Here is a 259,469-nt window from a genome sequence, read left to right on the forward strand (position 1 = left end):
CTGGGGGGGCATTTAAACCTCTTTTATTATTTATTCTCTTCCCCCCCCCCAAACACTGTCTCCTAATTATTTGGCACTTGAAGGACTGATATTTACGTATTTGTTGCTCATAAATACAGAATTTATGGAAAAAAAATGTCTATTTAGCGACTGTGGAAATGTTTCATTTATTAAAAAAAATAAACTGACAGATGGAGCCGGCGACTGGGGGATATTCATGGACACTGAGGGGTGGGTCGGAGAGTTAAATTGCACCCCGAGACCCCCCCAACTCAATAAGGGCAAGCGGTTCTGCCCATAATAACCAATGAGGCCCTTTGTGCACTAATAACAGAGCAATATGAACCTGCTACACTAGAAACTTTGGCTTAAGTTCCCCTTTAATGTGGGAAATACTCCAGCCATTGCCCCAGTGACCCAAATCTGTGGGATTAGCCCTCGCTGGGGGGGCTGCCTGTACATAGTGGGGGTGTGACAGAGTCAAATACATTATTTAAAAGGGGAATAAACCTATTGCTTATAACCTGCGGCTGAAGGTGTAGTTGAACTACATCTGCCCAATGGGACGCAAGGGAAAGAATGCCACTAGCTGTTGTGTTTGTGTAAGTGCCATATTGCTTGCCTTGGATGAATGTTCTATGAACACCCCTGCAGCATATTTATAACCACTAGGGGCGCTGTTCTATGTCTGTATAGGGCAAATACCCACCCTGAGAGGGGCAAATACAATTTTAGTGTAAATGATGGAAATTCTGGGCAGAGAAGAGACAGAGGTGCCCCGTGCCGCGGGGGTTGTGTGTTCCTGTTGTGCGAATGCCCCACACGCGTGTATATATGTAGGGGGGGTATATATGTACCATGCAGATTTAATGTATTTTTCACATTCTATTTAAAGGCCAAATGGCTATTATGTGCCGTGGGCCCTGAGAGAGACGCTAAAGGCCCCCGGATGGGACAAGGGGGGGCTTTATGTGTCGCATATCAAGCTGCTTTTATTTGACATTAAATGAGACAAAAAAGGAAAGTACTCGGTAGAGTTTGTTTATTTCTATGCCCTGTTTGTGGGGGGCATATTCCCGGGGGGGGGTATTTGTCCACTTCCACTGGGCGTCACCCCGACTAGAGGACCCCAAATCAGCACAAATGCCTATATATATATATTGCACCTCCCCTCCTCCAGGGGCAAGTTGGGAAACCCCACCTGGCCAAAGGTGCCCACCATGCCGGACATCAACAATGGCTCAGTAGGGCAAGGCTGAATGTGCAAGTAAGCAAAGCCAAGGGCTCCCGCAGTGCTGGAGTGTATCTGTTGGTTGCTATGGGTTACTAGACAGGGAGATAAACTGTATAAATCTCTAATTCCATTTCATTGCTTGGTCTAATGCACTTTTATTCCATAGGAAGGAGCAGGTATCCACCAAAGATGATTTCCTCATCAGCATAGGAAGGGGTTCCTTACTGTAATGGCAGTCAGGTTATGGGGGTCCCTACCTAGAGAGGGGGAATGAGTGATACATTGGGGGTGGGGAGGAAAGGGGATCTCACCATCAGCATAGGAAGGGGTTCCTTACTGTAAGGGCAGTCAGGTTATGGGGTTCCCTACCAAGAGAGGGGGAATGAGTGATTCATTGGGGGTGGGGAGGAGAGGGGATCTCACCATCAGCATAGGAAGGGGTTCCTTACTGTAAGGGCAGTCAGGTTATGGGATTCCCTACCCAGAGAGGGGGAATGAGTGATACATTGGGGGTGGGGAGGAAAGGGGATCTCACCATCAGCATAGGAAGGGGTTCCTTACTGTAAGGGCAGTCAGGTTATGGGGTCCCTACCAAGAGAGGGGAATGAGTGATACATTGGGGGTGGGGAGGAAAGGGGATCTCACCATCAGCATAGTAAGGGGTTCCTTACTGTAAGGGCAGTCAGGTTATGGGATTCCCTACCCAGAGAGGGGGAATGAGTGATACATTGGGGGTGGGAGGAAAGGGGATCTCACCATCAGCATAGGAAGGGGTTCCTTACTGTAAGGGCAGTCAGGTTATGGGGTTCCCTACCAAGAGAGGGGGAATGAGTGATACATTGGGGGTGGGGAGGAAAGGGGATCTCACCATCAGCATAGTAAGGGGTTCCTTACTGTAAGGGCAGTCAGGTTATGGGGTTCCCTATGAGGAGAGGGGGAATGAGTGATACATTGGGGTGGGAGGAAAGGGGATCTCACCATCAGCATAGTAAGGGGTTCCTTACTGTAAGGGCAGTCAGGTTATGGGGTTCCCTATGAGGAGAGGGGAATGAGTGATACATTGGGGGTGGGGAGGAAAGGGGATCTCACCATCAGCATAGTAAGGGGTTCCTTACTGTAAGGGCAGTCAGGTTATGGGGTTCCCTATGAGGAGAGGGGGAATGGAGTGATACATTGGGGGTGGGGAGGAAAGGGGATCTCACCATCAGCATAGGAAGGGGTTCCTTACTGTAAGGGGCAAGTCAGGTTAAGGGATTCCCTATGAGGAGAGGGGGAATGAGTGATACATTGGGGTGGGGAGGAAAGGGGATCTCACCATCAGCATAGGAAGGGTTCCTTACTGTAAGGGCAGTCAGGTTATGGGGTTCCCTATGAGGAGAGGGGGAATGAGTGATTACATTGGGGGTGGGGAGGAAAGGGGATCTCACCATCAGCATAGGAAGGGGTTCCTTACTGTAAGGGCAGTCAGGTTATGGGGTTCCCTATGAGGAGAGGGGGAATGAGTGATACATTGGGGGTGGGGAGGAAAGGGGATCTCACCATCAGCATAGGAAGGGGTTCCTTACTGTAAGGGCAGTCAGGTTATGGGGTTCCCTATGAGGAGAGGGGGAATGAGTGATACATTGGGGGTGGGGAGGAAAGGGGATCACTCTCCCCTTCTGTCTCCCCTTCGTCTGTTTTTGCCCCTGTTTATTAACCCTTTCCCTGCCAATGACACAGCAACACTACAGGAAAAACGCTTTGGTTCTACGGCCAATAAAAACTCATGTACCAAACACAACTTGCAAACAGCCCCCCCCCAGCTTCACAAGAACAAGAAATCCATATATATTGCTCTATGGATCCATAACCAGTCAGCTGCTGGCCAGGTATTACCCAGAATCCTCAGCTGCACTGATAGAGATCACAGTTCTGACTGTTGTGCAAGTTGAATTTAGGGCCCGAAACATTAATAAATTAACCCATTCCAACAAGATATAGTGAAATTGCTCATTTATTTAGGGCCCTTCTGGGCCCCCTACACCCCAGGCCCCCCCCCCACAACCCCAGGGCCCGCCCCCTCTATAGTTACCCCCCTGCCCGGGCCGAATGTTTGTAGTTTTTCTCTGGTTCCAGAGGATTTTACTCTTCTCCTTTCAGCTTTTCCTCCCCCCCCCAGACCCCCCCAGACTCCCCCCCCCCAGACTCCCCCCCCCAGACTCCCCTTTGCCGAGCTCCTTCCCCAGCGCAGAGAAGTGTTGGAATTCTCTCGGCTGCTTTTCAATTCCCCATGAATGGGCCCTTTACAATTTCACACCAAGGTGTCCTTTAAGTGTGCCAGGTCAGGATACCCAACAGCCCATAGGAGGGGATTCCGACCAATTAAAATCCTTGTACACAAAGGCTACTGGCGGGTCAGGTGACCTGGGATTTAAATAGGAACCTTCTCTGCTCCAGTTCAAGTGCTCTGGGGGGGGGGGGGGGGGGTTGTATCTAGCATCATCCTGAAGTTTAACTGTTTATTCTACAGGGAGCGGCCCCTATATATTAGGTACCTACCTAGTGCTACCAACCCCTATTTCTGTAGGGAAATGAGAGCAGGGCAGGCAGTAACCCTTCCAACACTTTCCCCTGTCTCTGCCCCTATATATTAGGTACCTACCTAGTGCTACCAACCCCTATTTCTGTAGGGAAATGAGAGCAGGGCAGGCAGTAACCCTTCCAACGCTTTCCCCTGTCTCTGCCCCTATATATTAGGTACCTACCTAGTGCTACCAACCCCTATTTCTGTAGGGAAATGAGAGCAGGGCAGGCAGTAACCCTTCCATCACTTTCCCCTGTCTCTGCCCCTATATATTAGGTACCTACCTAGTGCTACCAACCCCTATTTCTGTAGGGAAATGAGAGCAGGGCAGGCAGTAACCCTTCCAACACTTTCCCCTGTCTCTGCCCCTATATATTAGGTACCTACCTAGTGCTACCAACCCCTATTTCTGTAGGGAAATGAGAGCAGGGCAGGCAGTAACCCTTCCAACACTTTCCCCTGTCTCTGCCCCTATATATTAGGTACCTACCTAGTGCTACCAACCCCTATTTCTGTAGGGAAATGAGAGCAGGGCAGGCAGTAACCCTTCCAACACTTTCCCCTGTCTCTGCCCCTATATATTAGGTACCTACCTAGTGCTACCAACCCCTATTTCTGTAGGGAAATGAGAGCAGGGCAGGCAGTAACCCTTCCAACACTTTCCCCTGTCTCTGCCCCTATATATTAGGTACCTACCTAGTGCTACCAACCCCTATTTCTGTAGGGAAATGAGAGCAGGGCAGGCAGTAACCCTTCCAACACTTTCCCCTGTCTCTGCCCCTATATATTAGGTACCTACCTAGTGCTACCAACCCCTATTTCTGTAGGGAAATGAGAGCAGGGCAGGCAGTAACCCTTCCAACACTTTCCCCTGTCTCTGCCCCTATATATTAGGTACCTACCTAGTGCTACCAACCCCTATTTCTGTAGGGAAATGAGAGCAGGGCAGGCAGTAACCCTTCCAACACTTTCCCCTGTCTCTGCCCCTATATATTAGGTACCTACCTAGTGCTACCAACCCCTATTTCTGTAGGGAAATGAGAGCAGGGCAGGCAGTAACCCTTCCAACACTTTCCCCTGTCTCTGCCCCTATATATTAGGTACCTACCTAGTGCTACCAACCCCTATTTCTGTAGGGAAATGAGAGCAGGGCAGGCAGTAACCCTTCCAACACTTTCCCCTGTCTCTGCCCCTATATATTAGGTACCTACCTAGTGCTACCAACCCCTATTTCTGTAGGGAAATGAGAGCAGAGCAGGCAGTAACCCTTCCAACACTTTCCCCTGTCTCTGCCCCTATGTATTAGGTACCTATCCAGCCTCACTCACAACATGAAACAGCGGCCTCTAGTGGAAGCAGAAATTACTGCAGGGAGGTGCACAAGCAAAAATGATTGAACTTACTTTGCAATAGAAACAAAGGCACTTAATGAAAGGGTTTGTGCTGGGATTCCATAATGCCCAGGATTTGGCCACAAAGGCCCGGGCCTAGGGCTTAAAGGCAAATGGCTCCCTAATATACAGTATATACCCCTATATATAGAGAGGGGAAGGTCTGTAGAGTGGAGACACTTTTTTGGGCCATATTTCACCCCCGGCTGGTTACCCCGGTGCCCGGCTGCCCGCGGCTGATGAAATGCAGGTGTGTGTATGAAAAGCCGGTGGCCAGTGACAGGTTACTTTGTTGCCCGGTGGCTAATTAGCCGCACAGTGCCGGCGCCCCGCCGGGCAGCAGAACGGTATCGTGGGGGCGGTCTGGGCTAATTTCCTCACGGCTTTGATATTCGCCAAAAAGATTGACGGTTTCCACAAAAAGCCCGATCAGTATGAAGGGCCGGCGCGCACAATGGCTCCCCGAGCTCGCAGGCAACACAGATGGAAGACAAAATGGACTCGACACAATCCCGTAAAACTGTCTAATTGTCTCCAGTGACAGCGGCATCAATGTTCCCCCATGGAACGGGGAGAGAGAAATTAGGGGGAAAGGCCTCCGTGTGTTCCTGCTCCTTTATTCCCCTGTAACCTGCAGCCATTCAGCTGGGGAATTAATTGTGTGTAGGGCTGAGTGAAACACACACACACTTATACACACACACACTTATACACACACAGTTATACACACACAGTTATACACACACAGTAATACACACACACTTATACACACACAGTTATACACACACACATATACACACACACATATACACACACACAGTTATACACACACAGTTATACACACACAGTTATACACACACAGTTATACACACACACTTATACACACACAGTTATACACACACAGTTATACACACACAGTTATACACACACACTTATACACACACAGTTATACACACACACTTATACACACACACTTATACACACACACACTTATACACACACAGTAATACACACACAGTTATACACACACACTTATACACACACACTTATACACACACACTTATACACACACACTTATACACACACAGTAATACACACACAGTTATACACACACAGTTATACACACACAGTTATACACACACACTTATACACACACAGTTATACACACACACATATACACACACACATATACACACACACATATACACACACACATATACACACACACTTATACACACACACATATACACACACACATATACACACACAGTTATACACACACAGTTATACACACACACTTATACACACACAGTTATACACACACAGTTATACACACACACTTATACACACACACTTATACACACACACTTATACACACACACTTATACACACACAGTTATACACACACACTTATACACACACAGTTATACACACACAGTTATACACACACAGTTATACACACACACTTTTACACACACAGTTATACACACACAGTTATACACACACACTTATACACACACACTTATACACACACACTTATACACACACAGTTATACACACACACTTTTACACACACAGTTATACACACACACTTATACACACACAGTTATACACACACACTTATACACACACAGTTATACACACACACTTTTACACACACAGTTATACACACACAGTTATACACACACATATACACACACAGTTATACACACACACTTTTACACACACAGTTATACACACACAGTTATACACACACATATACACACACTTATACACACACACAGTTATACACACACAGTTATACACACAGTTATACACACACAGTTATACACACACAGTTATACACACACACAGTTATACACACACTTATACACACACACATATACACACACAGTTATACACACACACTTATACACACACAGTTATACACACACACTTATACACACACAGTTATACACACACACTTATACACACACAGTTATACACACACAGTTATACACACACAGTTATACACACACAGTTATACACACACAGTTATACACACACAGTTATACACACACAGTAATACACACACATATACACACACACTTATACACACACAGTTATACACACACAGTTATACACACACAGTTATACACACAATTATACACACACAGTTATACACACACACATATACACACACAGTTATACACACACACTTTTACACACACAGTTATACACACACACTTATACACACACAGTTATACACACACAGTTATACACACACAGTTATACACACACAGTAATACACACACATATACACACACACAGTTATACACACACAGTTATACACACACAGTTATACACACACAGTTATACACACAGTTATACACACACAGTTATACACACACATATACACACACAGTTATACACACACAGTTATACACACACACTTTTACACACACAGTTATACACACACAGTTATACACACACACATATACACACACTTATACACACACACAGTTATACACACACACACTTATACACACACACAGTTATACACACACACACAGTTATACACACACACAGTTATACACACACACAGTTATACACACACATATACACACACATATACACACACAGTTATACACACACAGTTATACACACACAGTTATACAGACACATATACACACACTATATACACACAGTAACACACACAGTTATACACACACAGTTATACACACACAGTTATACACAGTTATACACACACAGTTATACACACACAGTTATACACACACACATATACACACACTTATACACACACACACTTATACACACACAGTTATACACACACAGTTATACACACACAGTAATACACACACATATACACACACACAGTTATACACACACAGTTATACACACACATATACACACACACTTATACACACACACAGTTATACACACACAGTTATACACACAGTTATACACACACAGTAATACACACACATATACACACACACAAGTTATACACACACAGTTATACACACACATATACACACACACTTATACACACACACAGTTATACACACACAGTTATACACACACAGTTATACACACACAGTTATACACACACAGTTATACACACACATATACACACACACTTTTACACACACAGTTATACACACACACATATACACACACTTATACACACACAGTTATACACACACACAGTTATACACACACATATACACACACAGTTATACACACACAGTTATACACACACAGTAATACACACACATATACACACACTTATACACACACACAGTTATACACACACAGTTATACACACACATATACACACACTTATACACACACAGTTATACACACACAGTTATACACACACAGTTATACACACACAGTTATACACACACAGTTATACACACACAGTTATACACACACACTATACACACACAGTTATACACACACACCTTATACACACACAGTTATACACACACAGTTATACACACACAGTTATACACACACCAGTTATACACACACACTTATACACACACAGTTATACACACACAGTTATAACACACACACTTATACACACACAGTATACACACACAGTTATACAACAATTTTTAATACATGAGTGTATCACTCAGAGTTCACCTAGTATAACTCGCACTGCAGCCTTGTGCACTTATACGGGGGCACAGAACCCATCAGTGACTGTCTAATATCCTTATCATTTACAGTAGGGGGTACATTATCCCTTATAATACATGAGTGATACTCAGAGTTCGCCTGTTAACTCAGCCTGCAGCCTTGTGCCTTTAATGGGCACAGGACCCCTCAGTGACTGCTAATATCCTTATCATTTACAGTAGGGGGTACATTATCCCTTATAATACATGAGTGATACTCAGAGTTCCCTGTATAAACTCAGCGCAGCCTTGTGCCTTTATAGGGGGGCACAGAACCCCTCAGTGTCTGCTAATATCCTTATCATTTACAGTAGGGGTACATTATCCCTTATAATACATGAGTGATACTCAGAGTTTCCCTGTATAACTCAAGCCTGCCAGCCTTGTGCCTTTATATGGGGCACAGAACCCCTCAGTGACTGGCTAATATCCTTATCTTTTACAGTAGGGGGTACATTATCCCTTATAATACATGAGTGATACTTCAGAGTTCCCTGTATAACTCAGCCTGCAGCCTTGTGCCTTTATATGGGGGCACAGAACCCCTCAGTGACTGCTAATATCCTTATCATTTACAGTAGGGGGTACATTATGCCCTTATAATACATGAGTGATACTCCAGAGTTCCCTGTATAACTGCGCCTGCAGCCTTGTGCCTTATATGGGGGGCACAGAACCCCTCAGCTGACTGCTAATATCCTTATCATTTTACAGTAGGGGGTACATTATCCTTATAATACATGAGTGATACTCAGAGTTCCCTGTATAACTCAGCCTGCAGCCTTGTGCTTTATATGGGGCACAGAACCCCTCAGTGACTGCTTAATATCCTTATCATTTACAGTAGGGGGTACATTATCCGCTTATAATACATGAGTGATACTCAGAGTTCCCTGTATAACTCAGCCTGCAGCCTTGTGCCTTTTATATGGGCACAGAACCCCTCAGTGACTGCTAATATCCTTATCATTTTAAGTTAGGGGGTACATTATCCCTTAATAAATCATGAGTGATACTCAGAGTTCCTGTATAACTCAGCCTGCAGCCTTGTGCCTTTATATTGGGCAACAGAACCCCTCAGTTGGACTGCTAATATCCTTATCATTTACAGTAGGGGGTACATTATCCTCTATAAATACATGAGTGATACTCAGAGTTCCCTGTATAACTCAGCCTGCAGCCTTGTGCCTTTATATGGGGGGCACAGAACGCCTCAGTGACTGCTAATATCCTTTATCATTTACAGTAGGGGGTTACAGTATCCCGTATAATACATGAGTGATACTCAGAGTTCCCTGTATAACTCAAGCCTGCAGCCTTGTGCCTTTAAATGGGGGCACAGAACCCCTCAGTGACTGCTAATATCCTTACCATTTACAGTAGGGGGTACATTATCCCTTATAATCTGAGTGATACTCAGAGTTCCCTGTATAACTCAGCCTGCAGCCTTGTGCCTTTATATGGGGGGCACAGAACCCCTCAGTGACTGCTAATATCCTTATCATTTACAGTAGGGGGTACAGTATCCCTTATAATACATGAGTGATACTCAGAGTTCCCTGTATAACTCAGCCTGCAGCCTTGTGCCTTTATATGGGCACAGAACCCCTCAGTGACTGCTAATATCCTTATCATTTACAGTAGGGGGCACATTATTCACCATATAGTTTACAAGTTAGTTTATATATAGTTTGCCTACCTGAAGGGCTACACATTATCCCACACACATTTCCACTGGTAGATCAAGGCCCCAGCGTTCCTGTGCTGTCCTTAAGACACCCTTACACTAGCAATAAACACCTTAAGCCAATGGAATTTGACTTGAGCTGAACAAACCTCCTGGCGTTTCTTTTAGTTAGGAAAAAGGGCAGAATGGTAAGTTTGAAACTTCTTTTCAAGTACTTTTTTAACTGCCACCGACAGTTTGTGCTTATTTTTTATTTTCTGCAGTGATCTCACTGGCATGCCTGGGGTTAATGTGTTTATTGTCTATTTTGTACGGTGATCTCACTGGCATGCCTGGGGTTATAGTTTGTAGTTTTGCACTGATATAATTTTCATGTTTGCTTCAGACTGCTATAGTTTATAGAAACAAGCTGCTGTGTAGCAATAGGGGCAGCCATTATAAGCTAAAAACAGAGAAAAGGCGCAGGTTACACTGATAACAGATTGGGATTTTACATGACATTACTGCCATGTCCCATTGTGCTACTTCTGTACAGGAGCCCTATTAGTATTTAATTCTGATACAGCGGGTCATGTTGTCAGTCCCCGAATCCCTGTATGAAATGGTTTTCTATTACATGAAATGATATTAAATGGCATTTATGTGCAAATGTAATTGTATCATTAGGTTTTTGTCTAGAGATGCGCATTATATGGTATTACTTTGTTATAAATGTTTCACTGTCTTACTAATTACTGTTCTACTTAATCCATAGCAATTCTATGTAATGAGCTAAAAGAGTGAATATATATAGTTACTGCCTGTACGTATTGATATGGGGGTTACGCCGTGCCTATATATTATACAGTTACTGTGTGTATAGGATATGGGGGTTACACTGTGCCTATATATTATACAGTTACTGTGTGTATAGGATATGGGGGTTACACCGTGCCTATATATTATACAGTTACTGTGTGTATAGGATATGGGGGTTACACTGTGCCTATATATTATACAGTTACTGTGTGTATAGGATATGGGGGCTACACCGTGCCTATATATTATACAGTTACTGTGTACAGTTATGGTGTATAGAGGATGGGGTGTACACCTCTGCTAATTATTATACAGTCTACTGTGTGTATAGATCATGCGGGGAGTCTACACTTGGGGGGTTAACCCTTCACGGCAGCCAATCGGTTTAGGGGATGGAGGAGTGCATGGGAATTAACGTCACATGACTGTAAAGACAATTCTTAATGAGGAACAATTAGTCCATTGATGATTATAGTCCCAACGGCAGCCAATTATGGCTCTATGAAAAGTTATAGCTGAACCCACAGAGGCGCATCTACTGAATGGAATAATAAAGTTTTGCGCCTACCTTACTCTTACCTTCGTAACATTCCTGTCAGCACCCGGGAACTCTTCCCCAGATTGGCATCCGTCTCCCTCAGCTGCAACACAAGAGCTAGCAATTAGTTACTGTGTGTATAGGATATGGGGGTTACACGGTGCCTATATATTATACAGTTACTGTGTGTATAGGATATGGGGGTTACACTGTGCCTATATATTATACAGTTACTGTGTGTATAGGATATGGGGGTTACACTGTGCCTATATATTATACAGTTACTGTGTGTATAGGATATGGGGGTTACACTGTGCCTATATATTATACAGTTACTGTGTGTATAGGATATGGGGGTTACACTGTGCCTATATATTATACAGTTACTGTGTGTATAGGATATGGGGGTTACACTGTGCCTATATATTATACAGTTACTGTGTGTATAGGATATGGGGGTCTGGATTTCTAGAGGGGGTGCCCAACGCTTCCCATACCCTGCTAACCTTACCAATTGCCTCTCTTAGTCTGTAGCCAATGAGAAGCTACAACCAATAATTGTGACCAACTGAAAAAGGCGAAACAGATGCCATCTAACGGAGCCTGCCCAGCTTGTGAGGGAGGAGTGTCGGCATTGTTAGGGTTAAGGGCTGCCGGTGACAGTTTGACCAACACTATTGATGGTCAAACTACTAGATGTCAGCTAATGCCCCGGAGCATTAAGGGAAAAATTATCCCCTTTGGGCATTGGGGGGGGGGGAGAGGTTTCGGTGGTAGTTACGCAGAATGAACTAATGTCCACCAGAGGGCACTACTTTAGTTTAGTCTGTTTAGTTATTGAGACTTAAAGTGGTAGTTCACCTTTAACTTAAATGTTAAGTTGCCAATTCTAAGGGGTATATTTATCATGCTGTGTAAATCGTGGAGTGAAGCATTACCGGTGATGTTGCCCAGGGCAACCAATCAGCAATTAGATTTCAACACTTCGAAAATGAAAGCAAAGCATCTGATTGGCTGCTATGAGCAATATGACTGGTAATGTTTCACCCCAATTTTTACACACCATGATAAATATACCCCTAAGCAACTTTTCAATTAGTCATTTTTCATTTTTTTTGCTTTATTGCCTATTTTTCTAACTCTTTGCAGCTTTCAAGCAGGGGTCACCGACCCCCACAGTGAAAAAAACAAAACTATTGCTCTGTGAGGCTCCAGCTTGTTATTTTGTTTTTTATTACTTATCGTTCCATTAAGTCCCTCTCCTATTCATATATGAGTCTTTCATTCAAACCACACCCTGGTTGCCAAGGTAATTTGGATCCTAGCAACCAAATAAACGCTGAAACTCCAAGCTGGGGAGCTGACGAAAAGAAGTGAAATGATTAAAAAAAACTACAAATGATAAAAAATATCCAATTGCAAATTATCTCAGAATATTTCTCTCTTTCTAACTTTAAGTTCAAATGTGAAGAACCCGTTTAACTGGTTACTATAGCAATAACAGTACTGCCCCATTAATCACCCTGGGCAGAATGACAGATGCCCCCGGGTATATTCTCCGCTTTCTACAGGCCCTGGGGAGACGGCTGAGCCGCTCGGTTCTCTTGCCTTCCCCATTCCGACTCTCAAACCAAATTCTACTACTTTGTTTCAGGAGTCAGAACCAGCAATGAAGAGGAAATATGACCCGACAGATACACTGCTTTCACTATCAGTTACACTTTACACCAATGAATATATGAAATCAATGTACGCTATAAGTTGATGAGGGTTACATGTTCCTTTATCATGCAGGTTTTGGGTGGAGTTCCCCTTTAATTTCTATAAGACGAGCAGCCGCTGAGCTCGCACTCCAGCCCACCCAGTCCCCATCACCAAACAGCCCATTACTGGGAGCAGGTCAGTGTTATTAGACTTGGCCCCCAGGACCCCGCACACTTGTAGAGCTCTCTCATTCTCCTTCCGCTCCTCCTGGGCTTCTCTTCACACTTTCATTAATGACTCTAAAAGCCCAGGGCTGCCTGAAGAATCCCTTATTGCTTCCCCGTCGCATGGATCGTCTCGGAGGCATCCGGCTAATGGCTCGCACTGCGCTATTTCCATTATTTAACATATTGCCTTACAGTCGCTATTTGCCTCATTAACCTCTTTTCATCCCAACTGTCTTTGTGAAGTAGCTGAGCACAGGGCCCTCAAGCTGTTTATTCTCCTTATAATACTCCCTAACCAGTCAGACAGAATGCTCTGTTATACAGATAGCTAGAATCTCAGCCATAAAGCAGGGCAGGGCTGCTGCTTACAATGGGGGATCAGATAGGATCTGTGCCACTGTGACAGAATGCTCTGTTATACAGATAGCTAGAATCTCAGCCATAAAGCAGGGCAGGACTGCTGCTTACAATGGGGGGGATCAGATAGGATCTGTGCCACTGTGACAGAATGCTCTGTTATACAGATAGCTAGAATCTCAGCCATAAAGCAGGGCAGGGCTGCTGCTTACAATGGGGGATCAGATAGGATCTGTGCCACTGTGACAGAATGCTCTGTTATACAGATAGCTAGAATCTCAGCCATAAAGCAGGGCAGGACTGCTGCTTACAATGGGGGGGCAGATAGGATCTGTGCCACTGTGACAGAATGCTCTGTTATACAGATAGCTAGAATCTCAGCCATAAAACAAGGGCAGGACTGCTGCTTACAATGGGGGGATCAGATAGGATCTGTGCCACTGTGACAGAATGCTCTGTTATACAGATAGCTAGAATCTCAGCCATAAAGCAGGGCAGGACTGCTGCTTACAATGGGGGGGATCAGATAGGATCTGTGCCACTGTGACAGAATGCTCTGTTATACAGATAGCTAGAATCTCAGCCATAAAGCAGGGCAGGACTGCTGCTTACAATGGGGGGATCAGATAGGATCTGTGACAGAATGCTCTGTTATACAGATAGCTAGAATCTCAGCCATAAAGCAGGGCAGGACTGCTGCTTACAATGGGGGGGGGATCAGATAGGATCTGTGCCACTGTGACAGAATGCTCTGTTATACAGATAGCTAGAATCTCAGCCATAAAGCAGGGCAGGACTGCTGCTTACAATGGGGGGGGGGGGATCAGATAGGGTCTGTGCCACTGTGACAGAATGCTCTGTTATACAGATAGCTAGAATCTCAGCCATAAAGCAGGGCAGGACTGCTGCTTACAATGGGGGGATCAGATAGGATCTGTGCCACTGTGACAGAATGCTCTGTTATACAGATAGCTAGAATCTCAGCCATAAAGCAGGGCAGGACTGCTGCTTACAATGGGGGGATCAGATAGGATCTGTGCCACTGTGACAGAATGCTCTGTTATACAGATAGCTAGAATCTCAGCCATAAAGCAGGGCAGGACTGCTGCTTACAATGGGGGGGATCAGATAGGATCTGTGCCACTGTGACAGAATGCTCTGTTATACAGATAGCTAGAATCTCAGCCATAAAGCAGGGCAGGACTGCTGCTTACAATGGGGGGGATCAGATAGGATCTGTGCCACTGTGACAGAATGCTCTGTTATACAGATAGCTAGAATCTCAGCCATAAAGCAGGGCAGGACTGCTGCTTACAATGGGGGGGATCAGATAGGATCTGTGCCACTGTGACAAAATGCTCTGTTATACAGATAGCTAGAATCTCAGCCATAAAGCAGGGCAGGACTGCTGCTTACAATGGGGGGGCAGATAGGATCTGTGCCACTGTGACAGAATGCTCTGTTATACAGATAGCTAGAATCTCAGCCATAAAGCAGGGCAGGACTGCTGCTTACAATGGGGGGGATCAGATAGGATCTGTGCCACTGTGACAGAATGCTCTGTTATACAGATAGCTAGAATCTCAGCCATAAAGCAGGGCAGGACTGCTGCTTACAATGGGGGGATCAGATAGGATCTGTGCCACTGTGACAGAATGCTCTGTTATACAGATAGCTAGAATCTCAGCCATAAAGCAGGGCAGGACTGCTGCTTACAATGGGGGGGCAGATAGGATCTGTGCCACTGTGACAGAATGCTCTGTTTATACAGATAGCTAGAATCTCAGCCATAAAGCAGGGCAGGGACTGCTGCTTACAATGGGGGGGTCAGATAGGATCTGCTGCCACTGTGACAGAATGCTCTGTTATACAGATAGCTAGAATCTCAGCCATAAAGCAGGGCAGGACTGCTGCTTACAATGGGGGGATTAGATAGGATCTGTCCACTGTGACAGAATGCTCTGTTATACAGATAGCTAGAATCTCAGCCATAAAGCAGGCAGGACTGCTGCTTACAATGGGGGGATCAGATAGGATCTGTGCCACTGTGACAGAATGTTCTGTTATACAGATAGCTAGAATCTCAGCCATAAAGCAGGGCAGGACGCTGCTTACAATGGGGGGGGCAGATAGGATCTGTGCCACTGTGACAGAATGCTCTGTTATACAGATAGCTAGAATCTCAGCCATAAAGCAGGGCAGGACTGCTGCTTACAATGGGGGGATCAGATAGGATCTGTGCCCTGTGACAGAATGCTCTGTTATACAGATAGCTAGAATCTCAGCCATAAAGCAGGGCAGGACTGCTGCTTACAATGGGGGGATCAGATAGGATCTGTGCCACTGTGACAGAATGCTCTGTTATACAGATAGCTAGAATCTCAGCCATAAAGCAGGGCAGGACTGCTGCTTACAATGGGGGGGCAGATAGGATCTGTGCCACTGTGACAGAATGCTCTGTTATACAGATAGCTAGAATCTCAGCCATAAAGCAGGGCAGGACTGCTGCTTACAATGGGGGGGCAGATAGGATCTGTGACCACTGTGACAAGAATGCTCTGTTATACAGATAGCTAGAATACTCAGCCATAAAGCAGGGCAGGACTGCTGCTTACAATGGGGGATCAGATAGGATCTGTGCCACTGTGACAGAATGCTCTGTTATACAGATAGCTAGAATCTCAGCCATAAAGCAGGGCAGGACTGCTGCTTACAATGGGGGATCAGATAGGATCTGTGCCACTGTGACAGAATGCTCTGTTATACAGATAGCTAGAATTCTCAGCCATAAAGCAGGCAGGACTGCTGCTTACAATGGGGGGATCAGATAGGATCTTGCCACTGTGACAGAATGCTCTGTTATACAGATAGCTAGAATCTCAGCCATAAAGCAGGGCAGGACTGCTGCTTACAATGGGGGGATCAGGATAGGATCTGTGCCACTGTGACAGAATGCTCTGTTATACAGATAGCTAGAATCTCAGCCATAAAGCAGGGCAGGACTGCTGCTTACAATGGGGGGGCAGATAGGACTTTAACAACTTTGTTGTGGTGCTTTGTAATAAGTGAGTGCTGGTAGGGAGGGGAGATACCCCAGTGTATCTATGGGAGCATTAACTTGGCTGCTGTTTCTTTCTAGACATACTCCCCCTAGTGGCAGAACATTATCGCTCCTTATTTACCCCTAGATTGTCACACAGTATCACTGTCACTCCCATACAGAACACAAAAGTAATTCCCACCAGAAGCCAATTGACCTTTGGCTTTCATTTAACCCTTTACATGCCATCGGAGAATAAAACACTCTGCGCCCGAAGAGGCAGCCGCTTACTTTCTATGTTTTATCAATGTGACACAGGGACTTGCCAGACAAATCCCAACACTGCTAGCAAAGGGTTAAATCTGCCTTGCGTCCCTCCTGCATTGGTTATGGAGATTGGCAGGCAGAATTCAGAGACTTAGTGGCTGGGGGGGCAACAGCGGGGCCTGTAACCACTAGTGAGCCCATTGCCCCAATTGCACCGGCCCTTGACTACATAAATATACGGACGCTTGGCGCCGGCGGAGTGTGATCATCGACCCCTCTAATCAGGTACAGAGATGAGACCCTCGTTTGCTTGTTTCCCCCTGAATGGACCCTGATTAATCCCATGCCGGGGGCGGCCATTTCCCAGCTAATATTTAGGTACCAGGAAGGGGCTGCTGATTGGGAGGATCAATATTTTAGGCACAGAAATTACACTCTACAAGGTTCCCATCTCCTGATTATTAGACTTTCCCGTATTTATTGAGTTTAACTCTTTGTGCTGTCAATTTGTAACTGTGAAGACACCAGTGGTTCCTGGTATAATGGATTAGATTGGAATGATGCAAAGCTGAAAGCGCACAGAAAGGCACTGTTGGGTTAGAGACAGGGGAAAGTGTTGGAAGGGTTACTGCCTGCCCTGCTCTCATTTCCCTACAGAAATAGGGGTTGGTAGCACTAGGTAGGTACCTAATATATAGGGGCAGAGACAGGGGAAAGTGTTGGAAGGGTTACTGCCTGCCCTGCTCTCATTTCCCTACAGAAATAGGGGTTGGTAGCACTAGGTAGGTACCTAATATATAGGGGCAGAGACAGGGGAAAGTGTTGGAAGGGTTACTGCCTGCTCTGCTCTCATTTCCCTACAGAAATAGGGGTAGGTAGCACTAGGTAGGTACCTAATATATAGGGGCAGAGACAGGGGAAAGTGTTGGAAGGGTTACTGCCTGCCCTGCTCTCATTTCCCTACAGAAATAGGGGTTGGTAGCACTAGGTAGGTACCTAATATATAGGGGCAGAGACAGGGGAAAGTGTTGGAAGGGTTACTGCCTGCCCTGCTCTCATTTCCCTACAGAAATAGGGGTAGGTAGCACTAGGTAGGTACCTAATATATAGGGGCAGAGACAGGGGAAAGTGTTGGAAGGGTTACTGCCTGCCCTGCTCTCATTTCCCTACAGAAATAGGGGTTGGTAGCACTAGGTAGGTACCTAATATATAGGGCAGAGACAGGGGAAAGTGTTGGAAGGGTTACTGCCTGCCCTGCTCTCATTTCCCTACAGAAATAGGGGTTGGTAGCACTAGGTAGGTACCTAATATATAGGGGCAGAGACAGGGGAAAGTGTTGGAAGGGTTACTGCCTGCCCTGCTCTCATTTCCCTACAGAAATAGGGGTAGGTAGCACTAGGTAGGTACCTAATATATAGGGGCAGAGACAGGGGAAAGTGTTGGAAGGGTTACTGCCTGCCCTGCTCTCATTTCCCTACAGAAATAGGGGTAGGTAGCACTAGGTAGGTACCTAATATATAGGGGCAGAGACAGGGGAAAGTGTTGGAAGGGTTACTGCCTGCCCTGCTCTCATTTCCCTACAGAAATAGGGGTTGGTAGCACTAGGTAGGTACCTAATATATAGGGGCAGAGACAGGGGAAAGTGTTGGAAGGGTTACTGCCTGCCCTGCTCTCATTTCCCTACAGAAATAGGGGTTGGTAGCACTAGGTAGGTACCTAATATATAGGAATTTTTATTATAAAAATACACTTACATTAATTCATCAAAACATAACATATAATCAGCAAATCCGAAAGTCACAAACCCACCCATACACCCTCCTGCCCGCAGAGTCCATCCCTCTGTCCATAGGCAATAGTCCAAAGAAAAATCCTCCAACCCACCAATTCATAAGGCCAAACTTGCAAAGTCTTGTTATTGTCCATATGGCCTTTATACCACCCCAACACACAAAAACAATAGCCAATCCTTGTACTCCAGGCTGGAAAATGTTACCACCATCACCCTGAGAAGAAAAGGAGAGTGGTATGAGAGTACAGGAGACCATATTAATAAAGATACAACAGTTCCCCCATACAGCACATAACAAGAGGACATGCTCATGAAAGAGAAAGGTACAACCCTCGCCATCTTATTTCATTAGTGTTTGACCTCCTTATATCGTTTTCCTTCAGGAAACTCAACTGAACCAGAGTTGCTCTCACAATGTTGTCAGGAGTAGCACCAGAATAACCAAAAGTTCTCCTGCACCTTTGTTGCCAGATCTGGTACCGTGTGCAGGCAATGATAATGTAGAGGGTCTCACGGTCCAGTAGATGTTGCCTGGCAGAAACCCCATAGGCTGACTCTGTATAGGTCAAGTTGTTTAAGACGGGAACTTTAAGAGATGCTGCCAACTGATCATACACATCTCTAGTCACGGGGCAACTGACCAAAAAGTGCTCCTGGGTCTCCTCCACCCCACACTCCCAGGGGCAATTTTTGCTGCCAATACTAAGGTAATTCAAGTTGCCCCGGACATAGAGTTTCCCTTGGAGAGAAAGCCAACAGTTGTCAAAGAACTTAGGGGGGAGTCTCTTGCCATTAAGATAACGAAGGCTTTCCTGTAGGATGTCCCCCACACAGTCTCTTAAAGCGAGAGGAACAGCAAAATAGTCCCTGATCACCCTGTGGTACAACTGCCTTCGGGGAGATGTGGCCAACTCACTCATCCTGACATCCCACCTCTTCAGAATCTTCAGAGCGAGAACTAGGTGTGATGGGAGGGATCCCTGTACTATCCGAAATCTCTTCATTCTATCGCCTTGAAACCATGTCCCTACAAAAGGTGATATCCAATTCCTGATACAAACTTCCCACAGGGAATCATTTCCTTGGGCCAAGCCCCCAAAGTTAAACTTCAGGAAAAGTGACCCAAAGAAAGCCACAGGACACAGCATGTCCAGCCCTCCCTCCTTCCGCTGCAGGTATGTAATCCCCCTTTTGACTGGATTCAGCTTGTGTCCCCAGAGCAACTGGAAAAACAGGCTGTGGACCCTGGCGTAGAGAGATTCTGGCAATGGGTACACGTACGCTACAAACAAAAACAGAGGGACCAGGTAGGCCTTGATAAGCTTCACCCTTTCCCTGTAGGCCAGCCTCCATCCCTTCCATCGCTGGACCTTTGCTGTTCCGGCATTCAGTTTCTCATCCCAATTTAGCCTGCAATTGTCTTCCCTCCCAAACTTTATCCCCAGGATCTTTATGTGGGATGGGGCAGTTGAAAATTCGGAGAGATGAAAATCGGGCTCACCGTTCAACGTCCAAAAAGCCTCCGACTTGTCACGGTTAATCATTGACCCAGAGGCCTCAGAGTAGCTTCCGATGGCTTCGTTAAGCAGCCTCCTGTCCTTCGGACTGGATACCACAACTGTCACATCGTCCGCGTAGGCGAGGGATGCCAATGTCTGGCATCTGGGGACCGATATACCCCTCAAGCCACAACTCTCCAGACTGCGCAGGAATGGGTCTATGGCAAATACGTACAAGAGTGGGCTCAAGGGGCAACCCTGTCGCACACCAGACTCCACATTGAAATCATCTCCCCTCCAACCATTGACAAGTGGGAAGCTTACGGCCCCTTCATACAAAACTGCCAGCCATTGGATAAATTTGCCCGGGATGCCATACTTAGCCAAAGTAGACCACAGGTACTGATGATTCACCCGGTCAAAAGCCTTGGCCTGATCCAAAGAGACAAGGTAGCAGCCCTTGCTCTGAGCTTTGCATACTTCTAAAGTCTCCCTGATAGTAAGAAGAGCCCCAAAGATGCTCCGCCCTTTCACCGTGCCGAATTGAAAGCCTGACAATAATGTGCCTGAGAACTGAATAAGTCTATCAAAAAATACCCTTGCGAGGATCTTTCTATCGTTATTGAGAAGGGCAATAGGCCTCCAGTTCTCAATATGCTCTGGGTCCTTACCCTTTGAAAGCAGGATCAAAGAAGAAACCCTCATGGAGGGGGCAAGATGCCCTCCGCCAGGCAGTCTCTAAAGACATCCACGAGGACCGGGGCCAACTCATCTTTGAAGGTCTTATAAAACTCGGCTGTTAAGCCGTCTGGGCCTGGTGCCTTCTTTTATGAAGGCTGTCAATAGCTGCTCTTACCTCGGCCTCCGTGATTTCTGCTTCCAAAAGGGAAAAGTCCAAATTAGATGTGTCAGGCCCTGGAGTCACCTCCAAGAAGTCAGTTAGCCTTTCCCCATCCAAAGCCTTGTTCCGGAAAAGGTCAGCATAGTAAGACCTCACAACACCCAGGATGCCCTCCCTGGTGTTCTGCAACTTACCCTGGGTGTCCATGAGGCCGGTCACTAACTTCCTGGCCACAGATTCTCGGTAATTCTGAAAAGGGTCCGGCGAGTGAAAACTCCCGTAGTCCCTCTCCAGAACCAAAGATCTGTACCGGCTGTACTGATGCCGCCTGATCTCAGCCTTCAGCTGGTTCAGCTTTGACCCATCCACCCCGTCCGAAATACAGGCCTCCAACTTCTTTCGTAGGGACAGGTATCTTTGTATTTCTCTCCCTCCCTACGTACAGATAGTTTTCTGAAGAGAGTTCGGAATGACTCCTTGGCATCCTCCCACCACGATGACACAGAGTCATAAAAGTCAACCCGACCAATCTCGCTCTGAAGACGCATCATAAAGATACGCTTTGATGACTCCTCTGCCAGGACACTGGTACTAAGCCTCCACAGCCCTCTCCCCCTACTAGGGATGGAAGAAGCCCCCCATAGGAAAGAAACTGTAAAGTGGTCAGAGTATTCCACAGGCTGCTCACGCACATCAGTGAATGACTCCCCCTTCTTAACAAAGGCCATATCAAGACGACTGGACCTCCCTGCACAATGGTAAGTATGCCTGCCAGCACGACCATTGTAGATAGCAACATCCACTAGGTCTGCCTGCTGGATGATACGGTTTAGGAAACCTTCTGAGTTATTTACTCTAGTTCCCGTCCTATCTTGTGGCCTTAATACCTGGTTGAAATCTCCAGCCAGAAACACTGGAAGGGAAGTGTGCAGGTACTGTCTCATGTCAGACAGCAGTGCATTTCTTCCTTGGCAAGACTGTGGCCCATAGATATTAATAAGGCGCATCTTCCTGCCTCTGGCTGTGATGTCAAGAAGGAGACACCTGCCTACCTGGATTTCCACAAGTCGATGTACAACAACATTCAATTCAGATCTAAACAGCACCCCCACACCACCACATGGCTCAGCTGCTATTGACCAGAATGAAGGCCCATGGTGCCACTCTGAAGCTGCCCTCTGAAGGTCAGCCCTTGTAGTCAGTCGAGTCTCCTGAAGGAAAAATATGTCTCCATCAGATGACGAGAGACTAGAAAATGTTAGAAATCTGGCCTTTGGTGAACGTATGCTACACACATTAGATGTGTAAATTCTGATTGGTTGTGTAGCCATTATGATGTTTTCTGTTTGGCCTTCTTCCCTTCACTTTCACCATCACATATCCCTTCTCCAAATCTTTTAACCTGGACCCCTGCAGGTATAGGATCCTCATCTCCAAGGTGGACTGTCTCTTCATCTATGGTCAGGTCTACATTAGAAATAAGCCCAGCACTATCTGGTTTGTCAGCCAAAGAGGCTGAAATGGGCTCAACCACAGATATGCCTCCACTACCTTTGGGGGTCATCTCCTGGTCCCTAGTGTCTGACTGCTGTACCTCCATCTGTTCCAGAGAGATCTCACAATCTATTCTCTGGAGTTCTTCCCTCTCCATCTTAGACCCCCAAGAGTCATCCTCATCAGAATCCTCCACCAACTACTTGCCATTGTTCTTCACTAGGCGTCTGTGATTTTTGCAGACTTTGTTTAAACTTTCCTTTCTTTTTCTTTTTTCCCCTTTTGTAAGGGGATTCCTCTGAGATGGATACAGGGGTCTCACTGTTATGTTGGGTAGATTCAGGAATGACTGTATCTGGAGGGTGTGTCTGCGGGTTGGGCTCTGGGGAGATTATGGGGTCTATCACAGTTTGTGAGAGGCCTTTTATGGCACTTGATGGGCATGGTTGTGGTGATGATCTCTGATCTACCTCCCTGTGAGTATGAGTCTGCCCTCTCTGATGTTGTACCTTCCTTCCTATACCATCCTGATCCTCTCCTGTCTCTCTCTGTTGGGGTTGGTTGGGTGTTGTGCCCTCGTGCCTTTGCTGTTGTTCCTCTCTCTGTTGGTTTTCTATCTCATGAACAGCCTCTATCAATAGTTGGTCTTCTTCCTGCAGTAATTGATTTTCCACTACAAGAATATTCTTATTTTTATTATGAGAGGCCATAGGGCACAAGCGATGAGGATGCCCCATATTACCACACAGGTTACACTTAATGTCCTTACAGAACTTCTTTGTATGGCCTATTTTCCCACAGAGGATACACTTCTCTACAGCACAGGAACTGGCCAGGTGATTTAGTGACCCACATTTAAAGCATCTTTTGGCCTGGCCAGCATAGAAGCAGATGCACTTTTCTTTGCCTATGAAAAACGTGTTAGGCAGATGTTGGGGGACATTATTAACCACCGTAAGCTTGACCTCAGTTTTCCAGCCCCCCGTCCACACATCATCTTCAAGTACACGGACTAACGGGGAGAGGACTGTGCACTGACGCTTCAACCACGTGAGCACATCATCCACAGGGACCCCTTCATTTTTAACAATGATGGTGATGTTCTTTATCTCCGGCTTAGATATTGGCATGGCCTCAAAATTCTGCCATTCAGGCTGTGTTTTTAGGGTCTCAAAAAGCCGCCAAAAAGCATCTAACCCCTGTGGAATTTTAAAGCTCACATCCCACTCTGTAGGTGACTGAACAATACAGGCCTCCAGGTCAGTACTAGCTTTGAATTTTGCGGAGCCTTCTAGCAGTCTCCTAATAATGTAGGTTCTGTTTGGGGCATCCTCTTTGTTCCCTTCCCACATCAACTTGACACAATTTTTCCTACGGAATGCCTGACCACCAAACGAGGGCCCTTCACCTGCAGGGAAGAATCTCCTTCTCTCCCAGAACCTTCCTGATGCTTTAGGGTCTACCCCAGAAGTTGATTTAGGGTCCCCCCCAGAAGATAGAGCTTTAGGGCCCACCCCAGAAGTTGAAGCTTTAGGGCCCACCCCAGAAGTTGAAGCTTGCTCAGTAGAGGTTTGGCCCTCAGTAACATGAGCCTGCTGTGCTTTTGTAGGCCCAGTATTCCCAGACTCTTTATTACCCACCACCAACACCTCTTGTGCGCCCATCACCACTGGGTCACTGTGAGCACTTGCTTCTCCAAGCGCCGCTACAGACACGCCAGCATTCACACCAGACTCATCTCCATGTACCACCCCAGACACGCCACTCGCAGCTGACTGATTGGACGATACTTCCATTGCTGGAGTAACATCCTCTTGTGGCCTTTGGCTCTGTGATGGTTCTCGCGGTTTGGTTGCAGGGGACAATGGAGGAAATTCTTCCTGAGTGAAGTGGAAACTGTCTGGGGCCACTGATGTAACTTGGGGCCGCTGTTTCATTCCCTCTCTCTTCTTTCCCTGTTTTGGGACATCCTTCAAATCAAACACCATATGCTGCCAGTTGATGGTCTCACTTCCTTGGCCTTTAGGTGGCGCTCTCCTCGAACTCCTGCTTGGGGCTTCAGGCTTTTTAAATTCCCCTTCTGTATCAGATGAGGTGGAACAGCTGGTAGTGCTGGGCTTCCGGGTGCGATAGGGAACCTGCCCTTTCAGAGACTTTTGCATCTTTTCAAATCTCTCCATGTTTTCAAAACGCTCCCTCCAGGGCCCCGCTTTAGTCAGTAACCTCTCAATGGAAACTTCCACCTCAAAGAGCTCCCCTTTAAGTGTGATCATGTCCAGCTCAAGTTTCCCTCTTTTGTTCTTATTCGCAGCTTTAATCAGCTTTTGTTGTGCCACAATTTCTGCCTCTTTCTTCTTTTTGTCACTGTAGGCTTGTGTCAGCTGATTAATGATAGTTGGAATATCCTCAGGGCAGGGCACCGGGGGGCTCCCTGCAGTAGGGGGCTTGTGTCAGCTGATTAATGATAGTTGGAATATCCTCAGGGCAGGGCACCGGGGGGCTCCCTGCAGTAGGGGGCTTGTGTCAGCTGTTTAATGATAGTTGGAATATCCTCAGGGCAGGGCACCGGGGGGCTCTCTGCAGTAGGGGGCTTGTGTCAGCTGTTTAATGATAGTTGGAATATCCTCAGGGCAGGGCACCGGGGGGCTCCCTGCAGTAGGGGGCTTGGGCTGCTTAATGATAGTTGGAATATCCTCGGGACAGGGCACCGGGGGGCTCCCTGCAGTAGGGGGCTGGGGCTGCTTAATGATAGTTGGAATATCCTCAGGGCAGGGCACCGGGGGGCTCTCTGCAGTAGGGGGCTTGTGTCAGCTGATTAATGATAGTTGGAATATCCTCAGGGCAGGGCACCGGGGGGCTCCCTGCAGTAGGGGGCTTGTGTCAGCTGATTAATGATAGTTGGAATATCCTCAGGGCAGGGCACCGGGGGGCTCCCTGCAGTAGGGGGCTTGTGTCAGCTGTTTAATGATAGTTGGAATATCCTCAGGGCAGGGCACCGGGGGGCTCTCTGCAGTAGGGGGCTTGTGTCAGCTGTTTAATGATAGTTGGAATATCCTCAGGGCAGGGCACCGGGGGGCTCCCTGCAGTAGGGGGCTTGGGCTGCTTAATGATAGTTGGAATATCCTCGGGACAGGGCACCGGGGGGCTCCCTGCAGTAGGGGGCCTGGGCTGCTGTTCTGCACGTACCCCAAGAGCTGATTCACAGGGAAACTGGGATAAATCATCATTATCAGACATGTCAGTGCTACAGGCAGTATCAGGTGCAGGTTTGGCAAGTACAGGGTTAATTGCAGGACTGGGTGCAGGTGTCTGGGTAACTGCTGAATCCTGAGGTTTGGCCGCCCCAGTAAGAGAAAGCTCAGCAGCAGCCGCCATGATCCTGCCAGTGTGACTTACAGCAGCACCTTCTCCCTTCCCAAATACACTTTCCCTCGCTGCACAGACATCATGGGGAGTTTCTGGCACAACATCACCAGTGGCTGGAATAGTCTGGCTGTCAGATGGAAGGCTTACAGGGGATGCTGGGAAACCTGGATCAGCTTGCACTTTATTCACAGGTGAGTCACACACAGCTTTAACCCCAACATTGCCATCACACTCAGTGGGGGGAACTTGCCTACCAGAAGCAGGGCTTACAGGGGATGCTGGGAAACCTGGATCATGCTGCAGTTTATTTACAGGTGAGTCAGACACAGTATTAACAGCAGTGTTTCCATCAGACTCAGTGGGAGGCCTTTGGCTTACAGGGGATGCTGGGAAATGTAGTTTAGTCACAGGGGATTGTGACCCAGCTTTACCCCCACCTTGCTTTCTCCCACACAATATGCCTTTCCCAGTCCCTTCTCCCCTCACTGCAGTGCCATCAGGTAAAGCCCCCACAGGGGCAGAACGCTGGGGTTTCTTATTAGAAGAGGATTTGTTACTCACAGTTTTTGCAGCAGATCTTAAAGTGCGAGTGTCTCCTTTCTCCTCAGCTGCCCCAGGGGTAAGATTAACTGCCCCACTTTGTCTCTGCCTTGTCCTCTCACTCCTCCTCACTTCTGCACCGTCACTTCCAGCGTCAGATCCCCTGCGCCCCATGTTTCTCCCCAGGTCTGAGTTCTGCCAGGCAGGTTGCAGGGCCTGGGGCTCCATGTTGTTCTCACCTGCCTGGGCTTCCACTGGGGACTCCTCCATACTCACTGCCTGGGCTTCCACTGGGGACTCCTCCATACTCACTGCCTGGGCTTCCACTGGGGACTCCTCCATACTCACTGCCTCGGCTTCCACTGGGGACTCCTCCATACTCACTGCCTGGGAAGCTCCCCCCGCAGCTGGCACTTGCTCCACAGATACAAACTCCAATGGCTCAGAGTTTGAATCCAAACTTTCCTCCAGGCTAGGCCCTAAAGCCTGGGCCTGGAGTACTGAAAGTGGTGGCTCAGAGCCACAAGATCCTGGGCTTCTGCTGGTCATGCAGAGAGATCAAATTACACACCTGCTCTCTCTCATTTCCCTACAGAAATAGGGGTTGGTAGCACTAGGTAGGTACCTAATATATAGGGGCAGAGACAGGGGAAAGTGTTGGAAGGGTTACTGCCTGCCCTGCTCTCATTTCCCTACAGAATAGGGTTGGTAGCACTAGGTAGGTACCTAATATATAGGGGCAGAGACAGGGGAAAGTGTTGGAAGGGTTACTGCCTGCCCTGCTCTCATTTCCCTACAGAAATAGGGGTTGGTAGCACTAGGTAGGTACCTAATATATAGGGGCAGAGACAGGGGAAAGTGTTGGAAGGGTTACTGCTGCCCTGCTCTCATTTCCCTACAGAAATAGGGGTTGGTAGCACTAGGTAGGTACCTAATATATAGGGGCAGAGACAGGGGAAAGTGTTGGAAGGGTTACTGCCTGCCCTGCTCTCATTTCCCTACAGAAATAGGGGTTGGTAGCACTAGGTAGGTACCTAATATATAGGGGCAGAGACAGGGGAAAGTGTTGGAAGGGTTACTGCCTGCCCTGCTCTCATTTCCCTACAGAAATAGGGGTTGGTAGCACTAGGTAGGTACCTAATATATAGGGGCAGAGACAGGGGAAAGTGTTGGAAGGGTTACTGCCTGCCCCGCTCTCATTTCCCTACAGAAATAGGGGTTGGTAGCACTAGGTAGGTACCTAATATATAGGGGCAGAGACAGGGGGAAAGTGTTGGAAGGGTTACTGCCTGCCTCTGCTCTCATTTCCCTACAGAAATAGGGGTTGGTAGCACTAGGTAGGTACCTAATATATAGGGCAGAGACAGGGGAAAGTGTTGGAAGGGTTACTGCCTGCCCTGCTCTCATTTCCCTACAGAAATAGGGGTTGGTAGCACTAGGTAGGTACCTAATATATAGGGGCAGAGACAGGGGAAAGTGTTGGAAGGGTTACTGCCTACCCTGCTCTCATTTCCCTACAGAAATAGGGGTTGGTAGCACTAGGTAGGTACCTAATATATAGGGACAGAGACAGGGGAAAGTGTTGGAAGGGTTACTGCCTGCCCCGCTCTCATTTCCCTACAGAAATAGGGGTTGGTAGCACTAGGTAGGTACCTAATATATAGGGGCAGAGACAGGGGAAAGTGTTGGAAGGGTTACTGCCTGCCCTGCTCTCATTTCCCTACAGAAATAGGGGTTGGTAGCACTAGGTAGGTACCTAATATATTGGGTCAGAGACAGGGGAAAGTGTTGGAAGGGTTACTGCCTGCCCTGCTCTCATTTCCCTACAGAAATAGGGGTTGGTAGCACTAGGTAGGTACCTAATATATAGGGACAGAGACAGGGGAAAGTGTTGGAAGGGTTACTGCCTGCCCCGCTCTCATTTCCCTACAGAAATAGGGGTTGGTAGCACTAGGTAGGTACCTAATATATAGGGGCAGAGACAGGGGAAAGTGTTGGAAGGGTTACTGCCTGCCCTGCTCTCATTTCCCTACAGATATAGGGGTTGGTAGCACTAGGTAGGTACCTAATATATAGGGGCAGGGACAGGGGAAAGTACCATGACCAATCTCTTGCCCAATATATATTCTCTTGACTATCCCGTATGGGGCCTTGGCACAATTGGCTGGATATCATTGAAGCTACATTGCTCACCTCGGTGTATTGCCATTATCCCCAGGTCCCCGTGTGGCCCCTCTCCTGCCGCCTCTCTGGCCCCACCTGACAGTAATAGAGCCGCACTCATTTCCGAGCCCAGAATTATGGAAAGAGGAGGCAAATGAGTGGGGACACGAGGCGCCTAATGAGGATAATGTGCATAATGCTCCTGCCACACAACTCATATTCTAAGTGCCAGCGGAACGGCCGAGATAATGACTTAATTCCCTCTCTAAAACCCAGTGCGGCCGACTTTAAACTTCAGCTTTTTGCCGCATATTTGGAAAGACAATGTAAGGAAAGAATGGACATCATCATTTTGTCTGATAAAATATAGCAGAAAAGGGGGTTTAAACCCTGCTTGGGGGTCATTCTGCAGCCTTGTGCCTTTATATGGGCACAGAACCCCTCAGTGACTGCTAATATCCTTATCATTTACAGTAGGGGGTACATTATCCCTTATAATACATGAGTGATACTCAGAGTTCCCTGTATAACTCAGCCTGCAGCCTTGTGCCTTTATATGGGGGGCACAGAACCCCTCAGTGACTGCTAATATCCTTATCATTTACAGTAGGGGGTACATTATCCCTTATAATACATGAGTGATACTCAGAGTTCCCTGTGTAACTCAGCCTGCAGCCTTGTGCCTTTATATGGGGGGCACAGAACCCCTCAGTGACTGCTAATATCCTTATCATGTACAGTAGGGGGTACATTATCCCTTATAATACATGAGTGATACTCAGAGTTCCCTGTATAACTCAGCCTGCAGCCTTGTGCCTTTATATGGGGGGCACAGAACCCCTCAGTGACTGCTAATATCCTTATCATTTACAGTAGGGGGTACATTATCCCTTATAATACATGAGTGATACTCAGAGTTCCCTGTATAACTCAGCCTGCAGCCTTGTGCCTTTATATGGGGGGCACAGAACCCCTCAGTGACTGCTAATATCCTTATCATTTACAGTAGGGGGTACATTATCCCTTATAATACATGAGTGATACTGAGTATGGCACACACAGGCAGTACTCTGCCTGCCCTATGCTGCCTGTGTGTGCCATACTGTGCCCTATGCTGCCTGTGGGAGGTGAGTCTGACAGGGGTTCGTTCTGTAAGTTTATTAGCATTTGGAGATATTTATTTAGGGGTCCCTAAGGTGTGTAATTATTAGGTGCTGGGGGTTGCTATGTCAACCACAGGAGAGGAAGGGCCATATGATTTAAAGGTGTGGCTTAATGCAATGAACTTCTCTCACATAAGAATGAAGGGGATATCCCTATAGAGAGAGCACCAACCTTTTGGCTTCTTGCTGTGCTGCCACCATTAATGTGGGGATGGTCTTAAAAGCTCTTGTGATAACATGGGTGTGGTTTAAAAAGGAGGAGTGGTCAAACCTGGCTTCCAATTCCGGCCCTCCATCACGTAGGCCAGCAAAAGTCAGGTACATGTTACAGGCCCAGAAGGAATAATGGTGTCAGGGAGAGCCAATCAGCAGTTGCTCAACTTCTACACTGAAACTCCTATCATTCTGAATTGGCAGGTTACTGGCTGAGCATGCTGGGAAATGTAGTCCATTTTGTAATTCCCCAGGCAAGTTCACAGCTTTGCTTTGTTTCCCAATCAGTGAAAGTTCTCAGTCAGCAATTTTAGACCCCGGGGGCCGTCCCATTTAGTGCAGTATCAGCTGCTCAGGCCCAGGGAGGCCACACAGTGACACAGTAGGATCCAGTACGGTCAGCAGCATCTTGTGATCCCCAGTGATGTCATTTCCACTGTGGGTTTGGGGAGTATTTATTAACCTATCCCTAAATGCCCCCCCCCCCCCGCTCCATTGCCTTCAAGTGACAAGTTCTTGCCGGCACGTGTGCACCCCCACTCAGGGTCACCCACAGAAATGGCAAGTGGCACCTCCCCCTCCCACCCCACTAACCACCCTCTTAACCATTAACCAGACTCACAGCTTTGGAACCAGCACAGCCTGCAGGATCACATAATGAATTAGGCTGGGGGCACTTGATCCCCCCCAAGTACCCAAGAGGGGCCCTTGACCCCCAAAATGTTCTAGTGATCTGGCACAAAAGCTGCAATCATATGTTATAGAACGGCCAATTCTAAGCAACTTTTCAATTGGTCTTCATTATTTATCTTTTATAGTTTATTAATTATTTCCCTTCTTCTTGTGACTCTTTGCAGCTTTCAAATGGGGGTCACTGACCCCGGCAGCCAAACCCTATTGCTCTGTGAGGCTCCAGTTTTATTGTTATTGTTACTTTTTATTCCTTATCTTTCTATTCAGCCCCTCCCCTATTCATATATCAGTCACTCTCTCAAACCACTTCCCGGTTACTAAGGTAAATTGGACCCTAGCAACCAGATAACTGCTTAAATTCCAAATTAAACAGCTTTCTAACAAAAAAAATGAAGACCAATTGCAAATTGACTCAGAATATCACTCTCTACACCATATTAAAAGGTAACTCAAAGGTGAACTTCCCCTTTAAGGGGTTGATTTAGATTTTTTGGGAAAAGCCCCGTTTGCTTGTTTATCATTCCCTTAGAGAGTAGTGTTTGGGGGGATCTGCTGTTATTAATTGATTTCTGAGGGTTCATCATAGCTAGGGGCCCCACGGCATACAGTGAGTGGGCTGCAGGGTGTTAGGGCCCCCCCAATGCACATAGCTAGGGGCCCCACGGCATACAGTGAGTGGGCTGCAGGGTGATAGGGCCCCCCCAATGCACATAGCTAGGGGCCCCACGGCATACAGTGAGTGGGCTGCAGGGTGTTAGGCCCCCCAATGCACATAGCTAGGGGCCCCACGGCATACAGTGAGTGGGCTGCAGGGTGATAGGGCCCCCCCAATGCACATAGCTAGGGGCCCCACGGCATACAGTGAGTGGGCTGCAGGGTGTTAGGCCCCCCCAATGCACATAGCTAGGGGCCCCACGGCATACAGTGAGTGGGCTGCAGGGTGATAGGGCCCCCCCAATGCACATAGCTAGGGGCCCCACGGCATACAGTGAGTGGGCTGCAGGGTGATAGGGCCCCCCCAATGCACATAGCTAGGGGCCCCACGGCATACAGTGAGTGGGGCTGCAGGGTGTTAGGCCCCCCAATGCACATAGCTAGGGGCCCCACGGCATACAGTGAGTGGGCTGCAGGGTGATAGGGCCCCCCCAATGCACATAGCTAGGGGCCCCACGGCATACAGTGAGTGGGCTGCAGGGTGTTAGGCCCCCCAATGCACATAGCTAGGGGCCCCACGGCATACAGTGAGTGGGCTGCAGGGTGATAGGGCCCCCCAATGCACATAGCTAGGGGCCCCACGGCATACAGTGAGTGGGCTGCAGGGTGATAGGGCCCCCCCAATGCACATAGCTAGGGGCCCCACGGCATACAGTGAGTGGGCTGCAGGGTGTTAGGGCCCCCCCAATGCACATAGCTAGGGGCCCCACGGCATACAGTGAGTGGGCTGCAGGGTGTTAGCCCCCCCCCCAATGCACATAGCTAGGGGCCCCACGGCATACAGTGAGTGGGCTGCAGGGTGTTAGGCCCCCCCAATGCACATAGCTAGGGGCCCCACGGCATAACAGTGAGTGGGCTGCAGGGTGATAGGGCCCCCCAATGCACATAGCTAGGGGCCCCACGGCATACAGTGAGTGGGCTGCAGGGTGTTAGGGCCCCCCCAATGCACATAGCTAGGGGCCCCACGGCATACAGTGAGTGGGCTGCAGGGTGTTAGCCCCACCCCCAATGCACATAGCTAGGGGCCCCACGGCATACAGTGAGTGGGCTGCAGGGTGTTAGGCCCACCCCCCAATGCACATAGCTTGGGGCCCCACGGCATACAGTGAGTGGGCTGCAGGGTGTTAGGGCCCTGACAGACACACACAGGGGCCCCAGGCTGCAGGGAGTCAGGGTGCTGTAGGGAGTCAGGGTGCTCCTGGCCCCGCCCATCCCCCCTCCCTTCTCCCATTTCCGGGGCCCGGAGCCGGCACCTTCCCAGCGCTGAGCCCGGCGGGACTGGAGCCATGAGCGGGCCGGGAGCGGAGCCGGAGCTGGAGCTGATGGAGACCCTGAAGGAACAAGGTGAGGGGCCGGGCCTGCGGGATGGAGACCGGTAACAATGGGGCCTCGGGAACTGCCCTCCTGCCGCTTCCCTGGGTCTCCCCCCCCCCGGTGTGTCAGCCCCCCTTCCCCCCGGTGTGTCAGCCCCCCTTCCCCCCGGTGTGTCAGCCCCCCTTCCCCCGGTGTGTCAGCCCCCCTTCCCCCCGGTGTGTCTGAGCCCCGTCTGTGCCCCCCATATATCTGTGTATTCATTGCCGTGCTACCCCCCCTGCACCTGCTGCCTGGGTCTGTCTGTCAGCCCACCCCCACCTACTGCCCCCCTCTCTACCCCCCCCCCATATCTCTCCCCTGTGCCCACCCAGCCCCACCTACTGCCCCCATATCTCTCTCCTGTGCCCACCCAGCCCCACCTACTGCCCCCATATCTCTCTCCTGTGCCCACCCAGCCCCACCTACTGCCCCCCCATATCTCTCTCCTGTGCCCACCCAGCCCCACCTACTGCCCCCCATATATCTCTCCTGTGCCCACCCAGCCCCACCTACTGCCCCCATATCTCTCTCCTGTGCCCACCCAGCCCCACCTACTGCCCCCCATATATCTCTCCTGTGCCCACCCAGCCCCACCTACTGCCCCCCATATCTCTCTCCTGTGCCTGTGTGCCCACCCAGCCCCACCTACTGCCCCCCTATATCTCTCCTGTGCCCACCCAGCCCCACCTACTGCCCCCCTATATCTCCCTGTGCCCACCCAGCCCCACCTACTGCCCCCCATATCTCTCTCCTGTGCCCACCCAGCCCCACCTACTGCCCCCCTATATCTGTCCTGTGCCCACCCAGCCCCACCTACTGCCCCCCTATATCTCTCCTGTGCCCACCCAGCCCCACCTACTGCCCCCCTATATCTCTCCTGTGCCCACCCAGCCCCACCTACTGCCCCCTATACCTCTCCTGTGCCACCCAGCCCCACCTACTGCCCCCCTATATCTCTCCTGTGCCCACCCAGCCCCACCTACTGCCCCCCATATATCTCTCCTGTGCCCACCCAGCCCTACCTACTGCCCCCCATATATCTCTCCTGTGCCCACCCAGCCCCACCTACTGCCCCCTATATCTCTCCTGTGCCCACCCAGCCCCACCTACTGCCCCCATATCTCTCTCCTGTGCCCACCCAGCCCCACCTACTGCCCCCCTATATCTCTCCTGTGCCCACCCCAGCCCCACCTACTGCCCCCCTATATCTCTCCTGTGCCCACCCAGCCCCACCTACTGCCCCCTATATCTCTCCTGTGCCCACCCAGCCCCACCTACTGCCCCCCATATCTCTCTCCTGTGCCCACCCAGCCCCACCTACTGCCCCCATATCTCTCCTGTGCCCACCCAGCCCCACCTACTGCCCCCATATCTCTCTCCTGTGCCCACCCAGCCCCACCTACTGCCCCCATATATCTCTCCTGTGCCCACCCAGCCCACCTACTGCCCCCTATATCTCCTGTGCCCACCCAGCCCTACCTACTGCCCCCCTATATCTCAGTGAGCACCCCACATTCTGACTTCCCTGACATAGTGAACCCCACTTCCCTGCTACCCCCCCCTGCCGTGCTCCACAGCAGATCTCTCCTGTGCCCACCCAGCCCCACCTACTGCCCCCATATCTCTCTCCTGTGCCCACCCAGCCCCCTACTGCCCCCCATATATCTCTCCTGTGCCCACCCAGCCCCACCTACTGCCCCCTATATCTCTCCTGTGCCCACCCCCACCTACTGCCCCCATATCTCTCTCCTGTGCCCACCCAGCCCACCTACTGCCCCATATCTCTCCTGTGCCCACCCAGCCCCACCTACTGCCCCCATATCTCTCTCCTGTGCCCACCCAGCCCCACCTACTGCCCCCCATATATCTCTCCTGTGCCCACCCAGCCCCACCTACTGCCCCCTATATCTCTCCTGTGCCCACCCAGCCCTACCTACTGCCCCCCTATATCTCAGTGAGCACCCCACATTCTGACTTCCCTGACATAGTGAACCCCACTTCCCTGCTACCCCCCCCCTGCCGTGCTCCACAGCAGATATTTATTTGTCTTTTGCCTGATTGGCCCCAAAAAGATTTCTTAGCCACACCCCTTAAGCGTAGAAAGGGAAATGCAGTGCCCCCCAAAGAAGCAATAGGCCCCACTCCCCCTCCTAGTTATAGTGACCCATGAAGATAAAATGGGTGCATAAGACTTGGGGTGCCAGGTACCCCGTGCCATACAGCGCCAGCGTTGCCTCATTATGGGTAAAATGCATAAAGGGGATATTTTCATTCCAATTGGGTTGGGAATGGGGTGTTGGGCAGGTAGGTGCCCCCATCCATTTGACTATAGAGGGCATATTGTTCCCTTTAAACTGTGCCCACATAGGGTATGGGCTGCCCGGATAATGGAGGTTATTGCTGTGCTCGCTGCAGGCAACTCCGGCTTCTATGCAGCCCTGCAGCGCGTATATTTGTAGTTCTATACTACGTGTGTAGTTCTGGTAGATCTGAACCGGGAACTGGCCGTGTGAAATATGGATTTTTTATCTGTACAGTTCTAAAGGGGAACTAAAGGCTGGAATGAATGTAAACAAACTGACAGAAGGTCACGCGGCTCTTATGGGCGTAATAGCACCCTGCAGGGGGGGGGGGCACCCACTGAACTTTGTATAGAGAGAGAGAGAGAGGTAGGGCACCGGGGCCGCACAACATGGAAGGCCTGTTTGGCTACTGGAACCTTAAAGGGCCATGGTCATCATGAAAAAAAGTTTTGTTTCCCTTTAAAGCTCCTATCTGTATTCTGTATGCCCCTCCCCCTACTAATACTTGCATTCAACTAATAGAGAATCTGTAACTGTGTATAATGTGTATTTATATTCTGAGATTGTACCAACTGCATTCCTGGGGGGGATCAGCCCCTTCCAAATGGATCAGAAACCTGGGATTTCCTGGTTTATCCCTGTATACTAACTGCGTTTTATATACTTTCTGTATATACAGATACCTTGGGGTAACAGTGAGTAAGCACTCACCCTATATCCCCCCCTAACTGGCCTTCAGGCTGGGCCCCCTTAGCCCATAACAAGGTTACAGATATATAGAAACATTGGGGTAACAGTCACCCCGCTATAGTTCTAGGGGTACCCAGGGCACAAATAAGCACTCACCCCAAATCCCCCCCCCTAACTGGCCTTCAGGCTGGGCCCCCTTAGCCCATAACAAGGTTACAGATATATAGAAACATTGGGGTAACAGTCACCCCGCTATAGTTCCAGGGGTACCCAGGGCACAAATAAGCACTCACCCCAAATCCCCCCCTAACTGGCCTTCAGGCTGGGCCCCCTTAGCCCATAACAAGGTTACAGATATATAGAAACATTGGGGTAACAGTCACCCCGCTATAGTTCCAGGGGCACCCAGGGCACAAATAAGCACTCACCCCAAATCCCCCCCTAACTGGCCTTCAGGCTGGGCCCCCTTAGCCCATAACAAGGTTACAGATATATAGAAACATTGGGGTAACAGTCACCCCACTATAGTTCCAGGGGTACCCAGGGCACAAATAAGCACTCACCCCAAATCCCCCTAACTGGCCTTCAGGCTGGGCCCCCTTAGCCCATAACAAGGTTACAGATATATAGAAACATTGGGGTAACAGTCACCCTGCTATAGTTCCAGGGGTACCCAGGGCACAAATAAGCACTCACCCCAAATCCCCCCTAACTGGCCTTCAGGCTGGGCCCCCTTAGCCCATAACAAGGTTACAGATATATAGAAACATTGGGGTAACAGTCACCCTGCTATAGTTCCAGGGGTACCCAGGGCACAAATAAGCACTCACCCAAATCCCCCCCTAACTGGCCTTCAGGCTGGGCCCCCTTAGCCATAACAAGGTTACAGATATATAGAAACATTGGGTAACAGTCACCCTGCTATAGTTCCAGGGGTACCCAGGGCACAAATAAGCACTCACCCCAAATCCCCCTAACTGGCCTTCAGGCTGGGCCCCCTTAGCCCATAACAAGGTTACAGATATATAGAAACATTGGGGTAACAGTCACCCCACTATAGTTCCAGGGGTACCCAGGGCACAAATAAGCACTCACCCCAAATCCCCCCTAACTGGCCTTCAGGCTGGGCCCCCTTAGCCCATAACAAGGTTACAGATATATAGAAACATTGGGGTAACAGTCACCCCACTATAGTTCCAGGGGTACCCAGGGCACAAATACACTTGCCCCTTAGCAGGGTGGAATGATAATGGCTGGAAGCCCCGTTGCTCTATATTTGCTGTTTGGGTCGTTCCTCTGAACTTTGATTTGGGAATTTAGTTTAATTAGGGCTATTGGATTGTGCAGCTGACTCTGCGGGGGGGGTTGGGGCGGACTTTATTCTCTAGGGCCCTAACCATTGGCTGCACTTATGCCCCTCCCATTTAGACTGCTTTTAGCTAGAGGGGACGCAGATACTGTAACAGGGCATCAGGATATAGACTGCCCTATGAGTTGTAGACCCCACAGGGACTAGGGTGTGTCTGGGGGGTAACTGGGCGTGTCTGGGGGTAACTGGGTGTGTCTGGGGGGTAACTGGGCATGTCTGGGGGGTAACTGGGCGTGTCTGGGGGGTAACTGGGCGTGTCTGGGGGGGTAACTGGGCGTGTCTGGGGGGTAACTGGGCGTGTCTGGGGGTAACTGGGCGTGTCTGGGGGGTAACTGGGCATGTCTGGGGGGTAACTGGGCGTGTCTGGGGGTAACTGGGCGTGTTTGGGGCATGTTCATAAATTGGCCGTGTATTGTATGTATATACCCACTTATATCTGTCTCCCATTATCTGTTGTAATTGTTATCATTTCTATGGCAACAACACATTCACGCAGGGCTATACATGATACCCATTGCCCCGGTGGAACTTGCCCCAGGGCCCTATCACATTTCCAAACACTAATCTGGGGTTTATCAGGAGGCAGAGTGTCTTTTGGAGCAGAACTGTTAGAAGCTACTGGGGGCGGAGCTCTGATGCTCCAGCAGAACTACAGCTCTCAGCAGATGTGACGGGGGCAGTTTGGGATTTGTAGTTCTTACATTCCCTGAGCATGGAAGGTACCATTCCCTGGCCCCTAGATACACGGTGGTGGGGCCCAGGGCAAAGAAATATAAAGTTATACTAGTTATAGCCAGCAGCATTCCCAGGTGTCTAGTAGAACTGCAACCCTCTCAGTTGCCTTATTATACACTTATTATACTCTTGTTATACACTTATTATACACTTATTATACACTCTGTCCCCTTCCTGGCAGCTCACAGAGTACCACATTGTATTTGTTTAGCAATTTCCCTTATCCTGGATCAGGTGGGTGGGGGGGGGACAGAGAACAAAGGGCTACCTGTGCCAGGTGGAAGGGAGCCCAGTTGCCCTGGCACAGACGGCAATAATAAAGGGGGGTTCCGCTAACAACCTGCACTTGGGGTGATCTGGGGGCTCTTAGCATTAGGTAACAGGGGGGATGTGGTTCAGCAGAACCTTGGGCTCCTCTGTCGGGGGACCAATTGTGCCCACAGGGACCCACTCAGACTCACGGGGACCCACTCAGACTCGCACTTGTATGTAGCTGCCAAAACACACACACTCGCTCTGCCTGGAATACTAACTCCTGTGTAATGATTTACTGCACTGACAGTGCCATACAGTAGGGTCCCATATAATATACAGCCCCCCCCCCCTTCTCTGAGGGAACGAGGGCACCCCATGAATAGGAAGGAGGCCCCTTAGCCAATTAGCTTTTATCAAGTCCCATTGGCTGTTACAGGTAATTGCACTGTTGCCCTTGTGCCATTCTAACTCAGCCAACTGTATGTGGTAAACTGCCCCATCTCTGCCTGGGGGGGCTGGAGTTACCCATATGGAAGGGTAAGTGGGGGGCTGGAGTTAGCCACATGGAAGGGTAAGTGGGGGGGCTGGAGTTAGCCACATGGAAGGATAAGTGGGGGGCTGGAGTTAGCCATATGGAAGGATAAGTGGGGGGCTGGAGTTACCCATATGGAAGGGTAAGTGGGGGCTGGAGTTAGCCACATGGAAGGGTAAGTGGGGGGGCTGGAGTTAGCCCACATGGAAGGGTAAGTGGGGGGGCTGGAGTTAGCCACATGGAAGGGTAAGTGGGGGGCTGGAGTTACCCATATGGAAGGGTAAGTGGGGGGGCTGGAGTTAGCCACATGGAAGGGTAAGTGGGGGGGCTGGAGTTAGCCACATGGAAGGATAAGTGGGGGGCTGGAGTTACCCATATGGAAGGATAAGTGGGGGGCTGGAGTTAGCCATATGGAAGGATAAGTGGGGGGCTGGAGTTACCATATGGAAGGGTAAGTGGGGGGCTGGAGTTACCCATATGGAAGGGTAAGTGGGGGGGCTGGAGTTAGCCACATGGAAGGATAAGTGGGGGGGCTGGAGTTAGCCATATGGAAGGATAAGTGGGGGGCTGGAGTTAGCCATATGGAAGGATAAGTGGGGGGCTGGAGTTAGCCATATGGAAGGGCCCCTGCCCCGTAGAGCTTACAATCAAAATCTAAACTATGTATATAATGTACGTGCAGATGTCACTGTGCCTTTAAGAGACTCAATGCCAATTGTTGCCTGTGGTTGCATGCATAGTGGAGCATAGTAAATGCTGTCAAGGGTGTGTATGTGTGTATATATATATATGTGTGTGTGTGTAAAGCCACAAGGCATGATGGGAAGCAGCCTATGTTGTACCTTTACTCTCCCGCATGAGTTGTGCCATCTGGGGAACAACCCAACTTATTTTTGGGCTGGAAAATACCTTCTAACATTAGTGTTATTGTTATTATTATTATTCATTCACGCGATAAGGAAACATTACCTGAGCTCTGTGTATGTACTGACTGTGCATTCACCCATCTTTGTTCTTTCAGCCATTGAGAAGTACGAAGAACTGAAAAGCGAGAATATGAAAACAAAGGATGAGGTAAGTGATTGTGTTATAGGGGGCAATGTAGATTAGAGAAGGAAGATTTCAGTGTGGGCATAGGAAGGGGTTCCTTACTGTAAGGGCAGTCAGGTTATGGGATTCCCTACTAAGAGAGGGGGAATGAGTGATACATTGGGGGTGGGGAGGAAAGGGGATCTCATCATCAGCATAGGAAGGGGTTCCTTACTGTAAGGGCAGTCAGGTTATGGGATTCCCTACCCAGAGAGGGGGAATGAGTGATACATTGGGGGTGGGGAGGAAAGGAGATCTCACCATCAGCATAGGAAGGGGTTCCTTACTGTAAGGGCAGTCAGGTTATGGGGGTCCCTACCAAGAGAAGGGAAATGAGTGATTCATTGGGGGTGGGGAGGAAAGGGGATCTCACCATCAGCATAGGAAGGGGTTCCTTACTGTAAGGGCAGTCAGGTTATGGGATTCCCTACCAAGAGAAGGGGAATGAGTGATACATTGGGGGTGGGGAGGAAAGGAGATCTCACCATCAGCATAGGAAGGGGTTCCTTACTGTAAGGGCAGTCAGGTTATGGGATTCCCTACCAAGAGAAGGGGAATGAGTGATACATTGGGGGTGGGGAGGAAAGGAGATCTCACCATCAGCATAGGAAGGGGTTCCTTACTGTAAGGGCAGTCAGGTTATGGGATTCCCTACCAAGAGAGGGGGAATGAGTGATACATTGGGGGTGGGGAGGAAAGGAGATCTCACCATCAGCATAGGAAGGGGTTCCTTACTGTAAGGGAAGTCGGGTTATGGGGGTCCCTACCAAGAGAAGGGAAATGAGTGATTCATTGGGGGTGGGGAGGAAAGGGGATCTCACCATCAGCATAGGAAGGGGTTCCTTACTGTAAGGGCAGTCAGGTTATGGGATTCCCTACCAAGAGAAGGGGAATGAGTGATACATTGGGGGTGGGGAGGAAAGGAGATCTCACCATCAGCATAGGAAGGGGTTCCTTACTGTAATGGCAGTCAGGTTATGGGGTTCCCTACCCAGAGAGGGGGAATGAGTGATTCATTGGGGGTGGGGAGGAAAGGAGATCTCACCATCAGCATAGGAAGGGGTTCCTTACTGTAAGGGCAGTCAGGTTATGGGGTTCCCTACCAAGAGAGGGGGAATGAGTGATACATTGGGGGTGGGGAGGAAAGGAGATCTCACCATCAGCATAGGAAGGGGTTCCTTACTGTAAGGGCAGTCAGGTTATGGGATTCCCTACCAAGAGAGGGGGAATGAGTGATACATTGGGGGTGGGGAGGAAAGGGAATCTGACCATCAGCATAGGAAGGGGTTCCTTACTGTAAGGGCAGTCAGGTTATGGGGTTCCCTACCAAGAGAGGGGGAATGAGTGATTCATTGGAGTGGGGGGGGAAGGAGATCTCACCATCAGCATAGGAAGGGGTTCCTTACTGTAAGGGCAGTCAGGGATTGGGATGTAGGGGGGGGGGCACCATGGGAGGAGATTTCTTATTGGAGCCCTGGGCTGCCAGCCCTGCACAACCTTCAGATAAAAGTGGTTGAAGGGAACGTTGCCTATTGCCCTGGTACTGACACCTCACTGGGGCAGCTCTGGGGGGCAGAAAGGTGGGTGCAGGGACTGAGTTAGGTGCCCCCCTGCCTCCCAGGATAATATTGGCCGAGGTACAAGGAAACCTGAGAGGGAGGAGGGGCTGGGGGCAGTTGTGGGGAGTTGGGTGTCATTGCTGTAAAGCTGATATTCTGATGATAATGACATGGGGGGGGGGGGGTTATGTTTCAGGAATTCCGCTTTGGCCAATAGGAAATGAGAGTGATACTGATGCTCCTTTCACTGACAGACATTGGACACCCCTAATTAGTCAATCTCCCGGCATGCCCCACATATAGGGTGGCCAACCTTATACCAGTGTGTAGGCAGGGTGGGGGTTATTGTGTATTTGTATAATGTTAGTGCGTAAGGATATGGTATCCCTGCACCCCATGGCATTGTGGGTAGCACCAAGCAGCAGCCAACCTATCAGGGCTACAAACTCATTACTGAACCTTGCCCAAGGCAACCAATAGGGTTCAATTTATCCTGAAGGTTTGGGGGTCCAGTAAGTCCCAGTTGGATCTGGAATATTGGGGCTACAGTGATGGGGGGCGCTCAGGTTACCGTTATTAATCCCATGGCCCGGGGCTGGTATATAGCGGGTAAGCTGTATATATAGGGTTAATCATGGGGGAGTGTTTGCCCCCAACCACAGGTTTAAAGGGGCGTATGTTATAGAATGGCCAATTCTAAGCAACTTTTCAATTGGTCTTCATTATTTATGTTATAGTTTTTGAATTATTTGCCTCTTCTGACTCTTTGCAGTTTTCAAATGGGGGTCACTGACCCCGGCAGCCAAACCCTATTGCTCTGTGAGGCTCCAGTTTTATTGTTACTTTTTTTCTATTCAGCCCCTCCTCCTATTCGTATACCCGCCTCCCTGGGTTCATACTAAAGTTATCTTGAAGGTGAATAACCCCTTTAATGGCACAGGGAAGTCTCTGTACCCCCCATGCCATTCCCTAGGGACTGCCCCACCTACCCCACCCCCCTACACTTAGCCCCCTATGTGGGGTATAGTAGTGCCATTGTGATTTCTGCCCTATGTGCCTACACCAGAACATTGTGGCCCCCGGACTAGGTGCCCCCCACCCTAACTGCAAACTGTACCCCTGTGGCACCTTAGTGGGACCCCCCTCTAACTGTCAGTAGCTGTCGCCCCCCCAGGCAGTGCATTACCGTCTCTATGCCGGTTCTTGGAGTTGAATAGACAAACTGTAACATGAATTTTTCCTTCCCCCCCCATTTGCCCCCCCCACAGTACGATAAGGTGAGGCAGGAGCGAGACGATGCTGTCAAAAAACTGGAAGAGTTTAACAAAAGTAAGTGAGAATGTACTTACCCCCCTGTACTCACCTCTTGTACTTACCCCCCTGTACTCACCTCTTGTACTTACCCCCTGTAGCATTAATGGAACCACAAAAGCCCCCATTAGTCACTGGTCATTGGTTTATTGGTCACTGGTCATTCAGTAAGATGTACCTCCTACTGTAAATGATAAGGATATTAGCAGTCACTGAGGGGTTCTGTGCCCCCCATATAAAGGCACAAGGCTGCAGGCTGAGTTATACAGGGAACTCTGAGTATCACTCATGTATTATAAGGGATAATGTACCCCCTACTGTAAATGATAAGGATATTAGCAGTCACTGAGGGGTTCTGTGCCCCCCATATAAAGGCACAAGGCTGCAGGCTGAGTTATACAGGGAACTCTGAGTATCACTCATGTATTATAAGGGATAATGTACCCCCTACTGTAAATGATAAGGATATTAGCAGTCACTGAGGGGTTCTGTGCCCCCCATATAAAGGCACAAGGCTGCAGGCTGAGTTATACAGGGAACTCTGAGTATCACTCATGTATTATAAGTGATAATGTACCCCCTACTGTAAATGATAAGGATATTAGCAGTCACTGAGGGGTTCTGTGCCCATATAAAGGCACAAGGCTGCAGGCTGAGTTATACAGGGAACTCTGAGTATCACTCATGTATTATAAGGGATAATGTACCCCCTACTGTAAATGATAAGGATATTAGCAGTCACTTGAACATCAGTTCAATAAATTAATTTTTTGCTTATTATTAAAGACCTGTTACTGCAGTCATACGATGTTTTTTAATTTCTGGACTCAGGCACCCAGGCGCGTGTATGTATGTATATATGTGTGTGTGTGTGTATATATATATATATATATATATATATATATATATATATATATATAAAAAATATGGGGAGGGGGGGCAGTGGCCAAGGGCAATAAGGTGCATAACGCAGGGAGGCACATAATATACCATTATTGGCCATGGGGCTGGGCCCCTCCATTGAGTTGTATCACTATAAAGTGTGTAATGGGAAACTCAGGCTACGGCATTGTAACCTGCCCCCCCATTCCCATTATATCCCTTTATACACCCCCCCCCCTCCCAGTTAAGAAGAATGTCCCTTATGGCTCTCGAGAGCTATGGGAATCATGTTGTCACTTCCACCTGGTCCCCCCCCCGCACACAATGGACTCCCCCTTTTATCCTCACTCTATGTGAATGGCAGAAGGGGCTACCTGAGACCCCCTTTGTGCCGGCGGGATGGAGCCGGCGCTGTGCTAGAATGCCTGGAATATATTGGGATTTTAGGGAAATATTAGGTGCCATTATGAGCGGCACAATGTGCGAGGCAATTACACTGATAAAGAGGAGCCACAAGGCTTTGTGTGTGAGAATCAACTTGGCCGGGGGCTCCGCTTTTATTCTGCCCGTGTAAGCACGTATTGTGCCTGAGGCTCATATAATGGGGGGGGCTGTGCCAAGCAGCTGCATTTTAGGGCCCGTGCCTTAATTTTAGAGCTGAAAATTGACTCTATTCAGTGGGAGAGATAGGGGGGGTGCGACGGGGATGGGGGGGCCATGGAGAAGGGGGGAGGCTTCAAAAAAACAATCATTTCTTTTGAGTGGGAGCCGGCAAGGTTGGTGACAACATGGCCATTTTGTTCTAATGACGAGACGGCATCTGTAGCGCCCATCAAGGCTCCGGCTGATACCATTATGCCGCCCGTCCCCGCACTTATAATCACCGGCCTCCGAAAAATGCCGCCGAAATGATCTGGAGGAGTCAAAGAAACTCTCAATTACGGCCGTCACTTGCCTCGCGGCGGCACCGGGGGCCCTTCGGCGCCAATTTGCACTTCCAATTCTGTTTATTTACAATGGGCCGCGGGTAATTACGCTTAACGTGTCATTTATCCAGGGCGCCGCGCTTCCAGGCGCCGCCATCCCGCCGAGTGGGAGTTCCTCGCGGCCTTCGGAATGGGGCGGGGGGGGGAAGCGTTGGAAATGCGAGCGCCGCGCTTATAATTAGCCGCCCCCCCCCCCTCGGATGAGGCTCTCGGCGTAATGACAGTGTTGATTCGTGTTTCTCTCCCCCGAGGCAAACTGCTAATTAGTTAAGTGGTTTTGGTTGGCCTGCGTTTGCTGCGAATTAGCACTGGCGTGGGGGGGGAGATTGTCAAGGTTACCGGCGTTTCTATTGGAAGTTTGGTAAGGCATATAGTGCCAACGGTTGCTCCCTGCTCTGCAGAGCTTACAATCTAAGGGGGGGGGGTAAGCAACAGACACAAGTGCAGCTCGCTGTTAGCCAATGGCCAGGGTCGGACTGGGGGAGAGCAGGGCCAATCAGGGCCCCCCTGACCCGAGCGTGCATACCTCATACTTACCTGGGTGCCAGGGTGCTGATACTAGCGGGATCATTATGGGTCGGCCCGATTGGAAGTTTGGTAAGACCTATAAATGTGTATAGTGCCGGACATAGAATACGGTTGCTCCCTGCTCTGCAGAGCTTACAATCTAAGTTGGGGGAGTAAGCGACAGATACAAATAAGTGCATTTCGCTGTTTGGCCAATAACTGCGTAGCCAGGGTCGGACTGGGGGGGTGCAGGACCCATTGGGACCCCCTGACCCGAGTGTGCATACCTCATACTTACCTAGGTGCTGGGTGCCAGGGTGCTGATACTGGCGGGATCGTTATGGGTCGGCCCAATTGGGTTTTTTCTTTCCTGGCGTCCCGCCGGCCCAGTCCGAAATAAAGGTTACCAGCATTTCTAGCGGAAGTTTGGTCCATACCATATAAATGTATATAGTGCCGTACATAGAATACGGTTGCTCCCTGCTCTGCAGAGCTTACAATCTAAGTGGGGGAGTAAGCGACAGACACAAATAAGTGCAGCTTGCTATTAGCCAATGGCCAGGGTCGGACTGGGGGGGTGCAGGGCCCATTGGGACCCCCTGACCCGAGTGTGCATACCTCATACTTACCTGGGTGCCAGGGTGCTGATACTAGTGGGATCATTATGGGTCGGCCCGATTGGAAGTTTGGTAAGACCTATAAATGTGTATAGTGCCGGACATAGAATACGGTTGCTCCCTGCTCTGCAGAGCTTACAATCTAAGTTGGGGGAGTAAGCGACAGATACAAATAAGTGCATTTCGCTGTTTGGCCAATAACTGCGTAGCCAGGGTCGGACTGGGGAGGTGCAGGGCCCATTGGGACCCCCTGACCCGAGTGTGCATACCTCATACTTACCTAGGTGCTGGGTGCCAGGGTGCTGATACTGGCGGGATCGTTATGGGTCGGCCCAATTGGGTTTTTTCTTTCCTGGCGTCCCGCCGGCCCAGTCCGAAACAAAGGTTACTGGCATTTCTAGCGGAAGTTTGGTCCATACCATATAAATGTATATAGTGCCGTACATAGAATACGGTTGCTCCCTGCTCTGCAGAGCTTACAATCTAAGTGGGGGAGTAAGCGACAGACACAAATAAGTGCAGCTCGCTGTTAGCCAATGGCCAGGGTCGGACTGGGGGGGTGCAGGGCCCATTGGGACCCCCTTACCCGAGCGTGCATACCTCATACTTACCTAGGTGCTGGGTGCCAGGGTGCTGATACTAGCGGGATCGTTATGGGTCGGCCCGATTGGGTTTATCTTTCCTGGCGTCCCGCCGGCCCAGTCCGAAACAAACACAAACTGCACACATTTTTCGTGGTTTTTACGGATCCTGAAATCCTCTGAAAGTGCAAAATAAAATAAAGATTATTACAACTCCCATTGACTATCACACAACTGGCGGCTTTTCCATGGGGAAGTTTTATATTCGAGTTTTGGACGCAAAATAAATGGTGAAAAACGTGTGTTTTTTTTCTTTAAACAACAAAAAAAAAAATAAATAACCCTAGCGCAAAAGCTTCAAATAGGAATATAGTAAATGGGCCCCTTAGTGTTCTGCCCTGCAGGGTCCCACTGTGCCCCCCCCCTCCCCAGAAATCAGATAGATTTAAAGGGCAAGTAAAACACCCAGGGAAAGAAAAGGCTTCACTTTGTGCTTTAATATATGCGGGTCTCACTGGGTGTCACAATCAACAGGCCCCGGTGCTTAAAGGGTTAAACAAGCTCTATTTTTTTCACGTTTAACTGTCAGACACGGGAATAAAGAGACCCCCCCCCAGCTCCGACCTTGGCTGTATTTATACACAATAATCACATCTTTTTATTCCCACCAAAGCACCAATTAGGGAAAGGCTTTCATCCCAGATTGAGCCTCCCAGCCCCGTCTTTAATGTTGTTGGTGCCACCGGGGCTCATTCTTGGCCGGCAGGCTGACAATCAAGCTGGCTACAGATATTATTTGTCTCATTGGGTATCGATTGTATGTTTAAAGGCAACAATCAATTTGGAACGAGATGAAAATAATCACATAAAAAAGTGATAGCCGGAACTACATTATTGGTCGCCCATGGATACTTCAAAATTAGAGAAAAAAGGTTCCAGCTGGACTAGTTTAAAGGGTAAATTCACCCTATAAGGTCCAGGTGATCAAGCATCAAAGCCTTCAGCCCACGGGAAATACCTAAAAAAAATGAGAAAACCCCTCAGCAGAACAATGGGAAGGGAGCAAGATAGCAGCTCCCAGTAGGTATCAGAATAGCACTCAATAGTAAGAAATCCAAGTCCGGCTTGGGACTCCTCCAGTTACATGGGAGTAGGAGAAACAATAGGTTAGCTGAAAGCAGTTCTAATGTGTAGCGCTGGCTGAAAGCTCAGACTCAGGCACACTTTACTGCTGCGCTGCAAGTTGGAGTGATATCCCCCCCCCTCTAGAGTTAAAGAGATTAACCCTTACACCTCTCACCCCCAGCAGCCGATCAGCAGAACAATGGGAAGGGAGCAAGATAGCAGCTCCCAGTAGGTATCAGAATAGCACTCAATGTAAGAAATCAAGTCCGGCTGGGAACTCCTCAGTTACATGGAGTAGGAGAAACAATAGGTTAGCTGAAAGCAGTTCTAATTGTGTAGCGCTGGCTCCTTCTGAAAGCTCAGACTCAGGCACACTTTACTGCTGCGCTGCAAGTTGGAGTGATTCCCCCCCCCTCACCCCAGCAGCCGATCAGCCAGAACAATGGGAAGGGAGCAAGATAGCAGCTCCCAGTAGGTATCAGAATAGCACTCCAATAGTAAGAAATCCAAGTCCGGCTTGGACTCCTCCAGTTACATGGGAGTAGGAGAAACATAGGTTAGCTGAAAGCAGTTTCTAATGTGTAGCGCTGGCTCCTTCTGAAGCTCAGACTCAGGCACACTTTACTGCTTGCGCTGCAAGTTGGAGTGATATCCCCCCCCCCCTCACCCCCAGCAGCGATCAGCAGAACAATGGGAAGGGAGCAAGATAGCAGCTCCCAGTAGGTATCAGAATAGCACTCAATAGTAAGAAATCCAAGTCCGGCTTGGGACTCCTCCAGTTACATGGGAGTAGGAGAAACAATAGGTTAGCTGAAAGCAGTTCTAATGTGTAGCGCTGGCTGAAAGCTCAGACTCAGGCACAAGGCACTGAGATGGCGCCTACACACCAATATTACAGCTACAAATACATTTGTTGGTTCAAGAATATAAGATAGATAGAGGGGGAATGATTTTTTTTTTTTTTTTTGCATCTATACCCCCTTTTATTGCTTAGATATCCTCTGTATAAGCTTAGCAGGAACAGTTATTATTATGAGTCAAACTCCTGTACATATGGGTAATATTTCATAAGTCACATGTTTGGTGAGATGTGTCTGCATGTTTTATAAGTAACGGAATTTTTTTCCGATGAGACCAAGTCTGAGAGTCAGCCTGCAGCCTTGTGCCTTTATATGGGGGGCACAGAACCCCTCAGTGACTGCTAATATCCTTATCATTTACAGTAGGGGGTACATTATCCCTTATAATACATGAGTGATACTCAGAGTTCCCTGTATAACTCAGCCTGCAGCCTTGTGCCTTATATGGGGGCACAGAACCCTAGTGACTGCTAATATCCTTCATTACGTAGGGGGTACATTATCCCTTATAATACATGAGTGATACTCAGAGTTCCCTGTATAACTCAGCCTGCAGCCTTGTGCCTTTGTATGGGCACAGAACCCCTCAGTGACTGCTAATATCCTTATCATTTACAGTAGGGGGTACATTATCCCTTATAATACATGAGTGATACTCAGAGTTCCCTGTATAACTCAGCCTGCAGCCTTGTGCCTTTATATGGGGGGCACAGAACCCCTCAGTGACTGCTAATATCCTTATCATTTACAGTAGGGGTACATTATCCCTTATAATACATGAGTGATACTCAGAGTTCCCTGTATAACTCAGCCTGCAGCCTTGTGCCTTTATTATGGAGGGCACAGGGAATGCCCTCAGTGACTGCTAATATCCTTATCATTTACAGTAGGGGGTTACATTCATCCCTTAATAATACATGACGTTGATACTCAGAGTTCCCTGTATACCTCAGCCTGCACCCTTGGTGCCTTTCTATGGGGGGGCACAGAAGCCCTCAGTGACTGCTAATATCCTTATCATTTACAGTAGGGGGGTACATTATCCCTTATAATACATGAGTGATACTCAGAGTTCCCTGTATAACTCAGCCTGCAGCCTTGTGCCTTTATATGGGGGGCACAGAACCCCTCAGTGACTGCTAATATCCTTATCATTTACAGTAGGGGGTACATTATCCCTTATAATACATGAGTGATACTCAGAGTTCCCTGTATAACTCAGCCTGCAGTCCCCCCCATTAACAATAAAGTGACACGGCTGTGTGCCCCCACGTATCATGCATCAGGCTGCGGCATTATTACAGAGTGTTGGAGTTTGATGTGGGTGACATATACGTTGTCGTTGGATTGTGTTTGGACAAATAAGTGGTGAAATTAAACATTCATTATGAGAGCAGCATGTAATTACGATGTATATGAGGAGTTATTAATGGGACTGGCGTAACGGAGAGGCGCAGGGTATTGTTCCGACTCCGTAGCCGATTGTCGGGGGCTCTGTAGGGCTCCTGACCTGCATTCCCATTCATTACATCTGTCCCCCATTGTGTTTGGCTACTTAACAGCATCATTTCTAAAGGGGCCGTAATGGCTTTTTCCATCCCCACCGCCCCCCCCAGTACAAACAAGCAGCGACCTGGGGGTCTCCGTGCGTCATTTCTACTGAGAAGCCTGGGCGCTGGGCTCGATTGGCCGGCTCAGTGTCCCGCTCGGCTCCTAGCCATGAATATTTTATATTTTAATATTGTGGCCACGGGAAGGAATAGCAAAGTGTGGATCGAGTGTCCCTGTAGCTACACATGTGCGGCTTATTAACTTGCCCTTTGTGCCTTCTGTTTGTGTCTGCGGAGACGGACCCCCGAGCAACAACAACAACAGCGCTGACCTTGGAATGGGGTCTTATTCATTCGTCCAATCATTGTTCCCCAATATGATGTAAAGTAATAATAATATACAGTAACATATCTGTGCTCTATTCTGCTATAACATTGGAGAGAGCGATATTCTGAAACAATTTGCAGTTGGTCTTCATTATTTATTATTTGTATTATTTTTTTTAAATTATTTCACCAATTGTTCTGCCACTATCGAATTTGGAGTTTTTACAACTATCTGGTTGCTAGGGTCTGAATTACCTTAGCAACCAGGGGGTGGTTTGGATGAGAGACAGGAATATGAATAGGGGAGGGGCTGAATGGAAAGATAAGGAATAAAAAGTAACAATAACAATAAAACTGGAGCCTCACAGAGCAATAGGGTTTGGCTGCCGGGGTCAGTGACCCCCATTTGGAAGCTGGAAAGAGTCAGAAGAGGATAAATAATGAAGGCCAATTGAAAAGTTGTTGAACTGGCCATTCTATAACGTACTAAATGTGAGGATGGACCGCCCCGTTACTACAGTGGGGCTCATTAATAAAATTGGTGCTTTTTACCAAAACCCCTTAACCCCCACGCAGGGTCCCCCACCCGACATCCTCCCCTGAGTGTGCACAAATTAAACATGGCAGGGGAGGAACGGTCAGCCGGGGGGAGTGATGGCAAGGATCAGGTCTGGGCCAGGACCCACCAGGTTTATTCCTGGCGGCCCAGTCTGACCCTGTGTACAAGGCCCACTGGGGCTGATACACCCCCCCCCCCACTCCTAGGGCCCCCACTTACCCACCGCCAGCCCCTCTCCCCCATGCATGCTCATTATATTTACAATTGCCTCAATCGGGGGTCGGATCTGAATTGGTGGGGTCCCTGGTTTCAGGATCATTTGGCTAACAATGCCCTATAGAAGGGGGGGCTTCTGTACTGCTGGGGGGGGGCAACTTTATCTCTGTATAATTCTCAGTCGATCTGGTCAGTGCCCCTCTCTGAGTTGGCATAGTTGCCCTTATTTTTCTCTTTGCTGGTATTTTTCACCCGTTCTGTGGGTCTGACTCTTGATACAATGTAGCAGGAGTCGGCTCTCCTCTGGGCCTTTCCATCAGCTTTACAGAGGAAAATATCATTAAGCAACTTTCCAGCAGGCAAATAAAATATTTCCAATGGTTTTGTAGTGTAAAAGGGGCAGATTTATCAAAATGGGAGTTTGGAGCTTAATACATAGAAATTCCCCCGCGTTCCATTCATTCCTATGGGATTTTTACAAGCTTATTTATCAATGGGTGAACGTTAGAGTTCAACAGTTGAGTATAGTGGGGGGGTGGGGGCCACTCGAAAGACGTGCATTAAATTATCTTTTAGTATGTTATAGAATGCCCTATTCCTTGCAGCTTTACAATTGGTCTTCATTATTTTTTATAGTAAATTATTTTCTTTTTCATCTCTTTGCAGCTTTCAAATGGGGGTCACTGACCCCGGCAGCCAAACCCTATTGCTCTGTGAGGCTCCAGTTTTATTGTTATTGTTACTTTTTATTCCTTATCTTTCTATTCAATCCTTTGACTATTCATATTCCAGTCTCTCAAATCACTCCCTGGTTGCTAGGGTAAATAAGATCCTAGCGACTAGGTTGCTGCTGCTGAAATACCAAACTGGAGAACTGCAGAACCAAAAAACTTAATAACTGAAAAACCACAAACCATAAAAAATGAAGACCAATTGCAATTTGTCTCAGAACAACGCCTTTAACCAACAGAAATCAGTGCCGTAAAAACTCCCGTATTGCCCGTCTGATTAACCCTCTGCTTCCCCATCAGTTTCCCACATGGTTATCGAAGAAGTCAGTTTCATCCAAAACAACCTGGAGATTGAGAAGTCGTGTCGAGAGAGCGCCGAGGCGCTGGCAACAAAGGTAACAGCAATACAGAGGGGGCGGGGCTTCCCACCATGGGGGGGGGCACCCCCATATCCTCTTTTTATTTCTCACTTTGCACTTTGTCTTGTAGAAGCCTCCATTGATCTCCCAATCATATCTGCTCTCTCAGCCCTCGTCCTTATTATTACAGAGAAAAGGGAATCATTTAACCATTAAATAAACCCAATAGGGCTGTTCTGCCCCAATAAGGGGTAATTATATCTTAGTTGGGATCAAGTACAGGTACTGTTTTATTATTACAGAGAAAAGGGAATCATTTAACCATTAAATAAACCCAATAGGGCTGTTCTGCCCCAATAAGGGGTAATTATATCTTAGTTGGGATCAAGTACAGGTACTGTTTTATTATTACAGAGAAAAGGGATTCATTTAACCATTAAATAAATCCAATAGGGCTGTTCTGCCCCAATAAGGGGTAATTATATCTTAGTTGGGATCAAGTACAGGTACTGTTTTATTATTACAGAGAAAAGGGAATCATTTAACCATGAAATAAACCCAATAGGGCTGTTCTGCCCCAATAAGGGGTAATTATATTCTTAGTTGGGATCAAGTACAGGTACTGTTTTATTATTACAGAGAAAAGGGAATCATTTAACCATTAAATAAACCCAATAGGGCTGTTCTGCCCCCAATAAGGGGTAATTATATCTTAGTTGGGATCAAGTACAGGTACTGTTTTATTATTACAGAGAAAAGGGAATCATTTAACCATGAAATAAACCCAATAGGGCTGTTCTGCCCCAATAAGGGGTAATTATATCTTAGTTGGGATGAAGTACAGGTACAAACAAGTTTATTGGTTTGTGGGCCATTAACTACCCCAAGACACAAGTGATATTGGCCCCTGCACTGCGTTCCTGTTGCCGTGGCTGTGGCTGCGCAGTAACTGGGAAGCAATTGACTAAGAAATAAAACAAGTGTGTGTGTTTAGTAAAAGCAATAACCAAGGAGGGAAAGGAGCGTGTTGGTGTTTGCGACTGAATAGAAAGCAGTAAATTTGCGATTGTTTATGGGGACGCGAGACGCGCGGCGCCGCTGACCTTCTCCCCGTAGCGCTGATTACCGGCAGCCTGATGAATTCGCTCAGCCTGTAATTTGCTGCTCTCCAGCTCATCAGAGGAGGACGATTATTACAGAATGTTTGTATCAGGGGCTTATGGGTTTCGCTGCCGCTGCTGGAAAATGCGCCTCGCTGGCGACTTCATCAGAAAATGGATTACAGCAATTTGCAGGGCAATTTTATTAGCGATGCTGGACACGCTCCTTCCCACTCTCCCAAGGCACCAAGTCAAATCACCCACCCCCCCAGGAGCCCCCGACGCATTAGCCCCGACCTTCCTTGCGCCTTAAAGGGGAAGTCAAATTCTTCTGCAACTTAGATCTTGTTTTATTTTTCATTAAATTGTCAATACAATAGTCTGAGGCTGGAGCCTAGTGTGTGCCCAGAGCATTCCTGCTATGTATTTCATTTCCACCTATGGGTGGGAGCTGCCATATTGTTTGCACATTAATAAATGCTGATATTTAGCTACGCAAAGTTCTAGATAGATGGATAGTTAGATGGATAGTTAGATGGATAGTTAGATGGATAGTTAGATGGAAAGTTAGATGGAAAGTTAGATGGATAGTTAGATGGATAGTTAGATAGATAGATAGATAGATAGATGGATGGATGGATAAATAGATAGAAAGATAGATGATAGATAAATAGATAGACAGATAGATAATAGATAGAAATATAGATAATAGAGATAGATAGATTGATAGATAGACAGATAGATATATAATTGAGAGACAGATAGTAGGTGATATACAGTATATACATAGACAAATGGATAAAAAGATAGATAAATAGATAAAAGAGTGATCAATGACAGATAGATAGATGATAGATAATATATGAATGGATAGATAGATAGATAGATAGATAGATAGATAGATACATAGATAGATAGATAGATAGATAGATAGATAGATAGGTATCGGATCCGTCATCTGGCAAAACATTATTAAAGTTCTGAGTTTCGTGAAGCCCATCTCCCACAGACTCCATTTTAATCAAATAATTCAAATTTTTAAAAGTGATTTCCCTTTTCTCTGTAATAATAAAACAGTACCTGTACTTGATCCCAACTAAGATATAATTACCCCTTATTGGGGGCAGAAAAGCCTTATTGGGTTTATTTAATGGTTAAATGATTCCCTTTTCTCTGTAATAATAAAACAGTACCTGTACTTGATCCCAACTAAGATATAATTACCCTTATTGGGGGCAGAAAAGCCCTATTGGGTTTATTTAATGGTTAAATGATTCCCTTTTCTTCTTGTAATAATAAAACAGTACCTGTACTTGATCCCAACTAAGATATAATTACCCCTTATTGGGGGCAGAACAGCCCTATTGGGTTTATTTCATGGTTAAATGATTCCCTTTTCTCTGTAATAATAAAACAGTACCTGTACTTGATCCCAACTAAGATATAATTACCCCTATTGGGGCAGAACAGCCCTATTGGGTTTATTTAATGGTTAAATGATTCCCTTTTCTCTGTACTTGATCCTAGTACAATGACTGGGTAGATTCTCCAGCAGGGATCCCCCAGGAGTTGATGTTTTGCTTTACTTCCCCTCTGTGTATTTGCTGTTGGGTTAATATTTGCCCCCGGGTGTCATAATTCTGCCAGTTATAGTGCAGAAGTGTATAAAGTTCAGCGAGTGTTAGTGAGGGGCCGGGGCCGCACATGTTTTATTGTGTAGGAGGAACAGAAGCCAATTCAGCTGCCTGAGTCACAACTAACAACTTACATGGGGGTTGGCAATAGTCTTTCAGGTTCCACCCCCCCCCTCCTCTCTCTCTCTCTCTCTCTCTCTCTCTCTCTATATATATATATATAAACAATTCAGAAGGAATGAGTTAACTATTAATATTATGTACAGAGTACTATTCCGAGACAATTTGCAGTTGGTCTTCATTTTTTATAATTTCTAGTTTTTTTTAATTATTTTAGTTTTTGTGCAGCAGCTCTCCTGTTTGGCGTTTCAGCAGCTATTTGGTTGCTAGGAGTCAAATATATATCTTAGCAACCAAGGCGTGGTTTGAATGAGAGACTGGTATATGAATAGGAAAATAAAATAAAGTAACAATAACAATTAAACTGTAGCCTCACTGAGTAATAGGGTTTTGGCTGCCAGGGTTCTTCTGAATTGTGAGTATCAGGTATTGACCCAGAACCCACAATAATCCAAGACCATTTCCCAACCTCCCCCAGCAGGGCATTTTCTAACCTCACCCAGCAGGGCATTTTCTAACCTCACCCAGCAGGGCATTTTCCTAACCTCTCAGCAGGCAATAACCTCACCCAGAAGGGCATTTTTCTAACCTCCCCCAGCAGGCAATTTCCCAACCTCACCCAGCGGGCATTTCTAACCTCCAGCCAGCAGGGCATTTTCTAAACCTCACCCAGCAGGGCATTTTCTAACCTCACCCAGCAGGGCAATTTGTTCTTCACCCAGCAGGGCATTTCCAAACCTCCCCAGCAGGGCATTTTCTAAACCTCACCCAGCAGGGCATTTTCTAACCTCACCCAAGAGGGCATTTTCCCAACCTCACCCAGCAGGGCATTTTCTACCTCCCCAGCAGGGCATTTTCTAAACCTCACCCATCCAACCCCAGCAGGGCATTTTCTAACCTCACCCAGCAGGGCATTTTCTAACCTCACCCAGCAGGGCATTTCCCAACCTCACCCAGCAGGGCATTTTCTAACCTCACCCAGCAGGGCATTTTCTAACCTCACCCAGCAGGGCATTTCCCAACCTCACCCAGCAGGGCATTTTCTAACCTCACCCAGCAGGGCATTTTCTAACCTCACCCAGCCAGGCATTTTCCCAACCTCACCCAGCAGGCAATTTTCTAACCTCACCCAGCAGGGCATTTTCTAACCTCACCCCAGCAGGCATTTCCAACCTCACCAGCCGGGCATTTCATAACCTGCACCACGCAGGGCATTTTCTAACGCTCAACCGCAGCAGGGCATTTCCCAACCTCACCCAGCAGGGGCATTGTTGCCTAACCCCTCACACCAGCAGGGCATTTTTCTACTCTCACCCAGCAGGCGCTTTTCTGAGACTACACCCAGCAGGGCATTTTTATCTAACCTTCACCCAGCAGGGCATTTTCCCAACCTCATCCATGCGGGCATTTTCTAAAGTTCATACGCGCGGAGGGCAGGCATTTCCCAAACCTACACCTCAGCAGGGCATTTTCTAACCTCACCCAGCGAGGGCATTTCCGCAACCTCACACCAGCAGGGCATTTCAACCTCACCGCAGCAGGGCATTTCTAACCTCAGCGGCGGCAAGCAGGGCATTTCTAACCTCACCGCAGGCATTTCCCGAACCGCGGGGCGGGGTGTTTGTGTCAGCAGGGCATTTTCCTAACCGTGCTACCCAGCAAGGGCGGATATTTCTAACCTCACCAGCAGGAGGCGATGTTCCCGAACCTGAGCCTCGAGCAGGGCCATATTTCTAACCTCCGTACAGCAACGGCATTTCCAACCGGGTCACTCCCAGCAGGGCATAATTTCTAAACCTCACCGCACGCAGGGCATTCTTCTAACCATCACCCAGGCACCGGGGCATTTACTCTCAACTCTCACCCTACAGGTGCATTTTCCTAACCTCGGACCCAGCAAGGGCATTTTTCCTAACCTCACCCCAGCAGGGCATTTTCTAAACTCAACCCAGCAGTGCGCCAATTTTCTTAACCTCACCCAGCAGGCAATTTTTTCTACTCACCCAAGCAGGCATTTCCTAACCTCCCCCAGCAGGGCATTTTCTAACCTCACCCAAGCAGGACATTTCCCAACCTCGACCCAGCAGGGCAATTTTCTAAACCCCCCAGCAGGGCATTTCCCAACCTCATACTCAGTCCAGGGACATTTCCAAGCGCGCGCCAAGCAGGGGCATTTTTCTAACCTCACCCTGCAGCAGGGGGGTCTGGTGCTAATTTCCCAAGTTCCCTCTGGGTTGGGTGAGGGGTGGTTGGTCGCCAAGGTTATATTATATTGAGTGTCTTTGGGCGTATCACCGTCGAGGGGGGGGGGTGTTTGTGCTCTGGGTATGGGATGAGGGGGGCTGTAGGTGCCAGCAGTCACTATTTTTATGCCTTTTATTTATCTTATCACCCAGCAGGGGGCATTTTCTAACCTCACCGCAGCAGGGCATTTTCTAACCTCCCCAGCAGGGCATTTTCCTAACCTTCACCACAGCAGGGCATTTCCTCAACCTCACCCAGCAGGGCATTTTCTAACCTTCCGCCTCAGCAGGGCATTTCGCAACCTCGCCCACAGGGCATTTTCTACACCTCCCCCAGCAGGGCATTTCCCAACCTCACCCAGCGAGGGCATTTTTCTAACCTCACCCACAGGGCATTCCAACCTCAACCAGCAGGCTGCATGTTTCTAGACCCTGTTCTCTGTAGGCTAGCTGCGAGTGTATTTGTTGCTAATCTCAACCCACAGCGGGCATTTGCGTAACTCAGCCGCAGGCGAGCGGGTGCGATTATGTGCTGTTCTAACCTACGCCCGACAGTCAAGGGATTTCTAAACCCGCCTCCAGCAGGGCATTTCCAACCTCACTAACCAGGACTCAATAGGCAAAAGTTTATTTTCATCCCTTGAGTTAATGCCCTTATTTTTACTTTGTACTTTAGTCACTTCAGTAGCCACTGCCTAGAGTTGCACAATCTGTTATCCACAAATACCCCCAATCATTCTCAGTTAAGGATTCCCCCCAACTCGCTCCATGTAGAGTGGTATAGGGAGCTGGTGGAGATCGTATTTATGTGCTTTTATCTGGGATTTTCACTACCTAAAGGGGCAGAACTTTGCACTTGTCCCAATATGAACTCATTTCCCAGTTTTTCCAATTTAGATCCAAGTTTCCAGCAGCGAGAAGGTGGGAGCATTCGGCGTGTGGAAATTGTAGCAGTTTTTGTGAGTCTCATACGGTTCTTGTTTTCAACCTTCAGTAGATAAAAGGCAATTAAATTAGCCTGGCAAGATTTTTTACACATAAAACCATGTGACACAAACTAGAATTGTGATTTGCAATGTATTCAAGTACCCTATCCCTTATTACCCCTTCCAAAAGCTTTCCTACTACTGATGTCAGACTAACAGGCCTATAGTTTTCAGGCTGAGAACAGGATCCCTCTTTGACTAATGGCACCAATTCGCCAATAACTGTGCCCTGTCCTGCCATCTCAGGATGAACACGCTGTCCCTTTAAGAGAAGGATCAGAGGTGTCTCCTGGAAGCAGGACCCTGACAGGTTTTCCATGTTGGCATTTGGCTGCCACCAGTCCGTGGGCAGATGGAACAGGGAGATCACTTGTCAGGGTTGGGAGGGCCAAGCTCTGGGAATGTGAGACATTCTCTCCCACTCTCCCAATGTGCCGGAACGGAAATGTGCCAACGGGGAGAGCGGCACGGGCACTTTGCACCCCCAGTTCCTCGCGCTGCGCTCTCAATGTTTTATTTCTGGTTTGAAAACTTCTCACCTGATCGACCCTAAAGGTTCAACTTTGCTTGGTGCCGAGTGCTCTTTCATCCCATGGAAAGTGCCCAAAAATTTGGGAGGGGGATTTTATTCCCCAGTGTCGTGGATTTGTTTTTTGTGTTCTTCAGTCTCTCAATTTGTTCTGTTCCATCAGTTAAACAAAGAGAACAAGACCCTGAAACGGATTAGTATGCTGTGTATGGCCAAACTGGGCCCCGACGTCATTACTAAGGAGATCAACTTAGATGAAGAAGAACCATCGGCCGAAGAAGCAGAAACTTCTGTTTGCTCCTCACTGAGCTGCCAACAGAGAATAAAAGGTAGGAATATAGCGGGGTGAACTGTTACCAGTTATTGAGGGGTAGCTGGTAGTCGTCTTTATATAATGTGTAAAACCGGCAGTTTGTTATCCGGCTAAAGGGGCTCAGCCTGAAGGCCAGTATAGGGGGGATTTGGGGTGAGTGCTTATTGTTGCCCGGGTATCCCCTGGATACTATAGCGGGGTGAACTGTTACCCCAATTTTCTATATATCCTGTAACCTTGTTATGGCTAAGGGGGCCCAGCCTGAAGGGCCAGTATAGGGGGGATTGGTGAGTGCTTATTTTGTGCCCTGGGTACTGGGCCTGGAAACTATACCTGAGGCAGGGTGACCTGTGTACCTGGGGGGCTGTTTGTGTCTGGGCCAATGTTCTATTATATCTGGTAACCTTGTTTATGGGTCTAAGGGGGCCCAGCCTGAGGCCAGTTAGGGGGGATTTGGGTGAGTGGCGTTAGTTGTGCCCTGGAGTACCATCCTGGAAGCATAATGCAGGGTGACTGTTACATGCACGGCCAATGTGGTCTATAAGTATTCTGTAACCTGTGTGTATTTATAGGGGGGCTAGCCGGGGCCTACCAGCCTGAAGGCCGTTAGGGGGGATTTGGGTGAAGATGCTATCATTGATGTGGTTAACCCGCCTGGAACTATAGCGGGGTGACTGTTACCTTATTTTTTTCATTGGGTGGGGGGTTGTTTGTTCTCTCCGGCTCCAATGAATTTTCTATTAATTTTTGTAACCTTGTTATGGGCTAAGGGGCCCAGCCTGAAGGCCAATTGGGGGGGGAATTTGGGGTGAGTGCTTATTTTCCCTGGGTACCCCTGGAACTATAGCGGGGTGACTGTTACCCCAATGTTTCTATATATCTGTAACCTTGTTATGGGCTAAGGGGGCCCAGCCTGAAGGCCAGTTAGGGGGGATTTGGGGTGAGTGCTTATTTGTGCCCTGGGTACCCCTGGAACTATAACGGGGTGACTGTTACCCCAATGTTTCTATATATCTGTAACCTTGGTTATGGGCTAAGGGGGCCCAGCCTGAAGGCCAGTTAGGGGGGGATTTGGGGTGAGTGCTTATTTGTGCCCTGGGTACCCCTGGAACTATAGCAGGGTGACTGTTACCCCAATGTTTCTATATATCTGTAACCTTGTTATGGGCTAAGGGGGCCCAGCCTGAAGGCCAGTTAGGGGGGATTTTGGGGTGAGGGCTTATTTGTGCCCTGGGTACCCCTGGAACTATAGCGGGGTGACTGTTTACCCCAATGTTACTATATATCTGTAACCTTGTTATGGGCTAAGGGGGCCCAGCCTGAGGCCAGTTAGGGGGGGATTTGGGTGAGTGTTATTTGTGCCCTGGGTACCCCTGGAACTATAGCAGGGTGACTGTTACCCCAATGTTTCTATATATCTGTAACCTTGTTATGGGCTAAGGGGGGCCAGCCTGAAGGCCAGTTACGGGGGGATTTTGGGGTGAGTGCTTATTTGTGCCCTGGTACCCCTGGAACTATAGCAGGGTGACTGTTACCCCAATGTTTCTATATATCTGTAACCTTGTTTATGGGCTAAGGGGCCCAGCCTGAAGGCCAGTTAGGGGGGATTTTGGGGTGAGTGCTTATTTGTGCCCTGGGTTACCCCTGGAACTATAGCGGGGTGACTGTTACCCCAATGTTTCTATATATCTGTAACCTTGTTATGGGCTAAGGGGGCCCAGCCTGAAGGCCAGTTAGGGGGGATTTGGGGTGAGTGCTTATTTGTGCCCTGGGTACCCCTGGAACTATAGCGGGGTGACTGTTACCCCAATGTTTCTATATATCTGTAACCTTGTTATGGGCTAAGGGGCCCAGCCTGAAGGCCAGTTAGGGGGGATTTGGGGTGAGTGCTTATTTGTGCCCTGGGTACCCCTGGAACTATAGCGGGGTGACTGTTACCCCAATGTTTCTATATATCTGTAACCTTGTTATGGGCTAAGGGGGCCCAGCCTGAAGGCCAGTTAGGGGGGGATTTGGGGTGAGTGCTTATTTGTGCCCTGGGTACCCCTGGAACTATAGCAGGGTGACTGTTACCCCAATGTTTCTATATATCTGTAACCTTGTTATGGGCTAAGGGGGCCCAGCCTGAAGGCCAGTTAGGGGGGGGATTTGGGGTGAGTGCTTATTTGTGCCCTGGTACCCCTGGAACTATAGCAGGGTGACTGTTACCCCAATGTTTCTATATATCTGTAACCTTGTATGGGCTAAGGGGGCCCAGCCTGAAGGCCAGTTAGGGGGGGATTTGGGGTGAGTGCTTATTTGTGCCCTGGGTACCCCTGGAACTATAGCGGGGTGACTGTTACCCCAATGTTTCTATATATTTGTAACCTTGTTATGGGCTAAGGGGCCCAGCCTGAAGGCCAATTGGGGGGATTTGGGGTGAAGTGCTTATTTGTGCCCTGGGTACCCTGGAACTATAGCGGGGTGACTGTTACCCAATGTTTCTATATATCTGTAACCTTGTTATGGGCTAAGGGGGCCCAGCCTGAAGGCCAGTTAGGGGGGGATTTGGGGTGAGTGCTTATTTGTGCCCTGGGTACCCCTGGAACTATAACGGGGTGACTGTTACCCCAATGTTTCTATATATCTGTAACCTTGTTATGGGCTAAGGGGGCCCAGCCTGAAGGCCAGTTAGGGGGGGATTTGGGGTGAGTGCTTATTTGTGCCCTGGGTACCCCTGGAACTATAGCAGGGTGACTGTTACCCCAATGTTTCTATATATCTGTAACCTTGTTATGGGCTAAGGGGGCCCAGCCTGAAGGCCAGTTAGGGGGGGATTGGGGTGAGGGCTTATTTGTGCCCTGGGTACCCCTGGAACTATAGCGGGGTGACTGTTACCCCAATGTTACTATATATCTGTAACCTTGTTATGGGCTAAGGGGGCCCAGCCTGAAGGCCAGTTAGGGGGGATTTGGGGTGAGTGCTTATTTGTGCCCTGGGTACCCCTGGAACTATAGCAGGGTGACTGTTACCCCAATGTTTCTATATATCTGTAACCTTGTTATGGGCTAAGGGGGGCCAGCCTGAAGGCCAGTTACGGGGGGATTTGGGGTGAGTGCTTATTTGTGCCCTGGGTACCCCTGGAACTATAGCAGGGTGACTGTTACCCCAATGTTTCTATATATCTGTAACCTTGTTATGGGCTAAGGGGGCCCAGCCTGAAGGCCAGTTAGGGGGGGATTTTGGGGTGAGTGCTTATTTGTGCCCTGGGTACCCCTGGAACTATAGCGGGGTGACTGTTACCCCAATGTTTCTATATATCTGTAACCTTGTTATGGGCTAAGGGGGCCCAGCCTGAAGGCCAGTTAGGGGGGATTTGGGGTGAGTGCTTATTTGTGCCCTGGGTACCCCTGGAACTATAGCGGGGTGACTGTTACCCCAATGTTTCTATATATCTGTAACCTTGTTATGGGCTAAGGGGGCCCAGCCTGAAGGCCAGTTAGGGGGGGATTTGGGGTGAGTGCTTATTTGTGCCCTGGGTACCCCTGGAACTATAGCGGGGTGACTGTTACCCCAATGTTTCTATATATCTGTAACCTTGTTATGGGCTAAGGGGGCCCAGCCTGAAGGCCAGTTAGGGGGGGATTTGGGGTGAGTGCTTATTTGTGCCCTGGGTACCCCTGGAACTATAGCAGGGTGACTGTTACCCCAATGTTTCTATATATCTGTAACCTTGTTATGGGCTAAGGGGGCCCAGCCTGAAGGCCAGTTAGGGGGGGATTTGGGGTGAGTGTTGCCCCCCCCCCCCCATGACTTTATATCATTTCCCACAAACAGAGCTACAGGACCAGGTTATTACTGGACAAGAGGAGAAGAAATCGGTGACCCTAGAACTGGAAGAGTTGCGCTCAATGTTTTTGGGTTTAATTGAGGAGGTAAGATACAGATTGGGTTCAGGGTTCTTAAACTCAATCAAGTTGGCATTTAGGTTGGCACAGGTACTGGCACTGACAGTCACATCTCTCATGCACAAATTCTCACTTCTCACTATGGGGATTATGTAATAAAAGGCAGTAAGTTTGCCCAGGAGCAGTAACCCATAGCAACCAATCAGCCGGTAGAATTAAAAAGCAAACATTTTAATGGTTGCTATGGGTTACTACTCCTGGGCAAACTTAGTGCCTTTTATTACATATGGAGGTTTATCTGGGATGTCAAAAGGCAAATAGTTGCATTTACTAACCTTCATTTTCTGAAGGAATCAATGCTGGGGGACATTCTGTGGGGGTCATTAATAAAGTTTGCACAGTTTTCCCCTAAATTGGCAAAATGTGCAAATTTTATAAATGACCCCCAGCGACTTTCTGTGACGCCCCCATTGCGCTAAACCAGCAGTTTTGTTCTGTTTACTGTATTCCCCTTGTGTCCCTTAGGTGAACAGCACAAAGAAGGAAAATGTCACCCTGGCGAAGGAGGTGTTTGAGCAGCGCAAACTGCTAGATAAATGCAACCGAGGTAAAGTGACGCCACTCGTTTGGTGTGAATGGAGCGTGTGTGAATGAGCCCCCCCCATGTACTGAGTGACCCTAAACCAAGCAGAACATGGGACTAGGATATTGTTATGCCCCTACCAGGCCCAGACTGGCAATCTGTGGGTTCTGGCCAATGCCAGGGGGGCAGTAATGTGCCACAGACAGTCACTATTTATTGGGCTGGGGGGGGCTGTTTGTGCCTCTGGGTACTGGGAATGCCAGGGGGGCTGTAAGGTGCCACAGACAGTCACTATTTATTGGGCTGGGGGGGGGCTGTTTGTGCCTCTGGGTACTGGGAATGCCAGGGGGGCTGTAAGGTGCCACAGACAGTCACTATTTATTGGGCTGGGGGGGGGCTGCTTGTGCCTCTGGGTACTGGGAATGCCAGGGGGGCTGTAAGGTGCCACAGACACTCACTATTTATTGGGCTGGGGGGGGCTGTTTGTGCCTCTGGGTACTGGAATGCCAGGGGGGCTGTAAGGTGCCACAGACAGTCACTATTTATTGGGCTGGGGGGGCTGTTTGTGCCTCTGGGTACTGGGGGGGCTGCAAGGTGCCACAGACAGTCACTATTTATTGGGCTGGGGGGGGCTGTTTGTGCCTCTGGGTACTGGGAATGCCAGGGGGGCTGTAAGGTGCCACAGACAGTCACTATTTATTGGGCTGGGGGGGCTGTTTGTGCCTCTGGGTACTGGAATGCCAGGGGGGCTGTAAGGTGCCACAGACAGTCACTATTTATTGGGCTGGGGGGGGGCTGCTTGTGCCTCTGGGTACTGGGAATGCCAGGGGGGCTGTAAGGTGCCACAGACAGTCACTATTTATTGGGCTGGGGGGGGGCTGCTTGTGCCTCTGGGTACTGGGAATGCCAGGGGGGCTGTAAGGTGCCACAGACAGTCACTATTTATTGGGCTGGGGGGGGCTGTTTGTGCCTCTGGGTACTGGGAATGCCAGGGGGGCTGTAAGGTGCCACAGACAGTCACTATTTATTGGGCTGGGGGGGGCTGTTTGTGCCTCTGGGTACTGGGAATGCCAGGGGGGGGTTGTAAGGTGCCACAGACAGTCACTATTTATTGGGCTGGGGGGGGCTGTTTGTGCCTCTGGGTACTGGGAATGCCAGGGGGGCTGTAAGGTGCCACAGACAGTCACTATTTATTGGGCTGGGGGGGCTGTTTGTGCCTCTGGGTACTGGGAATGCCAGGGGGGCTGTAAGGTGCCACAGACAGATTTATAATATCCCTATATGTTACAATAGGGGGCACTTTATTCACTATATATTATAAGGAACTCCCCGGGGGCTTATAATATCCCTATATGTTACAATAGGGGGCACTTTATTCACTATATATTATAAGGAACTCCTCAGTGACTTATAATATCCCTATATGTTACAATAGGGGGCACTTTATTCACTATATATTATAAGGAACTCCTCAGTGACTTATAATATCCCTATATGTTACAATAGGGGGCACTTTATTCACTATATATTATAAGGAACCCCTCAGGGGCTTATAATATCCCTATATGTTACAATAGGGGGCACTTTATTCACTATATATTATAAGGGGGGGAATGCACGGCGCAGCTGCATGGGCTTCATACATTCCATTTGGGCGGACAAAGCGCTTCCAGAGACAATATGGGGAATGTTACCCCCCCCCCATATGTTTGTTTACCAGCACAGATTTGCCAGGCGCAGCAGTTAATAGAGAGTTTGTATGAGGAACACGGGCCCAACATTATATTATTTGTACCAATGCGCTGCCAGGGCAGGAACAGGGCATCTCTCCAATACGTCTCTCAGCGCCGTCCCACCGCGGCGCGGCCATTATACGGGAGGGGGGAAGGCGGCCGCTAGGATCTGTGTTTGCCAACATGGGAATGTGACTGGCAGCCTGGGCTAATTGCTCCGCTTTTGATTAGCAATTAAGCCCCATTGAAACGAGAAGCCCATGAATATTAATATTGTGTGTGCGGGGGAGGGAAGCGCCGGCCGTTCCAATGCTCCCTGATTGTAATTACTGTGTTGGGCCGGGAACTGGGGGGGGGGGGGGGGTCTGTTTGCAGCAACAGTTTAAACTGGATCAGCGCTTAATGGGATTAGAAACTTATGCTAATTGCAGGGCATTTATACTAACGAGCACCTACATTTGCAGCACAAACACCGAGCGCCTTTAATAATGGATTTACTGCTCTTCCCAGAGGTTAAGGGCATTTGTTATAGAAAGTACCGACTGCTGCCCCTTTGTACCTCGTAACCTCCCGACTCTCGACCCTTTTAGCTTTCCTGCAATTTACATAACCCCCATGTTATATACACACAGTAACTGTATAATGTATAGGTGTAACCCCCATATCCTATACACACAGTAACTGTATAATATATAGGCACGGTGTAACCCCCATATCCTATACACACAGTAACTGTATAATATATAGGCACAGTGTAACCCCCATATCCTATACGCACAGTAACTGTATAATATATAGGCACAGTGTAACCCCCATATCCTATACCCACAGTAACTGTATAATATATAGGCACAGTGTAACCCCCATATCCTATACACACAGTAACTGTATAATATATAGGCACAGTGTAACCCCCATATCCTATACACACAGTAACTGTATATATATAGGCACAGTGTAACCCCCATATCCTATACACACAGTAACTGTATAATATATAGGCACAATGTAACCCCCATATCCTATACACACAGTAAACTGTATAATATATAGGCACAGTGTAACCCCCATATCCTATACACACAGTAACTGTATAATATATAGGCACAATGTAACCCCCATATCCTATACACACAGTAACTGTATAATATATAGGCACAGTGTAACCCCCATATCCTATACACACAGTAACTGTATAATATATAGGCACAGTGTAACCCCCATAATTCCTATACACACAGTAATGTATAATATATACGACATATCCTATACACACAGTAACTGTATAATATATAGGCCAGGTAACCCCCATATCCTATACACACAGTAACTGTATAATATATAGGCCAGTAACCCCCATATCCTATACACACAGTAACTGTATAATATATAGGCCAGTGTAACCCCCATATCCTATACACACAGTAACTGTATAATATATAGGCACAGTGTAACCCCCATATCCTATACACACAGTAACTGTATAATATATAGGCACGGTGTAACCCCATATCCTATACACACAGTAACTGTATAATATATAGGCACAGTGTAACCCCCATATCCTATACACACAGTAAACTGTATAATATATAGGCACGGTGTAACCCCCATATCCTATACACACAGTAAACTGTATAATATATAGGCACAGTGTAACCCCATATCCTATACACACAGTAACTGTATAATATATAGGCACGGTGTAACCCCCATATCCTATACACACAGTAACTGTATAATATATAGGCACAGTGTAACCCCCCATATCCCTATTACACACAGTAACTGTATAATATATAGGCACAGTGTAACCCCCATATCCTATACACACAGTAACTGTATAATATATAGGCACAGTGTAACCCCCATATCCTATACACACAGTAACTGTAATAATATATAGGCACAGTGGTAACCCCATATCCTATACACACAGTAACTGTATAATATATAGGCACAGTGTAACCCCCATATCCTATACACACAGTAACTGTATAAATATATAGGCACAGTGTAACCCCCATATCCTATACACACAGTAACTGTATAATATATAGGCACGGCGTAACCCCCATATCCTATACACACAGTAACTGTATAATATATAGGCACAGTGTAACCCCCATATCCTATACACACAGTAACTGTATAATATATAGGCACAGTGTAACCCCCATATCCTATACACACAGTAACTGTATAATATATAGGCACGGCGTAACCCCCATATCCTATACACACAGTAACTGTATAATATATAGGCACAGTGTAACCCCCCATATCCTATACACACAGTAACTGTATAATATATAGGCACAGTGTAACCCCCATATCCTATACACACAGTAACTGTATAATATATAGGCGTAACCCCCATATCCTATACACACAGTAACTGTATAATATATAGGCACAGTGTAACCCCCATATCCTATACACACAGTAACTGTAATAATATATAGGCACAGTGTAACCCCCATATCCTATACACACAGTAACTGTATAATATATAGGCACAGTGTAACCCCCATATCCTATACACACAGTAACTGTAATAATATATAGGCACGGTGTAACCCCATATCCTATACACACAGTAACTGTATAATATATAGGCACGGCGTAACCCCCATATCCTATACACACAGTAACTGTATAATATATAGGCACGGTGTAACCCCCATATCCTATACACACAGTAACTGTATAATATATAGGCACGGTGTAACCCCCCATATCCTATACACACAGTAACTGTATAATATATAGGCACAGTGTAACCCCCATATCCTATACACACAGTAACTGTATAATATATAGGCGTAACCCCCATATCCTATACACACAGTAACTGTATAATATATAGGCACAGTGTAACCCCCATATTCTATTACACACAGTAACCTGTATAATATATAGGCACAGTGTAACCCCCATATCCTATACACACAGTAACTGGCTATAATATATAGGCACAGTGTAACCCCCATATCCTATACACACAGTAACTGTATAATATATAGGCACTGGGTGTAACCCCCATATCCTATACGCACAGTAACTGTATAATATATAGGCACAGCGTAACCCCCATATCCTATACACACAGTAAACTGTATAATATATAGGCACAGTGTAACCCCCCATATCCTATACACACAGTAACTGTATAATATATAGGCACAGTGTAACCCCCATATCCTATACACACAGTAACTGTATAATATATAGGCACAGCGTAACCCCCATATCCTATACACACAGTAACTGTATAATATATAGGCACAGTGTAACCCCCATACCCTATACACACAGTAACTGTATAATATATAGGCACAGTGTAACCCCCATATCCTATACACACAGTAACTGTATAATATATAGGCACCAGTGTAACCCCCATATCCTATACACACAGTAACTGTATAATATATAGGCACAGCGTAACCCCCATATCCTATACACACAGTAACTGTATAATATATAGGCACAGTGTAACCCCCATACCCTATACACACAGTAACTGTATAATATATAGGCACAGTGTAACCCCCATATCCTATACACACAGTAACTGTATAATATATAGGCACAGTGTAACCCCCATATCCTATACACACAGTAACTGTATAATATATAGGCACGGTGTAACCCCCATATCCTATACACACAGTAACTGTATAATATATAGGCACAGTGTAACCCCCATATCCTATACCCACAGTAACTGTATAATATATAGGCACGGCGTAACCCCCATATCCTATACACACAGTAACTGTATAATATATAGGCACAGTGTAACCCCCATATCCTATACCCACAGTAACTGTATAATATATAGGCACGGCGTAACCCCCATATCCTATATTCTGCTGCTGAGGACTGTATGATTTTGCCCAGATATATATGGGGGGCAGTGATTAAAGCCCCCTGCTGCTATTTGCATGGGAAGGCAGATCACGCAGCCAAAATAATCACAGTAAAGTATATACAGGGCAACACTGGCTGCCATTTGTATCTGAAGTCCTTTTGGGTCTGTGCTTTTTTCCCTCTTTGTGTACATCTGTGTAGGGTTCTGTTGTGATCTAATTGGTGCAATTCTCTAGCTCTGTAATCCCAATAGGCCTTATGGCAAAGTGATATCACAGCTGCTTGTGCCATAGAGATGGCGAGTGATGCCACAATACAGCAGGCCGTGCCTGTAGGACTCACTCTGCTGCTCATCCCCTCGCTCTGTACAACTAGGAGAAGCTAATAAACCAATATTGGGGACTGATGGCCCATTATCTGCTCGAGAAATAAAAATATAAATTGTAGATTTATGATGGAATTAAAAAGAAGGGATTAGAGCAGCTGGGTAGGAATTATTCTCTAAACAGACTCTGCTTTCTATTGACAGTGTCTTTATTGGCTGTGGATGAATATGAGGAATTGCAGAGCAGTTTAGACATGGAGAAGGACTTGCGCCAAAAGGCAGAATCCATCGCTCATGAGGTAAGCACCGGATCCAGGAATGGGTTTGGGGGATAGGAGGGGAATGGGTTTGGGGGATAGGAGGGGAATGGGTTTGGGGGATAGGAGTGGAATGGGTTCGGGAGATAGGAGTGGAATGGGTTCGAGAGATAGGAGTGGAATGGGTTTGGGGGATAGGAGTTGAATGGGTCGGGGGATAGGAGGGGGAATGGGTTCGGGGGATAGGAGTGGAATGGGTTCGGGGGATAGGAGTGGAATGGGTTCGGGAGATAGGAGTGGAATGGGTTCGGGGGATAGGAGTGGAATGGGTTCGGGGGATAGGAGGGGAATGGGTTCGGGGGATAGGAGTGGAATGGGTTCGGGGGATAGGAGTGGAATGGGTTCGGGGGATAGGAGGGGAATGGGTTTGGGAGATAGGAGTGGAATGGGTTCGGGGGATAGGAGTGGAATGGGTTCGGGAGATAGGAGTGGAATGGGTTCGAGAGATAGGAGTGGAATGGGTTTGGGGGATAGGAGTTGAATGGGTTTAGGGGATAGGAGTGGAATGGGTTCGGGGGATAGGAGTGGAATGGGTTCGGGAGATAGGAGTGGAATGGGTTCGGGAGATAGGGTGGATGGGTTCGGGGATAGGAGTGGAATGGGTTCGGGGGATAGGAGTGGAATGGGTCGGGGGATAGGAGTGGAATGGGTTTGGGGGATAGGAGTGGAATGGGGTCGGGGGATAGGAGTGGAATGGGGTCGGGGGATAGGAGTGGAATGGGGTCGGGGGATAGGAGTGGAATGGGTTCGGGGGATAGGAGTGGAATGGGGTCGGGGGATAGGAGTGGAATGGGGTCGGGGGATAGGAGTGGAATGGGTTCGGGGGATAGGAGTGGAATGGGTTCGGGGGATAGGAGTGGAATGGGGTCGGGGGATAGGAGTGGAATGGGGTCGGGGGATAGGAGTGGAATGGGGTCGGGGGATAGGAGTGGAATGGGTTCGGGGGATAGGAGTGGAATGGGTTCGGGGGATAGGAGTGGAATGGGTTCGGGGGATAGGAGTGGAATGGGTTTAGGGGATAGGAGTGGAATGGGTTAGGGGATAGGAGTGGAATGGGTTTAGGGGATAGGAGTGGAATGGGTTCGGGGGATAGGAGGGGAATGGGGTCGGGGGATAGGAGGGGAATGGGGTCGGGGGATAGGAGGGGAATGGGGTCGGGGGATAGGAGGGAATGGGGTCGGGGGATAGGAGGGGAATGGGGTCGGGGGATAGGAGGGAAATGGGGTCGGGGGATAGGAGGGGAATGGGGTCGGGGGATAGGAGGGAAATGGGGTCGGGGATAGGAGGGAAATGGGGTCGGGGGATAGGAGTGGAATGGGTTCAGGGGATAGGAGGGGAATGGGTTCGGGGGGATAGGAGTGGAATGGGTTCGGGGGATAGGAGTGGAATGGGTTTAGGGGATAGGAGTGGAATGGGTTTAGGGGATAGGAGTGGAATGGGTTTAGGGGATAGCGAGTGGAATGGGTTCGGGGGATAGGAGGGGAATGGGGTCGGGGGATAGGAGGGGAATGGGGTCGGGGGATAGGAGGGGAATGGGGTCGGGGGATAGGAGGGGAATGGGTCGGGGTAGGGGAATGGGGTCGGGGATAGGAGGGGAAATGGGTCGGGGGATAGGAGGGAATGGGTTCGGGGGATAGGAGTGGAATGGGTTGGGGATAGGAGTGGAATGGGTTCGGGGATAGGAGGGTGGAATGGGTTCGGGGGATAGGAGTGGAATGGGTTCGGGGGATAGGAGTGGAATGGGTTCGGGGATAGGAGTGGAATGGGTTAGGGATAGGAGTGGAATGGGTTTAGGGGATAGGAGTGGAATGGGTTCGGGGGATAGGAGGGGAATGGGGTCGGGGGATAGGAGGGGAATGGGGTCGGGGGATAGGAGGGGAATGGGGTCGGGGGATAGGAGGGGAATGGGGTCGGGGGATAGGAGTGGAATGGGGTTAGGGGATAGGAGTGGAATGGGTTTGCAGGATAGGAAGCTGCTTTGGGACAGTGGTGGATTGAATGAAAGAAAAAGGAAAGGTACAAGTGGTAACTCACTGCCGGGTTATTGCAGATGTACATTGAACAGAACAAGCTGAAGCGGCAGAGCCAACTCCTCCTGCAGAGCTGCGCCCCCGATGCCCAGTTGCTGAAGGCTCTCGAGGATAACGCCAGACTCACTCACCTGTTAGAGGAGAGCAAAATTCAGCATCAGCTAAAGGTGAGATGGGCGCTCAGGCCCCAGATACGGGTTCTCTTTCGGCTGAATGCGACGCCAGCCTGTGCCGACACCTTGGGAGTTACTTCCAAATGGCACAGTCTGGCATGAAGCCGTCTCTTACTGCTCATACCAAACCTTGCCAGGTACATGGTATCTAATAGGTCTCCAGAACCCCTAGGCTAGCAGCCATTTTGCTCTACCTGGATCTGTAAGGTGCATCCCAGAGGCTGCAGAGAAGATCCCGCCTGAGGGAACACTGAGCACCTACTAGAGTGGGTTCCATGGGTCCCTGTCTCCTACAGACGCCTCCTGCCCCTCATTGAGCAAAAGTCTTGCTTTGGGCCCAGAGGCCCATCCTCTCCTACTTTCAAAGTCAAAGCATCCATAGAAGGCCGGGGTCCAAGGCAAGAACTATGTACAAAGAAAGGCTCAAGGCCCTCAACTGAGATGCTGGGAACATTCTGCAGGTCACCAGTGGGCAATCCCCCAGCACAAAGAAAGGAGAACCCACTGGGCCTGGAACCCTCCTCATATCCCAGCAGGCCAGTGTGACCCAGTGCTCCATAGGGGGCAACATGTTATGGGCTACTTTCCACATTGGGATCCTTATAATGGAACCCTAGGGCTGAGGGATCGGGTCTCCCCTGAGTGGAGTATGTGGGTGATTAGACATTATGGGGCCCAAGTGATTTTTGTTTTTACATTTTACCTAATGTGGCCTTGTTGGTGTGTTTAGGCGGCTCAATTGTGAGCCCCCAGTTTATCTGTTTTCTCCCATTAATACCATGGTCCGGTTGCTAGGGTAGGTGACCATAGGAATCAGAGAGCATGTTAAGCTTGAAAGGGGTTGTAACTTTTAGAATGATGTAGAGCAGGGGTGTCAAACTCAGTCACATAAGGGGGCCGAAATCTAAAACACAGGCTAAGTCGCGGGCCAAATGTTTTATTAATATACTTAGTAAGATACTAAGGGGTGTATTTATCCCAATGTGTAAAAAAAGGGGTAAGACATTACTGGTGATGTTGCTCATAGCAGCCAAATAGATGCTTTGCTACTGTTGGAATCTGATTGCTGATTGGATGCCTTGGGTAATATTACTGGTAATGCTTCACTCCACTTTTTACACAGCATGATAAATATACCCCAAGGGCCACATAAAACAGCCAGGTGGGCCGGATTCGGCCCCCGGGCCTTGTGTTTTACATATATGATGTAGAGTGTAATATTCTGAGACAGTTTGCAATTGGTCTTCATTTCATATTATTTGTATTTCTTTAGTTATTTCACCTTTTGTTCAGCAGCTCTCCAGTTTGGCGTTTCATCTGGTTGCTAGGGTCCAAATTAACTTAGCAACCAGGGAGTGGGAGGCTGGAATATAAATAGGAGAGGGGCTGAATAGAAAAAGAAGTTATAAAAGTAACAATAAAACTGGAGCCCCAATAGGTTCTTTTTGGCTGCCGGGGGGGTTGGGGGGGGGAGATGGAGGGAGGATGCTGGTGGGAGGATGTTGAGGAGGATGCTGGGTAGGACACTGGGGGGAGCTGGAGGATGCTGGGTGGGATGCTGAGGGGGGGAGCTGAAGGATGCTGGGGAGGAGCTGGAGGATGATGGGGAGGATGCTGGGCTGGGGAGCTGGAGGATGCTGGGTGGGATGCTGAGGGGGGAGCTGGAGGATGCTGGGTGGGATGCTGAGGGGGGGGGAGCTGAAGGATGCTGGGGAGGATGCTGGGTGGGATGCTGGGGTGGGGAGCTGGAGGATGCTGAGGGGGGAGGTGAAGGATGCTGGGGGGGAGCTGGAGGATGCAGGGGGGGGAGGTGAAGGATGCTGGGGGGGAGCTGGAGGATGCTGGGGGGGAGCTGAAGGATGCTGGAGGGGGAGCTGAATGATGCAGGGGGGAGGTGAAGGATGCTGGGGGGAGCTGAAGGATGCTGGAGGGGGAGCTGAAGGATGCTGGGCTGGGGAGCTGGAGGATGTTGCGGAGGATGCTGGGCTGGGGAGCTGGAGGATGCTGGGTGGGATGCTGAGCTACTCCAATAATTCTGCCAATGACAAACCCACAGGTGAAGGAGCTGGAAGAGGCGCTGGAGGAGGCTCGGCTGAGGAAAGAGGTGCAGAGCCTGAAGAAGCAGCTGGAACTGATAGAGGAGGATAAGAGGGAATTGGAGGCCAAGTGGCAGAGTTCAGAGTCGGCAGTGAAGGACCTAAAGCACTCAGTGGATGAGCTACAGAAACGAGTACAGCAAGCGGAAAAAACAGCCCCGCCCCCTCCGCCCCCCCCGCCCCCACCTCCGCCCCCTATGCCGCCTAATCCTATAAGGTAAGAATGAATATTCATACACATTGGCAGTGCCAAGTCCCAGTCCAAGCATTGTCACTTATGGGGGTTCAGTTCCCTAGTGATGTTTGCAGTGTATAAACCCTTTGAATAATAAAGACAAGGGGGGGCCGTTACCCCCATGGGCTTCTTTAAAGGTTATAGAATTACCTATTCTTAGCGACTTTTCTATTGGTCTTTATTATTTTTAAAGATTTTGAATTATTTCCCTTCTTCTATCCAGCTTTCAAATGGGGGTCACTGACCCCGGCAGCCAAACCCTATTGCTCTGTGAGGCTCCAGTTTTATTGTTACTTTTACTTATCTTTTTATTTAGTCCCTCCCCTATTCTATTCTTCTCCCCAAAACTGGTTTTTGTATTAATAAAAAAAGAAAGAAAATGTCATTCTAAGCTGCCGACCAGTTATCAGACCTGGAGGGGGACTCGCTTGCCCTTGGAATAGCCTGGACTGACCTCCATGTTTTTTTCTGGATGTAGATCGTTAATGTCCATGATTCGGAAGAAGCCCAGTGTGACAAAACCAGAACCTGCACCAGTTCCGGAGTCTGGTAAGAAAAGTGGGGGGGCGGGGTTTGCGGTTATTCAAAAAGTTCCATGGGCCAAAGGAAACCCCGGGGCTGTGGTAGGACTATAGGGCCACAGCTACATTAGGCGGGTAGAGGCCTGAGTGGTTCGGTACTCCTATCATCTTATTGGTTGCCCAGTGTTTATAAATGACTCCCAAATGAGTACTTGTCTCTGTGCTACCTGTGCTCTCGGACATAATAAAGGAAGAGCAGATTACTTGGGTTAATGCAGGGGTGGGCAAACCACAGCCCGCGGGTCAGTACGCACGACGTGCAGCCGTATAAAAGTGTTGTGGTGCAGTGGGGAGCCGGGGGACAGACGTAGCCGAAGCAGGAGGTCGCTGGAGGATGGAGCTGGGGGGAGCCACAGGAAGCTGTAGGTCACTGGGGGGTGGGAGATGGAAGGAGGATGCTGGTGGGAGGATGTTGAGGAGGATGCTAGGTAGGACACTGGGGGGAGCTGGAGGATGCTGGGGAGTGGAGCTGGAGGATGCTGGGTGGGATGCTGAGGGGGGGAGCTGAAGGATGCTGGGTGGGATGCTGAGGGGGGAACTGAAGGATGCTGGGGATGAGCTGGAGGATGTTGGGGAGGATGCTGGTCTGGGGAGCTGGAGGATGCTGGGTGGGATGCTGGGGTGGGGAGCTGGAGGATGCTGGGTGGGATGCTGAGGGGGGAGCTGGAGGATGCTGGGGGGGAGCTGAAGGATGCTGGAGGGGGAGCTGAATGATGCTGGGGGGAGCTGGAGGATGTTGCGGAGGATGCTGGGCTGGGGAGCTGGAGGATGCTGGGTGGGATGCTGAGGGGGGAGCTGGAGGATGCTGGGGCGGAGCTGAAGGATGCTGGAGGGGGAGCTGAATGATGCTGGGGGGAGCTGGAGGATGTTGCGGAGGATGCTGGGCTGGGCAGCTGGAGGATGCTGGGTGGGATGCTGAGGGGGGGATCTGGAGGATGCTGGGGTGGAGCTGGAGGATGTTGGGGAGGATGCTGGTAAGGGGAGCTGGAGGATGCTGAGGGGGCGAGCTGGAGGATGCTGGGGGGGAGCTGGAGGATGCTGGGGAGGATGCTGGTTAGGGGAGCTGGAGGATGCTGGGTGGGATGCTGAAGGGGAGCTGAGAGGTCCCGTTATTTCAGATAGCAGCCCTGGGCGTAACGCTGGCCCAGCCCGTCAGTAAGTCAATGTGGCCCCTGAGCCAAAAACTTTGCCCACCCCTGTGTTAATGTGAGAAAGAAGACAGTGGTGTAGTTATATATATATATATATATATATATATATATATATATATATACAGCAGACCCCGTGGGGGGGCCCAGACCATAGGGTCTGCTGTACCTTAGTCCCCCCTCCCTGGCCCCTCTCCTACCTTAAATATAACGGCACGGTTGGGGCCGGAAGGAGCAGTGCATTCTGGGCTTGGAGGAGGGACTGGTTGTCGCCAGTCCCTCTCAACAGATTTTTCTGCAGGGGGGCCCGGTGCAACCAAGTTACGCCACTGGAGGAAGAGCCAATGTTCCAAGGGATTCCTGGGTACAAGGAGAAACTGGCCATTGCGCATTCTGCTTAACAATAAAAACGACAAATATTCAACTTTTTTTTTGTTTGTTAACAAAAACCAAACTTTGTGCATTAATCGAGGATAAATACGAGTGAGTTTTCCCGAGCGCTTCTCGGCCGGGCCTGCGCTTTACCAATAACGCTTATTCAGCCGGTCGCCTCAGGTGATTCAAGTGATAAAAAGGGAAAGGATTAGGGCACAAATCAGGCCGCTATTTATATTCCCCCCATTCATTGCAAATTGCTAAATACGACGTGTGTTTCCTCAAGGAACCTCAAGTGCGAGGCGGTCGGCGCGTTCTCCGGGCGCAGGTCACGGAATGTTCCGTACGAATGGCGCTGGGGCCGTGGGCGCAGACAGTGAAAGGCAGTGGGTTTGGTTGCTAAGAGCTTAATGCACTTACAGCCGTTCGGCCGCGCGAGGGACTGGACTTTCTTACAGAAATGGACTGCGCGCAAGAGATTACGCCTCGGGGAGACGTCGTTAGGATTCATTGTTAAAGGGGTGACTGCCTATTATGAGGCGTAGTTGGTCCAATCAGCAGCCGGAGTGAGCAACTCGCCACTTTGCCCCCACTTGGCTGGGCCCATTAGTGCTGCGGTGACCTTCAACTCCTTATTGTATGTCTGTGGGGTCAGTGCTCTCACAAGTCTAATAACCATTTATTGTCTTCTAACGGCATGATGAAAACACAGCCACAAATAATACAAAGGAGTCCTGTTAATAGCGAGGTAAACACTGGGGCCCTGCAATAATGCCTATTGTGTGCCCAGAGCATTCCTTTTACTTGCACTTGTATATATGTGTAAGAGCTGCCATCATATTTCCTTTAGTATGAGGGTATTGTGTGCCCAGAGCATTCCCTCTCTGTATATTTGTATTTATACATATGGGTAGGGGGTGCCATAGTGTTTCCCTTAGACAGTACAGTATGGGGGTACAGCTTATTGTGTGCCCAGAACATTCCTTCTCTGTATATTTGTATTTATACATATGGGTAGGGGGTGCCATAGTGTTTCCCTTAGACAGTACAGTATGGGGGTACAGCTTATTGTGTGCCCAGAACATTCCTTCTCTGTATATTTGTATTTATACATATGGGTAGGAGGTGCCATAGTGTTTCCCTTAGACAGTACAGTATGGGGGTACAGCTTATTGTGTGTCCCAGAACATTCCTTCTCTGAATATTTGTATTATACATATGGGTAGGAGGTGCCATAGTGTTTCCCTTAGACAGTACAGTATGGGGGTACAGCTTATTGTGTGTCCAGAACATTCCTTCTCTGTATATTTGTATTTATACATATGGGTAGGGGGTGCCATTAGTGTTTCCCTTAGACAGTACAGGTATGGGGGTACAGCTTATTGTGTGCCCAGAACATTCCTCTCTGTATATTTGTATTTATACATATGGGTAGGAGTTGCCATAGTGTTTCCCTTAGACAGTACAGTATGGGGGTACAGCTTATTGTGTGCCCAGAACATTCCTTCTCTGTATATTTGTATTTATACATATGGGTAGGGGGTGCCATAGTGTTTCCCTTAGAGTTCTCAACCTCTATGCTTTACCCCACAGGGAACGCGGGGGACCTGAAGCGAATGGCCGTAGAAGAGATGATGGATCGCATTAAGAGGGGGGTTCCTTTGAGGCCCGTGAACTCTGCCAGCCGAATAAAGAAGGTGAGAACCCCCATGGTGCCCCTCCTGTATCCCAAAGGCAGCGTTTGCACCCCAACTGCCCCCACCCCTGAGCCTCTAGCAGCGAATGTGCCCCATGAATTCGCAGCGAAACGGTAAAGTCGCCAAACCCATTGGGACGAAAAATAAAAAAGCGCCGGCGGTATCATTTCAGCTGTTTGTACAGGGGCGGAACCCTGCGGCCAATTAGGACGCAACGTGGCGTTATATGAAATGATTGAAGCTGCAGAGGGCGAGTGTAAGCGACAATCCTTTTAGCCGCAATGTTGATTGACGCCTGCGAGCGCCCCCCCTTTGCTCACACTGAGCCCCGCGCGCCTAATGTGCTTTTAGCTGCCGCCATAATCGCAGTTAATGACTGCGCTGTGATTGTGCCCATTCCTTCCCCAGCAGGGGCCCCTGGGAGCAGCAGCACCCCCTGCTGGCAGTGCAGGAGACGTGGAAGTAAGGAGACTGTGTGTGGGTCGGGGTGGCATTATGGGCATGAGTGAATGTTTGTACTGCCCGCACTGCATGCCCAAATTACACCCAGCATGTTCAGCACCAACAAACTCATATCCTTGCATGCTTGTGTCTGGGGGTAACATCCAACAATCACAGTGACATACAGCGTAATGGGATATTCCCTGCTAGACTGCACGAGAGCAATGCCGCTCTATGGCCTATACACTGTGACATTTTGCAATTGGCCTTCATTTGTGTATCTCTGTATATAATATATATATATACAGGTACAGGTATGGGATCCGTTATCTGGAAACCCATTATCCAGAAAGCTCCTAATTACGTAAAGTCCGTCTCCCATAGACTCCATTTTAATCAAATAATTTAGATTTTTAAAATTGATTTTCTTTTTCTCTGTAATAATAAAACAGTACCTGTACTTGATCCCAACTAAGATATAATTACCCCTTATTGGGGCAGAACAGCCCTATTGGGTTTATTTCATGATTAAATGATTCCCTTTTCTCTGTAATAATAAAACAGTACCTGTACTTGATCCCAACTAAGATATAATTACCCCTTATTGGGGGCAGAACAGCCCTATTGGGTTTATTTAATGGTTAAATGATTCCCTTTTCTCTGTAATAATAAAACAGTACCTGTACTTGATCCCAACTAAGATATAATTACCCCTTATTGGGGCAGAACAGCCCTATTGGGTTTATTTAATGGTTAAATGATTCCCTTTTCTCTGTAATAATAAAACAGTACCTGTACTTGATCCCAACTAAGATATAATTACCCCTTATTGGGGCAGAACAGCCCTATTGGGTTTATTTAATGGTTAAATGATTCCCTTTTCTCTGTAATAATAAACAGTACCTGTACTTGATCCCAACTAAGATATAATTACCCCTTATTGGGGGCAGAACAGCCCTATTGGGTTTATTTCATGGTTAAATGATTCCCTTTTCTCTGTAATAATAAAACAGTACCTGTACTTGATCCCAACTAAGATATAATTACCCCTTATTGGGGGCAAAACAACCCTATTGGGTTTAATTAAAGTATAAATGATTTTTTTTGTATACTTCAGGTATGAAGATCCAAAATACAGAAAACCCCCTTATCCGGAATATTCTTGGTCCCGAGCATTCTGGATAACGGGTTCTATACCTGTACTGTATATATATATATATTGCATCTCTCCAGTTTGGAATTTTGGAGAGTTGTAGTTCAGTAGGTTGTACTGGGGCTCGGTGCAGATGGGAGCAATAAAAATATCATGGGGGGGCCAGCGTTACGCCGTTTCTGCTCGTCCATCCCCAGACGCCAAGCCTCTCGTGATGAGACTTGCGGAGTCACCGGACGTGACCCGCGGCCCGTAGATTGCCCATCCCTGGTCTAGTGATTGTGGGTTTGTTCTGACTTCCGCGTACTGAACCCATGGGTTGGGGTTGAGCTGTCCCTGCCCGAGGCCTTTCTGTGCCCACTTCTACCTCCAGTGTGTGCCTGCTTGACCCCGCCCCCTTCCATGACATCATAGCGTGGGGCGGGCGCGTCTGTGATTTTGAAGGCATCACTAGTAGAGTCCTGCACGGAACCAAGTTTTGAAGCCCACAACCTGCATTTTAACCTACTTGGACCCACAACGCCCAATCCCGGTCTGGGAACCTCTGACCACCATTACTCAGAACGTGCTATTGCCGCAGATGGGAAGTGACATCATCGGAAGTGGGCGGGGTAAAAAAATGCTCAAAAGAGTAAAACATAGATAATATAAGAATTATGGATAAGGCCCACAACCTGACCCGCATCTGAAAATCCTACCCTTTGGCTACAGCCATACAGTAGCATAGGAACGGGTCAGAACCATCAACCCATTCCCTTGCTCAGTGTTACTTCTGTCCCTGCCACTCACAATGCCCAGAGGGAGGTGCCATGTTGGAGTTTTAGGATCTTTAATGGTGAGCAGGGGGGAAGCATATGGGGCAATTGATCAGTTACAGGAAGGTATCACTAGGGGGCACAGTAATTTAGGTTGAGGGCAGATTGCTGGGGGGTTGGCCATGTGTTAAGGTGGCCATAGTCGTTAAGATCCGCTCGCTTGGCGACCCAATGTCCCCACCTACGGGTGGGCAATATCGGGGGAATCCAGGCTAATTCGGTTGTTTTTCCCTGGGGCCAAACGATCGAATTACGACGACGGTAATGGGCACAGTCGGTTCGGGGACTGTATCAACGAGCCAATGCAGTCCCCGATCCGACTAAATTTTTTAAACTGCCCGATCGATATCTGCCCGATTTCAGGCCAGATGTTGGTCGGGCAGGCCCGTTGTTAGTGCCCATGCATGGGCAGATTAGCTGCCGAATCGGTCTAAGGGACCTTTAGTGCTGTACACTAACGCCGACACTTATACAAATGTATCTCTACATTGTGCCGTAGCCAAAAACACACAATCAGTGGCCCTTTTTTTCCAGAGAAGGTTAATAATTAGCGGGTGAGGATCATCTGTAGGAACTGTGACAATGGGAAAAGGTCTAAGCCGTGAAGGACCCTCCAGCGGTGACCACTTGTGGAGTTGTTGGCCGCAATTGAAAGCGCGTCCTTGAGCCCCTCACAATGATGCCATTTAGCACAAACGGCTTTGGAGTGGGCAAGGTGGACCCGGGATCTCCATAGCAGCCATAGCGGAACACTCAGCGGCAGAATGGGGCTATTGTGTGCCAACAATGGGCTCTGACTTGCCTTACAAGCCGAGGTGTGGACCATTTAGTGAGGCCCCAAGATCTTGGGTTTGGCCAATTCACAGCGGCTTTTGTATGTGGGAGATCTGTGCAGTAGTGACACAAGTCCCACAGTGATACAGCAATGTCCCCCAGAACTCTGCGCCCACAAGAACCACAGCCGGTTCTGACTTCAAGCCCAAGTGCCTACATGGCAAGAGGAGGACTCTCCCTGAATTAAAGGGGATGTAGTAGCTATATAATGTAGCCAGATATTGCTTTGCTACTCTTAGAATTACCACTGCCCTCTTGTTTGCTTAGACTCTTAAATACCCTAATTGATATTCATACAGGCTCACCAATCAAAATGAACGTATTTTGTTTTCTCTTTGTCTGCAGAGATATGGGTCAAAAGCTCTTCTATTGTTCACAAAGAAACCCTATTTTCCTCAGCCCTGCTAATGTGCTGTACAGTATCTTCCAGATCCAAATTCTGGCCTAAAATGGGGGCTAAAATCTAGCAGTTTGTTGATGCGGTCCTTGGTCCAATGGTGCCTATTAAATTAGCTATCAAATTGACCAGATATCACTCACCTAAGGTGGGCATATGGGAAAAAGATCCATGAAACGCAACGTGTATGGCCCCCTGTATTATATATCACCCTATGTTAGAGCTAGGTAGCATTCTAAATGGAATAAACATAGGGAGAGGAATTCAGTTGAGACAATATGAGCTTTAACAACAAAGCTAGGGAAAAAAAAAAAGGTGGGGCTGCATACCTTGCAAGAAAAGAAAGCTTTTTAACCCTTCTGCTGCATAGCAAAGAAACAAAAAAGCACTGTTGCCAGGCAGAGATTGGAAAGGACAAAACTGCATCCTGATTGGTGCAACCATAGGAATATAAATATTGGGCATTTACAGTTATAGGATCAGAAAGCTCTGAATTATGGGAAGTCTGTCTCCCATAGACTCTATTTTAAAAAAATGATTTCCGTTTTTCTCTGTAATAATAAAACAGTACCTGTACTTGATCCCAACTAAGATATAATTACCCCTTATTGGGGCAGAACAGCCCTATTGGGTTTATTTAATGGTTAAATGATTCCCTTTTCTCTGTAATAATAAAACAGTACCTGTACTTGATCCCAACTAAGATATAATTACCCCTTATTGGGGGCAGAACAGCCCTATTGGGTTTATTTAATGGTTAAATGATTCCCTTTTCTCTGTAATATAAAACAGTACCTGTACTTGATCCCAACTAAGATATAATTACCCCTTATTGGGGCAGAACAGCCCTATTGGGTTTATTTAATGGTTAAATGATTCCCTTTTCTCTGTAATAATAAACAGTACCTGTACTTGATCCCAAACTAAGATATAATTACCCCTTATTGGGGCAGAACAGCCCTATTGGGTTTATTTAATGGTTAAATGATTCCCTTTTCTCTGTAATAATAAAACAGTACCTGTACTTGATCCCAACTAAGATATAATTACCCCTTATTGGGGCAGAACAGCCCTATTGGGTTTATTTAATGGTTAAATGATTCCCTTTTCTCTGTAATAATAAAACAGTACCTGTACTTGATCCCAACTAAGATATAATAGTGTGTCAGTGGCACTGCACGTGCTCAGTGGACTCCCCTTGTTAAGCTGGCGGAGTTTCTCTCGTGGCCCATTCGCTATGGCATCTCGTATGGATTCCTTGCCTTTAGCAGATAAAGAGCGGAGAGATATAATGAAAGATCTGACAAATGGTTTATCCTTGGGGCTGATTGTGTGATGTTACGTTGCGGCTGATGAATGGCGCGTGCTGTAACTTAGAGGGAAGAAAGGGGAGCCGGTGTGTCCATTTTGTCTAGTCTGCGCTGTTTCAAAGCCGCTAAACCTTTTATTTTTCCTTCTGTGATGCGTTTGTTATGTAAATCCTTAGTCACAACTATAATAGTCTCCTCTTGGCTTTCTTTCAGCCTCAAGTCCCGAATGATTCAAATGCAGTGCAGGAGCTGAAAGAGATACTGGTAAGGACTGATTTATTCATTCAGCATAGGGGGCTGTTCCTGCTGAATTGTGTTTAGTACAGGGGAATCCCTATGCTGCCATAGTTTTATGGTATCTCTCTGTACAGGCTATGAGCAAACTTAGAGGGCTGTTCCTGCTGAATTGTGCTTAGTACAGGGAATCCCTATGTGCCATAGTTTTATGGTATCTCTCTGTACAGGCTATGGGCAAACTTAGGGGGCTGTTCCTGCTGAATTGTGCTTAGTACAGGGGAATCCCTATGTGCCATAGTTTTATGGTATCTCTCTGTACAGGCTATGAGCAAACTTAGGGGGCTGTTCCTGCTGAATTGTGCTTAGTATAGGGGAATCCCTATGTGCCATAGTTTTATGGTATCTCTCTGTACAGGCTATGAGCAAACTTAGGGGGCTGTTCCTGCTGAATTGTGCTTAGTATAGGGGAATCCCTATGTACCATAGTTTTATGGTATCTCTCTGTACAGGCTATGGGCAAACTTAGGGGGCTGTTCCTGCTGAATTGTGCTTAGTACAGGGGAATCCCTATGTGCCATAGTTTTATGGTATCTCTCTGTACAGGCTATGAGCAAACTTAGGGGGCTGTTCCTGCTGAATTGTGCTTAGTACAGGGGAATCCCTATGTGCCATAGTTTTATGAGATAATTCCAGACAAGTCTTTCTCTTTCCCTATAGAAAACATTCAGTACCGACAGCACAAAGAAAGAGAAGGACGTCTCTAATCCCCATAAAGAATCGGAACTGGAAAGGATATTGCGCCGCAGAAAAGCAACAACGGAGCAAGACGGGTCCAGTAAGTTGAATGTAAGGGGGAGGCGGAGCATGGAGTCTGGCCAGTACGACATCACCTTAAAGTTGGTTTTCCCTTTTATTTTGTTAAAGGGGTGGTTCACCTTTAAGATAACTTGCAGTATGTTATAGAATGTACTCTAGCAAATTTGCAATTTGTCTTCATTATTTATTTTTTTTATAGTTGAATTATTTGCCTTCTTTGTTGCTGAAATTCCCCCCAAAAAAATAAAAAATGGAAACCAATTACTATTGAGTGCTATTTAGAACTGCTTTCAGCTAACCTATTGTTTCTCCTACTCCCATGTAACTGGAGGAGTCCCAAGCCGGACTTGGATTTCTTACTATTGAGTGCTATTCTGATACCTACTGGGAGCTGCTATCTTGCTCCCTTCCCATTGTTCTGCTGATTGGCTGCTGGGGGTGAGGGGGGGGGGATATCACTCCAACTTGCAGCGCAGCAGTAAAGTGTGCCTGAGTCTGAGCTTTCAGCCAGCGCTACACATTAGAACTGCTTTCAGCTAACCTATTGTTTCTCCTACTCCCATGTAACTGGAGGAGTCCCAAGCCGGACTTGGATTTCTTACTATTGAGTGCTATTCTGATACCTACTGGGAGCTGCTATCTTGCTCCCTTCCCATTGTTCTGCTGATCGGCTGCTGGGGGTGAGGGGGGGGGATATCACTCCAACTTGCAGCGCAGCAGTAAAGTGTGCCTGAGTCTGAGCTTTCAGCCAGCGCTACACATTAGAACTGCTTTCAGCTAACCTATTGTTTCTCCTACTCCCATGTAACTGGAGGAGTCCCAAGCCGGACTTGGATTTCTTACTATTGAGTGCTATTCTGATACCTACTGGGAGCTGCTATCTTGCTCCCTTCCCATTGTTCTGCTGATCGGCTGCTGGGGGTGGGGGGGGGATATCACTCCAACTTGCAGCGCAGCAGTAAAGTGTGCCTGAGTCTGAGCTTTCAGCCAGCGCTACACATTAGAACTGCTTTCAGCTAACCTATTGTTTCTCCTACTTCCATGTAACTGGAGGAGTCCCAAGCCGGACTTGGATTTCTTACTATTGAGTGCTATTCTGATACCTACTGGGAGCTGCCATCTTGCTCCCTTCCCGTTTCTGTGCCTCCATCTCACTGCCAGTTTCCATCTTCTCCGTAGATCCGACCGGCGCGCTGACCTCCCTCGAATCCAAATCGATGCCCATCTTAGGCACCGCCTCCAGCCCGTCCCTCAGCCACCGGCGGAAAGAAGCGGAAATCAAGTGCAGGGGTAACACTGCGGAGGGGCCTCTGCTTTTCAAGGACAAGAAAGAAAGCGCGAAGGTTTCCTCTCAGTGAGTACTGGCGTCCGGCGCTGCAAGGGTTAAAAGGGGCGATTTACCTTTACTGTAACTTTTAGTATGTTATAGAGAAGCAGCTTTTCAATTGGTCGTCATTATTTATTTTTTTATAGTTTTTTTTTTAAAATTATTTGCCTTCTTCTTCTGACTCCTAGTAACTTCCAAATGGGGGTCACTGACCCCGGCAGCCAAACCCTATCGCTCTGTGAGGCTCCAGTTTTATTGTTATTGTTACTTTTTATTCCTTATCTTTCTATTCAGCCCCTCCCCTATTCATATACCAGTCTCTCTTTCAACCCACTCCCTGGTTGCTAAGGTAATTTAGACCCTAGCAACCAGAAAGCTGCTAAAACTTCCAACTAGAGAGCTGCTGAACAAAAACTGAAATAATAAAAAAACTACAGATAATAAAAAATGAAGACCAATTGCAAATCGTCTCAGACTATGACGCTGCATCGTACTCAACGTTGAACAACCCCTTTAAAGACAAACCACCCCTTTAATAGCAAAGCATTAGAATGGTCCGTGCCGCCTCCCATGGAACGTTCCGGGTTGCTCTATAATTGTTTCTCTGCTTTAATCTGACTCCCTGTGTAGCTTTGGGCAGCAGCAAAGAGGTGAGCGTGACCGATTAGCGGCGGATTTACTGAAAGGGGAGACTGATTGTGCGTTGCACGGGGGCAGGGAGTGTGCGTTGCACACACATCCGCCCGCGGATTTCTCTGTTTCTTTACAAACTCAGGCTTTTTACTGTTTTCTTTCCGCTTAATTTGATTGAGCAGAAGGCCAGGTATAGCCCCGTGGGTCAGAGCAAAGGAAGCAGGTGAGACAATGAGCCAAACACACGCTTAATTAAACCCCAGATTTCCTGCTCGTCTGGCGCGAGGCAAATGGAATTAACGGTGATCGCAGAGCTTGTAGGGAGGGAAAAATAAATATTATTTAGGCAGGAGATTTCCCCAGCTGTCTGTATAACAGAGCATATCCCCCCCATTGTAAGCAGCAGTCCTGCCCTGCTTTATGGCTGAGATTCTAGCTATCTGTATAACAGAGCATTCTGTCACAGTGGCACAGATCCTATCTGATCCCCCCATTGTAAGCAGCAGTCCTGCCCTGCTTTATGGCTGAGATTCTAGCTATCTGTATAACAGAGCATTCTGTCACAGTGGCACAGATCCTATCTGATCCCCCATTGTAAGCAGCAGTCCTGCCCTGCTTTATGGCTGAGATTCTAGCTATCTGTATAACAGAGCATTCTGTCACAGTGGCACAGATCCTATCTGATCCCCCCCATTGTAAGCAGCAGTCCTGCCCTGCTTTATGGCTGAGATTCTAGCTATCTGTATAACAGAGCATTCTGTCACAGTGGCACAGATCCTATCTGATCCCCCCATTGTAAGCAGCAGTCCTGCCCTGCTTTATGGCTGAGATTCTAGCTATCTGTATAACAGAGCATTCTGTCACAGTGGCACAGATCCTATCTGATCCCCCCCATTGTAAGCAGCAGTCCTGCCCTGCTTTATGGCTGAGATTCTAGCTATCTGTATAACAGAGCATTCTGTCACAGTGGCACAGATCCTATCTGATCCCCCCCCCATTGTAAGCAGCAGTCCTGCCCTGCTTTATGGCTGAGATTCTAGCTATCTGTATAACAGAGCATTCTGTCACAGTGGCACAGATCCTATCTGATCCCCCCCCATTGTAAGCAGCAGTCCTGCCCTGCTTTATGGCTGAGATTCTAGCTATCTGTATAACAGAGCATTCTGTCACAGTGGCACAGATCCTATCTGATCCCCCCCCCATTGTAAGCAGCAGTCCTGCCCTGCTTTATGGCTGAGATTCTAGCTATCTGTATAACAGAGCATTCTGTCACAGTGGCACAGATCCTATCTGATCCCCCCCATTGTAAGCAGCAGTCCTGCCCTGCTTTATGGCTGAGATTCTAGCTATCTGTATAACAGAGCATTCTGTCACAGTGGCACAGATCCTATCTGATCCCCCCATTGTAAGCAGCAGTCCTACCCTGCTTTATGGCTGAGATTCTAGCTATCTGTATAACAGAGCATTCTGTCACAGTGGCACAGATCCTATCTGATCCCCCCCATTGTAAGCAGCAGTCCTGCCCTGCTTTATGGCTGAGATTCTAGCTATCTGTATAACAGAGCATTCTGTCACAGTGGCACAGATCCTATCTGATCCCCCCCATTGTAAGCAGCAGTCCTGCCCTGCTTTATGGCTGAGATTCTAGCTATCTGTATAACAGAGCATTCTGTCACAGTGGCACAGATCCTATCTGATCCCCCCATTGTAAGCAGCAGTCCTGCCCTGCTTTATGGCTGAGATTCTAGCTACACATGGCAGATATATATTTGGAAAGCCGGATGATACACATGGATGTAAGTTTGTAAGGATTAAGATTGTTACTGTTTGTTATTGGGGATGCAGGAGGTAAGACAATGGTATAATTTCTGTACTCGGCCAGAACTCAGGGATTTAGCTTTGTGTTAAAACAGATAACCTTCATCAACAGCGGCAGCGCCTGCGATCACCTTTTGTTTACTTTTTGTTCTCCCCCAAAAAAGCGAGAGAGAAGACAAAATGGAATTATCCGTGCAAATAAAGGAGATGAAATGACGGCGGTCCCAAGGTCTGTGCGACGCACGCGGAATTGTGCATGAAAAGGATCCTCTCGCTGACAGTCACAGGCTCAATAAAAGCCCAACATAAGGCTCCATTTTTTTCTCCCTCTCTGCTTTGCCCATTGAATGGGAGCCTTTAAAAAGGCACATTTTGGATGTATTTATTGCCAAAGCTCTGATCTGAATACTGTAGCATTCCCTCCTGAATACACGATAAAGTAAATGGAATAGATTCAATAGCACAAAGGTAAATCGACAAAAAAAAAAGAAAAAAACATACATTGCAGTGCAACAAAGCTCCTTTAAATAGGAAAAATTAAATGGGGTATTTTATCTGAACTTTCCTGTGATATTGTACCTTAATCACTACTCCATATAGCTCTGTTATACAGATAGCTAGAATCTCAGCCATAAAGCAGGGCAGGACTGCTGCTTACAATGGGGGGATCAGATAGGATCTGTGCCACTGTGACAGAATGCTCTGTTATACAGATAGCTAGAATCTCAGCCATAAAGCAGGGCAGGACTGCTGCTTACAATGGGGGGATCAGATAGGATCTGTGCCACTGTGACAGAATGCTCTGTTATACAGATAGCTAGAATCTCAGCCATAAAGCAGGGCAGGACTGCTGCTTACAATGGGGGGATCAGATAGGATCTGTGCCACTGTGACAGAATGCTCTGTTATACAGATAGCTAGAATCTCAGCCATAAAGCAGGGCAGGACTGCTGCTTACAATGGGGGGGGGGGATCAGATAGGATCTGTGCCACTGTGACAGAATGCTCTGTTATACAGATAGCTAGAATCTCAGCCATAAAGCAGGGCAGGACTGCTGCTTACAATGGGGGGATCAGATAGGACCTGTGCCACTGTGACAGAATGCCCTGTTATACAGATAGTTAGAATCTCAGCCATAAAGCAGGGCAGGACTGCTGCTTACAATGGGGGGGATCAGATAGGATCTGTGCCACTGTGACAGAATGCTCTGTTATACAGATAGCTAGAATCTCAGCCATAAAGCAGGGCAGGACTGCTGCTTACAATGGGGGGATCAGATAGGATCTGTGCCACTGTGACAGAATGCTCTGTTATACAGATAGCTAGAATCTCAGCCATAAAGCAGGGCAGGGCTGCTGCTTACAATGGGAGGGATCAGATAGGATCTGTGCCACTGTGACAGAATGCTCTGTTATACAGATAGCTAGAATCTCAGCCATAAAGCAGGGCAGGACTGCTGCTTACAATGGGGGGATCAGATAGGATCTGTGCCACTGTGACAGAATGCTCTGTTATACAGATAGCTAGAATCTCAGCCATAAAGCAGGGCAGGACTGCTGCTTACAATGGGGGGATCAGATAGGATCTGTGCCACTGTGACAGAATGCTCTGTTATACAGATAGCTAGAATCTCAGCCATAAAGCAGGGCAGGACTGCTGCTTACAATGGGGGGATCAGATAGGATCTGTGCCACTGTGACAGAATGCTCTGTTATACAGATAGCTAGAATCTCAGCCATAAAGCAGGGCAGGACTGCTGCTTACAATGGGGGGATCAGATAGGATCTGTGCCACTGTGACAGAATGCTCTGTTATACAGATAGCTAGAATCTCAGCCATAAAGCAGGGCAGGACTGCTGCTTACAATGGGGATCAGAGAGTATTTGATGGGATATTTGTCACTATGGGTGCAGATTATATCTGACTCTGGACATAAACCCTCTCTGAAACCAAAGTAGACAAAAAAGTTAACATTTCCTTGATTTTTATCACTTGTTGGGTAGGAAAGTTGAACTTGAAAGACCGTTTTTCTGCCTTAGGAATGTGCCCCTAAGGGAGGAGCTGGCTGGGGGTGCCCTGTGTAGCCTGTAGGGCGGCATTCTTTAAGGTGGGCTCTGAATTCCTGCCCCGCCCCTCGGTAATCACTGGCTGGGGGGGCCACAGACACCTTCCTGCGCCGGGGTCACGGCTTAATCTCATGATCTTATACAATTAAAGGATTTGGTCTCTTTTCCTCTGCGTGTAATCTTAGCACTCACCGATTGTGTCGTGACTCGGCAGGGAGTCTCTCCGCCCCACAGCCCGGCGCTGTAACAAGGGATTGTGTGTGTCCTCTGTGCACGGCCAATTAGCCTTAAACAGGAGCATTAGCGCAATTAGTAACGGCCCGGAGAAGTTTAGATTAGTTTTTTCCTCCTCGGTGTTAAGAATTCATTACATTCTCGGCTGTGAATGAGAAAAATGACAATAAAAATCCACTTTTCACTAAAAGGAAACACGTTTTGGGGCGAAACCTGGAAATGAAATGGCTCGGAGCCGTCAGGGATGGTGGAAATGTAACCAAAGGATTTTCCATTTGACCTTTGTCAGCGTTCAGTCTGGCACCGGATACGTTCCGGCTCTTCTCCTTCCGACCATCCGTGCGCTTGTTATGGGCCAAGGTGGCAACACGCGGCTCTGCCTCCGACAGGTACAGGCTCATTGCATGAATTGTTAAGCCGCCCAAACACGTACTGATCCTAAGGTGCCCATACACGGGCCGATTGTAGCTGCCGATATTGGTCCCTTAGACTGATTCAGCAGCTAATCGGCCCGTGTATGGGCACTACCGATGGGCCTGTCCGACCGATATCTGGCCTGAAATCGGGCAGATGTCGATTGGGCAGGTTAAAAAATTTAGTTGGATTGGGGACCGCATCAACGAGCCGATGCGATCCCTGATCCGACTAAATTTTTTAACCTGCCTGAACCGACTGCGCCCATTATCGTTGATATAATTCGATCGAATTAGCCTAAATTCACCCGATATCAACCTCCCATAGGTGAGAAGATCCGCTCCCTTTGACCGATTTGGCAGCTTATCGGCCCGTGTAGGGGCACTAAAGACTGACCTGGCCAGATATCGATCGGGCAGGTTAAAAAATTTAGTCAGATCGGGGACCGCGTCGGCTCCCCCGAAACGACTGTGCCCATTACCGTCGTTATAATTCGATCGTTTGGCCCCAGCGCCAAAGGACCAAATTAGCCTAAATTCCCCTGATATCGCCCACCCATAGGGTGGGGATATCGGGAGAAGATCCGCTTGCATAACGTGTATGGCCACCTTTAGTCTCTCTCGGATATCGGCCGTACATTTAAAAGCAACGAATTGTAGAGTAAAGCCCTAAAAATAACCAATGGGAGGATGTTCTGAGCATGGAATAGTTACAGGCACCAATCGTACCAAAGTGACTCCCATTGTAGGGCCCCAAGGATATTGTCAGATACACGCGTCGATTTTATCCTTATCCCACCGACATTTTCTAAACCACCGATCACCGTGGTATCCCCACTTACAGGTGGGCAATATCGGGGAAAATGTAGGCTAATTCGATTGTTTGACCCTGGGGCCAAACAATCAAATTATAATGGCGGCAATGGGGCAGGTCGCCAAGCAAGTGGATCTTCTCTCGATATCCCCACCTAGGGGTGGGCGATATTGGGCGAATTTAGGCTGATTCGGTCATTTGGCCCTGAATAGATGAATTAGAACGCCTGAATAGGCGCAGTCTGTTCGGGGACTGTATCAACGAGCCAATGCGGTCCCCGATCCGACTAAATCTTTTAACCTGCCCGATCGATACCTGCCCAATTTCAGGCCAGATATCGGTCGGGCAGGCCCGTCGTTTGTGCCCCTACATGGGCCGATAAGCTGCGGAAGGGACCAATATCAGCAGCTAGAATTGGCCCGTGTATGGCCACCTTAAATCATTCAAAAAAACCACATGAAGACCAATTGCAAATTGTCTCTTTCTACACCATAGCAAAAGTGAATGTAAAGGTGAAGCGCCCCTTATAAAGATATATACAATTTAGAAGGAGTTGCTGCCATTTCTCCCAGTCACCCCGTTGCTTTAGTGCGACTACATTAGCAACCATTTTGGAACCTTAGAAAGTACACGTTCTTGAAAGGAACAAAGGGAAGGAAATATAATGAATGACATTTTCCGCGGGCATCTGCTTAAACAAAGCTTTTGGCTTTTCCGGCACAAAATAAAAGCACTCAATTTTACATCCCGGCCCCTTTCAGCCCCGACTGACGTTGCCTAAATGTTATTTTTCTCTCCCCTTTCCCTGACAAAACTACTTTGCGCTGACAGATGTAAATTTCCTTCATTTTTCTCTCCTTGAAGGTGGTAAATACGACCGCCGTTTTCCTTTTTTCCATCGCCGATGAAACAGAGTTCAAATTGTTTTGCCTGTGCATCAGTCTTTGGATCGGCGCCACGCACTAATGCAGACGCCCCGCCGAGAGCCCGGCATAGAATTAGACCTTGATTCGCCGGGGCTGGCGTTAAATAGTCCAGCTGCCGAGGGGCTGAGGGATAACTCGGGGGGCGAGGTGGGAGGCGGAAGGACTCGGCGCTATTTTGTTCTTTCTCCGATAATAAAACGATTTTTTTTTTCTTTTACCTCCCCGTCGGCTTTGGAAATGGAAATATTCCGCAAAACGGAGACTAATTGCCGCGCATATAAAAATGTAACTGCTTTAATTTTAAAATGAATGGTTGAGTCAAATTTTTTTCCCCCCACTATTTCATTTTCTGTCTGGGTTTCTATACGGCGATTTCTTTTTTATTTTCTGTCGGCTGGGAAATTCGTAACGATCGCGAGCGCCGTAATGCGGATAGGGCGTCGCTCTAATGACGGGGTTTAATTTGATTTCTTGTATATTGTGGCCCTGTCTGACAGCTGTATGTTATCCATTAGGCACGGGGGAAACTCACTTTATCTTAAGTCTGCCCCAAAGCTTAGCGCTGAATGGGATCTAATCACTAGATGTGTTACTGCCAGCCCATAGAATGCCATTAAAGCCGCAGGTGAGGTACTTACATGTATGAGGGACTTACACGGCATCCAGGGGATTAAGTGATGTTTTCCTATGGGAAATACAATAACCGTGTTTGCAGTCTGGGGGGAAACGGAAAGGCTTTGTGTGCTTATATGTATGTATTTATATAATTCACTCAATCTATAAATAACCTGGAAAATATAGAGAGGATAACCGGCCCCCTGCTGTAAAACGTAAGGATATTAGCAGTCACTGAGGGGTTCTGTGCCCATATAAAGGCACAAGGCTGCAGGCTGAGTTATACAGGGAACTCTGAGTATCACTCATGTATTATAAGGGATAATGTACCCCCTACTGTAAATGATAAGGATATTAGCAGTCACTGAGGGGCTCTGTGCCCCCCATATAAAGGCACAAGGCTGCAGGCTGAGTTATACAGGGAACTCTGAGTATCACTCATGTATTATAAGGGATAATGTACCCCCTACTGTAAATGATAAGGATATTAGCAGTCACTGAGGGGTTCTGTGCCCATATAAAGGCACAAGGCTGCAGGCTGAGTTATACAGGGAACTCTGAGTATCACTCATGTATTATAAGGGATAATGTACCCCCTACTGTAAATGATAAGGATATTAGCAGTCACTGAGGGGTTCTGTGACCATATAAAGGCACAAGGCTGCAGGCTGAGTTATACAGGGAACTCTGAGTATCACTCATGTATTATAAGGGATAATGTACCCCCTACTGTAAATGATAAGGATATTAGCAGTCACTGAGGGGTTCTGTGCCCCCCATATAAAGGCACAAGGCTGCAGGCTGAGTTATACAGGGAACTCTGAGTATCACTCATGTATTATAAGGGATAATGTACCCCCTAATGTAAATGATAAGGATATTAGCAGTCACTGAGGGGTTCTGTGCCCCCCATATAAAGGCACAAGGCTGCAGGCTGAGTTATACAGGGAACTCTGAGTATCACTCATGTATTATAAGGGATAATGTACCCCCTACTGTAAATGATAAGGATATTAGCAGTCACTGAGGGGTTCTGTGCCCCCCATATAAAGGCACAAGGCTGCAGGCTGAGTTATACAGGGAACTCTGAGTATCACTCATGTATTATAAGGGATAATGTACCCCCTAATGTAAATGATAAGGATATTAGCAGTCACTGAGGGGTTCTGTGCCCCCCATATAAAGGCACAAGGCTGCAGGCTGAGTTATACAGGGAACTCTGAGTATCACTCATGTATTATAAGGGATAATGTACCCCCTACTGTAAATGATAAGGATATTAGCTGTCACTAAGGGGTTCCTATAGTAGTCAATAGGAACTGTCTTGTGTTACTTTATTTATATTCCCAGTTTATTAAAAATGAATGGAGTTACGTAACTTGCCTAGAAGCTTACGTAACTTGCCTAGAAGCTTACGCAACTTGCCTAGAAACTTACGTAACTTGCCTAGAAGCTTACGTAACTTGCCTAGAAGTTTACGTCACTTGCCTAGAAGCTTACGTAACTTGCCTAGAAACTTACATAACTTGCCTAGAAACTTGCGTAACTTGCCTAGAAACTTACGTAACTTGCCTAGAAACTTACGTAACTTGCCTAGAAACTTACTTACGTAACTTGCCTAGAAGCTTACGTAACTTGCCTAGAAGCTTACATAACTTGCCTAGAAGCTTACGTAACTTGCCTAGAAACTTACATAACTTGCCTAGAAGCTTACGTAACTTGCCTAGAAGCTTACGTCACTTGCCTAGAAACTTGCGTAACTTGCCTAGAAGCTTACGCAACTTGCCTAGAAACTTGCGTAACTTGCCTAGAAGCTTACGTAACTTGCCTAGAAACTTAGGTAACTTGCCTAGAAACTTAGGTAACTTGCCTAGAAGCTTACGTAACTTGCCTAGAAACTTACTTACGTAACTTGCCTAGAAACTTACTTACATAACTTGCCTAGAAGCTTACGTAACTTGCCTAGAAGCTTACGTAACTAGCCTAGAAGCTTACGTAACTTGCCTAGAAACTTACGTAACTTGCCTAGAAACTTAGGTAACTTGCCTAGAAACTTAGGTAACTTGCCTAGAAGCTTACGTAACTTGCCTAGAAACTTACGTAACTTGCCTAGAAACTTACGTAACTTGCCTAGAAACTTACGTAACTTGCCTAGAAACTTACTTACATAACTTGCCTAGAAACTTACGTAACTTGCCTAGAAACTTAGGTAACTTGCCTAGAAACTTACGTAACTTGCCTAGAAGCTTACGTAACTTGCCTAGAAACTTACGTAACTTGCCTAGAAACTTACGTAACTTGCCTAGAAACTTAGGTAACTTGCCTAGAAACTTACGTAACTTGCCTAGAAGCTTAGGTAACTTGCCTAGAAACTTACGTAACTTGCCTAGAAACTTACGTAACTTGTCTAGAAGCTTACGTAACTTGCCTAGAAGCTTACATAATTTGCCTAGAAACTTAGGTAACTTGCCTAGAAACTTAGGTAACTTGCCTAGAAGCTTACGTAACTTGCCTAGAAACTTGCGTAACTTGCCTAGAAACTTACGTAACTTGCCTAGAAACTTGCGTAACTTGCCTAGAAACTTACGTAACTTGCCTAGAAACTTACGTAACTTGCCTAGAAGCTTAGGTAACTTGCCTAGAAGCTTAGGTAACTTGCCTAGAAGCTTACGTCACTTGCCTAGAAACTTACGTAACTTGCATAGAAGCTTACGTAACTTGCCTAGAAACTTACGTAACTTGCATAGAAGCTTACGTAACTTGCCTAGAAACTTACGTAACTTGCATAGAAGCTTACGTAACTTGCCTAGAAACTTACGTAACTTGCATAGAAGCTTACGTCACTTGCCTAGAAACTTACGTAACTTGCCTAGAAACTTACGTAACTTGCCTAGAAACTTACGTAACTTGCCTTGAAACTTACGTAACTTGCCTAGAAGCTTACGTAACTTGCCTAGAAGCTTACGTAACTTGCCTAGAAACTTACGTAACTTGCCTAGAAACTTACGTAACTTGCCTAGAAGCTTACGTAACTTGCCTAGAAGCTTACGTAACTTGCCTAGAAACTTACGTAACTTGCCTTGAAACTTGCGTAACTTGCCTAGAAGCTTACGTAACTTGCATAGAAGCTTACGTAACTTGCATAGAAACTTACGTAACTTGCCTAGAAACTTACGTAACTTGCCTTGAAACTTACGTAACTTGCCTAGAAGCTTACGTAACTTGCCTAGAAGCTTACGTAACTTGCCTAGAAACTTACGTAACTTGCCTTGAAACTTACGTAACTTGCCTAGAAACTTACGTAACTTGCATAGAAGCTTACGTCACTTGCCTAGAAACTTACGTAACTTGCCTAGAAACTTACGTAACTTGCCTAGAAACTTACGTAACTTGCCTAGAAGCTTACGTAACTTGCCTAGAAGCTTACGTAACTTGCCTAGAAGCTTACGTAACTTGCCTAGAAGCTTACGTAACTTGCCTAGAAGCTTACGTAACTTGCCTTGAAACTTACGTAACTTGCCTAGAAGCTTACGTAACTTGCCTAGAAACTTACGTAACTTGCATAGAAGCTTACGTAACTTGCCTAGAAGCTTACGTAACTTGCCTAGAAACTTACGTCACTTGCCTAGAAACTTACGTAACTTGCCTAGAAGCTTATGTAACTTGCCTAGAAGCTTACGTAACTTGCCTAGAAGCTTACGTAACTTGCCTAGAAGCTTACGTAACTTGCCTAGAAACTTACGTCACTTGCCTAGAAACTTACGTAACTTGCCTAGAAGCTTACGTAACTTGCCTAGAAGCTTACGTAACTTGCCTAGAAACTTAAAACTTGCGTATGAAGCAGAAGCTGTTTATATTGGGATCTATTTACTGAATTTTATTAGTGTCTCTTACTTGAGGTTTCAGTAGGGGAATAACTAGTTATTGGGCCCCACAGCGACATAATTGGGCCCCTAGGCTTCTTCAAGAAGATGAAGGAACTTACGTATAAACTCCACTGACCCCCCAATTACAATACTGACTTATTAGCAGATTAATTATTCTTACTATGTTTATTAGCTATTACTGACTGGTTATTGAGCCCCACAGCAATATCATCGGGCCCCTAAACTTATGTCATTTACGTAACTTAGTAACTTGTGCAAAAACTTACGTTACTTTCAAAGAAACTTGTGTATAAACTCCACTGACCCCCCAATTAAAACACTGACTTATTATAAGATGAATTATTCTTACTATTTTGATTAGCTACTACTGACTGGTTATTGGGCCCCTAAACTTACGCAGTTTACGTAACTTATGCAGAAATGTACGTAACTTCCATATCAAGCAATAACAGAGCAGGGGCAGGTAGGAGGGAAGGGGTTAAACTTAGGGCAGACCCCACTGACCCCCAATAAACTGAATGAACGGCTTATGATAGAGTAACAGCTGTTTATATTGGGGACACAAGGGGCCAATATGTTGGTACTGTGCGTTTGTGTTCATGGGGGGCCCCATATAAATAGCAAAGTTTCTGATGGCGGCCTTTCCTTTCCCTTTCCCTAGGTCTGCAGAGGCCCTGAGCGACGCGGGAAAGGAGGCTAAGCAAGATGGCGCCAGCACAGGGTTAAACTTTGGCCTAAACTCGGCGGAAAAGGCCGACTCGCTCCAGAGGGTACCGACGGAAAACGGGGCCCTGGCTGCCGGCAGAATGAAGGAAACCGACAGCTCTAACTGCTAATAGGAAGGAATATTTACCCTCACTGCCTTTATATGGAAAGAGGAGAGAAATCATCAATATATCTTCTCTTTTAGCCGCACCACAGGGGCCTCAGCGACACCTCCAGCCTAAGCACAAGGCGGCAGGCAGCGCCGTTACACATTCTGCCCCAAAGATTCATTGGAAAAAGCAAAAACAGACTCTGTCTCATGTTTCAGCCCCACATTAGTAAGAGCACAAGGGGGCCATTCCATAGTGTGCGAATGAGTGTACCCCCAATCTGTGTGCCCCCATACCCGGCTGGCACTACACACAAGCATTATGGCTCCCAGAAATTGCCTGGCACACGTGATGCTCAGTCCCTACATACCTACATGCATGCATATTACATAGGCCTGGAGTTTCCTTCCCCCCAATTTATTCCCCAGTATTCCGGCTATTAGAGCTAACTACTTGCATCCCGCCCCACACTACTCTCCCTAGGAGCTTCCATTGCCCATAGTGCTTACGTGGCACTGCCCTATGCCTTGTACCTCTCCCACATGTGTGTCTTGGCCAAATCCTGGATTCAGTGCATCCCTACAATATACTGATGTTGATATTGGCTGTGTATGTGGCTATTGGCCAGATGCATGCTGCCTGGGTACCCATGTAATCTGCCCATCCCAGTACTGCCTGGGTACCCATGTAATCTGCCCATTGTCCATTCCAGTACTGCCTGGGTACCCATGTAATCTGCTCATTGTGCATTCCAGTACTGCCTGGGTACCTATGTAATCTGCCCATCCCAGTACTGCCTGGGTACCCATGTAATCTGCTCATTGTGCATTCCAGTACTGCCTGGGTACCCATGTAATCTGCCCATCCCAGTACTGCCTGGGTACCCATGTAATCTGCCCATCCCAGTACTGCCTGGGTACCCATGTAATCTGCCCATTGTGCATTCCAGTACTGCCTGGGTACCCATGTAATCTGCCCATTGTGCATTCCAGTACTGCCTGGGTACCCATGTAATCTGCCCATTGTGCATTCCAGTACTGCCTGGGTACCCATGTAATCTGCCCATTGTGCATTCCAGTACTGCCTGGGTACCCATGTAATCTGCCCATTGTCCATTCCAGTACTGCCTGGGTACCCATGTAATCTGCCCATCCCAGTACTGCCTGGGTACCCATGTAATCTGCTCATTGTGCATTCCAGTACTGCCTGGGTACCCATGTAATCTGCCCATTCCAGTACTGCCTGGGTACCCATGTAATCTGCACATTGTCCATTCCAGTACTGCCTGGGTACCCATGTAATCTGCCCATTCCAGTACTGCCTGGGTACCCATGTAATCTGCCCATTCCAGTACTGCCTGGGTACCCATGTAATCTGCCCATTCCAGAACTGCCTGGGTACCCATGTAATCTGCCCATTGTCCATTCCAGTACTGCCTGGGTACCCATGTAATCTGCCCATTGTCCATTCCAGAACTGCCTGGGTACCCATGTAATCTGCCCAATGCCCATTCCAGTACTGCCTGGGTACCCATGTAATCTGCCCATTCCAGTACTGCCTGGGTACCCATGTAATCTGCCCATTGTCCATTCCAGTACTGCCTGGGTACCCATGTAATCTGCCCATTGTGCATTCCAGAACTGCCTGGGTACCCATGTAATCTGCCCATTGTCCATTCCAGTACTGCCTGGGTACCCATGTAATCTGCCCAATGCCCATTCCAGTACTGCCTGGGTACCTACTAGATCTGTTCATTGGCCACCTTAAATTACTGGGGGTCCATGTCATGTGATCATTAAGCCCTTGGGCAATGGCTAAAACATCACATGTATGAAATGTATTCCATGTTACACGCTACTACCTGACCATGTGATACAGCTGCTATGGCTGCCGGACATGAATCCCCCGCCATGACACAATGCGCCCCATCTTGTGAGAGACACCTGTTACTGTTTATATCTCTATCTCTAAGGAGAGCCTTAATGGATGAGTGCGATGCGTGCTGATTCTTTTCAGGAAATGACACCAAAATAATAAAAAAATTTAAAAAAATGGGATTAGTAGAATCCCTGGAAGTCAGCAATGGAGGATATTCTGATTTGCCTCCATAATTAACTCCAGGTGCTAATTAGATCTGTAGCTGCTGATACCAGCAGAGTGAAGTGCCTATTGACTCCCAGTGCTACTCTATCATTCCACAAGACAGGGTACTGGCGTAACACAAGTGCGCCACCTATATACCAGGGGTGCCCCATGTGACCTTTGCTCTGATAAACTTCAGTCTCACTTTACTGCTGCGCTGCAAGTTGGAGTGATATCCCCCCCCCCCAGCAGCCGATCAGCAGAACAATAGTAAGAAATCCAAGTCTGGCTTGGGACTCCTCCAGTTACATGGGAGAAAACAATAGTCAAGGAGGATATTACTTATACAGAAGTGGCTGGTAGGGGCCATGGCACATGTGGTGTTTTCAATTGGTCTTTATTTTTTATCTTGTATAGTTTTTTAATTATTTGCTTTTATCTTCTAAATCTTGGCAGCTTTCAAATGGGGGTCACTGACCCCGGCAGCCAAAAAACTATTTCTCTGTGAGGCTCCAGTTTTATTGTTATTGTTCCTTATTACTTATCTTTTTATGTCGGCCCTCCTCTATTCATATTCTTGTCTCTGCCTGGTTGCTTGGTTAAACTGGACCCTAGCAACCAGATAGCTGCTGAAACTCCAAACTGGAGAGCTGCTGAAGAAAAAGCAAAATAATTCAAAATCCACAAATAATAAAAAATGAAGGCCAATTGCAAATTGTATGAGAATAGTACTCTCTACATCATACTAACGTGGCTTGTGAGCTCCTACGTGTTGAATCTGTATTCTGTCCCCGCTAGAAAGCCGACTAGTGCAACTACTAATCACGGCCGCTCTTGGAATGAGAACTAAAATACCAATGCCTTTGCCTTTATTGGGAGACCTGACTATACCCCTCCCCACTCATCCTTTTGCAGTTAATAGGATATAAAGGATTTGATATGATTCTATGATTTTGTAAAGGTCAGAAAGTGATTTTATAACCTACCGCTCGTATCTGCATGTACTTGAGAGGCACTTGTGTCCCCCAGAAAACCCTTCCCCCCCCAATGATTCACTGTATTTCTGTTTTTATGTTATTTTTAAGCTTTTGCTACTGAGCATGGATTACAGCTTCTGGGTTAGCTGCTGGGAAATGAGCACTAGTTAGGTGGGAAGATATTAAACCAATACAAGTACACTTATTTTATACCTTTTATGGGGTTGTTTTTTTTTTTTTAAATGTGTGAATATTGTTGATTGTTGAATGGTAATATATATATATATGTATATGTGAATGCAGTGTAACGGTTTTCATTAACTGAGATTCGGTGCTTGTGATTAAACGATTAAAGTGATGGAAAAAAACGTGTCCTTTCTGTGTCCTGCATCTGTAATCTGTAGCTATGAGACACCGATTTGAATGTGAATAAGTAAAAAAAACTGCAATTTTCCCTTTGTCACCTATATTCCCTATGGGCGAAGACACACGGAGCAATTAGTTTTCGTGACCTCAGTCGCGGTAACTAATTGCATTTCTTTGGCTGCAGGGCAGGTCTCCGATCAAACTTGCCTGAGACCTGACCAATTATAGGCCAGATATTGGTCGGTTAGGCCTGTCGGAGGGATGCCTATACATGGGCAGATAAGCTGCTGAATCGGACTGAAAAGACAGATAGACAATTAAATAGACTGTCAGTGGGGGATTATACCTAGAAATGACCAGCCTTACATGAAATAGTAATAGGGGTTGTTCGCCTTTGAGTCGACTTTTAGCATGATCCAAAAAATTATATTCTGAGGCAGTTTGCAATTGGTCTGCATTTTTTATATTTTTATTAGCAGCTACCTGGTTGCTAGGGTACACATTTGCTTAGCAACCAGGTAGTCTGGTTCATGAATTGGAGAAAAGAAAAAAGTTAGAAAAAGTAACAATAACAATAAAATGGAGCCTCACAGAGCAATAGGGTTTGGCTGCCGGGGTCAGTGACCCCCATTTGAAAGCTGTAAAGAGTCAGAAGGCAGATAATTCAAAAACTATAAAAAATAATGAACAGTTGCTTAGAATTGGCAATTCTATAACATAATAAAAGTTGAACCTCACCTTTAATATTCTCCTATACCTTCACCCCCCTGAGTGGGATGTTCCATTATAGCTGCTTGGTTTCCTGCCCCGGACTCTTTGGCGGCAATCACTAAACAGGAGCAACTACAGTTGGTCATAACTTCAAATGTGCCTGCTGGTCAGCAATCAATAGTGACCGCATCACTTTATATCAGTACAGGCCAACTTACAGCCCTTTGGTGTGTTAGTCCAACACCAACAGATGGAGGCTCCCATGATACTTCTGTGCAAAATAACTTTTTATTGGAAGCCATTTTTGTGTGTAGGCGGCTGTTTGGGAATATGACTGTAAGCTCTGTGCTGTGAGCGAGTTTGGAAACGATTCAGTTGCACTGTGGCCCTCATCTACCTGTACTGCTAACACTCTACTCATTCTTCACTTCACTGAGTTTCTGGAGTTTCTTGTGGTCCAGGCTGGTTTTGTACTTCACATAGTACTGGAAATTCATTCTTTGTCCAGAAACCTAGAGTTTAAAAAATAAAAAATATATACTTAGTTGAGGGTGGTCAGTACCATCTTAATCCTTATTTATAAGTAATATTTCAGGGTAATAACACACAGAGCTACTTAGTAGCGGCTACTTGTCACAGCTACAAAATACCAGAAAATCCCCTGCCATAAACAATACTGAGCATTGCCTAGAACACACGTAGAGACAATTATCAGTAAATCAGCATTGTCTAATTTAGTAGCTGCTACTAGTAGCTCTGTGTGTCTTCACCCTTAACCTGCCTGTATATTTTTGGAAAGAACCCGGAGTACCCAGAGAAAATCCATAAGGGCTCTGGTACACGGGGAGATTAGTCGCCCGCGGCAAAACTCCCTGTTCGCGGGCGACTAATCTCCCCGAGTTGCCTTCCCCCTGCCATCCCACCGGCGAACATATAAGTCGCCGGCGGGATGGCACACGCGGCGCGCGATTTCGCGCAAATCGCCGAAAAAGCCTCGCGAAAAGAGCCCTAAAGGGTGAAGACACACAGGGCTACTTAGTAGCAGCTACTTTTTCACGCCAGTAAATCCCCTGCCATAGACAATACTGAGAATTGCCTCTGCTGAAACACACATAGAGACAGTTATCAGTAAATGATCAGCATTGTCTGTTTCTGTAATCGTGACAAGTAGCTGCTACAAGTAGCTCTGTGTGTCTTCACGCAAAGGTACATGAAGAACATAAATCTCTTTGCCCTGGTTGGAAATGAGGGCTGCAAAGCTCTGCATCAATAAACCCACGTGCGTTAATAAAATATATATATATATTGATAAAGGATATTCTGAGCCCACAATAAGCAAAACCACTGCTATTAAACATGTATGTATCTATTCATGTCTGAATATTACAACTGATCATTGGCTCTAAATTATCGGTATGTAAATGTTAGATTATTCTGGATGAGAATAGTGTAATGGGGGGGCTGCCAGGGCATTTCATTGCAAAATGGAACACTGATAATATGCCCCTTGCCAGGCAAGCAATTAGCCTAATATAGTTTCACCCCCCCCCCCACAGTACAAAAGGTGCATAGGGTGGGTGGGCATGTTTTATCTGCCCTTGTGCTTCCGGGGCTGCACAGAGAGTCCATGCAGCATTCAGGTAAATACAGACACAATTAAGACAATATGGAGCATTGTGCAGTGCCGACTAGAAGCTTTTGCATTCTCTCTCCCTCCTGCTGAGACATTTTCTCCCACATGTTCCCTCTTTCTGAGGAGAATTGGCCCCGGCTGAAAGGCGAGAGAATGAAGTCATGTGTACCTAATGCTCCAGCTTGTGTTAGCTCATCCTCTATGGCCAGCAGACGGTTGTATTTGGTGGTCCTTTCTCCGCGTAGCAGACCTCCCAACTTGACAAATCTTGCTCCGAGGCCAACAGCCTGCAGCAATCAAAAGACACAGTAGCATGGAGTGAGATAATAATAAGGTGCCGTTTCCTTTATTCTGCACCTACATTGCGCTGAGCGCGGTACAACGCGACTCCTGAAAGAAGATCACTAAATACAAAGCATACTTAGGGGTGATACACTGTACAGCTGGCCATACACACACTGATAAATTCGTATGATTTTTGGACCGCGTCTGGGCTCGTGGTATGTATTGTGTATCTGACAAGATCTTTGGGGGACCTACAATGGGAGTCACTTTGGTACAATTGGTGCCTGTAATATTGGTATTGGTTCATGTTCAGAACATCCTCCCATTGGTTATTTAAACATACGACAAATATCTGAATGTTCCCCGGAAGAAGACTAAAATCTGACCGTGTATGGCAGCTTAAGGTTAGTGCACAGACAGAATACATAGCTGCCCTGGCATTATGGAAGTCAAGGTGTCAACATTCAGATTTTAGTCTTCTTCCAAGGAACCTCGGATATCGGTCGTACATTTAAACGCAGCGATGTAAAACTCACATTCAGCCTGAAATTGTAGGGTAAAGCCCTAACCAATGGGAGGATGTTCTGAACATAGTAACATAGTAAGCTAGTTTGAAAGAAGACATACGTCCACCACGTTCAACCATAATGCCTATATATAACCTGCCTAACTGCTAGTTGATCCAGAGGAAGGCAAAAAACCCCATCTGATGCCTCAATAGCTATCTCCCATAACCCTCTATTCCCTCACTTGCTAAATACCCACCCAGCCCCTTCTTAAAGCTATATAATGTATCAGCCAGCACAAGGGAAGGAATCCCACAACCTCACAGCTCTCACAGTAACAAATCCTTTCTGTATATTTAAACAGAACCTCCCTTCTTCTAAACGGAGTGGGTGCCCTCGTGCCCGTTGGAAGGCCCTACTGGTAAATAAAGCATTAGAGAGGTTATTATATGGTCCCCTGATATCTTATATAACATGAAATAATTTCAGGTACCGACTCCCAAGGGCATCAGATACACAGATACACGTGCAGATTTTATCCTTATCCGACCAAAATTTTCTAACCGGTTCTATCGACTAAACAACCGATCACCATGGTATGAATATTATCAAGATGATAATTCGGAGCCCACGCACAGTTAGAAAATCGTACGAAAATACCCTTTGTAGGATTTTATCAGTGTGTGTATGGGCAGCTTTAGGGTGAAGACACACAGAGCTACTAGTAGCAGCTACTTGTCACGGCTACTAAACTAGACAATGCTGATCATTTACTGATAATTGTCTCTACATGTGTTTTAGCAGGGGCAATTTTCAGTATTGTCTATGGCAGGGGATTTTCTGCCATTACAAAGTACCTACTACTAGTAGCGCCGTGTGTCTTCACCCTAAAGGTGGCCATACACGCACCGATATTATCGTACGAAACCTCGTTTCGTACGATAATCGGTGCGTGTATGGCATGTCAGCGAGCCGACCGATATCGCAGGAAGCTGCTGAAATCGGTCGGCTCGCCGATCGGCCAAGTTAGAAAATTTTGATCGGGCGCCATAGAAGGCGCCTGACCAAAATTCTCCCTTCAGAGCTGAATCGGCAGAAGGAGGTAGAAATCCTATTGTTTCTACCTCCTTACCTGCCGATTCAGCCCTGAATGGTGTGTGGCGGATCTTACGATGTTTCGTGCGACCGACGGTCGTACGAAACATCGTGAGATCGCCACGTGTATGGCCAGCTTAAGGGAGCTACTAGTAGCAGCTACTTGTCGTGTCTGCTAAAAAAGACAATGCTGATCATTTACTGATAATTGTTTGTGTGTTTTAGCAGAGGCAATTCTCAGTATTGTCTATGGGTATTTTCTGGTGTTTAGTAGCCTTAAAAAAGTAGCTGCTACTAGTAGCTCCATGTGTCTTCACCCTTATAGTTCACAGGCAGATAAAACCCCATATTACAATCTGCCATACCTGCCCCTATGAACAGGATGCCAGTTTACTCCATGTTACTCCAAGGGTGCTTGAAGCCCCTCTATGGGCACCAGTGCACATCTTACAGTCACTGCATATATGGAAGAAAGAATTCAGTTCCAAAACCAACTACATGAGAGAAGCCCGCGGGCAGACTAGAGCCTGACCCCCTAGTGTGACATTATGGTATACTGTGCCCTCTCTCAGGCCATTAAAAGTTCCCAGTGTGATATATTCTGCCCCTCGTTCCATCGCTGCGCGGCTTCCTCCCGGCACTTGTACAGCCATCGCTAACTAGATTTTCCCTTTCTATTGCACAGTTTCTGGCATTGTGACTATAATTTGCCTCAGGCAGGTACCTATCTATTTACTGAATTGATGCTCTCTCTGTATTTTCACTCCGCTCTCAGTCAATTGACAGCCCAGATTGCGGCTTTCTCCCTCCGAGGGTTTTGATGCCGGAGAGCGTAACTCCAAGGCGGCAGAGGATTTGGTAGATAAGTATATTTAAAGTGGCAGTTGTTTTCTAAACAAAGGAACATTTTATGTGCAATAAGATTTAATGACATGCCCCGCAAACCCACGAACCAGACACACACACACACTGACGCTGATGACAGGTCCCCGGCACTGCAGCAAAGCTAAGGCATTTGTCACATAAGGGTAAGGACCCGCAGAGCAAATCAGTTGCCCGCAATAGATCTCTGCTATTGGGGGGCTACTAGCCACTCCTAAATGGCTTTCCATCTGCAACAACAGGAGTCACTGGTGGAAAACCCTTCATACCATTTCCGTATTCTGAAGTCGTGCAAAGTCTCCTCCTTGGCTCTGTGAGTGCTTACCCCATACACGGGCCGATAGTAGCTGCCGATATGGGTCCCTTGGACCGATTTAGCAGCTTATTGGGCCGTGTAAGGGCAGCAACGAGGGGCCTGTCTGACCGATATCTGGCCTGAAATTGGCCAGATATCGATTGGCCGGGTTAAAAGATTCAGATACCCAGAGCCGATCCCTTTCCTCTTGCCATTACCAAATCTGATAATTACCAAATCTGCTGTACTGTCTCCAACCGATTCCTTGTATGGGCACCCCAATACAGCGACACGGTTTTCACCTGAGATAAGAAAAAATAACATCATTTAAAAACATTCTGGAAAAAATATATTCTGTTCATGGATAGACAAGTGTAATCAAGTTGCTAAAGTGCACCGATCACTAAAAAATGTGTTCCTTTCTCACACAAAGCAGCAGTCCTGCCCTGCTTTATAGCTGAGATTCTAGCTATCTGTATAACAGAGCATTCTGTCACAGTGGCAATTATCCTATCTGATCCCCCCCCCCATTGTAAGCAGCAGTCCTGCCCTGCTTTATGGCTGAGATTCTAGCTATCTGTATAACAGAGCATTCTGTCACAGTGGCACAGATCCTATCTGATCCCCCCATTGTAAGCAGCAGTCCTGCCCTGCTTTATGGCTGAGATTCTAGCTATCTGTATAACAGAGCATTCTGTCACAGTGGCACAGATCCTATCTGATCCCCCCATTGTAAGCAGCAGTCCTGCCCTGCTTTATGGCTGAGATTCTAGCTATCTGTATAACAGAGCATTCTGTCACAGTGGCACAGATCCTATCTGATCCCCCCCATTGTAAGCAGCAGTCCTGCCCTGCTTTATGGCTGAGATTCTAGCTATCTGTATAACAGAGCATTCTGTCACAGTGGCACAGATCCTATCTGATCCCCCCCCCATTGTAAGCAGCAGTCCTGCCCTGCTTTATGGCTGAGATTCTAGCTATCTGTATACTGTATCCTGGTAGACAAACATTGATTTTGTATATATTTAGAGACAGTAAACTGCTTAACTTTACTAAGAAATGAAAAATGAATTCACAATGTTTGAAATGAGACATTTTGTTGATGATGCTGTTCCTTTAAAATTGGGAATAAAATGGAAAGACAAAATATTACAATCCTGGAAGCAGCAGAACATGGGAGCAGCAATGGGAGGCGCCGGTTTCATCCGATTGTGTTTGTGGCACTCAGGTTTCCCAATGCCTCTTTAAAGCAAATTCTGACCCTTGAATCAAGGCTGCTGAGCTTAATGAAGTATCAAAATGTTGATGATAAATTATGCAATTATAGGGGGTCAAATGCCGATTGCATTCCTGAAAAAATAATGGACTGAAATTTTGTCGACTCTTAAACATTCCAGGGCGGCTACTGCGCTTTCAGCCCCTAAACTGCCGTTTCACTAGAATTCTGCCAATCGTATCAGCACCCACGGGTCACACTAAAAAACATTAAGATTCCTAAAATTACCCAATGATCTAAAGCTCAGATGCCTCATCTCTTGCGTTATTTTGCTACTGGCCAAAGGCCAATCTCAAATCGTTTCCTAAATGTAATTTTATTCTTTATATGCAGAAAAGAAAGGGGTTTGGGGGTGGGGGTCATCAATAAAAATACAGCCTTATAAGCCATAGTAGTTATAGTTATAGTAGTTATATATAGTTATTTCAGTTTTTGTTCAGCAGCTCTCCAGTTTGGAGTTCCAGCAGCTGTCTGGTTGCTAGGGTCCAAGTTACCTTAGCAACCAGGAAGCAGCTTTGAATGAGAGGATAATAAATGAATAGGAGAGGACCTGAGTCCTTGAGTGGTTTAAATGAGAGACTGGTATATGAATAGGGGAGGGACTGAATAGAAAGATAAGTAATAAAAAGTAACAATAACAATAAAACTGGAGCCTCACAGAGCAATAGGGTTTGGCTGCTGGGGTCAGTGACCCCCATTTGAAAGCTGCAAATATAATTGGCTCTTATTATATATCATGATGTTTCCTCCATTTTTCTTCCACATTAGCTAACCATTCCCAATACAAAGCAGGGGATACTGATTTTCACTTGTTTGGTATCAATGATTTCACTGCTTGCAGAAGGTGTAGGGTTAGTGGGTATAATATATAACAATAATAGGGGGAATAATATATAATAAAACTAGTGGAGTTTTCTATCTTTAATGTTGTCCTAAATGTAATTTTAAATGTAAAAGAAAGACACATTTCTAAACTACCCTGTATACTATTATTATAATTATATTTATGAAGACAGTTGGGCTCATTTATAAACACTGGGCCAATCTGCCCATGGGCAGTAACCCATAGCAACCAATCAGTGAACGGCTTTTTTAACAGCCAGCTGCAGGCTGAACAATGAAAGTAAACGTTCAATTGGTCGCCAAGGGTTACTGCCCAAGTGCAAATTTGCCCATAAGCCCCACTAGTGTACTGTTATAAATAAGCCCCACTAGTGGATCATTATATATAAGCCCCACTGGTGTATTTGTGGGCCGGATTATAGAAATGCTGATGGATGCCTTCCAGTTAGAATTCTGCTTATGATCCAGTTTATTAGTGATAATGTTGATTTTCTTTCTTCATGACATTCTTGTTACTGTTTCCATATCCCAAAATGTAAAATAAACATGTTATTTACCAATGGTAACACATTATTAGAGCAACACAGAAGTGACTTTCTTACCCTCGATGAGCTTGAAGACACCCAGCAGCTGGGATATGGTTATTTCATTGGTGTGCTTGATGACAGTGCCGCTACAGGGGGGGCTATTCATACTACCGGATTCCAGCAGTTTACAGATGGGTTTGGAAGCAGCATCAGCAAAAAGGTAACATTTTGACCCAAGAGCCTTTGCCAGACTCTCCCATTGAACGGTGTCCTGAACAACAGAAAAACAAGATATATAGGTATGGGATCTGTTATCCGAAAACCCATTATACAGAAAGTTCTGAAACATCTCCCATAGACTTCTTTATAAGCAAATAATTCCAGTTTTTTCCTTTTCTCTGTAATAATAAAACCGTACCTGTACTTGATCCCAACTAAGATATAATTACCCCTTATTGGGGGCAGAACAGCCCTATTGGGTTTATTTCATGGTTAAATGATTCCCTTTTCTCTGTAATAATAAAACAGTACCTGTACTTGATCCCAACTAAGATATAATTACCCCTTATTGGGGGCAGAACAGCCCTATTGGGTTTATTTAATGGCTAAATGATTCCCTTATCTCTGTAATAATAAAACAGTACCTGTACTTGATCCCAACTAAGATATAATTACCCCTTATTGGGGCAGAACAGTCCTATTGGGTTTATTTAATGGTTAAATTATTTTATAGCAGGCTTAAAGTATGGCGACCCAAATTATGGAAAGACCCCTTATCCAGGTCTGGATAAGAGGTCCCATACCTGTATAACAAGCATTTTAAGTGGTCCATTGGTGTTCAGTATTAGCTAGCATGATGGTCAAATTCATTTTTAAAAATACATTCCCCATAATCCATGAACTTAACAAATGTAAAACTGTACTTTTTAAACTATTGTTTAGCAAATGTGTAACCAATTCTTCCGCTTCAATGCAGCGTCGCTATGAAAGCCACCCTACTGCACAGTAAACAGGTGTAAAATGAGAATGGCTGCTCCATAACAAACACTTAAATGGTACATTTTGAATTAGAACAATAGGCACATCATATCCCCTTTATCGAGATTTCTGTAAAACACAACAATATGTACGTATGTAGTTTTAAGTGGCTTTTATTTACAAACAGTCACGCTGCTATAGTTCCAGGGGTACCCGGGGCACAAATAAGCACTCACCCCAAATCCCCCCCTAACTGGCCTTCAGGCTGGGCCCCCTTAGCCCATAACAAGGTTACAGATATATAGAAACATTGGGGTAACAGTCACCCTGCTATAGTTCCAGGGGTACCCAGGGCACAAATAAGCACTCACCCCAAATCCCCCCCTAACTGGCCTTCAGGCTGGGCCCCCTTAGCCCATAACAAGGTTACAGATATATAGAAACATTGGGGTAACAGTCACCCTGCTATAGTTCCAGGGGTACCCAGGGCACAAATAAGCACTCACCCCAAATCCCCCCTAACTGGCCTTCAGGCTGGGCCCCCTTAGCCCATAACAAGGTTACAGATATATAGAAACATTGGGGTAACAGTCACCCTGCTATAGTTCCAGGGGTACCCAGGGCACAAATAAGCACTCACCCCAAATCCCCCCCTAACTGGCCTTCAGGCTGGGCCCCCTTAGCCCATAACAAGGTTACAGATATATAGAAACATTGGGGTAACAGTCACCCCGCTATAGTTCCAGGGGCACCCAGGGCACAAATAAGCACTCACCCCAAATCCCCCCCTAACTGGCCTTCAGGCTGGGCCCCCTTAGCCCATAACAAGGTTACAGATATATAGAAACATTGGGGTAACAGTCACCCTGCTATAGTTCCAGGGGTACCCAGGGCACAAATAAGCACTCACCCCAAATCTCCCCCCTAACTGGCCTTCAGGCTGGGCCCCCTTAGCCCATAACAAGGTTACAGATATATAGAAACATTGGGGTAACAGTCACCCTGCTATAGTTCCAGGGGTACCCAGGGCACAAATAAGCACCCACCCCAATATATATAGAGACATTGGGGGTACCAGGTAGGGTTACAGATAGACAGAAATGACAGTTCTATATAACAATTAGCCCACATGTGGCCAGCATTACTGTTTATGAACTCGGAATCACAATATTTTCTGTAATAGCAAATAGCGTCATGTGTTACATTTACCTTCGGAAAGGAATTCTAATTTCTATTGTGCATTTTACTCCGAGATGGCGCATTGTCTTGGCAAATGACAATTTAATTGTAAGAGATACAAACGGGGAGAACAACAATGCGTAAGTGCTACGAGGAGCTTTGTTCGGCTGCCCGCGTGGAGTTGCTAAGTGAGATTAAAGAATTTCAATCAATGCTTTTTAAACGGTGACTTTAGAAATTGACTTTAGAAATGCAAGGTGAATAGGCCCGATAATTATGTTAAAGTGTTTCACAGATAAGAAGTGGGTTAATATGGGGATTGTTTAGATAAAATGTGCTGTGTCGAGACATTGTGTATCAGAGCGCTGAATGGCGGCATCAGAATGGATATTTACTCTGCAGGCAATTCAAAGCAACCCTGAATAGGCTGTCAGCAATCAAAGGCAGGAGATTCGTCTTAATGAGAAAAAGAACCGCCGTAATCGTTCCTTTAGTCATATTAATTTAATAAATCTCCCGTGTGTCTTACATGTTACATTAGTTAAGCAAAGTCTTTTCTCTTTATCCATGTATTTGTGAAACCGGGTTAGCGCCGTTCCTCCATCAATCTCATTCCATTCAGTAAGGAACGTGCTATTTGGTTTCATAAAAGAAAAGCTGATATCATGCATACACAAGGCTGTCAGGAGAAAGGAAGGGGGGGGGGGCTGGGAGTTGTAGCTCAACAACATCAGGAGCAGCATGATGCTGTTATTAATGGAGTCACCTAGGAAGAGATCTGCTTAAGGGGCCAGGATAATAAATGTAACTAAGGCATTAAAACCAATGTTCTCATAATCCTACTCATCCTTATAAAGGGACACCGCCATGATATTTATGGGGCACTTTGTATCTCTAAATGACACTGTTACACAGCAAATAATTCCCTCTGCCATTTAACCTTTTATTCTTGTACCAACAAATGTATTTGTAGCTGTAATATTGGTGTGTAGGCGCCATCTCAGTGCCTTGTGCCTGAGTCTGAGCTTTCAGCCAGCGCTACACATTAGAACTGCTTTCAGCTAACCTATTGTTTCTCCTACTCCCATGTAACTGGAGGAGTCCCAAGCCTGACTTGGATTTCTTACTATTGAGTGCTATTCTGATACCTACTGGGAGCTGCTATCTTGCTCCCTTCCCAAAACAGATTACAATGCAGGATTCTGCTGGAGAAGCTCAGACATGAGTAACTTGAGCTGGAAGACCCAAGCAGATCTCTAATATGCTGGCAAGTCTGACCAATAATCATTTCCTAAATCACATTATTAACTTGATTAGCTGCTTGCTAATCCTTAAGGTGGCCATACACTGGGAAATTTTAGCAGCTGATATCGGCCCTTTAGACCGAATTGGCAGCTTATCTGCCCGAGTATGGGCACCACCTGCAGGCCTCAAAAACGGCCAGATCTTGATCGGTTTGGTTTTTCCATCAGAAAAATCTTGTTGATGCGGTCCACAATCCGATGGCGCCTATGCCTGCCATTTTAATTAGATTATTTGGTTCTAGGGACAAACAATCAAATTAGCCCAATATCCCCAACCCGTAGGTGGGCATATTTTGAGAAAATTCGCTCGCTAAGTCACCAGCTTTAGTCTACCTCTAAGGGCAGGGGTACACGGGGAGATTAGTTGCACCGCAAAAAATCTCCGTTGTTGTGGGCAACTAATCTCCCCGCAATGCCATCCCACCGGCTAGAATGTAAATCGCCGGTGGGATGGCATATGCGGCGATGCGATTTGCCAAAGTCGCCCAAAGTTTCCTCGCAAGGCAACTCCGGGTGACTTCTGCAAATTGCATTCTAGCCGGTGGGATGTCATTGCGGGGAGATTAGTTGCCCACGACAACAGAGATTTGTTGCGGTGCGACTAATCTCCCCGTGTACTCCTGCTCTAAATGGTGAAGACAGATGGGGTGATTAGTTGCTGCAATTTTTAAGAACCAGTCCCTTGTAATGCGTGGTTGCTGCGACTTGTATAATTTGCAAGGAGGTTAGGCGCTGCCATAAGTCACCACGGGGCAATAAGTCCCTTATTGCTCTGTCTGTTGTTGCCCTTGCTATGCTTTGCTGAGAGTGTGTGCTGTAGACGTTTATTGCAACCACATTACCTCACAATTAAGGTAGCATCTATACTGGCAAGTTAAAACCAAAGTGTGGCATTAAATATATTGCAGACTATGAGAGTTGCTGCCCCATCGGCTTTACTGCTCTACTCTATCACTACCAATCACTAGTAATTTCCTAGCGCTGGAGGTAGCTGCCATTTGTAGCAACAGCCGGTAAAGGATTAGACAGAACAGAACAATCTCATTAATGGAATCATTTCTTCCCTTGAAATATTCTGAAACTTCCGCTGATTCCCTTTGTGCCGCCGTGCCTTACCTCTTTTCTCAGGGGGTCCAACAATGCCAGAATGGCAGGTTGCCTATTAATTAAATCCACATACAGATCAATCATTTCATCGGGGCTCTTGAACGTTCCACTTAAGACTTCGTATTTACCTTTATTCTGAGGAAAAATATTCAAATGACAAAAAAAATGGATTTAATTCCATCCCTGCGCGGCAGACGTATTAAAGCAGAAGGTAGGTCACTAATAATAAATTAAACAAAAGTGTTAAAAATAAAGGGAACGCTTTCAATTAGGGACGCGGTGTATTAAGAGCCTACTTACATAGTCCATTAATTCATGGGCAGCGCAATTTATGGCTAAATACAGATTTGTTCCCAGTTCCAGACCAACGTGCTGGCAGGCTTCGCAAATTAAATCCAGAGGTTGCTCTATGCGGTCCCCTCCGATTAACATGCAGCCCAGCGGCGACACGTTCTTAATTGCAGGCTGAAAGAATTGCGAGTGGAAAAAAAAAAAAAAAACGCGCCTTAAAAAGCATGACGAAGGAATGTAAAAGCTATATGCCATTTAGAAAAGACCATCTGGGGGGAAAATGATTTTACATTTTGACATTTCGCGCAAAGATTTGTCTGGATATTAAAGGCCAATGCGCTGTGGCCTTAGGAGATTTTCAGAGGATGAGATAGGAGGAACACTTATGGGCAGATTGGGTTCCCAACTGGCACAGAGCGGCAGTCAGTAAGCTGATTGTTCAGAGGCACAAAATGGTATTCGGAGAATCATTCTTGGCATTGGCATTTGCTCTGCCACTCGAGAGGAAAAGTGCATTGGCAAGAAGAGAATCTCTGTGCGTTTTGCTTCCTTTTATTCCAAGGATATACAGATGAACTATAGATTAAAGCATATAAGGGCTCTGGCACACGGGGAGATTAGTCGCCCGAGACAAATCTCCCTGTTCGCGGGCAACTAATCTCCCCGCAATGCCATCCCACTGGCAAAAATGTAAATCGCCGGTGGAATGGCATACGCCAGAGTCTTAAGAAGATCTTTACTTTTCTTATCTCTCAGAGACAATAGTGTCACTTTAAAGGTGGCCATACACGTAAAGATCAAGCGAACGGATCTTCTCCCGATATACCCACCTACAGGTGGGCGATATTGGGCAAATATAGGCAATGGGGGCCAAACGATCGAATTCTAACGGCGGCAATGGCACAGTTGGTTCGGGGACTGCATCAACGAGCCGATCCGAGCGGCCCCTGATCCGGCTAAATCTTTTAACCTGCCCGATCGATATCTGGGCAATTTCAGGCCAGATATCGGTCAGGTATGGCTGTCGTTTCTGCCCCTACACGGGCCGATAAGCCAGTCTAAGGGACCCATATCGGCAGCTACAATTGGCCCGTGTATGGCCACCTTAACACACTGCGGGGCTTATTTATCAATTTTTCAATTTGGTGAATTCGATTTTGTTTTTCTAAATTGATTAAACTTGCATATCGAATGTTTGCTTATTTATTAAAGGGGTCAAATCCGCACAACTTTACTCTTATACAAATATCCAAAACTCGAATACAACTCATAAACTTTGCCCAAGACAACTTCCATTGACTTCTATAGAAATTTGCAAGCTTTTAGATGGTGAAGGTTTACCTTCGAGTTTAGGGATTGTTTGCACTTAATATTAGACATTCGAGTTTTCGAACCATAACTCGAATTCGAGTTTTTTAAGTGCAAAAAATGAAATTGAATTAAATAAAAAGCCAAATTTGACTGTTGATAAATCACCCCCTTTGTGTAATCTCATTTGTGAAGCCAATTAAAAAACGTAGTTTACCCTTGAATTTACTCTGGCAATCTGGTTACTAGAGGTCAATTTACCCTAGCAACCAGGCAGTGAAGGTGGCCATACACCTTCAGATCCGCTCGTTTGGCCATGGGGCCAAAAGATCGAATTATAACGACGAGTATAGGCAAAGTCGGTTCGGGGACGGCATAAACGAGCCGATGCGGTCTCCGATCCGACTACATTTTCTAACCTGCCCGATCAATATCTTGCCGATTTCAGGCCAGATGTCAGTCAGGCAAGCCCGTCGGTAATGCCCATACACAGGCCAATAAGCTGCCGAATCTGTCTAAGGGACTGATATCGGCAGCTAGAATTGGCCTGTGTATGGCCACCTTAAGTTTGAATGAGAGACAAGAAGATGAGTAGGACAGGACATGATAAGAACAATAAGTAGTAAAATAGTAATAAAATTGTAGCCAAACAGAACCATAGGGCACATGGAGCAGATTGTTAGCCTGTGGATAAGCGCAGGCTGACAAACTGCCCCTATGCTTTAAAAATCTTCTAGTTGTGCTTGCACCCTGAAGCACTGAATCCCCCTGGGTGCAGGCAATATCCGCACCTGGGTGGATTCAACACTTCTGGGTGCAGGCTCAACTAAAAGCATAGGGGCGGGTAGTCAGCCTGCACTTATCCGCAGGCTGTACCTTTGCCCTAACAGTCAGAAGAAAACCAACTGAACATTTTCTAAGAACAGGACATTCTATAACATACTGAAACTTAACTTAAATGTGTACTTTCCCTTTAAAAGACTGATGGCAAATGAAGGACCTGAACCTCCCACTGCTGCCCTCCCTCTGGACAGCTTCTCAGTCCTAAAACGAAATACTTTTCAAGCTATACTTCTTCCAATAACAACACAAACCATACCAGAAATGGAATCAGAAATTAAAAGCTGCGCACTTCATTTCATATGAATGAAAATGTATAACAGACTTACCCCGGTCTTAGAGGCAGCGTTGATTTGCTTAACAATTTGGTTCTGCAGCATCAAGGCCATGTCAAGACTCTAAGGAGAAACAAGTTTATGGGGTTGGTTTCTAGTTACATTGCCATGTATTACAATATTTAAAAAAAACAAAAACACACAGGGACTTTTGGGAGCCTTGCAATGGCTGACAATTGTGTTTTGGCACACAGGTGATTTAATAGTACAGGTATGGGATCCATTATCTGGAAGCCTGTTACACAGAAAGTTCTAAACTACAGAAAGGCCATTTCCCATAGACCCATTTTAATCAAATAATTCAAAATTTGAAAACATATTTCCTTTTTCACTATAATAATAACAACCATTGTATATCAACTAAGATTAAATTAATCCTTACCGGAGGCGAACCAATCCTATTGGGTTATTTAATCTTGAAATTATTTTTCAGTAGACTCTAAAGTATGGATTTTCAAATTATGGATCCCTTATTTGGAAAATCCCAGGTCCCAAGCATTCTGGATAATAGGTCCCATACCTGTACTAACATTAGGGGAAGTTGTAAACAGATCACGCAACTGGTCATGCAAAATTTTAAAATGGGGTCTCACATTTGTGGGTGTTAGCGGGTTAGAAGGATAAAATCTGAGCATGTATTGTGTATCTGACAATATCCTTGGGGGACCTACAATGGGAGTCACTTTGGTATGACTGGTGCCTGTAACTATTTCATGTTTAGAACATCCTCCCATTGGTTATTTTTAGGGCTTTACCCTTCAATTTCAGGCTGAATGTGAGTTTTAGATTATTGCATTCAAATGTACGACCGATATCCATATGGCCAACTTAACACACAGATCCAAAGAGATTCACTTTGCACTTTGAAATAAACTGACAGCGGTGTCACGTCCCTGAACATATGGCTGCATCCTGTTCAAATGGATATAAGAGGCTGCGCTACTTTCAAATAAATGGGACAAGCTCCCCTGAATACCTGCAGCCTGTTTGTTATATATATTTGTATGACATTAAATCAATACATTTTGTGTTTTTTTACAGTAGGTGAGAGTCATTTGTGTTATCATATCAATTCCCGGGGCTCCATCAGTAAGTCGAACCTGCTGCACGGTAAGTCCTGTCTGTGGAATAACGAGCACTTCCTTCATTAGGTTCAGTTTGCCGGGAGATGACGTGCCACAGCTCAGTATCGATATCATGGGAGTCGGCATGAAGAATTCAGTGGGTAACTACATAAAAAGATAAAATAGCTGATATTAAACATCTGAAATGTTTCAAGCCCTGTGGTGCAACCCCTACAAAAACTCTTTGCTTCACTGGGAGCAAAATTGAATGAAATCTTTGAAACTTATTAATGGAAAAAATGATATTTTGAAACTCATGCAGTCATATATATACACGGTCATTTTCTGGATGGCTTTTTTGCACGTGTGGGAGTCAGGGATCAGACTTAATTAAACAACACTAAAATGTATATCATTATAAAGGGCTATAACTGGCATTCCATGTACCGCAGATGTTTATTCATGCATTTACTTGGCAAAACAGCTATGGGACTGCTCTAAATCACGCTACCAATAAGAAAATGGCACAAAACCAGTGCTTACATTATTGGTGATAATCGGACAAATAAATTCAGTACAGGTATGGGAATATCCGGAAAGCCTGTCTCCCATAGACCCCATTTTAATCAAATAATTCAGATTTTAAAAATTGATTTCCTTTTTCTCTGTAATAATAACACAGTACCTTGTATTTGATCCCAACTAAGATATAATTACCCCTTATTGGGGGCAGAACAGCCCTATTGGGTTTATTTAATGGTTAAATGATTCCCTTTTCTCTGTAATAATAAAACAGTACCTGTACTTGATCCCAACTAAGATATAATTACCCCTTATTGGGGGCAGAACAGCCCTATTGGGTTTATTTCATGGTTAAATGATTCCCTTTTCTCTGTAATAATAAAACAGTACCTGTACTTGATCCCAACTAAGATAAAATTACCCCTTATTGGGGGCAGAACAGCCCTATTGGGTTTATTTAATGGTTACATGATTCCCTTTTCTCTGTAATAATAAAACAGTACCTGTACTTGATCCCAACTAAGATATAATTACCCCTTATTGGGGCAGAACAGCCCTATTGGGTTTATTTAATGGTTAAATTATTCCTTTTTCTCTATAATAATAAAACAGTACCTTGTATTTGATCCCAACTAAGATTTAATATATATTATTATAAATATAATTAATGCTTACTGGATGACCAAGGGTATTCCGCTATAATAGGATTCTATTGGGTTTAATTAATGTTTTATTGATTATATAGTAGACAAGTCTGTTATTGTAACCATTCAGTCTTGTAACTTTCAGACACTTTATTACACGCATTCTAACCATTCTATCCCATATAATATAAATATTCTATCCAAAACAATATAATCATTCTGCCCCATAGGTTCTAGCACACGGTATCCCACACTATCTAATCATTCTATTTCAGGATACTTATCTTTATATTTCACACATCTGAACCATTTTATGCCTTGCGTTTCATTCTATCCGATACAACAGAATCATTCTACCCCTTACATTATTATCATTCTGTTCAGGACATTATAATCCGACCACTCTATCCTGCACATAATTACTATTCTAAACCACACATTCTTCACCTCTTCTTATAAGCAGAAAATGCTCAACAGAGGTCAAAAGTTATTGCACTGTTGCACTGCTATTGTCAGATAAAAGCTATATGACATCTTCCACTTAAATGTAATTAAGAAAGTACACACTGGATTGGAAAATATCTATTTATACACAAGTGTGTGTTTCCATTCAACATAAAAAAGATGAGGTTAGGAGAATACCTTTTCATTACGTAAGGCTCTGATGTGTAAGTACAATGGTGTTTTGCTGAGAACAGAAGACGCTTTAGCCACGGCGAGTGACAATGCCCCTATAGCTGGGCTTCCCGGTACAACTGCCTCTGGAGTTTCCTCTGGGGGAATAGGTTTTTCTACCACAGCTGCCTTTTTACCTGAAATATACAGTGGTACAGTTACGTAGGATACAGTTATGCAAAAATATTGCACAATTTTACCCTGTGCAGGTTATTTTTAGGGGTATTAACCAATCAGAATGAATCAAAAACATGTACACAGGTGATTGGTCATTGCCCCTATAAATAACCTGCATAGGGGTGAGACTATTAGTCTATAAGTAAGTGCCCCGTAAGGCACAAAACACATCAGGCTGTTCTCCTTGTCCAAATAAATGACTTTTTGAATTTTACTTTCCCTTACTGCTTGAATTATTGATGGTCTTTAGTATTTAAATTTGTTCTTATCACAAAATATATGGAAAGCCTTCAATAATTAAAACCATGACATACTGGCCCTTCAATGTATTGTGTTCAATGTACTGAAAGCTTCAGTCCAAACTACCAAATTTTATTGTTTCCTTTGGGATATCTCATATATTTGTTAAGCTGAGGATGAGGACCTCTACACACCCAGAATATCACTGTCACAGTACTACTATTACCCCTTCTCTAGAAATATTGTACTTTAGAAATTAAAAGCAAAACATTTTGTATGAATGAACCAACTTTCATGTAAATGAATTTTCAAAAAGTTGAAGTTTCATATTGGGGTTGGGACTTGGCCTTGTTAACGTCTAGACCAGTGATCCCCAACCAGTGGTTCATGAGAAACCTGTTGCCCCCCAACCCCTTGGATATTGCTCCCAGTGGCCTTGCAGTAGGTGCCCATTTTGGAGGCAAGTTTTGGAAGCCCAGATACACAGTTTTACTCCAAGCAGGGCCCCTACAGGCCAGCAGTCCACGTGGGGCTACTAAACAGCCAGTCACAGCCCTTATTTAGCAGCCCCAAAGAACTTGTTTCATTCTTGTGTGGCTCCCCAACACTTTTTACATCTGAGTGTGGCTCAGGACTAAAGATCCCCATACACGGGCTGATTGTAGCTGCCGATATCGGTCCCTTGGACTGATTCAACAGCTTATAAGCCCATGTAGGGGCAGAAACAACGGCCATACCCGACCGATATCTGGCCTGAAATTGTCCAGATATCGGGGACCACATCCAGTCAGACTGGGGACCACATCGGCTCGTTGATGCGGTCCCCGAACCGACTGCCCCATTGCCGCCATTATGATTCGAACGGTCAAACGGTCGAATAAGCCTACATGTTCCCCGATATCGCCCACCCGTAGGTGGGGGATATCAGGTGAAGATCCGCTCACTTGACGACCTCACCAAGCGAGCAAATCTTCAAAAGTATTGGCACCTTAAGAAAGGTTGGGGATCCCTGTCATAGACCATTGACATGCTCAGTGTAGTAACAGTGTGAGCTGGCGCAGTAAGTAACATAAGAAATGTTACTATACTGTGCATAAAAATGGTCCTGGCAGCTTCAAGCAGTGTGGCTCACGAGTAAAAAAGACTGGGGATCCCTGGTCTAGACTATGATTAGTCTTAATATCTGATGGGCTACTTGCTCCAGCCCTGTGATAATTTCCATGACTAGATTACTTGCCGGTTTTATCAAAGCACGGAGGACAAATTGCACAACTCACACCCCAGTTAAAGAGCCCGTCTTGAACCAGAGAAATGAAAGTATCTATGTTGTACAGTATATTTATTGGCACCTTTGCCGCTTCCTTTCTTCTTGCCCGGTGCAGGAGATGTAACCGGCGATGGTTCGGGCTGAAGTGGCATCGGAGAGGCTTCTCTTTCCATTTGTCTTCTTTCTTTCTCTTCTTCTATTTTTGGCTGATAAAAATCACTGAAAACAATAAAGAAGAGGAATGCTTACACAGCTAACAATTCTATGTTGTTGTGGGTTCAAATATTTATATAGGTTTTTTAATTAGGCAAAAAAAAATTGTTCGATCGATCACTGCTAACCTGGTACAGTGGCTGTGAAAGGTTAAAATAGTAATGGGAGAATGAGTCTGTACTCGGAACATATTAAAAGGCTGATATACTTATCTATTGCTTTATTTTATTGCTACTTGTGGAGCACAGAGCCCTGCAGCCACTGCCTGCTTTTGGTGATAGTGTTTTCATGAGTTGAGGGAGGCAAGTAGGTGACCCCAACTCCAACCCCCTACCTTGTGCATCATTCCCCAATAATCTCTAGGCATGGACCCCAGGTTTCTTTTCTGAAAGCACATTGACAGGGGGCATTTTTCTGTGAACATCACACTGTTATCTTCCAGAATTTCCCAGATATCCCTTGGAGAATCATTCTTAAGGTGCCCATACACGTTAAGTCGCCAAGCATGCGGATCTTCACCCAATATCCCCACCTACGGGTGGGCGATATCGGGGACCGTGTAGGCTAATTCGATCGTTTGGCCCTGGGGCCAAACATTCAAATTGTATTGGCGGCAATGGGGCAGTTGGTTCGGGGACCGCATCAACGAGCCGATGCAGTCCCCGATCCGACTAGATTTTCTAGCCTGCCCGATCGAGATCTGGCCGATTTCAGGCCAGATATCGGTCGGGCAGGCCCGTCGGTAGTGCCCATACACAGGCCGATTAGCTGGCTAATCGGTCTAAGGGACCCATATAGGCAGCTAGAATCGGCCCGTGTATGAGGCCCTTTATTGACCAGTGACCCCAGTGACTCACCATTGACCAGTGACCAGAGGACCCTGCAGGCCAGTAGTCTACATGGGGCTACCAAATAGCCAATCAATGCTTATTTGGCATCCCCAAAAACTTGCTTGTGCGGCTCACTAACACTTCTGAGTGTGGCTCACAACTAAGAAAGTTTGGGGATCCCTGTCATAGACCATTTAAATGTTCAGTATAGTAACAGTCCAGCAAAGAATCGACCGGCATAACAGGTATAATGCAAGCAGGGCTGAGCCCCGCTTGCATTACACCTGTTGTGCCGGTTGAATCTTTGCTGGACTGTTTTTGGGAGTGCCGACTCCCTGGGCTGTGCACTAGGTACAAGGACTGAAGGAGGTAAGGGTGTGCTGCTGAAAATTTTTCCAGTGTAGTAACAGTGCAAGCTGGCACAGTAAGTAACATAAGAGCATAAGAAAATGGAGCTCAGAGCAAACGTATCTGGGGCCACTATGGTATAAAAGAAGTGCTAGCATGGGGTCCAAAGTTAGCGACTGTATGGTCACTGTATGGGGGTGCCTTACAAACTGACATCCCCCAGTGATTAGCATTTCCTTCTATTAAAGATGTATAAAGATGATTTTAAGATCATACATTCGCTTATTTCACTTAAAAATGTATAAAAAAATAATATAAAAGCAAAACCAAGTTCATAAAAAGTAGAACAAATAAAGGGATCACAAAAAATAAAATACCCCTTTCAAAGCACTCCAGCTACAGACCGACATAAAATGTTCCGTACATTGTGAAAAGGTTGGATTGCTTCCTATGAAGGGAAATGATTAAAACCATTCCATTAAACATATCTGAATTGTTCCTAGCATCAGTACAGCCTTTGCTTCCATCTGTTGTTAAATAGCTGGATTTCAGCAGGAAAATATTTCAAGACTAATATGTATATTTAAGCCTCGTGATGGACGTTGAAAGGAACTTTGTTAATGTTTTGCAAAAAAGTTCACTTCAAGAGTCCCTGTGCCTTCGTGCACAGACATCCCACTTCTTTTAATGACTGACATTTATTCCACTTCGATATTAAGTGTACTTCAAACGAGGTAAAGAACAGAAAAAAAGCTAAATGGCAATGTGCCCTGAAATACACTGTTCTCTAAGGATTATGTTAAGAACAGAGAAAAAAATGCTAAGTAGCAAAGTGGCCGGAAATACACTGTTCTTGGAAAAAAGAATACTTTTAAAACAGAAGACTTTTAGGGTAAGAACCCAAACTGATCCAAATAGGAGGAAAGTGGTGGAAAGCTCTTAGCATCACTTTGGTAATCCAAAGGAGTAGAGATCTATCATGGGCGACTCAACCTTTACGTGGTTCTTACCCTTAGGGTGAAGACACACAGAGCTACTAGTAGCAGCTACTTGTTACGGCTACTAAAACAGACAATGTTGATCATTTACTGATAATTGTCACTACATGTGTTTTAGCAGAGGCAATTCTCAGTATTGTCTATGGCAGGGGATTTAGTAGCCATGATAAGTAGCTGCTACTAAGTAGCTCTTTCCACCGGCGACTCATATTTCTGCCGTTGAAAAGGCATTTCGGAGTGGTTAGCAAGTTAGTCGCCTGCAATAGATCTCTGCTACCATGGGCGACTAACTCACTCTATGGGCCATCAGCCTTAAGGTGGCCATACACGTTAAGATCTGCTCGCTTGGCGAGGTCGCCAAGTGAGCGGATCTTCTCCCGATATCCCCACCTACAGGTGAGCGATATTGGGTTATTTCAGGCTAATTTGGCCGTTTGGCCCTGGGGCCAAACGACTGAATTACAACGACGGGTATAGGCGAAGTCGGTTCGGGGCCATTATCAACGAGCTGATGCGGTCCCAGATCCGACTAAATTTTTAAACCTGCCCGATCAATATCTGCCCGATTTCAGGCCAGATATCGGTCGGGCAGGCCCATCATTACTGCCCATACACGGGCTGATAAGCTGCCGAATCAGTCTAAGGGACCGATATCGGCAGCACCTTTAGGCTATGGACCCAAGGAGGAAGTTGCCTGCGATAGATCACTCCAAAATGCCTTTCCATCGGCAACTCCTTTGCATCACTTTGGTATTCCTCCTGTCACTTGTCACGGCTACTAAACACCAGAAAATACCCTGCCATAGGGCAGAGAATTGCCTCTGCTAACATAAAGAGTTACTTTTTATGGCTACAAAATAGACAATACTGATATGTCTCTATATGTGTTTTAGCAGAAAAAATGCTCAGTACTGTCTGTGACAGTATTTTCTAGCATTTTGTAGACGCAACAAGTAGCTTGCTGCAAGTAGCTCCATGTGTCATAGCCGTACCCTGCCTGCCACAGATTTCAAAGCTAAATATTATTCAGTGGCTGGAAAAGCTAGGACTTAAAATTTGTTCTTAACAACTAACACAAAAACAAATATACAGTTTAGAGTATAGATAAATTCCTGTATTTACTACAGGTTACAATTTCAAACAGGCATCTGAAGGCTTTAGAAATGCAAACAGAGGCATAAATGATCAATAAATGAATCAATAACTTACCTTAGAAGTTGATCGATTTTATGTTGTTCATCAGGAGACATTCCTCTAAGCTTTGGGCTTAAATCATTTAACCACTGAATAGCTATATCAGCTGAATGATTGCTTTCTTGCTCTGGGCCTTTTGATGCTTTAGGATGCTCTGAGGCAGCTGAGATGACTGAAGAACATATCCGCTGCAGGGCAGAAATACATAGATAGCGTGTATTAAGTGCTTTTCATGTGTAGGTGAGTTTTGCCTTTACAAATGATGTTTAATTATGTGGCACACTTTACAATGATGGGTGTGGGACCTGTAATAATTCATTTTTAGGAGATTTGTTTTTTTATCTAGATGCATTTTGCCTTCACTGATTCAATTAGACCAGGGCAGAGGTCCACGGGCCGGATAAGAGGGGGGTTCCTGTTACAAGTATTTATAAGAGGAGTAGTTTGCCTACACCTTCAGTAAAAGTGGCCATACACGCTAAGATCCGCTCGCTTGGCGAAGTCAGCAAGCAAGCAAGCCTACAGGTGGACGATATCGGGATAATTCAGTCGTTTTACCCTGGGGCCAAACAATTGAATTAGAATGATGGGTATAGGTGTCAGTCGGTTTGGGGACTGCATTAACGAGCCGATGCGGTCCCTGATCCAACTAATTTTCAAACCTGGCCGATTTCAGGCCAGATGTAGGTCGGGCAAGCCCGTCGTTAGTGCCCATACACGGGCGATAAGCAGTGGAATCAGTCTAAGAGACCGATACCGGCCCGCATTTGGCCACCTTTATTCCTAGCAACACATAGAAAGGGCATGATGGATATGTAGGTGGAGCCTGTAACAAGTAGTTAAAAAAAAGTAGTTAATATGAGTTGCTCTTCATATATATGTGTGCTTTGCCTTTACTGATTCAGTTATACTAGAATGATAGATAAATGAATGCAGGCCGGACTGACAATCTGTAGGTTCTGGCAAACGCCAAAGGGCTGCTATAAGATGCCAAAGACCAGGGATCCCCAACAAGAGGACCATGAGCAACATGTTGCTCATCACCCCCTTTCAGTGTCAGACTGGCCTACCAGGATACCAGGAAAACTCCCGGTGGGCCCAGGTGTCAGTGGGCCCTCCTGTTCCTGACCATTTGGTCTACTTCATGGCCATTCCCTATTTTAGAATGTGAACAAAGAGGAGAAATAGATGTAAAAATGGATGCTAGCATGTAAATAAAAGAGAAAAGGGGGGAAATAGTTTGGAGAGTGGGCCTAAGGTTTAAGGTTTTCTGGTGGGCCTCTGGGATCCCAGTCCAACACTGCCCCCTTTTAGGGCAAAGTCATACGGGGCCATTAAAAAAAGTCATAGCAACTAATTGCCCCATGTGCCGTTATAGTTACATAGTTACATAGGGTTGAAAAAAGACCATTGTCCATCAAGTTCAACCCATCCGAGTAAACCCAGCACACAACCTATACTAACCAATCTATACACTCACATACATAAACTATATATATACAACCAGTAATACTAACTGTAGATATTAGTATCACAATAGCCTTGGATATTCTGCTTGTTCAAAAACTCATCCAGGCCCAGTGGCCTCAAAGTAGGAGGCCATGTGTTAAATTACTTGGAGGTAAGTTTTGGAAGCGCAGAGACAGTATTACTCTAAACAGAGCCTCCTGCAGGCCAGAAGTCCACAAGGGGCTACCAAATAGCCAATCACAGCCCTTATTTAGGATCCCTGCCATAGATGATGAATATTAGTACGGCCTCTGTGTTCTTGGAATGTAACATGTGGTGTTCTTGGAAGTTAATCTGTGGTGCTCCTCATATTCACTGATTCAGTTGTACCATAGAACATTTAAACTGAAAAACAGGTAAGTCATTGAGGCCTTGAGCAAGAAATGTAGAGGTGAATTATAGGGGAACGCAGAGCTAGACAATTCTCCAGTCTGTTTCGATATTATTTTATTAACCCTAGGCCGACACTGTGCCTGTCAGTACAGCTACACACAGGAGCGGCGTATAGGAGCTGATCCGCCTGCCTACAAAAGGGAGGTGGAGAGGAGCGGACCTTATGCCCAGTGCCCTCACCCTAAGACAGGGATCCCAAACCTTTTATACCCGTGAGCCACATTCAAATGGAAAAGGTGTTGGGGAGCAACACAAGAATGGAGAAGGTTCCTGGGGGTGCAATAAGAGCTATAATTGGCTATTTGGTAGCCCCTATGTGGACTGGGAGCCTATAGAAGGCTCTGTTTGGCTTTACACTGGGTTTTATGCAACCAAAACTTGCCCCAAAGTCAGATATTCAAAAATGAGCAGCTACTCTGAGGCCCCTGGGAGCAACATCCAAGGGGTTGGGGGGCAACATGTTGCCCACGAGCCACTGGTTGGGGATCACTGCCCTAAGACATCACTGTAACTTTGGACAGAGATATAACCAGGGGGTGTGACTGCCAATGACTGTTGGGGTGATGCTGGGAGCTGGAGAGGCGCAGCTACACACCCCTGATTTGTATAATGATTGGTACCTTGTCCATATTTTTCACGGTGCAAAACACTTCCGCTTCCACTGTAGGTTCCCCCGTGCCATCCAGAACTTTCCTCCCACGTATCTGGCAGATTGTCGGGGGCTTGGAGAACTGAGCAAAGTAATTTGCCTTAAATAAAGCACAAAAAGGTACACTCACTTACAATCAAATCTTAAGATAAACTCTTACTCATCAGTTACCCAAAATGTCAGCTAAACAGCTTTTATTGTTTAAAGGGTTTTATGTTCAGTGTTATAAAATAATAAAGTATGGTCCCTCGAGTATCTAAGGGGGGTAATTAACTAGCCGGTAAGGCCTGTACAGGCAGTATATGGTGTGCTCCTAATATCCAGGCAGTTTTAATGTGATGAAAGTATTAAAGACAAAGTATAATAATATACAAATTAACCTTGGATTTCTTAGTGACTGCTAATATCCTTATCATTTACAGTAGGGGGTACAGTATCCCTTATAATACATGAGTGATACTCAGAGTTCCCTGTATAACTCAGCCTGCAGCCTTGTGCCTTTATATGGGGGGCACAGAACCCCTCAGTGACTGCTAATATCCTTATCATTTACAGTAGGGGGTACATTATCCCTTATAATACATGAGTGATACTCAGAGTTCCCTGTATAACTCAGCCTGCAGCCTTGTGCCTTTATATGGGGGGCACAGAACCCCTCAGTGACTGCTAATATCCTTATCATTTACAGTAGGGGGTACATTATCCCTTATAATACATGAGTGATACTCAGAGTTCCCTGTATAACTCAGCCTGCAGCCTTGTGCCTTTATATGGGGGCACAGAACCCCTCAGTGACTGCTAATATCCTTATCATTTACAGTAGGGGGTACATTATCCCTTATAATACATGAGTGATACTCAGAGTTCCCTGTATAACTCAGCCTGCAGCCTTGTGCCTTTATATGGGGGGCACAGAACCCCTCAGTGACTGCTAATATCCTTATCATTTACAGTAGGGGGTACATTATCCCTTATAATACATGAGTGATACTCAGAGTTCCCTGTATAACTCAGCCTGCAGCCTTGTGCCTTTATATGGGCACAGAACCCCTCAGTGACTGCTAATATCCTTATCATTTACAGTAGGGGGTACAGTACCCCTTATAATACATGAGTGATACTCAGAGTTCCCTGTATAACTCAGCCTGCAGCCTTGTGCCTTTATATGGGGGGCACAGAACCCCTCAGTGACTGCTAATATCCTTATCATTTACAGTAGGGGGTACATTATCCCTTATAATACATGAGTGATACTCAGAGTTCCCTGTATAACTCAGCCTGCAGCCTTGTGCCTTTATATGGGGGGCACAGAACCCCTCAGTGACTGCTAATATCCTTATCATTTACAGTAGGGGGTACATTATCCCTTATAATACATGAGTGATACTCAGAGTTCCCTGTATAACTCAGCCTGCAGCCTTGTGCCTTTATATGGGGGGCACAGAACCCCTCAGTGACTGCTAATATCCTTATCATTTACAGTAGGGGGTACATTATCCCTTATAATACATGAGTGATACTCAGAGTTCCCTGTATAACTCAGCCTGCAGCCTTGTGCCTTTATATGGGGGGCACAGAACCCCTCAGTGACTGCTAATATCCTTATCATTTACAGTAGGGGGTACATGATATATAATAATAACAATAAGACAGAAGTTAATAGGAAGAAGGGAATTGTGAGAAGCAATAACGTTGCTACAGATTACACAAGTTCCCATGATGCTCAGCGGCACTGCCATATGACCCTATGGGCTGTACCAAGACACCGGGTGGCAGTACCAAGCCGTACCAGGTGCCCGTAGACATCCTCAGGGCCCAGACAGAATGTGCTGTTCAGCGCCTCCTCCAGCCTCTCCGTTACACTGAGCTTTCGGTAGAACTCGGCAGCCGCTTGTTTCAGTTCGTATCGCTCTCTGGCCCTGCGGGCTGCATCCCCGGCCCGGTAACTCATGGTCTTTGTATCCCCGTCAGCTTACCGGAGCCGCTAATGTGAACGTTGCTAAGCAACGCCTCAAGCTTCCGCCGTTGCTAGGGGGCGTATGCGCATGCGCTGCCATTAATCCATTCACAGCGCGTCTGCTGACATTTGGCGGGAATGTGTCTCTCAGCCCCATGGAATTGTGGGAATATGAAAGATCTTGTTGATAATGATTGATAGTGATCGCCCCTGACCAGCAAATACCTTTATGGCATTCTCTGATAGTTCATTTTTTTTATTAGAGACAAAGGGAATGTGAACAGATAGGGCCAGTGTAAGGGGCCTGTGTGGGGCCCATAGCATTTGAGGTAGATATAATGATAAAGTATATATAAGGAGTTATTCATGACTAGGAAACAGTAGATTGTAGTATATAGAGCTCAAACCACCAGATTTCAAATCCGGGCGCCCCGAGGCAACCCCGCTCGGCCGCCCCCCCCGCGCAGGCATGTTTGCAACTCACCCAGCGCACGCATGTGCATTCGCAACTCACCCCCAACCCCCCTCCCCCCCAGCTTACGCATGCGCATTTGTGCGGGCGCCGATATGAACACGTACGGAGCAGCGGGGAGAGGCCCCCACTGCTCCGTATGAGAGGAGAACTTCGGTGCGGCGGGGCGGCATGCCACCCCTAAATGTTTGCCGCCCTAGGCTCGGGCCTTTGTGGCCTCACCACAAATCCGGGCCTGGCAGTATTGTTTATAAGGCTATTCCAACTTTTTGTGTTGCTATGGATACAGAAAAGAGTGTGTTCCCACTACTGTTTGCTATATCCGGAGAAGCAGAGCCGGCAAGGACATATTAAAGACCTGGGACATTTAAGCATAAAGGGACTTTTTCTTCTTCAAAAATGTTTTTTTCTTGTAAAAAGGGTTTTTTTTGTTGCTTTTGTATTACAAAAAAAGTGCAAAAAATCCTATAAAGAATGTTCTCTCTGCACTTCTGCCCCAATGAATTCAGCTTTAACTAGTGTCTTGCAGGCCCTGTTACAAAATTGTATTCTACCCCCCCCATTATGGGTGTAGTCCCATGTTCTACTTACCTGTAGAGTTGCCAGCTTTTCTGGAAAAAAATACCAGCCTTCCTATATTATTGGCTTTTTTTTACCAATTAATAACGTTGGCATTAAGCATAATTTTTACCAGCCAGTTGGCAACCCCAATCCCCCGGTACCTCGGTGCTCTTATCAGATGTACTGACCCTTTAGCGCACCAATGGTTTATTTTGCAATTCCCTTGGACGCGTTCAGATTTTAAGCTGACCATACAAGCACCAATAAATGTTTTGTACGATTTTCGAGCCTTGTTTCATGTTTCATAATCGACCGGACAGGTTAGAAAATTTCAGTCAGATAACAATAAAATCTATAGATGTATTGTGTATCTGACGATATCCTTGGGGGGCCTACAGTGCATTTCCAGGATGTCACTTTTGTACAATTGGTGTCTGCCAACTATTTCTATTGGCGTTATCCTACAATTTCAGGCTGAATGTTAGTCGTTGCAGTTAAACGTATGATCGATATCCAAACCTTCTTCGGAAGAAGATAAAAACCTGAACGAGTATGGCCACCTTTAGTTTTCTTCCAACAAATATTTGGATATCAATCATACTTTAAATGCCACGACCCAAAACTCACATTCAGACTGAAATTGTAGGATAAAATCCTAAAATTAACAAATCGTAGGATGTTTGGAACATGAAATAGTTGGCAGATAACGGTCGTACAAAAGTGAATGCATTGTAGGTCCTCAAAGGATATTGTCAGACACACAATACATGCGCAGATTTAATCGTTATCTGACAGAAATTTTTGAACCTATTTGATAGACTTAACCAGAATTATCGGGACGATAATTTGAAGGCCACACACAGTCCAAAAATCATACAAAACTATGTTTTGTACAATTATAGCGGTGCGTGTATGGCCAGTGTCAGTCTTACTTTCTGACTGACCCTCCTGCTGTGAAGTTGTTTTGCTGAGAGCACAGATAATGACACAATCTTCTCCTCCATGCTAGGCAGCAACCTAATGGCGGTCGTTGGAACCTGAAAAAAGTACTTTTCCATATCCCTCTGACCTGGCAGAGCAGTGAAGAAATTCATTTAAGAGATCAGGTAAGGAGGTAGGGGGCTGCGTCATGAAACTGTTACACAATAATTGTCAGTGGGGTCAAGTATTTTGCTGTGACCTCTTATTGGCACCAGTAGTACTGGCACGAGCACATTACCACAGGAACATTGCATACCCATTGCCACTTCACCCAGAAACCTTATTCAGGCATTCAAATAAATATAGTATATATATATGAGTGTATATATAAGTGCAACTGTTCTAATGCCAAATGTGATATCCCACCCCCTCACCCCCAGCAGGCAATCAGCAGAACAATAGGAAGGGAGCAAGATAGCAGCTCCCAGTAGGTATCAGAATAGCACTCAATAGTAAGAAATCCTAGTCCGGCTTGGGACTCCTCCAGTTACATGGGAGTAGGAGAAACAATAGGTTAGCTGAAAGCAGTTCTAATGTGTAGTGCCGACTCCTTCTGAAAGCTCAGACTCAGGCACACTTTACTGCTGCGCTGCAAGTTGGAGTGATATCTCCCCCCTCACCCCCAGCAGCCGATCAGCAGAACAATGGGAAGGGAGCAAAATAGCAGCTCCCAGTAGGTATCAGAATAGCACTCAATAGTAAGAAACCCAAGTCCGTCTTGGGACTCCTCCAGTTACATGGGAGTAGGAGAAACAATAGGTTAGCTGAAAGCAGTTCTAATGTGTAGCGCTGGCTGAAAGCTCAGACTCAGGCACAATGCACTGAGATGGCGCCTACACACCAATATTACAGCTACAGCCGAATCCATGGTCCAGGCCGAACTGAATCGTAATCCTATGCCATGCATATTCTAATTCGGATTTGGTTCGGTATTCGGCCAAATCCTTTACGATAGATTCAGGGGTTCGGCTGAATCCAAAAAAGTGGATTTGGTGCATCCCTACACACTACATGCGCAACTGGGTGAGATGTAAACTAAGTATTTCCACACATACACTGCCACACTGTGTGGAGGCATACAGTATCCAAAGAACATTGCTTTCCAATTGGTTTACAGTCTTACAAACTCTCCATTCTGCAAACTGACAGAAATTGTTGACTGAAGGACGAGTAGATTATAGCCTGTGTCACATCAAGTAAATGTAAATCAACCTGCCAAACACACAAGTGAACTTAATGTTCCCGTCATGAAATGCTTTTTACTTTCCTCTTCATTGTTAGGAAGACTTAAAGGAAAAGTAACCCCAAAAATTGATGTGATGATTATGTACTTTTGCCCTGCACTGGTAAAAGTTTTGTGTTTTCTTCAGAAACCCTTCTATAGTTTATATAAATAAGCTGCTGTGTAGCCACGGGGGCAGCTATTTAAGATGGAAAAAAGGAGAAAAGGCAAAGGTTACATAGCAGATAAGCCCTGTAGAATTCAATGGGAATCTACTCAGCTTATCTGCTATCTAACCTGTGGCTTTTCTCCTTTTTTCCAGCTTAAATGGCTACCCCTGTGGCTACACAGCGGGGTATTTATATAAACTATAGTAGGGTTTCTGTAGCAAACACCCCAGCTGTACCAGTGCAGGAACGGCTGCCCCCGGGGCTACACAGCGGGGTATTTATATAAACTATAGTAGGGTTTCTGTAGCAAACACCCCAGCTGTACCAGTGCAGGAATGGCTGCCCCCGGGGCTACACAGCGGGGTATTTATATAAACTATAGTAGGGTTTCTGTAGCAAACACCCCAGCTGTACCGGTGCAGGAATGGCTGCCCCCGGGGCTACACAGCGGGGTATTTATATAAACTATAGTAGGGTTTCTGTAGCAAACACCCCAGCTGTACCAGTGCAGGAACGGCTGCCCCCGGGGCTACACAGCGGGGTATTTATATAAACTATAGTAGGGTTTCTGTAGCAAACACCCCAGCTGTACCAGTGCAGGAACGGCTGCCCCCGGGGCTACACAGCGGGGTATTTATATAAACTATAGTAGGGTTTCTGTAGCAAACACCCCAGCTGTACCAGTGCAGGAACGGCTGCCCCCGGGGCTACACAGCGGGGTATTTATATAAACTATAGTAGGGTTTCTGTAGCAAACACCCCAGCTGTACCAGTGCAGGAATGGCTGCTCCCGGGGCTACACAGCGGGGTATTTATATAAACTATAGTAGGGTTTCTGTAGCAAACACCCCAGCTGTACCAGTGCAGGAATGGCTGCTCCCGGGGCTACACAGCGGGGTATTTGTATAAAATATAGTAGGGTTTCTGTAGCAAACACCCCAGCTGTACCAAAATGTATGTGATGTTGCAGAATAAACTTAAAAAATGCAAGGATAGTGGTATAATGACATTATACCATATGGAAGGCTTCAAATACTAGAAATGTTCGCGTTTAACTCGAAAATGGTTAAAAATGTGAATTTGTTTTGTCAGCTTGTATTTTTGCTACACACTTTCAAAGGGAAATTAATCCCACCATTTAACCCTTTTTTAAAGGGAATTTAATCCTATCATTGCTTTCTATTTCACCCATTTTCAAGGGGAATTAAATCTTATCATTGTTTTTTATTTTACCCAGTTTCAAGTGAAATTTAAACACATTATTGTTTTCCAAGAATGAGCGCCAATACTCCTAAAATGGCTGCTGGAGCAACTGTTTGGAAAAATAAAGAGGATTCATGGAGACGAACATCCGTTTCGAGTTTAATTTGAATTTATACCATGTCGAGTTGATACGACTTTTTCGTAAATCAGCCCCTAAACTATCAATTTGTTTGGAGAGGTCTTTGCCAGATTTGGCCACACTTTGGCCACAACTTTGAGCTAATCGGGTTTATCCAATCGTTGGCCTGGACTATATATATATATATATGTTCAAGGTGAAGACCACTCTCCAATCTTGGGTACTCGGTCAATTATTAATTATACAAGAAGAAACGATGGTGAAATAAAAATATAATCACTATTAACAGAATATGGATAGTTGGTCCTCTTTCTTCTTTAATATATATATATATATATATATATATATATATATATATGACCGGCACGCACATTTTTGGGCTACATGTCAATGTCACTTTATAGTTGCTTAGTAAAGTCTAGAGATCTTACAAGCCACTCTCGGCCAATGGGTTAAACCTCTAAGAGCGGTAATTTATCTGTATCGACTGCGCTTGTTTTGTAAATGTTTAAATGAAATCTGATAAACAAATGCAGCATCTAGGGGAATAATACGTCTGCACTTGCTAAATAACAGCAGCAAGCAGTTCAGGAAGGCAGCCGCAGCAGCAGCAGCAGGGGCTGGACAAGTCTCAGTGCCTCATTATGTGCTTGCCACCAACTGGGTGTGAGATGAATAGAAGCCTTGTACTGACAGACACATGCTTCTCAGAACCCAAACTGCAGCTTCTGTCTGTTTAAATTTCCTCTTGGAACAAGGCTTGACTGCGTAAAGCGCATTTATAGTAGGCTCTGTCGGAGAGAGGAAAATGAACATGATTTTGTTCTTTGGGTTTGGGGTTTTGTCTTTTATGGTCTTGTAGTCACCAAAAACTAACCATAGCTCTTGGTAGACATTGATTAGTCTTTCTTGAGGTCCTCTGATTACCATCTGTTCTATGGAAAGCAAACAGTACAAGTATGGGACTCGTTACCCAGAAATCCGTTATCCAGAGAGCTGAAAAATTATTATATCTAGGCTCATAAAGATATCAGTCATTCCTAGGTTCAGATTTAATGTGTTATACCTGCATTCATAATGTCAGACTGAATAAGGGCACATCTTATTTAGTCTCAGACTGAATTTGGGAAATACCAAAACTGTAGAGGTTACCAAAAAATAATAATAATATTCACTTCAGTGTTGGCTCAGTTTGAGTAGCCCCAGGGTTGCCACCTTTTTATTTTATTTTTTTGGGGGGGGGGCGAACTGAAAAGGGGCGGGCGATGACATGGCGATGGCCAGTGGGAGGTTTATGGAGCACATCCAGGAGAATAAGGTAGGTTCTTGACAGATTGGGGCAGAATGGGGGGATGGCCAGGCGCCAATCATAAGATATTACAAATTTACTAGCAACTACATAGCCATTAAAGTTGTAATACCAGCCCTGGCAGGTGTTTTACTGGCTAGGCTTGTAAAATACGGTCCTGGTGAAAACCTTACACTTACCTAAAAATGTGTGTTAATATGTATGTTGGGAAAAGGGGTAAAGGGTTGTTGCTTTGCTAAGTATACTTAGAAAAGTTAAGTGTAATTTAGACCCCTGGCCACCAGAGGGCAGTGCAGGCAGTGGATATAAAAGGAGGAGCCACACCCAGGTTCGCGGTCTTTGACAGGAGGGCGGGGTTGAATCAACACCTATTGACAGGAAGTGAGTAAGGACCTGGGCAATAGTAGGTATAGGAATAGGTAGCATAGGTTAGAGGGGTGTAATAGCGAGCATTAAGTGTATGAGGTAGTCAGAAATGGGGAGCCTCCCCCCCAACCAGGAGAAATGGGAACCAGGTTCCAACGGGTCTCCCGTTAGTCAGGGAATCCAGTGCCAGTATAGGAATAGTGTAGAAGGCTTCTGGCCAGAATCCGTAGATTAAAAGGCCTATCCTGGAAGAGTGGAGGGGTATCACTGAGGAGTACCGGACAACTAAAAAGAGTGGAGGGGTACTAAAGTGGATACTGGACCACTAAAATGAGTGGAGGGGTACTAGAGTGGATACTGGACCACTAGGCAGATAGGTGGGACTAGGTCCATGGTACGGAATTAAAGAGATATTTTGCTAAGCTGTGTAACTGGACTGGGATGTTGGTGGAAGGAAAAAGAATGCTCCAGTGCCTGCCTGTGTGAATGTAACGGTGACAATCGGCTGTGAATAAAAAGGGTAAGGGCACTGTCTCTTTAAGGAATTATTACCCACGTCCTCCCTACACCTAGACTTAAATTAGAGCAAATAAATGTGTGTTTTATGCCCACGGTCAGGCTGAATGAATTTAGTTCTTGCCTTGGCTTACCTAGAAATAAACTGAATGGAAGAGCTCACACGTATCCATGTTGTGAATGGTGTCATGTTAGCAAACAACCCCAGTGTGTTGCAACAAATTACAAACGTGCGGCGGGGACCCTCAAAGGTTCCTAACGCCGCTAAATAACGACTATTTTAAAACATCACAATTTCTCAACCTTTTTTTTTTTTTTTTTTAGCCCGGCAACTCGTTCCCTGCTCAGCGTGGTAAAAAGAAAACAACGGGTTTTGCGAAAAGAACAAAAGAGAAAAATCCATATAAGCGGCAGCAAACAACCCCACCGAATATTTGTATGCAAACACTTGGTTCGTTAGAAACCTAAGTGTGTTTGTTGTCAGAACGCTCACAGCTGGACGCGGCACAAAGTGGTCTGAAGATATTCACTTAACCGACTCTAAATAGTGGTCTTGCTTTTCCCATCTCCCACCATACACTGTCAGAGCCCCCGCTGAGGGCATTTTTCTTTTCTTTTCTATATATATTTTTTTTTTGCAGCCAGAAAAGGGAAGGCATTTATTTAGATGACTGAAAATGGAAAGGTCATGATAACGCGTGTTAATTGTTCATAATAGTCATGAATATTGTCATAATTATTTTAAAGCACAATTAGCGACCTTAAAAGCATTTTCCTCTATTCATGACCACATAAAACAGATCCTGGCCTATCTTGTCTTAGTGAAAAGAATCCTAGACAATAACATGCAGCAGACGCCGGCTTCTTACTGAATCTAGCAAGAAACAATTCCGCCGTGTCTAATTAATTTATCCGCCAATGGTGGAAACATCTGGCATGTTCTATGCTGAGGATGCCCTGTTGATGAACGCGTTAGCCCTGAAATCAACCACTGAAATCAATAGGAAGTTTAACAGATTAGTTCAGGATTAGGGAGTCGAATCTGTGAAAAAGGGAGATGCACGCGGGTCATTAGGTGCAAGTTTGCCTTTTGCAAGGAGATGTCGAAGGGGTGCTGATTGGACCGGGAAATGCGTTAAAGCTGTAATAGCTTTGTTACTTTTTAATTTCAAGCTAATTTGTGTTGTGTTATTAAGATCATCCATTCTAACTAGTCATTATACAGTCCCTTCTGCAATCAACATCGCATCAAACAATTGTAATAAAAATATACAGGTATGGGATCCGTTATCTGGAAACCTAAATCCAGAAAGTTCCGAATTACGGAAAGGCCGTCTCCCATAGACTCCATAATAAGCAAATAATTCTAATTTTAAAAATGATTTTCTTTTTCTCTGTAATAATAAAACAGTACCTGTACTTGATCCCAACTAAGATATAATTACCCCTTATTGGGGGCAGAACAATCCTATTGGGTTTATTTAATGGTTAAATGATTCCCTTTTCTCTGTAATAATAAAACAGTACCTGTACTTGATCCCAACTAAGATATAATTACCCCTTATTGGGGGCAGAACAATCCTATTGGGTTTATTTAATGGTTAAATGATTCCCTTTTCTCTGTAATAATAAAACAGTACCTGTACTTGATCCCAACTAAGATATAATTACCCCTTATTGGGGGCAGAACAGCCCTATTGGGTTTATTTCATGGTTAAATGATTCCCTTTTCTCTGTAATAATAAAACAGTACCTGTACTTGATCCCAACTAAGATATAATTACCCCTTATTGGGTCAGAACAGTCCTATTGGGTTTATTTAATGGTTAAATGATTCCCTTTTCTCTGTAATAATAAAACAGTACCTGTACTTGATCCCAACTAAGATATAATTACCCCTTATTGGGGTCAGAACAGTCCTATTGGGTTTATTTAATGGTTAAATGATTCCCTTTTCTCTGTAATAATAAAACAGTACCTGTACTTGATCCCAACTAAGATATAATTACCCCTTATTGGGGTCAGAACAGTCCTATTGGGTTTATTTAATGGTTAAATGATTCCCTTTTCTCTGTAATAATAAAACAGTACCTGTACTTGATCCCAACTAAGATATAATTACCCCTTATTGGGGGCAGAACAGCCCTATTGGGTTTATTCAATGGTTAAATTATTTTGTAGCAGACTTAAGGTATGGTGATCCCTTATCCGGAAAACCCCAGGTCCCATATTGCAGATTTTTCTTCAGATTTCTTCAGACAAATCTGTGTCATAAATGTTGGAGGTGGTACATCCCTAGCTCCTCAATACACAACAGTCCCTGACCCACTGGAGCTTACAGTCTTAATTCCCTACCAGACATGCTCAATAGGGTCAGTTTCGTGCATGTTTTTGGTCTGTAGAAGAAACCAGTTTGAGCCCTGGGCGAATTAAAAAAAAACCCAAGTAGACATCGGCATATTTATTAAGCCTTAAGTTCCAAAAATTGTATATTCCGTGGGCAAATATAACATAATAGAGGGGTGTATTATATATATGAGAGGTTCCTTGGGCAGCACATGATTCAATCTAGATTTTTGGTAGAACAAAGTCAAAATGATTGCATTGGGGCAGTTGCTAAAGCACAATTTTTTCAGGTCGGGCTTTTTGTTTCTGAAAACTTGATTTCGTTGTGAACAAACCCCCCACAAATTTGTGACAAAACCAAATGCTAAAATACACCAGCCTGTCAATATCATGCTGTCAATATCATGTAGAAGTCAATGGCAGATGTTTTACAACTGAAAGATCTTTCTTTGCTTCGTTGTTTTTGGTGGGGTTTGATACTGGCTTTTGTGTGCCAATATGAAACAGTCACAGTTATTGTGCACCTTTTTTTTGTTGGGTGCTTTTTCTGTTCAGATCTTTTAATAAACGACTGACATTCATGGAAATTATTTTTTTGTGGTTTTATGGTTCCAAAAAAAATAAAACAAAAACAAAATCTCCCTTCTATATCTACTGAGATGCCATAGATATCAGTGGGAAGTGGGTATTCTCAATGATTCATATGGATAATGATGGTTTTTTTTCTTGAAAACTCCAAATGGCTCGAGAATGCATAGAAAGCACAAAAACTACCGCAATTATACACCATTGCGAATACCCATTCATGAATTCTCTTGAGGTCACATTAGAATTGTGATCACAGCAATGCAGATTCGTCTTGATTTGGTGTCATTTAATTGCTTCCACTATGCGATTTTTCATAAATGTGCCTGTCAGTGTAAGGCTCTGAATCCCGGGCATGACAATAGACATAACCACTTGACTGAGGATGAATATTTATCCATTTATATGTTGGGATCTCTATATCAAAGCAAGGGTTAGTACTTATAAAACGCTAAATAGCTACAACCCTTATAGGTATAAAGTACATAAACCTTAGTAGTGATGAGTGCAGTTTGCCATTGGCAATTTTTTGCAGCAGTTTAGCTTAAAAATTCACCAAAACTTCATGCCAAAAAAGTTGTGGTTGCGTAAAAAAAGCGTTTTTTGCATCAAAAAAAGGGCGCGCGTCAAAAAATTTTTTATGCGGTATACACAGTTCATTAATTTTTTGCCATTTTGCTAATTTTTCAGCAGTGTTGCTAATTTTTTTGGCAAAGCGAAACGATTCACTAAACAGAATCGGACTGGGCCCAGACCTGATCCCTGTCGGAGCTCCCAAGGTTGCAGGTCCCACTCCCCCAACGCATTGCAGGTAAGTTTAATTTATATGCACTCAAGTGAGTGATCAGGTGAGTGGAGCAGAGGCCCCTGCGGGGGGGTTTGGAAGCCATGGCAGGGGCCCTGCAACTCCCAGTCTGACCCTGACACTAAACCGTAGTAATTCAGGACTTGGGATTTGTAGTTGTAAGGGCTCTGGCACAGGGGGAGATTAGTCGCCCGTGACAAATTTTCCTTGTTGCGGGCGACTAATCTCCCCGAAATGCCATCCCACCGAGAATATAAAGGCAACTTCTGCGATTTTGGGGAAATTGCGGCGCCGCGTATGCCATTTACATTCTCGCTGGTGGGATGGCATTTCGGGGAGATTAGTCGCCCGCGACAAGGGAAATTTGTCGCGGGCAACTAATCTCCCCGTGTGCCAGAGCCCTAAAGCATGAAGCAGATTATGAATACTAGGGCTGCGGGTAAGGACAGCCATGTATCCCAATTCCAACCCTGTGCGTAAATTAATCAAATATTCATGTAAAATACTGAGATTTTTGTGCATCTCCATGAGCAATAATAGCCCTGCTCCGATTCTGCTGACAGAAGAGAAATGGAAGGATATCTGTCTCATGGAACATGTCAGAGGAGATATCAGTGGGATGTGGGAGAGAGTTGGGTTGCTGGGAGTTTAGCCGTGGTTCCCTTACAGGTATTTGTGGGATATTACTGCCTCCTTGTGTTTGCCTGTAAGTCTGGGCCGGGATGGAAAGGGGAAGCAGAAACACAGGGAAATGTAGGAACGACTAGAACTAGGGATGAGCCAAATAAGGATTTAGTCATGGTTTGGGCTGAATCCCATCACTCTTTGAAGGATTCTGGATCCCAACATAATGCATTTATTTTTTTTCATAATTTTCAATTTTCAAGAGCACAGAAATGCACAAGTCCAATGTTTATGAGCCCTAGGGGGCATGATTTTGTGTCCCCTACTGTCTACATCTTTGCTTTACTGTCTCCCTTTTGCCCTGCTGTCTTCCTCTTGCACTACTGTCTCTGTCTTTCCTTACTGTCTCCATCTTTTCATACTGTCTCCATCTTGCCCTACTGTCTCCATCTTGCCCTACTGTCTCCATCTTGCCCTACTGTCTCCATCTTTCTCTACTGTCTCCCTCTAGCCCTACTGTCTCCATCTTGCCCTACTGTCTCCCTCTTGTCCTTCTTTCTCCCTCTTGCCCTACTGTCTCCATCTTTCTGTACTGTCTCCATCTTGCCCTACTGTCCCCCTCTAGCCCTACTGTCTCCATCTTGCCCTACTGTCTCCCTCTTGTCCGTCTTTCTTCCTCTTGCCCTACTGTCTCCATCTTTCTCTACTGTCTCCCTCTTGTCCTACTGTCTCCATCTTGCCCTACTGTCTCCATCTTTCTCTACTGTCTCCCTCTTGCCCTACTGTCTCCATCTTTCTCTGCTGTCTCCCTCTAATCCTACTGTCTCCATCTTTACCCCAACTTGTCCTGCTGTCTCAATTTTGCTCTACCTTCTCCATCCTTTCTTACTATCCCCCTTGTTTCCTACTGTCTTCATCTTTACCCCAACTTGCCCTACTGTCTCCTTCTTGCCCTACTGTCTCCCTCTTGCCCTTCTTTCTACCTCTTGCCCTACTGTCTCCATCTTGCCCTACTGTCTCCATCTTGTCCTACTGTCTCCATCTTGCCCTACTGTCTCCATCTTGTCCTACTGTCTCCATCTTGCCCTACTGTCTCCATCTTGTCCTACTGTCTCCATCTTGCCCTACTGTCTCCTTCTTGCCCTACTGTCTCCCTCTTGCCCTTCTTTCTACCTCTTGCCCTACTGTCTCCATCTTGCCCTACTGTCTCCATCTTGTCCTACTGTCTCCATCTTGCCTTACTGTCTCCATCTTGCCCTACTGTCTCCATCTTGCCCTACTGTCTCCATCGTGCCCTACTGTCTCCATCTTGCCCTACTGTCTCCATCTTGCCCTACTGTCTCCATCTTGCCCTACTGTCCCCATCTTGCCCTACTGTCTCCATCTTGCCCTACTGTCTCCATCCTGCCCTACTGTCTGTATCTTGCCCTACTGTCTCCATCTTGCCCTACTGTCTTCATCTTTCTCTACTGTCTCCCTCTTGCCCTACTGTCTCCATCTCGCCCTACTGTCTCCATCTTGGCCCACTGTCTCCATCCCCTACTGTCTCCATCTTGCCCCACTGTCTCCATCTTGCCCTACTGTCTCCATCTTGCCCTACTGTCTTCATCTTTCTCTACTGTCTTCCTCTTGCCCTACTGTCTCCCTCTAATCCTGTCTCTATCTTTACCCCAACTTGCCCTACTGTCTCCATGTTGTTCTACTGTGTCCATCCTTTCTTACTGACCCCCTTTTGTCCTACAGTCTCTATCTGCAGCCCAACTTGCCCTACTGTTTAAATTTTTTCCTACTGTTTCCACCTTGCCCCCCTTTCACCATCCTGTCTTACTGTACTTGTTATCTCCCTATTTATAGCTGCTGCCCTGTGGGTCCCGGCTACACACTGGCCCTATTTGGGTCCCTTAGGATACCTCCTGTGCCCACAATTAGAGGCTGTTCTAAATCACACATTGCATTCACTGGGAATATTATGTTTTCAGTGCAGTGAAAAGGACAGAAAATGTGAGAAATGACAGAAAAGATGTAATATTATATCACAATAACATGAGTAAGAAAGGACTGTGTGTGTTTATCAGTTAACTGATGTTTCTTTTAAAACATGAGCCTTGCCTGGCACTTAACTCCATTGTTTCTCTGTAGCATTAACTCTGCTAAGTGGGAGCTGAAAGCTTCCATCTTTAAAACATCAGTTACCTAATACAAGTATCTCCTCCATCAAGCCAAGTATTGATTCTTTCAGAGAATGCAGTTTTATAAAAGACTGACTCAATATTCTCTCTCCCCCCTCTTGACAGCTAATCAGCGATGTTTTCTGTTTAAGTCTCCCAGTTTGCAAACTCTGGGTTTATAGTAGACTGAGCATAAAGGCAATCCTCAGAAATACAGTGGGGACCTTATGGGGGGGATAGGAGGTACCCGCCTATATATTATAAAGTTACTGTCTGTGTCTGTATAATATGGGGATTACCCTGTGCCTATATATTAGACAGTTACTGTGTGTATAGGATATGGGGGTTACACTGTGCCTATATATTATACAGTTACTGTGTGTATAGGATATGGGGGTTACGCCGTGCCTATATATTAGACAGTTACTGTGTGTATAGGATATGGGGGTTACACTGTGCCTATATATTATACAGTTACTGTGTGTATAGGATATGGGGGTTACGCCGTGCCTATATATTATACAGTTACTGTGTGTATAGGATATGGGGGTTACACTGTGCCTATATATTATACAGTTACTGTGTGTATAGGATATGGGGGTTACACCGTGCCTATATATTATACAGTTACTGTGTGTATAGGATATGGGGGTTACACCGTGCCTATATATTATACAGTTACTGTGTGTATAGGATATGGGGGTTACGCCGTGCCTATATATTATACAGTTACTGTGTGTATAGGATATGGGGGTTACACCGTGCCTATATATTATACAGTTACTGTGTGTATAGGATATGGGGGTTACACTGTGCCTATATATTATACAGTTACTGTGTGTATAGGATATGGGGGTTACGCCGTGCCTATATATTATACAGTTACTGTGTGTATAGGATATGGGGTTAACTGGCCTATATTTACAGTTACTGTGTGATAGATTGGGGGTTACACTGTGCCTATATATTATACAGTTACTGTGTGTATAGGATATGGGGTTACACCTATATATTATACAGTTACTGTGTGTATAGGATATGGGGTTACACCGTGCCTATATATTATACAGTTACTGTGTGTATAGGATATGGGGGTTACACTGTGCCTATATATTATACAGTTACTGTGTGTATAGGATATGGGGGTTACACTGTGCCTATATATTATACAGTTACTGTGTGTATAGGATATGGGGGTTACGCCGTGCCTATATATTATACAGTTACTGTGTGTATAGGATATGGGGGTTACACTGTGCCTATATATTATACAGTTACTGTGTGTATAGGATATGGGGGTTACACCGTGCCTATATATTATACAGTTACTGTGTGTATAGGATATGGGGGTTACGCCGTGCCTATATATTATACAGTTACTGTGTGTATAGGATATGGGGGTTACGCCGTGCCTATATATTATACAGTTACTGTGTGTATAGGATATGGGGTTACACCGTGGCCTATATATTATACAGTTACTGTGTGTATAGGATATGGGGGTTACGCTGTGCCTATATATTATACAGTTACTGTGTGTATAGGATATGGGGGTTACGCTGTGCCTATATATTATACAGTTACTGTGTGTATAGGATATGGGGGTTACGCCGTGCCTATATATTATACAGTTACTGTGTGTATAGGATATGGGGGTTACGCCGTGCCTATATATTATACAGTTACTGTGTGTATAGGATATGGGGGTTACGCCGTGCCTATATATTATACAGTTACTGTGTGTATAGGATATGGGGGTTACGCCGTGCCTATATATTAAACAGTTTCTGCCTATGTGTATATTATCACAGTATAACAGTGCCTGACAAAGGCCATTTTTGAAAAAAATCCTTTGTTTACCACTGGAGCCCCCTGCATTTTGAGCAGCGCGGCAGTGAAAGGGTTACGGGAGGGAACAGGCGGTTCCCCATAGTGAGACTGTGTACCCGTTAGGCTCATGCAGCTCTTAATGTTCCTGAGACCTGTAAGTGTTGGACCCCTAGAAGGTGCACACCGACCCACATGTGAGGTTCCCTCTCCGGAGACCTTTTTTCTCGCTCCGGCAAAACTATTAAGAGCTTTCCAATTGCTGTGACATTTTCAGCCCGGGGAAGAGTTGCGGCAGAGGTTTTCACAGACAATTACTCTGTGATCATTGCTGCAATCTGATAAAGTAAAGCAAGCGATCCCCGGCCTTCAGCGGTGGATGGGGGGGGAGCGAAAAGGAAGGTTTCATCACATTATGGGGGAGCCTAGACAATAGAGCTAACACTTTAACACAATGGTTGGTCTCTTCTTGGGCTGTAACATCCCCGGGACCCATTTCACCCGCAGTGGGAGCGCCAAGCTAAATTGTCTCAAACTCCTGCAGGGCAGTGCCCATTTATATTGAACAGGCACGGCTGAACTGTACTCGGGTCTGACATGTGATTGGGAGCAGGGTCAGCGCAGGCACCACTTCAGTGTAGAATTAGGACCCAATTACCGGGCTCATCAAATTCCTTTTCCCTCATTTTTTTTTCTTTCAGTACTATCCGGCATGTAAAGGAGCCAGCTGTTCTCTACAACAATTCTATGCTGCCCTCTGGCTCTTCTTCAGGGATAACAAGTGCAGTGCGTAAACATTATACAAAGGGAAATAAATCCAGTTTATTAATATGAAATATATTTATTTAACCCTATATGGCTTATCATATAAGGTTAAATAATGACGGCATGTTTATCATATGTGTGGAAGATATATATGCCCTTCTTAGCTAACTGTATGCGAAAAACTTTTCTTTTCTTCTCTGTTTAATTGTATTCATATCATATACACACTTAACTGTATAATATAATAATAGGCACGGTGTAACCCCCATATCCTATACACACAGTAACTGTATAATATATAGGCACAGTGTAACCCCCATATCCTATACACACAGTAACTGTATAATATATAGGCACAGTGTAACCCCCATATCCTATAGACACAGTAACTGTATAATATATAGGCACGGTGTAACCCCCATATCCTATACACACAGTAACTGTATAATATATAGGCACGGTGTAACCCCCATATCCTATACACACAGTAACTGTATAAATTATATAGGCACAGTGTAACCCCCCATATCCTATACACACAGTAACTGTATAATATATAGGCACAGTGTAACCCCCATACCCTATTACGACACAGTAACTGCTATAATATATAGCACAGTGTAACCCCCATATCCTATACACACAGTAACTGTATAATATATAGGCGTAACCCCCATATCCTATACACACAGTAACTGTATAATATATAGGCACAGTGTAACCCCATATCATATACACACTAACTGTATAATATATAGGCACAGTGTAACCCCCATATCCTATACACACAGTAACTGTATAATATATAGGCACAGTGTAACCCCATATCCTATACACACAGTAACTGTATAATATATAGGCACGGTGTAACCCCCATATCCTATACACACAGTAACTGTATAATATATAGGCACAGTGTAACCCCCATATCCTATACACACAGTAACTGTATAATATATAGGCACGGTGTAACTGGTTAGAAGCACAGACAGTGTGAATAGATAACATTATGCAATGTTGCTGGAGGATATATAATAAGTGCATTGTTGTGAGGGTCGGAGTGTGTTTGTGGCTGCTCTCGCTGGCAGGCTGCGCCGTGCATGAACACACACTCACACAACACATTGTACAGAAGGATTCCTGCCATTCTTCCGCTCACACAAAAAAGAGGTGCTTAGTTTCTGGGACCCTTTTGTGGTTTCCTTGGAGAAGACCCAGGGGGAGGCGAGGGACAAGGGCCACACACAACTGCTGGCAGCCCATTCGCATTCACACTTCAGGAGATGGAAAGAAAAAGAGGAAAATGTTTTAACTAATGATGTTAAATGGCTTGCCAAAGGTCCTGGCAGGTCAGTAGCACAAGGGCCATTTCTACTTAATTAGGGCTCTTGTGTCAGCTCCAAGTTCTTCAGATGCCGCGGGTGACGGGTAGGGAACTGACAGCCTCAATTGGCTCCAAAGGCAAAGCCGGGCCCGGTCATGTTTCTGAGCGGCCCAGGTGTTTGCTGAATGGGGCTGTTTGGGATCCTTTTCATTGAGCTGGTCTAATTCCAACCCACTCCTTCAGCCCCCCCGTCCCATGCCCCCTTCCAGCCTGAAATCTGTCAACTTTCTTTTAGGCTTCCTAGGGCCATTCATGGAATCATGCCGGGGCTTTAGCACCCACCTTAAACTGTGAACTTGGCGGGGTAGGGAAGGGGGTCCTGACTGCATCTGTGTTTATTTGTATAACAAAAATGTGTGTTTTAGGGGGGGGTTGGACATATGTCACCAGGTTTACTGAACTGGACAAGACAAGCCAACTAATCCTTCCCCCCCCAAGTGCCAGCTGTGCCCTAGAGGCCAGCAATAACCTTGAGTGACCTTGAACTCCCTTAATTGGGGGCAAATTGTCTAATTGGGGGGCAAATTCACCTTATATATAATTAACGTATTATCATTGTCTTTACCCCTAGGTTTGGCTGAGTTTTGTGCAGGAAAACAAATGATACAATGTCTCAATAACTACAACATAGGTAAACTCTCGGCAACTTCCATCACCCCCTACCAGCTCATATGAAGGAGAAATTCTGGGAAATGTAGTTCTGGAACCAGGTATGTAACTCGCTGTTACATGTTACCATGTAACTTTAAGGGTGAAGACACACAGAGCTACTTAGTAGCAGCTACTTGTCGCAGCTACTAAACCCCAGAAATTCCCCTGCCATAGACAATACTGAGAATTGCCTCTGCTAAAACACACATAGAGGCAATTATCAGTAAATGATCAGCATTGTCTGTTTTAGTAGCCACGACAAGTAGCTGCTACTAGTAGCCCCGTGTGTCTTCACCCTAAAGTACCAGTGCAGACTGGCTGCTATTAATAGTAGTAGAGGGCCCTAACAGGAGAGATTTGATTACCCCCATCCCTCCTCCAGGGGGTTTCCAGTTTCACCCTTAGTCTAATGTCCCACGGATAGATTAATCGCCCATAATAAATCTCTTCTACTGAAGACAACTAATCTTTTCGAAATGCCTTTCCACCGCCAACAAAGTGAATGGCTGATGGAAAGGCCAATACGTTGCTTCATTTTTTCAAAGTCGTGCAAAGTTTACCCCTGTGGGGCATTAGCCTTAGAGTGCTGTATAGCTGGCCATAAACACACACATATAATATAGTATGAAACATCTGCCCCTGATAAGCTTACGGGAGTTAAGGTGGCAGCTTACCTGCCCTTGTATGGGAACCCCCGACGGTCCTACCCAACTGACATCTGGTCTAAAATTGACCAGATCTCATCGGGCAGGTTTGATTTTCCAGTTTGATTGGGGACGGCTTAGTCTCATTTATACGGACTGCTGGCCCATATACCCGCGGTTTTAATTAGATCGTTTGGTGCTAGGGGATCGTTTAGATTGAATTCGCCCACTATAGGTGGGGAAATCGTGTAGACGATCTGCTCGTTTGGCAACCATGCACCGTGTATGGCCACCTTTACAGAAGCAATGCCCTTCTAGTGGTTCTGATGGTCAGCAATGCAGTGACCCTGCTAGGAATGGCAAGTGAATGCTGATCAGTAGGTATTTGAGGGTTTAAAAAAACAAGAAAGGAACCCCCCTCATCTTCCTCTGCCCCCTGATGTGGTAGTGCCATCCAGTCACAAAGGAACCACCCTCCCCATATCCTCTGCCCCCTTATCTGTTAGTACCAGGCATCTAGTACAGCAGTGTTTTTCAACCTTTTTTGGGCAAAGGCACACTTGTTTCATGAAAAAAATCACGAGGCACACCACCATTAGAAAATGTTAAAAAATTTAACTCTGTGCCCAGCAGCAGTGCCCCCCTAGTACATTGGTGCCAAGAGCAGTGCCCCCCTAGTGCACTGGTGCCCAGCAGCAGTGCCCCCCTAGTACATTGGTGCCCAGCAGCAGTGCCCCCCTAGTACATTGGTGCCCAGCAGCAGTGCCCCCCTAGTACATTAGGTGCCAAGAGCAGTGCCCCCCTAGTGCACTGGTGCCCAGCAGCAGTGCCCCCCTAGTACATTGGTGCCCAGCAGCAGTGCCCCCTAGTACATTGGTGCCAAGAGCAGTGCCCCCCTAGTGCACTGGTGCCCAGCAGCAGTGCCCCCCTAGTACATTGGTGCCCAGCAGCAGTGCCCCCCTAGTACATTGGTGCCCAGCAGCAGTGCCCCCCTAGTACATTGGTGCCAAGAGCAGTGCCCCCCTAGTGCACTGGTGCCCAGCAGCAGTGCCCCCCTAGTACATTGGTGCCCAGCAGCAGTGCCCCCCTAGTACATTGGTGCCAAGAGCAGTGCCCCCCTAGTACATTGGTGCCTTGCCTACGGCACACCAGGCAACATCTCGCGGCACACTAGTGTGCCGCGGAACAGTGGTTGAAAAACGCTGTAGTACAGGACAATTCCAATGGGTATCTCCCCTCTTGATACCCCAGAACTTAGCTCGCTCTTCTGGGAACCTGGGCTTTTCATACAGCATCTACCTTGGAAAGACAGGTAATATACTTGTAAATATCTGTAACAGATTGCATAGACTTATACTGACATCCTTATTTTTGACATAACATTTTGTATTATACAGGGGAACAAGGACCTGGGAACAAATCAAAAGGCGGAGACGTAGATCCATCTGTGCAAGATTTGCCTGGTTAAGAGATCTTCATTGGGGTGATCATGTTGATTTTGGTCTGGTTACCCTAATCCCTACCCAGCTGCCACTCCACAAGTCTATACTAAACCATCTTAAAGGGGAAGGGGTGTGTATATGCGTGTGTTTAATATGGCAGCCCTTGCCAGCAGCTAGTTGAATTCTTTCTTTTTCTTAGTAGCTTGCACAACCTGTTATATTGCATAAGCAAATCCATTTACCTCCCACCATGCGACAGGCTGCTCGGATTGTAAGCTCTGCAGTGCAGGGATTCTATTCCATAAATTAAATATCATGAATATCCGTGAGAGTTGTCTTACAAAACCAACAGAATATCTAAGTGATTAACATGATATTTATTGTACATGGAACTGGCTGCAATTATTTCCCTTGATATTTATCTGTACTGTTCTCTAGAACTAAATACCAACCTCATAATTACAGGCAATGTAAGGGCTTGTGGTGAAAGGAGCTCAGGCTGAATCAAGGGAATAGCTTCCAACTACACATCTGGCTGGCACTGCCCAATGCCAACCTTACCCTGCTGCCAGCACTACTGCCGCCTGTGACTGGCAGCTCCAATAAGCTGTGGGCTCCTTTGGTTCAATCGAAATACATGTTGAAATCTGTGAATCTGTAGATCTCAAACCATAACAAATGGGAAAATCGTTATTATTATTATATGATATAAATACTGGTGTATTTTATTATCCTTTTTTTTTATAAAGATGGTGCAATGATTATCCTTAATATAAAGATGTAAAGACTGGAGAAAACTATACTATAAAGACACAAGTTCCAAGGAGAGTTATTCTTACTGCAAATTTGTAATGATGGGAGGTAAAAAAAAATATGAATATAATAATATAGAATATTATTAGATCAGCACACTCTTTATGGCTATTATTAAGCACATTGCACTAAATGCTTTATATATATATATATTTCGGATGATTTTTCTTTAATTATTTACTTACATTTATGCTTGCTATTTTTGTTTTGTATTTAATTTTGTTTACATAACGGGGACGTGTAGTCAATGACATAAACATTTATATATATATATATATATATATATATATATATACACACACACACACACACACATATATATATACACACACACACACATATATATATATATATACACACACACACACACATATATATATATACACACACACACACACACACATATATATATATACACACACATACACATATATATATATATAATGTATTATGTAAACAAAATTAACTAGAAAACAAAAATAGCAAACATAAATGTAAGTAAATTATTAAAGAAAAATCGTCAAAAATAAAAGTACTGTTTGTGCCGCAGTTCGTTATAAAACATTATGTATAACGGAAATTATAGGCTATTCCTAGAAACCTGAATAATACTTTACCCTCCATTGTCTATGAAGATTTTCATTCATCCAGGTCATGGTATATCTAGTATAAATAAATCTAAAGCAACTGGACTTGTTAAGTAATCATTCTTCAATGACTACCTAACAAGTCCAGTTGCTTTTGATTTATTTATACTAGATTTACCCTCCGTTATTCAGTTATCAGCAACAAATACACTCGGTATGTGTTATTTCCAACTGACAGACAGACAGACAGACGTGAGGCCCCGGGGGTTCCTACGAGGAAAATAGAGAAGCAGGGAGGCAGCTCGGTCAGTACCGGATAGCGGGAAATCACTGCTACTTTGTATCCTGTGCCACGAACAGGAGGCAGACGCAACGCTCAGCCATCGGATACAGTGTCTCTGTATGGTATGTGCCTACCACTTTTAGATCGGAAAGAACAATTATATTTACATTATAACTGTCTGTTTTATTTGGGATTTCTTAATCATAATGTCTGTAGGGATTTAGTAGGAATAAATATATGTATTTCTTTTGTAGGAATAAATATAAATACATATATATATATATATATATATATAAAATAAATAATATATATATATATATATATATTTGTTTTTAATATGTATTCCTACCTATTATTAAATTCCAGTGCAGTAAAATATATGTGTATGCCTTTCTACCTCTTGCTGAATTTCTCCTTACAGCCTTATTATTGCCGGCAAACAGTATCTAAAGAGCTTGTATAAAGCACAATATTGAGATTTAATGTATAGCCTGTGTTAGTAACTGTGCAGCTTTCTAATGCTGCTGTGAATCTATCTATCTATCTATCTATCTATCTATCTATCTATCTATCTATCTATCTGTCTGTCTGTCTGTCTGTCTGTCTGTCTGTCTGTCTGTCTGTCTATCTATCTATCTATCTATCTATTTATCTATCATCTATCTATCTATCATCTATCATATATCTATCTATCTATCTATATCTCTCTCTATCTCTATCTGTTATCACCTATCTATCCATCTATAAGTCTAGATAATCATGTATCATTAATCATTTACCAGTCTGTCTCTATTACTATATCTATCATTTATGTCAGTATATTGTTAATCTCTCTCTCTCTCTGTCTCTCTATCCATCTCTAAAGCACAATATTGAGATTTAATGTATAGCCTGTGTTAGTAACTGTGCAGCTTTCTAATGCTGCTGTGAATCTATCTATCTATCTATCTATCTATCTATCCATCTATCTATCTATCTATCTATCTATCTATCTATCTATCTATCTATCTATCATCTATCTCTCTATCCATCTCTATCATCTATCTATCTATCTATCTATCTATCTATCATCTATCTATCTCTCTATCTCTCTATCTATCCATATCTATCTATCTATCTATCTATCTATATCTATCTATCTATCTATCATCTCTATCTATCTATCTATCTATCTATCTATCTGTTATCATCTATCTATCCATCTACCAGTCTAGATAATCATGTATCATTAATCATTTATCAGTCTGTCTCTATAACTATATCTATCATTTATGTCAGTATATTGTTAAGGAAGAATACAGTATATTTTGCTCAGTTTATTAAACACTTAAACAAATAACCAGAATAATTAATCTCTTGAGTTTTACATTATTGATATTATTTTTTTTTCTACTACTGCGTTTACCACATAAATTAAATTAGTTTGAGACAAATTTTCTGACCCAGAACAAAAAGAAAATCTTTAGGAAGTCAATCAGGATTAATCACAGAGTGTTTAGCCTGTCGTTTGTTTTGGTTTGTCCTACTCAGTTATATGACTTTAGAAATGTTGGTTCTTGGAAATGTGCATTTCCTATGGAAATATATATATGGGATATTGATCTGTAGTTATACGTTCCTGTCTGCCTGCAGAGACACAATCAAAAATATACTCATGAATGAAATTCTGTGCGTCAGGTTCCAGGTACAATCAACATCAGCCCCATTGTCTCTCTGTATAAACATGTATACAGACACCCCCCCCACCAAAATATAATAATGACAGAGCAGCCTAATAGTACCCACAACATATTGTAATGGGAAATGGGGTGACCAGGCTTATCACTTTAATTAAACAGGCAAGAATAATAATTATACCTGAAATCAAAGTGCAACAGTACAGAAAATATTAGTGGAAAATTCATTTATATTATTAAAAGTAAAACATATGTGATATAATCAGTGGCCCATATCTAAATCAGTAATAATTGCTCAGCCGCCCCACAGCCGGAGGCAATAAGAAAAGGGAAAGTGATCCTGTCATCATTTGTAAATTGTTTTTTCTAACACACCTCGAAGTGGCTACAGCCAGTTAAAATTAAAGTAAATATTATTTTCTAAGGGCTTTGGCAATGCCCATTTGGTTTGTATTGTATTTTGATTTCCTCTGTATGTCTGCCCCATTCCTATATATATACAGTACATATACACAAGCGCACATATGGTATATCTGTAGATTGAACCCATGAATAATGCTAATGGTTCTGTTCTCTTTCAGGCTGTTCCAGGCAGCGGCACCTATAGTCCAAGCAGTGCGGCATGAAATACAAATAGATATTCTGCCTGGGGGATCCAAGAAAGGAAGAATGGACCAATGGCTGTGGGCTTTTCATAAACATGCTCTTCCCCAGCCACCATCATTAAGGTAATTATTTAACTTTTTCCTTTATTAAGACCCAGTATCTGCTGAAAATATACACACAAATCCTGCATCCAGGGCTCATAGCTCAAAGCATCAGTTGCCACGGGTTACTGCCCAGGTGCAGATTTGCCCAGTGTTAGTAAATGAGCCCAACTGCCTATATAATTACACCATTTACATAATGCCGTTTGATATAAGAGAGCTATGCTTTCTTGCCTTGAGATTGATCTTAAAGTTTAATCTGTTTTCATCATTTTGAAAATGATTTGGTTGTCTTGCTTCAGCCAGAGCTCTCTTATCTGTTTCTTGGCATTGAGATACAGTGTAGTAGGTCTCAGCATTGGGGTACAGGGCAGTAGGTCTCAGCATTGGGGTACAGGGCAGTAGGTCTCAGCATTGGGATACAGGGCAGTAGGTCTCAGCATTGGGGTACAGGGCAGTAGGTCTCAGCATTGGGGTACAGGGCAGTAGGTCTCAGCATTGGGGTACAGGGCAGTAGGTCTCAGCATTGGGGTACAATGCAGTAGGTCTCAGCCATGGGGTACAGGGCAGTAGGTCTCAGCATTGGGTACAGGGCAGTAGGTCTCAGCATTGGGGTACAGGGCAGTAGGTCTCAGCATTAGGTCTCAGCATCAGCAGGGCAGTAGGTCTCAGTTTGGGCTGCAGTAGGTCTCAGCAGTGCAGTAGGTCTCAGCAGGGCAGTAGGTCTCAGCATTGGGGGCAGTAGGTCTCAGGGCAGTAGGTCTCAGCATTGGGGTTGCAGTAGGTCTCAGCAGTACAGGCAGTAGGTCTCAGCATTGGGGTACAGTGCAGTAGGTCTCAGCATTGGGTCTCAGCAGCTACAGTACAGGGCAGTAGGTCTCAGCATTGGGTACAGGAAGTAGGTCTCAGCATTGGGGTACAGTGCAGTAGGTCTCAGCATTGGGGTACAGTGCAGTAGGTCTCAGCATTGGGGTACAGTGCAGAAAGCCATCAGTATTGAGATACAGTGCAGTAGGTCTCAGCATTGGGATACAGGGCAGTAGGTCTCAGCATTGGGTACAGGGCAGTAGGTCTCAGCATTGGGGTACAGTGCAGTAGGTCTCAGCATTAAAATACCTTGTAGTAGGTCTCAGCATTGGGGTACAGCGCAGAAAGTCATTAGTACTAAGATACAGGGCAGTAGGTCTCAGCATTGGGGTACAGTGCAGAAAGCCATCAGTATTGAGATACAGTGCAGTAGGTCTCAGCATTGGGGTACAGGGCAGTAGGTCTCAGCATTGGGGTACAGGGCAGTAGGTCTCAGCATTGGGGTACAGGGCAGTAGGTCTCAGCATTGGGGTACAGGGCAGTAGGTCTCAGCATTGGGGTACAGGGCAGTAGGTCTCAGCATTGGGGTACAGTGCAGTAGGTCTCTGCATTGGGGTACAGGGCAGTAGGACTCAGCATTGGGGTACAGTGCAGTAGGTCTCAGCATTGGGGTACAGTGCAGTAGGTCTCAGCATTGGGGTACAGTGCAGTAGGTCTCAGCATTGGGGTACAGGGCAGTAGGACTCAGCATTGGGGTACAGTGCAGTAGGTCTCAGCATTGGGGTACAGTGCAGTAGGTCTCAGCATTGGGGTACAGGGCAGTAGGACTCAGCATTGGGGTACAGTGCAGTAGGTCTCAGCATTGGGGTACAGTTTAGCCATTTGCTGCTCCTGGTAAAAAGTTACCTTTTATAGACACAGGGTTTGGGGGTGAGAGATAAAGGGGGCCTGAATCCATATTGCTTATGCAGTATTTGCTCAGTACCTCATGGCTCTGCATCTTTTACACCTGAATTTAGGGCCCCAGACTAAAGGCCCTCAGGCTTCATGATTATCCACCTCCTGTCTAAACGCTGGATAGTATAATATTGTCTTCTTTGTAATATATATCTATTGCTTTACTAGATAATAAAAACCTGCTCTCCATTAATCCTGTACAATGAGTTTAGGGAGACCTTGGGATAATGGACACAGAGAGAAAAGGGTTTTAATGTTTTTTGGAGAAGGTAAAGTGCCGAAAATAATGTGCTCATATTTATTGTGAGGAGCCACTAGAGGGCAGTATGCAACTAACAGAGCTTAACAGAGGCAGAGAATGCCCAGAGGCTTCTGTTATACTGATCTGTAGGGTTATACTGATTACTCAGTGCCAGGCTGTAGGGTTATACTGATTACTCAGTGCCAAGCTGTAGGGTTATACTGATCAGCCGGTGCCAAGCTGTAGGGTTATACTGATCAGCCAGTGCCAAGCTGTAGGGTTATACTGATCAGCCGGTGCCAAGCTGTAGGGTTATACTGATCAGCCGGTGCCAAGCTGTAGGGTTATACTGATCAACCGGTGCCAAGCTGTAGGGTTATACTGATCAGCCGGTGCCAAGCTGTAGGGTTATACTGATCAGCCAGTGCCAAGCTGTAGGGTTATACTGATCAGCCAGTGCCAAGCTGTAGGGTTATACTGATTACTCAGTGCCAAGCTGTAGGGTTATACTGATCAGCCAGTGCCAAGCTGTAGGGTTATACTGATCAGCCGGTGCCAAGCTGTAGGGTTATACTGATCAGCCGGTGCCAAGCTGTAGGGTTATACTGATCAGCCGGTACCAAGCTGTAGGGTTATACTGATCAGCCGGTACCAAGCTGTAGGGTTATACTGATCAGCCGGTGCCAAGCTGTAGGGTTATACTGATCAGCCAGTGCCAAGCTGTAGGGTTATACTGATTACTCAGTGCCAAGCTGTAGGGTTATACTGATCAGCCAGTGCCAAGCTGTAGGGTTATACTGATCAGCCGGTGCCAAGCTGTAGGGTTATACTGATCAGCCAGTGCCAAGCTGTAGGGTTATACTGATCAGCTGGTGCCAAGCTGTAGGGTTATACTCATCAGTCAGCAGTAACATAACTACCCAAGGGGCCAGAGGGGTGCAACTTGCGACTGTGGAAGGAATTGGGCATCTGCAGCCGGACCCTTGGGGCTTTACTGTGGCAGTAGCTGCAACAGCCATTGGTAGTGGACGGTGGGCAGTTCAGGGGAGGGTGGTGGATTGGGGCAAATAGTCTTGTGGATGTCTAATTCCACTATAAGCTTTAGGGTTATATGAGAAGTCGGTGCCAGGCTGTCGGGTTATACTGATCGGCCAGTCATTTCTGATTTCCCAGTCAATCTTACATCTTCATAAGACATTTGACCAAAGGTTTCTTCCTCCCACCTATCTAATCTACCCATTCACCTCTACATCTGGGACTGTATTTAGGGCCATGGGGCCCAGTAGAATTTCCGCTGGAGCTGTGGATCCATCAGTGTGTTTGCCCTTCAAGGCTGAAATCCCAGATTCCTCTTATAATACTGACCAGCTACTGGCCAACTCAGTAACTAGTGACCCTCATAGACCTAGAGTATCTGGTGATAAATTCGGAGCCCAGCTGCAATGGGGGCCACAGAATAGAGCATCGGAAAGGTCCAGTACCAGTGGCAAAACCACACCAGGCTCCTTGCTGTAGGGGCAGGAGGTGTAACTACTGTGCAAATATATCCATATACAATATATAGCAGCAATGGCCTGAAATACACAGCAGGTGGCGCTGTTGGCTTAAATTCCTATGTCTCACTGTGGGAAGCCTTAATGCAGCTTATGGAAGAGAAGATTGCTGTGTCAGTCTGTAGTACCTGCTACTGCTGTTCTTCTACTGTGCATTATGGGATTTGCAGGCTTTTCATACATGGCCACATTGCAAGACTAATAGTGGAGCAGCGCATTTTGAGTTACGCCGTGCCTATATATTATACAGTTACTGTGTGTATAGGATATGGGGGTTACGCCGTGCCTATATATTATACAGTTACTGTGTGTATAGGATATGGGGGTTACACTGTGCCTATATATTATACAGTTACTGTGTGTATAGGATATGGGGGTTACACTGTGCCTATATATTATACAGTTACTGTGTGTATAGGATATGGGGGTTACACTGTGCCTATATATTATACAGTTACTGTGTGTATAGGATATGGGGGTTACACTGTGCCTATATATTATACAGTTACTGTGTGTATAGGATATGGGGGTTACACCGTGCCTATATATTATACAGTTACTGTGTGTATAGGATATGGGGGTTACACCGTGCCTATATATTATACAGTTACTGTGTGTATAGGATATGGGTGTTACACCGTGCCTATATATTATACAGTTACTGTGTGTATAGGATATGGGGGTTACGCTGTGCCTATATATTATACAGTTACTGTGTGTATAGGATATGGGGGTTACACCGTGCCTATATATTATACAGTTACTGTGTGTATAGGATATGGGGGTTACGCCGTGCCTATATATTATACAGTTACTGTGTGTATAGGATATGGGGGTTACGCCTATATATTATACAGTTACTGTGTGTATAGGATATGGGGGTTACACCGTGCCTATATATTATACAGTTACTGTGTGTATAGGATATGGGGGTTACACTGTGCCTATATATTATACAGTTACTGTGTGTATAGGATATGGGGGTTACACTGTGCCTATATATTATACAGTTACTGTGTGTATAGGATATAGGGGTTACACCGTGCCTATATATTATATATATTATATATTATACATGGTAGGGGTGCTGCCGGGTGGGAGTGAATATACAGGCCAGTATATACTTTCCCCATACTAATGAATTGCAGCCCCAGAAATCTACAAGGAGAATCTGGAAATTTTAGCCACTCAGAAGCCTTAACCCTTTCAGTACTGTGCCAAGCCCAGTGAGGGAACAGCAGAGGGACAGGGCCCTATACAGAAGGGGCGACAGAGGAATGAATAGAGATAACAGATGGACTGACCCGCTGGGGTTTGACTTGCAAGCTTTACCTCATGTAACTCCTTTATCTCCCCTACTCGCTGCTCTCTCCACTTGCCATCTGTCATGCACTGCTGGGCCTGACTGCGTGAACTATTGAAAGAATGCAGCAGTAGCAGTCAGCTCCCTTCCAGCCATTATTTGAATTCCCACAATGCCTTGCATGTTTTGTGATTAACAGATCTGTAAAGATGGAGGATCACAGAAGTTTGCAAGGCATTGTGGGAATGGAGTCTTATGTTGGTAGCCATTCGGACCCTACTGGAGAAGGGAAGCGAACCAGGATGCTTTAAAGGGGATGTTTACCTTTCAGTTAACCTTTAGTATGATGTAGAGAGTAATAGTCGGAGACAATTTGCAGTTGGTCTTTGTTTTTTTATGTGAAGTTTTTTAATTATTTCATTTTTTGTCCAACAGCTCTCCAGTTTGGCTATCTGGTTGCTAGGGTCCCAATTACCTTAGCAACCAGGGAGTGGTTTTAATGAGAGACTGGTATATGAATAAGGGAGGGTAGAAAAGGAAGTAATAAAAGGTAACAATAACAATGAAACTGGAGCCTCACAGAGCAATAGGTTTTTGACTGTGGGGTCAGTGACCCCCATTTGAAAGCTGCAAAGTGGTAGAAGAAAGCAAATAATTAAGACCAATTGAAAAGTTGCTTAGAATTAGCAGCTTTATAACATACCACCCCTTTAATTACTAATTATATAACAGTATGTAACCAATACACTAAGGCAGCAGAGCCTGTAAAGGAGACTACTTCCAGCTGTCTCTCCTGGTTGGAGCCACAAAGCTGCTCTTTCTAACCAAAGCTGAACTGTCTCACTTTCCTAGAAAGTGCTATTACATATATCTATCAACTAAATCCTTGTTCTACTCCCCCACTTCACTAGAGGTACTAGTCCCTCTGGGGTAAGTACCCACCTCATACTAATCACATATTACAGTGGGCAGGAAGTTGTCATAAGGCTTTTGGCCAATAATGAACAATAGGGAAATAGATACATGGGCTTATACCCAGTAAGTGGTAGGGTTTGTTAGGGATTGTTAACCCTATAGGTCCCTTCATGTACATTTCCTATACATGTTACCTAGGGTAGGGGAAACCTTGGTTAGCCCACAACCACCCTGTTGTGTTACAGGTTCAGTCTGTGCTTCAGTGCCCCTCTGGATATGTGGTTATTGGGTTTTAAGAAATTGTTATGCGCTTTGGGTAGAATTCGTATGCTTTCCACAGGAATTACATTTATAATTAATTCCTATTAATAATTAATTAATCATTTATGTTTCTTTGCATAATGAAAGAAAATCAAATCAACATTAATGAAGAAAATGTGAATGACCTCAGCAATTTCTATCGAAAGCAGTATTTTATACCTTTCTTCTCCGTGTCTCTTAATCATTTTGTGCTACATTGTTTCAGGAGTCAGAACCAGCAGTACAGAGAATATAAACATCCAGACACAATCAGTGAAAATGTGTAAAGCTGCTTAAAATTAAATGTTTGTTTATTATGCACAAATACTTTTTATTTCTAAATGACCCTGTTACACAGCAAATAATTCCCTCTGCCATTTAACCTTTTATTCTTGTACCAACAAATGTATTTGTAGCTGTAATATTGGTGTGTAGGCGCCATCTCAGTGCATTGTGCCTGAGTCTGAGCTTTCAGCCAGCGCTACACATTAGAACTGCTTTCAGCTAACCTATTGTTTCTCCTACTCCCATGTAACTGGAGGAGTCCCAAGCCGGACTTGGATTTCTTACTATTGAGTGCTATTCTGATACCTACTGGGAGCTGCTATCTTGCTCCCTTCCCATTGTTCTGCTGATCGGCTGCTGGGGGTGAGGGGGGGGATATCACTCCAACTTGCAGCGCAGCAGTAAAGTGTACCTGAGTCTGAGCTTTCAGAAGGAGCCAGTGCTACACATTAGAACTGCTTTCAGCTAACCTATTGTTTCAACTACTCCCATGTAACTGGAGGAGTCCCAAGCCGGACTTGGATTTCTTACTATTGAGTGCTATTCTGATACCTACTGGGAGCTGCTATCTTGCTCCCTTACCATTGTTCTGCTGATCGGCTGCTGGGGGTGAGGGGGGGGGTATCACTCCAACTTGCAGCGCAGCAGTAAAGTGTGCCTGAGTCTGAGCTTTCAGCCAGTGCTACACATTAGAACTGCTTTCATCTAATCTATTGTTTCTCCTACTCCCATGTAACTGGAGGAGTCCCAAGCCGGACTTGGATTTCTTACTATTGAGTGCTATTCTGATACCTACTGGGAGCTGCTATCTTGCTCCCTTCCCATTGTTCTGCTGATCGGCTGCTGGGGGTGAGGGGGGGGATATCACTCCAACTTGCAGCGCAGCAGTAAAGTGTGCCTGAGTCTGAGCTTTCAGCCAGTGCTACACATTAGAACTGCTTTCATCTAATCTATTGTTTCTCCTACTCCCATGTAACTGGAGGAGTCCCAAGCCGGACTTGGATTTCTTACTATTGAGTGCTATTCTGATACCTACTGGGAGCTGCTATCTTGCTCCCTTCCCATTGTTCTGCTGATCGGCTGCTGGGGGTGAGGGGGGGGGATATCACTCCAACTTGCAGCGCAGCAGTAAAGTGTGCCTGAGTCTGAGCTTTCAGAAGGCACCTGTGGCACCTTACAGCAGCCCCTCTGGCATTTGTCAAAACCCACAGATTGCCAGTCCGTGCCTGGAGCCACAAGATCACAGTCTACTTAAAAGGGTAGGTCACCTTGAAATTAACTTTTAGTATGCTGTGGACATTGATATTCCAAGACAATTTGCAATTGGTCTTTATTTTTTTATGGTTTTTGAGTTATTTAACTTTTTGTTCAGCAGCTCTCCATTTTGGAATTTCAGCAACTCACATCTAGCAGCCAGGCAGTGGTTTGAACAAGAGTTGGTAATGTGAATAGGGGAGGGTCTGCAAAGAAAGAGAAGTAATAAAAAGTAACAATAACAATAAAACTGGAGCCTCACAGATGAAAAGTTTGTAGCTGCCGGGGTCACTGACCCCCATTTGAAAGCTGGAAAGAGTCAGAAGAGGAAGACAAATAATTTAAGACCTATTAAAAAAATAAATAATGAAGACCGACTGCAAAATTGCTAGGAATGGGGCTTCTATAACATATTAAGTTTACTTAAAGGTGAACCACCCCTTTAACATTTTAGCAACCTATGTGTATATAGTTATGTGTAACTGTCACTGTGTCTGTCCCTTTCCCTGCACTGCTGGTTCTGACTCCTGATACAACTCCCCAATATCCATTCATTCCTCATTCTCACTGGGTTTATAGTTATGTGTAACTGTCACTGTGTCTGTCCCTTTCCCTTCCCTGCACTGCTGGTTCTGACTCCTGATACAACTCCCCAATATCCATTCATTCCTCATTCTCACTGGGTTTATAGTTATGTGTAACTGTCACTGTGTCTGTCCCTTTCCCTTCCCTGCACTGCTGGTTCTGACTCCTGATACAACTCTCCAATATCCATTCATTCCTCATTCTCACTGGGTTTATAGTTATGTGTAACTGTCACTGTGTCTGTCCCTTTCCCTTCCCTGCACTGCTGGTTCTGACTCCTGATACAACTCCCCAATATCCATTCATTACTCATTCTCACTGGGTTTATAGTTATGTGTAACTGTCACTGTGTCTGTCCCTTTCCCTTCCCTGCACTGCTGGTTCTGACTCCTGATACAACTCCCCAATACCCATTCATTCCTCATTCTCACTGGGTTTATAGTTATGTGTAACTGTCACTGTGTCTGTCCCTTTCCCTTCCCTGCACTGCTGGTTCTGACTCCTGATACAACTCCCCAATATCCATTCATTCCTCATTCTCACTGGGTTTATAGTTATGTGTAACTGTCACTGTGTCTGTCCCTTTCCCTTCCCTGCACTGCTGGTTCTGACTCCTGATACAACTCCCCAATATCCATTCATTCCTCTTTCTCACTGGGTTATAGTTATGTGTAACTGTCACTGTGTCTGTCCCTTTCCCTTCCCTGCACTGCTGGTTCTGACTCCTGATACAACTCCCCAATATCCATTCATTCCTCTTTCTTACTGGGTTTATAGTTATGTGTAACTGTCACTGTGTCTGTCCCTTTCCTTTCCCTGCACTGCTGGTTCTGACTCCTGATACAACTCCCCAATACCCATTCATTCCTCATTCTCACTGGGTTTATAGTTATGTGTAACTGTCACTGTGTCTGTCCCTTTCCCTTCTCTGCACTGCTGGTTCTGACTCCTGATACAACTCCCCAATATCCATTCATTCCTCATTCTCACTGGGTTTATAGTTATGTGTAACTGTCACTGTGTCTGTCCCTTTCCCTTCTCTGCACTGCTGGTTCTGACTCCTGATACAACTCCCCAATATCCATTCATTCCTCATTCTCACTGGGTTTATAGTTATGTGTAACTGTCACTTTGTCTGTCTGTCCCTTTCCCTTCCCTGCACTGCTGGTTGTGACTTTTGATACAACTCCCCAATACCCATTCATTCCTCATTCTCACTGGGTTTATAGTTATGTGTAACTGTCACTGTGTCTGTCCCTTTCCTTTCCCTGCACTGCTGGTTCTGACTCCTGATACAACTCTTCAATATCCATTCATTCCTCATTCTCACTGGGTTTATAGTTAAGTGTAACTGTCACTGTGTCTCTCCCTTTCCCTTCCCTGCACTGCTGGTTCTGACTCCTGATACAACTCCCCAATATCCATTCATTCCTCTTTCTTACTGGGTTTATAGTTATGTGTAACTGTCACTGTGTCTGTCCCTTTCCTTTCCCTGCACTGCTGGTTCTGACTCCTGATACAACTCCCCAATATCCATTCATTCCTCATTCTCACTGGGTTTATAGTTATGTGTAACTGTCACTGTGTCTGTCTGTCCCATTCCCTTCCCTGCACTGCTGGTTCTGACTCCTGATACAACTCCCCAATATCCATTCATTCCTCATTCTCACTGGGTTTATAGTTATGTGTAACTGTCACTGTGTCTGTCCCTTTCCCTTCCCTGCACTGCTGGTTCTGACTCCTGATACAACTCCCCAATATCCATTCATTCCTCTTTCTTACTGGGTTTATAGTTATGTGTAACTGTCACTGTGTCTGTCCCTTTCCTTTCCCTGCACTGCTGGTTCTGACTCCTGATACAACTCCCCAATATCCATTCATTCCTCATTCTCACTGGGTTTATAGTTATGTGTAACTGTCACTGTGTCTGTCTGTCCCTTTCCCTTCCCTGCACTGCTGGTTCTGACTCCTGATACAACTCCCCAATACCCATTCATTCCTCATTCTCACTGGGTTTATAGTTATGTGTAACTGTCACTGTGTCTGTCCCTTTCCCTTCTCTGCACGGCTGGTTCTGACTCCTGATACAACTCCCCAATATCCATTCATTCCTCATTCTCACTGGGTTTATAGTTATGTGTAACTGTCACTGTGTCTGTCCCTTTCCCTTCCCTGCACTGCTGGTTCTGACTCCTGATACAACTCCCCAATATCCATTCATCCCTCATTCTCATGGGGCTTTAAGTTATTAGTAAATAGTATTTGCTATTGAAAGCAATGCCTGTATGGCTGTTTGTCACTCTCAAACAATCCATCAAAATCCAGCTGATTAATAGACCTGGAAGAGACCTGACTTCTGCTACATTGTTTCAAGAGCCAGGCCCGGGGATCAGAAAGGGACATACACTGCTGTGAATAGCAAGAATGAAGACTGAATGGATATTGGGAAGTTGTTGATTAGATGCTCATTTTCTTTCACTGGGCAAAAAAATCAGTTTGAAGTGAAGTTCCCCTTTAACTCAAGTTGCACTGTGGGTTCCCCATACTGCTGAATGTATTTCCAGTATTCCCTTTAAGCTTTCTGCCCTATTGCCAGTCGCCATATGTGGAGGGCTTTGCACTTAGTGCCTTTGAGGAAAGTGAACGCTGGGAGATCCCACTGGATGTTGAGAGAAATGAGATTTGGTACCCGGTGCCTGAGCCCCTCTGGCCCTTTGGCTTGTGCCTTTGCTGCTGGGATCCAGGGGAGGGGAGGGGGGTTCCTAGGATAATACCGTAGAGCTCCTCTGCTTGCAGCACTCATTATTAATATTTATATTGTGTGGGACTGGGATACTGGGATTTTCTGGTTTCTGGGTTAATGAATTGGATTATAACTCACAATTAAATGTATTTGTTCATTTAAGGCTGTGGCACACAGAGCCCCAACTGGTCCAAACAAGCCCTCTGCTGCTTGCTTTCCATGGCCCCTCTGCTGTTCTCTTACCCCCAGTTCACTCCACCTCCTCGCCCCAATTGTGCCTATGGCCACTTGGCCAGCTCTGTTGCCTAGCCCTAGTTCTGACTTTTCAGCCCCAAAACACTGAGGGTTGGGTTAATGACCAGGGTGCCCTCACACTATATCTGCAGGGGGGGGCCTATATCTACATAGGAGGCCCTAAATCTGCATGGGACCCTATATCTGCAGGGTGCCCTATATCTGCACGGGGCCCTATATCTGCACAGGGCCCTATATCTGCACGGGGCCCTATATCTGCATGGGGCCCTATATCTGCATGGGGCCCTATATCTGAAGGGGGCCCTATATCTGCACGGGGCCCTATATCTGCACGGGGCCCTATATCTGCAGGGTGCCCTATATCTGCACAGAGCCCTATATCTGCAGGGTGCCCTATATCTGCACGGGGCCCTATATCTGCACGGAGCCCTATATCTGCATGGGGCCCTATCCCTGCATGGGGCCCTATATCTGCATGGGGCCCTATATCTGCATGGGGCCCTATATCTACATAGGGGGCCCTATATCTGCAGGGTGCCCTATATCTGCATGGGGCCCTATATCTGCACGGGGCCCTATATCTGTATGGGGCCCTATATCTGCATGGGGCCCTATATCTGCAGGGGGCCCTATATCTGCACGGGCCCTATATCTGCATGGGGCCCTATATCTGCACGGGGCCCTATATCTGCACGGGGCCCTATATCTACATAGGGGGCCCTATATCTGCACGGGGCCCTATATCTGCACAGAGCCCTATATCTGCACAGAGCCCTATATCTGCACAGAGCCCTATATCTGCACGGGGCCCTATATCTGCACGGGGCCCTATATCTGCATAGGGGGCCCTATATCTGTTATCAGAGCAGCCATGCATGCAGTATTTTAAGGGATGCCAAATGAGAGCTGGTTATTTACATGTATCATTTGTTTCCAACCATTTAGATTGTAAGCTCTTATGTAACAATTGCTTGTTATGGTAACAGTCAGTAACTTGCTGGCAAGTGATCGCAGCCATATGGAGGTGCAATCTGGTCCCCGCTGTGAGCTCAGAGGGAATAAGCTCAGCACATATGGCAGCTCCGACTTCCCCCGATCCTGCAGCACTGCAGCTTTGGTCCCCAGTGAAATGGGTCGGATATCCCGGGGAAGGGAACAGCATGGAGCAGACAGGGGAGAGTAAGGAGGGGAGAGAGGGAGGGTGGAACTGCAGCTTTTGCCTCTGTGCATCCTGCAGCCCAGCAGGGAACAAGGAGGAATTCACCAAAAAAGAGCAGTGATCCCTCTGGGTCCCATGTCTGTCTGTGGGAGAGGCAGGAAAGGGGCGGAAAGGAAATATTAAGCAGCAAAGCAGGAGCCTTGGCTTGTGTGATATGATGAGAGCTGCTACGTCACTGGGCTGAGTGCAGGGCAATGGCTGGCAGTTTGTGAGCGGCAGTGAGCAAGGTTACTGCAGGAGAACGCTACAGGCAGCAGCAGCACCCACAGCGGCACCCACAGCAGCACCACCATGTCTGCTAAGGAGATCCAGGCAGCAGGTAAGGTGCAGCCCATTGGCTCAAGGGGACATTTATCCTGCATTGCAGTGGAGACCACCTTGTGGGGTGCAAATCCATTCTGGGCGCTGGCAAGGTCACTCTGACAATGGGGAATGGCATGTAGGTGAGTTGGGCTCTCACCTGGGCTCCTGTACTGCTGGCATAGGGGGCCTTATATTCTTATTAAGGGCAAGTGGGAATGTTAACCCTAAATATTCTGCATTGTGTGTATAGACTCTATACAGTTGCCCAGGCTGTATTGCTCCAGCTGGTGTTGGAATACAAGTCTTAGCTTCCCCTGGAGGATGCTGGGACTTGTAGTTTCTCAGCAGAGACAGGACCACAGATCCTTGGGAAATATAAAGTGTGCTATAGAGCAGGCAATAAGGGAGGGTAAAAATACATTAGAGCCCATTGATTGGTCAGTTCTGTTATAATAGGAACCGGAGTGAGTAGAGAGGATTTTACTAGATCTCTTTGTATAGAGAAGGGGGGCTGTGCTGCCCAAATGCAAACATTCTTCACACTGTTTGGCAGGTATCTAATTTATTTTCTCATTTTCTAATCTGTCTATTGATGCTGTACCTATAAAAAATTGTCTATAGGCTGCACCATGTGTTATTGCCTTGATTTTAATCTATGAGAACTCCATCCTTTTATATGTGCCCCCCCAGATCCCCTTTAGATTGTGTAAGTTGAGGTGCAGAGATATCCGCACTTCCATAAAGTCCAGACATGTCCACTCTCTGGGATTTTTCTTCTGAACTTGACCCCACTCCTTCTCCAGGTCACCTGAATTAAAAGTAATCCAACCATTCTAGTAGCCTGTAAATACTCCCAGATATACATACAGTATATGGCAAAGCTGGGGCTTTAAATGGGGTGGGGCCATGGGTGTGAAGGGGTGTGATTGGCATGAAACTGGGTGTGGCCAGAAGCCCCCAGAACATGTTTTCCGCAAGTGCAATTCTTTAGTTTCTCCCATTTACAGAAATCTTGTTCCAGCCAGCGCAGCCCTGCTATGTGCATTTATTAGACATGTCCCTGCATTTTCAGGGAAGCTAACTAGTAATTATAATAACCCTACAATTTATTACAGGGGATGATGTAAAGCACATGTAGATGAGATATGGGAATACTGAGGCAATATAAATGCAGTAATAAGCACCCTGCTAATTGCGATGTTGTTATAAGTATCCTCATCATCACTTCATCTGGTTGGCCAATGGCTTGTCCCCAGCAGCTCTGCAATTCCCAGCATGCCTTAGGCAGGTAACCTGCAGAATGGCGATTCCCTGAGAGCATTCAACTTGTATTTTTCCTTAAGTGACACTGACGCCCCTGCACGTGTTCCCTCTATTATACACTTCTTTACAAGCTACCCCAGTGCTGCGCTTTAATGTCCTTCCTTTTTGGTCACATGCTGCAATAAGATTCAATCCAACAGGACTGTCTCTCTCTCTCCCAGTAACTGCACCAAGTGGTTCTGGGGTCCAGAGCAGCGTGTAAATGTGTTGCCCAGAGCTTTTCCATATAGTGGAGCCTTACAGAGTGTGGGTAGGCTTAGTGGGGGTCAAGTGGGTATATTTGGGCAAGATGGTGAATAGAGGAGCACTAGATGGAAACAGTAGGTCAATATGTGGTAAGCAGTAGGGCAAAATGGAGAGAGTGGGAGAAGATGGTGTAAGTAGGATGAGATTGTGACAGTAGGGCAGGATCAGGATGGTGTTAGTAGGGCAAAAAAATGACAGTAGAGTGAAATGGTGACAGTAGAAGTAGGTGGAGACAGCAGGACAAGATGGTGAAAGAATGACAAGAAGGGGAGAATAGGGCAAGAAGGTTTTAGTAGGGCAAGATGGCAACAGTAGGTCAATATGAAAGCAGTAGAGCAAAATGGAGAAATTAGGACAAGTTGGAAAGAGTAGAACAAGATGGTGACAAAAGGGAGAAATATGGTGACAGTAGGAAAAGACAGTGACACTAGGGTGAATATTTGACAGTAGAGCAAGACAGTGACAGTAGTAATACATGGAGACATCAAGGCAAGATGGTGAAAGAACAACAGAGTAGGAGAAGATGGTGAAAGTAGGACAAGAAGGAAAGAGTAGCGCAAGGTGGAGACAGTAGGGCAAGATGGTTACAGTAGAGCAAGACGGTGAAAGTAGGGCAAGATGGAGACAGTAGGGCAAGATGGGGACAGTAGGACATAGTGGAGACAGTAGGAGCAAGATGGAGACAGTAGGGCAAGATGGAGACAGTAGGGCAAGATGGTGGCAGTAGAGCGAGATGGAGACAGTAGGGCAAGATGGAGACAGTAGGAGCAAGATGGAGACAGTAGAGCGAGATTGAGACAGTAGGGCAAGATGGAGACAGTAGGGCAAGATGGAGACAGTGGGGCAAGATGGTGACAGTAGGGCAAGATGGAAACAGTAGGGCAAGATGGGGACAGTAGGGCAAGATGGAGACAGTAGGGCAAGATGGAGACAGTAGGGCAAGATGGAGACAGTAGGACAAGATGGTGACAGTAGGGCAAGATGGAAACAGTAGGGCAAGATGGGGACAGTAGGACAAGATGGAGACAGTAGGACAAGATGGTGACAGTAGGGCAAGATGGAAACAGTAGGGCAAGATGGAGACAGTAGGGCAAGATGGAGACAGTAGGGGCAAGATGGGGACAGTAGGGCAAGATGGAGACAGTAGGACAAGATGGTGACAGTAGGGCAAGATGGAAACAGTAGGGCAAGATGGGGACAGTAGGGCAAGATGATGAAAGTAACGCAAAATTTAAATAGTAGGGCAAGATTGCAACCAAACCTTGGCCTGACCTACAGCTCTTAACTGGTTTTGAAGTAGCTCAAAACCCAAAGTACCCTTACATCAGACAGTTCTACTTTTATATTAATAACTGAATCCCACAGTCCATTTTGCCCAGTCCCACCGCTACTAAAAGTGCCTGCAGGTTTGTGTGGTCCCTTTACATGTTTGTGGGAGAAATGGAGCCTGGCAAGGCAGCCAGATGGGCTCAACTGGGAAACCATAACTTTTAAGGTTATGGGTAAATGTAATTGTGAAAGCCGTGGCTGTTTCTGTTCTCTGCGATTTTGACGTTAAACAATGTAGCAGAAGCCAGCTGATTAATAGAGCTGGAGGAGAACTGGGTTATAGAATTACGCTTAGTGAGAATGCCGGATGAACGGCTGTTTAGAAATTGCTTATAATTATATTTTCTGTCAGTAGGCAAAAAACTGTTGTTGGGTGAAGTTCCCCTTTAAGGGACGATGCTGCTTTTTATTCGGCACTGTTTTCACTACAAACCTGCAGAATCAGTGACAGGAGGGAGGGAAGGGGGTGCGTCAGGCAGACTGCACTGCAGTACGGCTTACAGTAAGTCGGCCACGTGTCTGTCTCTGCCCTTACCGGAGGTGCCATACACATACCCAATGCCCCAGAGCCCCATATGTCTCAGATATATAATTACATATAGCGCGCTACTGCACTTCTCTATCAATCCCAGCATCTCCCTAACGACTCTGTTTAATTATCATAGAAGAGACGAGTCCCTCCTTATGAGCAATGCACAAGCATAAAAAGCCAGTTAGAGCAGGATAAGCTTGGAGTATTGATCCGCACCGGGTCCCTAGAACCTGATCTCAGGGGACAAGGAAATAGATGGAATTATATACCCAGTAATATCTGGCTCTGTACAGGCATGTGTGTGACTGGGAAATTGTCTCACTGCTGGGCAGCGCCAGGTTTAAATCACAGAACTGCTCACGGCACTCTGGGAAGCACGGCACTCTGGGAAGCACGGCACTCTGGGAAGCACGGCACCACCGAGCAGCTCTTTACAGTACGAAGATAGTGAGACACAAATATAGCAGGGCAAGGTGGAGACAGTAGGACAGGATTGAGATGGAAAGACAAGATGCAGACAGAAGGACAAGATGGAGACAGTAGGGCAAGATGGAGACAGCAGAGCAAGATGGAGACAGTAGGGAAAGATGGAGACATAAGGATAAGATGGAGACAGTAGGGCAAGATGGAGACAGTAGGACAAGATGGAGACAGTAGGGCAAGATGGAGACAGTATAACAAGATGAAGACAGTAGGACAGGATTGAGATGGAAAGACAAGATGCAGATAGAAGGACAAGATGGAGACAGTAGGGCAAGATGGAGACAGTAGGGCAGGATGGAGACAGTAGGGCAAGATGGAGACAATATAACAAGATGAAGACAGTAGGACAGGATTGAGATGGAAAGACAAGATGCAGATAGAAGGACAAGATGGAGACAGTAGGGCAAGATGGAGACAGTAGGACAAGATGGAGACAGTAGGGCAGGATGGAGACAGTAGGACAAGATGGAAACAGCAGGGCAAGAAGCAGACAGAAGGACAAAATGGAGACAGTAGGATAAGATGGAAACAGCAGGGCAAGAAGCAGACAGTAGGACAAGATGGAGACAGCAGGGCAGGATGGAGACAGTAGGACAAGATGGAAACAGCAGGGCAAGATGGAGACAGTAGGGCAAGATGGAGACATAAGGATAAGATGGAGACAGTAGGGCAAGATGGAGACAGTAGGACAAGATGAAGACAGTAGGGCAGGATGGAGACAGTAGGGCAAGATGGAGACAGTAGGGCAAGATGGAGACAGTAGGGCAAGATGAAGACAGTAGGGCAAGATGGAGACAGTAGGACAAGATGGAGACAGTAGGACAAGATGGAGACAGTAGGACAAGATTGAAACAGCAGGGCAAGAAGCAGACAGAAGGACAAAATGGAAGACAGTAGGATAAGATGGAGACAGTAGGACAGGATTGAGATGGAAAGACAAGAAGCAGATAGAAGGACAAGATGGAGACAGTAAGGCAAGATGGAGACAGTAGGGAAAAGATGGAGACAGTAGGACAAGATGGAGACAGTAGGGCAAGAGGGAGACAGTAGGACAGGATGGAGACAGAAGGACAGGATTGAGATGGAAAGACAAGAAGCAGATAGAAGGACAAGATGGAGACAGTAAGGCAAGATGGAGACAGTAGGGAAAAGATGGAGACAGTAGGACAAGATGGAGACAGTAGGGCAAGAGGGAGACAGTAGGACAGGATGGAGACAGAAGGACAGGATTGAGACGGAAAGACAAGATGGAAACAGTAGGATAAGTAGGACAGTAGTACAGGATTGAGATTGAAGGACAAGATGAAGACAGTAGGATAAGATGGAGACAGTAGGAAAATATGGAGACAGTAGGACAAGATGAAGACAGTAGGGTGAAGATGGAGACAGTAGGACAAGATAGAGACAGTAGGGCAAGATGGAGACAGTAGGACAAGATAGAGACAGTAGGGCAAGATGAAGACTGTAGTGGAAGAGTGAGACAGTAGGGTGAAGATGGAGACAGTAGGACAAGATAGAGACAGTAGGGTGAAGATGGAGACAGTAGAATAAGATAGAGACAGTTGGCCAAGATTAACACAGTAGGACAAGAAGGCAGCAGTTAGGCAAGATAGATAATAATAATATTTGTACCAGCATTTTCCAACCTGTTAATGTAGGAGTCTGGGGCTGCCACTGACACACAAAGGGTGTTTTAGGTGCTGGAGGTTTTAGGTAGGTCCACAGCTTTGGCACTTTGTGTAAGTTACTAAAGTAATTGAAGACATTTCACTACTCATCCGAGCAGCTTCTTCAGTTCAACTGACTGGTATGGGAAGCCCTCAGCATATATACTCTTCCACTTATGAGGAATGAGCGTTTTTTTCACTCTCTGAAAAGCTCTGGCTGCTATGGTCTGTGTACCTGGCAACCACAAACCAAATTCCTTTTTAGGCAAGCCCATGGCACATTTATGGGGGAGCCCTCAGTCCCTATCCATTGTAATGTGCATCTGGCACAAAGTACCCTGACTGATACACGACTTGCCTTCATTAGATCCCCGGGATATTGTCGTTTCCATCTGTTACAGAAAACCCATTATTGGTAAAGCCTTTCATTTTGTTCCACGTGGCCCCGTATGGAACATGCGGAATATAATCTCTTTGTCCTGTAATCAGTTTGCCTGGGGAGCGGCCTGGTAATGTGACTCAGGGAAACGGACTGGTCCAATGTCGGGGGGGGCCGGGGGGCCGGAGGCACTTAACTGCTAAGAGCTTTCGCCTTGGAAGAGCGAGTGGCCCTAGTGACCTTGTTTTTATTGCATTATGACATCACATGGATAAAATCTGAGTAAGACAGAGATGCAATGGTTTATGCCCCTACACCCCCCCCCCATCCCGACAGTTTCCGAAGGACAGTAGCAAAGCAAGGTCAGATCTGATAGAAAAGAAGGCAAAACTGTCTGTAGCGCTCCCAAGGCTGCTCTTAAGGTGGGACAGAATGCCACCCAAAAACAGCATTCTGTCACAGTGACACATATCCTATCCAACTCCCCATTGTAAGCAGCAGTCCTGCCCTGCTTTATGGCTGAGATTCTAGCTATCTGTATAACAGAGCATTCTGTCACAGTGGCACAGATCCTATCTGATCCCCCCCATTGTAAGCAGCAGTCCTGCCCTGCTTTATGGCTGAGATTCTAGCTATCTGTATAACAGAGCATTCTGTCACAGTGGCACAGATCCTATCTGATCCCCCCATTGTAAGCAGCAGTCCTGCCCTGCTTTATGGCTGAGATTCTAGCTATCTGTATAACAGAGCATTCTGTCACAGTGGCACAGATCCTATCCCCCCCATTGTAAGCAGCAGTCCTGCCCTGCTTTATGGCTGAGATTCTAGCTATCTGTATAACAGAGCATTCTGTCACAGTGGCACAGATCCTATCTGATCCCCCCATTGTAAGCAGCAGTCCTGCCCTGCTTTATGGCTGAGATTCTAGCTATCTGTATAACAGAGCATTCTGTCACAGTGGCACAGATCCTATCTGATCCCCCCATTGTAAGCAGCAGTCCTGCCCTGCTTTATGGCTGAGATTCTAGCTATCTGTATAACAGAGCATTCTGTCACAGTGGCACAGATCCTATCTGATCCCCCCATTGTAAGCAGCAGTCCTGCCCTGCTTTATGGCTGAGATTCTAGCTATCTGTATAACAGAGCATTCTGTCACAGTGGCACAGATCCTGTAACTTTATGTGGAGCTGCTGGAAAAGAAATATATTTTTTTAAACAAAGCAATGTTGGAAACCTGTATTCACTACACTAATCCCAACCTCTACCCCATTCAACCTGTCAGTACATCTGCCCCTCACTCAGCTCTGACTCAGCTCTGACCCTGCATGCCTCCCCCGTCTATGCTCCCCCCGCCCATTAGTCCCACTCACTGTTTGCCACCTCTCTTCTACATAATGCCACACTCCTACGTGCTACTTATTCCCATCACACACTCAGTGGGCAATGCATTTGCTGAATTGTTCCTCTCTAATGGCTTCTCGTGGGCCCACATACACTGAAATGCCTCTCTGCCCAACCATAAACTCCCCCCGGCCGCCATTAAGTTAGAAACTCGTATCAGCCAATGTACACCGTGGCCTATATTTCATTATGACTAAATACATAAAGTATCAGCTCTTGTCCCATAACTAACTCCAATGTGCAGCGGAGGGAACTTTTTCTTATTTAAAGTTTTTTCTCCAATTGTAGGCCCACCTTTGCACCCACCCCCAGATCAATGGACATGGGGACCCCAGGCAATGCAGGAAGGAAGTGGCCCTATTAGAATGCACAAATGGCCCTTGGCCATAGCCCCACCATTGGCCTGATTGTGCTACATACAGTAGAGGAAAGAAAGTGTTGCTGGCTGCCCCCTCCCTGGGAATGCACATTTGTGTATATGACACTGTCATTGATAAATGGGCCGCTCTGCACTATGGACCATTAAAAGGGGTTAAAGTTTTCTGAGAGTCTCAGACTCCAGGACTTTTCCTCCTCTTTTCCTGACAGATCCTTTCCCCCCTAAGCCCCTCACATTCCTCCAGGAGGCCCCCGGCCTCCATAATCTGTTGGTCTGGTGGAATATTTTAGCATATACCCCCCCCCCAATGATATGGGATCAGCTTTGAGCTGCCGGCAGAAGGGATAATCTCCAAGTCATATTAAGGCTGCGGTGACACTATAAGCCTGGTATTTACACACATCTTACATAGCACTCATCTAACAGACTTGGGTGCCAATACTACTTGGCCTGGTCCACGATAGAGGGGGTATCCCAGTTGGGGGGCCCTGTGGAAGAGGGGTGATCAAAAAGCACAAAATTACAGGTCACAAAGTGGGCAGGGATTGTGGGGAAGTGGGCGGGGAATGGACAGATCATTGGGAGGGTATTGATATAATGGGGGTGGCTAGAGTGGATTAGGGTGTGACTGTGTGTAAGTGGGGCTCTTTTTCACTAGGGCACTGTTGGCACGGAACACCACCCAGGGGACCCAAATGGCCCTGCACAAGGAACCAAAAGTTCCAAATCGCTCTACATGTCCTCCACAGCACCTTATAATGCCAACTTCTACCCTCTAGCTGTTTTCTTTACTACATCTCCCAGCATCCCCTGATAGCAGCGTTGGTTCCAGAATGGTAGGGTTCACATTGTAAAGCAAGTGGAGGAGCTAAGCTAAAGGGGGCAATATTGCACTGCAAAAGTGTTGGGTTTATCCTACCCAGGATGTTCCCGAATGTTGTTTTTAATGAAGAGATGGTCTAAAGGTGCCCATACACTGGCCGATCCGCTCGATTGGTGATGTCGCCAAGCCCTGGGGCCAAACAATCAAATTATAATGACGGGCATAGGCAAAGTCAGTACATTGATGCGGTCCCTGATCCGACTAGATTTTCTAACCTGCCCGATCGAGATATCGGTCGGGCAGGCCCCTCGGGAGTGCCCATACACGGGCCGATTAGCTACCGAATCAGTCTAAGGGACCCATATCGGCAGCTAGAATCGGCCCGTGTATGGGCACCTTAACTTAATACTACAGCTTCCATCAGAGTGGCAAAAACTGCAGAGTATGCAGGTCCGATTGAATAAACAGTGGCCGGGCATCATATATCGTATTACCCACGGACGCCCACACGGAGCTGAAATGTGCTAAGCGAAGCTTCCCTCTGTATCACAGATAAACAGGAGGATTAGGGGCCATTCGTACTGCGCAGCTCTGGGGAGTAGGAGCGTTCATGCCTGGAATTCCTGGGACTCATTCTGGTCACTTTGTTACTCATTAATCAGTTTAATACAATAAAAAAGATAAATGTAGGTAAAGATGCAATCTCTTCTGATATTCTTCTATGGTGACCCGATGGGATGTGTTCCCTTTAAGAGCCGGAGCTGCTGTGACTAGTGCAATGCTAGCCCATGGGGCTACTAGTTAGCCTTATCGCTGGGTGCTGTCCATGGTACTGAAGGCACAAACCCAGACACCAGTGGGACTTGTGCTGCACTCTGATTGGCAGAGCTCACTGAATGCAGAGTTTTATAGAAGGATATCAGACTCATGGACCCCCCCACAGACCCTTGTCTGTGCTAAACTACAATCCCCACACACACATAAAGGAAAAATATTCTTTAAGTTTTTATAAATGCCCAATAAAACATGTTGGAGCCTGCAAAGCAGGGATGTCCAACCTGTTACAGTTAAGTAGCATTAGGGGAAAGATAGACGGCTGTTGGGGGCTTCTGGGAGTTGTAGTTAAACAACAGCAGAGGAGCCTTAGAATGGAAGTCTTACTATATATAAATAATGGGGCTGTTTTGCCCTTGTTCTTAACCAGAATTCCATAGTAGCTCTGATCTCTGGATATTTTTGTCTGCGTCCTGTATCCAGCTGTTTCCCAGGGATTGTAAACAATCCCCTTCCTGTTCATCCGGGGGTCATTGGGCAAAACCCCACCAGGCTTTCACTCCATGTTTTCCAACAAGGCTTGTTTGAGTGCTTTATCCTTCCGCTCCTCTCTCTGCTAATAGAATGTTCTTTCATATCGGATATAAAGGGCCCCATCTTCCCCAAGATATTCCTTCTCTATCTCTTGCATTATCTCAGCACTCTCAGCTAACATGGCGTGACAATGTGTTTGGTGTCTGTAAAGCGTCTGTTTCCTTTTAGGTTTCTTAATGTAGACAGAAAAAGGAAAAGTGTTGGAAGGGTTACTGCCTGCCCCGCTCTCATTTCCCTACAGAAATAGGGGTTGGTAGCACTAGGTAGGTACCTAATATATAGGGGCAGAGACAGGGGAAAGTGTTGGAAGGGTTACTGCCTGCCCTGCTCTCATTTCCCTACAGAAATAGGGGTTGGTAGCACTAGGTAGGTACCTAATATATAGGGACAGAGACAGGGGAAAGTGTTGGAAGGGTTACTGCCTGCCCTGCTCTCATTTCCCTACAGAAATAGGGGTGGTAGCACTAGGTAGGTACCTAATATATAGGGGCAGAGACAGGGGAAAGTGTTGGAAGGGTTACTGCCTGCCCTGCTCTCATTTCCCTACAGAAATAGGGGTTGGTAGCACTAGGTAGGTACCTAATATATAGGGGCAGAGACAGGGGAAAGTGTTGGAAGGGTTACTGCCTGCCCTGCTCTCATTTCCCTACAGAAATAGGGGTTGGTAGCACTAGGTAGGTACCTAATATATAGGGGCAGAGACAGGGGAAAGTGTTGGAAGGGTTACTGCCTGCCCTGCTCTCATTTCCCTACAGAAATAGGGGTTGGTAGCACTAGGTAGGTACCTAATATATAGGGGCAGAGACAGGGGAAAGTGTTGGAAGGGTTACTGCCTGCCCTGCTCTCATTTCCCTACAGAAATAGGGGTTGGTAGCACTAGGTAGGTACCTAATATATAGGGGCAGAGACAGGGGAAAGTGTTGGAAGGGTTACTGCCTGCCCTGCTCTCATTTCCCTACAGAAATAGGGGTTGGTAGCACTAGGTAGGTACCTAATATATAGGGGCAGAGACAGGGGAAAGTGTTGGGTTACTGCCTACCCTGCTCTCATTTCCCTACAGAAATAGGGGTTGGTAGCACTAGGTAGGTACCTAATATATAGGGGCAGAGACAGGGGAAAGTGTTGGAAGGGTTACTGCCTGCCCCGCTCTCATTTCCCTACAGAAATAAGGGTTGGTAGCACTAGGTAGGTACCTAATATATAGGGGCAGAGACAGGGGAAAGTGTTGGAAGGGTTACTGCCTGCCCTGCTCTCATTTCCCTACAGAAATAGGGGTTGGTAGCACTAGGTAGGTACCTAATATATAGGGGCAGAGACAGGGGAAAGTGTTGGAAGGGTTACTGCCTGCCCTGCTCTCATTTCCCTACAGAAATAGGGGTTGGTAGCACTAGGTAGGTACCTAATATATAGGGGCAGAGACAGGGGAAAGTGTTGGAAGGGTTACTGCCTGCTCTCCTTTTACTCTATAAAGTATTTTCATTTCTTACTGTGTGCTGCTTGGCACTGGCAACTCTCTTGGTTTAAATTTTGATTCCTAATATGTATATATTTTATATTATAAATGCCTATCTTGCAATTCATTTCAACTGTTTCTCATTCTTTCTCCCATGGTTCCCTCTCTGCCAGGCTGACTCAGCTGTTCAGACCTATTCCCCTGGTCCCACCTTGTGTTACTAAGGATATAAAAAGCGACTGTTTCCAGCAGCGAGTGGATTGTTTTACATTAGGGAGTGCAGATCAAGCAGCCTTTAACCCCCACCCTTTCCGTATCAGGATTTATTAGTCAGGCCTGGGTTTAGAGAAGGACTGAGAGGCAGAGGTATAAATCACATTACTATGTCTGAGTATTACAAGGGGTGCCCAGGTACAGCAGGTCTGTATTACATAGAATACATTTTATTCTTACTTTTATTTATTATTATTACATAGAATATTCTCTATTAGAATGCATAGAAATGTGTATCTGGAATATTTAATTGACTCACTGTGGTCACTTTTTTTGCTTTACTTCCTCTGTGGCAAACAACGGCAGCCCTGTCTTGCTTTATGGCCGAGTGACAGCCAGTAGGGGTCATTTACTACATGCAGAGTGAGGTGCAAAGTGCATATAATTGGTGCAATCCTCCAGGTTTTTGTACTTTGCACCCACTCTGCATGAAGAACACAGTTCTCCATAATGCAAAATGGATTAAACTTGATAGAAATATTTTTTCTGCCTCAGCTACTATGAAAATTATTATGGATTCAATCCCACTTCCCACCACTAGAGGAGCTGCACTCAGCCTTCACCTGGTGAGATTTAAAGGGCAAACTTTGCCTCCTGTGTTTAAATGGGTTAACAATGGGCTACCTTACAAAAGAGGCCCCAAAATTCTCATGTGTGTGTAAGGGGGTCCCCTACCATTCTTCTCTCAGTACAACGGCTCCCCGGATTTCTTAAGCTGGATAGTGTGCCTACATTTTGGGGTCCCGTGGAACTCGGGATTTATAGTATTCAGTTAATTCGCCCCCGGATAATATTTGCTTAGATCTGTAAAACAGAAGGACCAGCTATTTCCTGGCAGCATAACTCATGTATGGGAAGGGGGGTCTTGTTGCCTAGGCGACTGCTCTGGAAAAGGCAGCTGTTTCGTAACATATGGTGCGGGAATATTTGGCAGAGTTCCTTCTCTTACATAATAATAAATAGTGGTTATAAGATTGACACGCTTTCCAGCAATCCTGGCGCAACAGCAGAAACCTTCCTCATCTCTTACACAGACACGGCAGCATTTTAAAGTGAATTTCATCAGAATTTGCCCCCTTCCTTCTTTTAGGAGTCAGAACCAGCAGTGCAGGGAAGGGAAAGGGACAGACACAGTGACAGTTACACATAACTATAAACCCAGTGAGAATGAGGGATGAATGGGTATTGGGGAGTTGTATCAGGAGTCAGAACCAGCAGTGCAGGGAAGGGAAAGGGACAGGCACAGTGACAGTTACACATAACTATAAACCCAGTGAGAATGAGGGATGAATGGATATTGGGGAGTTGTATCAGGAGTCAGAACCAGCAGTACAGAGAAGGGAAAGGGACAGACACAGTGACAGTTACACATAACTATAAACCCAGTGAGAATGAGGAATGAATGGGTATTGGGGAGTTGTATCAGGAGTCAGAACCAGCAGTGCAGGGAAGGGAAAGGGACAGGCACAGTGACAGTTACACATAACTATAAACCCAGTGAGAATGAGGAATGAATGGGTATTGGGGAGTTGTATCAGGAGTCAGAACCAGCAGTGCAGGGAAGGGAAAGGGACAGACACAGTGACAGTTACACATAACTATAAACCCAGTGAGAATGAGGAATTAATGGATATTGGGGAGTTGTATCAGGAGTCAGAACCAGCAGTGCAGGGAAGGGAAAGGGACAGACACAGTGACAGTTACACATAACTATAAACCCAGTGAGAATGAGGGATGAATGGATATTGGGGAGTTGTATCAGGAGTCAGAACCAGCAGTGCAGGGAAGGGAAAGGGACAGGCACAGTGACAGTTACACATAACTATAAACCCAGTGAGAATGAGGAATGAATGGGTATTGGGGAGTTGTATCAGGAGTCAGAACCAGCAGTGCAGAGAAGGGAAAGGGACAGACACAGTGGCAGTTACACATAACTATAAACCCAGTGAGAATGAGGAATGAATGGGTATTGGGGAGTTGTATCAGGAGTCAGAACCAGCAGTACAGAGAAGGGAAAGGGACAGACACAGTGACAGTTACACATAACTATAAACCCAGTGAGAATGAGGAATGAATGGGTATTGGGGAGTTGTATCAGGAGTCAGAACCAGCAGTGCAGGGAAGGGAAAGGGACAGGCACAGTGACAGTTACACATAACTATAAACCCAGTGAGAATGAGGAATGAATGGATATTGGGGAGTTGTATCAGGAGTCAGAACCAGCAGTGCAGGGAAGGGAAAGGGACAGACACAGTGACAGTTACACATAACTATAAACCCAGTGAGAATGAGGAATTAATGGATATTGGGGAGTTGTATCAGGAGTCAGAACCAGCAGTGCAGGGAAGGGAAAGGGACAGACACAGTGACAGTTACACATAACTATAAACCCAGTGAGAATGAGGGATGAATGGATATTGGGGAGTTGTATCAGGAGTCAGAACCAGCAGTGCAGGGAAGGGAAAGGGACAGGCACAGTGACAGTTACACATAACTATAAACCCAGTGAGAATGAGGAATGAATGGGTATTGGGGAGTTGTATCAGGAGTCAGAACCAGCAGTGCAGAGAAGGGAAAGGGACAGACACAGTGGCAGTTACACATAACTATAAACCCAGTGAGAATGAGGAATGAATGGATATTGGGGAGTTGTATCAGGAGTCAGAACCAGCAGTGCAGAGAGGGGAAAGGGACAGACACAGTGACAGTTACACATAACTATAAACCCAGTGAGAATGAGGGATGAATGGATATTGGGGAGTTGTATCAGGAGTCAGAACCAGCAGTGCAGGGAAGGGAAAGGGACAGACACAGTGACAGTTACACATAACTATAAACCCAGTGAGAATGAGGAATGAATGGATATTGGGGAGTTGTATCAGGAGTCAGAACCAGCAGTGCAGAGAAGGGAAAGGGACAGACACAGTGACAGTTACACATAACTATAAACCCAGTGAGAATGAGGAATTAATGGATATTGGGGAGTTGTATCAGGAGTCAGAACCAGCAGTGCAGGGAAGGGAAAGGGACAGACACAGTGACAGTTACACATAACTATAAACCCAGTGAGAATGAGGGATGAATGGATATTGGGGAGTTGTATCAGGAGTCAGAACCAGCAGTGCAGAGAAGGGAAAGGGACAGACATAGTGACAGTATCTCTCTGTATAGGCTATGGGCAAACTTAGGGGGCTGTTCCTGCTGAATTGTGCTTAGTACAGGGGAATCCCTATGTGCCATAGTTTTATGGTATCTCTCTGTACAGGCTATGGGCAAACTTAGGGGGCTGTTCCTGCTGAATTGTGCTTAGTACAGGGGAATCCCTATGTGCCATAGTTTTATGGTATCTCTCTGTACAGGCTATGAGCAAACTTAGGGGGCTGTTCCTGCTGAATTGTGCTTAGTACAGGGGAATCCCTATGTGCCATAGTTTTATGGTATCTCTCTGTACAGGCTATGAGCAAACTTAGGGGGCTGTTCCTGCTGAATTGTGCTTAGTACAAGGGAATCCCTATGTGCCATAGTTTTATGGTATCTCTCTGTACAGGCTATGGGCAAACTTAGGGGGCTGTTCCTGCTGAATTGTGCTTAGTACAGGGGAATCCCTATGTGCCATAGTTTTATGGTATCTCTCTGTACAGGCTATGGGCATACTTAGGGGGCTGTTCCTGCTGAATTGTGCTTAGTACAGGGGAATCCCTATGTGCCATAGTTTTATGGTATCTCTCTGTACAGGCTATGGGGGTACGTTGAGGGCTGTTCCTTTCATGAGGCCTGCAGTCTTAGCATGTTGTGTCTATTGGCTATCTGGCGACTCCCCCTGTTGCTTCCTTGGAAGGACACACATATTTACATACACATTCACTCAAGTAGGCTCTGAGAAGACGTCTTTGCTTGAACAGTGTGCTTATATAGATCCCCTGGGTTAATCTAAGTAGTAAATGACAATTATATCAAAACCAGTTTCAGAAGAGCCTTGGACAGAGATTAGCATGTGAGGAGTTATAGGGCAAAGGAGTGTGTGTCTAATGCAGAATCATAGCATCTTTTGGTTTAGGTTGCCCCAATAAGGGGTAATTATATCTTAGTTGGGATCAAGTACAGGTACTGTTTTATTATTACAGAGAAAAGGGAATCATTTAACCATTAAATAAACCCAATAGGGCTGTTCTGCCCCCAATAAGGGGTAAATATATCTTAGTTGGGATCAAGTACAGGTACTGTTTTATTATTACAGAGAAAAGGGAATCATTTAACCATTAAATAAACCCAATAGGGCTGTTCTGCCCCAATAAGGGGTAATTATATCTTAGTTGGGATCAAGTACAGGTACTGTTTTATTATTACAGAGAAAAGGGAATCATTTAACCATGAAATAAACCCAATAGGGCTGTTCTGCCCCAATAAGGGGTAATTATATCTTAGTTGGGATCAAGTACAGGTACTGTTTTATTATTACAGAGAAAAGGGAATCATTTAACCATGAAATAAACCCAATAGGACTGTTCTGCCCCCAATAAGGGGTAATTATATCTTAGTTGGGATCAAGTACAGGTACTGTTTTATTATTACAGAGAAAAGGGAATCATTTAACCATTAAATAAACCCAATAGGGCTGTTCTGCCCCAATAAGGGGTAATTATATCTTAGTTGGGATCAAGTACAGGTACTGTTTTATTATTACAGAGAAAAGGGAATCATTTAACCATTAAATAAACCCAATAGGGCTGTTCTGCCCCAATAAGGGGTAATTATATTTTAGTTGGGATCAAGTACAGGTACTGTTTTATGGTATGTATGTATATATATGGTACTTTACAAGAAAGATCTCACAGTTGGTTTGTGTTGCTTTTGCAGAGAGGATTTCCACCTCAGCTTGCTCCTCTCCGGCCAGAGGTTTGGGCGACCCGGGGATAACGCCTCTGTCTCCATCACACATAGCATCGGTAAGATTTGGCTCTTGCCCCGCTGGACTCCCAGTCTCCCTTGGTTTCACTGTATTGGTGGAGTGGGAATGTGCCTCTGTACAAAGTCATTGAAAGGAGAGTGAAAATATAACCACCAGAGGGTGCTACAGTGCTGGCCTCCCCTGTAATTAATAATCACTAATTATTCCCCGGGCCGGTGCTCCCGTTTGCCAATAACAGCACTGCCACAGGGTATTTCTGTAGAAGCTCCTTGTTGCCACCTTCTTCAGCTCCTCCCGTCTTTTCTTTGTTCCAGTCCAGTCTGGGCCGGCGCATAGAAGAGTAAAAAGCCGAAATCAGACACTCCTCATGCGCTAAAATCATCTTCTACAGAAATACCCCCGGCCTGGGCAGTTTCTGCTAACAGGAGCACAGGCCCGGGGGAATCAGGTAAGTGATCACTGATCATTGGTTCATATTAAAACTTCCTATGGAATCCCATAGCAACATGTCAGTAGCACTAAGGGGCACATTTACTAATCCACGAACGTCCGAAAAGCGGTCGAATCCGTTTTTATCGTAATAATCGGTATTTTGCGACTTTTTCGCAAATTGGCGCGAATTTTTCGAGCGCTCAATACGAAAAAGTCGCGACAATTTGTGAAAGTCGTAATGGCTATGCAAAAGCCGCAACAATTCACGAAAGTCATATCGGCTATGAAAAAGTCGCGACAATTTGCGCAAGTCGTTGGTGACGAAAAAATCGCAAAAATACGAAAAAGTCGCAAAATGTTCGTTTCCAATCCGATTTTTTCCCATTCGGGATTCAGATTTGTGGATTAGTAAATCAGCCCCTAAGGGTTGATTTATCAACAGTCCAGTTTGATTTTTTTCTCAATCCAAGTTTTTTTGGGTTTAAAAAAGTTGAATTTGAGTTATGCTTTGAAACCCTGAATGTCTGGTATTTATTAAGTGCAAGAAGCCTGAAAACTGAATTCGCCATCAAGTTACTACGGAAGCCAATTGGAGTTGCCCTAGGCAAAGTCAAGCCATATTCTCAAACACCAAATTTTCGAGATATTTGAGTTCTTTTATTCAAACGAGTTTTCCTTATTAATAAATAAGCTATAAATGAGCCCATAAGGGGCAGATTTATCAAAATATGAGTTTAGAGCTTAATACATAAAATCTCACCCACGTTCTATTGATTCCTATGGGATTTTTAAAAGTGTATTTATCAATGGGTGAAAGGTAGAACTCACCATCTGCTAAACAGACTTTTAAAAAAAACATAGGAACGAATAGAAATTGGTGAGGTTTTATGTATTAAGCTCCAAACTCACATATTGATAAATCTGCCCCTTAGAGTTCACCAATTGATAAATACGGTTCTAAAAAATCCCATAGGAATCAATAGAACGTGGGTGAGATTTTATGTATTAAGCTCACATTTTGATAAATCTGCCCCTAAGAACGAATGGCCATAATTTGGTAAAAAATAATTCCCCCAAGGCACCCTCAGGGGGAGGAAGGTGTAAGGACTGTGGGTGGGGCTTCCTCTTGGTGGGCCATCTTGGTGAGTTGAGGCAGATTTTTCCAGTGCTCAGTGAATATAAAGAAGGAAAACTAAAAACCGTAGTTAGTAGGACCCTCCCCCTTAAGGGGCCCTTGTTATTATTCCACCACCCGCTTGGCCTTCTGGGAGGTGGACCCTGCCCACCGTCCAGCAATGGGGCCAAATTAAGTTGCACTCCTCCCCGTGCCACCCAGACCTCACCCATCAGATGCCAAAGGGGCAGTGGAATATTGGCCACTAACTGGCCACCACAGTTACTATAATGGTATGATTGGCCATACTGTGGTTCAGGTCCTCTCCTATTCATATACCCTCCTTTCATTCAAACTGCTCCGTAGTTGCTAAGGTAATTTGGACCCTAGCAACTGGATAGCTGTTGAAACTACAAATGGGAGAGCTGCTGAATATATATAATAAATAATAACAAATAATACAAAATGAAGACCAATTGTAAATTGTCTCATAATATTACTCTCTACATCATAATAAAAGTTAACCCCTTCAATGAAATTTTTGCACATTGCCCCCCTTCTTTGTGCCTGCTGTTCCTTATTATTATTAATTACGCACAGGAACAATGCAGATGATATTGCCCTTGTTTATTGCTCGTTAATTAAGGTATCTGCTTCCAAGTCACCCAGGAAACAAATGCCCAGGGAGCACTTAGATTCCTCTCTAGCTATTGTCGTATGGCCGGGCACTTCTATTAAAGCTTTGGCTCATGTTCAAGGGGTTCTTAACCTCTGAGTTAACTATTAGTAGGATGTAGACAGTAATATTCTAAGACAATTTGCAATTGGTCTTCATTTTTTATTATTTGTGTTTTTTTCTAATTATTTCACTTTTTGTTCAGCAGCTCTCCAGTTTGAAATTTCAGCACCTATCGGGTTGCTATGATCTAAATTACCTTAGCAACCAGCAGCTATTATGCAGCTTACTGGATATAGGCCTATAAATTCAGCAGCAACAGAATGTACTGAGAAAGGCAGAAAGCCAGGATTTAGATGAACTAGAGGACACTAGCCATTGGTCACTTAGCCAGTATACTGTATTGATATTGGCTAAGTGACCAATGGCTAGTGTCCTCTAGTTCATCAAAATATTAGCCTTAAATAAATGGTAGGCAGGGAAAACTGTATGTAACCCCACCAAAATTGTTCCTTGGCAACCGGTGTCGGAACTAGATATTACTGGGCAAATTCAATTTAGGGCCCCCAAAACATTGGTAAGTTGACCTATTCTACCAAGATATATTATAACAGATCATTATTTAGGGCCTTAATGGACCCCCTAACCTCCTGGGCAGGACATAGGCGCCCCTGCAGCAGCAGAAGGGTTAACTCTCCCTCGTCCTATCGCCTTTGCAGAAAGACTCGGACTCCGACGCGGCCGAGGAGCAGACCTTCTCCGTAGTCGTTGCCATTGATTTTGGCACCACGTCCAGCGGCTACGCCTACAGCTTCTCCAAGGAACCGGAATGTATTCACATAATGAGGTAAGTGGTGCAATGCAGCATGGGGCTGGGGGGGGGGGTGCGGTGATGGGAAAGGGAAGATGATTTGTACCATCTGCATACGCTGGCTCCTTCTGCAGTGTGCCGGGTAGGGTTTCACCGGGCCACTATCCCCCGTAACTGTGTGCCCCCAGCGGGACCGATACCTCTGCAGTGCAGTAACACAGAGACAGTAGTGCCCCACGGGGCAGCTCCGAGCCAAATGGACCTCAAGCACTGGGCATTGCATTTTCATTCCCTCCCTTGTACTTATTTTATAGTGTTTATAGAATATATCATTCCTATCAGTCCCCTGTGCCAGTGGAGCTTACAATCTAATTTTACCTATCACACTCTACTGCAGGTCTGGATTCCTAAAGGGGTAGTTCACCTTTGAAATAACTTTTAGTAGAAAGTAGAAAGTGCTAATCTGAGACGCTTTGTAATTGGTCTTTTTGTTTAGCTGCTCTCCAGTTTGGTATTTCAGGAGCTATCTGGTTACTAGGGTCCAATTTAACTTAGCAACCAGGCAGTGGTTTAAAAGAGAGACTGGAATATAACTAGAGGAGGGTCTAAATAGAAGGATAAGTAATAAAAAGGAATAATAACAACAAAATTGTGGACTCAGAGAGCAATAGTTTTTTGGCTGCCGGGGTCAGTGACCCCCATTTGAAAGCTGGAAAGAGTCAGAAGGAGGCAAATAATTCAAAAACCATAAAAATAAAAAATAAAGACCAATTGAAAAGTTGCTAAGTATAGGCCATTCTATAAAAGTTAACCTGAAGCTGGGCTGCGGGAAGGAACCAGAGAACAGAATGGGGCAATTGGGCAATCGGATTGACACATGTATTGAATTGGAATGAATGGATACTGGGAAATTGCTCAGAAATATTATTATTATGTATAACATTTGTGGGGTGAAGTTCCCCTTAGATATAGCCAGAGCTACCTACTTTAGATAGGGGGACACTGAGTAACCTACCCGCACACCCATGTGATCTGATCTGTGATGCATGGTTATTGCTGAGTTAACCCTTTCTATCCCATTTTTAGTTTTCTACCCATTGGGTTGCAGTACATGAAGGTTCTGTGTTCTGTGATAAATACACAGGGGCCCCGGGGATAGGAGGGGATTGGATCAGTTTTGCCAGATGGGGACAAACCATAATGGCTGTAGAGTGGGGGGATGATAAAGAGGATGGGGGGAGGCAGGAGATGAGCTCGGCATTTTCTGGCCAATCAATTAAAAGCTGCTGCATATTTTAGTTTTATGTTGGACATTTATGTGGGCATCTTGGGCAACAAGGACCAATCAATTATTTATTGTAAAAGCTACAAATTGTGATGGATGCAGCACTCAGGCACCATCCATAGGCACATCCCACTCCTGCCATCCTGTATGAACCTGTCTAAAGGAGAACTTAACCCTGCAATGAATGCATCATATATCAGTATCGCATTTTAATGGGTCCAATGTGACTAGTACAGGTATGGGATCCCTTATCCAGAAACCCGTTATCCCGAAAGCTTCAAATTATGGAAAGCCGGTCTCCCATAGACTCCATTTTAATCAAATAATTCAGAATTTTAAAACTGATTTGCTTTTTCTCTGTAGAAATAAAACAGTACCTGTACTTGATCCCAACTAAGATATAATTACCCCTTATTGGGGCAGAACAGCCCTATTGGGTTTATTTCATGGTTAAATGATTCCCTTTTCTCTGTAATAATAAAACAGTACCTGTACTTGATCCCAACTAAGATATAATTACCCCTTATTGGGGCAGAACAGCCCTATTGGGTTTATTTCATGGTTAAATGATTCCCTTTTCTCTGTAATAATAAAACAGTACGTGTACTTGATCCCAACTAAGATATAATTACCCCTTATTGGGGCAGAACAGCCCTATTGGGTTTATTTAATGGTTAAATGATTCCCTTTTCTCTGTAATAATAAAACATTATCTGTACTTGATCCCAACTAAGATATAATTACCCCTTATTGGGGCAGAACAGCCCTATTGGGTTTATTTAATGGTTAAATGATTCCCTTTTCTCTGTAATAATAAAACAGTACCTGTACTTGATCCCAACTAAGATATAATTACCCCTTATTGGGGCAGAACAGCCCTATTGGGTTTATTTAATGGTTAAATGATTCCCTTTTCTCTGTAATAATAAAACATTATCTGTACTTGATCCCAACTAAGATATAATTACCCCTTATTGGGGGCAGAACAGCCCTATTGGGTTTATTTAATGGTTAAATGATTCCCTTTTCTCTGTAATAATAAAACAGTACGTGTACTTGATCCCAACTAAGATATAATTACCCCTTATTGGGGCAGAACAGCCCTATTGGGTTTATTTAATGGTTAAATGATTCCCTTTTCTCTGTAATAATAAAACAGTACCTGTACTTGATCCCAACTAAGATATAATTACCCCTTATTGGGGCAGAACAGCCCTATTGGGTTTATTTCATGGTTAAATGATTCCCTTTTCTCTGTAATAATAAAACAGTACCTGTACTTGATCCCAACTAAGATATAATTACCCCTTATTGGGGCAGAACAGCCCTATTGGGTTTATTTAATGGTTAAATGATTCCCTTTTCTCTGTAATAATAAAACAGTACCTGTACTTGATCCCAACTAAGATATAATTACCCCTTATTGGGGCAGAACAGCCCTATTGCGTTTTATTAATGTTTTATAATTTTTTTTAGTAGACCTAAGGTATGGAGATCCAAATTACAGAAAGACCCCTTATCCAGAATACCCTTGGTCCGGAGCATTCTGGATAATGGGTCCTATACCTGTATTAGTAAATGAGCCCTTCTTGAACCCCCCCCAATTAAAAACAATAATTACAACAATGATGAGTAGTTGTGATTCTTTCGCAGGCGCTGGGAAGGGGGGGACCCTGGAGTTTCCAACCAGAAGACCCCCACCACCATGTTACTGATGCCGGATAGAAAGTTCCACAGTTTTGGCTTTGCAGCTCGGGATTTTTACCACGACCTGGACCCCAGTGAATCCAAGCACTGGCTGTATTTTGAGAAGTTTAAGATGAAGTTGCACAGCAGCACCGTGAGTGATCACAATGCGCAGCCCTCCGGTGCCAGGCTGCAGCCCATGCATGCGTTTGGGGGTTTTTGAAGCAGAAACCGGGTTAGGGTTTTTTTCTAGGCCTAAAAAATGCCATTCCCCTGTATTAAATACCAAAAGGGACCCACAAGCGGGCTGTTCCTGCTGAATTGTGCTTAGTACAGGGGAATCCCTATGTGCCATAGTTTTATGGTATCTCTCTGTACAGGCTATGGGCAAACTTAGGGGGCTGTTCCTGCTGAATTGTGCTTAGTACAGGGGAATCCCTATGTGCCATAGTTTTATGGTATCTCTCTGTACAGGCTATGAGCAAACTTAGGGGGCTGTTCCTGCTGAATTGTGCTTAGTACAGGGGAATCCCTATGTGCCATAGTTTGATGGGATCTCTATGGGGCACCTTTGCCATTTACAATGAATTATCTGGCATTTACCTATTATCTACAACTCATATTTCTCTCTGATCGTTTTCCTTTATTTTCCCTACTTTAGGATCTCACCATGGAAACAGAACTCACGGCTGCCAATGGCAAGAGGGTTAAAGCGCTAGAGATATTTGCCTACGCGCTCCAGTATTTTAAGGAACAGGCTCTGAAAGTGAGTGATGCTCCTCCTGCTGCTCCTTTATAGAGTAGGTAACCCCAGGGGGACCCCAGACAGAGGAGGGGGGGCACATACAGAATGGGGAGACACAGAGGGTCCCTGCCCAGACAGAGGGGAAGGTGAGGGGCACATACAGAATGGGGAGACACAGAGGGACCCTGCCCAGACAGAGGGGAAGGTGAGGGGCACATACAGAATGGGGAGACACAGAGGGACCCTGCCCAGACAGAGGGGAAGGTGAGGGGCACATACAGAATGGGGAGACACAGAGGGACCCTGCCCAGACAGAGGGGAAGGTAAGGGGCACATACAGAATGGGGAGACACAGAGGGACCCTGCCCAGACAGAGGGGAAGGTAAGGGGCACATACAGAATGGGGAGACACAGAGAGACCCTGCCCAGACAGAGGAGGGGGGGCACATACAGAATGGGGAGACACAGAGGGACCCTGCCCAGACAGAGGGGAAGGTGAGGGGCACATACAGAATGGGGGAGACACAGAGAGACCCTGCTCCAGACAGAGGAGGGGGGGCACATACAGAATGGGGAGACACAGAGGGACCCTGCCCAGACAGAGGGGAAGGTGAGGGGCACATACAGAATGGGGAGCCACAGAGGGACCCTGCCCAGACAGAGGGGAAGGTGAGGGGCACATACAGAATGGGGAGACACAGAGGACCCTGCCCAGACAGAGGGAAGGTGAGGGGCACATACAGAATGGGGAGAACACAGAGGGACCCTGCCCAGACAGAGGGGAAGGTAAGGGGCACATACAGAATGGGGAGACACAGAGGGACCGCTGCCCAGACAGAGGAGGGGGGGGCCACATACAGAATGGGGAGACACAGAGGGACCCTGCCCAGACAGAGGGGAAGGTGAGGGGCACATACAGAATGGGGAGACACAGAGGGACCCTGCCCAGACAGAGGAGGGGGGGGGGCACATACAGAATGGGGAGACACAGAGGGACCCTGCCAACAGAGGGAAGGTGAGGGCACATACAGAAGGGGAGACACGAGACCCTGCCCAGACAGAGGGAAGGTAAGGGGCACATACAGAATGGGGAGACACAGAGGGACCCTGCCCAGACAGAGAGGGGGGGGCACATACAGAATGGGGAGACACAGAGACCCTGCCCAGACAGAGGGGGAAGGTGAGGGCACATACAGAATGGGGAGACACAGAGGGACCCTGCCCAGACAGAGGAGGGGGGGGCACATACAGAATGGGAGACACAGAGGGACCCTGCCCAGACAGAGGGAAGGTGAGGGCACATACAGAATGGGAGACACAGAGGGACCCTGCCCAAACAGAAGGGGGGGCACATACAGAATGGGGAGACACAGAGGGGACCCTGCCCAGACAGAGGGAAGGTGAGGGCACATACAGAATGGGGAGACACAGAGGGACCCTGCCCAGACAGAGGAAGGGGCACATACAGAATGGGAGACACAGAGGACCCTCCCAGACAGAGGGAAGGCAGAAGTGGGCACAACCTCCCAGAATGGGGGAGGACAACAGAAGGGGACAACCCTGCCCAGACAGAGGGAAGGTAAGGGGCACATACAGAATGGGGAGACACAGAGGGACCCTGCCCAGACAGAGGGGAAGGTGAGGGGCACATACAGAATGGGGAGACACAGAGGGACCCTGCCCAGACAGAGGGGAAGGTGAGGGGCACATACAGAATGGGGAGACACAGAGGGACCCTGCCCAGACAGAGGGGACAGCAGGGCAGGTAGGTACAGTGGGTAGGTTGCTGGTGCTGTGTGTGCCGGGCCCCTAACAAATCATGCAAGGGATCTGCCCTGCGTTATGTGCCAGAGACCAGAGGTGCCCTACAGTATAAAGCAGCCTCGGGATTTGGCAGCCGCAGCAAACAATTAAGAACATCGTTAACATCTGACAGGGCCACAGCCAAGATGTCTGTCTGGGTCATTAATATCTGGCACTAAATAAATGCACAGAAATAAAATGATTGGATCACTGAAGAATTCATTTTGTGAAGGGAAATACGCCTGACTGTGCCCCCCAGGGTGCCACATATGCTGGGTGCCATGTCTATAATATTTGTGTAATATTTGTGTAACATCATTTTGTATTGTCAGGAGCTCAGTGACCAGGCTGGCTCAGAAATGGATAGCGCTGAGGTGCGATGGGTCATCACTGTCCCTGCCATCTGGAAACAGCCGGCCAAGCAGTTCATGAGGCAGGCGGCCTACAAGGTACCGTAATGCTTCCCTGAGTGTCCGCTCCCCTGAGTGTCCGCTCCCCTGAGTCTCCGCTCCCCTGAGGGGTTCTGTGCCCATATAAAGGCACAAGGCTGCAGGCTGAGTTATACAGGGAACTCTGAGTATCACTCATGTATTATAAGGGATAATGTACCCCCTACTCTAAATGATAAGGATATTAGCAGTCACTGAGGGGTTCTGTGCCCCCCATATAAAGGCACAAGGCTGCAGGCTGAGTTATACAGGGAACTCTGAGTATCACTCATGTATTATAAGGGATAATGTACCCCCTACTGTAAATGATAAGGATATTAGCAGTCACTGAGGGGTTCTGTGCCCATATAAAGGCACAAGGCTGCAGGCTGAGTTATACAGGGAACTCTGAGTATCACTCATGTATTATAAGGGATAATGTACCCCTACTGTAAATGATAAGGATATTAGCAGTCACTGAGGGGTTCTGTGCCCCCCATATAAAGGCACAAGGCTGCAGGCTGAGTTATACAGGGAACTCTGAGTATCACTCATGTATTATAAGGGATAATGTACCCCCCTACTGTAAATGATAAGGATATTAGCAGTTACTGAGGGGTTCTGTGCCCATATAAAGGCACAAGGCTGCAGGCTGAGTTATACAGGGAACTCTGAGTATCACTCATTTATTATAAGGGATAATGTACCCCCTACTGTAAATGATAAGGATATTAGCAGTCACTGAGGGGTTCTGTGCCCCCATATAAAGGCACAAGGCTGCAGGCTGAGTTATACAGGGAACTCTGAGTATCACTCATGTATTATAAGGGATACTGTACCCCCTACTGTAAATGATAAGGATATTAGCAGTCACTGAGGGGTTCTGTGCCCCCCATATAAAGGCACAAGGCTGCAGGCTGAGTTATACAGGGAACTCTGAGTATCACTCATGTATTATAAGGGATACTGTACCCCCTACTGTAAATGATAAGGATATTAGCAGTCACTGAGGGGCTCTGTGCCCCCCATATAAAGGCACAAGGCTGCAGGCTGAGTTATACAGGGAACACTGAGTGTATTTAAGTTGTGTCCCTAACCAGCCACTTGGGGGGCCACAGACAGGGTCGGACTGGGCCGCAGGGACACCGGGAAAAATGCCGGTGGGCCCCAGTGGCCCAGTCCGACCTTTGCCGGCGATCCTCCTACTGACAGTTCCTCCCCGACGCGTTCAATTTATACGCGCTTGGGGAGGACGTCAGGCGGGGGCCCAACGGGGGGGGGGGGTTAGGGGGGCCCCTGGGGGGGGTTAGGGGACGCGGCTGGGGCACCTGCAGGGCCCCTGGGGCGGGAGCCCCGGTGGGCCCTGCACCCCCCAGTCCGACCCTGGCCACAGATGTGGGTAGGAGCGAGGGGATTGGCTGCCCATTACAAGGCATGAATATGTGCCAGGAAAGCACTTAGCAGTGATCACATTCCCTGGGACAGCAGTAACATTGATCTGCGCTGAATTACTGCCATTTTGTCCAGAGGAGCGTAATTGCCTCATCTCACGCCACGCGCCATATTCACAGTGCGGCCTCTGGGTATTTATCCTTCCTGGCATCCATGGTCTCACCCCATGCCAACGCTGCCTTCTCTTCTGATTGGCTCTTCTTATTCCAAGGTCACTGCCTGATATTAACGAGCCGGCTTTGCCTTTATCACTTATCTGCCTAATGAATATTTCCAGTTTCACAGTTTAACTGAATTTATAACTTTTAATATTTAAAGGCACCCAGAAATAAAAGTGACAAACACAGTAACTGTATAATATATAGGCACAGTGTAACCCCCATATCCTATACACACAGTAACTGTATAATATATAGGCACAGTGTAACCCCCATATCCTATACACACAGTAACTGTATAATATATAGGCACAGTGTAACCCCCATATCCTATACACACAGTAACTGTATAATATATAGGCACAGTGTAACCCCCATATCCTATACACACAGTAACTGTATAATATATAGGCACAGTGTAACCCCCATATCCTATACACACAGTAACTGTATAATATATAGGCACAGTGTAACCCCCATATCCTATACACACAGTAACTGTATAATATATAGGCACAGCGTAACCCCCATATCCTATACACACAGTAACTGTAATAATATATAGGCACAGCGTAACCCCCATATCCTATACACACAGTAACTGTATAATATATAGGCCACAGCGTAACCCCCATATCCTATACACACAGTAACTGTATAATATATAGGCACGGCGTAACCCCATATCCTATACACACAGTAACTGTATAATATATAGCACAGTGTAACCCCCATATCATATACACACAGTAAAACTGTATAATATATAGGCGGTAACCCCCATATCCTATACACACAGTAACTGTATAATATATAGCACAGTGTAACCCCCATATCCTATACACACAGTAACTGTATAATATATAGGCCGTAACCCCATATCCTATACACACAGTAAACTGTATATATATAGGCGGTAACCCCATACCCTATACCACAGACTGTATAATATATAGCACAGTGTAACCCCCATAGCCTATACACACAGTAACTGTATAATATATAGGCACAGTGTAACCCCCATATCCTATACACCACAGTAACTGTATAATATATAGGCACGGTGGTAACCCCCATATCCTATACACACAGTAACTGTATAATATATAGGCACAGTGTAACCCCCATATCCTATACACACAGTAACTGTATAATATATAGGCACAGTGTAACCCCCATATCCTATACACACAGTAACTGTATAATATATAGGCACAGTTAACCCCCATAATCCTATACACACAGTAACTGTATAATATATAGGCACGGCGTAACCCCCATATCCTATACACACAGTAACTGTATAATATATAGGCACAGCGTAACCCCCATATCCTATACACACAGTAACTGTATAATATATAGGCACGGTGTAACCCCCATATCCTATACACACAGTAACTGTATAATATATAGGCACGGTGTAACCCCCATATCCTATACACACAGTAACTGTATAATATATAGGCACGGTGTAACCCCCATTATCCTATACACACAGTAACTGTATAATATATAGGCACAGTGTAACCCCCATATCCTATACACACAGTAACTGTATAATATATAGGCACAGTGTAACCCCCATATCCTATACACACAGTAACTGTATAATATATAGGCACAGTGTAACCCCCATATCATATAGGGGGCAGGCAGTAACTGTATATAGGGTAGCTGCTGTATCTCTGGTCTGATTGCTGCTGTTGTGCAAAGCTGGGCGCTGCGGGGCTGCTGGAAGCAGGTAGAACCCCTGATTGCCTCCTTGTTCCTTATGGAACAGTTTCCCTTAAGGTGGCCATACACGGGCCGACTATAGCTGCCGATATCGGTCCCTTGGACAGATTCGGCAGCTAATCGGCCCGTGTATGGGGAGAGCAGAGCGGCCTGGCCGACCGAGATCTGGCCTGAAATTGGCCAGATCTCGATCGGCCAGGTTAGAAAATCTGGTCGGATCGGGGACCGCATCGGCTCGTTGACCTGGTCCCCGATCCGACTGCCCCATTGCCGCCCACATAATCCGATCGTTTGGCCCCAGGGCCAAACAATCGGATTATTTTTTTTTTAACCTAAATGCTCCCCGATATCACCCACCCGTAGGTGGGGATATCGGGGGAAGATCCGCTTGCTTGGCGACATCGCCAAGCGAGCGGATCTGCTCGTGTATGGCCACCTTTAGGCAGTGGTAGTACTTCAGTGGTGTAGTAGCTCCACCTACTGGTCATCACAAAAAATTGGTGTTACGTTTTTTTCATTTTATTAACATTTTATTATAATCATTTTATTATAATCATTATTATTGTTGTTTGTATTTATAGAGCCAAGATGTTCCTCATGTATAATACATGCTTATATACACTAAACATACAGATTACTTGCAAATATATACATTAGATAACAAATACAGGAGGTACATAAGACCCTGCCCAAAGAGTACAAATTAACTAGATATGTGGAACATCTCATAATAAAGTCCCTATCTCCCCCCTCCCATAGGCAGGCATGGCAACACCTGAGAACCCAGAGCAGCTGATTATTGCCCTAGAACCCGAGGGGGCCTCTATATACTGCAGGAAGCTCCGCCTCCACCAGATGATTGACTTGAGCAGCAAAGCGGCTATCAATGGAATCAGCCCGACAGATCCAGGTAAGCACAGATTGTTATGTAATGAGTAGTAATGTGCGGGATCTGGGCATTGTATGAAGGCTGGGGCCCTAGTCCATGTGGTTATTACTCCAAACAAAAAAAAAAGATAGTTTTTGGGGTGAGGTGGGGGGACATTAGCAGGAAAGTCTCAAGGACTTGAACTAGAAAAGTCAGACGACCACTGGATCATTTCTATAAATATACAAAATCATATATAAATCTCACAAAAAAGGAGTTTGTATTTTTAAAGAGAGACCTTATAGAAAAATTGAGAATCTCTGTGCCCCGAATATGCCCCAAAGCATCAGGGTCATTTAATATGCCCACCCATTCCCAGCATTCCTAGCAGATCACCCGAGGCTCAGTGCACATTTCCCAGAATCTGATGCCCATTCCTAGGGATCCAATGGAAATTCCCGAAGGTCTAAGGAACCTTTCACAGTATCCAGTGCAATTCCCCCAGAATTCACTCCAAAAATTCAAAACCCTTCATCTCAGATCCCCATTGGTCCATTTCTAATCTGATTCACATTCCTAGGGATCCAATAGAATTTCCCCAAGGTCCGAGGCACATTTTGGCAGTACCTAATGCATATCCCCAGAATTCAGTGCCAATTCGCTAGGATTTATAGCAGATCCCAGAATGTGATTCCCAAGCCCTGAGACACGGTTGGCAGCAGCCAATGCAAGTTTCCCAGGATTCCCTGTCTCTAAAGCCCTTAATTTAATAACAACATACAAATTCCCTAGGATTTAATGGAAACTTTTCCACATTTCAACAGCAATTCTCCGAGACTGAATGCCAATTTCCCAGCCGCCAGCCCCCTGAATCAGCCCCCGACACCTCCCATTTTCATTATTAAGATACAATTGGCGATGGCAAAAGCCGGCGCTTTTCAGTCCGAAAATGCATTTCATTGCATTATTTCTTTATTTCATACAAACTGAAGTTGCAGATCTCCAAGCCGCATCAGTTTATTTATGTATTTAACTTTTAATGGCTGGATCCTTGAACCTCCCTTAGTGATGTGTCTGAATGGGAAGGGGGACATTGTTGCCGTGGGGCTTGGCGGATCCGCAGCCTTGGGATGCATAAACCCTTTGTGCCATCAGTTTCTCAGCAGCGCCAGTGAATGGGATAAGTAGGCTGAGATAAACAGGGCTGCGCCGCAGGCACCCACATGATATTTTAATGCTTGGCTTAGAAATACACTTTATTGAGCCGCACAATGGGGAAGAATGGAGCCGGGGGGCTTGTCACTAAGTATCACTAGTAGAAAGGGATGCCGGGGATAACTTTCCATCTGCGGGAAAGGGATTGGAAATAAAGCGCATAGGCTTTTAGGAGCCACTTGTCTGTAAGCCAGACATGCCCTGTGTCTGACTAAAACTACAATTCCCACAATCCTATCTGGCCTCTTCATACCAAGGAATGGGAAATCTATAAACCAGGGGCACTCTAACTTCCAGTTGGGCTGTGGGTGGGGTCCAACCCATGAACTCAAGGCCCCAAGGTTCTAGAATGCCTGGCCTATCTTACTGGACTAGGTGCTAAATTCGGTAGGGGTTCCACTGGAAACACACCACAAGATAAATAGTTACTATGAATTCAGGGCTCCTTAGCAACAAAGGTTTCCTGAATTGTTTAATTTCAGCTCCCCATTTTGACACCCAACAGTTGATCAGGGCCCTTCTTGGCTCATAATAAGGTTATAGAAGTATTTTTCACCCATGCAAAAAATAAGTGATCCAGGAGTCTCTACGGTGGGGTACAAATAGTCATTGTCCCCCTAATCTCATCCTAAATGGCCTGGGGGTGCCACTGCCCTGGGCCTCCCTAGTAGGACCAACCGCACACACTTCTGCTTCACTTAGGAACCACCTAACATCTCATTCCTTTTCTTTCATGTACCGACCATACGCACAACCAGCCAAGGACCTTGCCCGTCGGAACCGCCAGAGCCGCACTTTCTTGGTGGAGAATGTTATCGGGGAGCTTTGGTCTGAGCTGGAGGAAGGTAGGAAGCAGCGCTCGCCATTAGAATGTTATAGAAGTCACCCTCGGCATTGCCGACCTCTGACCCTCCCTACTGCCCCCGTCACTCCCATTACTGGCCAACGGCACTCATTATTGCTCTTTGGCACTCATTATTGCTCTTTGGCACTCATTATTGCTCTTTGGCACTCACACTTGGCCTTGAGCGTCCCTTACTGGTTTTCGTAAACATTTGTTGGCTTGTGAAAGGCATTTTTTGACCTTGGGCGCCTATTGTTGCCTTGTTAACTATTGGCTTGTGTGAAGTGTTATTGTGCCGTTACACTTCTCTCTGTAGGGCCCTTACACCTGTAGTAGCTGTCGGGTGGGATCATTGGCCTTTAATCTTCTTTACCCTCTTCACTGAAAGGCAGGGTTTTATAGCTGGGAGTCGCAGGCACAATACAAGGGCGACTGAATCTTTGTTTCTATTCACCCCAGTCCTATATATTAGGGATAATATGGTAGTGAGCCAAGATATGCTGGGGTAAATAAAGCTTCTCTGTGCTCCATTCCAAAAGTTCCCCCTTGTTGTATCATCAGTCAATTCACTGAATACCCCTCCAGCATCCCTGGCACCAGTTACTGCCATTGCCTCAACCCCTTCTTCTATCTCTTACGGAAAATAAATCCCAATAACCGCCTTTGGGGAAACCCCCTTTGTGTCGGAAATTCAGTGTGAAGCAATCCATGTAAATGAGTCTGAATAAAATGCCCTTTTTGTGTAGGAAAGGGGAAGGGAGAACTGGGGAGATTCCAGTTATAAATAAATTACAGTTCATAAGCAGCATAAACAAAAACACAATATTCTTATTCTTTACTGACTACAAAGAACTGGCCTATGTGCCAATTGGTGTGCCATCTGCTGGCTGAAGGTGGCATTGCGGCAAATGTTATTTATCTTTATTCTGTTACTAAGGAGAAGCTAAAATACCAGGTACCTCTGTTACAGGAATGATTCAAAAAACATAATTTTATTTTATACAAATCCTTTTTTACATAGATTTTTATGTGTTTATTTGCTTTGAAATGCTGAAGCCAATTTTCCCTACATATTTCAAGACATAAGAGTAAGAGCTGGGTCTCCTTCTGTCTCTGAACTGGGCGGAGATCCTACTGCAATAAGCAATATGGCAGCTCTAACCACAATATACACAGTATACTGTACCCTCAGTGGGAATCAATATGGCATCTCCTACCCCTTTGCAAAAATAAAAATAAAGAGAATTAATATTCTTGCTACAAAATATTGTTGTGAAACACCGGCTATAAATGAACTTATCCAGTCTATTTTTTTCGTATAGGAGATCGATATGTAGTAGTTGATTGCGGAGGAGGAACAGTAGATCTGACAGTTCATCAGATCAGGTTGCCAGAGGGTCATCTGAAAGAACTTTACAAAGCATCAGGTAAATTCTCTTTAGTGACTGCTAATATCCTTATCATTTACAGTAGGGGGTACATTATCCCTTATAATACATGAGTGATACTCAGAGTTCCCTGTATAACTCAGCCTGCAGCCTTGTGCCTTTATATGGGGGGCACAGAACCCCTCAGTGACTGCTAATATCCTTATCATTTACAGTAGGGGGTACATTATCCCTTATAATACATGAGTGATACTCAGAGTTCCCTGTATAACTCAGCCTGCAGCCTTGTGCCTTTATATGGGGGGCACAGAACCCCTCAGTGACTGCTAATATCCTTATCATTTACAGTAGGGGGTACATTATCCCTTATAATACATGAGTGATACTCAGAGTTCCCTGTATAACTCAGCCTGCAGCCTTGTGCCTTTATATGGGCACAGAACCCCTCAGTGACTGCTAATATCCTTATCATTTACAGTAGGGGGTACATTATCCCTTATAATACATGAGTGATACTCAGAGTTCCCTGTATAACTCAGCCTGCAGCCTTGTGCCTTTATATGGGGGGCACAGAACCCCTCAGTGACTGCTAATATCCTTATCATTTACAGTAGGGGGTACATTATCCCTTATAATACATGGTGAGGCTCTTATGCTCTAATAAGAATGCTCAATCCAATGTAGGAGGACCCTATGGCTCTCTCGGTGTTGACTATGAGTTTGAGAAACTTCTATGCAAAATCTTCGGAGATGATTTCATCGACACGTTCAAAGTGAAGCGCCCGGCGGCCTGGGTCGATTTAATGATCGCCTTCGAGTCGCGCAAGAGAGCAGCCGCCCCAGACAGAACCAACCCCTTAAACATCACGTTGCCATTCTCCTTCATTGATTACTACAAAAAGTTCAGAGGTCACAGTGTAGAACACGCCCTGCGCAAGAGCAAGTGAGTATAAGCCCCCTGTTAGTGTGAGTATTAATATAAAGATAATGTGTATGGCCACCCCATAAGTGTGAGTATTAATGTAAGGATAATGTGAGTATGACCCCCATATTAGTGTGAGTATTAATATAAGGATAATGTGAGTATGAGCCCCCTGTTAGTGTGAGTATTAATATAAGGATAATGTGAGTATGAGCCCCCTGTTAGTGTGAGTATTACTATAAGGATAATGTGAGTATGAGCCCCCTGTTAGTGTGAGTATTACTATAAGGATAATGTGAGTATGAGCCCCCTGTTAGTGTGAGTATTACTATAAGGATAATGTGAGTATGAGCCCCCTGTTAGTGTGAGTATTAAATATAAGGATAATGTGAGTATGAGCCCCCTGTTAGTGTGAGTATTACTATAAGGATAATGTGAGTATGAGCCCCCTGTTAGTGTGAGTATTACTATAAGGATAATGTGAGTATGAGCCCCCTGTTAGTGTGAGTATTAATATAAGGATAATGTGAGTGTGAGCCCCTATTAGTGTGAGTATTAATATAAGGATAATGTGAGTGTGAGCCCCTATTAGTGTGAGTATTAATATAAGGATAATGTATGACCCCCCTGTTAGTGTGAGTATTAATATAAGGGTAATGTATGACCCCCCTGTTAGTGTGAGTATTAATATAAGGATAATGTATGACCCCCCTGTTAGTGTGAGTATTAATATAAGGATAATGTATGACCCCCCTGTTAGTGTGAGTATTAATATAAGGGTAATGTATGACCCCCCTGTTAGTGTGAGTATTAATATAAGGATAATGTATGACCCCCCTGTTTAGTGTGAGTTATTAATATAAGGATAATGTATGACCCCCCTGTTAGTGTGAGTATTAATATAAGGATAATGTATGACCCCCCTGTTAGTGTGAGTATTAATATAAGGGTAATGTATGACCCCCCTGTTAGTGTGAGTATTAATATAAGGATAATGTATGACCCCCTGTTAGTGTGAGTATTAATATAAGGATAATGTATGACCCCCCTGTTAGTGTGAGTATTAATATAAGGATAATGTATGACCCCCTGTTAGTGTGAGTATTAATATAAGGATAATGTATGACCCCCCTGTTAGTGTGAGTATTACTATAAGGATAATGTGAGTAGGGAGGGGGGAAGCCTGTGAGTAAATGTAGCCCTGGGTGCTAAGGGGGCGCTGCAATCTGAATGCCCCCGTTTCCCCCTCAGTGTGGACTTTGTGAAGTGGTCGTCCCAGGGGATGCTGCGCATGAACCCAGACGCCATGAACGCCCTATTCAAGCCCACCATCGACCCCATCATTCAGCACTTGAGTGAGTGTTTGGCTTTTGTTCCCTTAGCAACAACCGGAGTCTCCGTAGCTCTGTGCCGTGTCCTTCCCCCCCGGGGATTCCCTCTTCTCTCTGGTCTCATACATGTTTGGCCAACAGCTGTAGCCTTCTATTATCTCTCTGTCTATCTATCTATCTATCTATCTATCTATTTATCTGTCTATCTGTCTATCTATCTGTCTATCAATCTATGTATCTATCTATCTATCTATCTATCTATCTATCTATCTATCTATTTATCTGTCTATCTATCTATCTATTTATCTGTCTATCTATCTATCTATCTATCTATCTATCTATCTATCTATTTATCTGTCTATCTGTCTATCTATCTGTCTATCTGTCTATCTATCATCTATCTATTTATCTATTTATCTGTCTATCTGTCTATCTATCTGTCTATCTGTCTATCTATCTGTCTATCAATCTATGTATCTATCTATCTATCTATCTATCTATCTATCTATCTATCTATCTATCTATTTATCTGTCTATCTGTCTATCTATCTGTCTATCAATCTATGTATCTATCTATCTATTTATCTGTCTATCTGTCTGTCTATCAATCTAGGTATATATCTATCTGTCTGTCTGTCTATCAATATATATATATCTATGTATCTATCTATCATCTATCTATCTATCTATCTATCTATCTATCTGTTTGTCTGTCTATATGTATCTATCTGTCTGTCTATCTGTTTTTCTGTCAGTCTATCTATCCATTATCTGCCTATCTATCTATCTATCTATCTATCTATCTTTCTATCTATCTATCTATCTATCTATCTATCTCTATCTATCTGTTTCATAAACATCTTTGTTTGGCCAAAAGCTGTAGCCTTCTATTATCTATCTATCTATCCATCTATCCATCTACTATCTATCTATCTATCTATCTATCTATCTATCTATCTATCATCTACTATCTATCTGCCTATCTGTCCATTTGTCTCTCTGTACTTATCTTTAGATCATCTCTCTGGGTTAGTGTAGTTTTTCTATCTAATATCTATGCATCTCTGTACCTGCTATCTGTCAGTTCTCTCTATATCCGCCCCCTGGATCCCTATCGATCCATTGACCTGTCCATCAGTTTTATTCTGCCTGTCAGTCATGAATAATACTGTACTGGTTCCTGTACTGGTTCCTTTACTGGTTCCTGTACTGTTTCTCATTACACACAGGGCCTGTTTTTATCTCTGGATTTTGACCCCATTTTTTGTCCCTTCTTTTCCGCAGCAAATCTCTTCCAGAAGCCGGAGGTGGCCGGGGTAAAGTTCCTATTCCTGGTGGGTGGCTTTGCCGAGTCCCCGTTGCTCCAGCAGGCTGTCCAGCAAGCCTTCGGCGACCAGTGCCGCGTCATTATCCCCCACGATGTCGGACTAACCATCCTTAAGGGAGCCGTGCTGTTCGGCCTGGACCCCGCTCTGATCAAGGTGCGACGTTCCCCCCTGACCTACGGAGTAGGAGTTTTAAATCGCTACGTGGAGGGCAAACACCCGCCGGAGAAGCTGCTGCTGAAAGACGGCACCCGGTGGTGCACCGACGTCTTCGATAAGTTCATCCTGGCCGACCAGTCGGTGGCGCTGGGGGAGACGGTGAAGCGCAGCTACACGCCCGCCAAACAGTCCCAGCTGATCATCATCATCCACATCTACAGCTCCGAGCAGGATGATGCCAATTTCATCACCGATAAGGGGGTGAGGAAGTGCGGCACCCTGAGGCTGGATCTGACCGGCCCCGAGAGCGCCCCCGTCCCCAGCCGCAGGGAGATACAGACCATTATGCAGTTCGGGGACACTGAGATTAAAGCCACGGCAGTCGATGTAGCAACTTCTAAAAATGTGAAAGTCAGCATTGATTTCCTAAATTAGAGGTTTCTCCAATTCTCTCCTGTATTTCATTTGCTCCCCCCCCCCCCCCCCCCACCGTAACGCTAACTCAGCTCTGGGACTTGGAGTCCTGTCCTGTTTTATTGAGCCATAACCTGTACGGTGTCAGTATAGGGTCAATACCTATTCTGCTTCTCCTTTCATAGTAGGAAAATGTAACCTCAACGTCAGTAAAGTCCAGAAAGGTGGTTCTTGCTTGGATACATTTCCCCATCCTTATTCCCAACGCAAATCCAAAGAAATTCTCCCAGGTAAAAACTGAATTCCTATTCACAGCAGTAGGTGCAGCATTTTCCTTCCTTCCATGGGGAGATTTAGTCGCCCGCGATGCCAATTACATTTTTAGGGTGATTAGTCGCCAGCTGTAGCAGAGATCTATCGTGGGCAACTAAATCTCTCCATGGGGCATCAGCCTTAAGGTGCCCATACACCTTCAGATCCGCTTGCTTGGCGATGTCACCAAGCGAGCGGATCTACTCCCGATATCCCCCACCTACGGGTGGGCGATATCGGGAGAATCCAGGCTAATTTGATCGAATTATAACGACAGGTATAGAAAAAAATGTTGGTTCAGGGACCACATCGACGAGCCGATGCAGTCCAGGATCCGACTAGATTTTTAAGCTGCCCAATCGAGATCTGGCCGATTTTAGGCCAGATATCGGTCGGGCAGGCCCTTCGGTAGTGCCCATACACGGGCCGATTAGCTGCCGAATTGGTCTAAGGGACCCATATTGGCAGCCAGAATCGGCCCGTGTATGGGGACCTTAAGGTGTTAAAGTCGGCACTGATTATTAGAATTTCCCTGGATTTCATTTACTCCTTTCTCCTGGGGCCAGGCCCGGACTGGGAGTCAAAATAATCCCTGAACAGCCCCCCCCCCCAGCCCAATAAATAGTGACTATGGCACCTTACAGCCCCCCTGGCAGTTGCCAGAACCCACAGATTGCCAGTCCGGGCCTGGCTGTGAGCCAAACTCAGCTCTGGGACTTGGAGTCCTATCCTGTTTTATTGAATCCTGACCTATACATTGCTGTGCCAGTATAAGGCTAAAACCAAAGGGATTTTTTTTCCTGTACAAGAGATTTGATTGGTCCAATGGAAAACTGATCAACAGAATGTTCAGCCCATTGAATGCCTTATCCATTGGTTTTCCCTTTCAATTTTGCAAGTTAGGGTCTCGTTAAGCCCAGGTTACCCACTTGCCTTGAATTGGGTTCTCCTGATTTGGAATTTCAGGTTCCTAAGGCCTCGCTACGTGAGTGGTATCAAATGGTTAATAACTCACATAAACATCGCCCAATCACAGCTCAACAAAATGAAAATGTCCGTTGAATTGGATTTTGGAAAGTCATTTCGCCTCTCTAGTGTCTGTCGATTGGTGCCAAACACGATCCTATTGGAGATTCTGTTACATATGATTTGTGGTCGTTTTTCAGTTCTGCCGTCCAACAAAATCTGATGATTGTGTTAATTTCCATAGGAGACGCCATTGATGTTTCCACTCCATGAGGAAACTTTGCCAGAAAGTCTGGTGTGGCTTCCAGAAAGGTGTTTTTGGCAAAATTTCTCCTTCGAAATATTCATAAAATCACATTGTCTGACTAATATTGGGTTGCCAGTGGCCCAGCCAAGTGGCCCAGCCAGTAATACCAGCCAAGGCCAGGAATTGCCAGTAAATTTGTAATAGCTAGTCTTTCCTCCCCTGGCCCGCCTCCGAACCGCCCCTGGCCCGCCTCAGATCCACCCCTGGCCCGCCTCCGATCCACACCGGCCCGCCTCCGTTCTGGCCCGCCCCATTCTCCCCACCTACCGCCAAAGCACTTACTAAATCCTCTCCTGATTCAAACCTTGAGGGCATGATCCCGCCCCTTGATGTCATAACTCCTCCCCCTTGATGACATAGCCCCGCCCATTTACTTTACACATCTCCCCCTGCCCAGCTGGTATAGGCATCCTGAATATAAACTCAGAGATCCAAAAATTCACTTGCTTCTTTGTCTGTTAAAAATCCGATTTCTTTATCGATTGAAGAAAATTTCTACTGTTTTGCAAATAAATAACTGAAATATTTCAAATTATTTTTTAATTTTGACAAATCTTATAAAATAGGATGAGCTTTTAGGCGACAGTTAATATCCCTGTTTTAAAACAAGACTGACAGCGCTCAGGTAGGTAGGCGTTTGGGCCGGGACTGGGTGGTCTCGTAGCCAAGCCAAGTGCCCTTAGGAAATCCAATGAGATTTCTGCGCAATTAATTTCACCCATATCAGAACAATTTTCTGTAATGCGGTTACGGTGACGCAGTTCTCTTTCGCTTACTTTCAAAATCTGACTGGTGAGATTATAGTATGTTGCTGGATTTAGTCCGTTGTTATGGAAATGTCACCATAGCAACCAGCTTGACTGAATTAAAATATTGGAATTTCACCTGCGCGACAAAAAACGCCCATGAAAGACGTACAGAGTTTGTGCCATCGATAAAATGGAGCTCAGGAGGAGCTGATCTTAGCGTGTGGGGTCCCAGCTCACACGCTACATGCATGTTCAGCCATCTGACCACAACCCACCGCTGTAGTATAAGCATGGCACTACCCCGACCCAACCTCAGCCGTTTCTATACACAGTGAGCTCTTGGTTCAGCATAGTAATAGTCATAGGCGCACATCGGACCCACGGATACAGAACCGGCAACCGCCCCTAGGGAGAGACTAGACTGCCCCGCTTGCAGATATTCTCCCCCTCTGCTTCATTTTACCCCATGTAGCGTTAACTCGCAATAAAACCAACGCAACTCTCAATATTGTTTGGCTCACAAATCTTTCACCATCCCCCGCCCCTTTGTTATTGCAGCAAACCAAAAAAGAAAAAAAATCATTCCGTTTTATGAAAAAATCAATGGCCAAAAGTAGGGGTGTTACTCACAACAAGGGGCGCACTATGTTGGAACTCGTTTTGGGATTCAGCCAAATTCCAGCAGTTTTAGGGAAGTCTCACAGACTGTGTTTCTGTTTCATTTTTTTCAAAATATGAATGTAAGAGTTGGTGGAGGATGCAGGATTTGGCACAAATGATGTATTTGGTGCCTCCCTACTGTTAAACACAAAAAAAGCCTCACAGACTGTGTTTTTATTTCATTTTTTTTTTCAAAATATGAATTTGAGTGTTGGTGGGGGATGCAGGATTTGGCACAAATGATGTATTTGGTGCCTCCCTACTGTTAAACACAAAAAAAGCCTCACAGACTGTGTTTTTATTTCATTTTTTTTTTCAAAATATGAATTTGAGTGTTGGTGGGGGATGCAGGATTTGGCAGAAATGATGTATTTGGTGCCTCCCTACTGGTTAAACACAAAAAAAGCCTCACAGACTGTGTTTTTATTTCATTTTTTTTTCAAAATATGAATTTGAGTGTTGGTGGAGGATGCAGGATTTGGCACAAATGATGTATTTGGTGCATCCCTCCTGGTTAAAAACACAAAAAAAGTCTCACAGACTGTGTTTTTATTTCATTTTTTTTTTCAAAATATGAATTTGAGTGTTGGTGGAGGATGCGGGATTTGGCAGAAATGATGTATTTGGTGCCTCCCTACTGTTAAACACAAAAAAAGTCTCACAGACTGTGTTATTATTTAATTTTTTTCAAAATATGAATTTGAGTGTTGGTGGAGGATGCGGGATTTGGCAGAAATTATGTATTTGGTGCATCCCTCCTGGTAAACACACAAAAAAAGTCTCACAGACTGTGTTTTTATTTCATTTTTTTTCAAAATATGAATTTGAGAGTTGGTGGAGGATGCGGGATTTGGCAGAAATTATGTATTTGGTGCATCCCTACTGTTAAACACAAAAAAAGTCTCACAGACTGTGTTATTATTTAATTTTTTTCAAAATATGAATTTGAGAGTTGGTGGAGGATGCGGGATTTGGCAGAAATGATGTATTTGGTGCATCCCTACTGTTAAAAACACAAAAAAAGTCTCACAGACTGTGTTTTTATTTCATTTTTTTTCAAAATATGAATTTGAGAGTTGGTGGAGGATGCAGGATTTGGCAGAAATGATGAATTTGGTGCCTCCCTACTGTTAAAAACACAAAAAAAGTCTCACAGACTGTGTTTTTATTTCATTTTTTTCAAAATATGAATGTGAGAGTTGGTGGAGGATGCGGGATTTGGCAGAAATGATGTATTTGGTGCCTCCCTACTGGTAAAAACACAAAAAAGTCTCACAGACTGTGTTTTTATTTCATTTTTTTCAAAATATGAATTGGAGAGTTGGTGGAGGATGCAGGATTTGGCAGAAATGATGTATTTGGTGCCTCCCTACTGGTAAAAACACAAAAAAAGTCTCACAGACTGTGTTTTTATTTCATTTTTTTTCAAAATATGAATTTGAGAGTTGGTGGAGGATGCAGGATTTGGCAGAAATGATGAATTTGGTGCCTCCCTACTGTCAAAAACACAAAAAAAGTCTCACAGACTGTTTTTATTTCATTTTTTTTCAAAAATATGAATGTGAGAGTTGGTGGAGGATGCGGGATTTGGCAGAAATTATGTATTTGGTGCCTCCCTACTGTTAAACACAAAAAAGTCTCACAGACTGTGTTATTATTTAATTTTTTTCAAATATGAATGTGAGAGTTGGTGGAGGATGCAGGATTTGGCAGAAATGATGTATTTGGTGCCTCCCTACTGGTAAAAACACAAAAAAAGTCTCACAGACTGTGTTTTTATTTCATTTTTTTTCAAAATATAAATTTGAGAGTTGGTGGAGGATGCGGGATTTGGCAGAAATGATGTATTTGGTGCCTCCCTACTGTTAAACACAAAAAAAGTCTCACAGACTGTGTTATTATTTAATTTTTTTCAAAATATGAATGTGAGAGTTGGTGGAGGATGCAGGATTTGGCAGAAATGATGTATTTGGTGCCTCCCTACTGGTAAAAACACAAAAAAAGTCTCACAGACTGTGTTTTTATTTCATTTTTTTTCAAAATATAAATTTGAGAGTTGGTGGAGGATGCGGGATTTGGCAGAAATGATGTATTTGGTGCCTCCCTACTGTTAAACACAAAAAAAGTCTCACAGACTGTGTTATTATTTAATTTTTTTCAAAATATGAATGTGAGAGTTGGTGGAGGATGCAGGATTTGGCAGAAATGATGTATTTGGTGCCTCCCTACTGGTAAAAACACAAAAAAAGTCTCACAGACTGTGTTATTATTTAATTTTTTTCAAAATATGAATTGGAGAGTTGGTGGAGGATGCAGGATTTGGCAGAAATGATGTATTTGGTGCCTCCCTACTGGTAAAAACACAAAAAAAGTCTCACAGACTGTTTTTATTTCATTTTTTTTCAAAATATGAATTTGAGAGTTGGTGGAGGATGCAGGATTTGGCAGAAATGATGAATTTGGTGCCTCCCTACTGTCAAAAACACAAAAAAAGTCTCACAGACTGTGTTTTTATTTCATTTTTTTTCAAAATATAAATGTGAGAGTTGGTGGAGGATGCGGGATTTGGCAGAAATTATGTATTTGGTGCCTCCCTACTGTTAAACACAAAAAAAGTCTCACAGACTGTGTTATTATTTAATTTTTTTCAAAATATGAATTTGAGAGTTGGTGGAGGATGCAGGATTTGGCAGAAATGATGTATTTGGTGCATCCCTCCTGGTAAAAACACAAAAAAAGTCTCACAGACTGTGTTTTTATTTCATTTTTTTTCAAAATATGAATTTGAGAGTTGGTGGAGGATGCAGGATTTGGCAGAAATGATGAATTTGGTGCCTCCCTACTGTTAAAAACACAAAAAAAGTCTCACAGACTGTGTTATTATTTAATTTTTTTCAAAATATGAATTTGAGAGTTGGTGGAGGATGCAGGATTTGGCACAAATGATGTATTTGGTGCATCCCTACTGTTAAACACAAAAAAAGCCTCACAGACTGTGTTATTATTTAATTTTTTTCAAAATATGAATGTGAGAGTTGGTGGAGGATGCAGGATTTGGCAGAAATGATGTATTTGGTGCCTCCCTACTGGTAAAAACACAAAAAAAGTCTCACAGACTGTGTTTTTATTTCATTTTTTTTCAAAATATGAATGTGAGAGTTGGTGGAGGATGCAGGATTTGGCAGAAATGATGTATTTGGTGCATCCCTCCTGGTAAAAACACAAAAAAAGTCTCACAGACTGTGTTTTTATTTCATTTTTTTTCAAAATATGAATTTGAGAGTTGGTGGAGGATGCAGGATTTGGCAGAAATGATGAATTTGGTGCCTCCCTACTGTCAAAAACACAAAAAAAGTCTCACAGACTGTGTTATTATTTAATTTTTTTCAAAATATGAATTTGAGAGTTGGTGGAGGATGCAGGATTTGGCAGAAATGATGTATTTGGTGCCTCCCTACTGTTAAACACAAAAAAAGTCTCACAGACTGTGTTATTATTTCATTTTTTTCAAAATATGAATGTGAGAGTTGGTGGAGGATGCGGGATTTGGCAGAAATTATGTATTTGGTGCATCCCTACTGTTAAACACAAAAAAAGTCTCACAGACTGTGTTATTATTTAATTTTTTTTCAAAATATGAATTTGAGAGTTGGTGGAGGATGCAGGATTTGGCAGAAATGATGAATTTGGTGCCTCCCTACTGTCAAAAACACAAAAAAAGTCTCACAGACTGTGTTTTTATTTCATTTTTTTTCAAAATATGAATTTGAGAGTTGGTGGAGGATGCAGGATTTGGCAGAAATGATGAATTTGGTGCATCCCTACTGTCAAAAACACAAAAAAAGTCTCACAGACTGTGTTTTTATTTCATTTTTTTTCAAAATATAAATGTGAGAGTTGGTGGAGGATGCGGGATTTGGCAGAAATGATGTATTTGGTGCATCCCTACTGTTAAACACAAAAAAAGTCTCACAGACTGTGTTATTATTTAATTTTTTTCAAAATATGAATTGGGAGAGTTGGTGGAGGATGCAGGATTTGGCAGAAATGATGTATTTGGTGGCCTCCTACTGTTAAAAACACAAAAAAAGTCTCACAGACTGTGTTTTTATTTCATTTTTTTTCAAAATATAAATTTGAGAGTTGGTGGAGGATGCAGGATTTGGCAGAAATGATGAATTTGGTGCCTCCCTACTGTCAAAAACACAAAAAAAGTCTCACAGACTGTTTTTATTTCATTTTTTTTCAAAATATGAATGTGAGAGTTGGTGGAGGATGCGGGATTTGGCAGAAATTATGTATTTGGTGCCTCCCTACTGTTAAACACAAAAAAAGTCTCACAGACTGTGTTATTATTTAATTTTTTTCAAAATATGAATGTGAGAGTTGGTGGAGGATGCAGGATTTGGCAGAAATGATGTATTTGGTGCCTCCCTACTGGTAAAAACACAAAAAAAGTCTCACAGACTGTGTTTTTTATTTCATTTTTTTTCAAAATATAAATTTGAGAGTTGGTGGAGGATGCGGATTTGGCAGAAATGATGTATTTGGTGCCTCCCTACTGTTAAACACAAAAAAAAGTCTCACAGACTGTGTTATTATTTAATTTTTTTCAAAATTATGAATGTGAGAGTTGGTGGAGGATGCAGGATTTGGCAGAAATGATGTATTTGGTGCCTCCCTACTGGTAAAAAACACAAAAAAGTCTTCACAGACTGTGTTTTTATTTCATTTTTTTTCAAAAATAAATTTGAGAGTTGGTGGAGGATGCGGGATTTGGCAGAAATGATGTATTTGGTGCCTCCCTACTGTTAAACACAAAAAAAGTCTCACAGACTGTGTTATTATTTAATTTTTTTCAAAATATGAATGTGAGAGTTGGTGGAGGATGCAGGATTTGGCAGAAATTGATGTATTTGGTGCCTTCCCTACTGGTAAAAACACAAAAAAAAAGTCTCACAAGACTGTGTTATTATTTAATTTTTTTTCAAAATATGAATTGGAGAGTTGGTGGAGGATGCAGGATTTGGCAGAAAATGATGTATTGGTGCCTCCCTACTGGTAAAAACACAAAAAAAGTCTCACAGACTGTTTTTATTTTCATTTTTTTTCAAAATATGAATTTGAGAGTTGCGTGGAGGATGCAGGGATTTGGCAGAAATGATGAATTTGGTGCCTCCCTACTGTCAAAAAACACAAAAAAAGTCTCACAGACTGTGTTTTTATTCATTTTTTTCAAAATATAAATGTGAGAGTTGGGGGGATGCGGGATTTGGCAGAAATTATGTTTGGTGCCTCCCTACTGTAAACACAAAAAGTCTCACAACTGTGTTATTATTTAATTTTTTTCAAAATATGAATTTGAGAGTTGGTGGAGGATGCAGGATTGGCAGAATGATGTATTTGGTGCATCCCTCCTGGTAAAAACACAAAAAAAGTCTCACAGACTGTGTTTTTATTTCATTTTTTTTCAAATATGAATTTGAGAGTTGGTGGAGGATGCAAGGATTTGGCAGAAATGATGAATTTGGTGCCTCCCTACTGTTTAAAAACACAAAAAAAGTCTCACAGACTGTGTTTTTATTTCATTTTTTTCAAAATATGAATGTGAGAGTTGGTGGAGGATGCGGGATTGGCAGAAATTATGTTATTTGGTGCATCCCTACTGTTAAACACAAAAAAAGTCTCACAGACTGTGTTATTATTAATTTTTTCAAAATATGAATTTGAGAGTTGGTGGAGGATGCAGGATTTGGCAGAAATGATGTATTTGGTGGCCTCCCTACTGGTAAAAACACAAAAAAAGTCTCACAGACTGTGTTTTTATTTCATTTTTTTTTTCAAAATATGAATTTGGAGTTGGTGGAGGATGCGGGATTTGGCAGAAATGATGTATTTGGTGCCTCCCTACTGTTAAACACAAAAAAAGTCTCACAGACTGTGTTATTATTTAATTTTTTTCAAAATATGAATGTGAGAGTTGGTGGAGGATGCAGGATTTGGCAGAAATGATGTATTTGGTGCCTCCCCTACTGGTAAAAACACAAAAAAGTCTCACAGACTGTGTTATTATTTAATTTTTTTCAAAAATATGAATTGGAGAGTTGGTGGAGGATGCAGGATTTGGCAGAAATGATGTATTTGGTGCCTCCCTACTGGTAAAAACACAAAAAAAGTCTCACAGACTGTTTTTATTTCATTTTTTTTCAAAATATGAATTTGAGAGTTGGTGGAGGATGCAGGATTTGGCAGAAATGATGAATTTGGTGCCTCCCTACTGTCAAAAACACAAAAATCTCACAGACTGGTTTATTTCATTTTTTTTCAAAATATAATGTGAGAGTTGGTGGAGGATGCGGGATTTGGCAGAAATTATGTATTTGGTGCCTCCCTACTGTTAAACACAAAAAAAGTCTCACAGACTGTGTTATTATTTCATTTTTTTCAAAATATGAATTGGAGAGTTGGTGGAGGATGCAGGATTTGGCAGAAATGATGTATTTGGTGCCTCCCTACTGGTAAAAAACACAAAAAAAGTCTCACAGACTGTTTTATTTCATTTTTTTTCAAAATATGAATTGAGAGTTGGTGGAGGATGCAGGATTTGGCAGAAATGATGAATTTGGTGCCTCCCTACTGGTCAAAAACACAAAAAAAGTCTCACAGACTGTGTTTATTATTTCATTTTTTTTTTCAAAATATAAATGTGAGAGTTGGTGGAGGATGCGGGATTTGGCAGAAATTATGTATTTTGGTGCCTCCCTACTGGTTAAACACAAAAAAAGTCTCACAGACTGTGTTATTATTTATTTTTTTCAAAATTATGAATTTGAGAGTTGGTGGAGGATGCAGGATTTGGCAGAATGATGTATTTGGTGCTCCCTACTGTTAAACACAAAAAGTCTCACAGACTGTGTGTTATTATTCTTTTTTTTCATATGAATTGGAGAGTTGGTGGAGGATGCAGGATTTGGCAGAAATGATGTATTTGGTGCCTCCTATGGGTAATAAACAAAAAAAAGTCTCACAGACTGTGTTATTATTTAATTTTTTTCAAAATATGAATTGGAGAGTTGGTGGAGGATGCAGGATTTGGCAGAAATGATGTATTTGGTGCCTCCCTACTGGTAAAAACACCAAAAAAAGTCTCACAGACTGTTTTTATTTCATTTTTTTTTCAAAATATGAATTTGAAGTTGGTGGAGGATGCAGGATTTGGCAGAAATGATGAATTTGGTGCTTCCCTACTGTCAAAACACACAAAAAGTCTCACAGACTGTGTTTTTATTTCATTTTTTTTCAAAATATAAATGTGAGAGTTGGTGGAGGATGGGGATTTGGCAGAAATTATGTATTTGGTGCCTCTCTACTGTTAAACAAAAAAAAGTCTCACAGACTTGGTTATTATTTAATTTTTTTCAAAATATGAATTTGAGAGTTGGTGGAGGATGCAGGATTTGGCAGAAATGATGTATTTGGTGCATCCCTCCTGGTAAAAACAAAAAAAAAGTCTCACAGACTGTGTTTTATTTCATTTTTTTCAAAATATGGATATTTGGTTGGTGGAGGATGCAGGATTTGGCAGAAATGATGAATTTGGTGCCTCCCTACTGTTAAAAAACACAAAAAAGTCTCACAGACTGTGTTTTTATTTCATTTTTTTCAAATATGAATGTGAGAGTTGGTGGAGGATGCGGGATTTGGCAGAAATTATGTATTTGGTGATCCCTACTGTTAAACCACAAAAAAAGTCTCACAGACTGTGTTATTATTAATTTTTTTCAAAATATGAATTTGAGAGTTGGTGGAGGATGCAGGGATTGGCAGAAATGATGTATTTGTGCCTCCCTACTGGTAAAACACAAAAAAAAGTCTCACAGACTGTTTTTTATTTCATTTTTTTTTCAAATATGATTTGAGAGTTGGTGGAGGATGCGGGATTTGGCAGAAATGATGTATTTGGTGCCTCACCTTATGTTACACAAAAAAGTCTCACAGACTGTGTTATTATTTTAATTTTTTTCAAAATATGAATTGGAGAGTTGGTGGAGGATTGCAGGTTTGGCAGAAATGATGAGTTTGGTGCCTCCCTACTGGGTAAAAACACAAAAAAAGTCTCACAGACTGTTTTTATTTCATTTTTTTTCAAATAGAATTTAGAGTTGGTGGGCGGATGCAGGATTTGGCAGAAATGATGAATTGGGTGCTCCCTACTGTCAAAACACAAAAAAAGTCTACAGACTGTGTTTTTATGTTTCATTTTTTTTCAAAATATAAATGTGAGAGTTGGTGGAGGATGCGGGATTTGGCAGAAATTATGTATTTGGTGCATCCCTCACTTAAAAACATAAAAAAAAGTCTCACAGACTGTGTTTTATTTCCGTTTTTCCAAAATATGAATGTGAGAGTTGGTGGAGGATGCGGGATTTGACAGAAATTATGTATTTGGTGCATCCCTACTGTTAAAAACACAAAAAATTCAATTTGCTAATTTTTTTATTTTATTTTTTTTAGAATCATACCGGGCTTCTATATCCTGGTAGCATTTTTGCTTTGGCGCATTAGTAAATGGCAAATGGATTTGCATTTTGGAGCATTGTTCCGGGGACCTCCACCAACTTAAAAGACCTTAAATAAACCCAGGATCCTGTTTTTATTAAACACTATACCCGTTAAAACATGATTTCTTAATATCAGAGCTGCAGACATTAGGGCGGCAGTAAATTACTTTCCTTTTTAATAGGATGTATGCCTCCTACATCGCCTTGGCTACTCAGGCCATAAATTGTTGTATCTGGGCATGCAGGTCACCTGTTTGGTGCTATGACAGGATTTTGTGGTATGCAAAGCTTATTGCTATAGTGTTCCACCGAAATGGCGTCCGGCTGCTTGCTGTGATTGTTGGATTCCTGACTAAGGACAACTTGAAATCTTTATAAACTATGTTAGTAAAGTTTATTTTTGCTCAGCTAATGATAGAAAGATTTTTTAGTGGGACAGGTCCCCTTTAAGGGGGCCTCTTGCACCTTTCTATGGCTGTAGTGAATCGGTTCCTTTTACATTGGGCTTTTGCATTCCATGTTTTGCCCTCTGAGGGCTTGTATATATAATTGTGTGTTATACACAATATTTATATTGTACGGATTTATCTAGAGTTATTTTGTTTGTACAAAAACTGCTTGTTGTTTCTGTTATTCTCCTGTCAGTTTTCTGTTGTGGGGGACCGTTATTATTATCTGTATGAGAAACCGTGCTTGTGCTGGCTCTGTTGGTATTCTTTCTTGCATAATATTTCATTTAATAGCCGAGTGGAGGAATGTATTGTTGTTAGTACAGGGGAAATCCCTATGTCCCCATATTTTATGGTCATCTCTCTGTAAGGGCTAGGAGGAAACTTAGGGGGCTGTTCCTGACTGATTGTGCTAGTACGGGATCCCTATTTGTTGCTTGTTTTATGGTACTCTCTGTACAGGCTCATGAGCAATTAGGGGGCTGTTCCTGCGAATTGTGCTTAGTACAGGGAATCCTCAGGGTGCCATAGTTTTATGTATCTCTCTTTTTACAGGCTATGGGCAATTAGGGGGCTGTTCCTGCGGAATTGTGCTTTCGAGTCAGGGATGCCCTTGTGGCCTAGTTTTATGTTCTTTCTGTAAGGTGATGGGCCGATTTTGTTAGGGGGTGTTCCTGTCTGTATTGTGCTTAGTACAGGGGTATCCTAGGTGTTGCATAGTTTTTATGTATCTCTCTTCAGGTGATGGGGCAAACTATAGGGGCTGTTCCTGGCTTGATTGTGGTTAGTAAGTGGGAATCCCTATTGCTTTTATGGGTATTCTCTGTCAAGGCTATGGGCAAATTAGGGGGTGTTCCTGCTGAATTGTTGCTTAGTCAGGGAAATCCCTTTATGTGCATAGTCTTTATGGGTATTCTCTGGTAAGGCTATGAGCAAACTTATACGGTGGGTACTTATCTGTCCTGCTAACTCAGCTCTGTTGTCTCTCATGTTTGTACAGGGTAATCCCTATACTGTGTTAGTTGGTCATGCCGTTATAATAATATTTTGTATCCTCAGGGCGATTGTATGAGTAATTTTTTCTATTACCCCGGACTGTTACAGACTCTGTGGATACAATAATATAAGAATCTCACATTTTAATTTTTTTTTTTACTTTCATGGCAACTGATGGAAATAAAAGAAATAAGGAAACGAGTCTGACCAATCAAACGTTAATATAACAAGTAATTACCCGTGTGAAATCAGCAAAGGAAAATGTAGATGAGAGATCTTTGGTCCTTTCATTTAAGTGATCCCGTTACACAGCTTTATCAGGTTAATTTCTTGTTCAGCTATTTCTCTTGTTCCTGGGTGTCTCTTTCCATCTAGGAAAGGCGGGATTGATGGTAATCTGGGATTGGGGGAAGAAACTTGGATTGGGGAGAGCTGGAAGCGATGTTCCCATTGTGCAAGTTATTTAGTTAAGTGGCACTAGATGGGACATTAGTTCATTCCCCCAGGGCGGTAGAAGAAATCAATGCAGAACCCCAGTCAGCCATTTTAGTTTGGTCTGACCCTGGGACTATGGGAAGGAGAGCAGCCCAGGAGCACAGACAGTTCTGTACCTGAGATGGAGATTAGATTCCCATACCTGGGGGTGGGGCTGATACCTGGGGGTGGGGCTGATACTGGGGGACCCCGATCTTACGGTGCAGCTTTATCTCGTGTTTAATCTTTATGTTATCTAGTATAATTTCATTGTTTAATGTGTTACTAGCGTATTTTACTGTTTGTATTTATTACCGACCACACATTCCAGTGGGCTCCAGATTATTCCCGTTTTATGTTTGTTAGAACACAACCGAGACCACATTGTGCCTGTAAAGCTGACATATTGCCGCTGCGTATCCTGTCTCTGCCAACCAATAAAAACACAGATTGTGTAACCTCGCTTTCTGTTGTTTCTGGTTCAGTGTAATCGGTGCTGTTTAGTGTTCCATCATGGATTCTTCGTAGTCCTCGGTTCTCATTTAGTGAGGCCGGTGGTGCCCACAGGTATCTTTAGGATGTTGACTAGAACCCTCACAGCCTGTGTGCGGGGTTAGTGTAGTATATTACTGTATGTCACTTTCATTTGCTTATTCTTGCTGCTACTGTTCCCCATCTTGCTTCTGTCTCCTATTGCCTTACTGTTCTCCATTCTTTTGCTAGCTTGTTCGCCGATCTTGCCTGACTGTCTCATTGTCTCCTACTGTCTTGTCATCTTGCCCCTACTGTCCCCATCTTTGTTTCTTATCTTGCCTCTGCTCATCTTGTTCTACTGATCTCATTCTTGTTCTACGGTCTCCATCTTTCGCCTGACTGTTCATCTTGCGGGTACTGTATCCATCTTGCCTCTGACTGTTTTTATCTGTCCTTTTTTTCCTTTGTTTTCCTACTGTCTCTCTTTCCTACTGTTCTTGCAGTTACTTGTCCATCTTGCTTGTCTTTATCGCCATCTTACCCTACTTGTCCTCTCTCTCTCTCTCTCGCTCCTGCTCGTCTCTGTTTCCATCCTGTTTCTCATCTTGCCCTGACTTTCTCCTCTTCTCGGTGCTCTTTCTCCATCTTTTACTGTCTCCATCTTGTGTTTCCTACTTTCCATCTGTGTTCTGTCTCATCTGGCTTTTTTGTTTTGTTCTCTTTCTTAGTGTCTCCATCTTTTTTTACTTCTCCATTTCCCTCTGTTCCAGTCTTTCTTGCTCCTATATGTCTCATTGTCTGTTTCCCTTCTTGGCCTTATCTTCTCATTTGTTTCTTGTATCATCTTGTCTACTGTTTCCATCTTTGCCTACTGTTTCATCCTTTTCTACTGTCTCCATCATTGTTCTTCTGTCTCATCTTGTCCCTCTTTCCTCATATTGCCTTCTGTCTTCAGTCTTTGGCCCTATGTCTCATTTCTTGCCCTACTGTTCCTCTTGCATTTTTTATCTTGCCCTCTACGTTTCTCTGTCCCTTGTTTCTCCATTTGCCGTACTGGCCCATCTTTGCCTGTTTATTGTCTCATTTGCCCTTACTGTTCCCCGTCTGCCCTACTGTCTCATCTTGCTGGGCCATCTTTGTCGCATTCTTGTCCTCTTGTCCGAATCTTTGTCCTACTGTTCTCCATCTTGCCCTTACTGCCTCCATCTGGTCCTATTTGTCTCATCTTTGTTTACGGTCTCCATCTTGCCCTACTGTTCTCATCTTGCCTACTTTCTCATCTTTGCCTACTGTTTTCTCTTGTCTCTTTTCATCTTGTCCTACTGTCCATCTCTGCTCTACTTGTCTCCATCTTGCCTTGACTGCTCCTTTCGTATGTCTGTCCTACGTTACTACGTCCTCTTTCCTGACTGTCTTCCGTGCTTGTCCTGTGTCTCTTGTCCTACTTCTCTTTTGTCTTGTCTCCGATCTGGTTCATCTGCTATGTCTCCAGTCTTTGCTCCTACTTCTCATCTTTGTTCCTACGTGTCGTCAGTCTTGTCCTGTTCTCCTATCTTGTGCTTACTGGTCTCGCATTGTCCTACTGTTCTTATGTCTGCCTCTGACTGTTCTCCATGGTTGTGCGTCTCATGCTTGTCTGTCTAGTGTCTCTCATCTTTCCTCTCGTGGTCTCATGCTTTTGCTGCTCTGTCCGCTATCTTTCGCTCGTGACTGTCTCCATTTGGTGCTACTGTCTCATCTTGTCTGTCTCCCATCTTGCTCCTTATCTGCTCATCTGTGTGCCTGTTCTTTTGTGTGTCTACTGTCTCATCTTAGCCCTATGTTTCTTCTTTGTCTACTGTCTCATCTTGTTGCTTACTGTTCTCCATATCTGTCCCTCTTCTCCATTCTTGCCTATTCTGTTCGTTATCTTGCCCTACTGTCTCTGCTCTTGGCCCTACTGTCTCCATCTTGCTCCTACTTGTCTCCATCTTGCCCTACTTTGCATTCTTGTCTCTTTATCTTGCTACTGTCTCATCTTGCACATACTGTCTCCATCTTGCCCTACTGGTCTCCATCTTCCCTACTGTCTCCTCTTGCCCCCCACTGTCTCCATCTTGCCCTACTGTTTCCATCTTGTCCCTCTTGTCTCTCTTGCCCTGACTGTGTCTCCATCTTGCCCTACTGTTCTCTTCTCCTACTGTCTCATCTTGCGCTACTGTCGCTCGCCTACTGTTCTCTAATCTTGCCCTATTGTCTCTATCTGCCTACGTCTCCATTTTTGCCTACTTGTCCCCATCTTGCCCTACTGCAGCTTTGGTTACACTCTTGAGTATCAGTCACACCCCTGATAATTAATGGGCCAATATAACACTTATTATTGCCACCCTGCTGACCTCATTACCAATAAAAACATATCCCTCCCCTTCAGGTGGTGCCTTAACAAACTATCATAGAATTCCTAAAGCCTCATTATATTATTAACCAGGGAATTAGGCAACAGGGCACCCAAGGTCACGCAGTAAACTAGTAATTTGTTAATCAATAATAATGTTTAATTAGAGTAGGCATTAATTAGAAGATGCAGATTCACAAGGGACTTTCTAAGAACCTGCTTGGCAGTAAATGATGGAGGTGCCACACAGGGGCCCGGGGTAACCAGGGGATCTTCATTCAGTTCTCCAGCTGGATAACCCTTTGTAACTATTGTACTCGGAATTTCATTTCTATGCACCATTGTCCCCACCGTGGCCCCTTTGTGCTACAGGTTTTTCCTTCTGCTGCATAAAAAAACTGTGTAAATGGGGTCCCACTCGAGCTTTAGGGCCAAACCCCCTTTACAGGCGTTTAGGGACATGGGTGGATAGAATATTGGGTCCTTTACTCAATCTACAATAAAGCTTTAGGGTTCCTATCAAGCACAGTAATGCCAATGGTACCAAGTAGAGTTTTGTGCAATAAAGCCCTTGGCCCTCGGCTATGGGGTAAGGGATCCCTTTTGCAGTAGACTCCAAGGTGGTCTCTAAGCTGTCTTGGTACTTCAGCCACTCCCTACCTTAACCCACAGAGTTACAATGTACCTAGTGCCTATACAACCCCCAAGGACCAGCAAAGAGAAGGACTTTGTACCAACCCCACAACCCCCTGTAGATAAGAGGGAGCAAACTGCGCTCTAGTCTGAGAGGACAAAACACCTTAATTAAACCCCAGGGATGGGGAAATAATTGAGTTGTTTGGAATTATATACTGCGTGACTCCAAAAAGCCATACCTACCCAACCAGTACTACACCTACCTGTACTACAGGTGTAGTTCATTAGAGGGCTGGGACATTTACATGGCTTGCCCAACCTGTAGCCAATCAAAACAATGACAGAATACATGTTTTAGACTGACCCAACCTTTAGCCAATAAGGGCTATTAACTATTCATAGGACTAGACCATCCTGTAGCCAATTAGAGCAAACAGCCAATGAATAGAAGAGCTAGACTGACATGGATCCATAATAAAGAACTGGTTTGGGAGAAGGGTGCAAAGGCCAACTGGTGAATATTTTTGCCTCTGCAATCAAGCTGAGTGCACCTAGGGGGCACTATAGACCATTTTGTTGAGGGTTTTTGATCAGTGACACCCCCACATATCACCTGCACCCCTTCTGTAAAGATTAAACCGGCCCAGGCACATATCCTACAGACCTGCTAAAGCAAAGAAATCCCCCCTGATACTGGCGATTATTGGAATGGGGGCTTCTTGGGCGAGACTTGCTAACTTGCTAGCCTCATAACAAGCCAGAGGGATCTGCCCAAGTTCCTATAGAATACTGGCCCAATGCGCCCCGCCACTTGTCACTAACATACTGGTTGAACCACTAAGCATGCTGGGAAAATGGGGGATTCATTTTTTCTTATTTCTATACATTTGGGCACACTTTTGCTAACGCTAATGAATCCCACCCTAGCCGAACGGGATTTGCAACAGATGTGCCCCCTCTCTTTGTGCCGCCGCCAATGTAGCAGGAGAAGTGGGCATTAATGGACAATAATACAGAAAACATTTGGTCGCTAAGCCTCTCCATGTAAAACGAAAAGGCTGACAGATTTGAAGTGGGAGTGGGAGTGACTCTCGCACCCAACAAAGGAGAATGTTAAACGAATTCCTCTGCTTGTTGTGTGAATTTTGGCCCTTGGCCCGCTCTTAATGGGGTCTCCGAGGGGCAAGGTGAGGTACTTCAAGGTAAGCGCCGAGCACTTTGAAAGCAGCTGCCGCACAATGGGGACCATCCCGCGGCTTTTGTTTCATCTGTTGTGATTGGGAGGCTCTACCTGGGGAGGCCGAACGAGAGGGTCATGGACTCCCCCATTCTGAGTGATAATAGAGCTCCTCATTATTCTCCCGGCAGAATGCAATTCTCATTCCCTACGGAGAATCCACCACCGCCAACAAAGGTTCCTTCCCTTTCGAAAAATGTTTTTGTAGCTGAGATTTTTATTGCTTTTCTAACAGGAAAAAAAAAACCTCTTAACTTCCCAGGTAACCTTGCCTCGAGTTCCTGCCTCCCACCACTTAACCCTCTTCACTGCTGGAGCTGTTGACTCCATGCCAACCGCGTTGCTTGATGGAGTGGAGAGGCGCGTCGGGGACAAACGTTGTGTTTGAATTCTGAGGCCTGAGAATAGAGCAGTGAGCGGGGGTCCCGGAGAGATTCCCACCTCCCCCTGCCAGGGATTCTGCATCAGCTTTGTCTGACACTAGAAGATTTGATATATATATATATTAAGGTTCCCCCCTTCTCTTCATTGGGAACCACTTGTTTATCAGCCGGTTGGGCATGACACAAGAAGGGGTGAGATCCTTATTATCACAGGGGGGTCAATTGGTTGATGAGAACAGGGAAAAAGCAGAAATTTTAAACTCTTTATTTTTCATCTGTCTATACAACCAGCTAATCAAGGTTTCCCTTTTAATAGACCCTACGACTAGGGGGAAAGGTAAACAAAGGTCCAGGACCGGATGGGATTTATCCCAGGGTATTAAACGAGCTGAGCGCTGTGATTGCCAAACCGATTCACTTAATATTTCATTGACTAATTCAATTGCCTTTTATGAGGAGTTGAGCAGGAACCTTGAGGCTGGAATGGCAGTGGATGGGATCTACTTAGACTTTGCTAAACTAACATTGGCCTAGAACAGGGGTAGGGAACCTTTGACTCGGGAGCCAGATGTGGCTCTTTTGATGGCTGCATCTGGCTCACTGCCAAATCTTTAATTAAAAAAAATAATGGGGGTGTGTGGCCTGCGCTCGGCGGATAGAAGGTGTGTTCTAATCCTTAGAAGATGTCTTCTATCCGCTGAGCGCAGGCCACGCCCTCCTCTGCATCGCATCCGGCATCCTTGGGACCCACCCTACCTTGCCCCGCAGCATCAAACATATTGTATGGCTCTCACGGAATTACATTATAAAATATGTGGTGTTTATGGCTTAGCCAAAAAGCTTCCCGACCCCTTGCCTAGAACATAATATTTGTACTTGGATAGAGAACTGGCTGAAGGATAGATAGATTAATGACCTGGAGGTGGGCATAGAAAGTACTGTTTCTATTTTCGTAACTATGTTCAAGTTACAGAAGTGGGCTACTGTCTTAAGTTTGGATGGGCGGCCTTTAGCCTGAAACTGCCACCCTAGCTCCTGTGCCTGCTTTTTGGCCTTCATCTCAAGATTCCAAGATTTGGGCTCAACTGAGTGCAAAGCCTTGAGCCCTACCTTTGCAATAAAGGCCAAGAAGTCGGCACTGGGTAATGGCCCAAGCAGTCCCAAGGCACCTTGTCTGAACAAAGCCCCATGGAGACATGGTCTTCTTCCTCTCCCACTTGGTTCTCTTTCTCCCTCACCATTTTCTACACTTTAACTAAATACAGGGAGTGTAAATGCCCCTTGATGTAATTGCCCCAAGTGGTAGGGAAATTATAAATCAAGCTCCACACGGAATGTTCAGCTGGAAGAGACACAGAAGCCTCAAACCCAGAGCAGCAAAGAGTCAGGGATGTCTGTCTCGGAGGAGAAGGGCAGTTAGTCAATCTAAGGACCCAAGGAGGCTCCATGGACACAAATGATTAGTTTTCATTACTGAATAGTTCCTGTATTAATGGTTTGTTTAGCAGGAACCCCGGGGTCAGCTGGAAATCAAATAGATAAATGAAACATCATTTCAGCACATCAGTTTCTTTTGGAATCCATTGTACCTTGACCCTTTCTTTCAGAGAAGAAGCCCACTGCCTACAATCTCTGCTGCTTTGTCCTTCACATACCTCAGATGCTTGAAGAGCATTCCCCAAAAGTTCTTTGTGACCAGTTCATATTTGTAATCACTCAGTTATAACATTTTCTATTTCTGTGGCAACATTCTGAACACGCTGCTAATGGCTCTAAAGGGAATAAAGAAGTGGGATTACAAAGGAAAGCGTCGGAAAGAGAGGGTTTGTTATCGGGAACGTCAAACCCATCTCAAGGCAATAGACGTTGAGCAAACGTTGACTCGGTTTAGTAGAGCAGACAATATAGAAGGGCAACCAGTCGCGCAAGTCATCTAGAACCTTGTCATTCACACACAGGGGCCAGTACTAGTAAAGGGTAGGGTAGGAGTGCCACATTGTTAGAGAACAGCCTCTCAACCCTGACCTTGAGCCTCACCAGTTGTAGAAGCCATGCTCTACAGGATTCCACTAAAGCTTTCCAGAGGTCTGGTTCTACCATAGGTAAGTTAATTTGTGTATTTTGCTGTTAATGAACTGATTTAGCTTTCCATAAAGTTCAACCCTTGGATATAAAGCTTGGGGAGGACTCCTGACAAACAGCATCCTATTAGGTGTCAGTTAGTAGGATACAAGATATGTAAGCGATACTGCATTATATTCAACTCACTAGTGTTGAGTGGGATAAGAATTTCTCAACCCACACCTGACTCTTATACACCCTGAGCATAGACAGTGATGTCACCGGTGGGGTTGGACCCTACTGGAGGCCCATAAACTGATCTGCAAATGGTTCTTGGCCAACCCACACACCACAAGGATGTCCTCTGACAGGTTACTGGCCAGTGTATGATGGGATTTGTTTCAATATTGATCACGGTCAGTTTGGCCCAATGTTTTGATGATCAGAAAAAAATTTACATACAATTCAAGGTTCAATAGTTCATTTATCTCAGCAGTAGAGGAGTAGTTATAGGTCTGATGGTCACCGAGAAGCAGAGAATTGTTGCATGCCTGTAGGTATCTCAGCAAGGGATTCCTGGGTGAAAGCTATGGAAGTGATAGTCAATAAGAAATGCCTGAAGGTATCTCAGCAAGGGATTCCTGAGTAAAAGCTATGGAAGTGATAGTCAATAAGAAATGCCTGAAGGTATCTCAGCAAGGGATTCCTGAGTGAAAGCTATGGAAGTGATAGTCAATAGGAAATGCCTGAAGGTATCTCAGCAATGGATTCCTGAGTGAAAGCTATGGAAGTGATAGTCAATAAGAAATGCCTGAAGGTATCTCAGCAAGGGATTCCTGAGTGAAAGCTATGGAAGTGATAGTCAATAGGAAATGCCTGAAGGTATCTCAGCAAGGTATTCCTGAGTGAAAGCTATGGAAGTGATAGTCAATAAGAAATGCCTGAAGGTATCTCAGCAAGGGATTCCTGAGTGAAAGCTATGGAAGTGATAGTCAATAGGAAATGCCTGAAGGTATCTCAGAAAGGGATTTCTGTGTGAAAGCTATGGAAGTGATAGTCAATAAGAAATGCCTGAAGGTATCTCAGCACAGTATCAGCTTCTGTAGAACATTTTCCTGTACGGTTCCATTGCCACAGAATGCAGAGCTGCGAGGAACAGAAATGAGGAAATATCAGGAGACATGCACGGCCCATTGTGTGCGTTCTGCAGACCAATAACGGATCGTAGCAGGACCCTGGGCCAAATGTTTATACTTTTGACCACTTACAAACAAAACCCACTCCCTTTTCAGGCCACTTTCTGGAACTGTCGACAAAGATGCACCAACAAGCCCTGTGGTTCAACATTGAAGTCCCACCCCACCAAAGATGCCCCCATTGTTCCTTCTCTTTCTGATCTTGGATGGCCCTCTCCTGCTCAGTGTAGGTGCTAACTGGGCATGATTAGCAATGATCAGAAACACCTTATAGGTCAGGAACATTAGGGAAACATTAGAGGACTAGCTCTCCTTTGCCTCGAGGCAGTATTGTAGCTTTAAAGCTTGTCAGATAATGCAGGGGACATCTAAATGCCAACTCTAGCTGCCCACCACCACATCAGGACCTTGCGCGGCTGAAGAGCACTTACACTTTCCCGTCCTTTCCGCTTTGTATCTCTATTCGCTGGGCCCCGAACTGGCAACGGAATATATTAAGGAACACTGGGGCCCATTTGCAGTCCATGTTGTCCATAGGTCCCAGTTCTAATCCAACATCAATAAAGCCAGAAAAGTTGCCTCCAGGGGCGGTCTTTTTGCTGGCCATCGGAAACGAAAAAGGCAAAAGTGAATAATAACGTAAGAGATGCAATAAGATGCAATAACAGTGTCCTTATTATTACTATTCCCCTGAAACCCTCCTCTGACTCCTCCCATATGATAAGTCTCAGCGAATCAGAGGAGTAGAAACGCAAGTCGGTCAGATTATAGTTAGATGTCCCCTTACCTTACAATTTCAAACTGCTGAGTGCCCCCTCCTGTAGTCGGCAGAAGTACATAGAACTTTCCCATGAATGCCCTTGTTCCTTGTAATGTGATGGAAACTTTATATCTCCAACCTGAAAATAATAAAGGAACAGTCGCATAATAAATCATTGGAATGAACACTAGGGGGCATTTTCCAGAACTGAGACGTCCCTCCCTCTAAAGCTTACCCCCTAAGCTTCCATAAGAGTCTTTTGTCCGACTGGATGAGATATATAAATGCTTGTGCTTTACTGTATGCTTCATAGTTACCAAGACTAAGCAGCCCTGAGCTCCACTGAGGAGGTAGATGGGATAGTCTCCATGGAATGGGGTTGGAGTGATAAAGGGGGCTAAGATGGCTCAGTGTAGGGAGGTGGGATAGAAAGTAGAAGGGGCAGAAGCCTACAAATAACATAGCACTGGCACCATTTCCCATCTAGGGGACACTTCGGCCATAAAGCAAGCTAGGAACCTTACTTGGGGCAGCAGGAGAAGACCAGTTGGATGTGACCCTCCATGGGACTTTTACAGCTTCTAAGGCTGCTTAAGTATTTCTTAGGCTTGAACATGGGATTTCAGAAATATTTGCCCCAATACATGTAATAAGGAATAAGAAAGAGGACAGCTAATTTAGGTGGAATCAGAAGAACTGTAGCAAAAGGCCCAAGGTGCCCCCAAGGGTACTTGTTGGTTGGTGTAGAGAGGTGAAGAACCTCTCAACTGACCACTTGAAGCCCCAGACACCAGAAGAGCTGAGGAAGAGAAGTGTTGAAGCCATGAACCTACCCTTTAATGGAAGGCCCTGTTGATGTGATTTGTATCTATGAAAAGAGAGAACAAGTGCATTGTGGGAGTCATTTCCCTTACCCAGCTCTAATGCGGAAACTTACTGGAGAAGCTGGAGATACTTCCGCCGGTGTTCAAGTAAAATATTTGCTGTGGGGCTTTGAGTGCTGGGGGCAATTGGGAATAGTGCCCCATGAAAGTGCATCTGCCCTCGGGACATGGGAAACTGGCGCCCTGGAAAGGCAGATAAATATCAGTCCAACTGTTGCCATGGCCAACTGGGTTGGCGTCTAAAACAGCTGCTCTTTAACCCCACACACACCTCAATAGACTTCAGCCAGAAATGATCAGAGTCTCTGACCAGACTGACCCTAAGGAGGGGCACAGTTACCCTTTTATTACCCCAATACATTAACAACATGACTATGACACACCCGTGGACTTTAACATTCCGATAATGGTCTGAATATTTGTGAACAGGATTTATTGATTTTCCCAGAGCAAAGGTCTCGTGATAAATACGAGTCAGGTGACGTACCGAGAGGAAGGACTTGTAGCTGTCGCACGGATACCCCAGGAAACCCTCTCGCCTGCGGATACTCTCCGTGTAATACAGGAAAGCTCGGAAGTGGTTGCACGTCAGGGTATCGACCAAGGCTGTGGCCAAATAACAAAGAGAAAATCCATCGGTTTCCTTATCCGTTGCCCCCATTCCATTGGATGAATGGTAGATCCCACCCAAATGGTCACAATTATATTCGGATCCAAGAGCTCGAGGAGTTCTAAGAGCTCGAGGAGTTCTAAGAGCTCCAAGAGTTCCAAGAGTTCCAAGAGCTCCAAGAGCGCCAAGAGTTCCAAGAGTTCCAAGAGCTCCAAGAGCTCCAAGAGTTCCAAGAGCTCCAAGAGTTCCAAGAGTTCCAAGAGCTCCAAGAGTTCCAAGAGTTCCAAGAGCTCCAAGAGCTCCAAGAGTTCCAAGAGCTCCAAGAGCTCCAAGAGTTCCAAGAGCTCCAAGAGCTCCAAGAGCTCCAAGAGTTCCAAGAGCTCCAAGAGTTCCAAGAGTTCCAAGAGCTCCAAGAGTTCCAAGAGTTCCAAGAGCTCCAAGAGTTCCAAGAGTTCCAAGAGCTCCAAGAGTTCCGGTCATTGGGATGTTAATGACACAATCAATATGGCGCCCTCCAGCCCAACTGAACTGTTTCATTAATAAGAACATTTTATAAATCACCCCCACCCAATCTTTGTGTCACCCTTGATAATTCCCAGTCACTTACCATCCATGTTGCCAAGGTCACTTAACTTAGGGGGGCAGCCAGGCATGTTCTTTCCTCCATTGGGGTAAAAATCAAGGTGGCCAATCGGCTTTACAATACCAACTCCTATAGATCACAATGAAATGGGTGAAGTTAATGGGTTGCCAAGGATTAAAGGGGTATTTCACTCATTTTAACCTTTAACAACAGAGGTGTCTAGCCTACGGCCCCCTGCAGTGCATGATGGGAGCCAGTGAAACAGCCGGAGGGCCACAGTAAAGTTACTTCCAATGGAACGAGACTATTATTTTGCTCCAAAAGGACAGATATATTGGATATATACTGGATATATTGATGACAAAGTCCCTGTAGAGTCTTTGGGACACGTAGTTACCTAGAGGGAAGCTTATGTCTGTGTGGATCACGTCAACGAAGCCTGCGTCTGATGGGTCAAGCCTGACCTCCTCTGGGGTGTCTTCAAACAGCTGCTTTGCAGGATCTAAACCTGGAATAACGACCCCAATGTTATAGGTTCCACTGATAATGGACTTAACTACAGGGTTCTGTGCAGCCCCTTTCCCCACCCCACCACTAGATGGACTCTTCTGAATGCCCAGTCAGATTCTGTGGTCAGTGATACTGGATTAGGGGTTGCCACCTTCTTCTGTCGATAATACCGGCCTTTGGATTGGGGGCTGGCTGTGGGGTGGGGCTATGATGTGAGGGGCGGGGAAATGGGTGGGCTGGGAAAGATAGATGGGGCCAGGAAATGGTCAGGGGTTATAGGCGGAGCAGAGGGTGGTCCATGGTTATAAAGGAGAGGGTTCGGGAAGGGAGGGGTTTATAGGGCAAGTACAGTGCTGGTAAATTTGTAATACTGGTGCCGGCCCTGGCTGGGGATTTACTGGCTAGACTGGTCAAATACTGGCCAGGGGGCAACCCCAGTATGGATGTGTCTCTTAATGATATGACATAGATATCATACATTGTACCCCTAAACCTGTAGGTTGTTTACCAGCAAATCTTGGTCATGATGCAGTAATGGAACTGGGAAAGGATGGGGGGTCGGGAGTGGACTAACTACATTTAGAAAGAGAATTACAGAATGGGACTGGCAGTCGGTCCTGCTATGGGCTGCTGTATGGCCCCCCTATAAATGCCATTCCCTTGGGCAGATAACTTGTGTGGCTTGGAGAAAACAAACCAATTATTGTAGAGGAGAATTCAAATCCAACATGTTAGAAGGGGGGGGGGGGCATTATTCTATATATAGAGGTACCTTATCTCTTCCATAGGAAGCAGCCCCCCTTAATGGCCTCATAAACTGATGTTCTGGGGGTAATCAGGGCGTTAGAGGGGGGCACAAAGATACAGAGACCCCCACATGGTTCTACTCTACCCGCGGGCTCCGTTTGCACTTGTCTGGCAATGAGCAAAAATGTCTGGATTCCCCCCAGGAAACACCTGTGAAAACACAAGGTTTTATCCGAACGTATGGAAACCATCCCGGCTGCTGGGAATCTGACAGAATATGAACCGCAGGGTGGGCCTTTCCTAAACCTTCCGAAATATTAAATAGAAGCTCAACAGAGGGGCCGAGGGGGCTTCTTGGAAGGACTGACAGTATTTATCACATACCGGTGATTCTCCGAATTCCTTGGTGCCTCTTCCCGGCCTCCCCCGCCGCGTGTGCCCCCAGGCTGTGCCCAATCACATGCACTTTGGACGCGGGGTACCCGTATTCCGTCTAGGAAAGCGAGGAAGAATGTTGAGTTGTGATTCCAATGGAATTCTCCATCTAACCCCAAAGCTCAGGTTTCATACAACAAGATGTGGTTTTTATTCATTTTATATCACAAGGGGCCAGTTCTTAAAGACATACAGCAGAACTAGTGCTCCGTCCTCCATCTTTCTTTCCCATAAAACACAAGGGTTATTTCTGCTCCCCTTTGTGTGAGTGTAGGTGGATATTGGGGAGAAGTTGAGACTCTACCAATGGGCCTGGGCATCAATGGGATGCTGGAAGAGAAGGTGATGGAAAAACTCAGTAGAGAAGAAAGAACAAGCCTGGAACATTGAGAAGAGAAACCAATGAAACCCCATGGCTGTAGATACCACTGGAGAGATGAACCCCCACTCATGGGGTATAAGGATAACAGTGTTAGGGGGACAGAAGCCCTGGAGCACAGGAGTAAGTCACCTCTGGACAAATAGAATGGAGGCAATAGCTATGATTCAAGAAGAGATAGACCTAGACTTGGCCTACAAGACTGTAGGACCTTCTCCCACTCGCATTGTGTTGTCCCTTTCTCTTCACATTCGCTCATCCATGCCTCCCTCCATTCTCCTCTTTGTTCTTATAAAGAACTGACCATGGTATAAACATACAAGACCAAATGGTTGAGCGAACAGGAGGGCCCATTGACGACTGGGCCCCCCATAACTTTTCCTGGTATCCCAGTAGGCCAGTCTGACCGGTAGGCCCAAGTAACTTCTACTTTGTCTTTTTCCATTGATTTAAATCTTATATATAAATGCTCTTGGACTCACCTGCAGAACCTGTAGGAGATAGGCGATCTCAGCCCCGACCAGACGAGCGTTATTGGCTGCCTGTACGTACATCTTTATATTTCCTGAGCCTTCACGCCAGTCTACCCCAATGCAGTTAACATCTTCAGCTTCTAAGATTGCCTGAAAGTGACAGGTGGGTAGAGGGGGGTGTTTATAGTCAGTCTGTGCCATGGGGGGGGGGGGCTTTGGCAAAACAGAATTGTCCAAAACCAGCAACTGCCCATGATAAAACACTAACAACAAAGTGGCAAACAAGTCTACAGATATATAGAAACATTGGGGTAACAGTCACCCCGCTATAGTTCCAGGGGTACCCAGGGCACAAATAAGCACTCACCCCAAATCCCCCCCTAACTGGCCTTCAGGCTGGGCCCCCTTAGCCCATAACAAGGTTACAGATATATAGAAACATTGGGGTAACAGTCACCCCGCCTATAGTTCCAGGGGTACCCAGGGCACAAATAAGCACTCACACCCAAATCCCCCCTAACTGGCCTTCAGGCTGGGCCCCTTAGCCCATAACAAGGTTACAGATATATAGAAACATTGGGGTAACAGTCACCCCGCTATAGTTCCAGGGGTACCCAGGGCACAAATAAGCACTCACCCCAAATCCCCCCTAACTGGCCTTCAGGCTGGGCCCCTTAGCCCATAACAAGGTTACAGATATATAGAAACATTGGGGTAACAGTCACCCCGCTATAGTTCCAGGGGTACCCAGGGCACAAATAAGCACTCACCCCAAATCCCCCCCTAACTGGCCTTCAGGCTGGGCCCCCTTAGCCCATAACAAGGTTACAGATATATAGAAACATGGGGTAACAGGCACCCCTTAGGCCATAACAAGGTTCCAGGGGTACCCAGGGGGCACTCACCCCAAATCCCCCCCTAACTGGCCTTCAGGCTGGGCCCCCTTAGCCCATAACAAGGTTACAGATATATAGAAACATTGGGGTAACAGTCACCCCGCTATAGTTCCAGGGGTACCCAGGGCACAAATAAGAGACAGACAATAGGGGTCAGTTACAGACCAGGGGGCTAATGGGCAGTTCCCGGCACAATCTCTGGCTTTCGGTGTAAGCGACTTAGTAGACAATCACCTTGCACATGTCTGACACCCAGTTATTCTCCGCTTTATGGCCCATCCCATGTACAATAAAGGTTGAGTTCTGATTGGTCTGAAAGGCCGAGGCGCCAATGCCAGTCACATTCTGAGCGCTGATAATCTATAGGGGAATAGAAATGAAGGGAGTAGGATTAGCCATTTATCAGAATAGCCGGCCATACACAGTTTGGCATAAGATGCCGACTTGGCCATTCCATACTGAGTTGGCGGCTTAGTGAATGAGGCCAAAATGGCCGGTTGCCCAACTGATATGTGAAACCCCCTGGCACAGACTGCATTGTGGGTAAATATGGGCCGCTAACCTGGTGCTGATCCGGGTTCCGCCGTGTGTATAGAAAGAAACGAGTATTCATTAATTCTGGGGTCCAAGGCAGCAGCGCAAAGGGTCTCTGTAAGGTGCCCGACCATGGCCAACTGTCCGAGAAGCAGCCCAAATGCTCATAGCAGGCCTCCTTGGCTAAAGGGGAAAATACAATTATTCCTTATTACTTCCCATTCTATTTACAGCAACGAGATGCCCCAAGCTCAGACGTGGGGCAAAAACTCCCTGAATTCCCCATCAGCAAAAACTGCTTTTAGTACATACGCATGAGTTTACATCATGAGCGCGGGAATAAACAGGTTATAGTTATAAAGCTGGGGCATGTACATCCGCTGGCCTGCTGCCATTCTGCCCCAGGGTATGGGTAAGATGGAGACAGTAGGGTAAGATGGAGACAGTAGGGCAAGATGGAGACAGTAGGACAAGATGAAGACAGTAGGACAAGATGGAGACAGTAGGACAAGATGGAGACAGTAGGGCAAGAATGGAGACAGTAGGACAAGATGGAGACAGTAGGGCAAGATGGAGACAGTAGGACAAGATGGAGATAGTAGGGCAAGATGGAGACAGTAGGGCAAGATGGAGACAGTAGGGTAAGATGGAGACAGTAGGGCAAGATGGAGACAGTAGGACAAGATGAAGACAGTAGGGCAAGATGGAGACAGTAGGACAATATGGAGACAGTAGGACAAGATGGAGACAGTAGGACCAGATGGAGACAGTAGGGCAAGATGGAGACAGTAGGGCAAGATGGAGACAGTAGGGCAAGATGGAGACAGTAGAGCAAGATGGAGACAGTAGGGCAAGATGGAGACAGTAGGACAAGATGAAGACAGTAGGACAAGATGGAGACAGTAGGATAAGATGGAGACATTAGGATAGAATGGAGACAGTAGGGCAAGATGGAGACAGTAGGGCAAGATGGAGACAGTAGGGCAAGATGGAGACAGTAGGGCAAGATGGAGACAGTAGGACAAGATGGAGACAGTATGGAGATGGAGACAGTAGGATACAAGATGGAAGACAGTAGGGCAAGATGGAGACAGTAGGGCAAGATGGAGACAGTAGGGCAAGATGGAGACAGTAGGGCAAGATGGAGACAGTAGGACAAGATAAGACAGTAGGACAAGACGGAGACAGTAGGGAGGAGACAGTAGGCGCGTAGGGCAATGAGACAGTAGGACAAGATGAGACAGTAGGACAAGATGGAGACAGTAGGATCAGATGGAGACAGTAGGACAAGATGGAGACAGTAGGGCATAGATGGAGACAGTAGGGCAAGATGGAGACAGTAGGGGCAAGATGGAGACAGTGGGCAAAGAGACAAGGGCAGATGGAGACAGTAGGGCAAGATGGACACAGTAGGGCAAGATGGAGACAGTAGGGCAAGATGGAGACAGTAGGGCAAGATGGAGACAGTAGGACAAGATGAAGGCAATGTTAGAGTGCTGTATATACTCACACCGCCCATACCCTGCGCTGCTGTCAGTCTGTAGGGTTAGTAACTGTTGGTCCCACAGCCCATCCGGCGCCGTATAGATGAACAGCCCTGGGGGGTGATGGAACCGCTACCTAAAACTTGGCTGTCACTTACCTCTTCTAATCTTTCTATTAAATCTCCCTATTAAACCCCCGTGTTATTGGTTATTGGGATTATCCGTGGGAGTGGGATGGGGGGGGGGGGAACCTCGCCCAGAAACCCAACAATATTCAGATTGTAACAAACAATGGCGGCTGCACCAAGTAACAGCTGTGCCTCGGGCTTGGGAGCGCCTCTATTTACCCAGGGATTAAAGCCGCACACAGCTGCTCCGTTTGGTACAATGGTGCTTTCATGCTGACTTACCCTTCACAGTTCCATGGAAGAGAATGGGGATCAGCAGAAGCCGACACAGAGGAAGCATAGGTGCAGCACTCAGTCTTCCCATCCTGTAGGGAAACATAGGAACTCACTGTGTTGTATGTAGTCAGAAGCAGCAGTGAAGGGAATTATTATGGGTTATTAAATACTGGGTGTTGGGGGGGGGGGGAGGTGCACTTACCTGCTCTGTGAGCTCTGCACTGCCGCTGCCCCACTCCTGCTGCATAAATACCCTCTGTGGCCCAGATACACACACTGGGGAAATCCCTGGCTCAGAGAAAGAGGATATGACTGAGTAGCTAATTATGGGCTGTAATATGTGCTAATTGCCCCCCCCCCCGTACATTGCAGGGAGAACTGATGTGAAACTGGAACCTGCGGTGCCGTCAGTCATTGCTTCTCCCTCTCTGGTTCCGACTCCTGAAACAGTGAAGCCGGCTCCAGTTCTCCAGTTTTCTGCTACATTATGTCCGGAGTCAGAACCAACAGTGCAGAGAGAGTATTAGAGAGATCATTAAATGGGGGAAAATCATTTCCTAAGTGACCGCAGGAATTCCCCCCCCGATCTCCCAGCCCATGGCCATAGAATACGACCAATAATCCCTCTCTGATTTTGCTGTTGTGCATTCCCTCCAAATGTTTGGTTGCTAGGGTCAGTGGGTGCCTAGCAACTTCTTCAACTTCCAGCTGCTGCTTGTGGGGCCTTGTACATCATTCTTGTACATTAGGGACGCGCACCCCAAAGCCACACAGGGTCCGGCAGCTGAACAAACGGGCACCCCTGCACTTGCTGCCACCCCCCGGGGGCAATTGTCTTGGTACAGGTCCATGTGTGTTGACAGTTGCCACCTTAAAGCCCCATGGGAACCAAGGGCACAGAGCAGCAGCTGCAGTGATTAGTGGGCACAATACATAGTGTGGTTCTGCCCCGGGGGGGGGCACAATGTTGGGCACTGGTGCCATTCAGGGATCCAAAAGGAACGGGCAGCAAACCAACCCCATGTGATTAGTGAATAACGGCTCCATTCATACAGAATAGAATAAATCTATTTATTGGGAAAACCCCGAGATCTCTGTTCTCTTCTGAATTTCCCCTCCGCCAGTGCAGACGTCTGTCCCTGTCTGTCTTCCCCCATAGACTCTCATTGTATGGATCCTGCTGTCCCTCAGGCCTGCTATCAGACAAAGGGGATGATTTGCCCCACATTTTACCCACAATGCAAAACGTGCACAAAACAACCGTTTGCGAAACATGAACCCCAATGTTTCTACAGAATTCCCTGCCTTATAATTGGTTCTTTATACTGATCCAAGGGGGAAAATCCCACTACCCCTGGCCCCAGCTCTATAGTCACACCCCTGTAATGACACATGTAGCCACCAGGTGGCGACACTCACCAATGATCTATCAATAGCTCCAGCATTGACCCCCACCGCCTTGGTTCTCACAGGGCAGAATAATACACTCACGCCCACGCTGTTGTCAGCCAATATATCCACACACTAACCACCAGTAACAATAGAGGGCTAACAGATGAATCATGGATAGTTTCCCCAGATATGTCAATAATGGAACATCCTATGGGTGGAAGTTTCTACTTTCCTATTACGGTACAAAATAAACTAGTAAGCTCCAACCTTCACTAATTGATATTCCCGGACTCAGGAAACCACACACACTACCACCGCCGCAATGATGCTACGACTATCGTCATGTAAAAAGGGAGCAAATGAGCAGCCTATCTCGCGGCCTCATTACTACACTCATTTCTACATAACCTCTTCACTCCGCGACACCTCTCACACACTCTATATCAAACATCACTTCTTACCCATAATATACGAAGATACTCTAATCTCCTAGTCTAGATATCTAAGCAGCGAACTAAATTCTCGCACTACCTAACCATCATCTATCGCTACACACGCTTTAGCAACATTTCTGCATCAGCTCCTTGCCTAACGCATGCCGTAACGACACAGCCTCATCACAATAGGCCCGTGATCAGACGTCCCATCTCAATGACCTCTACACCTGTTACTCCTCACCAACCCTCAACCTGCATCTCGTAGCATTCAGTACATTTCTCACTGAGCCCCTGACAACCCATACCGCGTCTGAGTCCAATATTGGCCACCTTGCCAGACACTGAGAATATACATTCCAGAGGGCCCTTAGTGTTTGTCGACGAATCTTTCTCGCGGAATCATTTATTACATTTTTCCAAATTATTCTACATTAACAGTCTCCCCAAAATATTCCCTCTATAGAATACAACAGTACTTCTCTCTCCCCCACTCGTCGGATGTTGGCGAACTCCGGGCGCGCAGGATCTAAAACCACATAAGCAGCTCTCATACTCATTTATTCCCATCTCTGAATTATTTAACTTGTAAAACATGAATTGAGTTTTTTAGTAAAATACTCACCGACTTCGAAAAATACGCCCTGCGCATGCGCATCGCTATAGACCGGACCCTAACATACAATCCGAATATCCGACGAATTCACCCACGATACTTTCTAAAACACCTTGCCAATTCATGCTAAATACCAATTGACAATAGTCCTTTCCCTTCCATTAAAGCTCTTTCTACTTGTCCACCGAAACTTCTAAATTTTGCTGATTTTGCCCTTAAAAATCACAGACCTTCTTCTTGGATAAAGTGTCCAGTCACTTCTTTTCACTTCTTCTGACCGCAGCAACTTTTCCGTGAGACTTCTTATTAGCAAATATCAGACGTTCGGGAAAACGTAGTCAGTCGAATTTCGAAAATGAAAAAAAATATGAGAAACGCATGGGATTTTAATCCTGCCCCCAACGATGCGCTGTCACAAATGGCACGCGACTGGGTTAAAGAAGGTCCAACCGATATAACTTTACTTTGAATTAATGGAATGTATGGCGGGGCTTCCCTAGTTTTCATTTTAGGGGGGCGGAATCTCCCTGTAGATAGCACAGGATAGAGGTCAACATTGGGGGCTGTGTGATAAATACATCTGGCCGTGTATATTTTACGCGTTATATTACAGAATTTATTATTTGTAGACAAAATTAACTTGATAAAATGGCGTCCAATATCCAGGGGGCCCTGACCATGGGGGGACAAAGATAAGACCCTTCAGGGTCTCCAAGCACCTACGAGCCGCCAGCTCTGCTAGAACGTATTCCTCTCCCCGGTGCCGCTGCCCAGAAGACGCAGAGCCTGTCAAGGAAACAAAATTAAAGGGGAAAAGCAATGCCCTCTATGATAATCAACCCAGAATATATTTATTGTAGTATTGCCCCCCAGCGTGATTCGAGGAGATCCTCTATAAAAATAATATAAACAGCTCAACATTAAAACCCCCCGCTTCATCTAAAATAAACCATCCATATTAACTTATACTGTTTAGCAGTATTCTATATGTGTAATCCTAAATAGGAAACTGCCATATTAGTAACTAAGCCCCTCCCTCTGGTAATAGATCACCAGTCCACACACAACAAGCCAACGCACAATCATACATGCTAGCCCCATCAGCCAAGACAATGGCCAGAGTCTGCCTTTTGCTCCCCATCTACTCCTGTATACAGTTAAGCTGCATCACTCCTGTCAGCCTATCTCGAAGGAGCACAGAGCCCAGCACATAAATGCGCTCAAGGAAAGGCATATAAAAGGGCAATAATTTATAACTATTACTATATATATCCAGTTTGGGAGACATTCTTTAATAGTCACTTAAACATAATATAAAACTGTCTTTCTGTTACGATTTCATTTGGGTATTATCTTTCCCTTCAATTGAAACCATCTTACAACCTCCCCGTCCTGCCCCTTGTATCTCTATCCGCTGAGCCCAAACTGTTGCCGCAATAGGTTACAGAGGTCGTTCCCACTTGCAGGTCACGTATTTCATTTTATCACGCCAAATCCACATCGACAATCCAAGAGAATGCGTTTCCAGAGGGGTGCCTTGCTAGAGACATGGTACATGAGAAAAGGTAGAAGAATCTAATAAAGCGGCTGGCACAACCACAACACAGGTCTGGGAAACTACAAATCCCATCATCCTCGCACAGGATTGCAGATGCGAAACGCTTCATTTGCTAATGGGGGAGCGTACATTAATTAAGGATATTTTGTTCCACCCGCACCCCAGAGGAGAGATCTGGCCATTTCCATCTGATCATCCGAACGCTCTTCTTCCTGGTTTCACTGATTCATAATAGGGCCGTATGAAGTCCCTACCTAAGCAAGCTGCCTAGATATATACAGAATCAGACACGTCTTGGAACCACCAAACCATGTATCACTCGCTCTAGAACTATGATCATACTACATGCCAGGAGAGCATTTTGAAAAGAGTCACCATTAATGCTTCAAGAACAGAATAGGCGATCGCGGGCGCATACGGTGAGATTGATACAATAGTACCAATTACCCCAGAACACTATACCGTTATGAATCTAGTATATCTCCTGAAGGATCGTTCCGCTCTGGGCAGGTTCCTAGAACATCATAAAACCCCTCTCCCTTGAATGTTTTGTTCCACTAAAGTGACGAAACATATATATTCAGACTTGAGGAAATTCTACTATAGTTTCACTTTGAATACATAAGGGGGAGGTCAGCGGGTGGGGGACGCACCCTGGCAGGGGGCCCACATAGGCCAACAACCCCCCCACCTCAGCAATACTAAAGAATGCAACCCTGCATATGACTCAGCCAAAGCAAACATATCTCTTACCTGAGAGCGACTCTACGTGCGTAACTGTACGGGAGCAGCATAGAAACGAGAGTATACTTCCCTTGTTCAAGTCAAACGTCTGCTGTTGTTCCGTTGAGTGCGGGGGCCAAATTTACGCGAAAAAGTGCCCCATGAAAACACGACATTCTGCCCTCGGCACACGGGAAACTGGCGCCTGCGAAAGGCAGTATAAATATCAGTTCGCCTATTATAGAGCGAGCATTGTGGGGGTCATACGGCCGAGCTCCATTCAAGGGATATGTGGTCAGTACGGCGGCCGGAAGCTCCTCAAGGAGATTGTGGGGATCAGACGAATCACACTCTGGACTGCACTCAACCGCAGTCAAAGACATGTATACCCGATCCTAGATCATCCTTCAAGGCCAATATATTCGTCGGTCAGTATCCAAGCATACGGAAGGCACGGGAGCTCCTCAAGGGCATCTTGTGGGGATCAGTACCATAGGGCCTCCCGGGAAACTACCTCAAGCGATTTGTGGCGGGGATCAAGTACACCAGGGCCCGGCAGCTCCTCACGCATAGTCGCGAGGTGTCATCAAGTACGGCCGGGAGCTCCTCAAGGGATTGTGGGGATCCAGTCCGGCCGAGAACGTCCCTCATAGGGCATTGTGGACAACGCTACACCGGCTCAGTACAGACTTAGCACCCGCAAGGCCGGAACTCCTCCAAAGTCTACTTTTATGGGGGTTAATCAGCCTCACCGGAGCGGGAGTCTCAAGATGTGGGGACAGGATTCCATAGTACCCTGGGAGATCCCAAAGGGGACTTGTGGGGGCAGGGTCTATCAGTACAGAACCCCACGGGAGCCTCTCAATATAGTTGGCCGGGATCAGTACGAGCCGGCCGAGGACTCCCTCAGAGATTTATGCCAGCTTCCACGAGCGACCTCCACGTACGACGCGCTACGAACAGATACCCACCCGACCCAACCCCTTAAAAAATCCATTATACCTCACCTAAGCAGACATTCTCACATCCGACGCAACGGAGCTCCTCAAGATGGGGTCATACGGGCCGAAGGCCTCAAGGCGATTGTTGGGCGACTCAGCACGTGCCGGCGCAGCTCTCTCAAGGATTCGTGGCGGAATCACCTCTTATGCGCCCCGCCGGGAGCTCCTTCAAGGATTTGGGATCAGTATACGGGCCGGAGACTCCCAAGATTTGGGGGACAATATGGGCCGGGAGCTCCTCAAGATGTGTGGGGGTCAGTACGGGGCCGAACGCAGCTCCTCAACCACGCGACTTCATCCCTGCACCGCGCATCCACGTACAATCGAGGCGTAGCTCCTCAAGGATTCATCTGCGGTATCAGACTGGGCCAGCGCAGAAGCTCCTCAAGGTATTCGTGGGATATACGACACACGGCCGGAGCTCTCACGGATTCTGTGCGTCTCAGTCGCGATCCGCCGGCGCCAGCTCGGCTCCAAATCGTAGACCACGTAACCACTTGTGGGGTCTCAGTTACCGGGGCCGGGACCCTCCAAGGATTGCTGGGATCTATAGTATGGGCCGGGAGCTCCTCAGGATTTGGGATCCATACCCGGGCCGGAAGTCCTCAAGGGATTCTGGGGAATACGGAAATCACGCGTCATTCACGCGGGAGCTCCTCAAGGATTTGGGGATATACAATTAGAACGCCGCGGATCAGCCCTCCCTACAAGGACCTCAGTGAGGCTCCCTAGTCCTGCTACAGGGCCGGACCTCCTTCATGATTGGGGCCAGTACCGGGCCGGAGCCCTCTACTCCAAGTTCCAACTTGTGGGCTCATACTGGACATACCCCCACGCAACGCCTCATCCTGCGTCCCCCTCCTTCAAAAGGGTCTCTCAGCTGGACTCGAATCATGTACGGGGCCCTAGGGAGCTCCTCAAGGGATTGTGTTGTGCGGACACATCAATATGGCAGGCGTGAGCCTGTCCTCAAGGGCACTTGTCGAACGGGGGGTCATCAACTGGCTCGCCGCTCCCCGCAGCAAAGTCACTCAAGTATTAACGTGTGCATCCACCAGTACGATAGATCAGAGCTCCTCAAGAGACAACTCTCGTGCACGCTCCCGAGCAGTGAACGGCTTCACCGCACACGGAGCTCCCTCAAGAGCGTGCCTTGCTCATCATCACGTATATCAAGTCGGCCGGGACTCCTCAAGGATTCTGGGCGGATCAGTGACGAGCTCGCAGCAAACGCCCTCCGCAAAAGCTGATTGTGAGGAGGCTATCTGCACTACGGGCCGGAGACCCTCCTCAAGCGATTGTGGGTTCAGTATGCCCGGAGCATCCTCAAGGGATTGTGGGATCACAGTTACGGGACTAGCTTATATCACAGGCCGACGCATGCTGTCTCAACAGGCATTCGTTCGGCTCCCGAGCAGTCTTCCCATGATTCTCATCAGTCAATACCGCTGATGCATAAACACAGAGCCGGAGACAATCCTCAATAACAACGCGGACATATGTGGGTAGAAAAGATTCCAGTGAAACGATACCGGCACATCCAGCGACCATACATGGCTCGATAACCCTCGTATTAGCTCTCTCTCAATACGGATTTTGCGCTGCACCTAGCCCCATCACACACGGGTTCACCCTAAGCCACGAGCTCACACTACAACCCTATTCTCCCCTGTTCACAAACATATCGCCGCAGCTACCGGATCGCCTGAGCTCCTCCACAAGCGATCGACGCTATATATATATACATAGATCTATCACACGAGCACTGCTAAGCTATAATGAGAAGATATAGCTATATCCTGACTGAGCACGCAGCTCGACTGCACACGTCAGCATCATACTAATCCTCTACACTACATACTCATAGAGCTACATACGAAGCTATATCACACTCAAACACCCATGATCTCATCACTCTATCTGTCGAGGATCTCAGACTAGAACTCCATATAACTATATGACGCATACCACCACATCCAATACTAGCACAGCTGCTCACCTGCGACGTCTTCAATCCTATCATCTCAACATCAACGGAACCTAATCGCACGATATCACATAACTATGTAACTCACGGATCCCGATCGCATAATACACTCACTCACATCTCTACTGCTCCCTCATCATGTATCGCACAATACATCGTCCGCGGCAGTATCCATATCAGCATATCGATGTCAGAACACGCTTCTTCATCACCTAGATCCTCACTCAGTCTCTACCTCAAATGCTAATCACTCCACTTGACACGTCTCACAACGCACGCATCATCTCGACCTATGATATAGATGTGCATATCACATCGCACTCATCATCACAATCTATCATACATCATCATTCAGTCATATCACAATAGTCACTAAACCGACCCGCCAGACTACGAGCTCCTCAGAGAACTCTGCATGGAGCTATCAATACACTCCTGGTCTCACGAAGGTACCTCCTCAAGAATATGTGGGGGTCATACGGGCCGGGGAGCTCTCAAGAATTGCTGGAGAATCAGTATGCTGCCTGGGAGTCCTACACAATGTACGGAGATTGCTGGCCGGAATCGTACGGGCCGGCAGAGTTTCTCAAGGTTGATGAGCGGCATCAGTACGGCCGAGCTCCTCAAGATTTGGAGGGGGATACTTGGCCGGGAGCCCTCAAGGATGTGGATCGTACGCCGGAGCTCCCAATGGGATTTGGATCAGTATGGGCCGGGAGCTCCCAAGACTTGTGGGGCGATCAGTACGGGCCGGATCCTCAAGGGATTGGGGGATCAGTCTGAAGGGGCGGGAGCTCCTCAAGGATATTGAGGGGGCATCAGACGGGCGGAGCTCCTCAAGCGGATGTGGGTCCAGTAACGGAGCCGGAGCCTCCTCAGGATTGGGGGATCAGTTATGGAGGCCGTAGCTCCTAAGGCCACTTGGGGGCTCAGTACGGGCCGAGAGCTCCTAAGGATTGTGGATCCGTACAGCCGGGAGACCTTAATGGATTGGGGATCAGTACGGGGCCGGGAGCTCCTCAAGGGATTGTGGGGATCAGATACCGGGCCAAGCTCCTAAGGGATTGTGGATTCATACGGGGCGGGGCCCTCTCATGGATTGTGGAGGGTCAGTACTGGGCCGGGAGCTCCTCAAGATTGTGGATCAGACGGGTCGAGCTCCCTCAATGATTCGTGGGGTCCGAGTCACTGGGGCGGGAGCTCCTCAAGGATTCTGGGATAGTTCATGGGCCGGAGCTCCTCAAGCGATTGTGGCGGATATACGGCCGGGCAGACTCCTCCAAGGATATCTGCGTCCTCGGATCAGTATGGGCGCGGACTCCTCAAGGGATTTGGGGAATCAGACGGGCCGTAAGCTTCAAAGGATTTGGTGGGGATCAGTACGGCCCGGAGCTTTTCTCAGGGTGTGGGATCATACGGGCCGGACTCCTTCAAGGGATTTGGGGATCAAGTACGGCGGAGAAATCTTCGATTTATTAGGAAACCCAAACCTATAGAGATGTCACAATGTCATCTAAATGTCATTTTTATTCTAACTAATAACTTTTTTAAGATTCCTGCACCGCCTCGCGATGGAAGTTGTAGAGTCAGGTGACTTACCTGATCTGGAAGTGAAGATTTCAGTTGCCTTACTGATTGGAAGTTAGATCAGTCACTACTGATGAATTGAGCAGTCAGTAACTATCTGATTGGAATTTGAGACATTGTCCCTCACTGATTGAAGTTGAGATCATGTGACTATACTATTGGCAAGTTAGAGTCAGTGCCTTACGATTGAATTGAAGAGTTCAGGTACTTTACTGATTGAAGTGAGATCCAGTTTTTACTTACTGATTGAATAGTTGGAGTCAGCGTACATCTATTGTGAATTGAGAGCTCAGGTGATAACTGATTCGGAAGTGAAGTCAGGTGCCTTAACTGATTGGAATGAGATCAAGTGACTTACTGATTGGAATTGAGATATGTGACTTTACTGATTGGGAATTTTTAGAGTCAGTTGCTTTACTATTGGAAGTTGAGAGTCAGTCCTCATGTGCCCTTACTGATTGGAAGTTGAGAGATCAGTACTTCATTGATAGGAAAGTTGAGGTCAGGGGACTTACTGAATTGGAGTGAGATCAGGGCCTTATATTGGAAGCTTGAGAGTCAGGTGACTTATGATGAAGTTGAGATCAGAGCATATATCTTGCACGTGGACTGAGACATCAGAGTGACCTTTACTCTGAATAATAGCAAAGCTGATAAGTATCACTCGATTCTACTATCTGATGAAGTTGAGAGTAGGGACTATCTGATTGAAGTTGAGCAGTCAGCGTGACTAACTTGATTGGAAGTTGAGATCAGGTTCCTTCTGATTGGAAGTGTAGATCAGGGAAATTTACTGATTGAAGTTGATCAGGTGACTTCACTATGAATTGAGAAGTCAGTGCTATATTGGATGAGAGTCAGGTCACTTATTGCCTTACTGATTAAGTGAGAGAGCTCAGTGCCTTATGTGCCTTACTGATTGGAAGTTGAGAGTCAGGTGACTTACTGATTGGAAGTTGAGAGTCAGGTGACTAACTGATTGGAAGTTGAGATCAGGTAGCCCTTAACTATTGAATTCGAGAATCAGTGCCTTACTGTATTGAAGTTAGATCAGCTGCCTTTACGATGGGAGTTGGAGAGTCAGTCCTTATGTGACCTTACTTGATCTGGAGAGTTGAGAGGCAGTGCCTTATGTGCCATTACTGATTGAAGTTGAGAGTCATGTTGACTACTGGATTGGAATGAAGTTCAGGTGACTAAACTGATTGGAAGTTAGAGTCAGGCTGACTACTATTCGAAGTTATGAAGAGTGAGTTCCTAGTGATTGAAAGTAGAAGTCATGTGAATTACTGATGGAAGTTGAGATCGTGCCTATACTGATTGGAAGTGAGTATGTACCAGGTTGCCCTTGACTGATTGGAAGTTGAGATCAGGATAACTGATTGGAAGTTAGATCAGGCCTTATGTGCCTACTGATTGATAGTTGAGCATAGTGCCTACTGATTGGAAGTGACTATCAGTGACTACCCTGATTGGAAGTTGAGAGAGGGACTTACTGATTGCGAAGTTGGTCAGGCCTTACTGATTGAATCCTGAAGTCAGTGCTTACTGATTGGAAGTTATGAGAATCAAGTACGTACTGATTGGAAGTTGAGAGTCAGGTGACTTACTGATTGGAAGTCGAGAGTCAGGTGACTTACTGATTTGAATCGAAGTCAGTTACTTACTGATTTGGAAGTCAGAGAGTCAGGTACTTACTGATTGGAAGCGAGAGTCAGTGAACTTACTGATGGAAGTTGAGAGTCAGTCCTTAATGACTTGAGTTGAGATGTCAGTAACTAATTTATGGCAAAGCGGGACAGTCAGCTGACTTACTAATTGGAAGTCGAAGTCAGGTTGACTCTACGAGAAGTTGAGAGTCAGGTTTGCCTTACTGATGGAAATTTGAGAGTCAGTACTTACTGATTCGGAAGTTGAGACAGGTGATTTACTGATTGGAAGTCAGGAGTCAGTGCTCTTACTATTGAAGTGAGAAGTCAGGTGACATACTGATGGATTGAGACAGGTGCCTTTAATGATTGGAAGTATAAGTCAGTACTTACTGATTGGAAGTTGAGATCAGTGTGACTATATTGGAAGTTGGAGATCAGTGACTACGAGCTGAAGGACACTAGCGTCAATGTATAAACCAGGAATCCTCTGGACTCTTATACTCTTCATAGTTAGTGCGCAGGCACGAAGTGAATGGCAACACCACGCTTATCGATTAACCCGCACGAAATAACAAATGGCATGGGGGCTTATAGTAAAGCGTAGGCGGCTTTATTGGTAAAGCGTGAGGGCTTATGGTAAAGCTGAGGCTTATGGTAAAGGCTGAGGGCTTATGCCGTAAGAAAGGCGTGAGGGTTATGGGTAAAGGCGTGAGGGGCTTATGGTAAAAGGCGTGATTGGCTAGGTAAAGGCACAGGTGAGGCTTATGGAAAGCCGTAGGGGCTACAGGGTTAAAGCGCCCTAGAGCTTTATGTAAAGGCATCCTGAGCGTTATCCCGGTAACAGAGCGTATTGAGCGTTTATGGGTACAATGCCGAGTGAGCAGAGGCCTTATGAGTATGAAGGCATGAGGCTTAGGTCAAAGGCAATTAAGCGGGGCTATTATGGTACAAGGCGTCCGAAAGGTGCTTATGTGTAAACATCAGAGGGGGCTTAGTCCAGGTAAAGCGAGTCGCAGGCTATAATGGGTATTAAATGCGTGAGGGCTTACACCAATAGCCACACCCATCATATATTGTGTGTAAGGCTATGAGGCTAGGTGTAAATGAACAGACGGGCTATAATGGGCTAAGTACAGCCAAGTGACGGGCCTTTAATAATACACCGGGTAATAGGCCATGATCGTGAAGGGAGACTATATTGGTAAAGTGCCTATGAGGACGCTTATATGGTAAAGCGATATCTGAGGGCTTCATGGGTAAAAGGCCGCTTCGTTGAGGCTGACTTATGCGCATGTAAGAAGCGGTGAGTTGGACTTACTGGGTAAAGCGTGAGGGGGCTTACATGGTAAAGGCCACGTGAGGGCTGTATGGCGTAAGCTGAGGTGCACTTATGATGGTAAGCGTTCAGCGGTCTATGGATATAAGGCCCGTGGAGGGGCTTATCGGTAAAAGGCTGTAGGAGCTTAGGGTAACAGAATTCCGAGCGGTGGCTTATGGGTAAAGGCCCGTGAGGGGCTGATAAGTGTCTAAAAGACGTGACAGGGGCTTACTGGGCTTAATTATTCCTCGTGAGGTGCTGATGAGTAAAAAAAAAAAATGGCATGTAGGCGCTTAATGGTAAAGGCATGCGAGTGTGTCCATAACGTGAGGCACAGCCGGTCCTGTTCCTGCCCACTAACCCCCGCCCAGCCATCCCTGAATAGCCCCCCTATTCACCACTCACTTACCATAAAGTTACCTGAGAAACTTCAGCTCTGCTGGGGAGATTCCAAGTCATGCCGTTGTACCATACCATGGAGGGAAGAAAATTCAAAGACCCAATGGCTCACCACTATACCAACCCTGGAGAAGAGAATGGAGGGGCAGCGTAGTTGTATTGTCCTTGTCTGCGCTTGTATAGGCCAGGAGCAGCTGGCACATTGGGCACAATTCGGCGACCATTCATATCATATATCATAATAATCACCGCTGTGAGATGAGCGTGTTCAGATTGAACAATCTACGAAACGGTTTCGCCGTTGCGTCGAGGCCGCGACCTCCTGCCCGTGGGCCCCTTAAAGTAATACCTGCTGATCATCTAAGCCTGCAGTTAGAACAGGGCATGTTATTGGTTCCTTTGCAACTGGACCAGCTCTCTCCTCCTCTCTCCTCATCTATACCTACTGGGTTGTGCAGCCACTAGAAGCTGATGCTTGCTGGCATGTTGCAGCCAATAAGGAGCTGAGATGCTTTGGTGTGCAGCCAATAGGAGGCTGAGTGCTTGGCGTGCTGCGTCAGCCCAATGGAGGCTGACTATGCATTGTGTGTGCCCAAATTAGGAGGCTGAGTGCTTGGGTGTGCAGCCAATAGGAGGCTGAGTGTGTGACACTAGGCATGAGTTGCTCTCTGTCCGATGACCCACAGCAACCAATCAGGTGCCTGCTTTCAAACAGCAGACCAGTAAGTGCTAACTGCTGATTGGTTGATCTGTTTATGATCCAGAACTAATATTCTGTCATGTGAATCCACCCCCCAGCAAGTTTCTTACAAATTATACTTAAAGGCTCTAGTGGTGCATTGGCCGGGCGTGCCCGTATTGCACAGATTGGCACTACCCGTATTCTCTCGATGCCTCCGGCCTTCCTGCCCGCCTTCCCCCGTCCGCGTCGGGCCCAAGGCGTGCCGAATCACATGCACTCTTGCCGCGGGTACCCGGAGATTCTCCTGGATAAAGTTCAATAGGAATCTTTATCAGTTGCGGGTAGTCTGCACCGCGGCCGCGTCTTGTGCCGCGTAAATTGGGCATAAAGTTGGTCCAGTGATGTCACTTCTGGGCTAGAACTTACCCAGAGAACCTTTAGCAGATTAGCGATCTCACGCCCAACCAATCGGGCGTTATTCAGCGCTTGTATGTAAATATATATCCACCCCGAGCCGTCGTGCCAGTCTACCCCCATACAGTTGGCATTCTTCCACTCTAGGATTGCCTGTACAGAGATAATACCAATAAAAACTATGCCACATAGGGATTCCCCTGTACTAAGCACAATTCAGCAGGAACAGCCCCCTAAGTTTCCCATAAGCCTGTACAGAGAGATACCATAACAACTATGGGGGGGGCCACATCGTAGGGGGGATTTTATTTTCCCCCGCCGCCCCCCTGTACTAACACAATCAGCAGGAACAGCCCCCCATAATTTCTCATAGTCCTTACAGAGAGGGATACTATAAAAACTATGCACATAGGGATTCCCCCTGCCTACTAACGAACAATTCAGCAGAAAACAGCCCCCTAAGTTTCCCATAGCCTGTACAGAGAGATACCGCATTTAAAACATTATAGCTTCAACCATAGGATTTCCCCCTTAACTAAGCACTACATTTCGCAGGATACAGCCCCCTAACAAGTTCTACATACCTGTCAGAGAGGATATCTGATAAAACTATGCACCATAGGATTCCCCTGTACTAAGCACAAGTTCATCACAGAACAGCCCCTATAGTTGCTCAATATGCCTGTACAGAGAGGATACTATAAAACTTGCACATAGGGATTCCCTTACTAAAGCACAACTTCGTCAGGAACCCAGCCCCCTAGTTTCTCCATAGCCATCTCACCAGAGATGATACTATAACAAACTATAGGCACATAGGTTCCCCATGTACACACAATTCAGCCAGGAACCAGCCCCCTAAGTTGTCAATAGCCTGTACAAGAGATGCCATCACACTTATGCACATAGGATTCCCCTTCTACTTAAGCACAATCCAGAGGAAACCCCTCACGCTAATTTTGCCATCATAGCCTTACAGAGAAGCATACCATACACTATGTAACACAGGGATTCCCCGTACTAAGCAACAATATCACAGGAACAGCCCCCTAAGTTTGCTCCTAAGCCTGTACAGAAGATGATACCATTAAAAACTATGGCACATAGGGATTCCCCTGTACTAAGCACAATCGCAGGAACAGCCCCCTAGTATTGCTCATAGCCTGTACAGAGAATCCTATAAAACTTCATCACAAGAGATTCCCCTCTAAGCATCAACTTCAGCGACGGAACAGCCCCTAGTTTCTGCATCATTAGCCTGTACAGAGAGATACCATAAACGATGCACCATAGGATCCCCTTGTACTAAGCACAAGTCAGCAGGAACAGCCCCCTAAGTTTGCCCATTGCCTGTACAGAGAGATACCATAAACTATCTCCCATCATGCACTGCTTGCTGTGCCTGCCATTGGCTAAGCAGTTTTCCCTATAAGAGTCGATACCTTACACATTTCGGGGACCCAGTAATTCTCTGCAGTATCTCCCATCCCATGTACAATGAGGCAAGTCTTCCTGTTTGCCCGGAAGGCTGACGCTTTTATGCCGGTGAGATTCCTGGCGCTGATTATCTGGGGGGGAAAGTCAGGAATCGGTCAGTGACTGTACATTCAGCTCGGGGGCACCATGTGACCAAAACAAATACCCCCATTGGGCATTAATCCAAAGGAGGAGACTCCATAATAACCAGTTGTGTACTGGCTGGCAGGCCTGGGCTCCATGCCCCCCTGTGCCCCCTGTCAGTGGCATGAATGGAGCCCCCCTGTGTCTATTCAGCTTTAGTCTGGATTGGTGGAGCCAGGGACGGGGGCCAGTAGGAAGGGGGGGGGTACCCCACCTTTTACCTGATGTTGCTTGGGGTTCTGCCTTGTGTGAAGGAAGAAACGGGTATTTATTTCTTCAGGACTCCAGGGTAAAGCTGCCAATGGCCTCTCGGGGGTACCGGCCCAGGGCTGCTCATCAGAGAAGCACCCAAGGGGGTAATAACAGACCTCCCTCCCTGAAAGAACAAAGGAACAACACTGTACTAAGTATAATTCAGCAGGAACAGCCCCCTAAGTTTGCCCATAGCCTGTACAGAAAGATACCATAAAACTATGGCACATTGGGATTCCCCTGTACTAAGCACAATTCAGCAGGAACAGCCCCCCAAGTTTGCTCATAGCCTGTACAGAGAGATACCATAAAACTATGGCACATAGGGATTCCCCTGTACTAAGCACAATTCAGCAGGAACAGCCCCCTAAGTTTGCTCATAGCCCTGTACAGAGAGATACCATAAAACTATGGCACATAGGGATTCCCCTGTACTAAGCACAATTCAGCAGGAACAGCCCCGCCTAAGTTTGCTCATAGCCTGTACAGAGAGATACCATAAACTATGGCACATAGGGATTCCCCTGTACTAAGCACAATTCAGCAGGAACAGCCCCCTAAGTTGCTCATAGCCTGTACAGAGAGATACCATAAAACTATGGCACATAGGGATTCCCCTGTACTAAGCACAATTCAGCAGGAACAGCCCCCTAAGTTTGCTTATATGATTCCTGTACCTGTAACAATGCCGAGGCACCCATGTAATACAATCAGCACCCACAGCAGGGAGACGTTAGTGAGGGGTTCAGACATGTCGTTCTCCTAAAGAAATTGGGGGGAAAAACAGAACAAATTACAAATGTGCTTCTTGTTGGGGGGCAGTAGATTTAGATTGCCAGCCCACTGGCCCACAAACACATCGGTCTGGGTTTCTTGCATTACATGAAATGTTACAGAAATGCCCCCAAAGCTCTCCTTTGTGCCACTTACCTGCACTGGGGGCTCAGCGGTGCCCCTGCCCTCGGCTTTGCTCGCTTGAGAATTGCCCCTGCCCTTTTATTTGCCCCCCCAATTAATAAACAAGGGGCTGTCCCTCTGCCGTATAACCCGGGACTCTACTACAATCGCTCATTGTCATGTGTAGGAGGTGACACGAAACTGGGACGGGAGCCTGAGAGCTGCCGGTGGCATCAGGAATTTAAAGGACAAGTAAACCTAAAAATAAAAAATCATTTCTCTGACGCTGCTTCCTGCTTGTGGGCTGAACCCCACATTCTCTGTAGCCAAAGAGTGGTATCATTGCTGCGCTGGGATTGGTCTGATTCAGATGATGTAGTATCTTACCGCTCATTGGACGAGAGAGAGTAGGGACCCACGGATGGAGTAGGGCCCTATGGGCACAGTGAGGGGCCACAGTTATCTGGGTCTCAGATCCCCCGTATAACCAGTGTTATCCGGGGACACAAATCAGTTTCAGTTGCAGCTCCATGGAATGTTCTTTCTCTTGTACAGACTGGCACAGGCTGGCGTACACACACTGAGCCTTATATACAGCAGCGCAACATGGACCCCTGCCATTGCCCCGGGCTCCCATTGCTGGAATTCCTCCCTTCCCTGTATCCTCCCCACTCCCCAGCATGGAAACAACACAGGGTTATTTATCCGATCTATAATCTATCTATCTATCTATCATCACCCCGCTATAGTTCCAGGGGTACCCAGGGCACAAATAAGCACTCACCCCAAATCCCCCCCTAACTGGCCTTCAGGCTGGGCCCCCTTAGCCCATAACAAGGTTACAGATATATAGAAACATTGGGGTAACAGTCACCCCGCTATAGTTCCAGGGGTACCCAGGGCTCACCCCAAATCCCCCCCTAACTGGCCTTCAGGCTGCCCCCTAGCCATAAACAAGTTACAGATTATATAAAACATTGGGTAACCCAGGGCACAAATAAGCACTCACCCCAAATCCCCCCCTAACTGGCCTTCAGGCTGGGCCCCCTTAGCCATAACAAGGTTTACAGATATTATAAGAAACATTGGGGTAACAGTCACCCTGCTATAGTTCCGGGGTACCCAGGGCACAAATAAGCCAGCTCACCCCGAAATCCCCCCCTAACCTGGCCTTCAGGCTGGCGCCCCCTTAGCCCATTAACAAGCCGTTACAGATATATAGAACATTGGGGTAACAGTCACCCCTGCTATAGTATCCAGGGGTACCCAGGGCACAAATAAGCACGTCACCCCAAAATCCCCCCTAACTGGCCTTCAGGCTGGGCCCCTTAGCCCATAACAAGGTTACAGATATATAGAAACATTCGGGGGTAACAGTCACCCCGCTATGTTCCAGGGGTACCCAGGGCACAAATAAGCACTCACCCCAAATCCCCCCCTAACTGGCCTTCAGGCTGGGCCCCTTAGCCCATAACAGGTTACAGATATATAGAAACATTGGGGTAACAGTCACCCCACTATAGTTCCAGGGGTACCCAGGGCACAAATAAGCACTCACCCCAAATCCCCCCTAACTGGCCTTCAGGCTGGGCCCCCTTAGCCCATAACAAGGTTACAGATATATAGAAACATTGGGGTAACAGTCACCCCGCTATAGTTCCAGGGGTACCCAGGGCACAAATAAGCACTCACCCCCAAATCCCCCCCTAACTGGCCTTCAGGCTGGGCCCCCTTAGCCCATAACAAGGTTACAGATATATAGAAACATTGGGGTAACAGTCACCCCGCTATAGTTCCAGGGGTACCCAGGGCACAAATAAGCACTCACCCCAAATCCCCCCTAACTGGCCTTCAGGCTGGCCCCCTTAGCCCATAACAAGGTTACAGATATATAGAAACATTGGGTAACAGTCACCCCGCTATAGTTCCCAGGGGTACCCAGGGCACAAATAAGCACTCACCCCAAATCCCCCCTAACTGGCCTTCAGGCTGGGCCCCCTTAGCCCATAACAAGGTTACAGATATATAGAAACATTGGGGTAACAGTCACCCCACTATAGTTCCAGGGGTACCCAGGGCACAAATAAGCACTCACCCCAAATCCCCCCCTAACTGGCCTTCAGGCTGGGCCCCCTTAGCCCATAACAAGGTTACAGATATATAGAAACATTGGGGTAACAGTCACCCGCCTATAGTTCCAGGGGTACCCAGGGCACAAATAAGCACTCACCCCAAATCCCCCCCTAAACTGGCCTCAGGCTGGGCCCCCTTAGCCCATAACAAGGTTACAGATATATAGAAACATTGGGGTAACAGTCACCTCCGCTATAGTTCCAGGGGTACCCAGGGCACAAATAAGCACTCACCCCAAATCCCCCCCTAACTGGCCTTCAGGCTGGGCCCCCTTAGCCCATAACAAGGTTACAGATATATAGAAACATTGGGTAACAGTCACCCCCACTATAGTTCCAGGGTACCCAGGGCACAAATAAGCACTCACCCCAAATCCCCCCCTAACTGGCCTTCAGGCTGGGCCCCCTTAGCCCATAACAAGGTTACAGATATATAGAAACATTGGGGTAACAGTCACCCTGCTATAGTTCCAGGGGTACCCAGGGCCAGGCCCACATTCACCCCTTAAAGGTTTAAGAAGCACTGAACTGGAGGATAAAACATATAATGTTGGGGCTTCATGAAGAAATACCCCAGAGCCCCCCATGGCTCCCCTGTTATTACTGGGGATACTTGGTTCTGTGACACAGACAATCACATTGGAGAAGAAGAATTAGTTATAAAATCCTGTACAAGTGAACCCTAATACACTGGCTCCCTGCCCTTAACTCTTTTTTATGCCTTTGATTAACATGCCCCCTAGTGGCCACTTTGCTAAATAGCAACCCATGGGGAGCGGATAAGTAACTACTTTTTTCTATTTTTTTTTTTATCAATGATATTACAATGATGTCTGTGAAGCTCTTCAGTCCAGGGGCCATAAAAATCCCTCGGGGGGCAATTACTATAACTACTGTAGTATGTCTGATACATTAGTATTACAGGTAATAAATCTTCATCTAAAGGGGAACTGCACCCAAAAATGTTTTGCATTATGGAAGAAAACAAAATGCTAAGCAACTTTCCTATAGAAATCAACTGTCTTCTGATACATTGTTTCAGGAGTCATGAGCAGCAGTGCAGGGAATATAAACAGCTTTTTGGTACCAATTACAACTGACACATAAGTTTAACAACATTTATAATCGGAATTATGTACAAGAATAACCCCAGTATAAACACAGAGGTGCTTTATAGGAAAGTTGTATCTTGCCATGAATTTAAACGACACAGCTCGGTACCTAAGAGGTTAATAGCATAAGATTTGCCTATAAATCGGCCGCAGGTTGCACTTTCGCCTGTGACCACTAGATGGCAGATTTGAAATACATTTTATTTCTGGGTGTCTCATTCATCCGTCTGTTTCCCTGGGGCAAACCAGTAAGGGTTAACAAATGATGAGTTACAGGACAAACAAATACAAAATGGGATTATTTTCTGTTGCGTTTCCATCCTGTGATTCAGCGGCACCTGTAGAACGTTCCATGTTATTCTCATATGAGTTTATTCTGGGGATCCCTGGGACCTGGCAGTCTGTTTATTTTCCCACAAGTCACGGAACCAATGAATCAGTTTATCAGTCGCCTTCCCCTTATCTCTGAGATACCAATGGGCCGGTGCCGCTGACTTTGTTTCCTTTGATTAACGTTATGGAAAATTCTTTCCTGATGTAAAGATTTAATGGTTAAATGATTCCCTTTTCTCTGTAATAATAAAACAGTACCTGTACTTGATCCCAACTAAGATATAATTGCCCCTTATTGGGGCAGAACAGCCCTATTGGGTTTATTTAATGGTTAAATGATTCCCTTTTCTCTGTAATAATAAAACAGTACCTGTACTTGATCCCAACTAAGATATAATTGCCCTTATTGGGGCAGAACAGCCCTATTGGGTTTATTTCATGGTTAATGATTCCCTTTTCTCTCTGTAATAATAAAACAGTACCTGTACTTGATCCCAACTAAGATATAATTACCCCTTATTGGGGCAGAGTACTTGATCCAACTAGATATAATTACCCCTTATACAGCCCTATTGGGTTAAATGATTCCCTTTTCTCTGTAATAATAAACAGTACCTGTACTTGATCCCAACATTACCCCTATTGGGCAGAACAGCCCTAATGTTAAATGATTCCCTTTCTCTGTAATAATAAAACAGTACCTGTACTTGATCCCAACTAAGATATAATTACCCCTTATTCTATTGGGTTTATTTAATGTTAAATGATTCCTTTCCTCTGTAATAATAAAACAGTACTGTACTTGATCCCAACTAGATATAATTACCCCTTATTAACAGCCCTATTGGTTTATTTAATGGTTAAATTCCCTTTTCTCTGTAATAATAAAAACAGTACCTGTACTTGATCCCAACTAAGATATAATTACCCTTATTGGGCAGAACAGCCCTATTGGGTTTATTAATGGTAAATGATTCCCTTTCTCTGTAATAATAAAACAGTACCTGTACTTGATCCCAACTAAGATATAATTACCCCTTATTGGGGCAGAACAGCCCTATTGGGTTTATTTAATGGTTAAATGATTCCCTTTTCTCTGTAATAATAAAACAGTACCTGTACTTGATCCCAACTAAGATATAATTACCCCTTATTGGGGGCAGAACAGCCCTATTGGGTTTATTTCATGGTTAAATGATTTTTCAGTAGACTTAAGGTATGGAGATCCAAATGACAGAAAGACCCCTTATCTGGAATAGCCTTGGTCCAGAGCATTCTGGATAACAGGTCCTATACCTGTACATACAGGGAAACCCATTGGAGCCAGAGTCCCCTATGAAGCTGCCATGGAAGTGAATCCTCTCCCCATCGAGCGGCCGAACGTTCCTTAATGGGAACCGACAGTGCGTGACTTCTCCGGGCAAAACACAGAGGGTTTATTTACCCTTTCCCCGCGGGTCATTATTGCCTATATTTGTTTTTGTTTGATATTCTCTTCATCTCGATGTTCCCTCTGCTGGTTATTACCCCCCCCAGCCCCCCCATCTATATATCGTGTTCCTTTTATTTGAGCCCATAATGCTCGGGAGATTAAAGCGGATCGGCGCTCGTCTTGGCTTCAAAGCTGACTTTGTTGCACAAATAACAAAAATGACTCTTTAATTGCGCAATCGACTCGGATTCTGATTGGGGGCAATTTGTTTGTTTGTTTGTCAGAGAGAAGAGACACATTCAATGGAACTGCCCTATGGCTGATATTTACTGGTACCCAGGGGATACGGCATAAGGGGGGGCACAAGTGAAAGAATTGGGTTTTCCAATACCCGGTCCCACTTGAGGGTGGTTATGGGGCTCCAAGAATTAGTTTTGCAATGGGACCAGTGGGATAAAATTAAGAATATGGAGATGAAAGGGTTACACAGGTCTGAACTGGGACCCAAAATTGGCCCCAGCATTCCCAGTACCCAGAGGCACAAACAGCCCCCCCCCCAGCCCAATAAATAGTGACTGTCTGTAGCACCTTACAGCCCCCCTGGCATTCCCAGTACCCAGAGGCACAAACAGCCCCCCCAGCCCAATAAATAGTGACTGTCTGTGGCACCTTACAGCCCCCCTGGCATTCCAGTACCCAGAGGCACAAACAGCCCCCCCAGCCCAATAAATAGTGACTGTCTGTGGCACCTTACAGCCCCCCCCGGCATTCCAGTACCCAGAGGAACAAACAGCCCCCCCAGCCCAATAAATAGTGACTGTCTGTGGCACTTACAGCCCCCCTGGCATTCCCGTACCCAGGGCAAAACAGCCCCCCCCCAGCCCAATAAATAGTGACTGTCTGTGGCACCTTACAGCCCCCCTGGGCATTCCCAGTACCCAGAGGCACAAACAGCCCCCCCCCCAGCCCAATAAATAGTGACTGTCTGTGGCACCTTACAGCCCCCCTGGCATTCCCAGTACCCAGAGGCACAAACAGCCCCCCCCCAGCCCAATAAATAGTGACTGTCTGTGGCACCTTACAGCCCCCCTGGCATTCCCAGTACCCAGAGGCACAAACAGCCCCCCCCCAGCCCAATAAATAGTGACTGTCTGTGGCACCTTACAGCCCCCCTGGCATTCCCAGTACCCAGAGGCACAAAACAGCCCCCCCCCAGCCCAATAAATAGTGACTGTCTGTGGCCACCTACAGCCCCCCTGGCATTCCCAGTACCAGAGGCACAAACAGCCCCCCCAGCCCAATAAATAGTGACTGTCTGTGGCACCTACAGCCCCCCTGGCATTCCCAGTACCCAGAGGCACAAACAGCCCCCCCCAGCCCAATAAATAGTGACTGTCTGTGGCACCTTACAGCCCCCCTGGCATTCCCAGTACCCAGAGGAACAAACAGCCCCCCCCCCAGCCCAATAAATAGTGACTGTCTGTGGCACCTTACAGCCCCCTGGCATTCCCAGTACCCAGAGGCACAAACAGACCCCCCCAGCCCAATAAATAGTGACTGTCTGTGGCACCTTACAGCCCCCCTGGCATTCCCAGTACCCAGAGGCACAAACAGCCCCCCCCCCCAGCCCAATAAATAGTGACTGTCTGTGGCACCTTACAGCCCCCCTGGCATTCCCAGTACCCAGAGGCACAAACAGCCGCCCCCCCCCTTTATTCTTTGGTTCAAACCTCAGTTCCACACATGGCCAGGAGGGGGCGCTGTTCTGTTGCTGTCGGCACACAGTCCCATTGCCCCTCACACAGTGAATGCAACATTTAGAACTTAAGAAGCTTTCAGACCCATCTCTGCTTCCTTGGTTGAATCCCCCCCCCCGCCCCCCCCCCCCCCAGTCTCCCTGTCCCCCCAGTCTCCCTGCCCACAGGTTTGGTGACAAAGTCAAGATGCCCCCCTGCCCGGCTGTGATGCCCAGAGGCTCCTGCCTGTAATTGAGCAATTTAGCCCCAGTCTGTCTGTGAGTGCAGGGGGGGCAGTGGGGGGGGGGGCAGGGGGGGCTACGTGCCGGGGCCAATGTTCCGCTGCTGATTATCCCGACTGAGTGATGTTCCCCAGAGATGAATGGGACAAATTGCCCTGTTTGTGCCAAGCGCCCGCCTTTCATCTCCTCTTTATTCTGCAACTTGTGGGTGAATGAGCCCCCGGCAGGGACGGGCGTAAAAATACATAGAAAAGGCAAATCACTTAAAAACCTGGGGGGGGGACGGACGACTTAATTAATCATATTCCTGCCTGTTTGTTTCATCTCTGTGTTCCGTGGCTTCATCCGGATCTGACTCAGAAGCACAAACACCTCTAAAAATCTGGGACAGTTTTAATAGCTCAGTAGGTGTTTACTATTACCCCCCCCCCCCCCCCCGCTCAGCCTTGGCACAGATCCTATCTGACCCCCCCATTGTAAGCAGCAGTCCTGCCCTGCTTTATGGCTGAGATTCTAGCTATCTGTATAACAGAGCATTCTGTCACAGTGGCACAGATCCTATCTGATCCCCCATTGTAAGCAGAAGTCCTGCCCTGCTTATGGCTGAGATTCTAGCTATCTGTATAACAGAGCATTCTGTCACAGTGGCACAGATCCTATCTGATCCCCCCATTGTAAGCAGCAGTCCTGCCCTGCTTTATGGCTGAGATTCTAGCTATCTGTATAACAGAGCATTCTGTCACAGTGGCACAGATCCTATCTGATCCCCCCATTGTAAGCAGCAGTCCTGCCCTGCTTTATGGCTGAGATTCTAGCTATCTGTATAACAGAGCATTCTGTCACAGTGGCACAGATCCTATCTGATCCCCCATTGTAAGCAGAAGTCCTGCCCTGCTTTATGGCTGAGATTCTAGCTATCTGTATAACAGAGCATTCTGTCACAGTGGCACAGATCCTATCTGATCCCCCCCCATTGTAAGCAGCAGTCCTGCCCTGCTTTATGGCTGAGATTCTAGCTATCTGTATAACAGAGCATTCTGTCACAGTGGCACAGATCCTATCTGATCCCCCCATTGTAAGCAGCAGTCCTGCCCTGCTTTATGGCTGAGATTCTAGCTATCTGTATAACAGAGCATTCTGTCACAGTGGCACAGATCCTATCTGATCCCCCCATTGTAAGCAGCAGTCCTGCCCTGCTTTATGGCTGAGATTCTAGCTATCTGTATAACAGAGCATTAGCAGCCCAGGAATAACACATCACTGCAGGAAGGTTTCAGTCGCTACAAACCCAATTGTCCCCATAATAAGTGGCCGGCTCTCACCCCCGGCGGCTCAGAAAGAAATAAACATTCCCAGTTGCCTTTTTATTTAGAATGGAGATTCTGAGCTGAATAATTAGGTTTGTGACTGAGCGGCAGTCTGTGACCCGACAGTGAGTGGAGCCGTCAGACTAATCCGCCCACAGGTTATACAGTGTCGTTTCAGCAGGAGTTCAGCATTGTAAGGGGAAGCTAAACCATCACTAATGTTGCTCAGTACTAGAGGCTACATAGTGATAAACTGCATGTTTTTTCATATAAATCCAATGAG

The 259,469-nt window shown here is 45.7% G+C and overlaps 5 protein-coding genes across 13 annotated transcripts; 2 read left to right on the forward strand and 3 right to left on the reverse strand.

Moving 5' to 3' along the window:
- The first annotated feature begins 26,598 nt into the window (after positions 1 to 26,598).
- shtn1 (shootin 1) lies at positions 26,599 to 101,429 on the forward strand. 4 transcript variants are annotated; one of them, XM_031905561.1, is made up of 17 exons: positions 26,599 to 26,678; positions 40,232 to 40,284; positions 43,127 to 43,187; positions 52,411 to 52,505; positions 59,245 to 59,410; positions 63,211 to 63,308; positions 63,807 to 63,888; positions 70,003 to 70,097; positions 72,166 to 72,312; positions 74,375 to 74,631; positions 75,128 to 75,198; positions 78,347 to 78,450; positions 78,859 to 78,912; positions 83,614 to 83,664; positions 84,355 to 84,472; positions 85,633 to 85,807; positions 97,849 to 101,429. In XM_031905561.1, exons 2-17 carry the CDS (start codon positions 40,267 to 40,269, stop codon positions 98,021 to 98,023), a joined length of 1,767 nt encoding a protein of 588 aa, XP_031761421.1. In that variant the 5' UTR covers positions 26,599 to 26,678; positions 40,232 to 40,266; the 3' UTR covers positions 98,024 to 101,429. The 4 variants fall into 4 exon arrangements, with proteins under 4 accessions (XP_031761421.1, XP_004915784.1, XP_004915785.1 ...); XM_004915727.4 differs by lacking the exon at positions 26,599 to 26,678 and adding an exon at positions 33,156 to 33,317; XM_004915728.4 differs by lacking the exon at positions 26,599 to 26,678 and adding an exon at positions 33,156 to 33,317 and having other exon boundaries at positions 78,862 to 78,912.
- LOC116412086 lies at positions 98,218 to 99,815 on the reverse strand. Of its 4 annotated transcripts, none has more exons than XM_031905562.1 (3): positions 98,843 to 99,815; positions 98,721 to 98,799; positions 98,218 to 98,641 (listed from the first exon to the last, which is right to left on the reverse strand). In XM_031905562.1, the coding sequence occupies exons 1-3, from the start codon at positions 99,788 to 99,790 to the stop codon at positions 98,571 to 98,573; spliced, it is 1,098 nt and encodes a 365-aa protein (XP_031761422.1). In that variant the 5' UTR covers positions 99,791 to 99,815; the 3' UTR covers positions 98,218 to 98,570. The 4 variants fall into 4 exon arrangements, with proteins under 4 accessions (XP_031761422.1, XP_031761425.1, XP_031761424.1 ...); XM_031905565.1 differs by having other exon boundaries at positions 98,721 to 98,771; positions 98,808 to 99,724; XM_031905564.1 differs by having other exon boundaries at positions 98,579 to 98,641; positions 98,721 to 98,763; positions 98,800 to 99,724.
- Positions 101,430 to 102,407: 978 nt separating the features above from the next.
- Positions 102,408 to 129,560, reverse strand: eno4 (enolase 4). 3 transcript variants are annotated; one of them, NM_001126520.1, is given in 13 exon segments: positions 102,408 to 102,650; positions 103,941 to 104,058; positions 107,069 to 107,136; positions 109,556 to 109,751; positions 114,058 to 114,183; positions 114,349 to 114,513; positions 116,817 to 116,885; positions 117,923 to 118,051; positions 119,695 to 119,864; positions 121,494 to 121,630; positions 125,010 to 125,182; positions 127,517 to 127,645; positions 129,335 to 129,522. In NM_001126520.1, coding segments are annotated over 13 exon segments (1,725 nt in total). In that variant the 5' UTR covers positions 129,497 to 129,522; the 3' UTR covers positions 102,408 to 102,567.
- A 36,628-nt stretch (positions 129,561 to 166,188) lies between these two features.
- hspa12a (heat shock protein family A (Hsp70) member 12A) lies at positions 166,189 to 204,053 on the forward strand. The gene is made up of 12 exons (XM_002941841.5): positions 166,189 to 166,484; positions 182,982 to 183,070; positions 185,975 to 186,102; positions 189,005 to 189,191; positions 189,699 to 189,803; positions 191,918 to 192,034; positions 196,120 to 196,270; positions 198,202 to 198,288; positions 199,610 to 199,714; positions 200,360 to 200,618; positions 201,849 to 201,952; positions 203,213 to 204,053. Exons 1-12 carry the CDS (start codon positions 166,457 to 166,459, stop codon positions 203,845 to 203,847), a joined length of 1,995 nt encoding a protein of 664 aa, XP_002941887.2. The 5' UTR covers positions 166,189 to 166,456; the 3' UTR covers positions 203,848 to 204,053.
- Positions 204,054 to 224,929: 20,876 nt separating this feature from the next.
- Positions 224,930 to 251,439, reverse strand: LOC100489174 (pancreatic lipase-related protein 2). Its single transcript, XM_031906610.1, has 13 exons — positions 251,280 to 251,439; positions 250,673 to 250,757; positions 249,965 to 250,119; positions 232,173 to 232,298; positions 231,052 to 231,192; positions 230,140 to 230,248; positions 228,896 to 229,006; positions 228,523 to 228,627; positions 227,793 to 227,911; positions 227,359 to 227,488; positions 226,449 to 226,560; positions 226,093 to 226,260; positions 224,930 to 225,611 (listed from the first exon to the last, which is right to left on the reverse strand). Exons 2-13 carry the CDS (start codon positions 250,746 to 250,748, stop codon positions 225,548 to 225,550), a joined length of 1,416 nt encoding a protein of 471 aa, XP_031762470.1. The 5' UTR covers positions 250,749 to 250,757; positions 251,280 to 251,439; the 3' UTR covers positions 224,930 to 225,547.
- Positions 251,440 to 259,469: the final 8,030 nt, after the last annotated feature.

Source organism: Xenopus tropicalis, chromosome 7, assembly GCF_000004195.4.
Source record: "Xenopus tropicalis strain Nigerian chromosome 7, UCB_Xtro_10.0, whole genome shotgun sequence".
NCBI classification, from domain to species: Eukaryota; Metazoa; Chordata; class Amphibia; order Anura; family Pipidae; genus Xenopus; species Xenopus tropicalis.

Coding starts and splice junctions, on each gene's coding strand:
- shtn1 (XM_004915727.4), top strand. CDS start 33,260: ATGAGCGGGCCGGGAGCGGAGCCGGAGCTGGAGCTGATGGAGACCCTG. Junction 63,889..70,002: donor GCTAGATAAATGCAACCGAG/GTAAAGTGACGC, acceptor TTCTATTGACAG/TGTCTTTATTGGCTGTGGAT. Junction 78,913..83,613: donor GCAGTGCAGGAGACGTGGAA/GTAAGGAGACTG, acceptor GCTTTCTTTCAG/CCTCAAGTCCCGAATGATTC.
- LOC116412086 (XM_031905562.1), bottom strand. CDS start 99,790: ATGACATGGACCCCCAGTAATTTAAGGTGGCCAATGAACAGATCTAGT. Junction 98,800..98,842: donor CAGATTACATGGGTACCCAG/GCAGTACTGGAA, acceptor ATGGGTACCCAG/GCAGTACTGGGATGGGCAGA. Junction 98,642..98,720: donor CAGATTACATGGGTACCCAG/GCAGTACTGGAA, acceptor ATGGGTACCCAG/GCAGCATGCATCTGGCCAAT.
- eno4 (XM_012966047.2), bottom strand. CDS start 129,496: ATGAGTTACCGGGCCGGGGATGCAGCCCGCAGGGCCAGAGAGCGATAC. Junction 125,183..127,516: donor CCGTGAAAAATATGGACAAG/GTACCAATCATT, acceptor TCTGCCCTGCAG/CGGATATGTTCTTCAGTCAT. Junction 109,752..114,057: donor TGGACCCCCTGAGAAAAGAG/GTAAGGCACGGC, acceptor TCTGTTGTTCAG/GACACCGTTCAATGGGAGAG.
- hspa12a (XM_002941841.5), top strand. CDS start 166,457: ATGTCTGCTAAGGAGATCCAGGCAGCAG. Junction 166,485..182,981: donor TAAGGAGATCCAGGCAGCAG/GTAAGGTGCAGC, acceptor TTGCTTTTGCAG/AGAGGATTTCCACCTCAGCT. Junction 189,192..189,698: donor TGAAGTTGCACAGCAGCACC/GTGAGTGATCAC, acceptor TCCCTACTTTAG/GATCTCACCATGGAAACAGA.
- LOC100489174 (XM_031906610.1), bottom strand. CDS start 250,748: ATGTCTGAACCCCTCACTAACGTCTCCCTGCTGTGGGTGCTGATTGTA. Junction 250,120..250,672: donor GTGCCTCGGCATTGTTACAG/GTACAGGAATCA, acceptor TTGTTCTTTCAG/GGAGGGAGGTCTGTTATTAC. Junction 229,007..230,139: donor AGGAATTCGGAGAATCACCG/GTATGTGATAAA, acceptor TCGTTATTCCAG/GTTTAGATCCTGCAAAGCAG.